At 40.3% G+C, this 266,836-nt stretch overlaps 26 protein-coding genes and 3 long non-coding RNA genes across 68 annotated transcripts; 16 read left to right on the forward strand and 13 right to left on the reverse strand.

Annotated features, from left to right (window-relative positions):
* Positions 1-13,424: 13,424 nt before the first annotated feature.
* LOC110117235 lies at positions 13,425-21,377 on the forward strand. Of its 2 annotated transcripts, none has more exons than XM_020854748.3 (10): positions 13,425-14,866; positions 15,922-15,996; positions 16,301-16,375; positions 16,453-16,521; positions 16,598-16,666; positions 16,801-16,914; positions 16,999-17,064; positions 17,141-17,209; positions 17,306-17,467; positions 18,115-21,377. In XM_020854748.3, the coding sequence occupies exons 1-10, from the start codon at positions 13,661-13,663 to the stop codon at positions 18,310-18,312; spliced, it is 2,103 nt and encodes a 700-aa protein (XP_020710407.2). In that variant the 5' UTR covers positions 13,425-13,660; the 3' UTR covers positions 18,313-21,377. The 2 variants fall into 2 exon arrangements, with proteins under 2 accessions (XP_020710407.2, XP_048511160.1); XM_048655203.1 differs by having other exon boundaries at positions 18,097-18,256.
* Positions 21,378-26,092: 4,715 nt separating this feature from the next.
* On the forward strand, positions 26,093-42,162 carry LOC105690165 (glycine, alanine and asparagine-rich protein). 2 transcript variants are annotated; one of them, XM_020854735.2, is made up of 8 exons: positions 26,093-26,475; positions 33,121-33,318; positions 33,928-34,077; positions 35,836-35,958; positions 36,440-36,719; positions 36,827-37,044; positions 38,960-39,097; positions 39,904-42,162. In XM_020854735.2, exons 3-8 carry the CDS (start codon positions 33,973-33,975, stop codon positions 40,000-40,002), a joined length of 963 nt encoding a protein of 320 aa, XP_020710394.2. In that variant the 5' UTR covers positions 26,093-26,475; positions 33,121-33,318; positions 33,928-33,972; the 3' UTR covers positions 40,003-42,162. The 2 variants fall into 2 exon arrangements, with proteins under 2 accessions (XP_020710394.2, XP_020710395.2); XM_020854736.2 differs by having other exon boundaries at positions 26,101-26,475; positions 35,851-35,958.
* Positions 42,163-45,436: 3,274 nt separating this feature from the next.
* LOC105690166 lies at positions 45,437-55,718 on the forward strand. 4 transcript variants are annotated; one of them, XM_048656112.1, is made up of 5 exons: positions 45,437-45,765; positions 46,536-46,616; positions 53,090-53,851; positions 54,656-54,970; positions 55,203-55,718. In XM_048656112.1, the coding sequence occupies exons 3-5, from the start codon at positions 53,090-53,092 to the stop codon at positions 55,287-55,289; spliced, it is 1,164 nt and encodes a 387-aa protein (XP_048512069.1). In that variant the 5' UTR covers positions 45,437-45,765; positions 46,536-46,616; the 3' UTR covers positions 55,290-55,718. The 4 variants fall into 4 exon arrangements, with proteins under 4 accessions (XP_048512069.1, XP_048512071.1, XP_048512070.1 ...); XM_048656114.1 differs by lacking the exons at positions 45,437-45,765; positions 46,536-46,616 and adding an exon at positions 50,716-50,968; XM_048656113.1 differs by lacking the exons at positions 45,437-45,765; positions 46,536-46,616 and adding an exon at positions 51,133-51,687.
* Positions 55,719-56,409: 691 nt separating this feature from the next.
* Positions 56,410-60,479, forward strand: LOC125501116. 2 transcript variants are annotated; one of them, XM_048656116.1, is made up of 5 exons: positions 56,410-56,693; positions 58,243-58,311; positions 58,618-58,704; positions 58,809-59,073; positions 59,461-60,479. In XM_048656116.1, exons 1-5 carry the CDS (start codon positions 56,622-56,624, stop codon positions 59,889-59,891), a joined length of 924 nt encoding a protein of 307 aa, XP_048512073.1. In that variant the 5' UTR covers positions 56,410-56,621; the 3' UTR covers positions 59,892-60,479. The 2 variants fall into 2 exon arrangements, with proteins under 2 accessions (XP_048512073.1, XP_048512072.1); XM_048656115.1 differs by having other exon boundaries at positions 56,419-56,693; positions 58,809-59,202.
* A 3,238-nt stretch (positions 60,480-63,717) lies between these two features.
* On the forward strand, positions 63,718-67,402 carry LOC105690160. The gene is made up of 5 exons (XM_012407733.3): positions 63,718-63,898; positions 64,951-65,140; positions 65,227-65,669; positions 65,752-66,075; positions 66,983-67,402. Exons 1-5 carry the CDS (start codon positions 63,824-63,826, stop codon positions 67,040-67,042), a joined length of 1,092 nt encoding a protein of 363 aa, XP_012263156.2. The 5' UTR covers positions 63,718-63,823; the 3' UTR covers positions 67,043-67,402.
* A 692-nt stretch (positions 67,403-68,094) lies between these two features.
* Positions 68,095-71,952, forward strand: LOC105690164. The gene is made up of 4 exons (XM_012407738.4): positions 68,095-68,284; positions 69,359-69,460; positions 70,547-70,798; positions 71,042-71,952. The coding sequence occupies exons 2-4, from the start codon at positions 69,383-69,385 to the stop codon at positions 71,162-71,164; spliced, it is 453 nt and encodes a 150-aa protein (XP_012263161.2). The 5' UTR covers positions 68,095-68,284; positions 69,359-69,382; the 3' UTR covers positions 71,165-71,952.
* Positions 71,953-72,855: 903 nt separating this feature from the next.
* Positions 72,856-76,752, forward strand: LOC105690137. Of its 7 annotated transcripts, none has more exons than XM_048656118.1 (6): positions 72,875-73,010; positions 73,504-73,666; positions 73,798-73,972; positions 75,493-75,591; positions 76,141-76,500; positions 76,624-76,752. In XM_048656118.1, the coding sequence occupies exons 3-6, from the start codon at positions 73,820-73,822 to the stop codon at positions 76,708-76,710; spliced, it is 699 nt and encodes a 232-aa protein (XP_048512075.1). In that variant the 5' UTR covers positions 72,875-73,010; positions 73,504-73,666; positions 73,798-73,819; the 3' UTR covers positions 76,711-76,752. The 7 variants fall into 7 exon arrangements, with proteins under 7 accessions (XP_048512074.1, XP_020710405.2, XP_048512075.1 ...); XM_048656119.1 differs by having other exon boundaries at positions 72,989-73,010; positions 73,550-73,666; XM_048656117.1 differs by lacking the exon at positions 73,504-73,666 and having other exon boundaries at positions 72,856-73,010.
* A 171-nt stretch (positions 76,753-76,923) lies between these two features.
* LOC105690213 (tetraspanin-9) lies at positions 76,924-85,414 on the reverse strand. 2 transcript variants are annotated; one of them, XM_012407843.4, is made up of 5 exons: positions 85,223-85,414; positions 80,228-80,350; positions 78,528-78,719; positions 78,255-78,437; positions 76,924-78,151 (listed from the first exon to the last, which is right to left on the reverse strand). In XM_012407843.4, the coding sequence occupies exons 2-5, from the start codon at positions 80,288-80,290 to the stop codon at positions 77,819-77,821; spliced, it is 771 nt and encodes a 256-aa protein (XP_012263266.1). In that variant the 5' UTR covers positions 80,291-80,350; positions 85,223-85,414; the 3' UTR covers positions 76,924-77,818. The 2 variants fall into 2 exon arrangements, with proteins under 2 accessions (XP_012263266.1, XP_012263265.1); XM_012407842.4 differs by lacking the exon at positions 85,223-85,414 and adding an exon at positions 80,572-80,944.
* LOC125501118 lies at positions 84,166-86,271 on the forward strand. Of its 2 annotated transcripts, XR_007278626.1 has the most exons (3): positions 84,167-84,743; positions 84,971-85,087; positions 85,196-86,271. It is a non-coding gene; the product is annotated as an uncharacterized LOC125501118 (long non-coding RNA). The 2 variants fall into 2 exon arrangements; XR_007278625.1 differs by having other exon boundaries at positions 84,166-85,087.
* Positions 86,272-86,543: 272 nt separating this feature from the next.
* Positions 86,544-90,029, reverse strand: LOC105690169 (protein THEM6-like). Its single transcript, XM_012407745.3, has 3 exons — positions 89,742-90,029; positions 88,002-88,216; positions 86,544-87,020 (listed from the first exon to the last, which is right to left on the reverse strand). Exons 1-3 carry the CDS (start codon positions 89,884-89,886, stop codon positions 86,784-86,786), a joined length of 597 nt encoding a protein of 198 aa, XP_012263168.2. The 5' UTR covers positions 89,887-90,029; the 3' UTR covers positions 86,544-86,783.
* A 731-nt stretch (positions 90,030-90,760) lies between these two features.
* On the reverse strand, positions 90,761-96,107 carry LOC105690138 (protein THEM6-like). 2 transcript variants are annotated; one of them, XM_048656324.1, is made up of 4 exons: positions 95,308-96,107; positions 92,964-93,147; positions 92,218-92,432; positions 90,761-91,609 (listed from the first exon to the last, which is right to left on the reverse strand). In XM_048656324.1, exons 2-4 carry the CDS (start codon positions 93,115-93,117, stop codon positions 91,373-91,375), a joined length of 606 nt encoding a protein of 201 aa, XP_048512281.1. In that variant the 5' UTR covers positions 93,118-93,147; positions 95,308-96,107; the 3' UTR covers positions 90,761-91,372. The 2 variants fall into 2 exon arrangements, with proteins under 2 accessions (XP_048512281.1, XP_048512280.1); XM_048656323.1 differs by lacking the exon at positions 95,308-96,107 and adding an exon at positions 94,023-95,291.
* LOC125501159 lies at positions 92,993-94,017 on the forward strand. 2 transcript variants are annotated; one of them, XR_007278687.1, is made up of 3 exons: positions 92,993-93,121; positions 93,197-93,701; positions 93,849-94,017. It is a non-coding gene; the product is annotated as an uncharacterized LOC125501159 (long non-coding RNA). The 2 variants fall into 2 exon arrangements; XR_007278686.1 differs by having other exon boundaries at positions 93,197-94,017.
* Positions 96,108-96,232: 125 nt separating the features above from the next.
* On the reverse strand, positions 96,233-101,041 carry LOC105690157 (protein THEM6-like). Of its 4 annotated transcripts, none has more exons than XM_012407727.4 (4): positions 100,859-101,041; positions 99,652-99,848; positions 98,488-98,702; positions 96,233-97,789 (listed from the first exon to the last, which is right to left on the reverse strand). In XM_012407727.4, the coding sequence occupies exons 2-4, from the start codon at positions 99,803-99,805 to the stop codon at positions 97,553-97,555; spliced, it is 606 nt and encodes a 201-aa protein (XP_012263150.1). In that variant the 5' UTR covers positions 99,806-99,848; positions 100,859-101,041; the 3' UTR covers positions 96,233-97,552. The 4 variants fall into 4 exon arrangements, with proteins under 4 accessions (XP_012263150.1, XP_012263149.1, XP_048512279.1 ...); XM_012407726.4 differs by lacking the exon at positions 100,859-101,041 and adding an exon at positions 100,089-100,248; XM_048656322.1 differs by lacking the exon at positions 100,859-101,041 and adding an exon at positions 100,068-100,204.
* Positions 101,042-101,260: 219 nt separating this feature from the next.
* On the reverse strand, positions 101,261-118,721 carry LOC105690198 (protein THEM6). 4 transcript variants are annotated; one of them, XM_048656317.1, is made up of 6 exons: positions 118,333-118,721; positions 117,480-117,749; positions 108,682-108,902; positions 106,172-106,386; positions 104,700-104,891; positions 101,261-104,309 (listed from the first exon to the last, which is right to left on the reverse strand). In XM_048656317.1, the coding sequence occupies exons 3-6, from the start codon at positions 108,836-108,838 to the stop codon at positions 104,202-104,204; spliced, it is 672 nt and encodes a 223-aa protein (XP_048512274.1). In that variant the 5' UTR covers positions 108,839-108,902; positions 117,480-117,749; positions 118,333-118,721; the 3' UTR covers positions 101,261-104,201. The 4 variants fall into 4 exon arrangements, with proteins under 4 accessions (XP_048512274.1, XP_048512277.1, XP_048512275.1 ...); XM_048656320.1 differs by lacking the exons at positions 117,480-117,749; positions 118,333-118,721 and adding an exon at positions 109,912-110,969 and having other exon boundaries at positions 108,682-109,171; XM_048656318.1 differs by lacking the exons at positions 117,480-117,749; positions 118,333-118,721 and adding an exon at positions 109,860-110,969 and having other exon boundaries at positions 108,682-109,171.
* Positions 113,719-117,486, reverse strand: LOC125501158 (probable tyrosyl-DNA phosphodiesterase). The gene is given in 7 exon segments (XM_048656325.1): positions 113,719-114,047; positions 114,118-114,319; positions 114,397-114,939; positions 115,015-115,895; positions 115,897-116,075; positions 116,985-117,062; positions 117,142-117,486. Coding segments are annotated over 7 exon segments (2,064 nt in total). The 5' UTR covers positions 117,182-117,486; the 3' UTR covers positions 113,719-113,906.
* Positions 118,722-122,297: 3,576 nt separating the features above from the next.
* Positions 122,298-124,633, reverse strand: LOC125500877 (probable tyrosyl-DNA phosphodiesterase). Its single transcript, XM_048655003.1, has 4 exons — positions 123,594-124,633; positions 122,976-123,518; positions 122,697-122,898; positions 122,298-122,626 (listed from the first exon to the last, which is right to left on the reverse strand). Exons 1-4 carry the CDS (start codon positions 124,484-124,486, stop codon positions 122,486-122,488), a joined length of 1,779 nt encoding a protein of 592 aa, XP_048510960.1. The 5' UTR covers positions 124,487-124,633; the 3' UTR covers positions 122,298-122,485.
* Positions 124,634-124,660: 27 nt separating this feature from the next.
* On the reverse strand, positions 124,661-127,312 carry LOC125500878. The gene is made up of 3 exons (XR_007278343.1): positions 127,069-127,312; positions 125,721-126,328; positions 124,661-125,641 (listed from the first exon to the last, which is right to left on the reverse strand). It is a non-coding gene; the product is annotated as an uncharacterized LOC125500878 (long non-coding RNA).
* A 3,563-nt stretch (positions 127,313-130,875) lies between these two features.
* Positions 130,876-134,611, reverse strand: LOC105690197 (probable tyrosyl-DNA phosphodiesterase). Its single transcript, XM_012407810.3, has 6 exons — positions 134,406-134,611; positions 134,249-134,326; positions 132,172-133,354; positions 131,554-132,096; positions 131,275-131,476; positions 130,876-131,204 (listed from the first exon to the last, which is right to left on the reverse strand). Exons 1-6 carry the CDS (start codon positions 134,443-134,445, stop codon positions 131,064-131,066), a joined length of 2,187 nt encoding a protein of 728 aa, XP_012263233.2. The 5' UTR covers positions 134,446-134,611; the 3' UTR covers positions 130,876-131,063.
* A 2,380-nt stretch (positions 134,612-136,991) lies between these two features.
* On the forward strand, positions 136,992-219,617 carry LOC105690159 (transient receptor potential-gamma protein). 11 transcript variants are annotated; one of them, XM_048656053.1, is made up of 20 exons: positions 136,992-137,561; positions 167,165-167,204; positions 175,786-175,838; positions 196,469-196,743; positions 204,456-204,586; positions 205,704-205,977; positions 207,275-207,423; positions 209,546-209,741; positions 210,948-211,118; positions 211,327-211,561; positions 212,911-213,025; positions 213,185-213,469; positions 213,560-213,693; positions 213,780-213,909; positions 213,985-214,180; positions 214,259-214,453; positions 214,574-214,799; positions 215,529-215,906; positions 215,984-216,451; positions 216,537-219,617. In XM_048656053.1, exons 3-20 carry the CDS (start codon positions 175,805-175,807, stop codon positions 216,719-216,721), a joined length of 3,777 nt encoding a protein of 1,258 aa, XP_048512010.1. In that variant the 5' UTR covers positions 136,992-137,561; positions 167,165-167,204; positions 175,786-175,804; the 3' UTR covers positions 216,722-219,617. The 11 variants fall into 11 exon arrangements, with proteins under 11 accessions (XP_048512010.1, XP_048512020.1, XP_048512009.1 ...); XM_048656063.1 differs by having other exon boundaries at positions 175,786-175,828; XM_048656052.1 differs by lacking the exon at positions 167,165-167,204.
* A 118-nt stretch (positions 219,618-219,735) lies between these two features.
* Positions 219,736-225,527, reverse strand: LOC105690209 (spondin-1). Its single transcript, XM_012407837.4, has 12 exons — positions 225,369-225,527; positions 223,276-223,465; positions 222,941-223,125; positions 222,516-222,710; positions 222,162-222,448; positions 221,685-222,088; positions 221,432-221,603; positions 221,108-221,354; positions 220,846-221,029; positions 220,620-220,783; positions 220,251-220,436; positions 219,736-220,096 (listed from the first exon to the last, which is right to left on the reverse strand). The coding sequence occupies exons 2-12, from the start codon at positions 223,454-223,456 to the stop codon at positions 220,016-220,018; spliced, it is 2,286 nt and encodes a 761-aa protein (XP_012263260.2). The 5' UTR covers positions 223,457-223,465; positions 225,369-225,527; the 3' UTR covers positions 219,736-220,015.
* Positions 225,528-227,088: 1,561 nt separating this feature from the next.
* On the forward strand, positions 227,089-235,477 carry LOC105690212 (uncharacterized protein KIAA0930 homolog). Of its 3 annotated transcripts, XM_012407840.4 has the most exons (9): positions 227,094-227,599; positions 230,461-230,780; positions 230,895-231,158; positions 231,299-231,398; positions 231,498-231,803; positions 232,797-233,000; positions 233,640-234,170; positions 234,850-234,999; positions 235,087-235,477. In XM_012407840.4, exons 1-9 carry the CDS (start codon positions 227,482-227,484, stop codon positions 235,125-235,127), a joined length of 2,034 nt encoding a protein of 677 aa, XP_012263263.2. In that variant the 5' UTR covers positions 227,094-227,481; the 3' UTR covers positions 235,128-235,477. The 3 variants fall into 3 exon arrangements, with proteins under 3 accessions (XP_020710415.1, XP_012263263.2, XP_012263264.1); XM_012407841.4 differs by lacking the exons at positions 232,797-233,000; positions 233,640-234,170 and having other exon boundaries at positions 227,103-227,599; XM_020854756.2 differs by lacking the exons at positions 233,640-234,170; positions 234,850-234,999; positions 235,087-235,477 and having other exon boundaries at positions 227,089-227,599; positions 232,797-233,590.
* A 2,723-nt stretch (positions 235,478-238,200) lies between these two features.
* On the forward strand, positions 238,201-239,729 carry LOC105690171 (balbiani ring protein 3-like). The gene is made up of 4 exons (XM_012407747.3): positions 238,201-238,418; positions 238,586-238,850; positions 238,949-239,155; positions 239,342-239,729. The coding sequence occupies exons 1-4, from the start codon at positions 238,319-238,321 to the stop codon at positions 239,361-239,363; spliced, it is 594 nt and encodes a 197-aa protein (XP_012263170.2). The 5' UTR covers positions 238,201-238,318; the 3' UTR covers positions 239,364-239,729.
* A 2,486-nt stretch (positions 239,730-242,215) lies between these two features.
* Positions 242,216-243,722, forward strand: LOC105690168 (balbiani ring protein 3-like). The gene is made up of 4 exons (XM_012407743.4): positions 242,216-242,402; positions 242,567-242,831; positions 242,930-243,133; positions 243,320-243,722. Exons 1-4 carry the CDS (start codon positions 242,303-242,305, stop codon positions 243,339-243,341), a joined length of 591 nt encoding a protein of 196 aa, XP_012263166.2. The 5' UTR covers positions 242,216-242,302; the 3' UTR covers positions 243,342-243,722.
* A 3,204-nt stretch (positions 243,723-246,926) lies between these two features.
* On the reverse strand, positions 246,927-248,373 carry LOC125501101. Of its 3 annotated transcripts, none has more exons than XR_007278605.1 (3): positions 247,701-248,373; positions 247,429-247,601; positions 246,927-247,141 (listed from the first exon to the last, which is right to left on the reverse strand). XR_007278605.1 is itself a non-coding variant. In XM_048656069.1 (3 exons), exons 1-3 carry the CDS (start codon positions 247,911-247,913, stop codon positions 247,110-247,112), a joined length of 351 nt encoding a protein of 116 aa, XP_048512026.1. In that variant the 5' UTR covers positions 247,914-248,373; the 3' UTR covers positions 246,927-247,109. The 3 variants fall into 3 exon arrangements, 1 of the variants encoding a protein (XP_048512026.1); XM_048656069.1 differs by having other exon boundaries at positions 247,496-247,601; XR_007278606.1 differs by lacking the exons at positions 247,429-247,601; positions 247,701-248,373 and adding an exon at positions 247,229-247,369.
* Positions 247,478-251,392, forward strand: LOC105690221 (regulation of nuclear pre-mRNA domain-containing protein 1B). 2 transcript variants are annotated; one of them, XM_048656066.1, is made up of 5 exons: positions 247,478-247,629; positions 249,202-249,509; positions 249,812-249,946; positions 250,089-250,364; positions 250,528-251,392. In XM_048656066.1, exons 2-5 carry the CDS (start codon positions 249,228-249,230, stop codon positions 250,675-250,677), a joined length of 843 nt encoding a protein of 280 aa, XP_048512023.1. In that variant the 5' UTR covers positions 247,478-247,629; positions 249,202-249,227; the 3' UTR covers positions 250,678-251,392. The 2 variants fall into 2 exon arrangements, with proteins under 2 accessions (XP_048512023.1, XP_012263276.2); XM_012407853.4 differs by lacking the exon at positions 247,478-247,629 and adding an exon at positions 248,510-248,768.
* Positions 251,393-252,087: 695 nt separating this feature from the next.
* Positions 252,088-253,363, reverse strand: LOC105690222 (nuclear envelope phosphatase-regulatory subunit 1 homolog). 2 transcript variants are annotated; one of them, XM_012407854.3, is made up of 4 exons: positions 253,193-253,363; positions 253,025-253,096; positions 252,822-252,956; positions 252,088-252,593 (listed from the first exon to the last, which is right to left on the reverse strand). In XM_012407854.3, exons 1-4 carry the CDS (start codon positions 253,218-253,220, stop codon positions 252,436-252,438), a joined length of 393 nt encoding a protein of 130 aa, XP_012263277.1. In that variant the 5' UTR covers positions 253,221-253,363; the 3' UTR covers positions 252,088-252,435. The 2 variants fall into 2 exon arrangements, with proteins under 2 accessions (XP_012263277.1, XP_048512025.1); XM_048656068.1 differs by having other exon boundaries at positions 252,822-252,968.
* Positions 253,364-253,511: 148 nt separating this feature from the next.
* Positions 253,512-258,394, forward strand: LOC105690153 (helicase POLQ-like). Its single transcript, XM_012407721.3, has 14 exons — positions 253,512-254,577; positions 254,652-254,830; positions 254,911-255,087; positions 255,169-255,268; positions 255,352-255,548; positions 255,628-255,773; positions 255,895-256,129; positions 256,203-256,343; positions 256,427-256,838; positions 256,907-257,160; positions 257,261-257,434; positions 257,528-257,641; positions 257,729-257,863; positions 257,939-258,394. Exons 1-14 carry the CDS (start codon positions 253,761-253,763, stop codon positions 258,020-258,022), a joined length of 3,165 nt encoding a protein of 1,054 aa, XP_012263144.2. The 5' UTR covers positions 253,512-253,760; the 3' UTR covers positions 258,023-258,394.
* A 389-nt stretch (positions 258,395-258,783) lies between these two features.
* LOC105690162 (ribosomal RNA-processing protein 8) lies at positions 258,784-260,666 on the reverse strand. 2 transcript variants are annotated; one of them, XM_048656065.1, is made up of 4 exons: positions 260,478-260,666; positions 259,449-260,368; positions 259,123-259,359; positions 258,784-259,032 (listed from the first exon to the last, which is right to left on the reverse strand). In XM_048656065.1, exons 1-4 carry the CDS (start codon positions 260,550-260,552, stop codon positions 258,819-258,821), a joined length of 1,446 nt encoding a protein of 481 aa, XP_048512022.1. In that variant the 5' UTR covers positions 260,553-260,666; the 3' UTR covers positions 258,784-258,818. The 2 variants fall into 2 exon arrangements, with proteins under 2 accessions (XP_048512022.1, XP_012263158.2); XM_012407735.3 differs by having other exon boundaries at positions 259,449-260,374.
* A 1,520-nt stretch (positions 260,667-262,186) lies between these two features.
* On the forward strand, positions 262,187-263,955 carry LOC105690140 (cold and drought-regulated protein CORA-like). Its single transcript, XM_012407709.3, has 3 exons — positions 262,187-262,906; positions 263,002-263,265; positions 263,367-263,955. The coding sequence occupies exons 1-3, from the start codon at positions 262,636-262,638 to the stop codon at positions 263,708-263,710; spliced, it is 879 nt and encodes a 292-aa protein (XP_012263132.3). The 5' UTR covers positions 262,187-262,635; the 3' UTR covers positions 263,711-263,955.
* The last annotated feature ends 2,881 nt before the right edge of the window (positions 263,956-266,836 follow it).

Below are 266,836 nucleotides of genomic sequence, written 5' to 3' on the forward strand. Positions count from 1 at the left end.
GGACGCAACCTGGAAGTATAACCGACAATTAACGTGCGGTAGGTGAGAGAGCTGACCGTAATTCGAATTTTCGTTTCAAACGATCGGTGCGAGCGGGAGATGAAGGCGCATGTGATCGTGCGAACGCCAACTCAAAATTACAAGAGAACACGCACAAATGCAGTTCGAATGGAGAGAGGACGGATTTACTTCCGGGTGACTAACGATCGGTGATTAGGAGGCGGGGAAATTCTTTTTTGTCTCGAGACTTTTTTTTTTTTTCGGCAGTTCTGCTGTGCTTTCGCAAATTTATACGACATAAATTGTACGAGCAACGATCGTTGAGGAGTTCGTGTACGCCGCCGTCAATTCGCGTGCCTGCAGCTGCTTTTTTTCTATCGGACGTACGTCCAACGAGCTTAGATAACTTCACTGGTTGATTATTTTGAGTTTGTGTGCCGGTGCCTGCAAGCTAAAAGACTCGAAATATGGCGTATAAAGAAAATTGGAAGCTAATTGAAATTTTATTTCGTTCTCGTTTTCGTTTTCGTCATGAATTTAAAAAGATTTTCACGTGTACCGCGGAATGAAGATCAGAACCAGACGTAGCTTGAAAAACGCTGTACATGAGTGTCGAGGTGAAGCCGTGGCTGTGTGAGGGGATCGGAAGGGACTGAAAAAATCCGGCGAAATAATCATGCTGAATTGTATTTTTTTCAGAGGTTTTCAGATGTACGTGAGATTCCCCGAGGGCGATATAATGACTTGTGCCATTTGTAATGAACATTCTAACCTCAAAGTTATGACGATGTGAGTTACGTTCCTTCATTTATGGTATAATGACTGTATGCACCGAGTTTTGTAGTCATCGTGGAAAATTTTTGAATAAGCTGTGTCAATTATTATTACGAGTTTCATATATTTTGAGTATTCATTGTGTAATGATGATGATGATGATGGTGATGATGAGTTCGTCAGAAGGAGCTGAGAAAGAAAATTTTAATTGAACGCCCGAAGTTAGCCATAAAGCGAAAAACTAGATATATATGGTATATAAATAACGTAGCCATAATATTTATGTATAAGTATATACGTACGTATAAGATACACGTGTATTATAGTATATATTTGTTAATTCAATAACCTCGAGCAAAGTTTATAATTGCGAAACTTGAGATGAAACGCGATGTATAAAAGCGCATGATATATACTCATCAACTTCGTACAATTATACATATTATATTACTCAACGCGATTTAATTAGCTCAGGAATTTACGATATCTATATATAATACACACGCATATACGCAAATTCCCCCCCATAGATTATTGTATAGCGCACAATAAACGGAGTCTTCTGTAACTTCGAGTCATCGATTATAAAATAATTAAAGCAATAAAATGAAGAATAAAAAAATTAATGTTACACATATCCTCCATTACATTTTACCGTGCACTTATCTTTTACACGGTGTAAATAATTGGCCTTCGATAGCGAAATACGCTCGTAAGTACGTTCCACTATTTTTTAGGCCAATAATTTTTGCACCCAAAATCTCAAGGTCGTACGAATTTTGACGTATTCGTTCCTCGGCGTCCTAAGGGGCGGTGATTTCAACGCGGGAGTAAGAGCGCTGTCGTAGTTACGACGGCGCTCAACGCGCGGCGCCGCGATAGGAGATTCCAACGCCGGGGTAGGAAACGACACTTTCGTATTCGAGCGAAGAACAAGAACGAAAATAAGACGAAAGGATACAATAATTACAACGATAATACGGGAGATACTACGATATACGGATACGATTATTAGCGTCCACGTAACTCTCTTATACGTACGTTCGCTATATCAATTATCACCACGGAATTATCGATGAGCGTTTGGCACAAAGTTTTCTCGGACCGCCTCGATGAGCCTCAATAATTAATACGGTATACACACACGCATTCGACTGCACACATGATCGGCGTAGGGCGCGCAGCCAAAAATGGCAGACTACACTGTCGAATTTGTGTTAATTATATTCAAAGGATTTGATGGATGTGGTCACGTTTTAGATGCTGTACATATATATTACATCTATTCCTGAATTAGTTACGTAATCTTGCCTCAGTTTCAACCTACGTTTTTGTTCCAGTATTCACAAATATATGTAACGGAGACCAATATAATGTTAGATGCTTTGATTTTTCGTCAGAGTAAATCGCGATTTTTTTCCTCTCATTCTATATTTATCATCACTATTGCGCTGATATGATTCTCGAAACAATTTTACGCGAGGAGTGACTCTTCGGCTTCGAATCGGTGGAAACATAATATATGAAAATATGTTACGGCAGTAGAAGTCTGCATCGTCATACCTTTTTGGAATTCGTATAAGGTCGAAATTATAATCACTTCAAAAAATTCCTCTCATCAAAGTATAATCAAAAGTCTTATAAAGCGACGGTAGCCTAGATCGCAGATATACCTACACCCGAAAAAAGATCACGAAGTCATCAGAAATCATCAGGTAGGTATAGGTAGAGATTTATTTACAAGTCATGGTCCCTTCGAATATCATATGTGCATGCGACACGTTTCTTGACGAATTAGAATTTTTGAGTTGATGAAGGAATTGTCACCTTGAATTTTAACTTAAGGTCAAGGTCAACCTTGACGGTATGAATTTTCAGAGATCTTTATCACCTGTCATCTCGAATTGGAGAATCACAACACTTGATTTTTGATCGGCGCCCGGTACGAAGTAGATATCAAACTAGAAATATTATACGACGGTAAAATTTAATACTTCCGGATGGACGTGCAGCTTTACGATTATATGATAATGAAAAATGTCAACTGTTATTTCCTCAATCAATAGTGACATAATATATTGGTATACATATGCGAGAACATATGAAGTGTATAACGGGCATTCCTCGTTAAAACGAAGATGTTTCAACTTGGACTGGTCACCGATTAGGTGCGAAATTTGTTGAAAATAATTTTTCTGAACTAAAAACCACATCCAGAAGCATTTTTCAATCAGAACTTTCATCTTATAATTATGCATTTTTCAAAATTCACGATTTTTACAAAATCGAAAATTTTGATTTTCGTTTTCTCTTGACATAAAATCTGTATGAGGGGCTCTTCACGTCAGACGGGCTACTTTTTAACAACGTTTTTTGAACCTGATGAGACTTTCTTGACGTTTTGAGGGATCTCAGAAACCATGCTCAGATCATTTATCAACGCCAAGAGTCCAAATTTCCGAAAGTTATGATTTAAAAACAAAATCCATGACCACGCAAACACGTCTTGAAAATTGCAATTCCATTATCCAACGCCGAGCATTCGTTTCCGAGATATGATGAAAAACGTAATTGCGGGTTAAATAACTCGAGATTTCATGTTTTAGCGGGCCGCATTCGTGCGCTTTCGATCTCGTTCGTATTCCTGCCACACCGCGGCGCACCGCCTGGCTGAATTTCTCGTAGTACAAAATAATTCTGAAATTCATGATTTCAGTGCAGTCGGTACGTACATTGACAACGAGCTTCGGCTCACTCACAACACGGAAAATCTGTGCCACATTTTCCGAGATCTTATTTCGACACGTACGTCGGGCATTTCGGTCGCCGTTACGTCCAGGAATTTCAAGATATCTTATGGCTTATTAATAGATGATGAGGTGGGAAATTCCTTTCTCTGTTTATCTCTTTGCTCCTATTTTTAGCAGGTGTCAGCACCTGATGAAGATCCTGGTGATACCTCATAAATTAACAACATCTTTTTCTCTAGAATGAGCTATCAATGAGGAAACAAACGTCAAAATTTTCATTTTTTGTAAAAATCGTGAATTTGGAAAAATGCATAATTCAAAGGGCTCCGATTAAAAAATGCTTTTGGGTGTGGTTTCTGGTTTGGAAAAACTATTTCAAAAAAATATTGCACGCAATCGGAGACCAGTCTTAGTTGAAACATCTTTATTTTGTCGTGGAATGCCCCATATACACTTGACTAGGTATTTATCGAAGGTGAAAAGACCTATTTTCTCTTTTCGCGAGTCAGGAGCCGCGCATTATATTCACCGCGAATGACAACGGTCGCCCGAAGAATAGATCGATCTGGACGGAAGAGAGAAAAAAAAACTAAAAAAAGCATACGGTTTGTGAAACACCGCGTAAGTTTCTAATAGACCAATGAAACGAGAAATTCATTGTGGGCGGTGGTCGTAACGTACGTATAGTTATAGCATAGATATATTGGTATGTTAAGGTATACCAAAAGTATAATAGTTTACACGCTTTCCTCGACCTCCAGGAATTATAAACTATAATTCGCCGATTAATTTCTACCAGCCGGTCGGTTTTTACGCACATAATTTTTTACGTATATCATGTGCACTTGTACGGTTTCGGTCTCGACGTCGAAGAATTTTTGAAAAGCAAGTTTCCAGTTGCGAAAAACTTATCGAGAATTGCCCGAGTGATTGGCGGTGGCGTGCGTTTTTTGTTTCTATACCATTGCTGACGAATCGCTTGGCCGATTCAGGTGGAGAATGTATAGAACGTGAGTATATCATGTGCACTGCTGTACGATTCGCCTACGAAATCCGCACAGAGCCCGTAAAAAACATCCGCCGCTGAGTCCTGCACTTATAAATCGCATGCGCTACCCGATTTGAAAAAATTAAAGTAAAAATATTCGGTACAGTAATTGAAAAACACAGATACTTTACGGTGACCATCTTTCTTCACTTTTTTTTTCGTTCAATCAAATTATGGTTTTTGATGCATTGAGTACCCAAGTGATCGTTACCTAATGGATAGAATGTTTACACTCGACAAATAATTGCTGTTATTTTCGGACCCAAATCACTTACGTCGGTTCTTAAACGACCGTTGACATCTCGAATTGTCATCCAGGTTGCGCGCAAGTTGTCGCACGATTAGCTGGTGGTCTTGGGTTCCTCGAACGGTTACTTGAAAACACGTTTATCGTCACCCTGTAACTGCGCAAGAAAGTTTATTCGACAACATATTTTCTTTGAAATTTTTCCGATCGGTGGGATGTGACGTGATTCATTTTTTCCATATCATAGCTCTTCCCTTCGTCTCGTCATGTGATTCCGTCTATCGCTCGGGATATTGTTTGCTCAGGTCGATGCTTTTATTTTTCAACTCGAAACTCATCGAGCACGTATTCGCTTGTACTTCTTTGAGATTATTATGTTTATAATGAGAAAGGAATGATTATTTGGTTGGGTTTATTCAGATCTAACGTATGGACGCCGAATCGCAGAATTTCGGTGATAAAAACTCAGCTGGTTAAAAAATGGGAGTATAGTTTCATCGGTTTTCAGGATATAGGTTCGTACTGCACATGTCAATCGTACGTTCTATCGATAAAGTCACAATTTTCAACCAGAGTCGCGTGACGAATGAATAAACAAGAGAATCGAAAAAAAAATAAATAAAATCAAATAAAAAGTCAAATCAGATGAATAAAAAAACTAAAAAGCATGCATGGAGTTGTAAAAGAAGTTCGCCTTGTTCCCATGATTTCACGCAACGTATAACGTACGGCATATACACGCTAAATATCACACTGACCCTGGAGGAACTTCGCGTTTGATTTTCGAACGTTCAATCGAACCGGCGATATTTTTTAATGATCGATTGCGTGATCTGAATAACAGCGACCCGTGAGCGGAGATACGGAATATTCATATCGTAAAATGGATTGGATCGAAGAAACTTACGGAATTCTCTGTTATGGGCATAGGTATTCCCACGATATCCTTGAATTATTTCAACTTAGGTCGTGTTTTACGAGAAAACCGTTCGTAAAAAAGAATTTCGAAAATAAATTACCCCTTCCGTGTACGTCAATTGAAAAGTAATTATACACACAACGGAGTTGATGGTTCGCGATGGCCTTGGGGAACGGACTCGGAAAATTATCCTACAAACTGCGGGTCCCGCACCTGTAGTCTTTGACCTAGACTCTTCCGTGGACGTATTTGATCCTCGTATACCGGACAAAAGCTGCACTTGATTGACGTAACAAAAGAATTGGAAACTTTCCTCAATTTGTATGTACAGTGTGACGACAATTGTTAGCACGAAAATTCTATGGGAAATAATTATTATTGACGTAAATAATGTGTCTCCTTCAAAACGACAAGCGACTGTTGTTTTACCTAAGGTTTTTCATTGAGACTCGTATGTGTAGTTTCCCAGATACACGTGGAGTGATTTTTTAGAACGGTTCACCCCGTATATGACGTTCGTACAACCGAAGATGTAATATGTAGTTAGCTGGGCAGGTGAAGGTCCCAAGATTATTTGCACGCAGGGATAAAAGGAACGAAAAATATAATTGTAATTGGAATAACGACAATTTGTGCTCGAATAATAAACTTGTTACATGGTTCAACCGTTATGCATATCCTCAAAATTGCCATTATCTACTAGTCATAGTCGTAATTGCTTCACTACAATTATTCCATCCTCGTCAACCCGGTGACCGAGTCAGGCAGGTACAATCGGCGTAGTATAATTTGACAGTACTTGTGTACTTATAATTGACATATGGACATCGTGTCTGCAGAATAACGAATTTCGAACGCCGGCGTCTTTTGGCAACGACGTTTGATTTCAACTGATTCAAACGCATCTCGCGTCAGTCGATTTTCTATCGATCATTACATTATGGCTTTTCGATTGACTGGGATTCGATCGATTGCGTAACTACGCGCTCAATCGATTAGCCACTTCAACGCTACATTGCATCGAGAGTCGAATCGGAGCGTATTTAAATGTGCACCAAGGTCGGACCGTGAGATACGCCGAATATTATTTGAGTCAGGTGCACGAAATACACTCGTTGCAGAATACCTATCTACATATACTCGGGCTCATGCACTCGCTCACCTACTACGTGATACAACGTACAAACGTCGTGTTTCAACGGCCAATACATCGATCCAGAGATACCGATTGGTTCGCGAGTTGAACGACTTCGCCGTATAGACGGTTGAGAAACGGAAAGGCGTATAAACACCCGCCGTCACTTTTTCGACTTTCGATACAGTCGCAACGCAACGGCGTATCCGACAAAAATGAACGGGACTGAAGAATCATGTGCGATGGGAAAAACCTTTTTTTGGAACGTTTTGATGCTATTCTCTTATTCTTAAGGTTGCATTTGTCGAGCTTGGAAAAAGGAGACCACGATGAGAAAGATGATGATGACAGCGAGAATAAAAATTAATTTTTCACAACATTTTTTGATAAGCGAGCAAGTTTGTTCGTCATCGCGATCTTTCCAGAATACATGAAAATTCTTTATTATTAGAATTGAACATTAGATGCGTTGCAAATATATTTCAACTAGGATAGATAAGTCGGAATTAAAAATACATTGATCGTACAAATGCTGCAATTCCGATCAAAAAAAGTTTTACATATACCCGCGTGTGAAAAAATCGCGCACAAAATTATTGTGTCAACTTCCACAAAACGTTCTACATATTTATGACATTACAACAAACGGCTGTAATATAATTTACGTAATTATTTCACGCGCTTATATTTCGTTCTATTATAGATCGGTCGTTTCACTTCTCCATCCGATTGACTCACTTCACAAATACATGATAAAATAAATGCTCGTTGTGAATGAACGCCTACTTTATTATCGTTTGATTTCATCTGCCATAATAACCAAACAACGAAGAATCGGTTACCTCATTTTTAACTGACGTGTCGGAGCGCCTTCTCCTAAATTGTTTTTACACCGTTCCCGATGCATCAGCGAGAAAGTGAAACTATCCGACTACATTAATTGAAATTTTTTTCGAAAAAGCGTGTTGAAAATTATTCAAATTCAGTTATTCGTCGCTGGCCCGGAAAAAATTTCACAAATTATTCTTGGACGCATAAAAAAAAAAACCCATCTGGTAATCATTCGATTGATATTTTAGGGTAGCCCTTGTATGTCTGGTATTTGAACTTCATTGATTGGTGTTCGACATTATCTCGATGTCCGTACGCAGACGGTGTCCATTTGCAAAGGTAGCATATAGACACGCTGAATGTATTCCAGTTTTCGTCAAGTTGAATTTTTTAAAAACCAAGATTTGAAATGCACCGGATTTATAAATAGGTGCAGTATAGTATTGCCATAGTCAGAGAAAGCTAGGAAAAAGTTTCTCATAACCGCTTGAATGTCGACTTATTTTTTCTTACCACTTTTACTCGGAACGAATATTCGGTGGTTTTGCGGTGGAACCGCATGTACCGTACGAAAGTTTTGCATACATACCTACCTAGAGGTAAACCGTGCACACACGTACGCCGGTTGGAATAATTTATTGCCTAAATATTTTTCTAGCATTACTCGCGACTCCTTAAAGATGTTCGAGTAAAAAATTATCGAGTATATCAGTTACCTGGTGTATAACAAGCTTACGAATTTCAATTTTCTACAGGATACATAATAACGTTACCATCCACTCGCATACAAGGTTAGATGAGAAATTAAAACACTGAAAACAAGAAGCGGAGAAAGTCGCGACGGTCAAATCGTGTTACACGACCCATCCGATGTGGAAAAAAGACAAAATTTACACGATCCCAGTCACAACCACGCACGAAACTTCGACATTTCAATGGCCGGTTACCATTGTCTTGCTGTCAACCGTTTCGCGATTATAAACTTGCGATATTCACGGTTCAAAAAGCTCGCGAATCTTCACGATTTGGGGTTTGTAATCTGTGCTAATTTCATTTCACGATGGTTTTTTTTTTCTTTTCAAGTTGTAGATTTCTGGGTCGATATTGGCCAATATATTATAATAATCGGGTGTCGACGAAGTGTACATACAACGACACTGAACTCTCGTGAATGTTGTTAACCTTCCAAACGATCTATACCTAAAATTAGTGCAGGTAGCCTATATTCACAAATTTCGTGAAATGCAACGACTGGAAATAACGCCGTGCTATCGTTCGTTTTCGTTGTAATTTTCTATTAGGAATTCGCCGCGTTTTCCAACCGATAGACGATTTCAACGGCGATACATAATCGGCGGGAAAATTAACGAAGGAATAAGTGATATTCATCCCATATACAGTACTCAAAGCGAACGCCGCAATACGTACGACTTTTTACGTTCGTGAAAAAAAATAAAATCCTCGAAAAAATTTATTTCCAAGCCGTAAATCTTTCCTGCTTTCAGTCCTTTGTTATTCGTTCGTTTCTACGTTACTTTATAACTTTGAAATATGATATCGGAATTTTTGCGCAATCCGCAGGAGCACCTTGTACACTTTAGTTTTTATATAAGTTGAATTATTTCATAAGAATACATCGAATACAGGCACTCGAGTGGCTGGTTACTTTTCTATTTTCTATTGTCATCGAGGTGGAAAATAGTTTTGATCAAATAATTACAAATGGTTGATAGAAAAATTTCACTGATTCCGACTTTGAAAGTTTTCGATCTGTGTAAGGAAGTGCAAAATGAAGCAACTCCGTGCGTGATAAAATAAAGAAACTCATGAGAGGTGAGAAAGAAAAGTATATCAAAAGCCTTATGTGTAGTAAAGTCCTTGTTTCAACGGCCGCAGTGGTCGAATCCTTCGGGAATGTTCCAAACCGAAGCGCATCCGGTACCGGAATGCCTTCCGGGCAGGTGTGATTCTCTATACATTCGGAGGTAAGTCGATCTCTAAAAGACGTTTTGGTGGTAGGGGGTCTCTTAATCGCCGAATGTACATCAAGTTTCATCTCTACGTTTCGAGTAGGTATAGGAGGTGTACCTGCTCGGTGTGACCAGTTTTCCGTTAATTTAACTTAAAAATAACATGAAAAAAGAGAAAAAAAATGCGAACGCATCCAGGAGAAAGACTTGTTCCATTTAATGGCACTGTCCTCCTCCTTACCGACAGCCCAATCGTGCTTAACACAAACGCAATCTTTGGCATAGGATAACTTTGATGAACAATCACTAGACGGCGACACTTACAGGTGAAAGACAATGCACTCAATTACCCTTCTCTGTCTTTTCTGGAAATTAAATCGATTTCATTCATAGCAATTTCGCGTTAGCGACAAACTCTCAACTTTCCGCCGTCTGGCGAGGACCTTCCGGACTGATTATTTTGCCGAGGAATGACGGGATTCTAAATAATCGATATACTGTTTGACTCCTCGTTATTAGACGCCAGAAGGTCTTCTGCGCGATGATGATTGTTCGTATGCTTGTGCGTACCGCACACGACATTCCTCGAGCGACTAGCTCCTGCGAGTGGTGGCAGTGAACTTTGAGCCTGTTTGTGGATATAATATACATTTATTTTCCACGGACATATGGCCATTTTGCATAAAACGTTGCTTTTAATTATCATCTTTGACACACTCCGGTTACACGATTGTACCGATAATACCGAGCCCTGAAGGGACGTTGTGTCGGGTGTTATGTAACTTAGGCTGGACGCTCAGGTGAGCGCCACGTTGACCGTGTTGTACCCGCGATGATGTGAAATAATCGAAGAGCTTGACTCGAGATCGAAAGCGTGTGATTATAAAGGGAAACAAAACGCGAAACTAGAGAAACGTACAACGATTCATTCCCCCTATGTAAACGGACTCCGAAGTTTATGTAAAGGAAAATCACCACAACGGCCCAGTTTACCCTATCAACCTGCGGCTCGAGCCGTTACGTAATGGAAAGTCAGCTACCTGTATCGCGAAGCATTGCCTCTACACAATTTTCATTTTAACTCAATCTTTAATTGGAGTGAGTCACATTCGCTGACGTAAATAGCCCGAGTTACTGGGTCATTGTTCTCTCGTGATGAACGGAATTTTTTCTTTTTATTCTGTTTCCTTCTTCTGCTTTATAAGTTCTCACTTTTTTTTTTTTCTTCCTACGAGTCGCCGCGTGGCGCCCATCGGGCAATTCACTTATAACATACATATATATGTACGCAGTTTCGGTGATTTCAATGCTCGGATAAAAGTGAGAGGCGTATATCCTTGCCATTTGGCCGGCCTTTTGTGGAATGATTTCGATCGGGACTTCAGCCACTCTGTAAGACGAACTAGTTGAACATATGCCGGTTACTGTTCTGTCGTAATTGACCGCCAGAAATTATTTGATTCTAGTTTTTTTTTCTTTCTTTTTTTTTTTTTCGTTACTTTTATTTCACCGCTTTCGATACGTCGAACATTTTACATTTCGCGACGGGAGAGAGAGTGCTTTCACTCGAGGAATACCGATCTTCAAGATCGTCTTAGATTTTAACTAATTATCTTTGTAAATATTTTTCCGGAATAAAAACTATTTTTATACTCCCATTGAAATTGTTTCCATGAAATCTTGATACTGTTAAGCTGACTTAATTCGGAATAAAAAAATTTGAATTAGATCCGCATCTCGTACCTCATAAATCAACGGTGCGAGTTGCGAAATGATTTTGAAACGGATGAGTCAAAATCAAAGTGACCTTAATTATTTATTCGAACACGTTCAATTTCGCAATCTTTGATGTTAATTTTTATCATTTTTCCGTCGCACTTCAAAATTTATTGGTCAATAAGAGTGTTCGTCGATCGTCATCCTCTGCCCTCTTCAACATTATAATGCGAGTATAATTAATCGACAACCTTCGTAATATCTGCAGTCGCCAATGTAGGAAGGAGAAATGTCGTTGAAAGTTGACTCGTCGAAAAATAGCTCACTTCAATCGAACGACCGAGTCTCGATCTTGTTCAACAATATAACAAACCTCGGCGTTCGATCTCGTGGCCTTCGTTTTTATAAGGCTGCCGCCTGCCTGCGCTTGCCGGTTGACGAGCGAAGCGTTCATCTCACCAGCCGTTAGTATAGGTCAGTGTTCCTAACGGCACAATTCGTACAGTCGAGGACGTTCCACGGATTTAAAAGGCTCGAACGATATCCAGACCGTCGAAACTCCCAAACGAAGAAGATTCGATCCGATTGAAACAATTTACTTCTATGTCACATTTATGCACATTTTATGGGTCCATCGATCCGAGTTCTACCGACTTGGATGATTTCTAAAAAAAAAAAAAATTATCGGACACCAAATGATAAATTTTCGAAATTCTCCTGGCAATGAAAGCAGGATATACATAACGTCAACTTTTTCGTTTTGTTTTCGACCAAAAACGACGCTGCAGGCTCTTCGATTCCTCAAATTATTCTCCGCGCTGTGGAATGAATATACATTGCGGTAAACCACTCGACGTATTTGTACATGAAAACGAACGAAAAAATGCTCCATCACAATTTCTTTCGCGGTAAATAGCTAAGTTAAAGACGACCTTGCTTTGTCTAACGGGCTTTGTACGCTGCACCGTATAGTTATGTATTAATTTTCATTCTCTCCATTTCTCAAGTTCTTCGTCCGGAGTTCATTGTTAAACCAGAAATGTCAGGATCACGATCACGATCGCGGCGACGACTACCTACCGCTTTTGCAACATTCTATCGCGCCTCGATCACTCGAGGAGTACAATTTTATTCTTCTCTCACTCGGCGCAATCAGACTGCAAAAAGTGATCGGCGTAGACGAACGGAATCCAACAAATCACCGTCGGTACGCTCAGATCCATCCGATTAATTTCGTTTCACGTTAGCGGTCAGGTGCGCCGAGATATACGGCGACGGAAAAAAGGTCTAAAACATCCCGCGGTTCACGTACGTCCTCCTCGATAATCGTTCGAACGATCGTATTGAAATGTTCTACAAACTCATCGTAGAAATCGAAGAATTATAGAAAGCATGTTAAATTCGCGGAAGATGATGAGTTCCAATATCGTAAACCGACAACGAGTTTCAGGCGTTCGACATCGCAGCCAACGTACGAGGTATCCTGAAATTAGGAAAGTTCCAACGTCGGATACGCACACGCGACCAGTATACCGACGTATATTCAAGATAAACGGCATTGCACGCGTCACACCTGGTCAACTACTTACGAAAGGGAGAGTTCAGCCGGCGTTATTACCCCCTTTGGTCGTATCGGAATTACGAATTAAGTATTTCACCGTAATAATGACGACATTATGCCGATGATAATGATATTCTCCTGCGGGACGTTGTAAACGGCGCTGCACGCTATCGCGCGACAACTTCACCTACGCCAACTCCGGTCTAACTTGTACGAGGAAAATGCACGGATACATCGGTAGAAAGAAAAGAACACGCAGGTCCGGATACACGCCCGCTAGAAGGGGGTATAGAAAACCAATAATTATCCCGGCTATATGACGAGGGGTCTGAAAATGTCGTCGATCAGTTATTTTAAAACCCGTGTACGAGTCGCAGAATTCTGTTCAGATAATTGTTCTGTTTTTTTTTTTTTTTTTTTTTTGCGCGCGCGCGCTCTCAACTCTCGTCGAAATCGAAATTATGTGCGGACATGTTCAGTTCCGGTTTCAACAATAAGTAGCGTACGCGACTCTCCTGAAATTACTCCGAATAACCGACGACGACCGGCACGCTATATTGTTACGTCAGCATCGAGATGACTTCCGCAAAGAAATAGTCTTGCTCCGAATCATGATTGGCCGGTGCGTTTGAACCTCAATGATCGGAGCTGTACGTGAATACGTTGAATAGAAATTTTTGAAGCTGCGCTATTCGGAAACGGGGAGAAAATGCTCGCGGTTACTTTCGTCGCATTATTTTGTGCTTTGAGTCTGAATTCTTCCGACTTCTCCGAGGCGATGCCGGTAGCCGGAAAGCCGGTGATCGCGGAACGTAAATCCGTAGCAACCAGGTCGGAAATACCGGCAGCGATCATCACCAGGGACAAACTAATCGAGATCGCTCGTTACGCGATGCGTAGGGTGGCTTCGAGGTTCAACATCACTCTTCAAACCACCGCAAGTTCCGAGAAACTTCCTCGTTACGTGGAAAAAGCTAACGTCGTTTCTCGACGCGTCGACAAAGCCGAGGCCAAGCCGACCACTCTTCGTTCGAAGTACAGTTACGAAGTTTTTGGAAATTCCGATCCAAGTGGACGAGGAGATTCCATTCAGGGGTTGGCACCGCCTTGCAAAAAGGACGACAAACTGGAAGATTTCGGTTCGCTAGTTTTGGACACATCCGTCATCGATATTGGAAAAGAAAGTGTCAACGGTGATCATCGATTGTCGGCGAACGGCGTAGAGGGTGGACCGTACCTGATGGTCGAGCCGTTTCTCGGCTATCCCGGTGGAAAAAAACCACCTGAGTCTACCACTCCTAATCGTTACGACTTCGAAATAATACCGAAATTTCCCGAAACCGAACCAGTTCCCGCGAAGCCGGAAAAAACCACCGAAGTCGCGACGAAGGAAAAGGATCAGCAGCAGCCTCCGTCGCCTATAATATTGAAGGACTTGACGATCGAGCCGATTCCGTCGGGAGAATCTAAAGGAGGAGCCGCGATGTCCGTACCTTTCGAAGCTGTGATAACGTTCACGAGACAGCACTCTGCGTCGCTGCCGAAATCGAAAATGTCGAGAGTCGACGACATGGAGGTAATTCCAACGAGGGATCCTCCGGATGATTTTCCGCCATATTTTGAAACGGTTTACACGCTGGAGAAAAAAATGAACGACTCCTCCGGTGGTGCGAATTTCACCAAAGTCCACCGAAACGCCGTCAACGAAGTGGACGTTGATAAAAAGGACAAGACCAATGACATGCTGAAAAGGCAGACACCGAAGATCGGCGACATATTAGGCATGCTCGGTATTTCCACGAAAACTACGAAATTCGGCGGAAACTCGAAAAATCCAACGCCTGCGTCTGCCCTTATCGCCAGTCCGCCGAGAAAGACGAATCCATTCCAAATATCGAACAACAAACCCGAAGAGGTAGGAAATTTATCAATACTCCTTGGGGTTGGGACGGTGAAACGTTAGCTTCGGTACCGGTATGGTAATTTGTATGTAAATTAGAATGCAAATGAAGAGGTCGCTCCATGTTCGATGTGCCAGTGACATTTTATTGTCATTGTTATAAATCAGAGAGAGTTTCTTACTCGACGTTCGATGACCTCTTACCTAAGCGAGATCAATTTGCAGGGAGGTGCTAATCGTACGTCGCTTGCGTGGAATCGGTCTTTGGTTCTCCGATAATCGCCCCTCGATATTGCGTAAGATCAATGTCAGAATGTTACAACTGCTGATTTTATGATACTTATTGCGAGACGTTGAATCGCACGCTAATTTTTCCATGTAATAAGATTTTTAATTATCGGTTATAAGTGACGTCGATCGGTTGAAATTCTACGGTATCACGTCAGCCTACTACCGTATCCGCAATTACACCGATTCAAAGAGCCGCTAACAACAAACTTGATATACTTCAGCCGTGCACGGGGTTGATCAACCGAAGAAATGGAAAGACCGCTCACATGTTACGAAATTCTATCGACCGCTTGACTTTTCAAACGACGTTTCCTTCGTCGAAATTGCAGAGTGCTTGTAATAAGTTGTCGAAGTATGTCGAGCAAAACATCTAATGCACACGCCACACTACACTCAGGCAATTGCGTGCGTGGACTTGATTACTAACGATTTGTTTCATGCTCGTATCCCATATCTCGTTTTGTTTCAAGGCAAACGGACTAAAATCTGATCACGAAACATCGAAATCTTCTTACAGTTTGAATGGGAATCCACGAAATTCCCATAGGTATTCTAAGGACAGTAATTGGACACTGAAATAACAGCCCATGTAATGACAAAAATATTTTTGCATAATGATGGAAGATCAAAATGTAGTTAACATCCATTATGAATGTTTTTATCGACGATCGCTCATCCGCAACTCGTGTGCCTAACATTTTTTCTTTCCTAATTTCATCATTCCACATTTACTAGGCTCGAACTAATGAGCCAGTGCTCCATGCTTTGATTTACTTCAGATCACAACGACGCCTCGAACCCGCGACGGTGCGATGTTCCAGAGACAAGAAATCGAGGAGTCGTCCGAAGAGGAGGTAAATGATCGATTGAAATCTTTGACAAAATTGAACCGCATTTTTCCATTAAAACTGCACCCGTAGTAATGAATTGCCGCTGTGTGGTACAGCCGATATGATTTCCACTCGTAATTATCCGTGTATCTGTATTACCTAATAATTGTATAACGTTGAGGACTTTCATTTAATTTCCGTTTCTCGACTGACAGGCTTGTCATTGATTAATTACGAACTATCTGCATCTCGATCTCCGTCTAAATCCGATATGACCAAAACCAGATAATCGATAAGAAAGAAATTTGAAATGATTATAATGTCACAGGAGGAAGGAGGATCGCTGGGATCCGTTACGGATCTACTTCCCCTGGTTCTACCCATCCTGGAAGACCTCAGTGACGTATGCATAATTTTTCTTGACAAATTTAATTTTTACTCAATAAGATTTTTCGAACCGGTATTGTCGTCGATTTTCAGCCGAACACCGACACAAATGTTGCCGACCTTCTTCAAGCCGGTTTACCCTTGGTACAAGGCCTGTCGCAAGTGAGCTAATTCTTTTCTCATACTTTCCGTATATCCGACTTACGAATGAAATCATTCCGATCTAAATTCTATCAAGGGCGGGGGAGACGGAGAAGGAATCGACTTCGTAGGCGTCGTCACACCAATTCTAACGAGCTTGTTCGGGGTGTGTATAAATTTCCTCATTATCCTGCGACTCGTCGTCAGATCCTTGACTAATCATTTTCACATCCCTCATACCCTACGATTCGCCATCTGATCCGAATCGTTCGTTTTTTTGGCACGACGATTACATGACAGCCTAGTCGCAACGGCACCGGAACGGTTCTTCAAGCGATCCTTCCACTGGTGCTTCCATTGCTGACTCCGTTCATCGCACCTCTAATCGGTCCCCTGGTTCAGGCGAGCACAAACGTAAGTTTTTCACCCGACGTTATGCAAAGGTGTTCTTTTGTTATTTCCAATCATACCGGACTCTGAGAATGATCAAATTTTCAGCCTGGAGACCAAGGCGGATCATCGATCGTTCCGGTGATTCAGGCGCTCGCCGGACCCCTGAGTCTGGTGAGTCACGCGAAACGAACATTAGACCCGTTTAATTTCACGAGTAACACCGTCGGATTTTCTACGTTTCTTTCAGCCGGCCGAACCTGGTGGCATTTCACCCGCCGCAGGACTAATATCCGGGATTATAGCCAGCCTCAGCAAAGTGCGTGTACAGTACAGTAAAGAGAGAAAAATTAGTCTCGATCGCGTTCGGCGTGTTTTCTTCGTTTTTCTTATCTGATCTTCATTTCAACCGCAGGACTTGAAATCCGGTAAGGGTGGATCCGACGTCGGCGCTCTCGTCAGCACACTGGTTTCCGGGTTGATCGCCGGTGGGAGTGCGGGAATCAGCGCCGGACTCAACAGTAAAACGAAACACCCGCCTACGTCCGTGTCACACGGATACGGAACGTATGGCCAGGTAATTGATTTCGTCAATTTTCGGTTTTCGGTCGCTTCCACTCCTCTTTTTTTTTTTTACATCCTTCCTTCTCGTTTCGCGGAACCGTTGAGCGAACGGGAGCGACGGACTGCTTCGCACTGCTTTCACCCCCGTTACAGAAATCCCAGTTACGAAATGATGATTCGGTATAATCAGTTTCGTATGTTTTTCTGATCAATTTTGACACCGAGCACCGACTTTCTCCACACACTCGATCGGTTGTTGATCATCGACGAACGTCAAATATCCGGTTATAGACAACGGAGACTACCGTGGACATCTTCCCAAATCGTCACTTCTTATACGCGATCGTGAGAAATAAAATACAGATACAGCTTTTATTTCCGGTTTCGCGTCGCTCGTGAGATCACTTTTCCTTTCTAGCATCCGAGGGCATAAAACCCATCGCTGTTTTAATGCGATATATTACGTGAGAACTAACGTCGTTTAAAATCAACAAATATAACATGATAATTAGTTGGCCATGTTGATGAATATTCAAAACCTGTATACGCGCTGCGTATAGACGATCTTCCGCATCCTTCTTTTCTTCTCTGTTTTCTATTTCTTCTTTTTGTTTCTCTTCTTTTTTTCCGTCCATCTGACAGACCGGTGTCCCCCGTTAGGGTCCCGTTCCGGCTGGCAGCGTCGATACCTTCGATCTTCTGGGCGCGTCGATCAAAGAGATTTTCGGATTATCGCTGCAACTTGTGACGACCGTAGTCTCGTCGGTGACGGGGATTTTGGGTGCCAGTTCCACGCCGCAACAACCTCGACCCGTTTACGGGCCTCCGACCAACGCAGCTTATTCACGCCTAAGGTAATCCAAAACCTGGGAAATATTTCCAATCGACAAACGACATCCTCAAAAACGATTGCTCAACTATTCCCAAAAGCGACGAATGAAAAATTTCCCACATTATTGGGTGATCGATGATTCGCCTGGGCGTTCTACCATAAATTTCATTGATTTCATCGCGTAGATTTAGTTCGAAATGACGTCACGGAATTATAGGTGATTTTGCGCTCGAAGAAAAAAATCAAACAAAAATTAATTTATGTGCAGACTTTCCAATTCGTGAGTTCGATTTATATTCGATTTTTTTTTTTTCTTTTTCTTTTTCTTATCCTGGAAACAGATTTTTAACAAAGTTCTACATGATGTGATTCAATTGACCGTTGAAATAGTTGAATTTATCCGCTTTCAATTGATGTTACTGCAATTGAAATTTTACCTCAGAAATAACGTCATCTGAAATTCATTTCTTCGGGCTAATTGAATTGGGATGTTTGTATATCGCTGTAAATTTGTACAATGCGGATAATTATTCTGTGTTACATATTGTTATTATTATCATCATCATTATTAATATTATTAGCATTTTAACTGTAATATGTGCCTACGTACATAACACAAATGAATAAGTGAAAGTCGAATACAACTCACATGTAGGAGTGAAAAAACAATAGGACGTCATTTGGTATCAACGATAAAGGTATGTAACTATATAATTACATGGGTGATAAATTTGTTCATGTAGAATATAATAAATAGATGTATATTTATAGCAGCTATCAGTACTTAACGTACACTATTTAAAATTACTCAAATGTTGTCGATCGTTTTAATTTCCATCTGTACAAATGAATATACCTATGTATACAGGCGCGCACTTTGATCAAGTTGGATAACCATGCCGGTAGAATTAACGGCGAGAAAATTTGTAAAACCTACACTTTCCTCCGATATAGATATGTGTGTAAATTGTGCCCCAGAAGTCGACCGGTAATAAAAATCAGCAAACAGAACCCAATTTTTTTTCCTCTTCATTATTTTTTCCCGGTCTACTTCCGCATGGCTCCGGCAGTAACTTGGAACTTTGAGGAAGTATCGAATCTCCGGTTACGCGCACTCTACGCTGCAGGTACGTACATAAGTAGGTATAATGCGTGTAATATATAAGCACTCATGTACTTACATATCTCCTGTAACACGCGGTATACTTATATGACGTAGTTTGTTACGCATGGAGCAAATTTTCGTTACGCCTAGCGGTGCAGTTCGTTGATATAAAAGTACATCGTGTAGGATTTGTAATGAGAAATCGTTCACCGAGTGTTCCGAGTGCTCGGGGTATTTGCGTATTACAGGATCTTCAGTCAACGGTATTACCAGGTGACGCAGCTATATACGCCACACGCAACATATTCCGTCCTGGTAGCCGCTTCATTCCAACTCCGATAATAATTCAACCGACATTATACCGTATATTTTCAGCCGTATTAACGTTTTCCACTTTCTAATATTCTTCGACATTTTACTACAACTATAGCGTATACGCGCATGCAGGTGACACGGGGGAATTTTAGGAATATGTAATTATAGTACACAAGGTGAAATCACGACCGCGGATTTTCGATTATCCGCTGCAGCTCGTTAATCCGCGATAAGCTTCGTGTTTTATCGTTTTTTAAGCGGGTATTGGAATTTATCGGTGGAATTGGATGCCGTAAACCAAACCGAACTGAGAAGTGAATTTTGGGAGGCAGAAGGATTTCTTGAAAAATAAAAAAACGGAATGCAACATTCTTAAGGAAATAATGAATCAGTTGTGAACTTTCACCGAAGTACACACAATAAGACACTTATTAATGTAATTATGAGATCGTGTTTTAATTACAGTTTACCGTGCATTGTATAGTTAATATATACGATGTATTCTTCATAAAAATTTCTCGTCCAATGTCAGGCTATAAGGCGAATGAATAAACATAGTAAGAATACTTAGTAAATGTAGTGGCGCATCTGGTTAATTTTATGCACTCGTCGCAACTATATCCACGTTTGAAAAGCGATGAGAAACTGCAACTCTCTCCCGTGAAGGTGTACGAGAGATTTTTGAATTAAAATTACCCTGTAGCAAGTGCGAAACGTTCTACTATTCAACTGTGGTATATTGTCGAAGAGATAAAATAGCGAAACTCATACGTATACGTATATCGGCAAACGAGTTATTTATGCGCGTTGAAGTTAAATTCGAAAGAACTAGCGCATTGAAAAATAAAAAGTAAAATGTACGTACGTTTCGGGTTACGAGAGCCGAAGATATTAAAGCAAGATTACATGAACTTTCGCCTTTCTGCCGAAAATCTCTTACAATAAGCCGATTTGCGAATTTCAATTTGTCTCCTGCGTACTTTTGACTTTTTATCCGATAGCGGGTGAAATCTTTGCGTTACGAATACAGGTTCTAAACATGTTTTCTAAATTAATTAGATGTACACATGCTATTTTTTGGTTCTGACCAACGATATAAATAATTATAATGTTATGTAAACTCGTTTCATTTATTCAAGCTCATACATTCACCGACCAGAATTTAACAAAAACTTGTGAGCGTATCAAATTAAGCTGGCATGAAACAAAAGAAGACGAGATAAAAAAATCGGACTTCATATATGAACAATGTTCAAAGTTTATATATCTGGAGTATTTCACAATCGGTTCTTTTTTTTTGCACTTCCGATCTCTATTTTTGCTCATGATTCTGCAGTCTGAAGAACGTGTAGGTTTTTTGATAAACTTCTCTTCAAGTACAAAGAGAAATGAAATTCTTTCCTTGTACCGAATCCTTTCTAGTGAATTTACATGCTAGCAAACTTTTTTTGGTTCCTATAATTTTTCTGTTTTTATTTTCATAAAATCTCGTTACATTTTCCACGCATTTCAACTACATACATTTGAGCGTTATTCAATAATTTTTTTGAACGGTCCAGAGTGATAATCGTACACCCGAAAGGCGTTGATATCCACGGAATGTATTGTGCGGTTAGAAATTGGCCTGCAGCTCGCAAATGAACAGATCACATGCGATGGTCGCAACGCTGTGGTGTAATACCAGTACTAAAACGTATAATATAAAAATGATGTAATTCCATAAACATGAATATTAACGCAGGTGAAGTTTGATTATGCGTTGACGTGTCCTATTGATTAATTTACAAGTGGTTATTTTTTTAAAACAAAAATAAAAAATCATATTATTCATAAAAAATCACACGTACTGTGGCTTCGTCGCAATCGGCAGATATAGGTATATATTCCACCATAATTTGTACAACGTATAAATTTTAGAGGTGATATAATTAGTTGAATTTAAATTCGTGTCTCCGTGTATGATTTTGATCGAAAATGACAAAAAAGAAAACACGAGGTATCACTCCTGGCGTTAGAAAATTTTGGTTGAATATTGATGCGATGATTTAATATTGTGGAAGTTACGTATTCGCCGCGCGGTCAGCTTTCATTCACATTTCCAAATTATCCGATTCTGTTTTTCGACTACCGCGTATATATTTTACGCAATAAATCTGTATTTCGAGATCGTCGAAAATCCAGTTTGGGTAAGATCCGACCGGAAATAAATGCAACGACTAAAAATTCATTTCCTGTTCGAATAACTTCTTTTTTTTTCAACAAACTTCAGCGTGGTTTTTATCGGCTATATTTTTATCTAGATATATCACACGGCGAATCGAAAGCGCTGATTGATCTTTCACAAATATACGTATTTCCCATTTAATATACGCGTATACATGTATTTTTCTTCATCCAATAATCCTCTCTCAGAATTAAATACAATATGCGCCCAGCTTCATCATTTTCGAAGTTACTGTGGAACTCTTCGTATTTCGTACTATAGATGATTTTTTTTTTCTCCAATATCTGCACATCAGAATTATTTGTAAGCATAATAATTAGCCGCGTTACGCTTCAACGATTCAGTTTGAATTACCGGAGCTAAGTAATACCAGTAACGATTCACATGAGATGGATGATGATAATTACAATCTAGAAAGACGACATAGACTCGATGCAACGAGTGCGTATCATCATCGAGCAAGAGGCGAAAAGAAAAAAGAAAGAAAAAGACAAAGAGGAAAAAAAAAAACTCCGAGTACAACTAATAAAATCGATGAAAATAAACGATCGCGAATAGTGAGCAAGGCGCCTGGGGCCCTCTCCGAACTGCCATTCACTTTCCAATCCTGAAGAAAGTGCAATATTCTTAACCAACTCGAGGTCGATGCCTGACCCCTGCAAGTATTTATTATAGGTATGTAGTAGATACTCCCGTGTTCCCGTCGATCCTCTCTACTCTTTCACCGCTATACCAGAGGGCGCCTCCTGATGTGACGTAACGCCTATAATTTATATAGAGGTGTGCACATCAATGTTCGATATATCTATGGTACGATGCTTGTTTCATGAAATCAAACGGTTTTTTTTTCGTCTTTTCCAGGCAGATTTGATCTGGTACGCGATGCGTGTACATTTCGGAGCCACGCATTATTACTAATTCAACGTAGCGAAACGTTGACCGAAAAAGAAAGACGAAAGATCTACGATAAATCGGTGTAATTCCGGCTCGTGCCGCCGATCCATCAACGATCTGAGATCTTACGCCAGTCGGTTCCGACGAATTATGTACACGTGCCGAATAATTTTCAGTATAAACCTGCCCACAGAAAAAGAAATTTCATAACATTATCATAATAGCTAATGAAATTTCTCAGCATCCGCATCAATTAGGTCACCGAAGCATAGACGTATACGTATATGTACGCGATATAGATGTAATGAAATTGTAGAGAAGAATGCCGCTTTGCACGCACCTCCGTTTTTCGGACCATCTCAATAATTCTCAGGGAGCGGGAGGTATCGGCCGCCAACTTTCAATTCACTCGGCAGATGTGATACACCAAAAGTATTTTGCGGAGGAATCAGAACAGTGAAAGTAAATACAATGTAATGTACTTACACACGTATCGAACGGGTGGTGGTACCCGCGTATAAAACGAGTTTTTTTTTTTTGTCCTTTTTGAATAATATCTCGAATCCGCTGTCAAATTTCTTATAAAATTTTTATTATCTCGTATAACTCTCACCTTAATTTATGCGACTTGTACGCGGTTGTAATACGGCAGCGCAGCTGTGTTGCATCTGATCATGATATACCTCGGATACTTCCTACTTCCCGTGTATAACGTGCTTATAATAATCCTACAGTTTTGGCATTCGGTTATCTCACCGGAATTGAAATTTCCAAGGTACACATATTTTCAGAGCGGAAAGCCGCCAATCTTTGAATTCTTGCACATCTGTAAAAACGTCGAGGATTCATCGCCAAAATATGTCTTACACACCCTCGTTTTTTGTTTTCCGCTTATTCGCGTACGCGCGGATTCTCCGACGCTCGTTACGCAATGTTTGTATTTTATCTAGTTTAACAAGCGGTTCGGTAATACTATACGTTCTACAGATACACGTTTCGAAATCGCGCATCGTTCTAACCGACTGTAATACGCCCCACGTGTACATTTCATTTTATTTTGTTATACATATAATATACATATATCGAGTGGCCGAAGATGGTACTTGTGGCAACCTGCCAACAAGATTTCATATAGCTTAACGGTCAAAGGGCACTCTGCGTACTGTGATTTATTATACATACGCACCGAGGATTTTCATCATATAATATACAATCGGCGTGCAAAAACTACGAGAGTAATATTCAAAGTAGCGACGCGTAGTATGCTTAACTGCAGGCGTATGAATTACATCAGAAGCTCTGCCATTTTTTCATCTCCGATCGTGAAAATCTCCGGTTGTACGAACGACGCTATCGATAATTAGTTGCAGTAAATAGGAGCGTAACCTGGAACGACCGCGACGTGAAAAATTCGAAATCGTAACTATTTGAATTTTAATTGCAAACGGTCAGCCGGAAGTCACAGCGTTTTCGAACACCTCGCGCCACCGAGGCAGTGTTTAATCGCGCAATGTAAATTCTAGCGCCGCTGCAGTCAGACTTTCGATGGTCACAATTACGTTCAAATGTAAACTCGACCCACTCGATGCAACGCGGGTACTAAATCATAGACATTTGCGAATCACTTACGTAACCGCACGGCTATTCGTCTGACTTTGCTCTGTGACCCCTAAAACCTACTTTCTAACTGCATTCTGACCTGACATCGTCTGTGCGATGCGTATTGTTTGGTCCGCGTAGCGGAGCAGACGTCATCCAGACCTCGCAATCGATGGTAAAAAAAAAAAAAAAAAAAAAACAAGAAAGGAACAGGCGAAGGAAACTATAGCTTCGGGACTGGGCGACGTCGTGGGAATAGGGACAGGTGTCATTTACGTCGTCTTGCGAGGATACGTTACGTAAATTGACTCTGATAGCTCGCGACTTTTCCCGGTTTTTGCTTTTTTTTCTCTTCCCGTCTTTCGTGCAACGGCGCGAAATCTCAGCCGAATTCGTAGCCTAAATTGAACGCGGAAATGTGCAACGATTCACAACGTTAGTACAGAGATGTAGACGGGATTTGGTTTTTAATCGCGCGTCGCCGCGTGTAATGAGGATAAATACGACGGTTGTAATTTTCTCTTGTTACTTTGTACCTTCCTGGTGATTATTAATCACCGATTACGACTGATTTTCACTCTCCGTATTCGCATGAGACGTGAATATGTTGCAACACGTAGCTTTGAGACTCACGCCTGTAATATACGTTGCGAACTACTAATGACTCGGGTTAACCGATCTTGCTCCGATTTTTCTAACCCACGTTCATCGCCGTTATTATTTTAATAACGTCGTTAACAATGACGGGCAAACCGTCTGGACGCCTGCGGAGACCCGCGACGATCGTAGAGAATGACGAAGAAGAAACTCGCGATATTTTTACTCGTTATCCTCCGCCGAATAATTAGCGGCGAATATCGAAGTAAATATTCGCTCGTACAGGATGTCGCGAATATTGAGATAACGCGCCAATCGATTTACACATTTTGAAACACCTCAGCTTTCGCCCTCGCCAATTGAATTTCAGCGGATAAAATCGGTAACTTCCATACCTACGATTTTTCAAGCCTTATTCGGCTTGCGAGAGCGAAAGTTTTTTTTGCCCGAAGAATATAGCTTCGGTCCGCTTACCTAAAATTCTTTGCGGAACGAACATCCGGTATCCTGGATTCGTGAAGAGATGTGTTTTTATAAATCCGTCTGTGTTTACTCCTAGAAATGTAGTTATAATAAAATAAGCAAACAATTATGTACGGATGTACGTACGTACATACGTTCGCGTTTGGATACGCACGCAATTTTTAAACAAATGTTTGCCATTTATTTATAAACCGTTACCCAATCGATTTCTACCGGTACATCGAGGTAACGCGTTTCAATAGTTGGCAGTCATCGTTTTGAAAAGTTCTAGAGACGCGCGTGAATCGCGCTATTCACCGGTATCGGCAAAACGATATTTTTTACGTGGCTCATTACGTATATGGCAGCCGCAAATACGTGTACCAAACATCCGGCAGTGAGGCGCCATTTTTCCGATTGTGAGCTTTCCTTATTGCGACCAAACGCGCGAACCGAGCCGCTAAATCGCGGTGGCTCTCTCGACATTGTTCGCTAAGTCAAGTCGCGCGAGGTACGCGAAGAGAAATTAGTCTTCACGGTGGGCGTGTTGGTCTTACCAGACTCCGATGTCCCTTAGTTGGTATGTCAGTCTAACCGCGGGTCTCATCTGCGTCGCAGGAAAAACGGTAAAACGGATGAATCACGAATGTGTATCATTATCGGTTTTGAAAATTGGATCGATCCGCGGACGTTGTAAAGTTTCATTTTTCGATTTCACAGCTGCGTTGCGCGTGAAGTTTTAAACGCGGTATTTTAAGCAGTGCCGGGAATCGAGTTGGCGGAAATAAGGAAGATTCGAAAACGTGTACCGATCATCGGGTTTGAAATAGTGTAATCCTGTTCAGAGTCCAGCTCACAATGCGCTTCGTGATATAAAAGCAGATCCTGTGGAGTGGTGGCAAAACAGCGGCAGGGATTCTGGTCACTAGGATCAGAAAAACTTGTTCTCAAATTATTGAGAGTGGGAGTAGAGAGCTCACTGACCCAAACCCGGTGAGTGTGATGTTCTTTTTTTTCATCGTTCATCATCGTCGTTCTCGAGTGCTGCTGCAGGGCGAAATTTTAATTTTTTTTTTTATCTTGTTGTTTTTTTTTTTTTTTAATGTTCCGTATAAAAAACCGGAACCGTTTCAGGATCACTTTCCTCGTGCAGTCTGTCCGTCTGTCACAGCTAATTTTCCCCGAATTTACGGAATCAAAAAAAGTTAAAATTTGGTACATCTGTAGAATTAGATGATCCAATCACGGACGTAAAGATATACAGCAGGAATACGGGAATTCCAATTTTGAAGGTTGTTATAGGGGGCTAATCAGGAAATTAAACAAAATTCTTTTTTCAACTGCTATTTGATCATGTGACGTATCAAATAGTTCGTTATAAGGAAAGCCAATATAATATGTTTTTGTAATTTTTAAATGCACACTTTAAAAGTTGATATTTAAATCAATTACCTAATTCGTGGCAGTGATTTGTGTCCCACCAATTTTTCTCACGATTCCAAGCTCTTCGTCCTCTTTCACTGGATAATAAAAAAGTGGCAGTAAAATCTGTGGCTTGATTTATTTCCGCATGAGAGCGTTAATTGAATAATTCGAATCGGACCTTCGATTCATTACTCCCCCATTAACCCAGTAGCATCTCACACGATTGCGCGAGTATTTCAACGCGCCTCACCTTCGAATTATGAGAATATAACGATCGCGTGCAAAGAGCGTTAATTGTGCCGTATGGATAAAATTATATGCGATTACCGTATCGATAGCACCACCTTGATAGTTGGATTGAAAAAAGGCGAAGAAGAAGAAAAAAAAAAAACGAAAAATAAGATCATAGACACGTTCCGTGGATATAGATGTTGCGGTACACCTTGCACGCCTCACTGACGACACGACCCTAAGAATCGTTTTATTCTTTATCAGGTGAATGAGAAAAAATGTCGAATTACATATATATATATATACATATATGAAGAAAAAATTTTTCTTCACGCGGAATCTGCTGTACGAGTGTGAAAATTACACGGGGAAAAAAACGCAGGGGGCGAGGCCGGCGATTATCAAAATTAACTTCGCATGCTCATTAAGAACTCACGATTGAAAAACGAAACAAAAAAGCGAAAGTAGGTATTACGAGAAGTCAATCACACTTTGCTCCAGTTAACGTCATGTAAATCGATGAAATTGAATAACGCTTGACCTTCTAATCGCGAGTATTATAGCAGCGGCTGCAGAAGACTTTGCCAAGTTGCTGGATAAAATATAACGTGTACCTATATAGGTTGGGTCAGGTTGTTGTCCTTGAGGGGTGCACCAAGACTTTCAATGAACAGGAATATACACGTTAGATACTTTCAAAAATTGTTCGCCGTAAAAAGGCCGACGCTTAGGGCGGTCGATTACGTCGATAATTTATTCAATCCGATCGATGTTATAATGAGTAACCTTACGCGGTTCGATCTCATAAAATACACTCAGGACTTGCATCGTTATTTTCCGTGTATTGTAATTATTTTCAGTCGTAAATCTGAGCATAATATCAACTGTTGTACACGCGCTGGTTAAGTTCCGAGGTTAAACGAGCGCTTCCTTTATTGTATATCACGTTATCTACGATCTGATTGGCATTCTATTTTCATACTCACAAACTTTCTTCACCTTTCTCTCTTCACAGTTTATTATGCATCATTGAACCTCGTCAATTCTATAAGTCTAGGACGTTTTTTTCTACCGAGGTTCGATCAGTTTTACCGAAAAAAGCAGAAAAATGAAAAAATAAATCACACGAAATCGCGCTGCTCTTCGGGAAACTTCCACGTTGAGATCGGATTCCTTTTTTTTCGCTCTGGTACATTTCGGTTTTTCTGTTTTTTTTTTTTTTTCTTTCGTTCCGTTAAAACGAAACGCAGCGCGTTGAGTCAATCTTATCCGTAGCCTATAATAATTTGATTTTTTCATGTGTATAATCGGCATTCAAACGTTGCAAATCAAGTACCGATCGGTGCTCGGTCGTGGTTTGACTTGCGTCAATTTTCGCCGCAGATTGCGGATTTCCTACGAATTTCAGGTAGAAAAATAGTGAGGTAACGAAACCACCTCAACGGTGGACGTCTACCGGTAGATGCGGTAAACCGGATGAAATAAAGCGGTCATCTCCGACGTAGGTTACATATATTTTGAGAAATAAAAGCCGCTCGGTGGGTTTTTTAATTGTGCAAGATCGAACGCCGTCCGAACGTGTCCTGGAAGAAAGTCAGATAAATATCCTGTTCTCCGGTCGTTCGTTTGAAGTTCGCTGAATCTTTTCCTTATTCCACGGAGCGTGTCGCGCGCGGGTTCCACATTACGTAACGGCCGCAAAATATAATAACAATTATGTACAGATCCGGAACGCTCTTTGCCCGCGCAGCTTTGAAGATCATCGTCTCTCCGCTATGTAAGAGAAATAAAAAGTCCGAAGAGAGTTGTCGAACCTAGGAGTAGAATCGCTCGTACACATCCACCTTTCATTTTCAAGGTGTGTACGAGTACCTAGAGATATTCAACGAAAGCTTATCTTCTATTCGTTCGCGCAGACCTTCGCCACGAGGCGCCACTGTACACGACACGCGGTTACAAGCGTCCTTCGGTAAAATAATTTTTCTCTCACGATTCGTGCAATTTATTTTTCGATACACGCCGAACACCCGATCAACCGATCAATGCACTTCTCCAACGGCGAATCAACTTTCGAATAAAAATAAAAATAAAAACAAACACGAAAACCTGACCGCATAATTCTTGAGGAAGTTTACGACATACGTGATCACGGAAAAATACCCGCTCACGAAATATGTATGTCGTTCCGTTTTGCCAAATTCAGAAGTTGGTGCGTAGTTAAATATTTTTACCTCAACTCGTCGATAAATTACCAAACCTACCGCAGGGGTGAAAGAAATGGTGGTCAAACGCGTTTACGAAATTCGAAAAGATTGATTTGCGTAATTGCGCGACCCCGGAAATTTTTTTCTGTTTTTTTTCTTTTTTTTGTCCTTATCTTCGAAAGTAGAGAGTCGACGATATTCTAAGTCGTTGATGCATATCATTACATTTAATTTGACATAATCTGCCTCAATTAAAAATAATTTCAAACATCCCGAAGACGGCACTGCGTTTTTATTATACACTACGCATTCCCTCGGGTATCGTTATCTCTGAATCCGGAATATTGATGGTCCACGTTGCGCCGTTGAAATCTCTGCATAGGACGGTAAGTATACCTTTCTATGCAGGGATTTCAACGCCGCGGCGACGACCGTCAATATTTCGGATTCATACCACGTATCGGTGGCATGTAATGAGATTAGACTGTTTTTATATTTTAACAAGTATATGAGGCACGACTACTGAACGGTAACAAGGCACACGTGAAAGGTGCTCGAATTAAATTAAATCAATTTTAAAACAATATGTGTCAGGTTATGTTCCTTAATTTTTCAGAAATTAAGAAACGTACGTTTTTGCCGACAATAGTTAAACTATGCAAATCAGTCTAACACATAATATACCTATAAAACTAACAAAAGAGAATTTCAGGCATCATTAAGTCAACGCGTATTATCAACGTGTAATAATAAATGTAATTTAAGAGTAAGCTCTGACAGAAAAACTTGTAAATCTGCACGCATAGGAGTTCAATCGTGGCGCCGTTGTCGCCGCGGCGTTGAAATCCCCGCACAGAAAGGTACTTAGAGATTTCAACGCCTGCATAGGAAGGTAAGTACCTATCTATGCGGGGATTTCAACGCCGCGGCGACGACTATCAATATTTCGGATTCATACCACGTATCGATGGCATCTAATGAGATTAGACTGTTTTTATATTTTAACGAGAATTAGGTACAACAACTGTACGGTAACAAGGCACACGTGAAAAATGATCGAATTAAATTAAACTAATTTAAAAACAATATGTGTCAGGTTAAGTTTTTCTAATTTTTCAGAAACTTCCTCTTTTTGCCTACAACAGTTAAACCATGCAAATCAATTTAACACATAATATACTTATAAAACTAACAAAAGAGAATTTCAGGTATCATTAAATCAACGCGTATACCCATTACATAGGTGTAATAATAAATGTAATTTAAGAGTAAGCTCCGAGAAAAAAACTTGTGAATCTGCACGCATAGGAGTTTAATCCGTTTCGTTGAATACTCATTCGGATCCACGTAATGAAAGGGAAGTTTTTCTTTTTACATCGGATACGATTTCACGCATATATAAAAAGCGTTCGCAATTATTCAGCATGAATATTCCGGTTTTATTGTACAGTCTTTGCAAAAAATTGTCTCTCATAAATTTGAGAATATGAATTACATATTCCATTATCCTGCGACATTATAACGACGCGATTACAATTGAAGCGTAATAAAAACGTATAACACACACGTATACAACACCACAAACGAATCTCGCATCGAGCAATTTGTATTCCAAGTCACGTTTGCTATTCACATAGAACGGTATTTGTCGCTACGATCAGTCCCGTTTAATCGCATAAATATAGAGTCGAGTATTACGCTTATAATATGAGGCGTAACCATTATAATCCTGGATTAAATTTTATCCTTTATTAATTTTTTTTTTCATTTCTCTTTCTTCTCGCGGAATAAGGCAGAAACGAGTTCGCACATCTCTGTTCAACTGGTTATTCGTTCCTGACTTATGGATTTTGTTCGTCGTTTTTTGTTTTTTTATTTATGCGTTTTCTTCCCCGCAAAAACCTTTGTAATATAAAACCGGCTCGCCGGGTCACGTGCGAAATGTATAGCCCCCGTTGCCGTGCACGTTCGCTTACGTCAATTTACATGGTTTCTGGGCTCAAACTTTGTCTCGCTCTGCAGCTATTACCCATACCGCATAGCAATCATAGAATATACAAACTACTCACTGCAACCATTACGCAAAGCTTTAATCCACTCTTCCGATTTGGAGAGATTTGCAAGTTTCGTAAGAGAAAGGTGATAATTAAAGGTAAATAAGATATGAATCCGTATCATATGTATATCATATACATATATATTACCTATCCACACCTTTGCGATCATAATTATATTTCACTGACCATATTTGATAAAGTTTCTAGAAAAATTTCAGGATATATTTGACTCCACCCAATTATATCGGTATAAATTACTCGCGGCCTTCGTATCGTTGCAACAAAAAAATCATTATAAAAGTAAAAATCGGCACGCCCTTACTATTTGTCTTGTTTCAGTTATTTCAATTTCATTAATTGATTTCACTCACTTATTTGTTTTTTATGGTCAAATAACAACAATAACTACAATAATAATAATAATAGCAATATTATTACGGTAGATATGGCTGCTCTATTAAAATCTACTTATCACAAATATACATGGTATAAATGATTGCAAAATTCGTTTAACTATGTGACTCGTTAGTGATGTTTGTTTGGTAAAAAAGAGAAAAAAAAAAAAATCCACCGTACCCGTCGTAGACTATATGTACAGTTGTTGGCCCGAGGAGGTTTACAAAATAATATATTCAGGTTAATTGTTATTTTTATATTTCTTTATTCGAAGCTGTTGCACAATTTTATTCATTTTTTTTTTTGTTTTTTTAAATTGTTTTTTCCTCATGTTCATTTACGGTTGAATTTATTTGGCATCCGTACAGACATCTAGGCAGATAATCTAACGGCGATATAGAAGCGGTGGACTGACGAATTTGCAAAGTATAACATGAACGATAATTTATTCGGATCAGATGCTTATTATAACACCCTATTTAATAAATTAGTTACGAAAGAATTATACCTAATTGTGAAAGACGCATGCGACTTAGTTTACAACAACGCGAGAACCCGAGATTAATTTTGTGTCCGAAATCAAATCTGGCGTAATATTGAAACTTGTAATGATATACCGGGTCAAAATTGCTAACAGGTGCCCTCGGGTATTATTGGGTACAAGCAAAACGAAATTTTACGCTATTATACTATAAAGTTTACGCAAACTCAAATGTTACATATCACGATCATATATATTATCCATTAACGCACGGTAACGAAGGTCATCGTAAACTATAAAAAATGTTCAAACAATTTGGATTTTCGTTTTCTACGTTTTCAATTCCAGATTGTTGAAGATTTGGGAAAAATTTGAAGAGTCTGATTCCGGCATACGCCTATAAGATGATTTTTATCTAATTTTATCTTGCTTCATCAAGAATGATGGAAGGTGCTCGAAATTTTCGAAAATGAACGACACGTACGATCAGTTTTGTTTCTCAAATTCCTCGCGAAAAGAAGTTTCCTAAAATTCGTTACCGCCAAATTGTGAGTAAAATTGATTGTTTCAGACAAAATGAGATGTTCGATTGACGGTAACGGTGAAAAGTGGCGAAGGCGTTTGAATTTCGTTGGAATTTTTTTATGACATTTGGGCGAGTTGAGTAATAATCCGGATTCCTTTCGTATTTCGGAACTCGCAGGTCTGCGGTGCGTGTGTGTGTATATAGAGTTAGGAAAACTTCGGTTCCGGTATTTAAAAAAGGATTTCGAAGCTCGTGTGTGCCGAACGGTTATTGGACGATGCAGCAGGATACGGTATAAGTTGCAAATATTGGTTATAGTGTTATCCCGAGATATAAGAAGGTGCCACCTTCGAAATCACCCCACCTACGAAGCTACCGCGGACTCTGGCGAGATACCCATACTCACATTCGCTGACCGCAAGACATCGAAGTTACCTCTCAGGAGTCTCTCAAACGAGGCCTATACGCCGCCTTGAACACATCTCCAACACTTCACGCCATCCCCTTCGATCAACGGTGAGTAAATACAACCAGATTAATTCCATCTTTCCAGCTGAGCTTGGGGTAATAAAATTTGACACGGATCTTTCACTTCCATCTTCGTACATCCCAGAGTGCCTCTCGTGACCGTAAAATTAACGCCACGTCTTACGTCGGAGGAATATTGATTCAACTTTTGAAACGGTTCCCAACTTTGTTTTTTTTTCTGCATTGATAATTTTTGAGTACGGTATTCGGCCGGGTGTTGTTTTTTTTTCTCCCATCGTAGGCCGGGATTCATTTTCTTTTCCATTTCGTTTTTTGCTCCTCGAGATGCTCTTGATTTTTGAAATCCTTTCATCCGTACTGCATAGCTGCTGTCTCTCTTGACCCACCTTCGAATAATTTCTCGATTTCTCTTCGCTCATGTTGCAATAAATATAAAATTAATTCGACGACTACTCCTATGTAGTTTTCGTACGATTCACGGACCCCTTGGCATCCTTTCACTCGATTCTATTTACCCAGAGATTCGATCCCTGCTCGAGAAAAGATCTGGAATACGATAGAACGTGAAAATTGTTACACATAACGCTGAAACGTTCGAAAAATTATTCTGTCAATCTTATCGTTTGCTCTTCGCAGGTGGACGTTAAATTATTGCCGTTGTTATTATTATAATCAAAGAAGATGAGACCAGCGTACGTTTTATGCGGGCTGTTCGCCGCAGTTGCTGTTGTAAACGGTTTGCCAATCGTCAAGCGAGAAGCCGACGATTTGAGCCCTCTCAACGAAGTAAGTATTCTGATTTCAATGTTTCAAGTTCAAGAACGGTGAAGAAATCAGTAGAAAAAGTAGCGACGTCGAATCTCATTGTCAGTTCTTTGAACGACCGTCGTTCGGTCTACCGGTTGCGTAAGAAGTGTCATGGCGCCCGCCTCCCCACCCTTATATTCAAGGGTATCGGTCACGTCGAATTGTAGACGATATCTAGACAGTCCCGGTTATCTTCAGTTTCGAACGCCGTGACATATCTCATCCGTTAATTTAAACGAAACTTTCATTTCCAACCACGGCGAACAGGTGTACAAAACAGTTTCGTTTTTCTAAAAAGATATTCGATAAAAAACGTCGGGATTTTGTGTGAAAAAATTTACCGGACATACGAGAGAGCGATGAGAGGCAAAAATTTTGGATCGCCAATTTTCGACGTCGGTCGATTCCGTCCGGTCAGCAATCGCGTAAAGTTCTCAACGATTGGCGAAACCGAGTGAGTTCGATAGTGAAAGTAGTCGTCAAATGGTCCAGTCGATACTACTTACCTCGGTCACGGTATAGAGAAACACGTGTACATGTGTAGAATGCTCGTGTGAAGAAAAAAAAAAATTCACAAACCTCGCGTCGCATACACACGAGTATATTTATGCATCCTCGCACCGGCTGCAATCTGGGTTAAATTCTTCGTTCAACGTTCGATTCTCCGCTAACCAATCTATACTATATGTAGTATACCTGTGTCTATGCATATAATAATTATTGTGCAATCGTGGACTTTTGCTGGTATGGCCGCTATCGCTGCGCCGTGATGTTCGTATGCTTCTCAACGGTATTTCTCGTCAGAATAAATGCGAATTCGAGATTAACGCTTTTATGCGACATCGCATATTTCAAATCTTTAGAAATATAACTGCAGGCTATCGAATGGCGTCGAGTTCATCCGTTGCAGTAAAAGTGATATTTCACAATCTTGCAAAAAAAAAAGCAAAGAATAAAAATGCTAATACAACGCGCGTCTCCACTTCTAGTATTCCGTAAAAATTGAACTCTCTTTTTCGCTATCAAGTTTCGCTGTAAAATTGCTCGGAGAAGACCTCCCATACTGCAGACATTCTTTCTTCGCGCTATAGATTGACGTCTATCGGGTAATCGGATGAATATTCGTCGAACGGTTTACGGTGTAGTCTGAGATTGTCCTATGCGGAACCATCGGCGAAAAACTTTCTCAAATACTATCCAAGCCATTATTTATCTAACTAGTTAAATTCATACTTAAGTATATGTATATTAAATATTTGTGGGGACATCTCTCGTATATCAAGTTACATCATGAATCCCTCGGTCACCGAGCGTTGATGAGGCGAAGGAAAGTTGCGCAAGTTGTACAAAGCCGAAATGACATTGCATACGGAATGGTTATGGCTATTTAACGAGATAAGATTCATGAATTATTTTAGTTGCGTTTAAAATAATTCCGAGGTTTCTTTCCAACGACCGTTATAAAAAGTTATTACGGAATTCGTATAATTTTCAAGGACGCTCGTGCAATCGGAGGGGGGGGGGGGAGGGGGAAATTGGAAAAAATAGCCCGTAAAAAAATGGCGAGTAGCTACGCGAGCTAAAATTATTCACATCGTTCAATGTAGCAAAATTAATGATCAATCTTGAGTAACCGTTCACCGAAGACTCGCTGAGTTTTGTAATCGTGTGTAAGGTAAAAATAAATGAATTGAAAATATCAATTACCCACTCTGCTCACGAATCACGTTACGGTAGGTCTACGTCTTGCAGGCTGACGCAGACACCGTCGCCGATGAGGAAAGGGGAGACAGAGATAAGAGGAAAATCGGAATCGTCAAACTTGGCGTCTCCAACGGAATAATCAACTTCGTCTTTGGGGTAAGAAAATTCTATTTATAATATGCAGTCATTAACGAAACGTAAAAATTTAGAACAAGGTTTACGACTACGAGTGAACTGTGGACTGTTGGTGCATTGTAGTTATTATCCCATCGTACGGTCCGATACGTAATTGAAAGAAAAAAAAAAAACCATCAATTATAAAGTGCGACTAGGCGACCGTATCATTATTCTTCAGATTTAAACGACTCTGGGACGACGTTCTGTACAGTTAATTTATTAGTTCTGGAATAACGTGAGTCACTTTCTAAGCAGAATTGAGTACTTTATAAGTATATATACCGAAGACAAGGTTTAAACACGGTATGCACTGTGACAACTAATTATGAACGTACGATGGTAAAATGCAGGTGAAGATGATTTTCATTGAAGAATACACCGCGAAGTTGTTTTTTTTTTTTTTTTTTTTTTGTTCAGAAATAATGACAACTTATTCATTGGTTATTTTCATACGTTTTAGAAACTCGACGCGTTTCTCGACGCAAAGACGAAAGCGATCGCCGTCCTTGACGAAGGAAACAAAGCTAAAAACGCAGCTTTCGGTATCGATAGCAGCCAATCAGCTACGAGTCAATTTATCAGCGACCTGATATCTCAAAAGATCGCAGCTGGTACCGCGAGCATCGGTCCTCTCGTTTCCGGAGCCACGACATTCTTTACGAGCGCCAGCAGCGGCATTGGAAACGCAATCGCGTCGAAATTAGGACCTCTGAGTTCGCTTGCGGGAGGACTTACCGGGGGTAACGACGTTTGGCATATCCTTAGCTATGATTATTCATTCGTTAGGTCGTTTTTGTTCCGATCAATTCCTCATTTTTTCTCACGTATATTTCTTTGTTACGTTTAGGTTCAGGCGGCGGTGGTTTGGGGGGTGGTTTCGGAGGTATTTTGTCTTCGAAGATCGAGGCTATCTCGGGTTTGAGCAGCGGAAGTAACCTGGGTGGAAACAGCGGTGGAGATATCGGTGGATCGGGAGACGTTGGAGCCGGACTTAGCTTAGGAGGTGGTGCAGGTGGAGCGGGTGGCGGTCTCAATCTGGGCGCCTTCGCCAACCTTGGAGGCGCGGTAGGACCATACTGAATGATTACAAATCCGAAATCGGCATTTTAACCAAACATCTTACCATCAATCGTCAGCGGTGAATTGTCTCAACGGCTTTGGCGGAAAATTCATCGCAAATTTAATACGAGACGCTTGATATACCACGCATTTTTCTACTCTCTCTTTCTTTCTTTCTCACCTCATTTCGTCAATTAGAACTGATTGATCTTCGACTATCTTTTTTGTTTTATTTATTTTTTTATTTTGTTTTATTTAATTTTTTTTTTCATAACGCGTTTGCTCGTGACCGGATTTTATTTTCGATCGTTTTTTGTAGTCACTTTTTTACTCAGGCAAACAATTACCTAAGGTGCGGGCACTAATCTATTTTTTTTTTTTTTTCGTACGACATGTGATGATGAGGCATTGACTGACACGAGCGAGATACCCAAATAGATGAACGTTATACATAGTGTACAGGAATGAAGTTAATGATCTATCACGTGAACGGTGGATAAAACTTTTGAATTATAATATTCACACGTGTTTTAATGCTTACTCTGTAGACTTTCTCGCGGGAGGATAAAACTGGTTTGTTGTATATGATTATCATCTAATTTTATCGAAGCTTGAATGACTTTCGATTTCATTTCAATAATTTCGTGAGCTATCGTTTAATTGAAATGCAATTTTATGACGAATAACCAACATAAAGACGATAAAAAAATCATTTATGGTGGTAGAATGGTAATCGGTTACATCATGCACGGTAGGCTTATGGTTGTTTCTCTGTGAAATTTTTAGATAATTTAAGCTATTTGAGATATTTAATTTGGCTAATTTCAGCAGACTCTCTGATTTTCAAAATTGTTTTGTTTTTTTAGCTCGGCAGATAAGAGAAGTCCTCCAATTATTCGCTCTTCACGCCCCCCTCTCTCTCTCTCTCTCTCTATCCATCTGGCCATTTCTATTTAGTTCGTAATCGATTATTGGACCGTAAGAGATTTGTAAATAATAAGTCGTCAACGTAAGATTGCGAGGTCATCTTACGTAACCTGTAAATGATGTACATAGCGTTATTGTACGCTCAACAATAAAATCACATTTATTATTTTTATCTAATTTTACACGAAGTACATTTCTTTTTCCTGGCCTTCAATTACGAAAATTTGCTCTTCCCTTATCCTCGATATCCATATTATCCTTTGCCAATTTTATAGCATCGAGTATGAAACTATTGTTACGTTGTTTTATTTTTCCGTTCTATTAAATCGTTACGATTCTGATTTGAGTTTCTATTGTTCTCTGAGGACCTGATTCGGTATATTATCTTTACATCTTCCTCGGGTCTTTTTAGGTTTGAACTGACCGTAGCTTTTCTTCTATTTCTCTTTCATTTTTGTTTTGAAATTTTATTCGGAATCTTGCTCGGCAAATTGAATAAATTTTCGACTCGTTGTTCGGTGTACTTTGGACAAAAATTCAGTACACGATTCTCCTTATCATACTTTCTACACACTCTCTTGTAACGAGCAAATTTCAAACCTGGTAAAACTGGCTTCGAAACTTGAAATTAAGGAAGCTAGATATACGTAACGAGTTTTAGAGAAATGCAAATTTCAATATGTGTATTAGCGGTCAATATTGGACTTGGATAACCCAACTCGTAGTATCGAAAATTGCATAGACAATCACTACCGACCTGTAACAAGTTCAGAGTGCGATCGCTAGGGATTGAAATTTTAAATAATCTTACGATAACGTAAACGAACCAGTTTTACTCCCACGAAGGCCAGTAAGATGAAATTCTGCAATAATATACAAATGGTATAATACTCATTAGCTTTACTTGCAGTTGATCACATATTACACTTGCTCCGACTTACGTTTCATGTCAATTATTTTTATTCATTTTCTAATTTTTTTTTTCATTGCCAAGACGAGCATCACCACAACGACGGAAGACATCCCCGAATTCGATAGGGTTCACGTGTCCTTGGACGTTCCTCCCCCCGTATTCGGAGGTGGATTCAATCTCATCACCAACATCAGTAAAGTATTGAGTAGCGTGATAACGGTGAGTAATTCTATAATGATCGTCTCTTTTTCTGGTCATTTACCTTTTCTTTATTTATTCTTGTGGTTTTCATTTGGAACACGATTATATCATGTATAATGTCGACATCCCTTCACTTTGCGTTATGCAATCTCAGATCATGTGGATTATACGTGAACCAGTGGTATAGAAATTATACCGACGAAACAGCAAACGTTTGTTGCAGTTTTCAAATTAACATGAAGTCAAAAATTGATATGAAAAACTGCGGGCGCAGTTAGTTTCCTAAAAATGACGTTTTTTGTATTTTTATTTTGACGCAATGTCGATTAACGTCAAGTTTAAATCGGATTGCTGACTTCGATGTTTGATAAAATCTATCTATTCCGGATCAGTGATATTTCATAGCCTCAATTTCCACTCTACGAAGAATGATCCACTGATTGAATGTCATTTGATTTATTGGTGTCTACATTCTGGAGCATGTATAAGCTCATTGATTATGGAAAGCGAACGATTGCTCGTTAACTCAAGGACTTTTTATTCGATTATGAATGACACAAAGGATACGATTGTCCTGAATGGACACGATGTAAAAAAAAAAACAGTCGATTTCTATTTTCATAGCGTGAATTTTTATGCAATTATAACTGTATTGAAAAATTCGGCAATTTATTACGAAATTTATGATATCATAATTCATATTTATTCAGCAAGAAATAATACGATTCATTCGATTTTTATATTTTATTTCAATGGAATAAACTGACATTTCTAGTTAACACAGGTTGGTAATCCACGTGAATTGATAGTAAATATTTTTTCAGAATTCAGCCCGCAGAACACAGAACGTCCTAGAAGTTTTCAAGCCAGTTTTCCGTGGAGCTTTTGCCATCAAAGGCCTGCCCTCCGACAACCCGAAATAAGGGACAACGCGGCGCCCATTGGCTGAAAAAATTATGGGAAACTAGTGGTAGCCGAAGTCATCGAGAATCCTCAGAAGCAATAATCAACATTAGTAGACACGCATTATGGTTATTAATTGTAAAAAGTGTAGATAATTTTTTATCTTTTCTTGTTATTTATTTTTACCGCAAATGTTCTCACTGGAGAACTCATAGGTGACCAACTGTATACATAGGTATATCGTACTGTTATCAGTGTTCAGGTTGAATGCATTGATTTGCGACAAACCGAGTATTTCAGATACAAAATTAAGAATTATTATTACACACGTGTAATGTATCCGGTGCTGAATAACCTTCTCGAGAAGAAGGAGACAATTTCTGAATAGAAAGCAAATCTGGCAAAGATTTTTCAATTAGTTTAATAAGGTTGAATGCGTTATAGGGAACTGAACCGATGTGACCAAATTGTTGTATCTATAGTTCGACGCTTATTGTTAGTTTATTTTTTCTTTTCAACATGAGTCATGTTTGTTCTTAGGTAATTTCAGAATTTATAGATGTTATTTTTTACGTTATGTTTGTAGCGGCGATTTGAGGATGATTACATATCTAAGTAGTTGAATTTTTTTCTACCAAAAAAAACCATCTTTGCATCTTCGAGTCGTCATTTAGCGTCTATATAATTTTAAGAGTCAAACTGCACGGTGCTGACTGTAACTTATTTTTCAAATTTTTTCGGTTTTCTCGATTATATATGATTGTTGTCCAGTGAAGGTTTTTTTTATTCACCAAGAGGGGAATAAAATTAATAATTCTTCATTTTTCCTAGACATAGAAAACGTTTGCTCAGCTCGAGCAGATCAACGATCTGATTTATTGTTAATATTGATGTAAGTACGTACATCGCATGATTTTAAGTACATGATGTAGAATAGAGGAATCAATGATATTTTTTATGTCTACTAAAATTCATTTCCTCGCGATTCAACCCCTTAAGCGGCATTGACGCCATTTTGCGCACATCGATTATATTTCTTAATTGTGTCAATCGATTTGCACGAAAATTGGTACCCCGGGGTTTTTGAGTTTGCTGATCACGAATCTAGCCTCAAAGTGCTGCAATTCAAAACTCTTCTTTCTGCGTATTTGTATTTAGTATTAACTATATACTTGTAAAAATTCACCCGCGCATTAGCCGGTGATCCGATTCACATGAATTTTTGCATTTCGGTCCGCTATATTGGATCCGCCATTATGAATTTTTGTATTTTGACGAAAGATTTTTTCTTTCTGCTCGAGGGGTTAATTCGTTCAATGAATTTTCAGTCTTGATCTGCACTGTAATTTCACCATCTAAGAACCAGATGAGTAAAACATTACATTGAATGCGGTGCAATAATTAATCATACATCTCACATGATTTCATGTTATTTCCTTTTGGCGAGAGATGCGCCCTTTCGGCCTCAAATATAACTTTTTCAAATTCATGCGTTTTTCTCTTCCAGAAAGACATCCTCGAGGATTTAAAGACTTAAACAGGACAAAAATAACATCAGTTTAAATCGAATGGCGTTTTGCAATTCAATTAAAAACAAGAATTCTACCCTTGTAGTAGAACTTTAGGCTCAAATTTACTTGTCGCCAGGAAGGTTCCTTTCTCAAAAATGAAAATAATTAAACAGACTGAATTTTCGAATCACATTTAATTTGGACTAACCTAATTTTGATACTTTTCGTTTTCCATCGCTTTTCAACTACACGCCCTTTCAACAAAATTTTTATTTTCTTTGTTGACTACGCCTTTCTGGTTTTCAGTCCTCGATCTAATATCCCAAAAAAATCTAGATCCGATCAACGAATCTCTTCTTATGCGATCTGGATTACAGGTGTAATGTGAATATATACATATACTGCCGCGAGGCTGATCACAGTTCATGGATTAGTTTATTCAATTTCCCTGCCTTTGAGATACATATTGTATACGTACAATCATAGCGCGTGCTAATGAGAACATGAAGTTATGTACATATGACGTTGAAATCGGACGTAATATGCAGTTGGACGTTAGTATCCGCATATCCTTCTAGGTGAAAATTAGTAAGTGCAACGTGCACGTGCAACTGTTACATATATTTGTATGCATGAATTAGTATATAATAAAACTGGTTGCCAAGTTGATTTTGTAAATATTATTTTCCGGGTATAGTAGACGTACATCGTACCTACGGGGAAAGCAAAGTTAATGCAGCGTAATCAAAATTTGATACACTCATAGAAGACGCGATAACGAATCATTAATTGTGCAAGTTGCGATTCCCATTTTGTTCAAAGTGAAGATGAACCGATACCGAAATAATTGTACTTCGGCACGGTTGATTGCGGAATATTCAAATTCAAAGAAACATTGACGGGGGGATCACTTGCGTCGTCGGTTCATTGGCATCGTCTCATTCAGTCACCAGGGTGAGGTAAGTGGATAAATTTTATAAATCATTTTTGTTTTTTTCGATCAAGTTGAATGAAAATTCCTGTTTTATTGACCGCGTGACTGAATAAGATACACAAACACACGTGGTAATCGCGCATTGCATATTTTTTTAATCTATGATTTCGTAAAAACTCGCGTAATTATACGGTACCATAATTACCAATGAAGTGTTGGTGAAAAAAAAAAATGGATTTTTGCCAAATTTATGGTGCTTCGGCATCGTTTGCATCACACTCCGTTAATCACCGCGGTAGCACCTTGTCCTTCTGTCGTCTAAAAATAGCTGATTTCTCTCTATGAATTTTTACCGCAAACCTCTCGCGCTTTCGTGTAGTATTGCTGACTATGATGCGGTAATGAAGGTGTGCAATGAATAAACTGGCGGGGATATTTTTTTTTCAAATATGTATGCACACTATTATAGGATGACCTTATATACACTCTTCGTACATTTGAAATTTTGAAATACGCAGGGTTCAGAATTTTATCGGAAGTGAAATTTTTTTTTCATCGCAATTGTTTATCGAACATGAGGAGGTGTCGTTGTGAATACCGGTGAAGGACAAATCACCTCCGTTTGCAGCCTGTACGGAGTTTGTTTTTTCGCAAAACTACGAAGAATTATTCAAAAATATTCGGGAAGCCGCAGAAACTTTAATTACCATACATTCGGTATTGAAGATATTATTTACCAAGTTTTAAAATTTTCAAACTTCCGTGCTGCGAGGCGATAGGTGTACGATGTCATTCGTGCGTAATTAGCTTCCTTGTGATCAACAAATATAATAGCGTCTACACGAAATCTGAATCATAGATATATTGAACTTGAGTGTAATAATCGCTGAACAGATAACGCGTGGACAGCCATATTGTTTTGTAAATCTTTCTTATCAACTGCGCTAATAGAATCTAATTATTCTTTGGTTACATAACACCGCGGTATGAGAGCTGGTCGAAAAACCTGGTGTTGGTTAAGTTTATGACCCTTTTTTTTTTTGATTTTGTAATCCTTATACGTTTTATGAATCTTCTCACCTGCACCGTAAATGAAATTACGAGTTAACTTACAACGAGTCATTTATTAGGTATGTCCACAATTTATCACCGCGCACATCGGTTGAAAATAAGGAGTTAGAATTTTTTATGTTCTTCATTCATCCACTTTATTTTAGTTTATTTTAATTTTTATAGCTTGTTTCTTCGTTCTGAGTATTATGCGGCTGCTGCAGATACTACATTTCACACATAAAACCGCTCATTCCATTAATGGCGATCGAAAAAAGTGGCGAAAAATTACCAACGGAAATAAAAAGTCGACGCGGGTATACCGCAGTTGATACTTGAGGTGTGTCAGAAACATGCAATACCTGTGTCGTATGATTGCCAGTTGAAGAACGAGGTAGAAAAATTCAAGAGGCCTTTGCCCGCGAGTTTATGAAACTCGTTTATGGAAGCTGCACAATTACCTGCCTATACTGTTCATCAATGAATCCGAGATTGAATCTTAATAATCGAAATCATTCGAAATGAAAAAATGTTTGACAAAATACTCAAGTTAGAACGCTTTGCTGAGCCATATTTTTGTTATTGTGACCACTTATCTCATCCAAAAGGACGACTAAACGATGAACATGGCGACCCCGCAAAAAAAAAAAGGTTGATTTTGAAAAGTGAATGAAAGCTGCACGCGCTCCAACGAACTCTATCAAATTTTTTTGTTCTGAAAACTAGAAGAAGTACGTATATCGAATTTCCAAAAGTTTTTTCGCGCGTTCGTTGCCGATATTGCTTGAAAAGTTGTATCAAATTAAATCGCTGTGCCTGAAAATCTGCAGGCGATACCAATGCAACCTTTTTTTTCTCAAGTGCGTGTGATTATCGGCAACGGGCCGATATTTCTAGAACAAACGAAGGCTTCTTGGTCCAGAAAAAAAGTTGGAAGAAAAAATTGCGAAACTGACTGGAACATCATCCTGTACAATTATGCGCAACCGCGTCTTAAAAAGATGAAAAAAAGTAGTTCACAAAATCACCCCGAAATTCTAGCGTCTTGAAACATTCCATGTTGCGCTCCATTAGAAGCAAACGATGGTGGGTAAAATTAGTGACGGAACTAAGGATGTGTCATATACCGAAATACCAGGAAGTTTTACGATTTCTGGTGTGCAAATTTTTCACTAATCACCATACAGTCGCATGATGTATGTGCCGTAATAAAGGTAACCTTGAAACTGTGCAGACTTTATGAATATGAAGTATCTCATCAGAGACACTCATGACCAGATGAGTTGTAACGTACCGAAAATTGAAATTGAATTTCAAAAAAGTGAAGAAACAACGGGAAGCCATTACAGCTATTCACCTTCTATATTTAACCCACGGATAATCGCTGCTTTGGTTTTAGCCTGAAACAAATTCTAAGAGAATCAATTGCTCTCTGGTAATACCTATGTAATTTTTTATGTCAAAGTATTTCTTTTCAACATACTTTGAAATACCGATCTTCGAATTCAATATATACGTTTTTAATTTCACTGTAGGAAATATTTTTTCGCCGTTAAATTTGGCGGTCTCATATGCTATCTATGCTATCATGATTTTTCATACTGTTCCGAATTTTCGTGATTTTCTTCTACCGATGATATTCTCGTGCAGAGAAATATGCCTGTGATCATAAACGATCATTTCATGTTGTTCGTAACGAATGAATTTTGAAATTTCGGACGTATGATTCACTGGTTCAACTTGCATTAGTTATTAGTTAGCCGATATCGTCCTAAGAATTTATTTGGCAACGATCATCCGTTCGTCGTCCCGTGTCAGGTGCCCGATTCCCATCCTACGACGAAAAGGAGAAGTATCTATCATCCAGAAGCGAGTAGATCGCGTCGTAAAAAATGCAGCCGACCTTGGAGGCCACCGCGGGGACTTTGGAGCCTACTACACGACACTCCCGGGCCACATCTCCTCAGTTCTGGGCAATCCGCTGTTCGACAAAATGCGTTCGCCGGTATATAGTGGTGCCCTGCAGTCAAAGCTTGGCTTGTTTCAAAGAAGACCGCGGTTGGGGAGGTAGGAGTTGTGAAATACGCAGGTTCGTGTCTCGATGCATCCTTAAACTTCGGTGCATCTAGAATTATAACTACACCGGATGCAGACGTACCGGCCTACCTTCACCGACACACGTTTCGCAAGGGATATCGTCGCTGCGGCAATCGTCGGGGTAAATTTGGCAACAGCAGACGGAATATAACTGCAGATATTAGAATCGCACGTCAATTTCATCCTTTCGAGTGAGTCTCTCATTTTATGCACGTCGAATCGGTTTTGTCATGCATGTTATTCTCAACGAAGTCGACAATTTTTTTCTTTTAATTTTAATTTTCTTTATCGATTGTGGCACGTCGAGGCAATTATCAGATTTATCGTTAATTGGGCAACCGTGGCGTATTCTTATTCTCGAGATTTATCCGTCATTTTAAATTGCAACATTTTCTAGACTGCAACTGCGCGCTCTTACGATTTTGAAATATTAAAAATCGAATTTATCAACACCTTCACCCGCAGAACTGGTTTTACTCCGATAATTGTATTTGCATGATTTTTATTATTATTCAATCTTTTTCGACCATTATTACGGCAGATTTCTCTGCAAAAGGTCAAGCCTTGTAACATATACCTACTCCAAATTTAAATTTCCACGAGCTCCTGGATCTTATCGACTCCTCAAGTTCGATTCTGTGAGTCTAGATCCCATCAAAACCATAAATGGAAATCATTCAGTCTTGGTTTACTCTAAAGTATCGGTCACGTGAAAATCACTTTATTTCTTAACCGAGAGATCGGCGTTGAGTTCCATCATCTTTACAGCGTCCCGCGTTACAATTCGGCACGTGTTCTATTTTATCATAATTATTCGATTAGGACTCATTCAGCCTTCGCCGTTCGGTCGAAGATCGGTTCCGAAAATGTGAACTTGTCCGTTTCATCTTTATTTTTTGTTGAGTTTTTTTTACTTTTTTTTTCTGAATCTTTTTCAAACATGTTTTACCGAATGTTTCAGAAAGAGTGGCTCGATCACACGTGCCAAACTGGATTTCTGTTGGATCGAGGAAACCGGTGAACTCCCGCAAAAAATATCAAGGTAGGCGGCCGTTATTTGGGACAACCTTTTTTTTTTCAGGATCGATGAAAATTGGTATCGACGAATTTTGAAGCTTCGATTCTGACTATCAATAAAACGAGCGTACAAAAAATGAATTTGAATTCAAAAGTAATTTCAAATTGAAAAAAATTTACGACCTTAAAATTGTCGAATTTCATCATTTCGTGCAAAGATATAATGTGATTAAATTTTATTATCCGAGTCGCGATTATAATCGTCCGATTGATTTTCGCTTTCAACTTGTAATATTATCTAATATACATATAGATATAACGTTATTATACGTATCCTGTGCGCGTGTAACGTGTCGTACGAGAAGTATCTTCTCGAGTCAAGTGAGTATAAAATTAGCAAAAATTATGCACGGGATGAATAATTCAAGTGCTTGAGAGATTCTTTTTTCTTTATTTGTTTTCATTCAGAGTACGTTCGCCTTTCGTCTTCTTCCTCTAACAGTCTTTGACTGCGTCTGTTCAACCGGCACCATGAATCTCGATCGATAATTCTTCATTATTTTTTTTACTAACAATAAATAAATTCACCTTTTATGTAACGTGATTATGCATCATATATATTTCTACATTGAGTTTCACAAGAATTAGAAAAAAAAAAATAAATAAATCTGTTTTACTAATTATGCCGCAAATTTGGTCTTACTTAGTTCGTTGTAATTAAGAGAAGAAGAAAAAAAAGATTGTATCGAAAGTAATTCGAATCGTCAATTAATGTGTGTTATGGAGAATTAGCCCATTAGTCAGCGGCGAGCTACTTCCAGACTGATCCTCCGATTCACGGTAGAATTACAGCACAAGATTTCATCATCGTGGCCAACGGACTCATTGCTGCAGATCTGATTATGTAAATCGGAATAACTAGGGTTCTGCTCTTTGGTAAAGTGGAAGCTATGGACAAGCGAATGGGGGGAAAATGGGAACAGAACGGCGTGCGCGAAAGAATCTTAGAAAAATAGTTCAGAATTCAATCGGTTGTAGTGTTAAACAAATGCGAAGCCTGTTCTCTTTACGGTGCTCTCAAGACCGCACGGACGGAATTTTATAGATTTTCAATCGATGGCCAATGAGCAGTCTATAGTTAGATATAAAACAGACGGAAATCGTTGCCCCCGTCGATTGACGCAGTTGGTCTAAAAAATCGGAATTTTTAAAATGCCAGAACTAGAAACAACGTGCAAACTCAATAGAGGAGGTACATACAATAAATCGAAGTGAGAAGTGCGGAAAATTCAAACGTTGAATTGTGAGTTCAATCCGACCGAAAAACATAGAGAAATGTGAAATTGTTTTTTGTTTTTTGAATTGAAACTTCCAAAGTGAGTGAACTCTTGGTAAATTTAATTATGTCCGACTCAAAGTATACGAACAAATTTGTTGATTTTGGACTTTTCATATTCGCGCGAACACGAAGTCGTATATATATATGAACTATTCGAATCCGCATGTTCGTTGTATCGATAGTATCTAACACCAAGTGGGCGTCCTTCTTAATTTTTGCCTGGGATGAAAATATCGTTCCAAATTATGTTAAAACTTTTGGTTTGTGGCACGGGAGCGGTGCCTGTTACATAAATTCGCCAATCTCTGTAACTTCGCGTTGAGAAGCTCCGTTAAACGAAAAGTATTGCATAATTGTTGCGTGGCGTTTATACGTAATAGATCAAAGGCAGGTATAACGATAAATTCTGTTATCGTAATAATTCGCAGAAAACGCGCGTACGCCAGTCAAATACCCTCAGCTCGATCAACGAGTAATAACGAGAATTTACTCCTCGAAGTTGCATCGGTGATGATTCAGAAGGTATGAACGTATCACATGTGTTTGAACTTCCCGGAATATTTCCGTCTCCAGTTCGAATCGGACGCCTTGACCTTCTTGTTACCTCTTCGTTGTCAAATTTACACAGAATTAGGCGCGGGTTAGGGGGGGGGGGGGGGGGGGGGGGAATTCCTCGGTGCGCTTCGCAAAACTGATCCGTTGGTTTTGGCGTTGTGCCAACAATCAGAGGGAGAGAGAGAGAGAGAGAGAGAGAGGAGGGGGTTATTGCGATGTCAAGGGCAGTGGAGGTACAATATTCACTAATGGAGCGATCAACCGATCAAGGTCATAAGCGGCAATTATCTATAACACTCCGGCGAAAGGTTCGCGGTCGAAGATCAGAGCTGGATTTAATTAATAGGCAAAGTGTTACAAGGATTTCCACCCGGCGGACTGCACTTATATGAGACTTAGCTTTCAACCACTTTCAACCACAGGTGTACCTTTAACCAGCTCGCCTCGCTTGAATAATCTTATCAGCAAATATTAACAAGATATATAAAGAGGTCTCCACGTTCACTAATACGTACGGAGGGGAACGGGACGTGCTCCTCGTTTCGTCATTCGTCGTTAAATCCATCGTTACTGCAACTCCTGCACGCTCGTTAAAATCGAACGGAGAGTTTTTTTTCTTTTTTTCAATATCTAAAATCCGGTCAGAGTTGAGTAGCCTCTATTATAAGTATCTATATTCCGGATCGATACCCCCGCTCTGATTAAAGCGAATTTTTTAAAAATGGAGTTAAAATTTCGAAACAATTCAGTGGAGCGCTTCGAAGTCGGTCGATAAAATTATTGACTTTTCTGCTCCAACGACTCGAATAGAGGTCACAAATATTTTGCCGATGAGTTTACTCTCTCGTAGACAAATAATTTACTGTTCTGCTGTAACTAAGTGTGCAAATTTCGGCGGCAACGTTTTGCTACAACAAGGTTACGGCCTTGTGTTTGAGATGCTGCGTCGTGAATCTTCGCAAAAGATCAATGCCCCCCGCTCGACCAACGTCATCGCGCAAATCTCTCGTAGTATTTTTGTATTCGTGCGAATCATGTTAATGCTGGGAATTAATATTACGCTGTCCAATCGCAAGTCCGGGCTGCTCACATCCCTCATGCTGCTTTTTGTTTCTCGTATTTTTTTTTTTTTTTCTCTTTTTTCACGGAAGTCGGACACTCGCTACCTTCCGATTCGACCGTCTATATTTCGAAGACGATTTTTTAAACCCCCTTCGTAATTTGGTTTCGCCATTTTTCGCATTTTTTAATTTTCTTACGCGAGTCTGGTGTCGCTTTCTTTCCGCGACATTATCTTCACGACGTTTACAACCGAACGCGTATTATTGGTTACTCAATATATCTATGGTCTTGCGTAACGCAAATTTGTAGAGCTGATAAAACAGTAGAGAGAAAAAAAAAAAAAAAATTTCCAGTTCACGCGTTACGCATACCGTGAAATATTTAGACGAGGATAAGGACATCCTGGAGAAGTCCGCTTAGATTCTTCGCCAGGCGCAACATAATGACCCAGTTCTTCGAAAGAAAAGTGCCAGCGTGTGGCACGTCCGCACTTTTTCCCCGCATTCGAGTCTCTGGAATTAATTGTTATGCCGTATGCCATTCGTGTGTAAGCGATGGCTGCGAAAAGTTAGAAAAGTTAAAAACTAGTGTGGATGACGATACACGTATGCTTTTTAGCGGGAGTTAATATTCCGTGAGCACTCCGAGAAATTCGCTTTCATCGGCTCACTGCCCCTGCGTAACGTGAGATACGTTGGGCAAGACTCGTTCTTATGAAAATTTTGGAATTTCGAAGATACCGTGAAACTGGAATCCCTTTTGCGAACGCGAATCGGAATAATCGCCGCATGTGTATTTCGTTTGCCGACTCCGACGAGCGTTTTGAGCAAGGCCAAGTTACGTAGCTATACGATGTACAGCGCGGTTGCGATGCGAACGCGAAGGATTATTGGAGCACGGCCCGGTGCATATATTTTTTTTACGCCGTTTGGCATCCGCCGCTAACTAGCTCTGAGAAAATCACGATTATACAATCGTGTATGCAATAACGCGAAATGGCGGGTGTCCGACACGTGGTCAACCCGAAGGAGAGTGAAAGTGAGGCAAGGCTTGTCTTCGAACCCGACCACGTGGTCCCGGGTACGCTTTGCTCCGTCGTCGTCGTCGTCGTCGTCGTCGTCGTCGTCGTTGGGTGCGAACTCGCTCCGGTAGAACCTGGAGCAGGTGATCCGTGAACGCAGAAAATTATCGACATTCGATATCATCGGTTCAGTTAGCGAATCGGTGTCTCTGGGATTCCTCGAACAAAAATACGTCCAGAGAATTAGGTCAGGTCGAGTTAGGAAATTGAAAGAAAATTCGAACAAAAGATTATAGCCCTTCGATTAGAGCAGCGTTTCGATCAGGGCGAACGACATGATCGGCTCTCATGTAACAGTGAATTATCTGCAAAAAGTGAAGGGATACCAAACCTCGTAACGGTACGTAACAATCTTTGCGGGGATCAATTTCGTTGATCGGTGTGCTCTATGTTTATTGATCTTGATCGATATCGATCTCATTTGCATTTCAGAACTGGACGGGTTTTAACGGCGATATCGACGATATTTTCCGGTCCAATTATTCGGATGTGAATTAAAATTTCGAGTTTCTCTTTCGATACTCCGTTATCGGCGCTAGGGAGAGTGAGCAAAATCGCGTCGACCTTCCTTGATTTTTTGACTGAAAAAAAAAAAAGATGTGACAGCCCTCAACGGAGACGTGGATATAATTGTTTGCTCGCGGTGCTGGAATGGCTTTATATTTTATAACGATCGGTGGAAATCTTGTAGTTTGGCGTGAAAGTTGCGTGGAAAGTAGTTGGGAGGACGATGAGCCCTTCGTCGCGAGGTTGATTATTTAACGCGTTTACGCGCCATATTTTATTTGATTAAGGAACAGTTTTACGAATGATAATATTTTTATAGGTACACCCGTGGTATTCGATGCACGTGCAGCGTGGCGGGCCATCACGTATACTAGACTAGTGTCAAAATCACGTTACGTCAGACCGCATAAACTCCCAATAGTTGTATAAACCGCCCAGCCACACATTTGCCAACCACCACTCGCTGCTGTCAATATTTTTTGTACTATGTCCAGTCTCGTTCGAACTGTTATTGATCGGTGGTCGTAAGATCCTCGAAGAGACCGGCTGATCGTAAGTGATTTTCTTGACGGATCGTTTGATTTTCGTTATTGGCGTTATTCGGTGAAATGCGTGGGAATTCGATTCTCGTTTTCTCGACGGCTCTGAGCAACGACAATTCAATTTTATAAATCCAGAATATTCCGCGGAACAGTCCGGAGAATATTTCACGTTTAGCTGCCGGTGTTTTCGATGATTTCCGTAGACTTTGAGTGATTTTATGTAACGTACGTGATTGATGAAAATTCCGAGTGATTTTCTATGGTGACTTACAACTGGAGCTGTGCTCATTAGCAGCCGCGAGAACACCATAGATTTCATGCTATAGAAAACAGTTGATCTGTAATAAGCTCCCAGTGCAGTTGCTAAATATTTGAAAAATTGGCCAATCATAGACACAATAATGCGAGTTCACGGCGTTCTTCGGAAAAATATTTACGTATGCTAATATAATTTGTAACGTGTTACAAAAGAGTCGTCCGACCTCTAAATGCTCAACATTCTCCGATTCACTTTGCTTTGCATACAGCAATAATATTCAGCCCCGCCTTTCGTTTTCAATTATCCATAATTCCCAGCCTCGCCTCAATCCCTGAACACAGAGATTGTTGAAATTTTGTGAAAGTGTAAAAGCATTTTTTCAACCATTATTGCTTTCGATCTCGAAAACATACAGTTGACAGATATTTGAAACCCTTTAATATTTTGAATCTTTTCGAGACTGTCCAGAGCTATAGTCATCTAATATTGACGAATTTGTATCGGATTTATTTTCACTCAGAAATGGGACAACTTGAAATTTTTCAATCTTCTAGGTCTACGAATAGGCTAATACTCATGTCACGTACAGTCCTCGCAGCTTCGTTGCTCAACTGCATAATTTATTACTATTATATGTGCCGGTGCAAAGCGAATGAGTACAGACAAAGAGGCATATAATTTGTGATTAATATGCGCGATCGACAACATAATTATTGTACGGCATATGAATGATCGCAGTTGAAAATAAAAGAAATAATGATAGGAAAAATAATCATGTTCGGTGCAAGTCTCGTAACAGAAATTTCGAGTGGCGAGACTTTCCAGATAGGATTGTAACACATTTTTTTTCGGAACTTCGCTGCACAAATCAGAGTTCATGTAGTTCATAAATGGCGGGCAGCTAGTGTCATTTCACACATGATTGTCCCTCAGTAATCAGCGGAATGAAATTCACCATGCAATGCGGCTCTGAATTTGCAACATGTGCAAAAGTAATGGACGTTTTGGGCGCTGGATGAGATGGGGTATTGAAAATCAAAATATTAGTTTAACGGGAGTAGGAGTCATAAATTCTTCCATGTCCCATATCATCCTCTTCCATGACTGTTTCTGAAATATCACCAATATATTTATGATATTACTTTAATTGCAGATGAAATCCGCAGTACTGCAAGCCTTGGCAGTGGGTTGGCTACTGGGATGTCTCGTAGAACCTCTTTGCGGAAGTCCGCAGCGGCCATATTGGATTTCTTCGAAAGAAAGCACTGCTAGGAATCATCGCGAAGTCGAGAACAAATTCGCGATAAAAATTGACCGTGGAAATTCGCAGCACCGAGGAGGATACGGGGATTCCCCTTACGAAAGTATCGACCAATTTCAACTTGAGCAACGGCGTTCAGGATTTGTCCGAGACGATCCGGGTCAATTTCAGATCCGTTACGGATACGAAGACGATGATTTCAGTCGGATTCGTAACGAACAAGAGTCGTACTATCAAAATCTTTTACGGGCCACTGAGAGCCCTCCGAGAGAATTGCAACGTCAAGAATCGCCTTCTGCCGATACTGCGGCGCAGGAACGACAGATTTATTATCAGGACTATCTCACTCTCGATGAAAACGAGGGCCCGAATTTCGCCGAATTCGATCAAAAGGCGAAACTCGTGGACATTTTGAATTCGATTGACGATAACGTCAAAAATTCAACGAACGGAAGAATCGCAGAGCTGGTATCAAATCTCTTACTCAAAGAAGATTCTCGCGTATCGAATCCAAATGATCTAGAAGCCATAGCTTCACTGGAAGATGACATGATTGCCGAAGCCAGCATTCCGGAGGAAATCAAACGCGGAGTCAGACAAGTGCGAGGACAGCAGCCAGGACTTTTATGGACATTAGCCAGACTAACGTTTGAGGTTTGTATTTTGCACTCGCGATGTTACCGAAAAGCAATTGCCGCAAGTACAAGAGATTAGGAGTAGCAACTTTTTAGTTTCAAACGGATTATAATCAAACGTTATGATCCTGCGGCGTCGATGGCGATTACATAGAAAGATGCAACGGAGAAAGTTTGTTTTATTGCTGAACTGTAGGCTGCTGAATCTTCGATCACGTCTAGACGTAACATTGATATGTCTCGTGATCTACGTCGCACGCCTTTCAGATCGCAAACCAATATTTAACTGAATGTTATACTCTGCTCTCATCCATCTATATCAGATTCGGTCATAGCGTACAGCAATATCTTCCGGGTTATCTTAATTGACCGTCTGCGATTTCCGGTCTGAAAAGGTTGAGAATATTTGACGCCAAAACGATTTTGATATTCGATTCATTCGGTGTAAGTTAAGTTGCCTACACGAGGCGTAACTTCGGACAGAAACTTTCTCATACTTCACACAATTTTATTCAGAAAAAATACAAAAGTTACCCTGCCAACCTTTTTTTGGCTTTTATAAGATGAAACGAATTCTCAATCAGTCTCCGGGAAGTTATATCTCCATGCGTATCAGATTTTGAATTTTGGTTTCATAAATTTTTGAGTTCAGATAAATTTTAGATGATCCTTCAGATAATATCAAATCGGTCGAGTCACGAACCATCAACCTCAGGTACTGAAATATTATCGACAGGTGTCTGTCGCTAAAGAGCTTTTGGTATCGGTAACAAGCGAATAATCTTTATCGACAGTCGGTCAAAATATAGTTTTCAAATTTTAGAAAGTTAACGACACCAAGTCCGCTGTAAACCAAATTGGCAAAATCGTGAACGATAATTTTGCACCTGAATCTACGTCCACATCACGCCCCACCACTTCCACTACGACCACAACCACCCCGAGCAATTCTCTAATCGATGATAGCTCTACCTCGTCAACTATAAACGCAGATTCAACTTCAGCCACAACTACGACGACAACTACGACCACCGAAGCTCCTTTCATGTTAACTAGAACGGAACTACAGGGAATTATAAGAAGAAATCTCAGAGGATTGATCAGGCTCTTCAATATCGAGTGGAGAGACGCGCTGAACGTAAGATCTTGTTCGTCAATCTAGTTTAGGGGGCTAGCGCATAAAGAGGGTGGGTGCATTCTTCTGGATCATTTTAACCGATGGTTCTCTTTTAAGGAACCACCTGTTTTGCGTCCAGAAACCAAGTTTCTAGCAATATTTCGATTTTTTTTTTCTTCTTACATCAACCGCATGACAATCAATCGCAACATCTTGAAAGCTGTCGTAAAATAAACTTCAAATTTATTTACAGCAATCGCAAATTTCTGTGAGGGAGTTTCAACGCGATCTCGGAAATCAAGTCCGGCCATATTTCGAGCCAAATCCAAACTTGAATTGAACGACGAAAAGGAGAGAAATTGGAGTGGCCATCACATTGAAGTCATTTATTTTATAATTAGTTTTACATACACGAACGTCGAATTAATAATTCGATATCTTTATTGGTGTTACTACAGAGTACCTATCCTCATTTTGAAAATTAGATTTTTCAGAGCAGCCAAAGACTGGATATATTCCCTATATATTCTAATAGTTTCATACTCGAATGAACTAGCTCATCTATTTTCTACAATGGTGACTAATATGCTTAGCCTGTACACCTTATTTATTTATATTTTATTTATTCCTAAGTCTTCAATTATTTTTTCGATACGAAGTCGTCTCGTATTTGTAACATATTTGCTTAGTCGGGTAGATATTCGGTAGTATAACGACGTCCTGATATCCATTGTATCTACGCTGTAATAAACCACGATCTTCGTCAAAATGGGTTCCTTTTTTTAAATAATAATGGTACACTCATGACTGGACTAGCAATACTAGAAACGTGTACGAACGTGACATTTAAGACTTCCTACGATTCAAGTTCTTCTGAAAATTCAAAATCTAGATATAATTAGGTATCAAACGATCATGATCGCATCGTGGGAAGGAAAAATTCTCATCTCACTGCGCAACGTTCGGCAATCCTCAACAAAAATTTGTTGTAACAATCCAAAAGTAGTATGTTAACAGCGATGATTAATGTTCATGCAAAAACATCAAATACGGACGAAACTATATTTCTACTTCGCCGCATCGGCATCTTCGCCACTTTTCATTTCGACTCGTCTTATTTTCTGAGAACTTTGTTGAAAAACGTTTCGCTGTACACGCGTGGGAGGTGCATTATCTAGTACAAAGCTATTAAAATCGAAATAGTCGCGAAAGAGTCGGACCGAGCGTATGTACACATCGGCATCGGCATCATCATCACCTTTGCAAAAATAAAATGTAAGATAAGTAGAATGGGCGCATTGGGTTCCTGGATTGGTGGCGTCCGCTTTCGTAACGGAGAGTCGAACTCGGCAAACGTTGCCTACGCTTATTTTGTGCAGAAAATACAAGACGAAAAAAAACATTGAGAAAAGAAAAGAAGAGAAAAAAAAAAAAAACCCCGAGTCTCTGTAACATTGCGAAAGCATAGAAAGCATTCTCTCGGAGATGCGGGGCCCATATCCGACCAGGGATCAGGTGCGCTCGTGATTGGACGAGGGCAATACCGTGGGCTCGATGTCCTGGTGGCGACTGCCCTTAAAGGCAGGGTCGTTGTCGCGCGCGCCAATCTTCGAATTGCAATTGAAACAGTCAGACGGAAATTTCTCAACGCGCTACACCTGCTACACAGAAGATGCTGCCAATTTCCAACCTCGTATTTGCAGTCCTTGCTGTTGGGATGGTCACTGACATGGCCGTAGTAGCGGTAAGTGAGCTGCACCTTTTTTTATCCTCATCGCCTTCTTGTTTGTAAAATCGACAAAAAGTGGTTCAAGTTTTTCACCGTTTCAAGTTTAAGCGGCAACAGCCGTCTCGAAATCTCATTGAAATATTTCTTGATGACAAACAACACAATAAACGCGCGCTTATCCTGAACGGAAACTTCCATTATTATGGTTGATCACTCGTTCGGAGCTCCTATCTCCGAGTCCTCCACTTGAACAAAAATTTTGAATTATGAATTTTAAATTTTCTGCAATGAGTCGGTTGTTCTGACAAAGATATGGCGAATATCTTAATCTCTGGAAAAAAAATTTGCCGAAAATATTTGGAAGAGAATATCGAATACTTTATTTTCGTCATCCAGACAAATGAGATTTTGCTTGATTTGGGGGTGAGAATATGTCGTAGCGATAGACGTGTTCTGTCAACCGTGACGCTTCTGGAGGGCGTGCAAATTTCTGGATTGTTCGTCAGATCTGATGTCACTCTGCGATCGAGTTCACTTGTCCTCTTGAAATGTTGAGGAAAGTCTTCTTACTTTCAAAGTAAATGTATCGTATGAAAAGCGTCATATTTTGTGCGAGTATGTAGATGGAGTGAAAGCAGATTTAACCTACGCACAACGACGGGGTACACAGTCATCGCGTGATTGAACGATCAAAGACCAAATATATTTACATGTTTGTACATAATAGATATATGGTATAGGTATGTGCTGTATGAAAGAGTGAGTGATTTGTTGATTTGAATAGGTCCGTACGTAAATCGCGATACTTCGTCAGTTCACACTTTTCGAAAGTAAATTCTTTACGTTTTTGAAATCTTCAAAAGTAGACGCTTGCAAATAAGCCGCAATATTCTTATAAAAAAAAAAAAAAAAAAAAACCGAGATAAAGTTTGAGCGTCGACTTTAAACGATACAGACGGTGCGGATGGTAACCCTTTTTAAATTTCACCGGTTTTCCTAAGATCCGATTGCGATGTGTGATCCGGCCAATCATGCGGGTAGTGTTATGAAATACGTCAAACGTCAAGGCTACGTACTGATTAAAGAGCGTATACGCAACGCGCGTAATTTTCGCACTTAAATTTGGGCGTGGGATAATTTGTCAAATATGTTATGTCATTATACGTAGGCGTCACCGGCACGTAATATAATGGAATATTGATCGAGTATTTTAAATGTTTCTAGAACGTTCAAATGTCACTTTCTTCATTAAGGATGGGCACAAGTGAATTTAGATCATATCGTACCGCATAATCCTGTTGCCTTCTTTTTCTTCCAAAACACCGAACGCACATGTGTAATAATAATCGGGTTCAATTTTTTTCAAACAAATGGTTCTACTTCTTATTCCGTATGTAGAGAAAGCGAAAGAAGTTTAGTAGACATCAGCGATAAATGCTGGTTACACGAATCCGTCGCAGAATCAGAATTCGCACCGTTTCATGGAGTGTCGTGCGATTCGTCTGGTTTCCATAATTCGTAATCATCCATGTGATTTGGTTTAATTTTTCGAATAAATTTGCAGAACATTCACCGCCGATTTCGACGCCAGTCCGAAGGAGATAACGGGGAGATAATCGACAACATATTCAACGTGAGTCTTTTTCGCTTCGTTATTTCAATTGCTTGTACTCCATAGTTGCTTCACAATAGAGGAGAAAAAAAATGAGCATTGTTCCTGTCCTTTCATTCTTAACGATCTTTGACTAGTGTGAAACACTGACGTAATTTTGGATAGCTCACAAATCATATGAGATGGGAATGTTCTCTAACAAATATAATGACCCATTCATGAGGAATGATATAGTGTGTCACTGTTCCCAACCTGAACAGGTGCGTTAGATAATAACCTCATGCTACCACGTTTCATGTTCTCACGAATATACTTTTCACGAAACAGATTCCGATCACGGCAATCAGGCAAACCGCAGCGGCCGCTCAATCGATTTATCCAGAAGGCAGCAGCAGCATCGACAGCGTTTTCAACGTACGTTTTTTCTGAATATTATAGCTCTTCGACCTTATTGTTAGTCCTGAAGAGGGTGAACTGATGTAACGCATAGAAATATTCTGAAACCTTAAAAAAAACAGATTCCAGTAGCGACACTGGAAGCGGTTGGAAGTTTGGTGAAAAATCGAAACGCATTAGCTCAAAGACGGCCGATGGATTCGATGCTGTCGGACTACCAAAAGCGTAGGAAAGAACGAAAAGACCGACTCCACGCGAAACGTCAAGGCCAGAGGTTACAACAAAACGATCCATTTGGTGTGAACGCCTTAACCGACCTTTTGGTCGGGGATCGGGGCTTTTTTAGTGGACACGGTTCTTGGGGTGGTCACCTGCATGACTCGCTTAGTGAACACTTGAGTAATAAATTTCAATTTGGTAGTCAGTTAGTTAGTCACTTTGCTGGACACGGTAGTGCACATGGCGGTTCGCACGGTGATGGTGATCAAGGGAACGACGATCACGATGATGTCGGAGGTAATGGCTATCAACTTCATAAACCGAGCTTTGGCAAATTATAAAACTAATTCCTCAAATTCCGCGAACACTCCCCATCCATCGTCCTCATCCATTCGCATGTCGATCGGTTGTAAAGCTCGGTTATAAATGTCGGAATTGCTTCCAACCACAGATCTGTGGTTGAATCGAACTCTGGGTCACGGGCATAGAAATTTCTATAAGTTTATTTCGGACCTCTGATCTAGTGATCTGATTCCGAACGATCCCTTTTTGCAGAAAATGTGGCGAGTGCGAGCAGTAGCAGTATCAGTGACAACGACGGCTACGAGGTGACGGAGGAGCCGGAAGATAGGAGGAAGGGATGGGGCAGTTGGTTCGACTTTGGTAATATTTTTGGAGGTCAAAGTTCATCTTCGGCGAACAGAGAGCGGAATAAGGTCGCCCCGCGTCCGGACAGAAGGAAATACGGGAGATACGAGGACCAAGATGCTCCGTTGGAGAATAAAATCGCGCCGAAGAACAGCAGGACGGATCACCGAAGAAACTACGCCTACGATCAACGACCGTTGGAGAACAAAATTGCGCCAAAGGATGACCGCAGATACTACCAAAGGAAGTACAATTCCGATCCCAGAATACAAGACAGAGCAGCTCCCAGACAACGTCAAGCGCGTGACAGATTCGTGTTCGAGCACAGAAGCTTATGAGTTTTTTGGCTTTCGTCTCTATGCTGTTTCACTTTTTTTTTTTTTTTTTCGAGACGCGTGAAAATTTAATCGACATTTCAATCGGCACTCGTTATCGGCCACTTTTTCGTAACGAATTTAAGCGTCTTTAACAACGCTATAACATTGTGCTCGATAATTATTTATGAATCATTTAGCACGTATTAAGCTAATATTTTATCGCAAAGAATTTCATATTTATTAGAATAACGGTTTCGTCGTTTGTCCTGTATGCGTTACCATGCAATTGCGATTAATACAACCATTTGACAATAATTAGCGCGCGAGTCGTCTCAACAAATCACTTTAGAGACCATCTCTAATCAAATCAAATCAAATGAGTATACGTTGTCTTACAAAAAAAAGATGATGAATGAAGACGACCTATACACCCAATCAGAATAGGTATGACCATAGATCTATGGTATGACCATTTTTTCCGTTTCGAATCCACAGTCCACGACAATCTTTCTTTCTTCGCGTGGTATGGCAACGCATGCCGGGTACTCTCGCCAGTTGTACATAAAATGTAATTGTATCATAAGTTTTCATTATAAACCATTATGAAAATTCCTGTAGTTATGAAAAATGCCTTTTCCCTCCCTAGACGCCCAATTTTTTTATGATCACCACGGTAATTATTAGTCCTGATGGACACGACGATCGCTGAATTATCCGTGAACTTCGCATCGAATAAAAGTCTCATCTTGCTGAAGAACGAACGGAATGGACACAATTGCACTACACATCTATTACTAACGAATTACCCTCGGAATCACCACTCGAGAGGTGATAGATAAACACGTCTGGTCGCGAGAACTTTCGGCCTAGAAGTAGAGCGATTCCTTCGCCGTTTCCGGGGGTCACGCTATAATTACCGCTTGACCGGTAATTGATCGGAACGATCTACTTTTTCAAAATGAATCAAAATACACTGATACATGATTCAACGTCAGGCTTGACGTCTCGAGATCCATCGATGACAAGAATCATCAAATTCGATGTGCGATCAGGCAAATGTTAAATCCAATCAATTCATTCAACCAGTTGTTGATATTCGCGAATTTGTTATTGTCCACGGAAGTACAAAAAAATTTGGACTTTCCGCGGCATATATAAGATTCACTGTAATAATTCCCGCGAGCCTTGCCTCTGTTTTTGAAGACGATCACAAAATTCTACAAGGAATCTTCGAAGAGATGTCGACGTCCACCACAAAAGTGTACCATGTACAATGTAGGCGACAATCGAAATCTGCGATAAAAGTTGGCTACTTTTCGGAATTGGGTGAACAGCGGTCATAATTCTTCCACCAAAATTTCAGGCAGAAGATACCCGAGTGATAAATGTTCGCGTGTATCAGATTCGCGATGGTGTTTGAAAGTTTACGCGAAAAATGATCGAGTCATCCGGTAGTAGTGGATATCAAAAAGCAAGTCTGGCCCGTTCGATTGACGTAAATATCGTACATGTGTGTCGCCCCAGGCCTGTAGCCTGTGATTTGACGACGGTTCCGTATTGGTTTCGATGTGCTCTCGATAACTGGATAACAGATTAAATTTAATTCATAATACCGACGAAACTTTGATCAAAATGCGAAGAACCTGTTTTCCTCCAAAACCAGTTGAAATAATCGCTGTAGGAACCTTATAATCTGCAGAGAGTGGGAATTTCCGAGCGACGATATGCGAAGATTCTATCGGCTCTTGTTTTTTTCGTACTAGTTTTTTATTCGTCTCTTTTGTCTTCGTATTTATGACGGAGACGCGTGCGTGTAACGGGTAAAAAAAAAGTTTAATTTATAAAATATTTTACATTATACAAGCGGGACTTTCTAATGGATTATAGGAATAACAAACGACATTAAAGAAAAAGAAAAAATGGGTTTTCACACAATTATTCAATAATTACCATTAATTATAATTTCAAATTAGCAAAATGGTTCCGATTCATCGATTCAACTGTTTGTTCACCCGTTTTTAGCGACTGCATGAGTGCAAAACGCTTCAACTGCTCGTACCTGTCGTGATAAGTTGAGAATAAACACTTGAAAACTTTTCAGTTCTTTGTCGGCTCTGGTAATATTTTTGAAATAGTTACATACGATCACGTGTGGGTGTGTGCATAAAATTCATTCGCGATGACTTCGTAATATTTCCAAATTGATCGAACATTCGATGCACGTGTGAAGTGAAACGTGCGATGCACAAAAAATTTCGCCTAACTTGGTCTCGAATTTTCGAAATATCGGTGAGACAGAAGAGTGACCACCGGAAAGTCAGAGTTCTCTTCCTGATCTGAATTTCGGTGATAAGACGGACAACTGCCATAAAATTTGACCTTTAAGTGTCGCTAGGTTGACTTTTTAAAGGTCAGCAACTGCCGGAACTAACGATATAGAGGCTACGATCGTTGTCGATTATTAAATTGCCATTTCAAATGAAAAAAAATCATCTAGAAATAAATGAATCCCACAATTTTCTGATTGACTACGAAAATTTATTCTCATGTTTCAACTACGAGACCAACGATTAACGGTTATCGACGCCATGAATATTCAACTCGATCATTCGAGATATGGGTAAAAATTCCCGTCGTAAATATAAAAAACAAATATACCATTATAAATTAGCTCACTATATCGCCGTGATGGATCCCATTGGGTGAAAACAAAGAATGATTCAATTTTTGCTATCGAACAGATTATTCGAAGATTCAATCGATTTGCAAACGCTCCACTCATTTGCATGGCGATATCGCTGTTATACGTGCGTTCAATTTGAAATACGTAATGAGAAATGTGTACATTAACGTAATATTCCTGGAGGCGGTATTTTTTTTCGATTACTTTTTGCGCGTCAATGTGTTGTGCGCACTTGTATGAGAGGGTGAATGGATCGAGGATCGCCGTACGGACAAAAACTGTCATTGTTACACGAAAAAAATATTACGCAACAATGATTTTAAGTAAAAATATATACCTTAGCTACCGTGAGCAACGCGTTCCGGAATTTTGATCGTGTGATAAATACGACTCAGATATTTGCGATTATTATTCAATCACCCAATTCGAATTCTGCGCGTCTCCGCCGTGCAACTAGACAGAATGTCATCGTGCTTGATAAACTTGTTTGCCTGGAAGTGCTTTACCATTTCAAAAAGTTATTTGAAAATTATTTCCTCCTTGAGCTGGAACCGATTCGAACGATTATTAGCATGAAACATTTGCCTCTTCTGATGTACGAACCAATTGATCCGATGTGGCTGATATTCTGCTTCGAATCGCCGTAGTATTAATAACGAATTGATGTTAATTATTTAGAAGCGACGTAAGTGAACGCTACTTACGACCGTTGAAATATTCTGGGTTTTTCCGTGGGTTGAATTTATTTTCGAAGTAATATTGCCAAATATTGCAGGAGCTGCTTTGGGTTTGGTAATTAATTTTTACAGATGCTCAAGTTGATTAACCATTCAACATAAATTAATCCTCGTCAACCGGGAATGACGAGACGCGTTCGGTCGATGATTTGAAGAATAAAGTATCGCAATAGATCGAGGAAAACTTCGTGTCACATATCGACGACCTGTAAGAAAAAATAGGGTTTCTAGTTAACGAAATTTTTAACGATGCAGGGCTGCACCCGTCATTCCCACTCTCCGATTATATGGGACCATTAATATGACCATACGTTCAATTTACAGTTCGTACGAGTAGATGGACCTTGAATCAAAGTGTACTCGGATTGTCGGTTTTTACTCCAAGAATACTGACGCAGTTGGCTGAGAGAGCATTCCCATTGGCGAGCCCCCCCTTCTAATAAAACTCTGCAGGGTGTAGAGGAGTCTTGAATTCACCCGAGCAATATCAGAGATCGGTTTCATCTGCTGCGTTAGTCGAGATCGAGATAATCATGCAGAAGGTCGAGATCGTGTTACTCGGCGTCGCCGGTTTACTGGCCGTTGCCACGGCAAATCCACAATCTTTGGTGAGTTGAAAACTTCAGAAGCCAGATAATGAGAATCGAAAAGTGCTGGACGTTCGATAGTCTACGAAATCTAAAAACAATTTTTTCGTTGATTCTCTCTCACGATGTTAGTCATTTCATTTGTTCGATGGTCCGTGCATCGACCTCCTTCCGTTCAGATGCAAAAGTTCAATTTTCTTTTTCTCGACGACGTGAACTACTCTTCGCCAAGATCCTCGCAACAACCGGGATATTATGCTTCGCGGGAGTGCTTATTGTTAATCGTGACGTAACGTTGAGCATCGACTCTTCATCAATATTTTCTAAACTCAGAGTCATCGTCTTGTCATTGAACACCGATCCGACAGCTTTATCATCGAACGTGAAAGAAACTCACCCCACTTCTTGGGGTTTTCTGCGATTTTTGGTCGAATCAGGCCGACACTTTGATGAGAAAAGTTACATTATATCTAAAACAAACTTGCCGACATTGTGTCTTGTAATCTGGTCGACCTTGGAATAACTCTATAGTCTCTGAATTCTCAGATACAGATCACTACGGTTAAAACCCACTGACGCATTGCAATCATTGACAAAACAAGTTGCACGTATTTTCGCTCGTTTTATCCGTCCGTTTAATCACATAATAATTAGTAGTTACCTTTCGCTAGCTACGTTGCTTCGAAGCGATTATTCATCGCCACACAGGATACGGACGATTCAGTTGACGAAGATAGCGAATTAAAATTAATCGGAGATCCTAGCCGCGCTTGGCTTACCGAACATTTTGGTAAAAGTTACGCATTTCAGCGAAGGTAATCGCTAGAAAAAAGGATGCTGCAGAGGTCTAAGGCCACCGCAATTACGTACAGCCGACGTTGTTATTACAGCTCCCGTGTGGTCTGCGGACTATAAACTACACGTATAGTGTAGGATAATGGGCTCCGGGCTGCACATAGAATTTTGAAAATCATTGTCCCGATGCTCAGTGATAGATCCTTGGCACCGATCGACGGCCTGCTCTTTTCTCAATATGATGCAACACTCGTAATCAACGTCTTCTCAATTTCCAGGGTGACTTTATCACGTTCAAAAATGGCCGGTTCGGAGTAAACTTCGGTGGTTACCACGCAGAAGCTGGTTTAGGGGGACTTCTAGGCGGAGGTCGTACGGCTGGTGGCCTTGGGGCGAGCGCCGGAACGCCAGATGGAGCCCACGCAGAAGCGGGTCTAGGAGGTCTTCTGGACGGGGGTGGATTTACCGGTTTGTCAAGACGATTCATCGGTCAATTAAGATAAAAACGTCAGTGATGCGATCGATTCTCACAAAATCGTTGTATTGATCGACAGGTGGTAAGCTGCACGCGAGCGCCGGACTTGGTCACGGAAATCCGGAAGCCGCTGCGGGTCTTGGGGGCGAATTGAACGGACGTGGAAGTCTTCAGGGAGGATTATACGCGGGTGCGACAGCCGGTGGTGCCGAAGCAGGAGTATCTAAAACCATAGAGAGCAGTTCCCACGTTTCCAGCTCGTCTAGCGCCGCTGGATTTTCTGAATCTATAATCCCAGCTACTTCGAACGTGGGAGTGCACAAGAGTGTCGATACTTACGTCTCCCATTTTCCACCACCACCACCACCGCCGAACGTATTCAGCAAAAGAGTCGAGACTCACGTATACCATCCGGCACCGGTAGCGACAAAAACAATCCAGACTGAGACGTTCGCAGCACCCGCGAATGTCGTCGCCGTCGAAGAAAAGCTCAAGACGAGAGTCACGCCCAAGAAGCAAAAGGTTTGCAATTTTTGTGAACTCGAGGGGATCCGAGGACGTGCAGGCTTCGACTCGTCTTGACCTTGTGATTTTCATTTCGCAGACTCGAGTGTCGACGGTTGTTACGAGTAGATTCGGGCCAGATGTCGAAACTGGTTCGGTATCGAATCAGAAGGCAGTTCATCCAACGGCGAACTGGAACTTCCAGAAGTATTTCCAGGCACAAGCACAGCCGGTCCATTATTCCAACGCCTTCGCCACCGGAGGTGCTTCCGCATCGGCTGGGATCGGGGGTCACGTAGGAGCTTATGGGGGAGGTTACGGGGGCGCACGTTACGGGAGTAGTTACGGAACTGGAAATTATGGACAAAATTTATACTTTTTGAAGCCACAGCCCAACTCTCAGCTCTTCGACGATATTTTCAACGTAAGTTTGTTCATTCAAGCGGTTGACATCGCCGTTTGTAGTTGTTTGTCAAAATATGGTTCTCTTGGGGAATTCCAAAACGGCGGACCGAAATCGTAAAAAATCGCATCATCAACGTTAAAGTTGTCGCCGAGGGTTTTAAGGTTGCTAGTCAGCGATCTAATGTCAGGTCTCCAAAATTTTTAATGGTGGAGTGAACTGAAAAAAAAATATCCAATTAACATGAAATGTTGCATTTTCGGGCCATTTGGATCACTATTCAAGTTAGCGTTCTCGACATATCGAATGATGAACTTGAAGTATAAAGATAAAAGAATTAAAAACCAAAATCGATACTCATCCAAAGCTCACACTCGGTGATATTTCTCGTGATGAATCAAATCGAAAAACACCGCGGCTTTACGACTTGTTTTGATCAGCTTCATTGTAATCTAATTCGAAGGAATGAATCCGTACGTCCTCACGTCCATGAGCTGGATGAATTACCCCATGGGACAATAGATGTGGGTATAATCGTATCGTTTAATGTCTTTGAAGTCATAAAATTTTCATGTGCAAAGAATTCGCGATCAGAGTTGAATACATAATACTTGAAACAACGTAATTGTTCATTGCCGTCGACCGCAGAGCTCAAAAGATTCGTACGTACACAACGCCATTGAACGAACTTATGTGCGAACACTCGTATGCCGATCATTATCTTATGCACTTTTATATGAAGACTCAAAAAAGTAGTTGGAAAATGAAAACTGAAACACCGCAATTTCAGATTCAAACAAAGCATATTGATTACACATCTCTGTTAATTGGATAAAGGTAGTGCGATGTGATTTTCAAGTTGGCCAGAAAATTCGAATATCCATGAGTAACGCGTCGAATTATAATTTTATGTCCTTTGAATTTTCAGATTCCGATCTCGACACTCACCGCGGTTAACCAGCTTCTGAGAAACAAGGCCGGAAAATAAAATATCTTCGATGCGAAAACCAAGCAGCTTATTTTCCACAACTGAAAAATTTCAGCGATTCACGAGCCATGTAAAAAATCGCAGAAGTTATCGGGTCAATTTCATTTGCGACTCGTAGGTTTAAATACCCGACGAAACAGATGACCCTCTTCTATACCATGATAGATAATCCAGAATCAATAGATCGGGATATTATTGTTCCATGACGTGTGTCAGGAAGGAGCTTGTGACCATAAGATTTGTATAAGCGCGACTATTTTTAAGATTGTTGACACACAATTTTTTATGTATTATACTGATTTACATTTAAAGTTCTTTTGTTTACTACCTTTGAACTTAAATGAAACAATTTTTATGTAAGACACGTTTTACCGTCGCTTGTGAGTCGTCATGAACCGACTCACCACCCCTCTAACTGCGCGTCCTTTGTCTCAAACTATTTCTGGTGTCTCAACTCTGAAACATTGCCGATTCTGAATCACTTTTGCAAAAATCTGATGCAAAAAGTGCTCAGCATTGGTGAAGGAAAAACCGACAACTTCGGTATAGTTATGAACGCATGTAACGTGTTTTTTGAATATTCTCGATCAACTGACCATCCACATCCTCGTAATTTCATCACATCCCGAGCACGCTCTATCTCCTGGAAAACTACGGCGAACTCGATGGCTGACTTTTCATCAAGCGTACCAACGATTTATAAAACTTCCCCCCAATTTTTTACAGAACTTCCAAAACTTGCGCGTAAAATGAATGCCTGGGTCTCATCGATAATTTCGAAGAAACGTGTGAATACTTTGCCACGTGAATTGCATGACCTATTTCGCCGATCACGCTACCTTTTTGTAATTGAATGCTCCGGATGTTGACTTCATAATTCCACGTTGTTCAGATGCAGCGAATTGAGAATTGCAGTTTTTGCGTCGCATGTTACGTTGCTCTCATCCTCTCAGCGGGAGTCTATGAGTGCGGGTGGCAGATCGAGCGGAGGTCGGTGGGGAGGAACCTCAAGGAACCGTCGGTCGAGTGGTCAGCTAGCACGAGGTCTCCGTGTCCACCGTAAACTGCGTCACTGATCGTGAACACCGGTTACTGGTCATCGAGCATTGGCCATTCACCAGTCAAATACTCCGGCGAGAAGAACGTGTCGATTCGTCAGGCAAGCGAGGAACTCCGAGTCAAAAATTCGTTCGACTGCGTAGATTCTTATCTCGCCCGGCAGTAAGATCTGATCATAATTCCGTAAGTGAGTAAGTAATTAGGCGAACGTATACTCGGAAGTGATTAACTTCGGTGGAACGAGAAACAGTTATACACTCGAATCACTATTTGAGAATCGGCGTGCCGTCGAACCAAGCTTTCGATCAGATTAGCATAATTTTAGCGGATATTTCACGAAAGTGGTCGAGTCGTGGAGGATTTTGAAAAATTTAGCGGTTTATCGAGAACTTGTTCATGGAATATTTTGAAATCTGTTCCGTGCTTGCGATTGGTACGGAAATACCGTTGAAAAGTAGAGATACAAGGAAAAGCCGTTTTCGCTTGAAAATAACATGCACTGTTCGGGTCCTTGATGACTAAAAAAGTGGTAACGTTGTATCCATTTTTTCAACCGTTGGTCAATCGGCAAACGAATAAATCGCTCGGAAGCTTGATTATTGAGATTATCCTATATCCATTTCATCCCATACCACGATAAGCGACTTTTGACACCATTTCAAATTTCATTTCGGTATTTCATCTTACCACTTCCAAGCCATATGAAAACACTTTAAGCTATAGCAATACCGAACCGTTCGTCCAATTGGCACTTGTACGATAATACACCAGGTCAGCTAACTATCCAAATAGCATTTCTCTCATTTCCCATTTAGAAAATACGTACGGTGGTGCCATTAGTTTAAAAATTGATATTCACGTCAATCAATCTCTCCTCTTCGTCTCTACGTTTCAGCTAGTCCGACGATTCGTTTCTTGCATTCATACACCGCGATCGCACCCCATATTTGATTCTTCAAAATTTTCGCTATCGGTATTCTTGGACGATTCGGCGACTTTCGGCGCGGGCGTAGCGCAGACATTCGTTTCGTCGATTTCCAAAAGCGTTTAGAGTGCAACCAGAAGTAAACATAATGGGAGTTTGACATCGGCTCGTCGAACAGTCACCGCTAACCGATGGTGCAAACTTAACGGGAGTAGCGAATGCTTCATAACCGATCGCTTCCCCCAACGGGATTCATTCTTCACGTAGAAGTCCATCCAGCAGCTTGTCACGGGCTCTCCGACTAACGTAGTTTACCTGAATCGTTTCAACAGTTTCGACAAACCATCTCCATCGAGATGAAGGTGCATATCGTCGTGGTCGCGGTCATCGTCTCAGCAGTCGTCTGCCATGCAGTTCCTCGGAGCAAAAGACAGGTGAGATATCGATGTACGCTATGCGAATAGTTGAACAAACTCGGAGAAAAGTATCGCCCGTTACAACACACGTGCTGATAACATTGTGAAACTGATGTGTTTTTCAAACGAATTATTCAGCGAGAAATACGTAGAACGTACGGATTTCACTTTCGTTTTCACCCGCACTTAGCGTCACGTCATCGAATTTCCACATTACGTGTATAGCGAAAAATCAAAACTAAATCACGTGGTATGGGTAAACTTATGATTTCACATGTACCAAGACGTAATCGATTCCACCTATGCCAATACCTGTAGTCTTGTACAGTTTGCCTGTGGTGGTGAGAATCATTGATCAAACAATGAAATTTGCGGATCGTAACTTTTCGCGATCACTTCACTGGTTCAAAATACTTGGAATCTGATGCGAACGCGCGCAAATCCTTTAGAAAGTTCTTTCAACGAATATTCTCCGGAGTAATCAGATGCACGTGACGTTATTTAGTCAAACGGATGCGAGACATACAAGATGCAAGATATACGTAATACAATATTTGCGTGAGGCTGTTACTTTCCCAGAGAAAGTCTTCGTCTCGAGTCTCAGTAATCGTTTTACATCTGCGGTCAGTGCCTCGTTCTCTAAGTTCGGTTACCTTCAAACTGCGGTTCACAGCTTTCCAAGAATTCAGCTACGTAATCTACGTGAATCAGTTACAGCTACATGTTCGGAATCGTAGAAATCTTTCCAAGTATAACTAGAACTTTACCGGGAAAACGTCATGGCATAGATTTTACCGGGACTGTGGAAAAAAGGACAATCCAGTTTTATCCACTTCGAAAAAAGAAAAAATTCCGGAAAAATTCTTCCACGTAGCGTCGCGCAACGACCTTCGACTTCCATAACATCTGGCACGTAGAGTTGTTCCCAGAACGTAATTTCTCTTCTTGCAAAATGGCGGATAGGGTTCTAACGAGTTGAGAAATGTATCGATTTCATTGTCTCGGAAAACGAATTTTCATCTTGAAAAATTAACCGACGGATCAAATTCTGCTGATCGAGAAGAAGGGAAAATATGATACTTAGTTTTTTGCAATTCCTTTCAGGCCGACAGTGATCCTCGTCTCAGCAACGAGGTAATTCCTGGCACCCTCGAAGCGGTGGAAGAAACTTCGCCCCATGGACTTGCCGCTACCACTGACGACGATTTGGACGACATCAGTTTGTCACAAGGTGAAACCACGAAGACACCGGCACTAGACGATGCGCCAACTCCTAGTCCAGGAAACAAAAGGAAGAAGCCTCTTCAACCCCAATCTTCCGACACTTTTTCTAGAGTGATCGACGACATATTCAACGTTAGTATTTTGCGCGATCGCCTCATCCAGTCTGCATTTTAACGTTGAAAAAAATTTCAGTACACATGATTTTCGGAGAAAGAAAGTTACGATTAGTCATCTCGTTTCTGTCGAACATATACCCATATTCGTACAGCTTATTTAATTGCACGAGCGGAGCGAATGCATGCATCGAAAATAAAGCTGTCCCTTCTGCTCTCAACAAGCGACGATTTACGGAATCATTTGTTTCTAATTTTCCAGATCCCCATATCGGTTCTCCGCGCGGTCAACACATTGATCAGCAATGCTTTTGGAACGAAGCAAGGAGCGACAGCATCAGCAGAAGCGGCGGCTTCCGCGACGTCATCGTTGACATCGACCTAAACAACGGAAAATAAAAACGAACGAAAACGAAATAAGTTCGGTATACTTTAGGGATATCGTATAGATGTACTTAAGTTGTAACAATATTTCGCCTTTTCTTATACCTCGATCAAAGTTATCGATTCGGAAATTCGTGACGCCCGGCAGAAATTCAACACTTTTTTTACAGAATATCAATTGGATGAACATATTTGAGAAAAAAAAAAACGTTAAACGGTTGGGCTCGATTGCATGAATGCTGTGACATAATTTAGCGTCAATTTTGTTTTCTACTACCAAAACTACCAAAGATTGTCGGACGAAAAAAATTCTGAGCCAATAGAATGTTCAAAAATATCACAGCAAATAATTTTTTCCAAGTCTCTACGCCTTTCAAGATCAGAGACTCAATTCATCTAATTAATGTCGAACCCAGCAAAGTCGTTTCTCATTTCTCAAAATTGACGAAGAATTTCAAGTTCAGAGAAATTTTCTTTCACATTTCCTTATATTATTGAAGTGATAACGTTGGTCAAGGTGAAAGAAATAGAGGGTGCACAATTCACGACATTTGAGAAATAAGTTATCCTCATTATTTGTTTTAAATTACACGAATAGCTCTAATTTTATGACAAATATGTGCGTCAGTGTCCATTTCATCGTATCGCACTGCACATGCATATATAATCCGGAGTAAAAATGTACTGAAATTACAACGTTGCACGAATCGGTGTCCCATAATAACGGACGTTGTGTAACGACTATTTATTGTTGTCTATTTTATTTTATTAAAAATCTATGTAACGCAATATCCACCACTGCCATGATCCTCATTATACTGTGCACATAAATTATAGTTACCTGATCTCCTGTTCATTATCCCCAATAACTGTGTCATCGCTGCAAAAGAGACACGCGCACAATAGATGACCGATTATATATTTACGATCGTTAAAGCGACTTTTCTAAGTGGAACTCTAATATTACATCGATTGCAAACACACGACGTTTGCATAACACGAATTACCCGTTCATCTGACGAGGAAAAAATGATTAACGTCCTCTGATCCAATTTTTCTATTCATTTTTTTTTTTCTTTCTTTCTACGTTACAGTTACGAAACTAATATCTGTTCAAATTGTTTAATTTATTCCGAAAGCTAAATATCTCGTTCATGCGTTATCTACAAATGTTGGCACCGTAGTATCGTGTCGTAGCGTAGGTATGCTACAGGTATACTTTCTACGTTCATAGTTGCACAACCACCTCATTGACTTATTAATCGGTAAGCAATACGTTCCGGTATTCGTGACTTTATTTTTTAATGAGGCATAATTCCCCATGAATTCAATCAGAAAACATACCGACATCAGATGTGATATACAATGCTCAGGAATTAGTCCAATATGATTATTCAATCATTCGTGGCGATAACGTCCGAAAAATTCACCGGTGCGTGGGCCGTGTCCCAAAGGCCATGAACTTCAAAGTCTGGTAACAGAGCAAAGTATTCTTTTGTTCTCACACTTTTCGCGTACCACGAAGAAGGTAGGGTGAGGATTTTTTCGGCGAGTCTGTCGTGACGACCAGGTAGCTAAAAAGTGAAAAGTTCCCTCGGACGTGTACGTTCGTGTGATTTTGGTAGCTTCAATTGCGGAGTAGGTACTTATCGTTTAATATTTTAGTGAAATGACCGAGTCAACTCGTGAAAGAGATCGTTGCGTTTCGTTGCGTCTTTAAAGCGAGGAAGCAAAACGTAGCTGGAGAAAGCTATAAGGATGTCGCAAGTTGAAGTGGTAAGCTCGAACAGTGGCCGGTCCGATCAGTCACCTATTGACCACTCGCGACGCAGAATCGATTTCCATTGGTAAGTTTTAGCTCCGATCGATACGTTTTTTAATAACTTTGAAAACAATTTTGAAAACATTCGTCATACCTCCGCGTCTCGGAATTATCGGATACATTTTAACAAACGGTTTTGACGGCAAGTAAAATTCACTTTCGCACGACGGAGTGATCGATGTTTTTGGAGGGAGACGATCACCGTCTGTGTACCTCCTTTATTTTTATAAGAGAAACTTCTTTACCGAATTCGAAACCGGCTTATGTATGGATTATAATTCGAGAAAGTAATTAGAATTTTTGATGGCTTGTCGTATAAGAATAACTAGAAATTTTTTCAACTTATTACACAGCTATATTTTGTTTCAATGAAACTCCCGCATTTTTAAGGTAAAAATAATTGCCGATCATCTCCGGTTATAGTGACGTAGATCCGACCTTTAAATCGGTAAAAATTCATTCGATAGTTGTAATCGTTTACACACGACCATACGGTTACTTATTTTATTATTTTTCAGCCATATAATCAGTAATTTCCCAACATTAATGACGCGTGACTTTCAGTGGATCTGATTGAAGCCGGTCACTTCTGTGTGTGTTGTAATTTTCTTCGAAGGCCGTAATAGTCGCAGTTGATTTGAAAAATCGTTCGTGTTGAAAATAGTAAACAGTTTGATGTAGGTACGTTTGAATTTAACGAGAACGAATCTCGTAATGAGTTCCTGGATATTTGTAGATAAAAGTGCAAGAAGTTGGTCTGACTCATCTCGACTGATCTGAGAATATTTTTTCCACTCTTTCTTTGTCATCAGAATCGTCAGCACGGGTGAAAAGATGTTGGAGTTTGGATTCACGTTTCTGTTACTCGGCGTAGGAATTGTCCTTGGTAGACCAAGTGAACAACCAATAAAATTCGATTTGTCACCAGCACGGGATGCCGTAGGATCCGTCAGCGACGGTACCTTTTCGAAACTGCAGCAAGGACAGGTGAATATCAAATTATTGTCTCGATTTTTGTGGAAGAATGGAAAAAAAGCTGAGGTGCTTTCTGAATGTTGAAATTATTGATGTATTCGATAAAATCATATCCGACCGTGACAGGGTTATTGACTGCAACCACCACCGTGGTGATTACTGGAATATAAATCAACGAAGTAGATGAAAAACGGGTTTGCTTTTCGACTGTCACGAGTAAATAAGAGCAATTTGATATTCAGTTATTACAATACTGGTTTTTGATTTAGAATTGCAGATCAGACGATCGAAGTATAGGTTTGTCCTGATGCACATTTATGCGGACACCATAATTTAATCCAACCCAGGTCACTTTCTATGACAAATCATGTGACGTTCAATTGCTGATTGCAGCAGAGTTTATATGAGGCATCCCATGCCAAAACGAAAACGTTTCAACTGACTTCGATTGCCTTCAAAATTTTTTTGGACATATTTTTCTCAAACCGTGGCCCGCTAAAAATGAAATCTCGAGCCATTTAACCCGCAATCACGTTTTTCAATATAACTCAGAAACTAATGATCGGCATTTTATGATGGAATTGTAATTTTCAAGACGTGTTTTCGTGGTCATGGATTTTGTCTGTAAATTTTAGCTTTCGGAAATTTTGACTCTTAGAGTTGATAAGTGGTCTGAGCATGATTTCCGAAATCCTTTAAGACGTCGAAAAAGTTTCATCAAGTTCAAAAAACGTTGTTGAAAAGTAGCCCGTCTGACGTGAAGACCCCCCCCCCCCCCCCGAACAGATTTTAAATCAAGTGAAAAAATATAATAAAATTTCACAATTTCGTGAATGACGGCTCGTGGGATCGACCGCCCACTTCGATTCTGGTTTCAAAATTCTTATCTTTTCAAACACCTTTTTCGGGGGAAAAAAGTTCGAAATCGAAGTTGTAGTTTTTTCGAATACGGATTTTTTGTATTTTCAATTAGTGTAGCGTCGAATTTGTTAACGCTAATAATGCAACCATTTCTTTCTGGAAAGTTTCGTCTCATATCAAACATCATTACGTCTCATAATTTTTTTTCTTAGAATGAGCTGTCATTCAGAAAAAAAAAACTTTCGTTTTTGTAAAATCGTGAATTCCGAAAAATGCATAATTCTACGATGAGAGGTCCGATGAAAAAATGCTTTCGGGTGTGGGTTCTGGTTCGGAAACCCTATGTTCAAAAAATTTTTGAAGGCGATCGGAGACCAGTAAGTTGAAACGTCTTCGTTTCGACGTGGAATGCCCCGTATGTTCTTTCTCACCGAAGCTGCATAATCATCAATACAAAATAATATCCATCGTAATTATTTGCACGGGAAAATGTAATCGCAAATTAGACGCCGAATGCGGTGCTGTCATATTACGATCTGGAAAGATGACGTTCATCCGTCAGTGCCGAATATTGGTCACTTTTTCAATTGGCACAGACGACTTTGTCCCGATAAAAAATATCAGTTGAAAAAATGTGGATTGAATTTGTGCCATTTCTATAAATTTTATAGGAATTCTTAGGACAGGTTGCCGATGCTATCAGATTCGGAAGAGGGAGATTAGTCCATTCGGCCACAATGGCGAAAAACATCATTGCCGAAAGGGCAGAGGTAATTTAATTGAATGGAAAAACAAAACTGCCGAAGAAACACCCGTCGAAAATCTGTATTGAAACTACGTTCGGCGTACACATATATATTTTTTTTTTCATTGCTTTTCATTCGTCAATTAATCGGTATGCACGGCCGGTAATTCGAAGCCTCACTGTTCCTTTTGCACGTATAACGCAACGACACTCCGCGGGACAAGCCTGCAGTGGTGTAATTATAAATAATTGATGCCTAACGCCGCACCGGATATTGCAGTTACATGAAGTATGTCCATCCATACACTTTATTTTCACAGCTCTGTGATTAACACGCATCGATATACTCGTTTGAAGAGAAACTTTTTCGTAGCCCTAAAAACTAAAGATATTGCAATAACTCATACGCGTAATTGAAACCATGTGGTGTTCTCACAATCAGTTATAATTTACGTGTTGAAAAATTAGCCCGCATTTACTTATCTGTATGCACACCACCTACATGTCCTTCGTATCAAGCTGCATGTTCAGAGGAGACGGTGAGCGACTAATTGTTTTTCTCAATCTTCTTCAGCAGGCCGCAAGCGAGGCTCAAAATAACGTAGCTTCGGTGATAGCTGCAAAAGGGGACCTGATAGCGCAAGGACGAAGTGCTTTGGAGACCTTTCCAAAAACAGGCTTCTTCAATATCCTTCCTCCAATAACCAGAGAAACGGTCCATTTGGAAAGCTCGAAGAACCAGGCTCTTTTGGAGAAACCCGTGATGGGCCCCGTCGCAGGATTTATCGAAAGTATCCTCAGACCAACCCCCTTAGTCGACAAAATCAAAGAGAGCGACAAATATGGAAATTCGGGGGAGAGGTTCGCTGGGATAGGAAAAGCCATAGTCGACGGATACGAAGGATTCAGCAATTTTCTCAACACCGTTGTTGACGTGAGCGCTTTTGTATCTTTGTCTTTCTTCATATCAGCTTCACCATGATAAAGAATTCAAAGACTCTAATTTCGAATTATCAAGTTTACCAATTTTTAATTCAAACTTTCACTCGCATTTCAGTTCCCAGTCGATGCGGCCAAGAAAACATCACGAAAGATTACTGAAACCTTGAACCAATTTGGAGCTCACCTAGTCGGCCTTGCGTAGTAATTTCAAAATGATGATCAGTTGCTGTTATGTTTTACAAAAGCAAAAAGAAAATGTAAATAAAATAAGTTAGGAATCTAGTCTCATATTGTTATCTTATCTATTTTCGTTTTGCTGCATACAAGTTCTTTCCCGGCGTTGTTCTTTTTTTTTCTGTTGAAAAAAAGACGGAGCGCTGGATTATAAAAATTTTGTGCAGAAATCATACGGATGTTTGTAGCGTATAATGTATATTATTTTTCACACATGTTCTACACATCAATGTTAATGTGGCGCATTCATTTGTGCGTACATGTGTATTATAAGATCTGCGCACCTGGAACCTTTCTAGCCAACTAATCGGATACGTATTTTCAGAAATATGGCATTTCGGTTTGAATTAGTCTTCGTGAAATCGAAGACATCGATGGCCACTGTTGCATAAATTTTATCTCCTTGCAAATTCACTAGATAACAAATGAAGACTATCTCCAATTACAACAAGTATAACAACTTTTTACAATTTACTCCTGCGACTATAAATATTAAAATTGCATCTTTGACGCTGCTAAAAATGGAATGTTGTAATCTCGAGTGTCCCAAAAAATCATCGGGACAATTATTTATATATAATATATGTGTATATGTATTTTTTTACAATAAATATTTCACTGAATAAATCGAATACTGTTTACTCCACGTTTGGTATCGTACCAATTGAAAGGCCTGCCAACTTTCAGCGGATCTCTGAACTGAAATTATATTTCTTACTATCGAAGATAGGTGCAGGAGTACTTTTTTCAAAACAAAAAAAAAAAAAGAAAACTAAAACCAGCTACGTCGTCAAAGCTGGTGATTTACTTTTCGTTTTCTTGATTCAATATTATCGTTTTTTTCATGTCATTTTGAGAAAGACAAGAGGAAGACCTCACTGAATTAGCTCACCTTGAAATCCTCAGTTTCGCGGCGATAGATATGTAATAAACGATAAATTCCGGTGCCATCCGTACGTTCTGAATGAGACCAGATATTATTATTTTTTTGTCTCTCTCTCTCTTTCGTATTCGTTGCTAATATAGAAACACATTGAAAAAGTCAGATAATTAGCTAGTAAAGTTTTACCATCTGACTAGGTAGTCGTATCGTAGCTTTTGTAAGAATGCGACGATCTTTTGTGTCTTACGGTGCAGAACAAAATCATGCTAGCAATTAGGCCAAATAATTGCAAAAATGCTACAACCAGACCAACTGTTCCTACGACGTGTAACCTCGTTACCAGCCACATTTGGATCGCCGAAGCGCATCCTTCTCTGTACCAAAGGTCCATGTTCTTCGCCGCCGCGTCAAGACGACCGCAATATCGTTCCCTTTTTATGCAACAAGAATCCGGCACTCTGTCCTCCGTCGGCCAAGCATCGATTCGAAACCAATCCGTGTACTCGCGGACACCGCAACAATGGAACTGAAAAGTTGGAAGAAAAAAATTTTACCGGTTCATCAAAATTTTCCCTAAATAATAGTCGCCGATAGTGATTAAAACTCATTAACTAATGCTGTAAACGAACCTCGGTGTGAATATGATCCCAAACGGCAGGAAGCGTTCCCGGCTCCCTGGTGACGTTGTAATGTTTCTCGATACCGAATTGCAGTTCTTCTTTGAAGCTTCTTCCGAGATGCTCGCGAAAAACGAACGCCAATGTGCCCATCATGAATTCCGCTAAGAAGAGTAGGATGACCAGGCTGAAGTACTGAATTGACAGATATTCGAAATGTCACGTAACGGATTGTCTGATTATTCGATGATTACGCATCGGATTAGTCGTTCGATATGATCTTACGGTGATGAGCATGCATCTCGACTGAAACCAGGCGCCGCAGCATCCGAAAAATGCGACGACGAAGGTGACGCAGCCAGCTGCTAAAAGGATGGAATCGGCGGACGCAAAACTGTACTGAGGTACGAGTGTCGTATACCCAGAGTAGGCCAACCTGAGCCAAAGACCCGCGCCTAGGATACCGCAGGCGCACAGCTGCGGGGGACAAAATCAAACTGTGAATAATTTCTTCCAGTGCTTTAAAATACGGTAAGGACGAATACATCCGATACCATAACGTTGGGAGATACACCGCGAGTAGTTGACGTGACCTCAGAAATAATTTAAAAAAATTAACGCACGGGATTAGCGAGCTGGTGAACTCGATCAGTAGGTGGTATACATACATATGTGTGTACACCAACTATACCTACGACTACGCGTATACCGACAGGGTAATTTGTGTTACGTGAATTAAATTTAAGCTCAAGTATAAAACTCATTGGGATTAGTGTGTTACGTTTTACAATGAGATAAGAATACTGATGAGCTGGATCATCAGGGAGACTGCACTCTACCTTAGGCGGTTCAAGTAAATAATTTTAAGATTAACTCGAACGCGCGCTCATCGTTGCTGTATTCGTCAAATTAAGGGCAACGCGTGGGCTTCGCAACGCGAACGCAACGATCATACTGACATCGTCACGGACCCAAATAATAGCGAACTCGACCACGTTAGTGAACCGTATTATTCACGGGTAAACCAAAAAATGACTCCGCATCGAGTTCATTGAAATAGAATGAAAGGTAATAAATAAATTGAAAAAATGCAGGGAATCGGTAGACTATGAAGACAAAAATCGTGAGTCTGTCGTGCGGATCGTATAGTGCTATTTACCGTATGTCAATATGTCACGCAGTTTGTCGTGAGCCTCGAGTACGGTGGCCAATTATTCCCCTGCCCCGAAGACAGTCCAGGTCAGTCAGTAGGTTACACGAATCGGTATACTTCTCGACCATCACTTCGAGGATATTGACCTCCATATCAGTTTGCTATAAAGTGACTGATTTTAACCGTGCTGCAGTGAGCGGTAAGCGGTAAACAGTAAATTAGCAATGGATACTTTGCAGTCGTATCATCGTCAGAGGAGAGGGGAATGAGGCCTAAAAAAAAAAAAAACAAAAACATGCGCTTACACTCGTTAGCGAACGGGTATTACCGGAGGTGATATAGAAGGGGCGCTAACTAATCTTGAGTCAAAAGATTACGTGGTTAAACTAGGACGAATAAAGAAGTAGAATAATGTACGTCGATAGTCAAAGTTATCGGGTTTATGTGACTTGCACCGTTTTAAGTAGGGACTGAATGACGCCTGACGCGGTGTAGTAGCATCGACCTTGATCGCTATTTTTAATTTACTTCAACTCGTCGCGGAATATGCGTTTAACTCATCGGCGTATGGATCTATTTTTAGCGGCTGCCTGCAGACGCACTCAATTCCAACTTTTACGATACAACCCGTGTCGTATTACTATAGCATGCCGAACCATAAACTAGTTTCACTCAACCCTCTAAAAACCCACCTATCGCACTTTGCGAATTCTAAATATAGTTTGCGGGTGCATGTAACGAATTCTCGGAATCCTTCCAGTCGTTGTATTCGAATGACTGTACCTGGTGGATTTTTGAAAAGAGGGGGTTTAAAAAATTCACAAATGTTTACCCAAATCAGGACGTTTAGCGAACAGAAAACGTGCCTTATGCACGTATACCCCGTCCGGCTCATAACGAAGATGTCTGCGGGGACGTAACCCCGGAACGGGTCACTCGGCGACTCTGCTGCTTTCTAAAATTCAAACATAAGTTCAATCCGTCAATTAAATTGAATCATGTGATACTGTTGGATAAAAACTATCGCATATAATGCATCATCGTGTACTTTCGAAATCCAATTTTTCTCTATAATTTCGACTCTCCGCACACGCTGCATTGGTCGATTGTTTTATATGTTTCGACCGATCGAATAGTGTAACAATATTGAAAATAAACATCGGTGCGATCACTTACGCACTTCCCGGGCATGAACTGTTTTCAAACGCACCGTACCAAACGGAAGTAGCTCATCCCCACAAATTAGCGACGCTTTCAATTGACACAAACACAGAGAGAGAGAGATGACGATTACATAATGACGTAGGCGTTATCTGCACTTTTTGCAGTTTGTACGATTAAATAATTTCTCAAGAAAGTACGACGACGACGACGACGACGACGACGACCAAAAACTAACGCGACGAGAGAGGATAATGGCGAGTAATTCGATCGATTCGTCGCGGCTCGTCAACGCGTCCGTGTCATCGGATGCATTGAAAAGACGACGAATGGAATTAAACTGTCGGGACTAGTTGGGCCAGCTGAGCCGGTGGCGGGGCCCCACAAAGCGGGATGTCCCGCTCGTGGGCCTTGTAGGTCCCCTAACGGGACAACGTATTCTATCTTCGTCGCGACTTCGCTTCAATCTAGTAGAATGGTTGGTAGGGAGGGGAAAAAAGAAGAACCCGGGGGAATCATCTACGGGGAAAGACAGCCGACGGTGGGTGAACCGCGCATTCGAACAAGGAAAGAGTTGACTCGAATAAATTAAGTCGTTTGGTCATTGTCAGGCGTTTCACACTCGCCAGATACCAATCGGTGGATGTATTTACATTTTCATCGTGTTCGCCGAATGGAAATATTTCAGACGTCGTTCGTAACCGCGATCGACGCACCGAAAATCCTCGAGAAACTGAGTTTTTATCGCATGATTCGTCTTGCGCATTTTTACGAAGAGAGAATAGATTCGCATGATATTAATTTTTCGATGACGAACGACTCGTCCGTTTGGCGATTCTCCGAATGCGTTTCTTTTGTTTTGACAAGAGTAACAGTCTTTGAATTAGCGAATCAAACGTGTGGTTTCGACTTTCGACGAAACTTTGATTAACGGTACGATCCGCGTTTTTGCTAAAAAGTGGAACACTTTTTGGAGCAATTTGTACGAGCCGATTGTTCGACTTCCTTCTATTTTTTTTTTTTTTTTTTTTTTTGTTCAGCTTCTCTAAACAGAGCAAAGAACGTTGCGTAGAAATCACTTGGCGAGATCTACATTCGATGTAATTGCAGACCTCCGTAAACGCTTGGGTAATTTGAAAACTGATCCAATAGAAAATAGTAAGTGAAGTAATTGGAGAGAAAAGCAAATGGAACTTCGGTGGTACGGATTTTTTCTCGATCGTTAACTCGCAATTTCCATAATTGATTTCGTACGTGTATAACATGAAGTAATACGAAACGACGCACACATTTTAATAAAAAATTCGTAAGCTCAATGAAGGTGCTTCGAAGCTCTGCAGGGAGTTCACCGTTTGCCCCCAACTTCCTGCCAATTGTGCTCAATTTGCGATCATCTATGATCCCCACGCGTCCCTTGGCTAACACGCGTCCCCGTACGTTACTGCACGTTCGCAAGCTCCGAGCTTCTACGGCCGTACGAGATCAGTGCGGAAATTCACGCAGATTTTCAGTCACTCCTGCAGCGTTCCATGCGCCCGACTGACCGGAATTGCTTCCATGACGTAAGTGTAATATGATGAAAAGATCAAATTGTAATATACGTCAATCGATAATTGTCCGTACATTATACAACATTTTATAATGACGATGATTTCGATCTCGCGAACTGCAACCGCATATCGAATTACGATCGAATGAAAAATGACGCATGTTCAGGTCATCGATGAAAACGAGTCTCGTCGACCGCACTGAGAGTCGACGCTGGAAAAAAAACCGATTCGGTTTTCTCACGATCAACGAGGTCCATCCAATGAAAAAAAAGAACCAAATATTTACATAAAACCTTTCGCTTTTCACGCACAAACGACATAAAAGCCGTGCCTAGCGTGTGGTTCAATAAATATTTGTACCCGTGTCAAATCCTCGTAACAATGGATGGCTTCTTTGCTCGGCGATTGCCACTGTCGCACATCGGAAAGAAAAGCCGGTGTAAACGGTGTATTAGAAAGAGCGTTGATTAGACGGTCGGCTCATGATTCCTTCAGCACGTCCGGTTTCAGTCGCGCGAGGCGATATTCGTTGGTATACTTCCGGTAGATAAACCAAAACGTCTATCGTGTTACGTGAAATGCCGTACAAAATCCAATGAGACAACAACAACAACAACAACGTCGGGAAAATATTCCACGTAAAATAACAACCGACTTCGGAACAATGGAATGAAAAGGTAACGTAAAGGTTGTAGAATAAGAATGAATGCAGCTGCGCTTTCATTTTAGATTTTTAAAGAAGAACCGAAATCGTTTACAGAAAAACTTTACAAAATCGCATCGATTGAGCCGAGGTGGTTTGTTCCGATTACACGTGGACAGTTATTAAATTAGAGCACATGTTTCCGTAGATGATTATCGTTATGCAACGAACATGATCATCGTCGTCGTCATATTATGATGCATTCTCTCCCATAGTACGTAGTATTACGTAATAAGAGTTGCGGCTGCCCACGCGACCTTAACAACCGCTATAACTGCGCGTCCTTCCGTACAAGAGGAGTAAGAGAGTAAAGGAGAAGAAGAAAAAAAAAAAAAAAGAAGAGAAAAGACCTGCCTCCTCAGGGAACGGAAATGGGTTGTGCGAGCGCAAGCCTTAAGAAGAAGACGGCCTCGTCGATGAGAACCCTATAACTCACCTCGGTACTATACCACTGGCATAATGGCAGCGCGGCTTATCCCATGTATTTTATACCTACCACGTTATCTGTTGTGTATACATACACGTATAATAATACGTATGCCCGACTACCCGGATGAGAAAACGTGATACCTCTGAAGAGCCGGCTAACAAAGATCTCGGATTTCATACGTCTAATCTCACGCATCTGTCATAATACGTGAGACGAGTCGCGCTCTTTCGGGTTGGTTGGAGAGATTGTTTACTGCATTCATGCTGTTAACGTGCAGACTTTATTTTGTTGCTCTTGTTTTCATTTTTCTTTGCTCGCCTTCCCCACTAACGCGTCGTACCGTCGAAAAACGAAGGCACGTACGAGCAACGACGATGGAAAAAGGTAGAAAAAAAAAAGATGATCGTGACGCTGGTTATTAATGGACAGCAATCGCTATGATTATCTCGACACGCTTCTGCTTGCGAAGACACTGAATTACTTCATACTCGTATAGCACGCCGTGGCACCTCCGAACAGCGATCCCATTCAATTTCGAATCTATGCAGTTTCCTCAGTTTTGGATCTTACGACGCGCGACGCAACGATGAATACATCATTTCTGAATGAATGAAATAGGGAAAATGCGTGTCATAATACGCGTGGACATACGTGCGATGAACATTCGTAATTCATCGTGCACTTATTACAAGTGTACGTACAGACTCGCGATGAGATAAATTTTATTCAGTGAAAAGTCGGAATTTCGATTCTGAAGAACATGTGTGTAACGTATGCTGATTAAGACGGTTGAAAGTGATCACTGAATAATTTCAACTAACGACCGTATCATCGTTTAGGTGGATAAATATACATTACACAAGTGAACATATACGGTCTTGAAAATGAAAACAGTTGATGTAAAATATGTGCAGATAGCACAGTCCTCAAATACTCCGGGTAAGTGTGCGAGTTTGAACGTCGGAGTTACACATGTGGGTCGATGAGTCTGCACACGTTCAAAAACGTAGTGTGGCAACTAATTTATATCATGTATTACCTACGTAATTACGCTGTTCGAATATGATACTCTTGAACTTATAGAGTGCGATAACTTGGTCGCGATCTTTGGAGCTTTTTTTAGTTTTAGTTTCTTCGTATTTTTTCGTTTTGCCAAATCGTCTCTTTGCCGAGAACGTATTATCAAGGTCTCGTCATCAAGTGCTGTATAAATGTCAAATTACAAAGACGTAGTCAGTTAACTACTATGGTAAATAGTACAACAGATAAGAAGCAGTATTTGAAAGTTACGTACGTATGTACAGTCTGTATACGTGCTGCGATTTTAGTGTTCATTCATATAGCAATTTCAAAGTTTAAAATTAATGATACTGAGTTTTTTTTATGTGACCGTTTGATTGAATGAGAAAAAGAGAAAATCAATTGTGCGGATTTGAAGATTTCTATAGATTATCGGTTGCTCTTGGAAATCGATTGGCGGGAGGCAATTATACGCCCGTTATAGGTATCTAAATTTTTATTTCAAACTGACGGTAACTTCCTGGATTTAAAATTGAAAGTTGCGACTATTTTATCTTGAATATGTGCGGGTTGGATATTGTCAGAAGATATCATAGCGTGCACTATAGAATAGCGCTGATCCGAATAAACGGATCATCAAAATTCACTTTTGCGTACCATTCGCGCTTATCGTCTGCAGAAATCTGATATATTTTTCAATTGTCCTCACAGCTACGTTCATTTCTCGAATTACGAATCTGAAAAACTGATGACCTTCACGGGTAGGTATAAAAAAAGCTGGCTCAACGAACGTGGGAACGGAATTTGAATAAAATATTCAACAATGAGGTACCGAAATTCAAATCAAATCGAATCGAAGAGCGTTATTTTGAATGATGACGCAGTGCGACGTCGAAGGGCTGAATCGTGATTAATGGAGAACAAATTTAATTACAGGTTGAATCAATTTGTCAGTGGACTTACTCAACGTTGATAAAACAGCCCGTGTTTCTCGCGTGAGCTGTCAACCGCTCTTCACTTATGACAGAGCACCGTAACTATTAAATTCATCGAGTTGAATCCTTCACAGTTTTGCACTTGCAACTCCGTCCCGCCACGGATGCCAGGCATGAATAAACTAAAAGGTTCAAGTCAGCCAACCAGGAGATACGTGAGGATTCGCTGTACGTTACGTGTAATTTGATCGAATGCAGTGGGTACCGCCATCTAGCGTATAGGACCAACTACGTTGTTTAAACTTATCCCATAAATATAAGAACATTAGTAATCATCTCTTTATGAATTATTCAACGTAGCTCAACGCGAGAGGGAAAATTAGTTTCGGACTTTTGATGTTCCGAACACGATCTCCATCCCGTCCCTTGTCCATTTTTGGAATTTCTTATTACTATCATCCATCGACTAATTCCTTCCGAAGGGATGATCTGTTTTGTAATCATAACGATGGAATTTGAATCCTGAACGAGGTACGCCAGGGAATTACGCGTGCATGCGTGCGTAATAGAAGATCACGTTTGTATTTAGATAACGCACGATCTCGAGGTTCGATAATATCCTAATTGCTCCGACTTGGAATAGCGGTGGTTGCGCAAAGGGCGGATGCATCTCTTCGTAAAGGGTTAACTCAGGTCTGGTACGTGACGAGACTATATTGCGTCATGTATCTTATATCTCTCCGCATCTTACGAGTTGGATGTTTTCACCGAGAGTATAGAACTTGTCATACGTACTTGGGATTCAAAACACTGCGTCTTTTACCCTGGAATTTTAAATGAAATACGCTGATTCCGTATCGTAAATTTTATGCGATCGTTTCGAAGCTTTGCTGGAGAAACAAATGCTGATGCATATTATCGCAAAGTCTCATACAATTATACCAAGAAATACGTGATAAGATCTCTAAAAGTTACGGCCCCTGTATCACGAATGGGTATGCGCCAGCGGCTACATCAGATGCATAATCGATCAAGTATCCGTAGTATTCCGAAGAATGAATAAAATTGCCGATTATATCCCACGTGTTTTCACAAAAATCTCATTATCTCATTAAAAATCTCATCATTTTACCCGATGATGTTATACCAAGCCAAGAAATATCACCGCAGAATCCTTTTTTTTCCTAGACTGTTTCCAATTATAGATATATACATATATATATAGTGAAATATTGTAATCCGATATTCATTAGTAAACATGTAATTGGTAAGGTTACGAACAGGTCATCAAGATTATCCCACAGGTCAGTGATCCCCCTTCCGCATTGTTTAATGATCACACATTACCCTTGTGATGTACTTTTTTAATTAATGGTGATTTATAACTAGTACCGACAAACAGTGAATCACTAGATAATAGGTAACAAAAAACAAACCGGTATCCAATTTGAAGATCTCACCCACTGTAACAATATACCACCACATTGAGAAATTATTCACAAATCGTATGTCTCATAAGGAAAATAACACAGTTATTGGCAAGATATGATTAACTTGATAGTTTGGAAGGGCACATCCTTCCAAGCTCGTTACTTTTGTTTCTTCAGTCTTTGAGAAGATTCCTCCATCGATTCAAGCCAAAGCCTCAACTCTTTGGATAGTTCGGGCCTTCGGGCTTCCGGCTCTACTTTGGCGATGATCTCCGATATCGGAATCTTGATCCCAGTTACACTCTGTTTGCTCAAGACAACTGTACGGACGAAATTGTCTGGCAAACTGATCAGCTGCTGTTCCAGGTAGAAGTTTTTTTCATCCCAATATATCAGCTGAAATGAAAAATATAAAAATACATTAATATAAATACGTTTAATGTGCATTCTAAACAAAGATTTCATCAACGATCAGTTAAAGTCCAGTCGAATGAGGATAAAATGACGAAGTAATTCAGAGTGAGCTGAATTTCGGTGTACACGCTTATTGAGCGTTCTGAAACAACATCGGAAAGTACCCTTGATTCGACCCTGAGCTTCGCGAGTTATAGGGTCCAAAATAAACGAAAATTTGTATTTTCGCTTACATCTTCGTTTCTATCAACTTTAAGGGTTGGACAATACATAGTGAAATTAAAGGGCAAAAATTCTGTACAAAGAAGTATTCATGTAATTTTTCCGTAGGATCAACCGTTTCAGCTTAATATGGGCATTAAAAGTATGAGTTCAATACGGAGTGCGTCTCTATTCCACACCACTTATGGAGATTGTAAAACAAAATTGATACTAAAATTTGCATAATGATATTAATTCAGTCAAATCTATACAAAATAATTGGGATAAATATCTAACTTTTGAAACAAGAACTGCGATGGAGGTCTAGAAGCGGCCTAGGAATCGTGCACGAAATTGAGAAAAGCAACAATTTAAGTGAAAACGCATTTGAAAAACTTTCTTTTTATTCTTTCAGCTTAAAATTCTTTCAAATAGTGTTTGTGACATATACCATGTGTCCCAGTGTTTCCACTACAATATGTCTGGTTCCCTACCGTCAGGCGTTAGACTTACGCCATTACGCCACGTGTATTCAGGGACCACGATTTGACTCACCGGTGTAGCGTAAGCCTAGCGCCTGACAGTAAAGAGCCAGACATACTGTAACGTAATCGCTGGGACACATGGTATATTAGGTATACTTCGGAGAAACATCATTGCGAACTGATTACTCAAGAACGTGGTAGACGACTCACGTAAAATTTCGCACGTGAATGTGATTACGGATAAATGTCGATGTTACTATGAACGATTCGTACAAACCTTGGTAGTAACTTTATATGGTGTAAATATTCCAAGGGCTTTTCTGTATCGTACGGAAGAAGCACTCTGCACGACACTGCCGCCCTTTGAGCTGATAGCTCCGAAGATTCCTGACCTATCGTAGTAATGGAATCTGGCGAAGTCCAATTCCCTGACATACCTCGCGATGTTCATGTTCCTGAAAAATAGGTCCACATCCTGGGTGGTGCATATGCCTGAAATTATTGGAAAGCAACAACTTAGTTTTCGATCAGCCGATACAATTTCACCCACAAGACCTCGCATGAAAGTAAAAAAGTAAATTCTCATTCGCTAACAATGGGGACGTCATCGAAGGTTCAATACATTACAGATTCGATGAATTTCCCCTTTGTGAGCATGCAAATGAAATCCCCGTCTGTGCCTATATTAGCATCTTGATCAGTTCATTTTTTAAATCCTATTGTATGAGTTCGCGATACACTCGAAACTAAATTGCTGACGGTGGAACATGTTTCATTGTGTTATTACATTACTCACGCATTTTAGCTACATTGAAACCTAAAGTACCGTCATGTACCGTGTTACAATGATATCCACACCTCAGAATTCAACCTTACGGTGTCATACCTACACAGTCTACTTCTGCGGAGTGCATGCAGTAACGGTATTTTTCAACAGAAAAGTACTTGCTCGGCGGTTGAACCGTTTGTATTATTTTCATCTGCGCGGTTTAATTGCGTATATTGCGACGTTACAAAAACTTGATCTCAACTGCGTTTATTCCTCTGCGTATATTTTTTGTATCCCCACTTTGTTTTGTTTTTTTTTCTTTTCGCATTAGGGACAAAAAAATATGTAAATATTATAGTAATAAAAATCTAACAGCTAGGTAACCAATAGATGATAAAGTAGAATAATATTAACATGAATAGTAACAATAATTTTATCAACGAGAAAATCATGATATGCGTCACAGTTGCAAAACCGGTTATGAAAAATTTTCGTATCAAATTAACTTATAGGGTGGCCCGAACGAACCTCAACAATCTCCATTTGATTAAACTTTCTATTGCGAGAAACTAGATCGAAAAGGCTTCGATTTAGTTTTTGCGTTTTGATCCGATGCGGGTGAATATGAACCCTGATTCTTGTGGTTGAGTATCACGTTGCTGTATCATACTTGGCAGCTACTTTTTAAAAACCCTTTTTACGAACGTGCAGTGTGTCAAACGAAACTCTGACAAATCAATTAGGAGCTTTCCTCTTCTATTTTTCATAAAAAAGTTCTTTCGTTCACATTTTAAAACTGATTGTAAGTGTTTTCTTGAGCCACCCTATACATAAGGTTACCAACCCTTCACTTCAAGTGCGGAAACCCCCGAAACATTATGTTCTTTCCGGACTCCAGTCTATGAGGAATGATATCCAGATTTTCTGATTCTTATGAAAACAAATTTATTTATCCCGCATGAATAATAGTTTAATCATAGATATTATGGTTTAATTGACCATAGCGAGGAATTTAGATTTATTTTTAATAAATATCTCCAGATTTATCGGAATGCCCTTTCAAATTTGTGGTTGGTATTCCTACCGATCTAACGCGTCAAGTTATCGCAAAATTTTAATACGAGTCAAGCAACTTTCAATTTTTATTCGATAACTACGAATCTACGTACAACCGAACTCGTCGACGATATTCATCTTTTACAAAAACTTAGTCACTTTTCGATTTTAAACACATTGACAAGTCCTCACCATGGATGGTAGTTTCTTCAAAAATTTTCTTTCTCTTCTGAAAGAGTCTTCCCCAGGCGAGCGTGAAGGCGATTCTCAAAAAGTAATTGACATCGAATAAAATGTAGAGAATGGCAACGATCGCTACACTGCAGTAACAAAACATTATGAAAATCCTCTATGATGCGTGTTTGAAAATCGTACAAATCCACTTCCGTGTAAATTTATACTGCTGAAGTAAGAGCCGATTTCACCGCTTGTTTATACATATAGGTATCGCGCTGACCACGTCTGCCCGTGAACTGAATAACCTACCTTCACCGGATCCACCTGCTCGGTGTATCTTCAGCCCACATTGGAGACTTAAGTTCTGCGATGCGCCAGACGGAACATTACGTCTATACGCGATATGACGACGATATACAAAGGGAGATTCTCGGGGATACCGACGATAACTTATGGTAAAAATTCGCCAATGAGAGTCCAGATTCCACAAACAATTCGACGTACAATTTGAAGGTCGTGGCACAATCTTGCATGTGACACAAAAATTCGTGCAATATCTCAGCTCGGATAGGAAATTTTTTAACTGTTACAATTCAATACGATTCAATTATATTAAATATTTTTATAAGCTCATATTAAGTTCAGAATATTTTCGGCTATTTTCAGATAATTTCTTCAACTAGAGTTGGATAAATTTAAAATAGATACTTCCTGAATTCAAATTCTATTTTCATTCAGTATCGAGCGATAGCTTCATTCGGGTTGCGTTCCGTGCGACGTAAAACTGCAAGTTCATCGCCATTGTTAGAATAGATTTAATGGAATTCACAAAATGACGGACTTTACTCGAAAAGAATTTGATAAGCCCCATTCTTTTGCCAGGCGCAAATTCAAAGGGTCAAGTATACATTCGCTGCAGTAACGTATTTCATTCTGGGATTGGGATACAACAGCGGTCCTTGTTTTAAGGGTAGGTATTGAAAGGTTTTAAATTTTGAATTCAATTTTTATGTTATCAGATGCGCTATGGGTCTCTTTCTGAAAATCATGTTATCTTCGACGATAGAAAAAACTTTTTATTATAAAATTACACACAATAATCGAGAAACAAGGAACTTAGAATTGAGGGTTCTCTGATGGTTTCGTAAGAATAAGTGTTTCACTTCTCACATAATGAATAATGTAAGATATTAATTATTGGGGTCTCACCCCACTACAAATCCCCTCGGAATTCTTTGGATTTCACCAGAATCCAGAATTCGAATCGAAAATCCCGGGATTTGATATTGTACCGGCAGTACGGTTATTTTAAAACAAAAAAAAAATACTATGCTTCGAGTTTTCCCAAGAAATGATAGAATCGTTTCTTAAGTCAATCAAAAATATCTCATTTGACCAATGAAAATTTCCCATACGCGTAGATTTTATCTGTAACCTTTTCAGTCCCAAAAAATATCTCATAATTCAACGTTGTTTCGTTGTCAACATCGATGCGGCATGTGACGTGTTTTTTGAGTGCCCATTGCAGAAAAAAGTTATCGGATTCACTGAATTCCCGAGTTTTCGCCGCAAACCAGCTATGCGGCGGCTTAACATTTCAAATAACTTTTCAAAATGGAAATTTACAAATTCAATACGCTTTAACATCAATCGACTTTTCGTAATTTTTCCGAACTAGACTCATTGTATTTTATCCAATGTGTGAGGTCTTCCGGAGCTTCAGGTTTTTGCATTCCCGGATCAATTTCGTTTATCACATCATCTGTGCTCATCCGAAGGCCGACCATTTGTTGTTTACTGAATACGGTCGCCCGTACAAAATTGTCCGATAGTGTGATGAACTTGTGCTCCAAGTATGCCGCCTTTTGGTCCCAATAAATAAGCTGAAATAAATTTATACCAAGACGTCGAGAAATCAATCATAATTTTTGTCCTGATGATCAATTGCCCAACTAAATTACAGTCATGTGGCATTTCACATATTCACAACTCGAAGACAGCTTGTAATGCATTTGAAGTAACGTGGAATTGACCGTGAATAAAAAAAATATCTTTCCTACATTAATGATCAGGTTAATTTCCCGAAGCTTTGTCGTTGCAATTTGTGTGGTGGATGGAAGATAAGTCCTGATTTCTAAAAGCTATCCTTGGTTGAAGATTCTTCGGACTTTGAAATATCAAAAACGGAAACATGAGAAAACAAAAACGAAACCGTGAGATATCCGAAGAACGTTTAACGACTCGACCTTTTTCAGTAGTATCTGGTACAGATCTAATTTTAAAGGTTCCGATCACCTGATCTCACTCAGATCAAGATGAAAATTCACTAAATGTTCAAGGACAATCTTGACAGAAAAAATGCCACCTAAAGATCTGAAGTTCATATGATGAATTCTGTTTTTTTTTCCTCCATGAAACGATGAAATTTACTCCACCGTTTTATTCTGAAAACATGTTTCAACCCGAAATTATTCAACGTTATTTTTCTCACCTTCGTTTCGATTCGATAAAAGGTGAACACCGGCATTACTCTTCTGTGTCTTACTGTCGTTGCCACTTGGAGTGAGCTGCCTCCTCTAGAGGCTACAACTTCATATATTCCAGTTCTATGATAGTAATCGAAACGAGCAAAATCCAATTCTCTTATGAACCGCGCGTTGTTCATATGCGTTATGAACAAATCCACATCGTTCGTTGTGCAGAATCCTGTAGAATAACAAAAACTGAACCAGATGCTTGTACTGAAATTAAAATTTCTAAATAACTAATAACTATTCAGCGTCGGCAATCTATATCGCAAAATTATAATCTGAAATTTCAACCAGTGAACTATATTCATGTCACTCCGCTAATGGACCAATGTTGTAATGAGTATCAACTTTTTTTCGTCATGATAAAATGATACTCAAAGTATAACACATATATCCAATCATATATGTATAATTAAAGGGCTGAAAATCGGACCACCTTCTTCAATCTGAGGAGCAGAGTTTTTTTCTTTAAATCAAATAGCAAGAAAAGACTTCATGCTAAATACAAAACAAAAGTCAATGTCGTGTGAAAATTTCGATATCGTTCATGTGGTTCTATGTGTTCAAATTTTATTCGTATCATTGTGAACGTTGAACGAATAGAAATTTTCCCACCGTAAATTAAGAACCACATATGTATAATGGACAATGCGCATGAATACAACAGTTCGGTATTCAAATGATATCGTACCGTTGAATAACTTACCGTATATGTTAATTGCGTCGGAAATCTTTCTTCGTTTCACGGGTATCAGTTTTCGCCAAGAAAGAGTGAAGAAGACACGGATGAAATAATTAACGTCAAAAAGTGCGTACATCATCGCCACTACGGCAATCGCCGGATAAAAGAAGCCCCCCATTATGGTAAAGTAGATGCTTGTCTCAAATTTCTGAAAAGTACAATTTTTTTCAACACTTGAAACGTTTTCAAAACTCCAGGTGAACAAAAAATTCAAAATGGACGCTGAATCGTCAACTCCTCAACTCCTCGACGCTATAAAGTTTTCTTTTTGGATTTGCCAATAATTTCCTTGACCATAAGTATTTCTGTGATCCTCGCAAGGACTTTCAAACAATAAATTTTCAACTGCCAATGAGTACTCGACCACTCACAGTGTTACCCGGTATTCATTAAAAATCAGCTTGAGATGGGTATCGGCGTTCAAAAATCAAACAAATTTCATTGGCAAATTTTCAACTGGATCGACACGAGCATGGATCATGATTACATCCGTAAAGTATAAAGACAAAACTTCACCGACACAGTTCGTAGTAAGAAGACCGCGAAGGGAAAATCAGAAGAGCTAGAAAGTGGCAAGAACGCTCGTTAAAGAGCCTGTTAGATGATGACATACCCGACGAAAATCAAGGGAAAAGAAATAAAATAGATGTGAAAATAAAATTAACACGAGCATGAGGTCGAAACAAAATGCAAATGAAGAAGGTATAATAATTAATTCGACTCTAATTTGCATTAGAACATCACATGCGTATAGAACATTTAAATTAATTGAAAGTCTATTTGAATTGCCAATAGTTTGAAACTTGACAGGTACATGTCGGCTAGAAAAATCTGCAAATTTTCTTTCAGTTCCCCGAAACGATGTTGGATATGGTACGATGATATTGTACACCACCGAAGATATACGTTTATCGAGGCTAATTTCTATCGTCATATCGTTTCTTCCACCGGTCGACAATGATTATAAAGATATTATCAATTTATTGTTGCATTATCGAATTAAATTAACAATATTCTACTTACTTTTTGATTGCCGAAGGTTTGTCAGCTGTACTATATGAAGTTGTGTCATTGAAAGCTGGTCGAATCGACGTTTTTCTAATTTATTTCTCTAATACATCCTTATAATTATTTATAATGCTCAGAATCAGAATGATACTCGCTCGTTGGATCGCAGCAGACTGTCAATTTTGACGGACGCGAAAATGTTAGTAAAGTTTCTATCGCTGCCAGTTACGAAAAATCCAGCCCCCGCGCCTCGCGGGGTTTACGCTGACCTTGGTGAGGCTGCATAGGTTTGAAAAAGTGACTGGTTCTTCGGCAATATCTCGTTTTTTATGTAGGTCGCGCGGCCCAAACGTTCCGAAATATGAACTAAATAAGGTGACGCGATTTTCTACAAACATTCGTGAATCCATTTCGTCATATGGGATCCATATTTTCGTAATAGAATGTGGTCTTCAAACGTCGAAATTTTCTTTGATTATTTTTCGAAAAATTTTACCATTACTAACTTTATATTATGCACGGTGAAAAATTTGATGCTGAATTTGAGGTTGTTTCAACTTAATTAGCTCGTGTTGCGGACGAACATCATCTAGCCATTGTAAATTCACCGCAAAAATAAATCATTATTACACAAAGGACGAAGTTCAAATTACATGAGGTATCAATAATATTCAACCCAATATTGAGCTTGTTGTTAGTAATTACACAAATTCTGTCTCGAAACTAGTAAAGCAACTTGAAATAACATTTTTCATTGGTCGAATACGAACCTATAGCTTGAATCCGATGTTGAATTTGAAAGTTCAATATTGAAATTCCGTAGGAATTCCATGGAGACAAAATAACATGAATTATTTTCCTCATACCGACACAAATACAATGTTATGTGTTGTCGGCATAAAGTACAAATGGTTTGAAAATTAGTAATTGGAATTGTAATCCTCTAATGCCTCATACATTCGAAGCGAGGATGATTGCTGTTTTTGAACCGAACGGTATACCTACAGGTGAAGTTAGTCAAGTGATATTCCATGTGAAAATACCATTCGATGAGGGTTTGAATCAATATGTCGAGAGCTTCGAACCAAAATGACGTATCCCACGTGGGTTCTATAAATAAATCGGACGTTTTATCTTCGCATTTTCCTGGAACAACTTCCTATTTTTCTCGACGTTTTATCATTTACTTACTACAATAGTTAAAACTCATATTCACATAGGTTTCTGGGAGTGATGTAGTAATTTTATATGTTACTTGAATTTTAAGTTTTTGGCTGTGCCATCCCCATGTCATACTTACCAGGTGTTAGTATCCTTTTCCAGTAACTTCCCAAAACCGAAATTTCTTCGTTTCTTCGAGTGGATCACGCACAAATGATAAATTTCAACATTCCAACGGCCATATAATCAGCGTGAGCTGGATATCAGTATCCACGTTCGTATAGGTATACCGAAGCAGGTAAAATGGTGTAGCTGATATAATTACCCACACTTATTGTTAGACTTATTACGTTAGCTGTACGATTTTAGTCTATGGCAAACCGTGCGTAGACATGTAGAAATTTCTAGTTACTTCCCAAGTTAATTTTTAGCCTACAGGTCTGAACGCTCTGGTAACGGTATCTTGTCAGCGAAGACAATTCAAAATCATACGTTTATCAACATGGTGACATTTTCAATAACTTACTACGGTCGTAGGCTGCCTCCGCAATATTTATTCTACAGACGGTGCTGTCTGACTGGAAATGATTTGCCGATCCAAATTGATGCTTTCGTCGTATCCAAATAATTTTGTTGATGAATAAAATATAGACTTCGGTGACCGATGCGAAGGTTGAATATGTTAAAAATTAGCTCCGTTTTAATCCGGCTGCATAATGTGGCATGTCGAATATGAGGTTGAAAAGCAGTATACGAGACAGAAAAACAACAACGTTGCAGACGAGAATTCCAGGTATACTAACTTTAGCGTGTGTAAAACTTTGTGTAGATACGAAAAAAAATAACTCTGCCATATTCTACCATTTGACTTAAAATTTGTGATACTTAATATTATTACAAGGGATGATCACCCTAGGAACAAACAGTTCAAATTAGACACTTGAAGTATTTGAAACCATGACTTGCCGGCTGAACTGGTGAAGACGTTACAGCGAGTCAACTGATGATATCCGATCGTTCTGGATTCTAATTGTTGAAAAGTGCTAAAATTCAATAGACACTGATTGACTGTTAGATGTATTTATTAAAACCTAGTGAAATTTCAACGACAGATAAGACAAAAACATCATTAATACTGTATTTCTGTTATACGTAATTATTGATTCTATTGGTTAATACGGAAACATTATTGTATGTACAATAATTCTCATCAGGTGATGAAAACGATCATTCACCTGCGGCTAATTCGAGTTCGATTCTGCTAATCATTTGTATGGATTGCATTTTAAGTACTGTAGTGCCGCAGACAACCTTACCCTATTCTCAACTAGATTGAATATAGGTACGTTATAATTTAGAAATCAAAAAAAGAATTCTGAATGTGAAAGTTGGAGAGTTTAAAAAGCAAAGTAATCTTTAAGATGAGTCTGGAGCAGTAGGTTATTGAACCAGCATATAGGTATTTGAATGTTGAAAAGTAGTAATCGAATGAAGAATATAAATGAAACGGGAAACTCTTTCAAGAATATTTTTGTACTTGATGAAACTTTTGCGACGTTTTGCGGGGTCTCAAGAACCATGCTCAGACCACTTATGAACGCCATTATTCATAATTTTCAAATACTAGGATTTACGGGTTTTCAATTAAATTGAAAATTGCCAAGCCAAAAAACGCTAAGCTTATAGCCTTAGATTACCGACAGCACTGAACTCATGAATTTCAGCATTATTTTCTACTACGAGAAATTCAGCCAGGCGGTGCGCCGCGGAGTGGCAGGAATACGAACGAGATCGAGAGCGCTCGAGTGCGGCCCGCTAAAACATGAAATCTCGAGCTATTCAACCCGCGATCACGTTCTTCATCATATCTCGGAAACGAATGCTCGGCGTCGGATGATAGAATTGCAATTTTCAAGACGTTTTCTCGTGGTCATGGATTTTGTTCATGAATCATCGCTTTCGGAAATTTTGACTCTGCACTACCGAGCGGTCTGAGCATGGTTTTTGAGATCCCTCAAGACGTCGAAAAAGTTTAAAGTTAAACATAAATTTCAAATCGCGATATCAATAACATAGATTGACAAAAAAAACTCTCAATACGCGTATGAAATGTAATGATGTGAAATTGAAAAAAAAATTACGGGACGAAAATTCGAACGACGAATGAAACCAAATGCGGCGCGCGCCAATTGCGCACGTGCAATGCTCTGCCACGAGGCATTGATGTGAAACCTGCTTATACGATATCGAGATGTCTGTATGGAGTTCAACTTTTGTACCAGATATTATCAATTCGAAAATCCTCGTTTAGAATGTTTCCATAATTTTTGATTTTCTCTTCACTAATTATAATTGCAAACTAACAATAAATAGCCACATCATCATTAATCTGACTTTCGTAATTTTTTGGAAGATGCCTCATTGTACTTTATCCAAAGCTTCAGATCCTCCGGTGCTTCTGGGACTTGCAGATCCGGATCGACGAGGTTTATTATCTCGCTTGTACCTATCTCAATGCCGGTCAGCTGTTGCTTGCTTATAAATATCGCACGTATAAAATTATCGGAGAGAGTGATGAACTTGTGTTCCAAATAAAAGGCTTTTTCATCCCAATAAACGAGCTGTAACAAATAACAATGCATTCATATAACTGTCACAATTTCACTAACTAATTCGACTAACGAATAGTAGATTATTTTTTTCTCGCCACATTGACGATGAACTTCATTTTAATTCGCCTCGGGCTCCGAACTGCAGTGGAGTGAAATACGCTTAACATATACTATTGTTATTCATGCATTATTATCATATAAGAACTGGCTAACTGCCAGCGAACATCCGTTCACTCTATAAAAGCAGCTCGGCTTATACCCGCTAATGTTCTCTGCATACAAATTAATCTGTCGATCAGAATTCTGTTACAGCAGACCATAAATAATGCAGACCACTGTTTTCAGTTAACGTACGAACAGAGTTGATCCACACGAAAGATAGATCATGCGCATGAGATCGAATCGATTATCATCAGATGATTTTCAAATCAGAATACATTCGGTCCAAGATCAGGATCGATTCTTGTATAAAAATCTGATCCCCAAGCCGGATAAGTACAGATAATGTGCTCTGCGACTGCGATAGACGAGGGAAATCGGACGACATTGAATCAATCAGGATTGAAGCGAAGTCCAGGAATCACAACGAGAAGAAAAATTGAGTAGAATAAAACAAAAAAAAAAAAAAAAAAACATGTGACTTCCCAGCGAACGATATGTGATTATGAATGTATAGTGCATGATGTTTAAATAAATAAAATAGTAACCCTTGTCGCGACTCGGAAGAAGGTGAAAATTGGCATAGTCCTTCTATATCTCGCTGTTGTCGCGGCTTGAAGTACAGTAGCGCCTTTGGAGATTACGGCATCGTAAAGTCCGGTTCTATGATAATAATCGAGACGAGCAAAATCCAATTCTCTTATGAACCGCGCGTTGTTCATATGAGTTATGAAAAAATCCACATCGTTCGTTGTGCTGAATCCTGTTAAATGGAAGGGTCATTGTTAGTATAATATACCCACATGCGATAGCGAGATTTGGAAATTGACGCACATACGTAAATCTACGTAGTTACGAGAAATTATTAATCCTCTTCACGAGTGCACCCGATGTGTATAATCACTATAGCTCAACCGATTTCTGTGCATTGATTACAAATTGGAAGATCGATCGATATACTGTATGCATACATGTAGATCGATTCGAGGCAACTTTTGCGACCAGCTGCATAATACATTACAAATTGCACTTATGCAGCTACGCAACGAATTATAACTATACGTATAGACCCGGCGAGGTCGATTTCAACTCAAAATCCTACTGTTTTTATGAGAATATGAGTCAGGACTAGACACACGATCGATTATTATTAAGCCAATGATTTTATACAGCGTTGATTTAGTTTCAGAATCTGGACAGTATGACATACATATTGAGTTTACATTATTTTCATCATGGTGCAGGCAAGCAGGAATAAAACATTCCGCCCAATTGTTTATAACTTTCTTCTCTTTTTGGAGGTTTGACGATCTCTTTTACAATTTGCAGGGGAGCGGCTGATTGCACATTTCGTTACGCGTAACGGCTAAAAGAGGTCTGTAGAATTCTCGAAGGGATCCGAAATCTCAGAGCGGGAAAGTCCCCTGTCTGAGGTAGGAAGAAATACACACAGAGTCGGAAGGAAAAGGGGACCAGGTAACGCGTGAAGAAAGAAAGAAAAAGAGAATGAAGTGTTCAGATACTTCTATACATAGATAGATGAGAAATAGGTGAGGAAAGATGTGTGATTTCAAGAGATTTTTGGGCGATAGGTGCTGGAGACGTGAACAGAGAATAGGGTCCGGATCATAGAAGACCTCTTTTTTAAGAGAGGATCAAGACATTCAAACAGAGTAATTCAAAGTATAAACTAGAACAATCAATTGTCTCACCGTACGAATGAACGTCCTCGGTGAGTCGTTTTCTTTTTTTTGGTACGAATTTTCCCCAGATCATCATAAAAACGAAACGGATGAAATAATTAACGTCGAATAGTGCGTATAACGCCGCTACTATAGCGATGCCGGTATAAAATAGGCACACCATCGTGCAGCTGATTAAGGAAAATGTGGATGTCTTCCACAGGAATCTGAATGACAAAAATTAGTAATTCGATTAATTAAGTGAAACGAAAACCGTGGGATCGATGTAGAAACTTGTGGCAACTAATGATGAAATTCTATAGGCAACCAGTCGTAGCGCATGAAACTTTTCGGCGAGACCTTTACCTATCTTATCAACGTCCTGTATATCAACTCAAATAATGTTATTTGCAAGGCACACGTTTATTGCGTTAATAAATTAAAACCTGCTTTTGACTATGACTCACTGCATCATCAGTGTTAGCCGGTATAATCAGTGTTTAATCAATAATCGGAAGTCTTGACTTCGAACCGGCTTAGCAGACGTATAAAATGATGACTACACGTGGTAACTCCACACAGCGGATGCCGACTACCGCACAGACCAGAAGACGACTGAGAATTGAGAGAAAATCTCTATGCAATCGAAACTCACGATCGATTCAGGCCTATTTTACACATACAGATGTCCAAGCTGACATTATACAGTCAGAATGTCCAGGTAACGGTAAACTGGTCGGCGTGAATGATACGGAACATGATTACCGGTCAGTGAGGATTTCATACAACGGAAACCACCTGCAGTGACCTTCGAATGATCCTCGATGTTTTGGTAATTATAATTAATTATTTAAGACGCACCGCTCTAATCGCGCTGTGTAAAATTCAATGTTCGTGTACTGTTTTATATATTCATTCCAATTCATTATCTCTGATAGTGACCCAGTGACGGACACTGACTTGCAGCCATAGTAGAGTACAGGTGTCTGCGGTAGAGTTTGATGAAGTGTAATGACAGATCGGTGCATATCATATCAGTGGAGCAGCGGTAGAGACTATTGACGTATACGTTGCTACGCGGTAAACCGTATGATATCGGAGCTTAAAATATGTATGCACATACTTTTGGAGCAGGGTCTATTACGGAGTAACGGCAAATGAAGGTCTTCGATCGAGACTAGGTTGAATGATTTTGCGAAACGACTGGCTAATTTAGTGGAACTTATAGTACACTCACCAATGTTGACACACTGCGCACTTTTGATAATTTGAATTTGGAACAATTTTGAATGGAATTCCAGCGTCGCTGGTCGTCAGACGCGTGGCCTAACGTGCACGTATACGTCCATGGTGCACATAATTATAGGCGTATTCGAGCCAGGTTTCTTAGCCTTCAAGTTTGGTGGCGCAGCCCTACGGTGTATTTCCATAGACGATATAGTCAACGACGATATGTGTATTTCGCCTCAAGGTAAAATTTCATTGCGCGACAGATGGCGCTAAACGTTCAATTGTGTTGAACTCTTGTCTAGTTGATGAAAGATATTTGATTTGGGCAAATAAGGACGTAAGTGCTGTGAAAATAGGGGCAAGAGTGCTCAATGATTTGAACATGATGGGATGCATTTCGATCACAGGATTGACTGTGGAAGTTGAATTGTTTTATTTTTATTACAGAGGAATACTCAGACGAGTCTTAGCAGAAGAATTTGAACGTTATAGATCAGTAAGGTCTCAAAAAAGAATGCTTATATCGATACGTGATTAAACAAGGAATGAACAATTTTACCTTGAACAATTTTCCGTAAAATAATATGAAATAGACGAACGGTGAACGGTAATGCCCAGGAAATATCTAAAGTACAGCTATTTTGAAAATTTCATAAAGGAGCGCAAAGTTATTATAATGTTATGAAATGTCTTCCAATTAACAAATATAGTTCCCTAATATTATTAATTATTACGATCACACAACGGCTAGCTTATTCGGAAGTGACATTCATTTGTACGACCTACTGATATAGGTATAATAGTACAGTGTTAGTATTATTGTAGTACTGAGATTAACAAAATCTTTGATATAATAATGATAATAAATACCGCTCTAATACAACTCATTTTATTATTATACAAAATCTATTGGCTATGGTACATTTTCCCTGCAGTTTCCGATTTTGTCTTTCGTATTTATTCCACTGATGTGAGCGCAAACAAATACAGAATATCAAATTTGTTCGAGATTATACCAAATTATTATATGCGCTATTTTATTATTTACGATTATAACGTCAGTCGTTCGGTTGTCTGCCTGGTTAGTTTACTATATCCTAGCGTATTTGAGGTGTTACAGCACAATTAATATAAACGGTATTCAGCTACTCCGATAATGCATTTTGACCCAACTTGCTGTCCAATGTTACGTCCAGAATTCCTATCCGATATCGATCTGCACTTTTCAGCGTTTAATTACCTACTAGCAGTTGAATTTTATGTATAATAAATATCTGCTGTCCGCTCGTAAAAATTAGAGCCGGCAGTTTGGAGGTTTATAACTACGGAAAAAAAATGATAGAGCGGAAATTTGCAAAAGATTCAATAGCTTGAAGTATTTTGCGTCTGATGATTCATTTTCGAATCTCGAAACGAAAAAAACACCGACAGTATGGCCACCGAAAGGTCGAAGAACATTGTTTTCTTGAAGTTAACCGAAGTAGATTAACTTTGGAGCGTTACCACTCGTGAAAAAAGCATTCAAGAAACTTTAAAAAATTCAGAGATGTTCCTGAAAAATTTCTCAGCAGAATCCCTTAGGAAAATTAAAAATATATTGAAAAAACTGTTAGTGTTTTTTCCTTCAAAATTCGAAGATAAATCATCAGATGCAGAATACTTCTAGCTGTTGAATCTATTTTGAATTTCAGCTCTGTCATTTTTTTCTTCGGAGTTATAAACCTCCAAACTGGAGGCTCTGAACTTTACGCGACGATAGTAAATCTACCTACACTGTGTGATAATAGTTTTAGACTCGAGTTTATGATATACAATAAACCAATACTTTTACATACAGTTTACTACTTTCTTGGCTAATTACAAGGATGTAGCGATTTCTGCAGGGATCTGAAGAACTTCGGAAGGCACAAAGTATCCCAAATCTATTTTTGAAATAAAAAACAGAAACCAACGTACGAACTTACGTTCTTATGCATCCTTTAACGTAATTTTAGATTCCTGCAGTCGTGACCACATGAAACTTGTCATCTTTCCTAATATAATATACATGTGTGTATAATACTCTCTATCTAAGACATACGATAATATTTTCTATAATATAGTTCAAAAGTTTATAGAGCGATCTGTTTGAGGCTAGCACCATTCACAGTCATAACCACTAACTTTCTTGATTTGTTTGAAATTATATTTTAATCATTTATAATATTTCTTATACTTTCGGTATTTCAATTTTCGCTTCTGTATATCTTCGCCAACGCACTGAAATATTAATCTAGTCGTTATAATAATACTATGCCGGAATACATAATTGCTTCGCTATGTCCTTGTTTCAGGTTCAATTATAGACTTATTGTGAATATGCATTCGTCTTTTCAAGGTGCATCCAAATAGGAATTTTCAGTATGTCGAACAATCATCGATCAAAAGATTTGAAAAACTCGCACTTTTGGAAGACTGAAAACAATGCCGGACTCTAAAGTATCTTGGGGAAGATCCTACAAGCTGTTGTATTTACTGTAATCATCCACGTGCTTAATCGGATTAAAAAAATGTCCTTTGAACAATTATACATTCATTGATAAAAAATTGATATGAAAATATTCATTCGGAAATTATTATCATTCGGAATAAATCTGAGAAACAACGTCGATAGCGTCAAAAAGTATCAAAGTCTATATTGTTACGTGTAACGATATAACCTTTTTAAACGTAGCGAAAATTTCAATGTATCATGGTGAATTTAATAGGTAAAATTCGAAGAACACACGGCTGGGCCCGGAAAGGCCCAAATTTGCCACTCGAACGTCGTCATCGACGATTTTTTTCTCTTTCGTTTCACCAATGCAAAGTTTTCGCATCGGCCATTTTTTGGAGCGGTAACAAAGAGCGGGTATCGAATATTAAAGTTTTATAATCAAATAAGGAACTATATTTTTCTTCTTTTTTTTTCCATGGACAGAAGTTTCGCAATTTTTTAATCCATCGATCCGAAATTCGAGGCGTCATTAAATCCTTCACATCTAGTATCACAACAAATATCCCGCGATGAATATACTTGACGGACAAAATATACGATGCATTGAAAATCATAATAATAATCATAATTATCTGTCTGAGGATAAAAGTTCATTTCCCATCGCCTTTGATCGCCGTATATCTAAATAATTTTCTACTCCTATTTTATAGGGTAAATTATTCATGGCGAGAATTATGGCGTCTGTTTAGAACTCTACGACAATCGTGAATTCGAATTTATTTATTTATTTTTTGTTTTTCTCTTAAACCATCGTCGTTTCGCGAAGATCAGCCGGTGTAACGCCATTAACAATGGATACACCGGCTTCCCCTTGTCAGCACCCAGATGCTTCTGGATTTTGCCGTAAGCATGCCGAAGAAATCTCGTTGCTCCTCAACCATAATGCTACCTCTTGAGGTATTTCTGGTCGCGCGTGCGGCGTCTGTGGAGAAATCGAAACATTCGTTATTATCAATCCATTCGTAGGAGAAAATTTGATTGTACGATGAACGAAACTAAACGGAATAACTCAAATGAAAAAAGAGTTCGAAATTAGGTCTCCCACGGGACTCGAAAAACCGATGCTCAAGTTTTCCTCGGATTATCATTTTTCCCAGTAAGGCAGATCTTGTAATTGGGAACAATAGAATTTGTTCCGGACAAACCGAAAGTGTTTGACATTGGTTACGGTAAAAAGAAGAGATAAGGGAATTCCGAAATACGCGATAAGGATGTTGTAGGGTTACTCGGATACAGAATCACATCACCAATGATCGAGTAATTAGAAACTTTTTTTTCCATAAACGAGAAAATCGTTAAGACTTTTACTGACACTTGTCGGTGGGATTCCAGCCTCCAAACCCCCATTTGATTTGCCTCCCCGGTCCAATAGGACCCCCATCACAGCTTCGGCACTGCAGTCCAGCACTCGTTGTCGACAAATTGCGATCGCTCTCACAAATCCATCGGCAGGAGTAACGAAACGATGCTCCATGAAAATCGTCTTTTCGTCCCAATAAATAATCTGTGAATTGAAATAGAAATTGAAATTCGTGGCATCGCTCAACTGTTTCAAGGAATTAGTTAGATTTCATATTTGGCTATTCGTAACGGTTTTACTTATTCAGCGTTTCAAGAAATTGGCTTTGAAGAAAGAATCAAATCAACTGTAGCTGAAGGTGAAGAAATCTAAAAAGACTCTCATGAAGAACAGCTGTAACCAATTTATATACGGCGTTTCGCCGTACATCTCCGTGGAAATAGCATTGATTGCCGAAATTTTTTAATGTCGAGAAAGAGAGTTAGAAATGGGCTTGAAAATATAAAGGGCGTATTAATGGTTGGTTGGGGTTCAGGAGTGTACGAATATTCCGGTGGAATATTGATTCGAAATCACGGAGTCTAGTATGACCACTCCCATACGAATAACAATGGGAAAATCATGTAAACGATTCATTTTATAGTCGCGAAAGCCTTGAGAGAGCAGATTTATTGGAACAAATGTTTCTTTGGCTTTGTTAAGTTGAGTCAGCTATCGCCTTGGTTTGGACACAGGAAAAAAAATAGAAGAGAAGCCTCTTCGAGGTTAAAGCTTTGAGATTTATCGCGCAAAGCCAAAAAAAAGAAGACTTCCGACTTGATTGTAGTCGGTGATTTGAAAAATTCATATCGTTAAAATCGAACATCAAACAGCGACTTCCGCATTTTGTTCGATGGTCGTGGTAGGTGACTCTTGGGATAAGATTGGAATTTTAAACCGGATGAGAATTGTTTTACAGGATTCCACAGTCCCCGTTGGAATACGAAAAGGATCCGGGACTGGGGAGGAAGTGGCGATTCCGTTTCACGGAAATGATATCGTTCCCCACCTCTGACGTAACGGTCGATGTGTGACGTGTAAAACTCGATGTAAATCAAACACGGGCCAAGTTTGTATTCGAGATAAAAGCGCGTGCACGCGAGCGTTTCCAACCATATTGATCCATAATAAATGATAGAAAAAAAAAGAAACCAAGCGCAAAGCACTTGTTAAATGATGATGCGATAATGTTGACAATGCGTATACGAAAGTGATGTTCGGTATGACGTAAATAGCTATAAAAAAAAAATAGAAAAAACTCCAAAAGTATGAAGATTGACGATATGGGCATTCGGTAAACAGAGCGTTTGTTTGTCAAACACTCGACGGAATATAATGGTTTCCTTTTAAATGGTTTTCGAAATAAAATAATGTTCACGATGAGATAAATTTAATCGTGATCGATCGAGTCAGTGTTTGATTTTCCCTGTTTTTTTTTCCGTTACCTTCGAGGTGATTTTGTACACCGAAAACGGCCTTAAAAATCTCCTGTATCGGATGGTGGCCGCGCCCTGGACCACACCTGAACCTTGCGAACGAATTTCTCTGTAGAGGCTGGTCCTTTCGTAAAAATCTACCCTGGCGAAATCGAGTTCCCTGAGGTACCTCGCGTTGTTCATGTGGTAGAGAAGCGTGTCGACGTCGGTGGTAAGGCAGACTCCTGTAATATCGTCGATAGAAAATTTTGAAAAAAAAAACGTTCGATAATTAAACAAGCCAATGTGTACAATTCGTGTTTAGAGTTTGTCGAACATCTAATCGTAACGGTAAACAACAAGATCGCGTATATCATGCATCGGTTGTAAACGCAGCGAAAAGAAATCCATTTAGCACCTAAATCAAATGATTTCAAGATCAACAAGATGTATTAATATATTATAAATCGAAGGGATATGACTAGATCTGAAGTAAAACGGGAAAAGCACACGAATATTCTAATAAACGATAATTTCATAGTCTATAGACACAAGTCGTACACATGTTGATAACTAATTATGTATTTATGAATACGTCACTATCCGGTTTACCTATCTATAAGATAATCGTAGCTGTGACTCGGAACCATACATCTAGCTGTTCATTGCAGGTAGAGATTCAGCCTACCTATTCATTCGATATGCATGAATGGTACTAATGCGGTCAAAGACGAACACGAGACTGTAACGATTTAAACTTTGTCGAGACGGAATGATCATCATCGGGTCGCGGTAACTCCATTGAAGTCTTAATTGCAGTCCGAGACCCGAAATTTTTCATTTCATTTTATTTTTACCGAGTGCTACTCTGTGAATAATTTTCGCAATATTATAGCGCACTTGACCGAGATCGTTTTGTTTTTTTTCCAGTTTTTTTTTTGGCGCGGTGAAGACAAAATTCCGAGAATGCAGATGCGGCCCCCAACCGCGCGCATCGATGGTGGAAGGTTGGAAGCTCCATAAATCGGCAGTTAATTAATTCTGCGTTGTTTCTGTTATTGTTGCTTCTTTCGTCGCGGTTAGCTAGCGAGAATCTCTGTATACGTCCTCATTCGCGAAGCCTTATAGAAAACCAATCACCGTCAAATCTACGGTCGCGTACTTTTCCAATGACGTCCGCGTATAATGGTATAATAACAGCCGGTGTACGACGATGTTAAAACTTGAAGAGCATCGAGACGACTCATTATTCGATTAGTTAAGCAAACCAAACATTGCTCGGATCTCGAGGTCGTCTTTTACTCGTATGTTCATGTGAACCGATGCAACCAAGTCTGTGCACTTTTTGTCAGGATATTTTGAAACAAAACCAAGGAAAGCAGATTCTATTCACGACAACCGTATAAACGTTTCACGCGGGGATATACGAATACTTCCAAATTCAATGATCACTTCTATGGAATCTTCGAATCCGTGTGATAATTGGCGGGGTACACATCCGCGATGGTCCGATTCCTCACTGTTATCTTCGATCAATATTCGCACGGAGTCATTCACTTTCATCGATCGTACGCATTGTATACCTACTACGATGACTTTTACTATTCGAAATAAAACAGTTGCACACCGAGCACGTATAGCGCATACGTATAATATGTAAGTCCGTATCGTGCGGGCGTGTGAAATTCTTGCCGTAGGAAAGTTAGCAGCTGAATTCAACTCGCGAGTAAACGAAGCCACGCTACCGTCTCACGTCACGTGCTTCGGAAACGATTCGTATCGGGCGCGTTTCGCTCACCACGAAATCTCTACGATTCGAGTTTCGATCCTGCATCCCGCCCGAAATTCTACCATTCGAAAAATGATTCTGCGAATTTAATGAATTCGAAAAATTCCGTTTTCTGGAATAGGTATGCACGTACATACGTTGTAGTACGTTGAAAACGATGTTATTTGAATCATAGGACAAGTGCATCAAATGTTGTGATAAATACGTACGTCACCGAATAGAATTTCACGTTATTAAAACTAAGGGTCAGCTGACCCTCTACACCCGCGAAGAGTCTCGACTGGGTCATGGTCTTTGGAATTACGGAGGGAGTCACGTAGGGTTTCCAGATTTAGATTAAGAATAAACGTACGTTACATATATGTATGTTCAAAGTTCATAGAAATGGATGCTGGTTATGACGTTAGGATTGAAAAAAACGTCCTCCACGAATACTTACAATAAGAATTGGTTATGCATGATATTCTTAATGAAATAAGACGCTACTGTATGTCCGACAAAATTGTTTTTTTCCCTGATAACGAAAATATGTAAGGCTACAAGAATTCACGCAAAGGAATTATATTTATTTATATGACATTGACGAACGTTAGGCTGATAATTTTAATAATCGGCTAGTTTTTCAAATTGCTAAAGAAATCAACGACGACGCCTTTTGGCATGTAAAATTGCAGCGCAACTTTGAAAAGGAACTAGAGTTACGTGGTAGGTGTGTGTACATATGTGTGTCTTCAGAGAATATAAAGCGTACCGTATACAGAAGTTTCGTCGAGTATGTGAACTTGCTTCTTGCAGAATCTTGCCAAAAGAACAGTGAGACACATGCGCAGAAAATAGTGTACTTCAAGGCAGACGTAAAATAGGACTAGGACGCCAAGGACACCGGCCAAGACGCAGCAAGCTATCATATTGTCAGTCTTCTTCAATAAGCTCTCCGTCTTCGTCCTATTATCGTATAAAAGATATCCTTTGGTCGGGTGTCGCTGCTCCGTTGGATATTTTATCCCCTACGACGCTCTTCGAAAGGTCTCCTGCAGGTCCACAGGGGCGAGCGAGATATTGATTTGTTGTCGGCCCTGTTTCCTCCTTTACTTTTCGTCAATAATTCGGTCCGCAACGGCGTCATCGCCGCGTACTGCAACCGCCGCGAATTCGTCTATTTTTTCTGTTTTTTTTTCTGTTGTTTTTTTTTTATCTGTGAACGGAGCACCGGTCGAGTGAGAGGATGATCGGAGGTTTTACTGGAAAAGAAAGACGATCGATAGGGATTTCCTCTAAAAATGAAAAACTACATCGACTCGATAGAGAAATGTTAGTTTTCGATCGATCGTTCGAATCCGATGTTTACGTTTAATTTATTCATTGGATATTTATATGAATTTGCCGAGTCCGCGGGTATTAAATTTATGCCGATCGCACATTCGGTCACATTTCAAGTTTTCGAGCCGCTATGTTTTGAAAACGATTTCAGCTATACGGTCAGCACAACGCGTAAGTCAACGGTAGTTTTCACGCACCGCGCAAAAGATTCCGCTGCTTTTACTCGATAACCGATCACAACCGACTGACTGTAACAGCGCGATCACCTCCGGCCGGGACTCCGAATCGAATTGCCTGATAAAAGAAACGAGAAATTCAACAGCCGTTAACGCAGAGAAGAATTACAAACCGTCACACTTACGTGCGGAATGGGTGTACTCAAAAATGCCGATACTAAAAACTTGCCATTCCGAACTTTACTGACAACTCTAGCTTCGAATAATAAAAACCAGTCAATTTCATAGATGAAAAATGAATAGAACATCAACAACAAGAGCAGCGAACCTATTATATCTTGGGACAAAAAAAAAAGAATCTACACAAAAATCATAGTCAACAAATAATTTCCAAACACGTTGCCCGATTTTTTCACTTGATTTTTGAACTCACTGCTGGTCGATTGAAAAATAATCCGTGAACTATTTTTTTTTCTGTAACTCACTCCAGTGTTTTTGGAAATTGAATAAAATAGCCGGATCTGTAGCGACACCTCCGAAGGTTGGAGGTATCCTGCTAAGCTGCTGACGACCCGCGAACTAGCGAAAGCGTCGCGACGTCGAACGTCACCGAGACACGCACCCCTTCCGGAAGACCTGAGACCTCTGCGCCGAAGCTGATAGCGTGTCCTCCAGTATCAGCTTTTCCGGTATCTCTGGAGTCGTTTCGCTTCATAGTTACCATAGGAGTCTTACCTGTAACTTTGAGGTTTTTTTTTTCTTCTCTTCGAGCCAACCGAAACTTCGTAGGGCGTCCCTGCCATTTTGAAATTTCAGGAAGGTTTACGACGTCCTATGGCTACAATTATGCGCGATTATCTAATTCGCCCATCGAGGTGAATCTTTTTATACGACAGGATTCGCTCCCGATAAATTCTTTGTCGATATATCGACCGAATGTTGGCAAAATTTTAGGATCCGTTACCTCCTTCGTCTATTCATTTCCGCAATCTTTTCCAAACTATGCAGTCTTTACGTCCATTGATCGAATTTCGCGTACGGTTTACATGTTCTCATAGCTATTTATAATTACAGTATCAGAATATTTATTCGTTCGGTTATCCAGTTTTTTTTTTTATGTATTGACCAGGTCAATCGGAGAACTACCTTTATAATCGACTTATGCGTGTATTCAGAAAGTCGCACGCCGCTTTACAAATGACTACTGGGTGACTTTCATACCAGGATTCTTTTGACGCGAGAAAACTGGTTTATACGCAAAAGGCTTATGGATATCGGTGTGTGGGTCAAATAACGCAATTCTAACTCTTGGGACTCGAGATATCGGTGAACAGCGTGGCCAACGTGCGAAGCCTTTGCCGGTGGAAGAGCAGCCGATGCATGGAAAATGACGAGCTGCGCTGGTCGACGGAAAATTTTACGGATTTCCTGGAATGAGTAATAAAAGTTTATGGGCACAGTACCGAAAATTAACGCGAGTCGAGATGAGTCGACAAATTATTTTATTGTTAGTCCATTTCCAAAATGAAAACCAAACACAACTGAAAGCAATCGTGAAAATTACTCTTTCAAAATCACCGTATGACACGGTATGACGTTATCCGGCCCGAGTACGGCGTGTGTCGCAAGACACATCATCTGTACTTGTCGCGGTCCAGCGAATGCGGACGAAACGGCTGTGATTGCAAAAAAGTATTGAAAATCATCGAGCGATCGTCAGAATATCTCACAGATGAAAAGGGAAGTGTGACTTGTATTTTCTCGCTAATAGTTTACTTCAATGTTTAATAAGTCGCGAATGTCAGGGCCTTCTTACAGCTGATTGTCAAGGTAGTAATGTTTACACCGAAACACGTGCTCCGGCTGCAAATGCGTGTAGAGTATTACGAAGTACAATGTTTGGATTAGATGAGGAAAAGAATTAAGCGCTCAACACTTCCTTATGCAACTCAGTCAGTCGAAGAGTGATGTATTGATTGATCGATAATTTATTCTTGATTCGATTACTGACTCACGCTTCGAGTAGATCCAACCCAAGATCTAATTCGGCAAGCGCAGCTTCCGGATTTCCGTTGAAGCAGCAGCTGACATCTAATCTATTTGCTTTCAAAGTCTGGAATATCTTCGAAACTCTTCTCACGTGAGGTGAAGTAGTTGTGTGATTGAATATATATTACGATATGAGTAAAAAAGACACACACACTTCGAATCGAAGGCCGAACGTCTGCAGGAGATTAAACTCGATTATTGGCTTGCGAAATTCATATCTGCAGAATGCAGTCTCACCCAATATCTCTCTGCACAACATGCTTCTTTCGGTATGAGTCATTTTACAGGATTCGGCAAAACAACTCGCGCCGTAACGATTCGAAACTCATTACATTCAAAACTACATTTTTTTTACAAGTTTACGACACGAATTCCGGTTAGACCGAAAAAAGAAAGGTTTGGAATAATGGCGCATTAACAGAAACAGATATCCGACCTACATAGCGGTGCTATCTTCAAAGAACCCTGACAATGATCGCTGAGTTCCAGGGCAATTTTCCTATTCAAAATACCGTGAAATCTGCATTAGGCGAGAGGTGAAAATTTTCTGTAACGTACCTGTATACCGGAAGTCTTATTTTTGAATTTATAGATTCAGGGAAATTAGGGAAAAAAGGTTGGATAAAAAACTCGTTGTCTGAAATTTTACTCGACGCATATTCATGAACTATTGCCAATGTTCACGATGCTCTAATGCAGTGAAAATTTCTTAATTACACAATATTGTTGTTGACAATTTACACTTGTTTTATGTCACGGTCGAAAGATCGACATCAGGTTTGAGTGTGAAATCGGAAGCGTTTCATGATCTGGATAATTTCAAACGCGATATCAACCGAATGGTCAATCTCTCTGTAGTGCTTTGTAACGAGGTGCACTTTCACGGAAAAGGAACAGAGAAACAGAAATACGATATTAAAATTGTATGACGTTATTTTTTCGAAAAATAATGAATGACATTACCGTGACGATTGATGCTATTGATCGTGCTCATTACCTTCAAATTTGACCGCGCTGTGAAAAATTGTTTTCAACGTTCAATACAGTAGACGCGCGTGTTCGGTGTGTCATTAGGTTTGAATTAAAATAGATAGAAGTAAATGAAAAAGAAATAGAATAGGAGAGAACTGTCACGCAAAGTCGACTTTCTTACCAGGTCACGTTGTTCCAGTTTTCATATGTTATATCGATGAGAGAACTGTCTCAGTAGTTAGAAACTGAATTTCACGAACAATCGACAATGAGTAACGAAACCGACCAAATAATCATACGTGCATACACGGTGTTTCGATTAGATCTGAGATAGTTTTCTCTGTCGTAAAAATACCGGATAAAACATAGATTAGGTGTGTGGAATAAACGCGAATTAAATTTACGATTCCACCGTGTATCAAAATATAGTAATTTTTCAACGTGGCGTAATTCTATTTTAATCGTTGATCGTTCAAACAATTTTAAAGATTGGAGCGTAACACCAAAGTGATCCGGATATCTAACATCACACCCTGTATATGAAAGAACCATTCATCGACGATGGACATGGCGCACCGACGACATAGAAAAGGATGTTATGACGGAGCAGAGCACTTTGATCACGATTTATACGTTTGTTACGCGCACTTTGGACGCAGAACATGCACGAAATCCCCGCCCCCGGCTTTTGTGTAGTACTTGCGATCAGGAAATACTTTCCTACGATCAGTCGCTCATGTTTTATGCAAGACGCGCGCTGCCTAATCTATTCTGGTGCTTGTCAATCTTCGGAAATTAGTGAAGCACCAAACGATATAGGGTATTTGTGAATTTTTTTTTTTTTTTTCGGGAATATCAAATCCCGACCAACTCCATCCGCGTCTAAATGATGTAGTATGTGATTGACCGCATAACGAAAGACGGGTTTCCCGATGCGGGGTGCACAATTCACGGTCACCCATACACGACAGACCGTATTTTGATACACCACTTCTAGTTAATACCAAAGTCGAGCAAGAAACATGTTTTTGCTAAGTGTTTCTGTAATTAAATATTCAACGAGATGATTTCGGTCTCTAGTTATTCCGAATGTCAGACGCGTATTTTGCACTATCTCAGAGGCTGTTGCTTCATTGCAGCTACCGATGACATTATTGTTTTGAATGTCCAACTCTTCTGGGTATGTCTAAAACGTATTTTCATCGTAACCAACGTAACCGTTGCGAGATTAACTTTTTTCGAGACTGGTTTAAAAAATGTTTACGAAGGTGTCCACGTTATGAAAAAATAAAACTAGTTTAATTGAATTCATTGATAGGTAAATACATGACATCTCGTAACAAAAAGCCTGTTGCAATAACGGCGCAGGGTAGATAATATTTTTAAATAATCATACAATAATTCTGCTGAAAGTGTTGAGGTACATATGTTATTATTGAATTAAATCACATCAGATCCTCTATTCGTATCCCTTGAAGAACTCCATGACGAACGGTTTGTCCTGAGAGCCGTATCGGGTCAAAGGAAGGTCGTATGGAATGGGAAATTTTGGCGTTCCATCTGGCGCTTCCTTCTGGATATGGAAAGTAGTTTTTCCGGTCTGAAAAAAAAAACGCGTGGTAAGAAATCATTATAGATAACGCGGAAACAAACTATTCCGAATAACGTACAACAAATTTTGGCACAAATATGATCCCAGCTTCATAGCTCATTATGTAGTGATTTCCCCTTTTATGGCCCCAAGCGGCCTTACTCAGATTCGCACTCGTCAGAACGAACCAAGGAATTTCGGTCAGATCCGGCGATATCCGTGTGTAAGTTTTGATGTGAGGAATAGCACGGTCTCGATGCGTATTGCTCGCCTTCCATTGACTGTACAGAATGAATCTTCCATTAATATCGAGTATACCGACGTTCAACTTCACTGAACGAATGATAAATCTTCTTACTAAAGGTAAGATTCGATCCATTGCTGCTTCTGGTGGGTCGCCAATCCGTACGGTAAACAGCAAGCACCCTTCCGCATATCGAAACTGCATTTGTAATTGTTAATCGATGGGTAGACGAACTGAAATCGGGGATGGCTTTTGATTCCCTGATTTTTTTCCCTGGTCATGGCGGGTACGATTTCCCTGGACAGCCAGCTTTCGTAATTCGGTCCAAGACTGCCAATGCTCGAACACTGCGCGACGATCGGCCACTCAGGTGCGTTTGGTGGTAGAAAAGCATGCTGCGATAAAACTGTCGAGAGCTTTCTGTGACCCCATGAATTGAACTCGGCGTCCTTGTGATTTCCCGGTACCGAAGCCACAAAGAACACGTTGACTTCGGAAAAATCGGCTCGTCTCACCGCGTAAGTCCATTCTATTAAATCTGGAAGGTTATACTTTTGCAAGTATCGTTCAAAATCTCTTTTGAAGCCGGTTGGAGATTCTCCGTCACTTGGATTCGCTGATTCCGGCAACTGCGGCAGATGAGGAGATATCCACACCCTGGCCAAAATACACCTTATTAATTTCCGAACATCCTCATCTACTCAAAATACGAAAAGTAATCATTGATTATACCCTTGTGTTCTGTTCTCCCAATCATCTGAATAAAGATTAGCGGTGGAAACGACGACCCTGATTCCATTGTTTTTGTATTTGAGTACCATTAGTTTTGAATGATGGCAGCCGAAAGCCGGCATTTGAATGTGATGCGTTTTGATGTTTGGAGGCAACTTTTCCTGATCTTCTCTTTCCCCGTACAAAATGAGCATGTCCGAAGATTGAGCGGCGAGTAGATATTGGGCGCATAACCAGCCCGCATCGAGCATAAAATTAATTTGTAGACTGGAAACTATTTCACCCAAGCTTTTGTCCAATATCTCGGGAAATGTAATCGAGAACTGTTGTTCGTGTGTTTCTTTCGCGTCTTCCACTCTCGTTAGAAATATGTGATAAGGTGCCGATAAAGCGTACTTCAAAGCGAACTCTCCAGGTTCGACGATCGACATTTTCATAACGCTCTTTCGTATTTTTTCTATCACCTTCAGCCTTATGGCATCTCTTGATGCAGCGCTGCTACTTCCAGCGTAAGCTGTCATAAGATCTGTGTCTTGATCGCGTGGCGAATTAGTACTTCTGACGCTGCCCTTTCCATCTGCATTTTGCCTGCCAGATCTGCTGGAGCTTTGACCGTGACCGCGATTTGTGTCTTTATTTGTTTGATCGTTTTTAAATCTCTTAGATGTGTCTGCTTCCCGGCTAGAAAATTCGGAAACTCTTTTCGAGGGCTTTTCCTCGTCCTTGTTTTCAAGTTTCTGTTTTTTCATTCTATCGGCAAGTTTGCTCCAAGTTTCGTTGGATATCTCTTCTTTGCTGGGACCGGAGCTTTCGGAAAATGTCGACGCTTCGTCGCCGCCATTACTTGCCGATGGTTTCGAAAGGGATATCGCCTTTCTATCCATTTCCCTCATGTAGCTTCATTATTGCAATGGTCATACGTTTGTTCCTGACTATTCTGTCTCTGAGATCCTGAGGAATGCTATTCTTAAATTGTGGCACATTTTGTATGCTGGCTTTTGGGTCCGCTTGCGTGTTAACGCTCTGAGCATTTTTTACTCCGTTACCATCTCTCTCTTCAACTGCGAATAAAATACAGTTCAAATTGTTCATACCGCTTTTGAAAAAAAATGCGTTAAAATGCCTGATGATGGGTGAACGGATTCCATATGAGATTACAAGCGACATTTGTGTAATACGAGCACTACGGACAATCGTTTTATTAAATTAAATTTAGTTATTAAAGTACTACGAGTTTTCGTCGTTTCTCCCCTATTGCATGCATTCATTTCGCGTGACTGATGTCAGAAGGTCGTAAGCGTCATGATTCGAGTTATTTACTTTCCCTAAAGTCAGAAGGTCGTATATGAGTTCACTAATGCCAGGAGGGTGTATGTTGAAAAAAGCACGAAAATCATGATGATCTAAAAAAGTTAGTTTTCGAAACACATTTCATTTAAACTGAGTACTCGAATGTTGATGTTTTTTTTTCTCACATACCCTTCTGCCATTATTGTGGCATTAGTGATCCGAATATTTCGCAGAATGTTTCGGAAAGTGAGGGGCAGAAGGGCGTATGTTAACAAAAAAACAGATCAAAATTCGAGTAGCTTAAATAAAATGTGTTTCGAAAACTAACTTTTTCAGATTATCTTTTTTCAAGATACGCCTTTCTGATATTGAGCCGCATTTTTGACGTTTACGACCTTCTGGCATTAGTCACGCGATTCGTTCGTCAATTGGTCAATTTAACCGGTGTATTTCGCCCAGTGGTTAAATTTTTATTTTCCAACAGGAATTGATTAGGCCAAACAAAACTGTATAGTTACATTTTTGTAATCCGAATTTATTTCACAGCCGTGAATACCGAATCAAGAATTATCTTAACGATGACTAAAAAACTGAATGATTCAAATTTCGAAAGCGCCAACACAAAAAGGAATCTTTAATTTTTAAACTTATAAATTCATTCCAATTTCAAATTCGCTTACGATGCGGATGCGACATCTCTGTGAAATGTATGGGATTTTTCCGGTAGCATTTGTCCGTGTAGGGGCAGGTTTGTTTATCTGTAAAAACAGTTAGATTGATTATTCTAACCTAACTTGAGTTGTCATGTTGTTAACGAAAGTGTTGAATCATATTTACCACCGGTTCGAACAAAGTTTCCACGCTTGGAGTTTGACATCGTATCAATATTCACCGTTCCGTTTTACAAAAATATTCCCCGCTCCCTAAGACTTCCCCCTACTCAACTTCGTTCAGACGTACAAATTAAATATCTTATCGTTGAATTGGTCAGATACCTTCATTTGTACGCACAACGATGCAGTAATCATCAAAGATGTGAAAGTCTGTAATGTCTACAAAGTGGTCAAGCTGAGCATCAGTTTCGATTTGTTCTTCACATAGTTAGTTGGATCGTTGTACCATTGAGAACAGATAGGGTAGTTTTGTACTGTACATCGTATAAAATATATCCTTTGGTCGGGTGTCGCTGCTCCGTTGGATATTTTATCCCCTACGACGCTCTTCGAAAGGTCTCCTGCAGGTCCACAGGGGCGAGCGAGATATTGATTTGTTGTCGGCCCTGTTTCCTCCTTTACTTTTCGTCAATAATTCGGTCCGCAACGGCGTCATCGCCGCGTACTGCAACCGCCGCGAATTCGTCTATTTTTTCTGTTTTTTTTTCTGTTGTTTTTTTTTTTATCTGTAAACGGAGCACCGGTCGAGTGAGAGGATGATCGGAGGTTTTACTGGAAAAGAAAGACGATCGATAGGGATTTCCTCTAAAAATGAAAAACTACATCGACTCGATAGAGAAATGTTAGTTTTCGATCGATCGTTCGAATCCGATGTTTGCGTTTAATTTATTCATTGGATATTTATATGAATTTGCCGAGTCCGCGGGTATTAAATTTATGCCGATCGCACATTCGGTCACATTTCAAGTTTTCGAGCCGCTATGTTTTGAAAACGATTTCAGCTATACGGTCAGCACAACGCGTAAGTCAACGGTAGTTTTCACGCACCGCGCAAAAGATTCCGCTGCTTTTACTCGATAACCGATCACAACCGACTGACTGTAACAGCGCGATCACCTCCGGCCGGGACTCCGAATCGAATTGCCTGATAAAAGAAACGAGAAATTCAACAGCCGTTAACGCAGAGAAGAATTACAAACCGTCACACTTACGTGCGGAATGGGTGTACTCAAAAATGCCGATACTAAAAACTTGCCATTCCGAACTTTACTGACAACTCTAGCTTCGAATAATAAAAACCAGTCAATTTCATAGATGAAAAATGAATAGAACATCAACAACAAGAGCAGCGAACCTATTATATCTTGGGACAAAAAAAAAAGAATCTACACAAAAATCATAGTCAACAAATAATTTCCAAACACGTTGCCCGATTTTTTCACTTGATTTTTGAACTCACTGCTGGTCGATTGAAAAATAATCCGTGAACTATTTTTTTTTCTGTAACTCACTCCAGTGTTTTTGGAAATTGAATAAAATAGCCGGATCTGTAGCGACACCTCCGAAGGTTGGAGGTATCCTGCTAAGCTGCTGACGACCCGCGAACTAGCGAAAGCGTCGCGACGTCGAACGTCACCGAGACACGCACCCCTTCCGGAAGACCTGAGACCTCTGCGCCGAAGCTGATAGCGTGTCCTCCAGTATCAGCTTTTCCGGTATCTCTGGAGTCGTTTCGCTTCATAGTTACCATAGGAGTCTTACCTGTAACTTTGAGGTTTTTTTTTTCTTCTCTTCGAGCCAACCGAAACTTCGTAGGGCGTCCCTGCCATTTTGAAATTTCAGGAAGGTTTACGACGTCCTATGGCTACAATTATGCGCGATTATCTAATTCGCCCATCGAGGTGAATCTTTTTATACGACAGGATTCGCTCCCGATAAATTCTTTGTCGATATATCGACCGAATGTTGGCAAAATTTTAGGATCCGTTACCTCCTTCGTCTATTCATTTCCGCAATCTTTTCCAAACTATGCAGTCTTTACGTCCATTGATCGAATTTCGCGTACGGTTTACATGTTCTCATAGCTATTTATAATTACAGTATCAGAATATTTATTCGTTCGGTTATCCAGTTTTTTTTTTTATGTATTGACCAGGTCAATCGGAGAACTACCTTTATAATCGACTTATGCGTGTATTCAGAAAGTCGCACGCCGCTTTACAAATGACTACTGGGTGACTTTCATACCAGGATTCTTTTGACGCGAGAAAACTGGTTTATACGCAAAAGGCTTATGGATATCGGTGTGTGGGTCAAATAACGCAATTCTAACTCTTGGGACTCGAGATATCGGTGAACAGCGTGGCCAACGTGCGAAGCCTTTGCCGGTGGAAGAGCAGCCGATGCATGGAAAATGACGAGCTGCGCTGGTCGACGGAAAATTTTACGGATTTCCTGGAATGAGTAATAAAAGTTTATGGGCACAGTACCGAAAATTAACGCGAGTCGAGATGAGTCGACAAATTATTTTATTGTTAGTCCATTTCCAAAATGAAAACCAAACACAACTGAAAGCAATCGTGAAAATTACTCTTTCAAAATCACCGTATGACACGGTATGACGTTATCCGGCCCGAGTACGGCGTGTGTCGCAAGACACATCATCTGTACTTGTCGCGGTCCAGCGAATGCGGACGAAACGGCTGTGATTGCAAAAAAGTATTGAAAATCATCGAGCGATCGTCAGAATATCTCACAGATGAAAAGGGAAGTGTGACTTGTATTTTCTCGCTAATAGTTTACTTCAATGTTTAATAAGTCGCGAATGTCAGGGCCTTCTTACAGCTGATTGTCAAGGTAGTAATGTTTACACCGAAACACGTGCTCCGGCTGCAAATGCGTGTAGAGTATTACGAAGTACAATGTTTGGATTAGATGAGGAAAAGAATTAAGCGCTCAACACTTCCTTATGCAACTCAGTCAGTCGAAGAGTGATGTATTGATTGATCGATAATTTATTCTTGATTCGATTACTGACTCACGCTTCGAGTAGATCCAACCCAAGATCTAATTCGGCAAGCGCAGCTTCCGGATTTCCGTTGAAGCAGCAGCTGACATCTAATCTATTTGCTTTCAAAGTCTGGAATATCTTCGAAACTCTTCTCACGTGAGGTGAAGTAGTTGTGTGATTGAATATATATTACGATATGAGTAAAAAAGACACACACACTTCGAATCGAAGGCCGAACGTCTGCAGGAGATTAAACTCGATTATTGGCTTGCGAAATTCATATCTGCAGAATGCAGTCTCACCCAATATCTCTCTGCACAACATGCTTCTTTCGGTATGAGTCATTTTACAGGATTCGGCAAAACAACTCGCGCCGTAACGATTCGAAACTCATTACATTCAAAACTACATTTTTTTTACAAGTTTACGACACGAATTCCGGTTAGACCGAAAAAAGAAAGGTTTGGAATAATGGCGCATTAACAGAAACAGATATCCGACCTACATAGCGGTGCTATCTTCAAAGAACCCTGACAATGATCGCTGAGTTCCAGGGCAATTTTCCTATTCAAAATACCGTGAAATCTGCATTAGGCGAGAGGTGAAAATTTTCTGTAACGTACCTGTATACCGGAAGTCTTATTTTTGAATTTATAGATTCAGGGAAATTAGGGAAAAAAGGTTGGATAAAAAACTCGTTGTCTGAAATTTTACTCGACGCATATTCATGAACTATTGCCAATGTTCACGATGCTCTAATGCAGTGAAAATTTCTTAATTACACAATATTGTTGTTGACAATTTACACTTGTTTTATGTCACGGTCGAAAGATCGACATCAGGTTTGAGTGTGAAATCGGAAGCGTTTCATGATCTGGATAATTTCAAACGCGATATCAACCGAATGGTCAATCTCTCTGTAGTGCTTTGTAACGAGGTGCACTTTCACGGAAAAGGAACAGAGAAACAGAAATACGATATTAAAATTGTATGACGTTATTTTTTCGAAAAATAATGAATGACATTACCGTGACGATTGATGCTATTGATCGTGCTCATTACCTTCAAATTTGACCGCGCTGTGAAAAATTGTTTTCAACGTTCAATACAGTAGACGCGCGTGTTCGGTGTGTCATTAGGTTTGAATTAAAATAGATAGAAGTAAATGAAAAAGAAATAGAATAGGAGAGAACTGTCACGCAAAGTCGACTTTCTTACCAGGTCACGTTGTTCCAGTTTTCATATGTTATATCGATGAGAGAACTGTCTCAGTAGTTAGAAACTGAATTTCACGAACAATCGACAATGAGTAACGAAACCGACCAAATAATCATACGTGCATACACGGTGTTTCGATTAGATCTGAGATAGTTTTCTCTGTCGTAAAAATACCGGATAAAACATAGATTTGGTGTGTGGAATAAACGCGAATTAAATTTACGATTCTACCGTGTATCAAAATATAGTAATTTTTCAACGTGGCGTAATTCTATTTTAATCGTTGATCGTTCAAACAATTTTAAAGATTGGAGCGTAACACCAAAGTGATCCGGATATCTAACATCACACCCTGTATATGAAAGAACCATTCATCGACGATGGACATGGCGCACCGACGACATAGAAAAGGATGTTATGACGGAGCAGAGCACTTTGATCACGATTTATACGTTTGTTACGCGCACTTTGGACGCAGAACATGCACGAAATCCCCGCCCCCGGCTTTTGTGTAGTACTTGCGATCAGGAAATACTTTCCTACGATCAGTCGCTCATGTTTTATGCAAGACGCGCGCTGCCTAATCTATTCTGGTGCTTGTCAATCTTCGGAAATTAGTGAAGCACCAAACGATATAGGGTATTTGTGAATTTTTTTTTTTTTTTTTCGGGAATATCAAATCCCGACCAACTCCATCCGCGTCTAAATGATGTAGTATGTGATTGACCGCATAACGAAAGACGGGTTTCCCGATGCGGGGTGCACAATTCACGGTCACCCATACACGACAGACCGTATTTTGATACACCACTTCTAGTTAATACCAAAGTCGAGCAAGAAACATGTTTTTGCTAAGTGTTTCTGTAATTAAATATTCAACGAGATGATTTCGGTCTCTAGTTATTCCGAATGTCAGACGCGTATTTTGCACTATCTCAGAGGCTGTTGCTTCATTGCAGCTACCGATGACATTATTGTTTTGAATGTCCAACTCTTCTGGGTATGTCTAAAACGTATTTTCATCGTAACCAACGTAACCGTTGCGAGATTAACTTTTTTCGAGACTGGTTTAAAAAATGTTTACGAAGGTGTCCACGTTATGAAAAAATAAAACTAGTTTAATTGAATTCATTGATAGGTAAATACATGACATCTCGTAACAAAAAGCCTGTTGCAATAACGGCGCAGGGTAGATAATATTTTTAAATAATCATACAATAATTCTGCTGAAAGTGTTGAGGTACATATGTTATTATTGAATTAAATCACATCAGATCCTCTATTCGTATCCCTTGAAGAACTCCATGACGAACGGTTTGTCCTGAGAGCCGTATCGGGTCAAAGGAAGGTCGTATGGAATGGGAAATTTTGGCGTTCCATCTGGCGCTTCCTTCTGGATATGGAAAGTAGTTTTTCCGGTCTGAAAAAAAAAACGCGTGGTAAGAAATCATTATAGATAACGCGGAAACAAACTATTCCGAATAACGTACAACAAATTTTGGCACAAATATGATCCCAGCTTCATAGCTCATTATGTAGTGATTTCCCCTTTTATGGCCCCAAGCGGCCTTACTCAGATTCGCACTCGTCAGAACGAACCAAGGAATTTCGGTCAGATCCGGCGATATCCGTGTGTAAGTTTTGATGTGAGGAATAGCACGGTCTCGATGCGTATTGCTCGCCTTCCATTGACTGTACAGAATGAATCTTCCATTAATATCGAGTATACCGACGTTCAACTTCACTGAACGAATGATAAATCTTCTTACTAAAGGTAAGATTCGATCCATTGCTGCTTCTGGTGGGTCGCCAATCCGTACGGTAAACAGCAAGCACCCTTCCGCATATCGAAACTGCATTTGTAATTGTTAATCGATGGGTAGACGAACTGAAATCGGGGATGGCTTTTGATTCCCTGATTTTTTTCCCTGGTCATGGCGGGTACGATTTCCCTGGACAGCCAGCTTTCGTAATTCGGTCCAAGACTGCCAATGCTCGAACACTGCGCGACGATCGGCCACTCAGGTGCGTTTGGTGGTAGAAAAGCATGCTGCGATAAAACTGTCGAGAGCTTTCTGTGACCCCATGAATTGAACTCGGCGTCCTTGTGATTTCCCGGTACCGAAGCCACAAAGAACACGTTGACTTCGGAAAAATCGGCTCGTCTCACCGCGTAAGTCCATTCTATTAAATCTGGAAGGTTATACTTTTGCAAGTATCGTTCAAAATCTCTTTTGAAGCCGGTTGGAGATTCTCCGTCACTTGGATTCGCTGATTCCGGCAACTGCGGCAGATGAGGAGATATCCACACCCTGGCCAAAATACACCTTATTAATTTCCGAACATCCTCATCTACTCAAAATACGAAAAGTAATCATTGATTATACCCTTGTGTTCTGTTCTCCCAATCATCTGAATAAAGATTAGCGGTGGAAACGACGACCCTGATTCCATTGTTTTTGTATTTGAGTACCATTAGTTTTGAATGATGGCAGCCGAAAGCCGGCATTTGAATGTGATGCGTTTTGATGTTTGGAGGCAACTTTTCCTGATCTTCTCTTTCCCCGTACAAAATGAGCATGTCCGAAGATTGAGCGGCGAGTAGATATTGGGCGCATAACCAGCCCGCATCGAGCATAAAATTAATTTGTAGACTGGAAACTATTTCACCCAAGCTTTTGTCCAATATCTCGGGAAATGTAATCGAGAACTGTTGTTCGTGTGTTTCTTTCGCGTCTTCCACTCTCGTTAGAAATATGTGATAAGGTGCCGATAAAGCGTACTTCAAAGCGAACTCTCCAGGTTCGACGATCGACATTTTCATAACGCTCTTTCGTATTTTTTCTATCACCTTCAGCCTTATGGCATCTCTTGATGCAGCGCTGCTACTTCCAGCGTAAGCTGTCATAAGATCTGTGTCTTGATCGCGTGGCGAATTAGTACTTCTGACGCTGCCCTTTCCATCTGCATTTTGCCTGCCAGATCTGCTGGAGCTTTGACCGTGACCGCGATTTGTGTCTTTATTTGTTTGATCGTTTTTAAATCTCTTAGATGTGTCTGCTTCCCGGCTAGAAAATTCGGAAACTCTTTTCGAGGGCTTTTCCTCGTCCTTGTTTTCAAGTTTCTGTTTTTTCATTCTATCGGCAAGTTTGCTCCAAGTTTCGTTGGATATCTCTTCTTTGCTGGGACCGGAGCTTTCGGAAAATGTCGACGCTTCGTCGCCGCCATTACTTGCCGATGGTTTCGAAAGGGATATCGCCTTTCTATCCATTTCCCTCATGTAGCTTCATTATTGCAATGGTCATACGTTTGTTCCTGACTATTCTGTCTCTGAGATCCTGAGGAATGCTATTCTTAAATTGTGGCACATTTTGTATGCTGGCTTTTGGGTCCGCTTGCGTGTTAACGCTCTGAGCATTTTTTACTCCGTTACCATCTCTCTCTTCAACTGCGAATAAAATACAGTTCAAATTGTTCATACCGCTTTTGAAAAAAAATGCGTTAAAATGCCTGATGATGGGTGAACGGATTCCATATGAGATTACAAGCGACATTTGTGTAATACGAGCACTACGGACAATCGTTTTATTAAATTAAATTTAGTTATTAAAGTACTACGAGTTTTCGTCGTTTCTCCCCTATTGCATGCATTCATTTCGCGTGACTGATGTCAGAAGGTCGTAAGCGTCATGATTCGAGTTATTTACTTTCCCTAAAGTCAGAAGGTCGTATATGAGTTCACTAATGCCAGGAGGGTGTATGTTGAAAAAAGCACGAAAATCATGATGATCTAAAAAAGTTAGTTTTCGAAACACATTTCATTTAAACTGAGTACTCGAATGTTGATGTTTTTTTTTCTCACATACCCTTCTGCCATTATTGTGGCATTAGTGATCCGAATATTTCGCAGAATGTTTCGGAAAGTGAGGGGCAGAAGGGCGTATGTTAACAAAAAAACAGATCAAAATTCGAGTAGCTTAAATAAAATGTGTTTCGAAAACTGACTTTTTCAGATTATCTTTTTTCAAGATACGCCTTTCTGATATTGAGCCGCATTTTTGACGTTTACGACCTTCTGGCATTAGTCACGCGATTCGTTCGTCAATTGGTCAATTTAACCGGTGTATTTCGCCCAGTGGTTAAATTTTTATTTTCCAACAGGAATTGATTAGGCCAAACAAAACTGTATAGTTACATTTTTGTAATCCGAATTTATTTCACAGCCGTGAATACCGAATCAAGAATTATCTTAACGATGACTAAAAAACTGAATGATTCAAATTTCGAAAGCGCCAACACAAAAAGGAATCTTTAATTTTTAAACTTATAAATTCATTCCAATTTCAAATTCGCTTACGATGCGGATGCGACATCTCTGTGAAATGTATGGGATTTTTCCGGTAGCATTTGTCCGTGTAGGGGCAGGTTTGTTTATCTGTAAAAACAGTTAGATTGATTATTCTAACCTAACTTGAGTTGTCATGTTGTTAACGAAAGTGTTGAATCATATTTACCACCGGTTCGAACAAAGTTTCCACGCTTGGAGTTTGACATCGTATCAATATTCACCGTTCCGTTTTACAAAAATATTCCCCGCTCCCTAAGACCTCCCCCTACTCAACTTCGTTCAGACGTACAAATTAAATATCTTATCGTTGAATTGGTCAGATACCTTCATTTGTACGCACAACGATGCAGTAATCATCAAAGATGTGAAAGTCTGTAATGTCTACAAAGTGGTCAAGCTGAGCATCAGTTTCGATTTGTTCTTCACATAGTTAGTTGGATCGTTGTACCATTGAGAACAGATAGGGTAGTTTTGTACTGTACATCGTATAAAATATATCCTTTGGTCGGGTGTCGCTGCTCCGTTGGATATTTTATCCCCTACGACGCTCTTCGAAAGGTCTCCTGCAGGTCCACAGGGGCGAGCGAGATATTGATTTGTTGTCGGCCCTGTTTCCTCCTTTACTTTTCGTCAATAATTCGGTCCGCAACGGCGTCATCGCCGCGTACTGCAACCGCCGCGAATTCGTCTATTTTTTCTGTTTTTTTTTCTGTTGTTTTTTTTTTTATCTGTAAACGGAGCACCGGTCGAGTGAGAGGATGATCGGAGGTTTTACTGGAAAAGAAAGACGATCGATAGGGATTTCCTCTAAAAATGAAAAACTACATCGACTCGATAGAGAAATGTTAGTTTTCGATCGATCGTTCGAATCCGATGTTTGCGTTTAATTTATTCATTGGATATTTATATGAATTTGCCGAGTCCGCGGGTATTAAATTTATGCCGATCGCACATTCGGTCACATTTCAAGTTTTCGAGCCGCTATGTTTTGAAAACGATTTCAGCTATACGGTCAGCACAACGCGTAAGTCAACGGTAGTTTTCACGCACCGCGCAAAAGATTCCGCTGCTTTTACTCGATAACCGATCACAACCGACTGACTGTAACAGCGCGATCACCTCCGGCCGGGACTCCGAATCGAATTGCCTGATAAAAGAAACGAGAAATTCAACAGCCGTTAACGCAGAGAAGAATTACAAACCGTCACACTTACGTGCGGAATGGGTGTACTCAAAAATGCCGATACTAAAAACTTGCCATTCCGAACTTTACTGACAACTCTAGCTTCGAATAATAAAAACCAGTCAATTTCATAGATGAAAAATGAATAGAACATCAACAACAAGAGCAGCGAACCTATTATATCTTGGGACAAAAAAAAAAGAATCTACACAAAAATCATAGTCAACAAATAATTTCCAAACACGTTGCCCGATTTTTTCACTTGATTTTTGAACTCACTGCTGGTCGATTGAAAAATAATCCGTGAACTATTTTTTTTTCTGTAACTCACTCCAGTGTTTTTGGAAATTGAATAAAATAGCCGGATCTGTAGCGACACCTCCGAAGGTTGGAGGTATCCTGCTAAGCTGCTGACGACCCGCGAACTAGCGAAAGCGTCGCGACGTCGAACGTCACCGAGACACGCACCCCTTCCGGAAGACCTGAGACCTCTGCGCCGAAGCTGATAGCGTGTCCTCCAGTATCAGCTTTTCCGGTATCTCTGGAGTCGTTTCGCTTCATAGTTACCATAGGAGTCTTACCTGTAACTTTGAGGTTTTTTTTTTCTTCTCTTCGAGCCAACCGAAACTTCGTAGGGCGTCCCTGCCATTTTGAAATTTCAGGAAGGTTTACGACGTCCTATGGCTACAATTATGCGCGATTATCTAATTCGCCCATCGAGGTGAATCTTTTTATACGACAGGATTCGCTCCCGATAAATTCTTTGTCGATATATCGACCGAATGTTGGCAAAATTTTAGGATCCGTTACCTCCTTCGTCTATTCATTTCCGCAATCTTTTCCAAACTATGCAGTCTTTACGTCCATTGATCGAATTTCGCGTACGGTTTACATGTTCTCATAGCTATTTATAATTACAGTATCAGAATATTTATTCGTTCGGTTATCCAGTTTTTTTTTTTATGTATTGACCAGGTCAATCGGAGAACTACCTTTATAATCGACTTATGCGTGTATTCAGAAAGTCGCACGCCGCTTTACAAATGACTACTGGGTGACTTTCATACCAGGATTCTTTTGACGCGAGAAAACTGGTTTATACGCAAAAGGCTTATGGATATCGGTGTGTGGGTCAAATAACGCAATTCTAACTCTTGGGACTCGAGATATCGGTGAACAGCGTGGCCAACGTGCGAAGCCTTTGCCGGTGGAAGAGCAGCCGATGCATGGAAAATGACGAGCTGCGCTGGTCGACGGAAAATTTTACGGATTTCCTGGAATGAGTAATAAAAGTTTATGGGCACAGTACCGAAAATTAACGCGAGTCGAGATGAGTCGACAAATTATTTTATTGTTAGTCCATTTCCAAAATGAAAACCAAACACAACTGAAAGCAATCGTGAAAATTACTCTTTCAAAATCACCGTATGACACGGTATGACGTTATCCGGCCCGAGTACGGCGTGTGTCGCAAGACACATCATCTGTACTTGTCGCGGTCCAGCGAATGCGGACGAAACGGCTGTGATTGCAAAAAAGTATTGAAAATCATCGAGCGATCGTCAGAATATCTCACAGATGAAAAGGGAAGTGTGACTTGTATTTTCTCGCTAATAGTTTACTTCAATGTTTAATAAGTCGCGAATGTCAGGGCCTTCTTACAGCTGATTGTCAAGGTAGTAATGTTTACACCGAAACACGTGCTCCGGCTGCAAATGCGTGTAGAGTATTACGAAGTACAATGTTTGGATTAGATGAGGAAAAGAATTAAGCGCTCAACACTTCCTTATGCAACTCAGTCAGTCGAAGAGTGATGTATTGATTGATCGATAATTTATTCTTGATTCGATTACTGACTCACGCTTCGAGTAGATCCAACCCAAGATCTAATTCGGCAAGCGCAGCTTCCGGATTTCCGTTGAAGCAGCAGCTGACATCTAATCTATTTGCTTTCAAAGTCTGGAATATCTTCGAAACTCTTCTCACGTGAGGTGAAGTAGTTGTGTGATTGAATATATATTACGATATGAGTAAAAAAGACACACACACTTCGAATCGAAGGCCGAACGTCTGCAGGAGATTAAACTCGATTATTGGCTTGCGAAATTCATATCTGCAGAATGCAGTCTCACCCAATATCTCTCTGCACAACATGCTTCTTTCGGTATGAGTCATTTTACAGGATTCGGCAAAACAACTCGCGCCGTAACGATTCGAAACTCATTACATTCAAAACTACATTTTTTTTACAAGTTTACGACACGAATTCCGGTTAGACCGAAAAAAGAAAGGTTTGGAATAATGGCGCATTAACAGAAACAGATATCCGACCTACATAGCGGTGCTATCTTCAAAGAACCCTGACAATGATCGCTGAGTTCCAGGGCAATTTTCCTATTCAAAATACCGTGAAATCTGCATTAGGCGAGAGGTGAAAATTTTCTGTAACGTACCTGTATACCGGAAGTCTTATTTTTGAATTTATAGATTCAGGGAAATTAGGGAAAAAAGGTTGGATAAAAAACTCGTTGTCTGAAATTTTACTCGACGCATATTCATGAACTATTGCCAATGTTCACGATGCTCTAATGCAGTGAAAATTTCTTAATTACACAATATTGTTGTTGACAATTTACACTTGTTTTATGTCACGGTCGAAAGATCGACATCAGGTTTGAGTGTGAAATCGGAAGCGTTTCATGATCTGGATAATTTCAAACGCGATATCAACCGAATGGTCAATCTCTCTGTAGTGCTTTGTAACGAGGTGCACTTTCACGGAAAAGGAACAGAGAAACAGAAATACGATATTAAAATTGTATGACGTTATTTTTTCGAAAAATAATGAATGACATTACCGTGACGATTGATGCTATTGATCGTGCTCATTACCTTCAAATTTGACCGCGCTGTGAAAAATTGTTTTCAACGTTCAATACAGTAGACGCGCGTGTTCGGTGTGTCATTAGGTTTGAATTAAAATAGATAGAAGTAAATGAAAAAGAAATAGAATAGGAGAGAACTGTCACGCAAAGTCGACTTTCTTACCAGGTCACGTTGTTCCAGTTTTCATATGTTATATCGATGAGAGAACTGTCTCAGTAGTTAGAAACTGAATTTCACGAACAATCGACAATGAGTAACGAAACCGACCAAATAATCATACGTGCATACACGGTGTTTCGATTAGATCTGAGATAGTTTTCTCTGTCGTAAAAATACCGGATAAAACATAGATTTGGTGTGTGGAATAAACGCGAATTAAATTTACGATTCTACCGTGTATCAAAATATAGTAATTTTTCAACGTGGCGTAATTCTATTTTAATCGTTGATCGTTCAAACAATTTTAAAGATTGGAGCGTAACACCAAAGTGATCCGGATATCTAACATCACACCCTGTATATGAAAGAACCATTCATCGACGATGGACATGGCGCACCGACGACATAGAAAAGGATGTTATGACGGAGCAGAGCACTTTGATCACGATTTATACGTTTGTTACGCGCACTTTGGACGCAGAACATGCACGAAATCCCCGCCCCCGGCTTTTGTGTAGTACTTGCGATCAGGAAATACTTTCCTACGATCAGTCGCTCATGTTTTATGCAAGACGCGCGCTGCCTAATCTATTCTGGTGCTTGTCAATCTTCGGAAATTAGTGAAGCACCAAACGATATAGGGTATTTGTGAATTTTTTTTTTTTTTTTCGGGAATATCAAATCCCGACCAACTCCATCCGCGTCTAAATGATGTAGTATGTGATTGACCGCATAACGAAAGACGGGTTTCCCGATGCGGGGTGCACAATTCACGGTCACCCATACACGACAGACCGTATTTTGATACACCACTTCTAGTTAATACCAAAGTCGAGCAAGAAACATGTTTTTGCTAAGTGTTTCTGTAATTAAATATTCAACGAGATGATTTCGGTCTCTAGTTATTCCGAATGTCAGACGCGTATTTTGCACTATCTCAGAGGCTGTTGCTTCATTGCAGCTACCGATGACATTATTGTTTTGAATGTCCAACTCTTCTGGGTATGTCTAAAACGTATTTTCATCGTAACCAACGTAACCGTTGCGAGATTAACTTTTTTCGAGACTGGTTTAAAAAATGTTTACGAAGGTGTCCACGTTATGAAAAAATAAAACTAGTTTAATTGAATTCATTGATAGGTAAATACATGACATCTCGTAACAAAAAGCCTGTTGCAATAACGGCGCAGGGTAGATAATATTTTTAAATAATCATACAATAATTCTGCTGAAAGTGTTGAGGTACATATGTTATTATTGAATTAAATCACATCAGATCCTCTATTCGTATCCCTTGAAGAACTCCATGACGAACGGTTTGTCCTGAGAGCCGTATCGGGTCAAAGGAAGGTCGTATGGAATGGGAAATTTTGGCGTTCCATCTGGCGCTTCCTTCTGGATATGGAAAGTAGTTTTTCCGGTCTGAAAAAAAAAACGCGTGGTAAGAAATCATTATAGATAACGCGGAAACAAACTATTCCGAATAACGTACAACAAATTTTGGCACAAATATGATCCCAGCTTCATAGCTCATTATGTAGTGATTTCCCCTTTTATGGCCCCAAGCGGCCTTACTCAGATTCGCACTCGTCAGAACGAACCAAGGAATTTCGGTCAGATCCGGCGATATCCGTGTGTAAGTTTTGATGTGAGGAATAGCACGGTCTCGATGCGTATTGCTCGCCTTCCATTGACTGTACAGAATGAATCTTCCATTAATATCGAGTATACCGACGTTCAACTTCACTGAACGAATGATAAATCTTCTTACTAAAGGTAAGATTCGATCCATTGCTGCTTCTGGTGGGTCGCCAATCCGTACGGTAAACAGCAAGCACCCTTCCGCATATCGAAACTGCATTTGTAATTGTTAATCGATGGGTAGACGAACTGAAATCGGGGATGGCTTTTGATTCCCTGATTTTTTTCCCTGGTCATGGCGGGTACGATTTCCCTGGACAGCCAGCTTTCGTAATTCGGTCCAAGACTGCCAATGCTCGAACACTGCGCGACGATCGGCCACTCAGGTGCGTTTGGTGGTAGAAAAGCATGCTGCGATAAAACTGTCGAGAGCTTTCTGTGACCCCATGAATTGAACTCGGCGTCCTTGTGATTTCCCGGTACCGAAGCCACAAAGAACACGTTGACTTCGGAAAAATCGGCTCGTCTCACCGCGTAAGTCCATTCTATTAAATCTGGAAGGTTATACTTTTGCAAGTATCGTTCAAAATCTCTTTTGAAGCCGGTTGGAGATTCTCCGTCACTTGGATTCGCTGATTCCGGCAACTGCGGCAGATGAGGAGATATCCACACCCTGGCCAAAATACACCTTATTAATTTCCGAACATCCTCATCTACTCAAAATACGAAAAGTAATCATTGATTATACCCTTGTGTTCTGTTCTCCCAATCATCTGAATAAAGATTAGCGGTGGAAACGACGACCCTGATTCCATTGTTTTTGTATTTGAGTACCATTAGTTTTGAATGATGGCAGCCGAAAGCCGGCATTTGAATGTGATGCGTTTTGATGTTTGGAGGCAACTTTTCCTGATCTTCTCTTTCCCCGTACAAAATGAGCATGTCCGAAGATTGAGCGGCGAGTAGATATTGGGCGCATAACCAGCCCGCATCGAGCATAAAATTAATTTGTAGACTAGAAACTATTTCACCCAAGCTTTTGTCCAATATCTCGGGAAATGTAATCGAGAACTGTTGTTCGTGTGTTTCTTTCGCGTCTTCCACTCTCGTTAGAAATATGTGATAAGGTGCCGATAAAGCGTACTTCAAAGCGAACTCTCCAGGTTCGACGATCGATATTTTCATACCGCTCTTTCGTATTTTTTCTATCACCTTCAGCCTTATGGCATCTCTTGATGCAGCGCTGCTACTTCCAGCATAAGCTGTCATAAGATCTGTGTCTTGATCGCGTGGCGAATTAGTACTTCTGACGCTGCCCTTTCCATCTGCATTTTGCCTGCCAGATCTGCTGGAGCTTTGACCGTGACCGCGATTTGTGTCTTTATTTGTTTGATCGTTTTTAAATCTCTTAGATGTGTCTGCTTCCCGGCTAGAAAATTCGGAAACTCTTTTCAAGGACTTCTCCTCGTCCTTGTTTTCAAGTTTCTGTTTTTTCATTCTATCGGCAAGTTTGCTCCAAGTTTCATTGGATACCTCTTCTTTGCTGGGACCGGAGCTTTCGGAAAATGTCGACGCTTCGTCGCCGCCATTACTTGCCGATGGTTTCGAAAGGGATACCGCCTTTCTATCCATTTCCCTTAATTTAGCTTCTCGTCTTTCAACGGCCATACGTTTGTTCCTGTCTATTTTGTCTTTGAGATCCTGAGGAATGCTATTCTTAAATTGTGGCACATTTTGTATGCTGGCTTTTGGGTCCGCTTGCGTGTTAACGCTCTGAGCATTTTTTACTCCGTTACCATCTCTCTCTTTTCTAAGGACCATTTGGAGCACTTTCAGCTGGTCCAGTAATACCGATCTGTCGCTGCATTCGAAATCAAGGTGTGCCGGCACCGTAACCGCACCATCAAGCTGGTTCTTTAATAAATCTTCAACTGCGAATAAAATACAGTTCAAATTGTTCATACTGATTTTGAAAAAAAATGCGTTGAAATGCCTGATGATGGGTGAACGGATTCGATATGAGATTACAAGCGACATTTGTGTGATACGAGCACTACGGACAATCGTTTAGTTATTAACGTACTACGAGTTTTCGTCGTTTCTCCCCTATTGCATGCATTCATTTCGCGCGACTGATGTCGGAAGGTCGTAAGCGTCATGATTCGAGTTATTTACTTTCCCTAAAGTCAGAAGGTCGTATATGAGTTCACTAATGCCAGGAGGGTGTATGTTGAAAAAAGCACGAAAATCATGATGATCTAAAAAAGTTAGTTTTCGAAACACATTTCATTTAAACTGAGTACTCGAATGTTGATGTTTTTTTTTCTCACATACCCTTCTGCCATTATTGTGGCATTAGTGATCCGAATATTTCGCAGAATGTTTCGGAAAGTGAGGGGCAGAAGGGCGTATGTTAACAAAAAAACAGATCAAAATTCGAGTAGCTTAAATAAAATGTGTTTCGAAAACTGACTTTTTCAGATTATCTTTTTTCAAGATACGCCTTTCTGATATTGAACCGCATTTTTGACGTTTACGACCTTCTGGCATTAGTCACGCGATTCGTTCGTCAATTGGTCAATTTAACCGGTGTATTTCGCCCAGTGGTTAAATTTTTATTTTCCAACAGGAATTGATTAGGCCAAACAAAACTGTATAGTTACATTTTTGTAATCCGAATTTATTTCACAGCCGTGAATACCGAATCAAGAATTATCTTAACGATGACTAAAAAACTGAATGATTCAAATTTCGAAAGGGCCAACACAAAAAGGAATCTTTAATTTTTAAACTTATAAATTCATTCCAATTTCAAATTCGCTTACGATGCGGATGCGACATCTCTGTGAAATGTATGGGATTTTTCCGGTAGCATTTGTCCGTGTAGGGGCAGGTTTGTTTATCTGTAAAAACAGTTAGATTGATTATTCTAACCTAACTTGAGTTGTCATGTTGTCAACGAAAGTGTTGAATCATATTTACCACCGGTTCGAACAAAGTTTCCAGGCTTGGAGTTTGACATCGTATCAATATTCACCGTTCCGTTTTACAAAAATATTCCCCGCTCCCTAAGACCTCCCCCTACTCAACTTCGTTCAGGACGTACAAATTAAGTATCTTATCGTTGAATTGGTCAGAGATACCTTCATTTGTACGCACAACGATGCAGTAATGATCAAAGATGTGAAAGTCTGTAATGTCTACAAAGTGGTCAAGCTGAGCATCAGTTTCGATTTGCTCTTCACATAGTTAGTTGGATCGTTGTACCATTGAGAACAGATAGGGTAGTTTTGTACTGTACCCGTTGAGAGCACCAGGTGTTGAGCTCCATCTACTCAACGAAATTACAGAGACAGTATTATCGGTTGTTGCTATCAATTATTTTTGGAAAATCAAAATCATGCCTTGAGACTGAAGCATCAGAGAAAAAAAGCATTTCTCGTTTATGATAAGTTTTTTGGTTGCTAGTGATCGTCGTTTTGGTTATTTAGTCTTCTACTTTATCGACGCTCGGTGTTGCTCGCATGTTCCGTATAGTATTTTGTTTCAGCCTCTTTTATCAACGAATTCGGACCGCTTTCACAATTTGTATTTGGTAAAATAGAACCGTTATCCTATTGGCCGATTTGGAGTTCACCCGTTCGAATTAGAATCTATCGTACGACGATGGCTACATACTAAATTTGAATCACCATATTGCGGCGGAACAAATGCATACATGAATATAATGTTCAATAGAAATGCTCTATAACTACAAGGATAACGATTACAAAATTTTACTATCAAAGTACAACAGAGTTGTAGTTACTACGTTTGTTCCTTCATGTAACGTTTTTTCTGAAATAGTTGCCATGGATACGGCATGCGTCTATCACCTCCCTGTATGCCTCATCCTTCAGCAACCTTGTCACTACACACATCTTCGTCGCTGTTCACCTCGAGTTCAATTTCGAGTGAATTGCTTTTATCGGTCGTTATCTATGATGGGTCACTTCAAAAGACTTGCGATTACTCAATCACTCAAAGGTGAAAGAGTTACAAGCACTGTACACTACACCTTCAGACGAACGGTTTTACTTTTTTCCACGAATAATTATTTTCCCAATTCTCGCTAAAATCGTATCGGCAAACACTTCTTTGGTGAAAATAGAAAAGCCAGTTGTATCTCATACATGTATCCAACGAAGAAACGAAACAAAAAAACTGGAAAACAAAGCAGAGCTCTTATCGGGGATTTATTGGAATAAGGATCTCAAGGATTCTCTCCGTTGGGAGTATGGTACGTACCATAGATATATCTATGATGGTACGTACCAGGCGCGTTGTTTCAGTTTTATTTTATTTGTTTCGCGGTTTTTCTAGATGGACTATAATACACCTAGCGGCGATATAAACGGGGGTGTTGCAGAGTCACCCCTCGGTACGGTTGCGCTTGATTGGTCGTCCGCGGTCCTTCGCACACAAGCGATAATGTCCGGGTTGGCGAACCGCTAATATTCTTTATCACTGTTTATTTATACCATGTATAACTTTTATACGTATATTTCTTACTTTGTGTACGACTACAGAAGCCAGAGCATTATTCTCGGCTGTGTGCATGACACCGTCGTATAATAAACTACGAAAATACTAAACAAGAATAACACGATATTTTATGCTTGAAGAAGTTGAATTCATTTAGTCTCGGATTGCAAAAGATCATCCAAAAATAGAAGAGAGACGAGGTTGCCTAAATAAGTGGCACTTGTTTTCGCGTCGTGAGTTTATTCGCGAGAATTATAATCAAACTTTACTCATCAATCCAGACGGTCCACGGGGTTGAATTTCCGTTCAAGAAATTCTACCTTCAACCTGCGCTATATGCAAATGAAAAAATCTTTGACAATACCACGGGACGGAAGAATATTTTCTTCTTTCATTTCAGATAATTTCATGCGAAATTATAATTCTATGCTACCGCAATTTCACTTTTCCGAGATGTATGAAACAGGGCCCCGCGCATATATGATTAACAAAAGAGTAAACCGGAGGCAGATAATCTCAAAGTTCTGGGCATATTCGTTTCACGCGCTCCAGCTGTATAATTAGGGATGAGAAAAATATTCTACTCATCGCTTGCAAGAAACAATGAGAATCCATCATTGGGGTTGAAATAAAAAAAGCAGAACACGTACTTAACATTTTACGGGTACACGTCGTACGAATGTAACTCGGTGGGTTCGCGCGATGACGATTCTCTATTTAGCCGAGTAACTGAAATCAAGTGAAATCTTGGGGATCGAAAAATCGGGCCATCCATTTATCGGGTTGCACTTACTTCGCAATTCTCATTTTCATATATGATATTTGTTGGGTTATTGTCTTGATGAACTTTCAGCGGGTGGCACAAATTTCCGAATAATTTGAGAACACGTGCGCGTAATAATATAATTAGGAAGCGGCAAGGCGTAAGAGGTAGGAACGTATCGAGGAAAGCGAGCGAGGGTGGATGCAAGGGATGCGAGTCGAAAAGAGAGGTTGCGCTCCGGAAGATGAGAAGTAGGGAGTCGACGGAGAGCGTCGCGACGCCGTTCATTCAGTCACCGCCCAGGCCGCGCCGCGAGCAATACCCCGTTGACCCCACGCACGAATACGCACGGAATCAACGGAAACTACCCCCGGCGATTTCTCCGTATCAAAATTTCCCGCACCTTATAAAACGAAAACCGAGTTCTAGATAATCAATAATTACCCAACGAGTGAGGAGATAATGCACGTACACAGCTCTGCATGCTTGTAAATAATCCGAAAGAAAAAAGGAAGGCAAGGGACTGGCAGAGTTTTCAAGAATTCGTTGTAGTTGATTAAAACCGAGGGAGAAATAAAATAAAAAAATTTGTTCAAAGTACAACATACTATATAAGTGTGAAAATTGTCTCGTGCGAGATACGAGGGATCTCCCGGCAGTCGTAACGTAAAGCGAAGCCCGATCAGGGTGGTATTTGAACAGACGATTGTTCGTCGGATCAGTTTTTGGTGAGATAAAGGCAGGGTGGAGGGCAGACCTCCGCATCCTGACGACAAGAACAGTCGCTTCCTCTGGAGGCGCTGCGAAGACAGTCAAGATCCATCGCGGCGAGGAGATGTCGAAAAGTCAAGGTTAGTAGCTTCTTACGACCACGTAACCGATGCAGAATTAAGTAAGAGATGCTCTTCGCCGCAGCCGACGCGCGCGAAGTAATCGTTACCGCATATCTCGCCCCCGTAGAGATAAAAAGTCCTGCGGCTTCTCCGGTTGCTCACTTGTCACAAGAACCCTTCCATCGACCAACCACCCTCCGTAGGTTTTCTCTCACCTCCCATTATAACAGCGTCTTGAAAATGAAAGGAAAAGTGATCAGCGCGTACAACGTACATCGGACACACTTGCCACCCGGAAATCGGGGATTGAAATTTCACTCCGACGAAAAGATTAACTCTGATATCCTGCTAACGACGAGAGAAATTAGAACGCACATGATTTCAACGAAAATTCGGATTATTCACTGGAATATCCCGTCTTCGAGTCATAAATGAAAAAAATAAAATGTATACAGATCACGTTACACCCTATTGATAATGACGATGATAGGGGGGGGGGGGGGGGGGGGGGGGGGTGCAATTAGGAATCGTTTTAATTTATAAATCATCCCGGCGAGGCTGCTGGGAGCGGAAACAAATACTCGATTCTCCACGGGGGGGTGCCTAGTCGCGTCCGAAGACTGTGATGATATTTTCGATCATCTTCAAAGTGTCCTTTAATTCGATCAATTGTCATCATTTCTATTGTGCAGCGATCGTCGCCAATTGTCGCCTTAACCAATTTTATTTCTCACCTCCAATTTTCCCCTGCACTTCAGACAAGGTCAGATGTCATACGCCGTATCACGTAAATGTACATCGAGTGATTGATAACCGGCCAGTTTTCGACGACGCGGACAATAATTAATCCGGATGGAGATTTTTTTTTTGAATAATCCAGTATTCTTTTGTTTGTAGTTCATATTTTTTAAACCAGTTGCAAAATTTTGATTGTTTATTTTCCGCCACCGGCTGCAGTTTTTGCGGTTCGAAAAAATAGAGAGAGAGAAACCAAATGACAATTAATATGATTAAAATCGTACATTAATCAATTGCAGGGTCGAAACTGTCTCCATCACCGAAGCAATATATCTGCGAATCAATTATGCGTTGCACTCGATGGCGACGGGGGTGAAAAATTCAAGCAGCTGAGGCATATTAAAGTAATTGCAATGCGCGCATAATGGAAGGGTTGATCCTGCGTTGGTTAGCCATATTTTATGGCGAGAATGAGACGGAATGGTAAATTTTGCTTATCGTCCAACGAGTTGGTGTCACCGAGATGTGCAATTGACTCGTACCCCTCGTCGTTTGTTTCTCCAAAGTATTGCAGACGATAGGACGAGATGATTCTGGTAGAATTTCAGACAGTTTGAACTTAATAACTATGCACAATTTACGATGGGAAGCACCATCTCGCCAACGAGATATAACTCCGCGAATTGAACTTGCCGATATATTTTCAGTACCTATAATTTATGTAGAAGTTGGGTGGTATAGACAGCGGTGCAACTACGCAGTGTGTCTCAAGTATGTACGTACGTAATTCATGGCGGCGTTTATAAAGCCATACGTAAGTAAGTAAATATTGGTATACGGGGTACGGGGATAACCCGAAATCGTACATATATCAGGGTCACAAGAAAGAGGGTTTGCCAATATCGCTAAAGTGTCCCCTGACGTCTCAATTGACTCCGAGCGGGAGCGGCACGAAGCAATCCATCTTCCTACAACCTGACGTTTTTTCTCATATCGTACTTTTACTTTTTTTTTTGTTGTTTTTTTTTAAATTTTATGTGTTACAGTAAACCACATGCCGCTTGAGCACGGGCGTGCATATTATACGTATAAAGTTTAAGTGCATATCGCAGAGCTGAACCTTGACATCGCAGACCGTGGAAACGAGATATAACCTTTATGGGAAGACGTTTCTATCGGTCAAATGGACCGTGGGTATTGCAGGAAGGGTTCGTAACCGCGCTCTGGGAGGATTCGAAACTTTTCGTCCTTCCGCTTATCCTGCCGAAGCAATCCCACCCGTTTAAATCCTCCGCCACTGCGAGAATCAGGAGTATTCTCGAAAACCTTTTTTCGAACTATGTCGGAAATATTGTCGAAAATTTGTCGTCGTTCAGATATAATTAGATTTTGCTCCGTACAGGAAGTACTTAACTTTTTATAAAGAGCTCAAGTATTTTGAAAACGATTTATTGGTTCAAAAAAATGCACAAGTTTAAAAATAACTGGCCTCAATTTCGACGAGTTTAAATGACAGCATTTTTTGATATACTTAATTCGATTTCTTTTACTACCAAGACATCAATATTGTTGCTGCACTTTCGGAATGATGTCATAAAAAAAAAGTATCCTTGGTCCATAGAAAAAAAGGCGGTATTCGAATTTTTTAAACGTATAAATGGCGCGCTTAGCTTCGAATTGATATCACCATTTATCCTTTGAGTCAGGAGTATTTTCCGCCGCGACAAATAATTTGTGAAAAAATCAAACCGCTCCTTTTAAATGGCGAGATGAAAAACCATTCGTATGTTGTAACATTTATTGAAATTGCAAAAATCTGCGAAATTTCACCAGTTTTTCAACTGGTAAGTAAAAGCGTGGGATAGAATTCAAGGCGTGAAATTTCGCAGCGTAGGTCTTCCACCGTGTTCAATAATTCATCTCTCAAGGCACCGATTAAGGATCCTCGTTGCGATATCCTCTCGATCGGTTATCTAACGGAGGTTTAGAAGCTAGTAAATGTCAAGGTCAAGGCTTAATTGCAAATATCCCCATTTGCATACTTATGAAAATTATCTCAAAACGTATCCCACTACGCGTGTTTCAGAGCGCGTTCAATTACTGCCAAAGTCAAAAAATTGTCGATCTCTCCGAATCCTACCACCTCCCACACTAATCCGAAAATTGTACGGATTCAAAGAATTAGAACCTCAACTCATACGAGCATAAAGAAGAAATACATTCGTATAGGTTCATGGTGCGCGCAATAAGTGAAAAGAAATTGAAAAAAATTAATAAAATCGATGAAATGATAATGTTTGAAACGTTGCGATGGACCTCACGATGATTCGCGATAATTAATCTTGTTGCCCTCAGAAATTCCCGATAACGGACGAGTGTGAGTATATAACATGTGACGGGCGTGTAATAATAATATCAGCGTGCCGATATCCGAGAGGCTGATAAGAGGTCTTGCGATCCTGATTACGGTAAAATATGGTCCCACGATGCCCCGCGACAGAGAGCTGCCTAACACCGACCTATGGAAAATAATTAATCAACAATTAGGAGGAAAATTAGGAGATATACCGCAAAGCGAAGAAGGGGCAGGGTCGCGGGCTGCGGGGTGTGGGGTGTGGGGTGGGGGAAAAGAGGGGATGTAAAGTAATTTGGGGTTAATTTGGAATGCGATGCTTTTAAGAATTTTTCGGGTGCGTTTGACGTATTAAATGCGCAGAGAATAAACCCACTCGGGGCCCTGTTCACCACGCGTTATTCACGAACGTAACGCCACCCCAGGGATTTTTCGTGATAAATTTCAGGATTCGCTTATTTAATTAACTGTTTTGTAATTCGCAATGTACTAATACTCCATGCAATATCATATCATTCGTATAAGTATATGTACACAAAAAGTGCAGCGGTTGATATTTATCACTCTGCGTAACATGCGCCCACGTACTCGTGCCAGAACTGTAGATATATAACAATTACAAGAGCCGAACGAAGAAGAAAAAGTTTTGGAGCCGAAACTTCGCGCGCGTTTCATCTAGGTACCTATTCAAGCTACGAATTGCCTTTTATATCGAGGCCGACAAAATTTTTTTTTGTTTTTTTTTTAACAATGTACCATATGTATAGCATAAGCGTTGGAGCTCCGTTCATGTAAGCTTGACAGATGGTATCGTATAATAAACAAATATAGTCGAAGGAGGTAAAAAGCGGCCGAAAGCCGAAAATGGCGATATCTATAGCTAACGTATAAATTGAGGGTGATTATCCGAGAGAAGACAAATCCTTCGGAGGAGGTGAAGTATAAAGCTCGGTTCGAGTGAAATCACGTCGAAAAGGGACGAGAATATTCCGGTTGAACAGCAGGGAGTTGCCCTTAACGTTTCTTTGGTGAGGCAAATAAGTAGCAGAGATTGTTCGAGGAAGCCTAGATGTTACGCCCCTCGATCTATTCGGAAGCGGAAAAGGCGCCCTCGAGTTGCCTCGCAATTTTGTTTTGCGGAAAAAAGCGAGAAGGATGAACGAGAGACGAAAAAAAAAAAAATACACCAACACGTCGATAAAACGTCTCGCCGGAGGAGTATCGACATTTTTTTTTTTCTTTCATTCGTTTTTTTGTCTCTTCACCCGGAATTCCAACGTCCACGATATCTATATGGGTATCGTTCATTCCAGTTTTCGCTGCATCTTCGGATCAATAATTGTTTTTTTTTTATTTATTTGTTTATTTTATTCGAAAATCGAGACGGATACCGTAAAACTGCAAGTATTATATCTACAAAGGTATTAGGTATTTTGTACTATCTCTACATACTATATACACAGGTATCCGGACCGCTTACATTTTATCGCAAAAAATAAATGAGACGATTACTTTTATCGGAACTTTTTCCCATAACACCATTTCTAGCTGTAAACTAAGATTACCATACATATTTTAACCTGTTCACGTACGATGCGAATGTATGTAATGCAAGTATATACATCTATATCTATAACATGCTACGTCTACATACGAATATGTAGAGTGCTGGTTTATGGCAAGGATTATGAATGATAAGATAATAATGGCTCCACATTTATTACGTACAACGACGATTCGAACGCATCCATTAATTGAAATGCCGGGTCGGTAAATTGGATGATTTGTCCGATGAATGATCCGCTTTTTGTGAAAATACCATTACCATTTTTTTGGAAGGTTTTTTGGGTCTGAATTTCCGTCGAATACACCGCGCGCCACAATTAACGGACCATTTTAATGAATTTTAATGCCACGATGAAGACCCATTTTCGAATGAGTATAACTCCGACAGGAATGAACGAATTGCGATGAAAAGCAATTGAGTTTTGGAGCTCGAACGAAGCTTTCACTTCGAAACTGCTGATTTGACTTTTTTTTTTTCGGTACAACTTTCCACAAAGTTATGCAGCTCTGAAACGACGTTCGAAAAATTTTGCGATTTTCTTGTCTCTGCGATGTACACCGTCTGTTATGAAGATCGCAGAAATATGTTGTCGCTGGGGTCTTCTAGTTTGAAAGTTCCCCTTCAAAATGGGGGTAAAATAAAACCGCGCAATTTCGCGGCAACTTCAAAGCTGTGCAGCCTCACGAAAAGTTGTGTGTGTAAAAAAAAGTCAGCGTATTACTACCGAAGATTCGAGCTTCGAAATTGGATTTCTTTTATATTTTTGACGGAGTCATACTTACTATTTGAAGATGGGTTATTTTCATGGGAAAATCAAGTGATCCCTTAATTGTTGTGGGCAGCCCGTTGTGTCGTTGGTGAATTTTTTCGAATCGAATGAACAAAAAATGTTCTCATGAATTCGTAGTTTTATATAAAAAAAATCGATTCATTCCTCCGGATGCCATGTACGTACGTCCTGGCGATGTAAGTAGCAAACGATGACAGGTAGGTATGTTCGCAAATATCCAACCGGAAGTTCAGCGACGGTTCGTCCGAATATTTCGAACATGGACGGCCGACTTTCAAGTTATACCACAAATTTTCCGACCGCTCCGACGCCTGAATCCTTCTGTAATTTTTTTAGATTATATATTCGCGCGTATGATTCGAACCGCTTTTGATAAGTTTACGTTAAATGTCCAGACGGTGTTTGCCCTTCGCCCGCGAGAAATTGAATTACGGATTTCTGTCGAGCTTTTATGCGTCGGGTTCGGGAATCTGGCGCGCCGTTGCTCACCTAACTTATAATGTATATTAGTCGCGTCGACGCTTCGGTATATACGTATATACACGCTATTCGTATATATCCGATGAAAATCGAGAGCGGTTCAGTGATATCTCATGGCGTTATTAAATACTTTAGAAGTCTGGAGATTAAACGGGCCGTTCGAATTACGTAACTTACTTCCTAAGGTTTTCGTCAACTTTTTTTTCACCTCAATTGTTAAATTTTGTTTCATATCATTATCATCGGTCACACGCCGTCGACGTATCATAGTTAATAACTTCGCATCGTACCAGAAGTATATTAGCTGTAAAAAAAAAATTTCAGCTCAAGTTTTCTCAGGTTCTCAGGCGAAAAAGAAGTGGATTGTTAACGATGTGGAGAAAACTGCAGAGGAAAAATGAACCCAAAAACAGAAGACAAATTGGGGCAAAATTATCACCCGAGATGAAATAAAACCGTCCGACTTTTCATATACCTCCATCGTTCAAAAATCATGTTCTATATACACGAAAAGTAGCAGCTTTCACCTTTTTCTAAGCTGGTGTGAGATTAAATCAGGTTTCGCAAGAGTGTGGGTCACCTTGAATTCTTCGAGGCGTGGTTTATAAATCACTATAAGCCCCACATTTTCCATCCCTCCACTTCGTTCGACTCCACATCCTTCCGTCACTTCTCAACGAGTTTACCAACGACAATTTCGCACAGTTTCAAGGAAATACTTCACCCTCACGCGCTCCCGCCGGGTCTTTTCGTTGATGGCGACATGGCGACAAAGGTGCGTGCTCCGCATTCCCAATATCACAAATAATTTCGAGTCCCACCTTTTGATTCCACTTATTGTTGGCCCGGAGTTTCCAAGTTCCAGGGATAAGGAGGAGCTTTTTGGAAACAGATGTGGCGCGAAAGGTTTGCTCCGATTTTTTGTGCCGACGTTAAGGACACCCTACCCAGCTTGGCCGCCATTGTTTTTTTTCCGACGACTTTCCAGATGCGATGTAATAATTTCTCCATTTTTTTCAACATCCTGTGAAAAGATGCGCGGTGACGGAATTGATCGAACAGAGATTTGAAATTTTCAATAAATGCGGTATAAAAATTGACAATTGATCTCGCGTTACTCAATAAACTGCATGCGATGAAAGGTGAGAGGGAAGGTATACTCAAAAAATGGCGACGCGACGATTCCATTATACTTCCTACCGGTGGGTATTTCTTTGTTTTTCTTTTTTCTCGTTTTATTTTATTCCGGTAAAGAACGTTACAAGGCGTTGTTTTTCAGCGAAACGATTTTAGATCGATCCGGTAGTCGTGAATCCGACATCAAGTGTTTTGGGAATGCGGAGACTTTGAGAGGTTGTACGGGCTGACGTTCTCGATCTGATGGAATTTTCCGATTCACTGCGGCGCGTGAAGGACTCGCGTTCGGGATGGAAGAAAATGTACGTTTCAATGTTGAATTCTTCGGGACGATCCTCGACGTCTAGACTGTAGAGCGATAACCGTCCCAGTGAATACTTGTCATTCTTTCCACATATACATTCGCTCAAGAGAACCTTCGTTCTCGCGTGGCAACAATAAATTCGAACACTCGGCCGACGATCCCTGTCGTTGTCCTGAAAAAGGTAGCATCATCGAACACTCGCTGTTCAAAATAGACGCCATTTTGTAAAAAGATCGAAGATCAATCGGTACTTTTATGGAATCCACCCCGAAAATTTGACCCTGCGCAATGGGTCACTTCAACCTTTCTTGAACTTCCGTACCTTCGGCGTCGCCTGTATAACCGAATCAAAAGTCGGGGCAAAGTAGTAGTCAACGTCATTGAGTATATAGCAAAAGACCCGCAGAACGTCAAAGGGTCGAGGATACGGCGGTGCCGCAGCCCGCAGCGCGGGAGGGTGTGAGAAAGGGATTGATGGTCAAAACCCGGTGCAAAGTGATGGGGGCACCGCCGCCAACCGGAATTGAGACCAACCGAATCCCGAGGCCAAATTACGAGTATAATATACCCACACCGAACTATCGCCACTGCGAAAGTGAGGGAAAAGGGAGAAGCGGAAAAAAGCTGTTTGATAACGTCGGAGTAAATTCACTCGTATTGCTCTATTCTATTCACACACAGTGGCTATGCAGGTTACGTCGCGTACCTCGTTGATACGTAGGTGCTTCAACGCCCCGCAGTTCGTCGAGCAATTATTTTTACCATTCTTATTACTACTTTATACGGCTATACTTCGTTATAATGCTACATTTCTATGCTAATTGTTTCCTCTGCTCCCATTTACACGTGTTGTTATACGACCGTCGCGTTACTTTTTTTTTTGTCTTCGTCACAGGATTATAAAACGGTGTGCTTCTCGTTGCGGCTCCTTTTCTTTTATCATGGATACTTTTGCGAAAACTATTGATCAGGATTTTACAATTGAAAAAGAAAATTCATCAATGCCCAATGATCATTGCCGATAAAATTACCTTCCTCGCAAGTCAGTACATCGATGAATTTTTTCTTACCGCAGCTCGCGTCGTTCGAGTGCAAGCTCCATCGCTTGGGCTCGCGGACACTCTATGGCAGAAAATACATCCATTAAGACACTTCAAAAAAAGAGCATATACATACACATAGGTATAAATACCTGTGAAGAAGAGAAGGGTTGTCCTCGATGCCGCCATCACATATTGATTTTTACGTGCGGAAATTGCTTGTAAGGATGAGGAAACGGGTCCAACGCTCAGCGAATTGACGGATACCTGCTTCGAAGCTTCCAACTGCCCATATCGATCACCAAGATTTTTAACGGAACGGAACAATAAAATTGTGAGCTCAGCCGTTGTGCCGTGTTGTGTTCTTTTTCGCCTCCCGTGAAAGAATCGTTCAAGGATTCGAGCGAGCGAGTTCTGCCACAGGCCGATGGTTCTCGGGCAAATCTTCAACCCGAGGACCCGCGGAACTTAACGCCGGGATATCAAGAGGGAGTGATCCCTCGCTTTATCAAGATATACAAAGGGTTCGTGCTCTTCTGGTCCGTCGGCTGTCTGGATGGAAAGAATGGAAGATTCCGGGAATAACAAGGATGATGGATACCGTATCATTTGAACCACTGTGCAGACCGAAAGCTCGGCCGGTCCACCGCGAGACCGAAGCTCTTGATTCAATCTGCCTAAGCTCAGACTTTTCGAGAAAAACTTATCGTTTCTATGCCCAGACGAAACGGCGTTTGTCCGAAAAAACCGACGAATGAAACTGCGGATCGTTCCGTATTTCGAATTTTCGATATTTCTTTTCCAGCCAGCCGGGGCTTGTTGGGAGGAAGTATACCGGGTTTGCGGGATTCGATAGTTTGTCCGAAGAAATGTAGAAAATCTGGTCTCTTTCGGGATATACACCGGGGAAGAACTGGGTTACCGAGCGAAAAAAAGGCACGGTAATTGTGTTTCAGAAACGAGTGTGTTAATTCGAGCGATTTTCGTGCCTCGAATTCCGCGGACTTTTCTCACGGTGAAGGAATATCTCTTGGGCCGCGAGCGCGGATAAAATTTATCGGGTATCTCTAATCGTAAGTGAATTTCGAGTGCGAGTGGAAAATTGTGCTAGTTTCTCGTATTGAGACGTGAGAATCGAATGAAAAGGACTCCTATTTCGCTATGGTAGTGTTTCTAAAGGTACTTATGTTCATCCGCTTATTACGTGAAAAGTAGAAATTAACAAGCGCCCTGCCATGGGAATACCTTTCTTCGGACGCGGAAGAAATCGCAGGAGTATAAAGAGGAGGGAAAAGAGGCGAAGAAAATAAAAACGGAATAAAAAGTTTTTTGAGTACCCAATCGATTATAAACGCCATAGGAAATAAAACTTTAGTTCAAGCACCCGCTCGACATTCGAGTAATTCGTCACGGCTCGGGTTTTATAACATCGATAATGCGGCAGATATAGAGTCGAAGAGATTCGGTGGAAATGAACCCCATGAGAAAAAAACGCTCGATTATCCATATTCTGAGATAAGCCTGGTTAACGCTCGTGGTTTGAGGAAGAAGATCGAGAAAATTGTGAAGGTAGTGTACGCGGAAGCTTTACTGGGAGTCTTAGAATTCAGTTTTCGAAAGCATAATAAAGATGGCTTGAACGAATTTGGGATTTTCCATTCGCAATTTTCTCGGAATTCGGCGAACCGTACACCGCGAACAAGGTAAGCTTTGAAGAATCAGATGCCCCTGCTTCCTGTTCCGACGCTGAGAGACTTGCCGGCAAGCAATATTGAGCCTCGGATACACAAAAACGAGCTTTCGAACCTCGAGAAAAAAAAATCGATCATTTCCCCGATCGCAACAGCGGCCCAGGGCGTTCCGGACGTATAACAACGGAAGATGAACGGTAATCCCGTGAAAACTTGAAGAAAACAGTCGATCCGAAAATCCTTCGAAAACTGTATCCTCACTCGCGAGGTTCAAGGGCGTTGCACTTCGCCGAGCTCCGCGCCCATTTTCCATAAATTCAGTGGCGTAATTATTTGGCTTCGACAAATTTACAGCGAAAGCTTCCCCCCCAGCCGTATAGCGTTGTAATATAATATACAATGCGTACGTACGTACGTACACAACATGGTATAGGTAATTAGTGTTCGACGAGGTCACACACGCGTCTGTTCAAAATTGGCTTTTCTCGTGTCGTGGGTTCGGGGTCTGTTTGCCTGGAAAGGTTTCGAGCCTCCATATCCCACGGCTCCTTGCCGCTATAACTGTGCCACGAGCGCGGAGGCGTCGCGACGCATATCCGAACGACGCCCCAGACCGACGCCTCCCCATTGATCCTCTCATCCCTTCGCCAATATCCCCGACTCGGTTAGCAGTCACTTTCCCACAGCTAGCAAAAAGTTGTCCCCGTGAGAAAGAGAAAAAAAAAAAAAAAAAAGAAAAAGGGGGGCGGGGGGGAAATGAAGGAAGCGGAGGGAAAAACAACGAAAAAGATGGCGAGATAAGACGCGCGGGGTAAGGAAAAGGAAACGGAGACCGAGATAGAGGCAGACGCTTACCCGCGAATCACTTCGCAAATTCTCAACAACTTTGGGGTGAATTCCCCCCCCCCCCCCCCACCCGACTTGAATTTAGTCGTGAATAAATGCTCGATGCTTTGAGCGCTGGTAAACGAATATAACATCGTGAAAACTGAGCAACTACTAGAGGAACGAGAGGGAAACCTGTAACCCCAAAATATATCGTAATAATCGAGCGATCCATTCACCGCGAGAAATGATCTTAGCCGAATGTTCAATATCTCATTCCGATTGTAAGACGCATCTACGTAACTTTCCGACGAAATTCTCCGCGTCTGATGTACACATTTGCATGATAATACGTATTCTCATATCGACCTTTGAGCGAAAAGCTATATATCTCTTTATTGTTGGTAATGAGGTCAATATTTACGCCGCCTAACGAGCCAAAAGGTTCTTTGCTAAGGGCGGTCGGGATCACCGAATGACGATAAGAACCGCGATATTGAAAAGGAGTCTGAAAAAAAACCCGAGAGGCGGAAGTGCTTCTAAATAATGTGTTTGTTCAAGTGGAGCGCTGCGTACGTTCCGCCGTCAAGTGCGAATGAAAATTGTATCCGACTGGTTTTTGTTTTTTCAAATTTAAAGAAAAAAAAATTAATTCCGATAGGAACTTGAGGTGAGCACTGTTTCCGGCGGTGGTGACAAGGCGTGTCTGAGGTCTCGAAGTAAATTTAAAGGGTAAGTAATCGTCGGGAGGAAAGCAGAGAAAGAAGGAAAAAGGAACGGTGAAGAAAGAAAAGCAATCAACGCCTGTCGTTAAAAGTTGAAAATTTGAATTCACGTCCGCAAAGTCAGGGGAGAAAAAAATTTTCAAATAAACGACTTTACCGGCAGATCACGTTCCTCCGAGGGATAATGCTACCCGGGGTTTTTCGCCTTGTTCTCAATGCGGAATGTACGATACATTCGTCTTGTTTCATTATATCGAGCACCGAAGAAAACTTATGAAAAAGAGAGAAAAGACGCGAGAGGAATAACAAAATGGCAACCGCGTTCTGTATAGTGTTGAAAAAGAAATGAAAAACTGAGGATGTAAAATAGTCGAGACGCGCCAGAGGTGTTTCTAGGAAAATCCGTCTCTTGGATTTCTCGAAAATTACATTAGTTTGTTTTTGAATTATCGCAGGTAAAGCTTTAGGCTTAACCTCAGATTACAATTTATAGGAGCAGCGAAGCTGTGAGCATCGCGCGGCGGCTCGTTTTATCTCGGAGCTCGCCAAGTTGTTATTATTAGCGAAATTTGACGACGAAAATTTTAGCCCTGTATCCCTCGAGAAAACACGACGCAGGTTCACGACGGTAGGTTCGAGTTATTTCTCGAATCGTCGGCGTATACGTCCAACCCGTGCGCCTACTGCGAGACCTACTGTACGTAGTGTGCACGTACTTGCCTACATACATATAGCTGGGTGTGTGAAGAGAAAAGTTTCCGTCGCATATCACGCGGATTATTCAATTCTCCTAACGTTTATAATCTTGGTCAATTTTCCTACTACCCGCTGACGGAAAGGGGCTGCGGAAAACTTAATTCTCGAACTACGCGGATGTCACCGGAAGCTACCGTATAATTTTCATGTTTTTCACTTTTTTCACCATTGCGGTATATGTCCTCGTGTGGATTTCAACCTTTTCATATAATGAAATCTACACAGGCGCCCGCGTTGCGAGAACGTTCAACGTTCATGCTCGCGGAAGACTAATGACCGGTTGAATATGGAAACTCGATAAAGGAAGAATAAGGGAAAATGAAACAATGGAAAAAAATAACACCGACGAGTCGTAGAAAGCGACATTGAGAATTTGAATATTCAAAGGGGATCATGAATAGTCAAGAGGGTCACTGCTTTTTCCCCGTGCAGTTTCAATGTACACGGGTACGTACATATGTACGCCGACGAATGTAAAGCCACCTACCGTACGAATCAACGGCGTAACCCACCCTTGTTTTGTCTGCAAACAAAAGGGAAAGTTTGTTTCACGCTTCCAGCCAAAGAACTGTCAAAATTGCTCAACGTCGACCTTGAAACTCGCCTTTGGACCCCGAAGAATGTTACGTGAAACGCAGAAAAAAAAAAAATAAGCATCAGCCCGGAATAAGAGTTGGCATGAGTTGCTCATCGTCTCCGACGTGGAACTCCCACCATCTATATAGTTCAGTTTTCAATGTCAATCCCACGACCGAATGGTCGCTGCCGAGCAAGTTAGACACGGCTGAGCTGATTAAACGTGGCTGTTCGTCTGGCACCAGGTGATGCTGTGGAAGGTAATTCTTAGCTCACAGCCGGAATTCCTCCGCTGGTATTCCGTAGAAGCTTGTCCGTTTAATTCAAAGTTCAACTATTTTGAATCGCGTCAACGAAGGTGGCGGTGATCAGAACAGACGCCAACTGAGAAATTCTGCGATAATTAATTAACGAACCGATTCAATGTGCCTAACATTGTTTCGCTGGAGACAAAAATTTACACGTCTGGACCAATTTTTGTTTGTCCTATCGGTTACACTGGTCGGACTTTTCTTACGTGTTTCGGTAGTTATCGGTCCACTCGTAGATATAATTGAGAAGGGGATACAAAAGGGTACTGGAGCACAAATTGAAATGGATTGCATCCGTGTTTTTCTCCGGGTTCGCCAACAATAACTTCGCCACACCGAAGAGAACTTCCAGAACTTGATATCGTCGACCGGATGGGTATAAAAAAAATATCCTACGAGACCCCGGTGAATTCGTTATTGTTACTTCCCTCTCTGCGATCGTTTCACCGAGGACTGTATCAAATCCGAAGAAGGTGATCGGTGAAATTTCGGTAAAAATTAAAATTTCACCTGACCCTGATGAAAAGTAAACCGTTTTTCTTTCGGGTTACCAAACAGTGGTAACGAACGCCTCGAGGCAAATGAATTGAAAACCACATGGGATGGGCCTTTGTGCGAAGTTATTACGACTCGACGCGGAGAGGTAAAACGTTCTCCGATCTGATTTGCATACGAGTTCCACATCTGGCAAGTAATTTTGAACAAGTTCGTTCTTAGCACCTGTGCACGTGGATACCAAATGTACACGTACAGGAGAACGGAAGACAATAGACGAGGTGTAAAGACGTCTAATTCACTAAAGTGTTGGGTAATTACGTCATCAGACGTAGTTTATGATTAGAGCGTACGTTTCACTTCCGTGCAATTGCGAAAATTATCGGAATTCCTCTAGAACTGCGTCTATCGTACCCACGCATTTTCACGTCTCAACCTTTTTTTTTTTTCTCTTCCTCGTACAAAATATCTCCAAATTTGTCAGGGGCAGGTTCTTACATGTACTTACACAGCTGCATATTCGCACGGAAGTTGAGTAAACGCCGCGAAATTCGAATCTTTATCGAAATAATGGTTCATTTGTTCTCTCGCCGACGGGACAAGACTTCAAAAATACACACCGCGTACCGCGCATCGTGAATATTACATGACATTTCAGAAAAAAAGAATTTCACATTTTGATATTCGCAAACCTACATGGTTTCAACGTGTACTTGGAATGAGGGTAGGTACGCGTATTTTTGAGAGACGAAGTTACAGTTTTAGTTAGAGAATATAAAATGCATTAAAAAAATAAACTTCCATTATTTCTCTCGTCCAGGTAAAAATCACACAGTTGAATGTTGTTCGTTAAAGAGAGAAGAAAAAAAAAAGAGAAGAAAATACGTCCTCACATGAGCATTATGAAATATTCGCAACCGGTATATGAGACCAAGGCGGAATCATCACTAATTGTATTTAATTTCACGGAACTTTGAGTTTCTTTTATTGTCGGGGGAGAAAAAAAAAAAACGAAGTAATTTGGTCTTCCGCTTAACATTTTCGCCCGTATAAGGCTGAGAATGAAGGAAATTTTCGCGATAATTCACATCACCTTATTTCACGAAAGTGTCCTTACGTATAATACCGCGAATCCCGCGCAAGAGAAAGTAGGTACAACGTCGTAATTCATTTCTGAGGACTATAGCGCGATATTATAGAAATCACAAGGGTCTTACACCGGTGCTCAAATATTACGCCACACCACCAGGGATTTATCGCGATGAGAATAGATTATTTTTTGTGTTTTTCTTCTGGTGTTTTTTTTTTTTTTTTTTTTTTGCGATGATTATTTTTCTTTTCTACTTTTCTTTTTCTCTTTTTTCGGCAACCATTCCACTCTGAATATTTCTCCTTTTCATTTATGGCCGACACCACATGGAAGACAGTTCTTTTGCCTGCTCTCGACCAGTTTCATCGTTGACACGTATATAATACGACGTTTTCGTTCCGTTTCTTTTGCTCTTATTCAATGCCGTATCATCACATCCCTTTCTCCACTTTTTTTTTTGTTCCTTTATCCTTTACGCGAGCGTACACAACCCCTTGTGTTTCTCCCTATCTTTATCCTCGTCTGATCTGAGCTAAGTCGAAACGAAAAAAAAAGAAAAAGAAACGAAAAGAAGAAAAAAAAAAACGAAAGAGAAGAAAAAGACAAACATCTCGTACTACATCATTATTTCTTGAGCTGCGTGGGTGTGTGTATATCGTAACTTGGAAGGGGGGGCGACGTCCACCTAACCTGAAGCGAAGGCTTCCTCTTTTTTTTTTTCTTTTTTTCTTACCCCAATTTTTCTTCCCACCATATACTCATTCACTTAAACGTGAAAATACTTTATCAGACCGAACCAAGCGGTACGAAGTACGTTTCATTCAACATTTACCCCGAAGTCCGAATGATAGTCGAGCAAATTATATTTTTAATTACATAATTCACGTCGAAAATTGATTAAATCGTTCGGATTAGATTCTTACTTATTATCGTGATGTAATTGCAAGCGCGTAAATTAGATGAGGATATTTAGGATATGAAGTTATCGATGTTAAGAGTAAGAAATGATCCTTTGTGCACCATACGCTGATTTTATTCTCACAATTATAAAATTTGGTATAGGAAAATGGGTGTGCGAAATAAAGAAGAAAAGTAAAGAGAGCTTGCGGCTCGAGACAAAAGGTGGTCGTCTCATTTCAGGACAGGCGAAACAAAGACTCGGGAAAATCTTTTGTCTCTTGATGGCTATACCAGCAGGTTTATACGGATCCGATAGAGCGAAACAAAAACATATACCATCGCGATCATCCAGACGATCGTCGTTACGTATACATACATATATGTATACAGCGCATGAGCTGCGGACGCAAATATAACATTTATGTCATAGATTTTTGGTTATTTGTACTATGGGTTATGAAAATGGATAAAAATTCTCCTATTCGTTTTTTCTTTTTCATTTTCTTCACCGCCGGATGTTGACGTCTGATTAATCGGTTGAAATCCTATCAAAGTTATCGAATAATTTGTCACATCTTTTCAACCCAAGTTTTTTTTTTTTTTCTCTTTTTTCTTATTACGCGACCGTTTTATCTAGCGACTTACAGAACCGCATTGAATTGATGATAAAATTCAGATCTGTTTAGAAAAAAAGATTCTCCAAAATGTAAGCTCATTAGGGGAGCAAGTTTTTCGACAAATGTAGAAACAGGGACCCCTAATGATGCGAAATCACGGTCTTAAGACCGAGTAGGGCTAACCGTAGGAAGGAATATTGCCAACGTAAAAACTTTTATCGAGTTTTTTTTTCTAATTTCTTTTTTTCACGAACTTTAAGTCAGTACACTAATTAAATGAAATGACTGTAATCAGTCGAGTAGGAGTACCAATTGTAAGTAAGATACCTTACACACTTTTTCGGGGTGAAATCTGCACTCGGTTTTCTCTTTGGACGCTCGAATTTCAAAGGATTATTTATTATTTCGAGCAAACTTACCGCCGTTTATTTTAAACGTTGGAACTTTTAAATACCTCCCTTTGAAATCGTTTCGTCTTTTTTCTCTTTTTCTGTTTTTTCCTTTCCGATTATACGTTTTCCTGTATAATAATGAAATTTCTCTAATAACCATCCGTCGTTGCAGGTTGCTCGGTTTTTTCTTTTTTCCTTTTTTTTTTTATTTTCAATTTTATTTTACTGAAAAATAGTTCTCAATATCCCTCCCGGGTAAATATAGAACAGAAGCCATATTGACATAAGATTTAATTATGAAGAAGAAAAATTGAAGTTGAGGATTATAAAGGATGCTTGGAACTTTCGTGGTATTCGATATTAGGTATGTATATCAATCACTTCCGACACACGTATGCAAAATCCCGAGAAAATTAGCAAACAAATTATCTGATCGTTGGAAGTTTACAGCGACTTAAAATTAATGTCAGCGTGGGGACATTTTGCAAATTGATACCTTGGCCGTGGGGAAAATGCGTTATATAATTAGGAGGCAGTGAAATAGGAAGTAGCCAATGGCCACAATATTCTAACGTGAGTGATTTGGAATCGATACAACGCGTGGTTTATTCCGATAGAAATAAAGGTAAAATAAAAATCTGGGTCCATCATGTTGCAAAAATAATCAAACCGGATCACGTGAACAAAATGAGGATATTTAAATACCCTGGGATTTATGCGAATCTTCGGAATTTCGTTACTTATTTTAAGGAACGAAGTAGAAATGTTAATCATTTATCAACGACCCTGTTCCGTTCGAAACACACAGTGCTTTCGAGCGAGTCGAAAATGTGGTCAAAGTTCATTTTACGATTGGTTGAGCAACCGGAAACGTTAATTCGTGATCTGCGGGAGTTCGATATCTCCTAACACAAATATATTATACTCATACAGTGATACAAGTTATGGTAGGTCTGCAGCAGCTTAGATATATCGAACGGGAATTTTTAGTAATTACGCACGTCGATCTATTTTTCTCTTTTCATCGAAGAGTAATTTCGATCTGGTATATAGCGGTCGAAAGTGCGATAAAAAAAATTTCAGTCCGAAAAGAGGAATGGATTTGGAGCAACTGTATTCTTCGAGCTGAAAAGTCGATTCGGTTGTAAAGTTATTCGAAGAAAGCCGCCGGTCTGACGGTGAATCACGTCGGGCATCGTAAAATCGGACAATGAAAGCTCGGAGATAAATTAGTGCGAAACACCTACTCCGCCGAGTCAGTGTTACGAATCACGGGCATTTCCGGTAACAAGATTTTCCGTCGATGTTGGAAATAGACCGACGAACACTTTTTATACTTCTTCTTCATCGCCGCGCTTATAGCGCTTATAGTATTCTTCTTATAAGCAAATATATCCTGCAAAAGCTCGACTCGACCGGTTACTTTTAAACGCGTTACGTTTGTACCGCGTATAATCCAAAAGTTAGTTCGTGACTGGAAAAGCTTGGAGTATATTCAGGGGACAATGAGTCGTGAGGCGTTTGTTGCCCGCACCGACTCCGGGATTCGGGCATGTTTGTAAATTGTAAAAGCTGCACAGCGTCGTGGTTTGACACTTCCCAAATCGCAACGTGGCCATGACACGGACGTGTATGCGAGAGCGTCGCGACGCCAGAACCTCACCGACCCGACGCGACGCCCAATTTCTTTGAAGGCAGACGGACGCCGGGATTGCGTACGATCAAAAAAGTCGACCTCGCGATGTGATTTACTGGCTAAACAAAAGTGACGGCATCCTCGTCGATCGGCAAGCGAGGTCGGCACTTCTTAAAATGGTATCCACGTGCTCTCTCTGTAGATTTATAAAACCGTCTCGCAAACTCGCAAACACGATACTCTACATAAACCCCTGCATCGATGATTCGCTCTGCCCACCGCATAATGAACTTTAACCCAGATGGACTCCCTGGGGTCATTCGCGTCCGGCAAAAATAACCGGAAAGTAACGTTTTCCTCGCATTTTTACCTACACCGGATTTGTACAGTGAGATTTCGCAACCCGATGGTCGTAAATATTTCGAAAGACTCCAAAGATAACAATAAGATTTCTCACAAACTGTTCGACGGAACGGAGAAGCGTTCTCGCTGCTGCTCGCAGTCTTGTTTCGCCGGAGACGTGATTAAACCCGAAATAATTTTGCCCCTGTGCTATTTCGTCGAGTAAGTCACCTGCGGCTGTTACGGTGGCCGTCGAAAGTACAAAAGTAAATATCCCAACTTCACGATCCCCACGAAGTTCCTTCGTTTGCGGGAACCGAACAAATCTGACATTCGAGCTTCCAAGGGTCAAACTCATCCTCGCTGGAAGCCGATGATTACGGGCTTACATATAGACATATCTGTGATGGGATGCATTTTCAACAGACCCTTGTGCGGACGAAAATTTTTTTATGCGAAAACAATCACACATTTTTAATCCAAATAATACAAGCGTACGTTTTGTTTTTCTAAATATTTATCTCGAATTATAAACACAGAGGTTGTACGTAATTAAAAGTCGCTTTGGAACGTTCACGAAGACCTCTAGCTTTAATAATATAATAACAGCAGCCATGCAGTCGTTTTCCCGACGTTTTCAAACCGCGACCAGTCTTTGAAATTCTACCGGGAGAACCGATCGCATGATAATACGTGTACATACACATATATGTGTACTTGAAATTTTTTATCGAACGATCTCCGTTTCTACGTTGTGCACATCTACGGCAAAGCCACGCCCTGTCCTGTCCTGTCCATTTAAATGAACCCCGTTCGGTCATAGTTTGCTAATGTAATTTTTGTTTGAGTAGAATCCATTTGAACTCGTACAATGGTCGTCATCCGTACAGCCGAATTCGCGAAAGTTAACGCAATCGTTGGATTGAGACATCTCGAATGAGACTTGCCTGCCGAGTGCGATTTACGAATTGGGAAAATGGAATTGAAAAAAAAGAAAATCGACGATAACAGCTGTACGATTTTCGTTTTTTCAATAAAGTCTTCGCGTGTTCCTTTGAATTCGTCGGTGTCGACTTGGCGGGGTAGCCGAGTAGTATCCATTATTCTGAAAAGTAAACCGGCAGAAAGTTGGCGCTTGACTTTTGTTTCCCGCCATATACTTTTCAAAGTTTGTAACGAGCGTTACACCCGTTACATGCTGCCGGATTCCCGTCGCTGCTCACGTTTTGATCCCAAGTACATGTAACAATATTCTACAACTTACTAGGATTAATAAGACACAACTGATCGCGTCGGCGCTCCAATGAATTATCCGAAGCATCTTCGTTCAATCAATGACCGAAGCGTCATTAATCACGCGCATTCAGAGCCGTTATTATACCGATATCGATCGAACAATTAACGCAAGTTGGATGCCTCAACTTTTCGAACTTGAAAACGAAAATTTTAGCGGGAGCGAATCAAGTTCCCTTGTACGCATTCTTCTCGTGTTTCGTTTCCTATAGGCGAAAAATACCGCAGGGTAGAAGTTTCGTCGAACCATATTCGAGAAACTCTATGTGTCGTATTTCCTGTAAAGTTCGACACGCAACTTTTCAAATACCGCATAAAACCCATGGCAGTTTCACTCCGCCGGCATAGAAGCGAGTCGAATTTTTTTTCCTCTTCTTTTTCTGCAGTTCAACGGCTCCCGAGGAATTCCTATACACGTATGGTCGATTCATGCGGAAAGCGCGGCTGGAAATTCAAATATTTATATCGTTAAACGATTGATGGTTCAATCGTTGTGCGACTTCATCCCTCGATTAAATGATCGCAGGAAATATCATCCGCACGTCATTTGAAACCACTCGATTTACGAATATTCACACGCTACCTTACGATTGGAGGAAATCTCGAATATCATCGCCGTGCAAAACATTGCACTGATTACCGGACGGCCATCCATCGACCCCGGATTATTTTCCCTGTTTTTAAAAATAGCGTAGCCTCGACAGAATCATCGTTTTCTCGCTGTATATGTCGAACTGTTACTTCGCGAACATAGGAACACGGGCGTAATACATATATGTACCTATAATCGGTGCACTCAAATTAACGGGCGGATTTTCAATGGTTCCGAGTCAGGCGTGGGCGCCGATGAATTCTATCGGCGGATTGTTTATATTATACAATCCTCTTAGCTGTTGAATTTTCCGGTTAGATTTTAGTTGCCGAAAGTCGGTGATTGCGCGCAGAGTGACGGCCGCGTATACTTCATTATTTTATCACCTGCGGACATAGCCGTTGAGCAACCTCACCGAAAAGATGAATAAATAATTAAACGAAATAGGAACGTGTGGATACCTACGCAGACTCAAGTGACGGACATATTTCTCACCAACGTCCCTTAAAAATCAAATAACCTTGCATAACTTCGTGTAAAGCGCCGGGAGCTGAATTTATACGGAATATAGCAATCGTGATTCATACGTCTCGCGCACTTGCGACGAGGTTCGTTTCGATCGTAAAAAAATCGCCGAGGGTATTGTGTCTGGATGAGAAAAAAATTTTCCTCGAAACGGCCAAGTTCCGGTGATGTTGGGCGTGGAACCCTGTGATGTATGGTAAATTCATCGAGGCACTGATATGACAAAACGTAAGATTTGACTCCAAGACGATCAGATATATCAACTGTTCGCGCAAGTATAACGTGATCTCGTAGAGAAAGAAAATAAAAGAAGACTAACTTTGCATAGCATGAATAAATAAACGTAACATAAACGTTTTCGGTGTCTAATCTTGTCCAGCGTGTCTTTCAGATTATTGGTCTTTTGGTATAGAGTGTGATAGAATTTTAGATAAAACTCATCGCTCACAGAGGTAATAATGCGGATATGGAAAAGGATAAGGGCATTAAGGGTACGATAAGTCGATCGAGGGAAAGCTTAGAGTTTTTTTTTTTTTTTTTTTTTTTTGTATGGTTTAATTTTCAGGAAAGCACTCAAAACCCTTAAGCCGTATAGCTTACGATATTTTATCTACGCGATGAACTCAAAATTCACGGTATTATTGAGTTGGCCCGCCCGCGTTTGATGTTAATCCGTTTCAAGCGAAGGAGTAAATGAATAAATAACCGTCAAGCGAGGAAAAAAAGAAAACGGATTCCGTGGTATAAATTCCATCGTGCGGTCGAACGGTGTTAATTTAGCAATAACGTCTCCAAATCCCATAGATCAGCATTAACATCGAGTGTGATATGTTATAACCCATGCATGTAACGCCAATTGTTTTGTGCGAAATCGTCGATTCGTACCGTCGGTAAAGTTGTTAGTACCTATTCACCAGAGACGTATGTCTCTACTGTTTGCTTTTCCAATGCAACGTATTTCGAGTCCGTTTCAATCAATGATATCCTACATGGGACCTTACTGATTCCGTATAAGTTGCGTAACTGCATAAAATCGAATAATGACGCAGACGAATGATTTACCAGCGAATGATCGTGGTCAAAATCGAACGACATCCCCTTTACGTTTCTCACGGAGATCGGATAACGTGTCATATTCCATGAAACGTAAAATTATAACCGAAATATAATCGTTTTCTGTTTTACGAATCATCGAATATCATCTCAATTAAGATTTTCGGAAGCATTCGTTACAGATCAATGTTTATTCGTAGATCGTCCGAAGTTATATTTGCTTGCCTATAATAATAGCGAAGCAAAGTTGGAATGAGGTGATTTGAGAATAAAAAGCTTTACGATGGCATTCGACCAAGTATGAGGAGAGGGATATAATTCCGACGATAGTTAATCTGGAAGAGAATTTTAACGATCGATTCTACGCCCTGCATTGTTGGTCAGCGACATTATACCAGAGAATCATTTTTTCATTTCATTCAATATACGCTCCGATTGGTGTAATTGTTTATGCGTGTATGATTTTTCATTTTATACCTTTCCCATATGAATTTCAATTTAAGCAATTAATATTTCTTCGAAAAACAAATAACATCCGTCATCCTTGTGAATGTTTTTGAAGCACACATACAGCTATGCACGTTAATTTACGTGCGGGAATTTAAACATACATGTAGGTGTTACATACCATTCGTATTATTGTGAAACACCGTGATGGAAAATCGTCCAAATGTTTACAGGATATTCACGAAAATTCGTTGAATTCATTTGTTTTTAGGAGAAACGGAAGGAACGATTATAACAGTGCAGGTTTTAATGTGGTCCAACATTGCAATAAGTTGCGGATAACACTCTCAAATGGGGTGACTGTTAAAAGTTCCTTGATAATTTCTCATTTGCTATCCATGAATTCCGGTAAGCAAATAATACCACCATGAGCTTCGGGCTCGTCGCTGACGTTATTTATTATCATTCCATTAATCTGGATGCCACACTGGTCAGCGTTATGCGAACAGGGTGCGGCAGCAGCTAAAGTGTTTCAAGTTGTTTTTCGACCATTTTTTACGAAACTATAATTGTGCGACACGACAGAGAAGTTGTGCTAGAGTTCAGGGGGACTTGAAAAGTTGAGGACCGGCGTTGTTTTTTTTCTTTGTTCTTTCTCTTAAGCTTAAGTAACCCCGTCAAGATTAAATTCATATTAATTTTTCGACCGTGACCAATGAAATTTTTGAGTAAAATTAAAATTGAAAAAATAGAAGTGAAATTCGGGACACCCTAAGGTACACGTTGAGATACACGAAGACGTCAACCTTCGACGAATCTACTCGCAAAAATAATCCTATCGATTCTCATCTGTTTTTTTTTTTTTTTTTGTTTCAATTCGTATTGTCGGGAAAAAGCTCCTTATGAATATTAAAGATCATTCAATACGAATGTCAATGGGATCGTCGATCGCTCTGAACGTTGTCGGAGGCGAAAGAAAAACCAAATTCAAATCGCTCTCAGCTTAAACTCCGTAAAATTAATTGGTCGTTTGTAATAACGTGTGGTGTACACTCGAAAATTTTCACCAACGAGTTATAAAAATGAAATATTTCAAGCGGGTCGAATATCAGATTCCCGGATCCGAAGTGGAACCGTCAATTAATTCTTCGTCACAATCGAGGAATTCAATCGCAACGTTAATTGAGAAATTCCGCGAAGAGCCGACGGAATCTTCTTCTGACGTCCGAAATATCTAGTGACGACGGTGTACGACAAGAGTCGTATCAGATCGTATTTATTGTCATTCCGTTGATTTTATAATTAAAAACAAATCGTTAACTCGCATCGATTTTAAACTTCAAGTTTATTATTATCGTTGTTACACTCCATTTTCATTGAATTCACCGACCTTGTGCGAACGGACGAGAGAATGTAATTGATAAAAAGATTGGCTGAACAAGTTTTTCAAAGTTATACATTATACAAGTGCTCGGAACCGGCTTTGTTTTACTGCCGCTTAGATACGATTCATCGATGTAAGTAATGCGTATGGTGAAATATAGAGCGCTGTTTATATTGTCGGAGGCAAGTGATTGGTCGTATAACGAAATTTTATAGATATTGCACGGAAAGATCGATACATCATACGTAAAAATGGATTAATCTTCTTTATTCGGCCACTAGAATGAAAATCATGCATGTCAGTCTTCCGTGCAGCTTGTCAGAGTTTTTTACTCCACATTGTATAATTTGAATGCAGGAAATAGGACATCGAAAGTGGAATCAGAAGAGTGTCATTTATAATATAAAAACTGCTGGACTCGGACACAAAAGGCGTATGAGTCTCGTATAAGTGGAACGTACCACCGGAAAAGCGCATGAAACAAAAAATTTCAAATATTGTGTTTCAAAAACGTTCATTTCGCACCATATTCTATTTCAATTAGCGTGATTCTGGTTGACGAATCCTATTCTTCGCACCTTTCCAACTGTCCGTGGCCACGATGCACGCCGACGGTATACCATGTGTCCTAGAGTTAAAACTACAGTATGTCTGATTGCTGACTCTCGGGCGCCAGGGTATACCAGGCGAAAAAAAAAACGCGAAATGGCGGGTAATGACATCACGGACGAGACTCAAGAGTTGGCCGCTACTCCACACGGCGGATTACCATCGAAGTTTGAAAATGTCTTTTCGAAGTACTCTGGTTTGGTCCGTAGTAAGAACATTGTTCGGGAAGCGGACACCTGGAAGACGTGTCTAAGATGTTTTTCGATAAAGTGTCCAAGTTCAATGTACATATATGTATATATCGATGGTGTCCAATATGGGGTGGGCCGGAGATCCGCTTCTTTCAAAATACATTCATAGTCGGGGAAAATATTGTTCTCAGCCTTCTACGACTTGTAACTGACCAGACCCCACCTTTGCCGTTGCGCTGCTGTGAATTCGACTAGGGATATTTTGCGAGAATCTAAATCAGATAGCGTCGTGTTTACATATTTCACTTATAAACACGGTCGGTGTACATACATATAACACAACGTAATACACGGGAAAAAAATTCTTTTGGATTGTTTTTCTCTTGTACAACCGGTCCCTTCGATTATGAACACAGGCCTAAGCTTTACTACGATCAAATAGGAGAGAATATAAATTCCCGAGTGTACTCTGGGCTATTTAACTACTGAATTTTTGCATATTTCCTTTTTTTTTGATGCCAAACAGATGAATCAAAGGGTTAATTTATGAGGTGTGAACAAGATCTTTATCAGGTGATGACGGGTCGGCTGACACCTGCTCACAATAGGAGCAAAAAAAAAAAGAACAGGGTACTGAATTTCACACTTCATTATCTATTAAAGAGCCATAAATCATTTTTAACTTCCTGCACGTGCCAGCGATCAAAATGTCTAACGCACGTGTCGAAATAGGATCTCGGAAAATATGACACAGATTTCCCATATCGTGGATGAGCCGAAGCTCGTTGCCAATGTGCGTACCGACTGTACTGAAGTCATGAATTACAGAATTATTTTCTACTACGAGAAATTCAGCCTGGCGGTGCGCCGCGGAGTGGCAGGAATACGAACGAGATCGAGAGCGCTCCGAACAATGCATAATCCAAAGATGAGAGCTCTGCAGATTGAAAAATTCTTCCGGGCGTGGGTCCTGGTTTGGACAAACTATGTTTAAAAAAATTTCAAGGTAATCGGAGACCAGTGAATTAAAGTACACGTGAATAAAAAAGAAAGAGAAAAAGAAAAACTTTTGAGTAAAAAATCTTGTACCAAAATTAATGGAAATTCAGGATGTAGACATCCTGCAGATTGCCATAAACGGATTATTGTTTTACTTGAATCTGTTAAATTTCTTCTTACCGTAAAGGTGTATCTCGCGTTATCCGAATAAACAAAGCGCGTAAATTTCTCTGGGGAATATACCCCAGAGTCGGTATACTTTCATTAATTCCAAGTTCAAACGTTCATCATACGTTGAGTTCCCAAAAAAAAGAAACAACATTTCAACCCATCTCGAATTTAGAAAATATAGGTAATCAGAAGGTCCCATATCCATACGAGATAATAGTTCTAGGTCCAAAGTAAGCGAAAACGTAAGTCCATATTGGCGATTTTCCAATTTCGCACGCATAGATAATTCGATAATAAAATGGAATACATACGATCCGCAGGTACGTACACGCGGCCGAATCGTGCATGTTGTGTTGTAAAAATTGCATTCCTCAATGCCTGAATAATCCATTCAATCGAACGGGAGTTATGAGCTTGTTCAGAAATTGCAATAAGATCTCATTGGCGGAATGCCAGTTCCGTACGGACTTCTTTCCATACGTATTATACCTGCATGGCAGCAACACCACCACCGACGGTTCGATTTAAATTATATGCAAATTTGCTTGTACACGCGTTACGGTTCTAATCTTAGACTCCGGGACTCAGTTTTATAACTGCAATTCTGCAACTGGCAAAAGTGGAACAAATTTTCCGAGTGCAGATAATCTTATTACAGATATTTCGTGGTTATAAACTCCCACTAAATTCCGCGGGAACAGATGTTCGCTGGAAATGGCCCTCATTCCGCTCTGGAGACCGTTTGATCTTCGTTGATCGCCAAAAAAATGACGATTTTTTTTTTCATCCTACAAATTCAGATCACCCCATTTAACGGTGCAGTATTCTGATTGAGAATGTTGTGCGTACGCTACGTACATATATGGGACCATGATTAATTTAGCGTGCGGTAACGTTTCAAGGAATGGAATCAGTTTCGAGGTTTTTTTAAGAGGGTTTTCTTATTTTTCTTATTTTTCACTCTACCGCGAGTAAAAAGGTCGAAAATGGTTTCAGGATAAGCTTCGAGTCGCATCTGGTTCCCACGTTTCATTCCCTAGGGATATCGATCCCCCCTCGGCTCTGGGTGGCGCTGCGCGATAAAATGACAACTTTTTATGAATTCAATCGTTGACGTAACCCATATATCAGAGAATTATTTAACCGCGATTCTCTTCGTCGGTATTTTACGTTGGAAAACGAATCGGCCGAAAATCTTTCGGAATATACATATATATACACGTCTCGGGAAAATCTTGGGGAACAGCTGACGTCACATTTTTCGATAACGCGAAAGGCATCGCGTAATAACATCCGCGTCACGACGTACCTACATCCTTTAGCTGTATAAGGATTCGCCCCTGTAGGCATTTTGTTTTTATCAGGGGAAGCTTACTCTTCGTTATTGAATTATCCCGAAGTAATCTGGGTCGGCTGACGACTCTGCCCACTTTTCATTTTCAGCGTCAAACGATTTTCGTTCGCTCTCGCGTGTTCCGTGCACTACACATTCTGGAGAACGTATTGTGTAAACGTGGAGCTTTTAATGGGGCTCTTAACCCTGATGTCGCACACCGCGTCATTTTTCTTTTTCTCTTTTCTCTCTGTCAATTAAAAGAAAATATAGGCACAAATACGGTGTGTCGTCACGAAACTCGTTCGGACTGAAAAACACGGATAGTGATTTTTTTATTTGTTCTCTCGTTCTACTTCGAAGCCACATATACGATCGGCCTTCGACGGTATCACGTTAGCTGAAAATGGAGAGTCAAAATCGGTCGAAAACAGCTGCGCATCGCCTAATGGCGTAATCAGTGAAGCGTCCAAACGTACCTATACTACACGTCGTTATAAGTCAGGGCTTCGAAATGGCCTGAAATCATTTCGGAAGTCCGGTGGGACGGATGAGGGGCTGGGATTCGAGGCCAACTTCTGTTCGGTCGGATCCAAATTCTCTTTCTCTGTATTGAAATTAATTTCATCGGGTGCAATTTCGAATCCGAGAACTCCCGAAAAATTTTATGGCGAATAATTAATTTTCGATCGCGAATATGCCTCGATTAATCTATCCGTTGAATAAATTTCGTTAAGCAACAATAACATTATTGTCCGCGCGTTATGCTGCGGTTAATGAGATGATACGGTGAACACGGATCGCTAAGTGCTGCCATGTTGCTGCTGATACTGCAGCATCCCTCTGTACACATATAAGTATGTGTATCTAAATATATACGTATGTTTAGCTATACTCGTAGCGGAGCCAATAGCCATTATCGTTCGAGTACCAATACGAAGCCTCCTTCAGCCACTACGAGAATTGGATCCAAAATCAGCCACCACATAATACACGCATGTACAGACATGGGGGGGATATTATCCTATCGGTATGAGATAGAAGCGAGACGCCGTGAATTCCGAATCTACTCTACGAAATATATCACGCAATGTATATGTATAGCACCTGAATAAGACGAAATTCTCGTCCGACGATGAGATGAGATCTTTTCTAATGGATATTCGGTGTTTTCCAAAAGCCGACCCTCTACGAATTCTCTCGATTGCTTTCGTCGATTCGTTAGACGGATTCGGATGTCTTACTTCAGCTCCGATTGTTCCTATACGCGTTTGCGAGAACGGAAACCGTGACAGATTGTCGAAGAGCGAAAATTCTACCTCCGAAGTGGTTATTACCGAAAATCCAAATAACACGACTCACTACATGACGTAATAATCTGCGGTACGATAACCGGTGAACGGTTTTTTTCCTCTTTTTTCCCTGGTATGTAAATGCTGATCTTTATTGATGAATTTTAATTTCGTTTCCCCAGCGTTAAACGGATACATGCACACAGGGTGTCCCATTGAAAACAGTAAGAGTAAATATCTCAAAACTGAGCATCGAATCGAAAATGTTTCGGACAAAAGTTGTTGGATACGAACAGAGACGTCAGATGAGCATATAAATTTTTGGGCCTAAGGCTTCCTCCCTTACTTGGCCCAGCAAAGGCCCCAGACCCAAAGACTGATACGCACATCCGATGTCCTTGGTATCCGAAGACATTTATTAAAACTGTTTTTCGATTCGTTGTTCGCAATTAGTTTTTGAGACATTTGACCGTACTGTTGTTTCGAGAGGGACACCCCGTAGATTCTCGAATGATGAAGATCGAATTAGAGATAAGGCCAATAGGGATTAACCTCCGTAGCTAGTCGGCTTTAATATAAGTAAGTTAGAAAGGGTGTCGGGTTATTGGGCAAAGATTTGATCCCGACGAATCTGCACCTAGTTTCTCACCATGAGTTAAACCGTTCGCCAGCTCGAAACGCCCCCGGCTATGTCTAGGCTTTGGCCCGCTTCGCTCAGTTGCAACCCCAAAGCAAATAAGCGACGACAAAGCGCGGATCGATGAGATAAAAATTTTCCTCAAATCGCCCCGGGCGTCTATTAAAGTAGGTACCAGTTTGAGATTAACTGAGAGCAAAGATCCCGCCGATCGGACGCCCCTGTCACGTCTTATTTCAACACCGAGGGTCGTTCAGAGCTCGGTAATTATAAATTTCTTCGACAATAGGAGGTGAAAAAATCATTCTAATTTGAAAAATTGCCTTGCAGGAGGATAAATCTGATAACGTCTGGATAGGACGCAATAATTGTGAGTAATTACTCGAACAGCATTTAGATGTTACGTACCTATATTGTCATTTGTTGTCGTATCGTTAACAGCGCCGAGAGACAATTTCTGAAAGACTGGGAGCGACGGGGACCGATGTCGTGACGGAATAGCACCCCGTTCTCGCGGCTCTAACGGATTATGTATATATAAGTATATATGTGTATATAACGTACTACATGACATGCGAATAAACGGGAATGTCTGCAGAAGTCGATCTTCTCCGAGACAAAAGCAGAAGCACCAGCGCGTCTCTGGGTATGGTCTGATTAGCATGGATAATTCGTATACCGAGAACGATCAACCGCGCCCCAATTATACGGGGTGTTCATTTTTGATCGATCCAGGACAATATCTCGAGAACCAGGCAAGTTGGCGAGAAATTTTTCCGACAAAAGTTGCAAGAATTCCGGGGAGCCAAGTGATGGTAATATTGTCTTTGACCTTGGACTGGGACCTCTTCGAGGTGAAATGAAGGTCAACGTTGATTTTTCGAATGAAAACTTGTATGTTCAGGTTGAGAACCTAAAATATTTCTCGCTATATCTTGTCCGGGTCTCGAGATATTGGCCCGGATCGATTGAAAATGAACACCCCGTAAGCATAACACTGCGCAGAATTATCCTTCCGCAATGTCATTCGCATGCATCCGCGGTGAGAGATCATCCAGAGAAACTCTGATCCGAAGACTCGAGGCCAGAAAGACGTCACCGACAATCCGGTTAGGCAGTATCTTTCGAAAGCGAACAAAGTCCGAAAGTTACCCGGGAATGTGGTCATTCCAAGTGAAATAAGATTCAAAATTTCGATTCGAAAATTCAGTTTTTTTCAAGATCACGTTTTCCGAGTCGATCAAAGAAAACCGACCCCTGGGGGAAATTGAGCGAATGAGATATATACTTTTTGCGCTGTAGAAATAAAACATGCACATTTTGTTTTTTGGTAATTTTTTGCGTGAAAAAATTATGGGCAGCTTTTCCAGCTCGTTCAATTCAAATGGCTTGATTGTTGGCTGATGTATTATTCCTGCAAAAAAATAATCGCCATAGCACAGGTAAGGCTGCGGGGATGTTTTTACGAAAAGTCGAAGGAAGAAAAGCAGTTTAATCATCCCGAGTTTTTTCTGACTTTCACCATTTTTCATAAAAACGAACTTTTACCCAACGCTCGGCGACCACCCGAGCGCAGAAGTTTTGATCGTCCATCGGCTGAATGGAATTGTCTCCAATGCGTAAACGGTGGGAACGTTTCACACTTGCGGTAAAATTTCACCAAAAATTAATTCGGTCGTGCGGCAAATTCTACGTTTTATAGGTGGAATATTTAGATGTATAAAAAATAGTAGAATAACTAAAATGAATCCCGTGGACGGATGGAAAATTTTTTTCGAACCCGATTCAACAGAGTCAGTAAAGCACATATGTATATGGCGAATTTGACCGGAGTCAATCTTATTTATTTATCGTTGCATTTGGCTGAGTGATTTCAATCGATGAATCCCATGTGATGTAATATCGTGCACATACGGGTGCTAGGGAGAGCCCCCCTCGGGTACATATTCTGTTTTATGTGAACTGCAAATATTTGATTATTAGTGAAATCGCCCGCCGATCGCGATTCTTGTACATGCGTATCATTACGTTCCTAATCGCCGTTAAAGGATTCCGTAATCCTGCGTGCAATTATCGAATGGTCCAATTAAAGCGGTTTTTTTGCGACGACGCCGTAACAATTATTGGTGTAATTATATTTTGCGAAGGTATTCGACACTCTCAGAGTGTTTGAAATATATAGTCTCAACTGTCACGTAAAAAACGGCGAAGGGCTGTCAACGGGCCTCGAAGCGAATAGCAATCACCATGAATTTGTAACGCGTTGACGCGAGAGAGGAGATTCTCTAGTAATAGGGTAGCATTTGAAATTGAAATATCTCCGGCGCCCTAACTGGGCCGGAATAAATTTTTCTGGCGTAAAATAAACCCGTGTCCTTGTCCCGTAATTTGTTGAAACACGTGTACCTTTCTCGTTATATCGAATCGAGTATTTCCCTACATCGAGAGACCTCGCTATCAATTTCTCGGTTGGTACGATAATTATTTTATTTCAAAAGCATCCGACGTCGGAGAGTGAAAAACTGTCGTATTTTATTCTTTCGCAGTAATTTCTCGATTTATATTCACTAGAAAAATGGTATTCCTATGCACTCGTCGCAGGAATATTATCATACGTCGAATCACATCAGACCGGAATGGTGTTATAATTTCACTACGTTGAAAACTTCTGCATCCCTTTTATGAGACGGTTCGAAAACTTGTTTCATCGCTACCATATCGTTGTCAATTTTTTTATCAAAACGTTGCGATCGAAAATTTCGAACAAATTATTACCGTCATTCATGCGTATGCGTTCATGATCGGGATGGCAAGCAGAACTACGATAACGAGACGAATCGAAACGTGAGACCGAACTTCACTTGTTCCGCTTCGTTTGGTTCGATGCATCGAAAAGAAGGAGGAAATCCCGACACTGCTGGAATAATAAGTGAGATGAAAAAAAATGATTACGCTAGAATTAGCGGAAGTACAATATTGACCAGGGTTCGACCGCGAGTTGAAAAAAAATCGGGCTTCCATACACGCGTGCGGACGTTGCTTGGCGCAAAAAAAATTGTTGGCACGGGATTCCCCTTCTCCGCGAGCTTTTATCGAGCGAGTTTCGAGGTTCGAGGTACGCGAGCCTGCCGCGCGTTAGAATCTACTGATTTATCGCCCGCGCGCGGGAGAGAAAATTTCCTGCCCCGTGCGGGCCTCGCCGTTGCTGCTGCTGTCTACCCTTTTCTCGATATCGACTGCGCTATACGTACGGTCGTTCTCCATTGTAAAACTGATCGGGTTAGCCTTGGACGATTTTCCCAAACCGCCGCTTTACCACCCGCGCGTTCATTTTCCACCACCCTCTCTCTCTCTCTCTCTCTTTCTCTCTCTCTATCTAACCGCGTCCGTTCGGTCGTTCGGTAACCCCATGTCCGGTACAGAACAGCCGCTGACCGTAACGTACACTGCAACGTTTCACTCGATAATACGCTGTAAAAAACTGATCGCAATTTGACTTTCAATTAGGTAGAACCGAGCGCCCGCAGGACGAATTCGAACGGGAGGAAAAACCTGTTTTGATTTATTCGCGTTTCTCCGAAATTTCGCAACACCTGAAAAATATACCGAGAGAGAATTTTTCGTACGTTGTATTTTTTACCGTAGCGTAGCGCATATTTGATATATTCAGAATGCGAATGAAATGCAGTCCGCATTCGGAGGACTTTTTTTTGCCACGTCGTTTGATCGCGTCATAACCCGTCGTCCGTCACACGGCTCGCTGACAACTAACGGACAGCGACGAAATTCGAATGGTGTACGGAAAAATTCGTTCTGAGCTTTCAGAGGGGCTTCCATAGGTGAAAAGGACGATCTACCAAAATTGTGCAAAACGATCCCACGCTACATTGTGTGAAACTCGCGCATCCGCGGAATTGAAAAACTATGTCCCATGCGGTGAAAATTTCAATTCGGTAGTATTGGAATCAAGAACGGTACAGCGTTACACATGTAATCGGCACGTTGCAGCTGCGGCCCGGTTAACCGGGAAGAGAATAGAGGAGAGAAATCAAAGAAATATCGAGAAAAAAATTACCATGTTCAGTTTCTGTACCCTGATGATTTCAGTTTTGTCCGCGTTGCTGCACGGCGTAACGCGGAGTAGGTACGATTCATTTTCGGAGGTGGATAAATAGGGTGTTTTGGTTTTTTAATTGGAAAACGATTTTTTCACGTTGGTCATGACGGCTTTATTTAGCAAGCTTCGTGCTTTCACGGGGTTTTCTCGACAGTGGAATAAGTTTTTCTCTTCTTTGTTCAAGTGCCTTGCTGTGAGTCAAAAATTTGAAATGCCGGAATTTCGGAAATCATTGGATGTTTTTTTGCGAGCTCGTAAAGCTCTTAATGAATCCAATAATTGTGCGACACGAGAGAAGTCAATGATACACGAAATCGACGCACGATGTTCCACGTAACACGCGAATGCGAGAGGGCTAAAAAAATTCCAATTACGTTTGGACTTGGGTTTCGGACGGCGGCATCGCTGGGTATATAGTATTCCGTGGGATTAAGTAGCCGCGGACGGTTCCGTGCTCCGCATCCGTTTCGGTGCACTCCAAATCGCCGGGATTTGCGTGTAGTCCGAGGATCTCTGATACATGGGCAACGGTCTCGCTTCCGCGAAAGAATCCGCTGCACAATCACGAAACAATTTACCGTACTATTATGCGAAGCTTTTACGAGGACAGTTTGAAAAAAATATGAAAGCGGAAAAAAGAAACACGAGTGAATAAATGAACCTGTTCGAAGAACACGATTTTTTTCTTCCAATCTTTTTCTCGTTGTTAGAGCCACGAAATTCGACGCGAAATCAGTACGCCCTCATTTTTGCCACCTCATCGATCCTGGGCGACTTAATCTTCCTTCGCGGCAAAAAAACCCTTATAACTTTCGGGGCTGAACCCTAAATTCGAGGGTGAACCCCCACATTTTCTGGACGTAACCCCCCGACAATCGAAGGTAATCTCCAGTCGTTAAGAGTTCATCCCTAACAATGGGGATGCGCTGCTGATTCCGGGAAGGAGAGCGGTACCTAATTTGCTCGCTAACTCAACTATCATAGATCGTGATTACCGGATCTAACGCGACATGTCGGAAGGCACGAGTTGAGCATTTTGAATTTCATGGTCAGGCAAAGTCGCACGCGTGGATGGGCATTGAAAATGAAGTGTTCTGAAGTATGGAAATATCACTATTTAGTTTTGAAAAACATTGGAGAATCTCGTGACATGATAAGTAAGGAGAGGCTTTTTATCTTTGCAAATTAATTAAAACTTCCCCAATAAAGACCTGCATGTATGGCGTATAATAACGTTGCGAATTGCAGAAAACAAAGTTGAGTCCAATTGGGGGCGATAAAGCAGTTGGGAACCTCCCTACTCATATTAGATCCCTAATACCGAACGGGACACATAAGACCACCTTGTTAGTAGATAATTTCATTCGATGAGCGAAGCTCCGGTGACAAATCGCGTATAATAGGGACTCTTATCTCCCTGCAGTTCTACGGTCCGTTGAAACTCCGAATTGGCTGTATTTCAGGTGCAATTACTCAGCATGCACGTCCGAATCTCCATCTTGAAAATTAAAAAAAACTACTCTTCTAGCACAACGTGTCGTATTTTACAACTATAATCTCGAATAAAGGGGTTCCATTTTCGCCATGCAGATGCTTTTACCGCTAGAAACATCGCCGGAGATACGTGTTCAATTTTTCAACGTATCGAGGCCCGATAAAATACGTCTTGACTTTTTTTTTTTATAAATTTCTGCCCACAAAACCTTGAAGAAAGGTAAATAAATGAAAGCGGTGCGCGAATCGCGCAAAAGGACGCGGAATTCTTGGGATTTTTTTATACGATGATTCTTACGATTGTTTTAATTAACTTGAAGTTTGTTCCATAGGGGTTCTAAAAACAGCTTCGTGTAGTCTCGTGTATCTTCGTAATGCAAGTTCGAAAGAAAGACTATTTTGTGCACCGTGTGAGCGGAAAAACTTTCTACCGAATTCGACCCAATTACGTGTTACACCTTGCTCGGCATACGCGTCGTAAAAAATTCCCTCTCAACTTAAAGTCAACTTACAAATTGTATATACCTATACTAACTCATAAAGTTGCGATTGAATGGTTAATTTCTTCGCAATTTCAACCTAGACGTCGACTGCGGATCCAATGAAAAAAAAAAAAAACATCGATCCCTCGCCTCGAGAAGAGGAGAATCTCAACCACCTCCAAACTCACGCTCGTCATCCATACGGCGTAACTAGTTGGGGGCTAGAAATCATCCGAAGTCGTAGAACTGTGGAAACGGAATGTATAATTGGCGTACTTTTTCATAGGTATAGAGCCGTGGTACCTTCGGACGACGTTTTGGGAAGCTGGCGGTGCAGATGCGGTGAATTTTTGGCGTGAAATATGCAATGTAAATCCACTCGGATGTTGTTAGAAACCGAGATAGGGGTTCCACGGATACGACCGAACCGTATAACTTTTCTACACCGCGTTGCCTAAACTTCGCAGAGAATTCAGCTGTTTTTTGAAATAATACCGAGCGGGTTTGCCTTTCCATTCGCCTTCTGTAAAAATATTATTCCCCAAGAGCGTGCGCGAGTACGTACGTTACCAATAGTTTGTATACAAGTAAAACGTCGGCGGTAGCATCTCGCATACTGTGGACAGATTTCCAGTCAATAACGGGAACTTTTTCTTTAACTAGTTTACGTTCGTTCAGATAATATAAGCTCGGGATATTTCAAAGTTTTCGTTTGAACGCGAAACCGCGGTGGACCCTAAATTCTCAGACCTTAAAACAAAGAGAAAAGAAATAATAAAATTCGGTATTCCTAAATAAATATATACATATCGGACGAACACATCATACGTCTGCGGATACGTACGCGTACGAGTATAACCGCGAGAGTACCAGAGTTCACCGCGATATTTAGTCTGACGGTGTAACGTTCCCTCGGCTTTCACACTTCGATAAAGTGGATCCACAATGTATACATAACCCGCTTGCTACCGTAGAGTTCGGAATATGTATTTTGTAAATAATGTCATACCGAGGCGAGTTCTTGATTATAAAACATTTCATTTCTTTTTACAATATGGACCCGCACACAACGGAATTATCACACCACGGACCGGTCGAAATTTATATTGACTTTTCGATACGCCTATCTTCGAGGCATCTGTTTCAATTTCGGATTCAAGGGCAGATTTTGCGGACTGCGTGAATAAGTATGAATTGAAAAGAATTGATTCACAACCTAGTTGGAACAAAAGATTTCGATAAAAGCGTACGTCGGAACTCCGAAGTCCCATGTATACATATTTTACAACTTTTTTCAAACTTACACGACTTGGATTCGGACTCACATAAGAAATCGGCGTAACTCGTAGACTCGTAGGTGAAACTACACACAAGCTTATGTGTAAATAATAAAGACGCATCGCAGTCGACTTTCTGATGTTACAATTATTGAATTTTTAACGCGTCAATTTATGATATGAATCGCGCCGAACGACCGATTTTTCGCTTATCTTTTCACTCGTCATTCTTTCCAGCGATAGTTTTTCGCAGCTCTCAGTTTCGTCCTATCGGGCAATGCTCACGGTCCAGTCGGTACACAAATACAAGCTTCAAGCGTTGTCGCATAGCAGAGATATCCGGTGTGTTTGTCCACTCGTTGAATTTATCTTGATTCCATTAGCCGTCTATATTTAGCCTTTATTATACGGTGTAGCGAGTCAAGGCTAACTACAGATCGTAACGTGTAATCTGTTACACAATTGCCTCATGTCACCCCGTGCGCTGCATCTACCGCAGTTATTTTAATATGGAATTAAATATAGACCTGCTATGCGAAACAAATCCAAGTATCGGAGCGCACGCGGTGTTTTAATATTTCGAACGAATTCCAAATCCCACGGCTAATCTTGGGGTGAAAATTTGAAGATCGACGAGCGAGGGGGAAGATTGATGATTGGGCAAAAAGTTTAAGCCTTCAGCTAACGCTTGATAATCGCGTAATTTGCGAAGAGGGGGGGGGGGGGGGGGGGGGGGGGGGAAGCTGAATGCGAATTTAAATTCGCGAATGTTACGAACCTACCGTTCCTACGTACAGATGTTATCCGCGGCAAAGAAATCGCAATTTGCGGAAAGGCATCCGACGGCTGCACGACGCGGCGAGTCGGGGAAAAAAGTCTGGAGATAAAATTTTCGCCGAAAGAACCGTATACCTATACGTAACACGAAAAGCCTCGGTCGTATGAATGATTCATGAGTGGTGAGAAAAGAAGTTGTGCATTTCTAGTCGGACTAACCCAACCAACCCCTAAGCGTACACAGGATACCCTCGGTTAGACCAACCGTGCGGCGCCTATACGAGGAATAATTCAGTAAAATTTTTGAATTCCCGAAAATTCTTAAGCTCTTTCAGATTACCGGGCAGCCTCACTTACTGCACGGCACTGTACACGTATACGATAATCCGCCGTGTAGGTTCAACCCTCCAATTTTCTCTCTTCTGAAAAATTATTTATTCATCGCTCGATCCTTACGAACCTTCTTTCTCTTTACCATATTTCAGCTTGGATGTGCGAATACTTTCGAATTTTTTTTTTTGTATTTTTTTGCTTCCCGTTCCAAGTTCGAGGTTGTTCGAAGTTCCGCGAGCGAATAAACTTTACGTTATTTTCGCCCCGCCGCACGTATGGACATAAAACGAGTATTAGTCGGCACGTGGTTATGTATAATACGTAATAATATACGGTAAGCCTGATAAAACGTAATTGGTTTAATTTTATAGTCTGACGCGTGAAATAATTTTTCGCCACGCCCTCATGCTAAATCCTATCCGGGGTAATTATGTTGGAAATTAATTGTTTTCTCTTTTATTTTCATTACAGTTTTCAGCAGAGGACGATCATGACAGGAACATTCCGGAGATCGGTGAGTACAGGTAGAGTACCATTTTAATAATATACGAATTTAATAAGTTGCGAATACTTGATAGAGGCGGTGAAAAAATTATCCGTCACGAGAGTCAGAATCAGCCAAAATATGATGGGCTGAAGGGAAGATAGCATACCTTTAGAGTCGATTTCTATCTCACTACTGTAGATAAACCCTTCATATGAAAAATAGAATACGTATACAGATTAAACATATTTGAAAATATAATACCTTTTCGGATACGAGCAGATAGAACGCATGGGTAATGCGGAGTGACGCGTAACGCAATTCGAAGTTTTTGAAAGACAGCACATAGAAGTCTTCCGCTAAAATCGTTATACCCGTTGACAACGATTGACGAGCGACAAAAATTCCGATGCTAATTTCATTACCCAAGGTAATCCAATTTTCATAAATTTTCTACCGTAAATATCCGTAGTGCAAGTTCATGATAATCGTGCGGGTTACGCTCTGGATATCTGTCGATCATTTTTTTACTTCAATACTGATGAATTCATGAATTCATCACCATTTATTTGTACCGTTGGAGTCGTTCGACTTCCTGTTATGTATAATCCCATTTTTTCCAACCAACTTTGTTCCGAGCAATTCGTTCTTTTCTCCGTTTGTAAAAATTGCGACCTGAGGATTCGAAGTTTGGACCATTCGCAAAACGCGTCTCTTTATATTTAAAAATTTGAAGTCTGGTTGCGCGTTTTTTACGAATCGGTTAAAATCGATGCGCATATTTTTATATAGAGACTCGATTGGTCATCGGCTTTCGACCTGATATTCGTAAAAAAAAATTTATTCCATCACCCATTCGATGTCGGTCATAATTTCATTTGTCACCTCCAACAACAAGATAGATTGCATACTAAATCGCGTTTACCTGCGATATAATTCATCGCCATTTGTTCTCGTATGAACATCCCCCAAGTAATGTATACATACACATCTATACGATATGGCCGCGCAGATTAACACGGTGGTCGTGAACTTCCATCGCGCAATTGATTGTAGGTAAAAAAAAAAAAAAATGTACGGGTTCCAGATTTACCAGGCATACATAATAATTCCGTGCATGCGATGAAATTGTTCGATGCACCGGTTCTTAGGAGGCGATAACGCAAAATTTGTCCTGAATATCACGTGGTTTGCCGAAGTATCAACCCTCAGAGGATCGGCATTTGAGTAATTTCGAGAAATAGTTATTTCTACGGAAAAGTGGTCCGAATTCATCGGACATCGGACCAAATATAACGTCGAAGGATATTAATTTTATCGCGCCAAAGAGCGGATATCGGTCCTCCAAGGGTTAATAACGAAAATTTATACGCCGCTGGTAACGCGAAGCAGTCATCATCTGTGCTGGGTTTTCAAAGGTAAGCAATAATACGGCTTACCGCGTTCTTTGACCGTTTTGCCGTAAATCATAAGACGCGGTGAGAGCCGATAAAGAGATAAACCTCGGGATACAACCTGCCGTTTCCTGAGAAGATACGAAACATAAATGAAATAAATGAATAATATAAAATCAAATAACTAACCGGGAAATTTTTCTTTCAAGAAATGCGGGGCATCGTCGTCGTGCATAAATAGAGAATCGGGTAACAATAGACCGGGATAACCCATATATTATCTTTCAACAAAAAAAAAAATGTAAAAAATAAACACTCGATCCCTCGCGGAAAACCTCGCGGATGGGGATTGAAGGGGATGAAGGATGCGTTGTTTAGTATAAGCCCCGAAAATTCGGGTTGAGCATAAAATCTCGGCATCTCATTGTGCAGGAAAACCGAGTTAGAGCGTGTATAAATTGAATTCTTGAAAAATGATTTTTGAAATCTTTTTAGTTTTTTTCGCTACTCGAATTTTCTTCGAGAAAATAAATCCAAATGTGAAGTTTCGCATGCATGGGACAGTCGCAACGGATGCAGAATTCGAATTTTTATTTAAAATATTTTTTGATTTTTCGTCTTTTCGGTACGGCCAGCCGTCACGCGTTTCATGTACTCGGTGCAATGATTGATTTGGATCTTTTTTCCTCCGAAGAATTCGATCGACGCGGTTATCTTCAAGAAACGACCGTTTGCTGACGATTGATTGGGATCAATCGATGTACTTTAAGATCTTTGCTGCATCTGAGATGCTTTCTTGGGATCGTATAAGACGTCGAAACGTGAAACGTCGATTCACGCACGTTTCGCTTCTTCAATTTTTCCTCAAAGTGACTCAAGCTTCGAAGCTCGTTCCAGCTGCTCTTGAGGTTTGTTATTTACCGTTTACTCCACCATTTCCTAACACTGTACTAATTACTCCTCAAATCCTCCGAATGTTGAGTTTCACTTCGATATATGTACATACATACAGTATACGTATACGTGTGCAGTTAGTTCCAGGGAAATGATCTCCGGTTCGAGTCGACGATTTTCCGGCGGAAAAGAAAGTCGTTGAGATATACTCTTGTTGTATCTACCGAGAGAACTACTCGTCCCCGATCCCTACGACCCTTTCAGAGACCTCTGAAAACTTAGTTAATTAACACTTTGACTTCGGTGTATATACAAATGGGAAATTTAATTTAGTTTTCAGTCCGGCATGTCGACGGGAAAAATAGAGCCAAACTAACGAAACATGAAGCGAAACTAGTCAAGAATTTGTGTATGGTGATAAAAGAAAGAAGAGTATCGATATCGTTTGAATTTATGTGGAATCGTATACGAGGCGACTGATGGAAAGTCTTAAATCTGAAAGGAGGTCGGTAGCTACTCTTCCCGTTCACATTCCATTTCCCATAGCTGTTTGTATTTTTCATGAGGTTCTCAATCCCTCGAATTGGATTGTTGAAATAAAACAGTATAGAGGAAAGAAGAACACCCTTGCTTCCTCCTTTATACGGCAACCTTTCACGATGTATTAAAATGCAGTAGCCACTATATGCTGTATTCTTAGAAATAATCTTGAAAGAGTGGTGTCATATATGACGTGTACACACGTCTGAAGAAACTGCCGAGACAGGATACGTCGAGAGTACTTTGCACAATCAGGGAAATCTTGAGGTTGAAAACCCGGATGTAAAAATATAAAGTTGAAAAAGCTTAAAAATTTCCATTCACTCTGTAGTGAGCTGGTGCAGACAAATAAAACATATACCTATACCCTATAACGGTGCACTAGTTTTTTGCTTTCTGTCTCTGAAGATGGCACGATTTGAATATACATGCGTACCTTATATTCCTTCCGAAATTGTAACTTTGCGCTTTCGGTGAGCTCAAAGGATTCTCTACATCTTTTTATTTCGTTAAGAAGCTTCGAACCGAAAGGAGCAGAAGAGGGGAAGGTGGAGATGGAGGTGGAGGTGGAGAGAAGAATATATCGTTTGGTTTGAAGGGATGGCGATAAATCCATTCCGGTTCCGAGTTACCGGCGATCGTTCTAGGATTTATATTCACAAAAAATGTAACGGTGCATACGGATGAAATTATCAATGTGTTCGAAATTCGGTTTCAAATCTTCCCGTATGGTAGAGCAGGAAAAAATCGATGCCAGACAGACGTTGAGGATGATAAAATGAAGAACTGCTGCTGCCGCGAAGAAAAGAAATCGAAAGAAAAAAAACATGCCAAAGAAAACATGTAAGATGAAGAGTACCCTTCCCCCGAAAGCAAAACGCGAAGCGATACGATTCACCGCCGAGTGGTTATTATAGGAATTTGATAGCATCGCTATTTCTCTTCTCACGTCGAATTTTCAAGCGAATATCTTACTACAAGTCAAACACGAAATCCTCGCAAACTTCCGCTGGTCTAAAAGGATTTTGCCTCGAGAAAATTGGCTGCAAAATTCGACCGAGGAAGTGAGACGTATGACACGTATATTGCGTGCCTATATACCTACATACACGTATGTATATGTGCTACGTACACCATATACCGTGGGAAGAAGAAATATCCTGTTCGTGACGGACGATACCTAAATAAAAGGACATGGAAAATATATTATACGATTCAACCCTGTGGATATTTTACATCGACGTCTCGTGTCTCTGCGATTCGTCTGGCGTGTTTTGTTCGTTGGTGTTTTGGAGATATGCGCGTGTAGTTGATGAAAAAATGGAGAGAAAGAAAAAAAAAAATCAAGAAAACGTAACCGACTTCAAAGCTCAAGCTTCTGAAATATCAAGTTAATTAAAAATTAGATATAAATTTATAATGAATGCGAGTGACGTAGAGTAAATCAAAGCAATTTCGCTTCAAAGAAACAAGTTAAAAAGCCCACTTTACGGTTTGTTACGTGTGTTCTGTTCCCTCGGGCTCAGAAAACAACTTCACCATGTCTATACGTTACAAGATTGAGTGTTTGCCGAATAATTTTAAAAGAATGAATATATCGTAGAAAAACGTTGGCGGTATTTGTTTGAAATTTGTGGAGATTTCATTATTCGGTGTCAATCTGAACTTACGATGGGGAAATTGTAGAATTTTAAAGATCTGTAGAGAATGAATTGATTTCTGTTGCCGCGAGGAGGGATAACAGCGGATGGATTTTGTTGTGGAATTCACGTCGTTTATCTTTTCAGGCTTTTCGAGTCCTTCCTATCTCTAATAAGATATCTAGTTACATAAATGGTGGACAGGGCGGGCTTTTATCTGTGGAAGCACAAAGATCTTAGATTTCTCGTAAAACCTAGTTCAGATTTCGGTTTACCATCTCATCTTGATTTTAACCAATAGTCTAAGACTCTTGTTCGTCTATTTTCATTTTCATTCCATCAACCCAAAAAAAGGGACTGAATTTTATGCAAATCGAAAATGTCAACAGCTCCTTCTAGACCCTCGGAATTCCCGCGCAGGATTAATTGCTCATAATTAATGACGATGGAATTTGAATACCGTTGGGAAAACGGACCGGATGAGAAAGACCTCGTAATTCGGATGAAAATTCATGTTTGCACGTTCTTTGTAAGCTCCATCTCCAGATCTAGAGAGATAAATCCGATTCTTTCGTCTTCACACCACGGTAATCATATCGATCATTTCATCGCGTTGTAACACCGTACGTCCTGTTACAACGTAAAGAAAAACCAATTCAAAGACCTTGACGCTCATCGAAAAAACGTTGATTCGATTACACGATAAAAAATCACTTTTGCTCGATGTTTCAAACCTTGTACGTAACATGTTCAAAATTGAAATTTCCCCGCCAAGTGCTTCTCCGGAGCTTGACACTTTTTTTTCGTTCCCAAATTCGGACGTGCTTGGGCCTCGGCTAACATAGATACCGTGCGTTTTATCTAGACCCTTTTCGTGTGGCAGCTGCTGCAACGAAAGGTCCACTTTCGGTGCGAAAATGAAACTGAACTTACTTAATGAAATCAGGGCTCCACCACAAGCTCCCACGTCTAGCACTGTCGGCAAACATGGGACAAGTTTAACTTTGGAGCACACGGAATTTGGTGGTGGACCCACACATGTGTATATATCATCTACCGGGTGTCCCATTCGAAAGGCTGAATTCAAAATATTTCGAAAACTAGAGCCGCCCGTCGACAAATGATTGAGACAAAAGTTGTGCGATTCCAAGGAGATGTCAAAACAGTGATTGTTTTCGTATCCTTACCGTCGAGAAATTGACAAAAAAGTCAATTATCGTACTTGGTAACATAACTTTTTTTTCTTCTAGGATGGTGAACTCGCGACGTATTGCGACGTCGGAAGTGTTCACTTGCACGTCTATCTTACGATATAAATAACGTCAAAAAAACATCTGAATATCATGAAAATAAGAGACAATGTCGGATTTCTGATTTCAGAATGCGTCCTATCAAATCAGACACTCTGTATACACGTGCACCCTTTTCATTTAACATTTCAACACCGCGTACTCGTGTACAAAAAAAAAAAAAAAAAGGATACAAAAAAGTAAAGCTCATTTATCGACCTCAAGCTCACAGGCGTACTCGCTAACAAATTTTAAGCAAAAACAACTTTTTGCTCAAACTTTTTTTGTTCGGTTGTTTGTTCTCCGGGTCAAATGAAATAACCACGACGAGATTGTTTTTATTCGTGGGCTGACGAGAACCTGTGAAAAAATATATGATTTTTGGAAAAGCGTGTCTAATTTTCAGTCCTTTGAATGGGACATGAATTTCGTAAATCTTGAAGCGCCTGAATATTGAAAATATGTACATGTGTTTCGAGAGAATTTTGCGCCCGACCATTGCTTCGAGTTTGCAAAGGTGAACCTACCAGTCCCGTATCTCGATTCTCGAGTTTTCTCGCGTGAAATCTACTTGTCGACTGCGCGAAGTAACGAAAGGTATCAGTAACTTCGTAACTACTAGTTAATATTCCCAGTTTGTACGCTCCGTATATCTTGTGATCTATGAAATGATCGTTGACGTTCGTTCGATACCGTAGTTATGAGCCAAAGGGATTATAAACAAAAGAAAATTAAAAAGATGAACGAACAAAGAAATAGATAATCAATAAAACTAGGGACAATCGTCGCGTTTGAATCAAGTCTTTCACACCGTACGGCTGGGTTTTATTACGTTAATGACTCCGCTGCAGTGGTATGGAGAGCGTCGTGGGAGGAGACGGTAAACGGTGTTACACTTTTTAAAGATTTTAATTATAAAAGTTTGCCTATTTTCGAAAGTAGATCGAGGGATCGATGAGAGAAGGCGCGGGCAACAACGTCGTTCGGAAAATTGTCTCGTCACTTTAAATTATGCCGGATAAATCTATGACGTAAAGACGATCTTGAATCGCGACGACGACTTTCCCATTTTTCTTTTCACAAACGACAGGCAGAGCGACTGGGACCAACAACGACCTTCCGTAACCAGAGTTCATCGAGGGTCAACGACTCTCCTCGATTTGTGGCGAAAAACAAAAATGAAAACAAACAAAATGCAAAAAATGTACGCAACGATAAACGGGGTTCAATACACTTGGGAAATTCAGTCCGCCTTTTAATTTCAACTTTTTCTGTAGTCTATACACTTACGCGGTTGTAACACGAAAGTGCCGGAGAATATCTGGATGAAAAAAAAAAAAAAAAATTGTGCCATTCGGAAATTGACCAACCAAATTTCTGTGCCGCAAGAATACGTGTACATTGAAATTCGAACCGAATACGATTGTGTCGTACTAATTAATTTGTCGCGTAATTCGTATGAGGCGTTTAACATTTTCCGCTGATTTTTTGTCTCAACCGCCCAGATATTTGTAACTCATCGTCAGTCGTCGCGTGATATTGTACATGACCTTTGAAAAATTTCGTTCAATTGATTAAAGTGGATTAAAAATTCCAACGCCCATCCCGATCTCTGGGTAGTAGAATATTCATGTAACGACGGTAGCTGGGTACTACTTCGACTCGTTTACGTGTAACTCGTTCGTTGGAACATCATATCGTGTATCGTATGTACTCGCGAAGGTGACCCTATGTATGTGTGTAAAGTCGCGTTACGTCGGTACGTTGTTTTTTTAGATATTTCCGTGCGCAATAGACCCGTGTGAGCTGCGGTGGTGTAGACCAATCTTGCGCTTCGTCGACGTGCAAGGAAAATCCGAGGAAAACTTGGATTACGAAGGGTCGCGACTCCCTCTCCGAAAACAAACGCGCGTGTGGTGCCACGTACCGTTTTGTGTATTTAGGCGGTGTAAAAGTGATAGTAATGAGATACTCGCCTTAATTGCAACGTCACCTTATTTATAGCTGCATATACGGCGAAATGGACGACGATTCACAGATCGCTCGATTCGTGTCCGGTTTATAATTTGTAAAACGAAAACTATGTACGTTCACATCGATTTATTTGGTGATATTCTTTCTACCTGAGAATCCGAACGGTTATATCTTAATGAACACAGGTATAAAAATGTACATATCGTAGTCGGAAGTGCGACTATATTCGTTCACTTTAAATGTAAGCTGAAAATTGAAATTCAATCATGACGATATCCCAATTTGAAAATATTCGGCGGCCTAACGAGCATTTTCTTTCAAACCTGAATGTTCTAATGAACATTCAGACCTTCGGGTGCACAAAGTTTCGACGAACGGTTAACCGCTTTTACCTCAAAGGATCGGGTTAAATACAAATTCATTTAACCGGATATCGTGCGCTACACTATGTGGGTGAGTGTAATACGCATATCTTGACATCTAACAGGATATTGTAGTGTTTGCCGGTTTAAATTGCTTCCCGGTAATCCAATATTATCAGGCCGTTATCAATGGGAGAAAATGTTTTCAAGCGTGTATTACCCTTATCTGACAGCTGTTGATGCACGAGAAATTTACAAGAGGATTACGTCATTACGTCTCGGAACGGATGAATAATCGCCGTGCTTCTGAGAACGATACGAACGTTGAAGAAGTTAATGCAAAAAGCGACTGAAGTGAACTTGGCCCCCGATATCCTACCAGTAACAAAAAAAAAGTTTGCCATCGATTGTCATCCGCTTGCCAATGTTTGCTATATCTTTATATTCCAGTTTGGCTATTCTTACTTCAAAAGTTATGCGTTTTTGAAAATTAAGGGAGGGAGGGGGAAACTTCGCCAATTCGCCCCCACCCCCGCCCCCTCCCCCAATTTTAGAAAACGGATAACTTTCAAACGAAGATATAGATATGGCAAACATTGGCAAATGCAGGACAATCGATGGCAAACTTTTTTTTTTTGAATAGTATACATATATCGGGGGGCCAGGTTCGCTCCGGTCAAAAAGCGTACGAGGCACAGTTTCAAAAAAAAAAAAGCGTGATTACCAAAGTATGGATCGTGACGATAAAATAGCTGTAGGTACATTGTTGTTCTATATCGTAGAATTTTCCAGAGTTCTACTGCACCAGCTTTTTTTTAATCCTGGATTATAGTTTGTAAACATTGGTAAGCTTGACGGGATTCCATGTGACGTTTGTACCAACGTCTACAGACTTAATTTGACTAGCGCGAGTCGCCTGTGCTTTAGATGTGTTGTTTTTTTTTTTTTTCTTTTCATATTACTGCGCGCCGGAAGAAAGATATTAGAGGAGCTTCCTCGAATTGCGGAAAACCTCCGGGTACAGAGGTTGTTTCTACTTCTAACGAAGGTACTTCTGCATTTGTCAGCGTTATTGGATTTTTCGTTCAGCGACTTTGTTGTTGCCAGTAACATTACATTGTTTAGGAATATCGGGCGTTTGATTTTGTTGATGTATCTATGGCAAATTAAATTTCTCCCGATAAATTGAATTTCTCTTGATAATTCGAAAAGCGTTCTCTCTCTTTGTTTTTGTGCTCGAATGTAGGGTGGGGAAATTATAAGGACGTGTGTAATTTCATACACCTGTAATGTGAAATTTCTTTGTGTTATTTCAACGAACTTCGTCCAGCGGAGAAGTCTGTAAAATGAGGGCGTAATTGAGCGAGGGAAACGAGATGAGATCAGAAAAATATTTCCACAATTGCCTACCCATATTACGAATTTCATCAAGTTAATATCACCACTGTCGGACGAGCGCCCGTAGACGGAGTAAAAAAAAAAAGTAAAATGAAGAAGTAAAAGCAAAAAAACATTAAATTTCCTAATTTACGTGGTTTTCGTAGTTTTTTCTTTCAACCGAGATTATTCCACTCGGCGTAATGTGTGCCCATATTTTTTTCCGTTCGAAAAACCCAGTTTTATTATTATCAAGCGGGCCTACGGGAAATTTTACCGCCTCGCCGGGAGAAGATCCTTTCAACTTCTTTTTTTTTTAAGTATGACAAATTCATTTCTTCAGGTTAAAATTGTCACGATTTAAGGATTTGTGGTACCCACATCTCCTGATTAAATACCACAATTTACAAGCTTCGCGAAACCTCGTTCGTCACGTTCCGACATTTATCCTTAAACAAATCAGTGGTAAGTAAAGATACGTAGTTTGCATTAAATATTACACGTAATTTTTGCTTTGTTCAATTTCCGGTTCTTTTTTCATTCTAACTCCGTGGAACATGATCGTGAAACACACAATACGTTTTCGTTGGGTAAATTGAATTTTTTATTCTATCTTTCGTCTATTTCAAAAGTGTCCCTTGAATGTAAATCTCAGTTGGCGGGATACAGGGAGTTGTGCTCCAGCTGCCATTTCGACAAACGCGATTTATTAAATATCTCGCGAACCGTGCATCGCACGACAAAGGCAAAGGAATTCATTTTTGTAGCTAATAAAATTCTCCATTACTTTCGTCCGAAATTTTTTTTCTCTGAAATGCATAGGTTTTCATTTATAGTGCATCAAACTTGTTTAAAAACGGTTATGTCTGAATATTTAGTCAATGGTGAATTACGGTTTACATAGATGTTCGGGGAAAGTAACGTGTCTTGGCTGAAAATTATTTGCATTCTTCAGACATTGAGTTTTCAGTTGAAAATTCAACGCTATAAGTTGCGATAGGCAAGCTCGATCTATGCGAATAGATAATAAATAAAAGATGATTAAATCCCGGCACTTTCGTGATCTTCTTCGATCGGAAATAAACGAATTCTTTGCAAAGAATTTGCGGGGAACTGCGGAACATTGTAGCTTTTCTATTTCGTTTGAAAACATATTTCCGAAGAGATTCCGTTATCTGCAAGTATGCAGCTTGCGTAAACTGTAAAACTAGCATTCTTCAGACTTTTCAAAGCTTTTAGAGATCTTGTTTACGTCCCATTACGTCCCAAGGCATTTCTCATATACAGTGTGTCCGTAAAATTACACCGCGGTGAATCTGGTTGCCGGGCGCATCGCCGCCCCGAATGTCGATTGTGACGATGTTCGGACGGTGCATTGATCCGAACGGCACGGTCGCCTGACAGCAGGCAACCGAAGGAACTACGGCGTGAGCTCTCTAAGAAACTGTATCCAGAACGTTGAAGGAAATTATGAAAACGAAACTATTCAACGCGCTAGTAAGGTAAATGATCCGATCGCTCGTGGGTGTCGGTCCAAGGGTCGCGGGTGATGAATGCTCGGAGGGACAGCCTCCTCAGAAAGTGTCACACGATGAATGGAAGCGCGACCAACTTGATAACTCCTCGCCTGCAGTTAGATTCGTTCGGTAACGACGTGATTATGCATTACCGCGTCGAATGGAAAATGGAAATCTACTCCGATCGAATGTCATCAGTTGTCCGTTTGCTCGTGAAAAGAAATTTGAATCGAGAACGTGCTTTGACCCCATCTTCCCCTGACGGAGTTTTACTCCTTTAATTGAATTAATCGTCCAAGTATTCTTCATCTCACAGTCAGTCGTTGGGAACGACGAAAGTCTCCACCCCCATTAGCAACCCCCGATAACGGAATCTTCCTGGAATCCGTCGGAACATGATGCGAATGAACGAGGTTCAGTCTCATTACCATACCGGAGCAGTCAAGTTTGTCACCCACATATCGCACACACAACCGACGTTAAATTCAGTCTTTCAGACTCTACTTTGTCGAGTCTGGTCATTCGAACCTTTTTCCGATCCAAAAAATTTACCGTTTTTGCTTCCGTTACGATGAGCAAAATGCATTTTGGATCATCTGAATTCGCTTGAATTGAACGCAAACACACTCGTATATACCTAGTTACCCAATTGATTACATAAGGTCAGTAGTTTCGGTCGACCTTGCCTGACATTATTCGCTTTTTTGTATCTTGATTGCGGAACCACCGGTTGGCGTGGTTTCATACGTACGATGTTAATTACTATCTGCGCGTTGTACGCCGAAGTTGTGACACCTCTTACGACCGAGGTCATCGGCGTTACCGCAAAGTTCGGCAATACACATGCATAAATTTTGTACGTATCGGTTAGTATTTGAAGTTCACTCGGTTGAGTAGATCTCGATCTGCGCGTTGTTCGTGCGGAAATTCGCGCGACTCTGACTTCACCCGCTAATGAGACTGTAAAATGTTGGTTCAACTTAGGATTAGTTGATTGGAGACGGACGTGCGATACGCGGGCTCATACGGCGTTCGCCGCAGTAAACGAGATGATCGTTACAATTTAATAATAAAATGTAACCTATGATAAAAATTTGAGGGCAAAGAAGGTACGGCAACTGTTAGGTATGGTACGTATGCGAGTCCAAGGTATGGACTACATATTTTCTTGCGAAAAGTATAGATCATTCGAGTGCCCAAAACTTATCGATAAGATCACATCGTTCGAAAAAAAAAAAAGAAAGGCTGGAACTTTACAGTCTTCCCTCGTCACACGAGTACGTGCGGAATCACATCTCCGGAATGGAGGTGAAAACCGAAAACACCGGAAGCTCAGAAATATTGAGTTATTGATTGAACCGACACTGTTTAGATTTTATTTCGTAATTCCTGAGGAAACTATGTGTAATGTGTATAGTATACCTAGCAATATCGGAGTTTCGTTGCTATTCGTCCGACCGCGAAACTCGCACCGAATATACTTACATATTTTTATCTCTTTCGTTTACATGTTAACTTCTATACCGGCATAAACGTATAGGTAGAAAAATATCCAACGGTTTTATATAGCCGCGAGAAGACGTCAAGACGTCGAGATGTATGATGTATAAAACACACGTACAAGACGCCGTCATAAACCACCGCCATAAACGGGAGGACGTTGGCCAAGAATGAAACTCCGCGATCGTTTTGGCGAGCTGAAATACATCGATTAAGGGATTTACTAAGTCGTAGGGCATCGGCCTTTCCATAGACGTCAATGCCAGGTGGCAGTAAAATTGCTTTCCGAACAACCCTCGAATTCTTCTCATTGACTTCCAGGGCAAATACTGAACAAATTGATACGGTGTATATACCGCGCGATTTTCGTAACAAAAAAAATATTTACCCCGAAGAGCAAAAACGACTTCGCGAAAAAAAAATATATCTCTTATTTTCGAGCTATTATGACGGAACATCAAATCGGGCTTGTGGATAAAAAAAAATGATATCAGGTAATACACTTGAAATGTTTTTTTTTTTTTTTCGTTGGTTTCAGCCATAGATATATTGAATCTATGGTTTCAGCATTATTCCTTATTGCTGATCAAAGTTCCTTGCGATAGGCAGAACATTAAGATCATTTTTGAATTGTAATTGATCCCCACGTGCCAAAAATTCTAAATCAGAAAATACATGTATTTTTGGGAATCAAAATTTGAGTTTCCATAAATTCGATAACAATTGATGGAATAATTCGAAATTTGGTATAATTCTTGTTTTTATATATTTGGAGGGGTTTAAGGGGACGTAGCGATTAACAATCGAAGATTACTTCTACAAGGATAACCCTAATGTAGATAGATCTTTTGAAAACAAAAATTATAAACGAAATTGCTCGACGTTCACCAGGCATTTTATCTCCTTTGCACATTTCTCGTTACTCTTCATGTGCAGATATTCTCCATCTCCGGAGCATTTCTTTTTCCCCGATAAAGTTCTTTCGATTCACCTAGCTCTTGTTTATACATAACATTCTTCGATATAAGGAGGGAGCAGTGAATAAAAAAAAAACGAGAAAGTATTAGGAGCATCGCAAAATTATTTCTCTCTGTCAAAAACACTTCTTACGGTATTTTCTTATTGCATTATCCGGTTTTATCATAGGGAGTAAAATTCTCAGCAGAGGCTAAAATTTTTGAGGAAACACATTCCGCGTTTTATGTGCACACCAAATACCTCGTGGATATTTGTTTTTTTTTTTTTCCATTCATTTGAAATTGCATCGTTCGAGCGGGTTGACGGATCGGTAAAACTATAAGATACATTGTCCAGCGGACTTATATCCGAGCGCTTCAAAGTTCAAACCACATCCACCAGCGAAATCAAGTTATCGTATAGCTCTGACAGGATTTCTCTCGGTGAAAGTTTTCCGAAATTGTATCGTTAGCGCGAGCGCATCCGCTGCAATAACGCGATGAGATGAATCAATTGAGGTCAGACAATTAGTTCAAGCGCTTACGGGGTATTGAGGTATTGATTTTTCATTTACTCTCGACGGTCGTCGGATCCATCGAACTATGATTAGATGACAAAATGATCAATCCGTGGACGAGTTGGGTATGCGGGATTTTCATCCAAATTACTCGTCGTCGCGGATGTCTGTGGAAAATCAAAAATTCACCATCACCCCGGAAAATAAATTCCGATCGTTGAAGTCCATGTGCCATATCAAGATTTTTAGCTCGCTTATTCACAGGACTTCACGTAAGGTCTTCCCCGAGTTATTTTCGATCCGAAAAGATCGTTTCGCCGTGGCGAGGTGATGGAAATTTCGGGTCACGGAAGAGACACCAGATTCGGACGAGATACATGGATCGGATTATCTGGCGGAACTTGGCTCGCCGGCCTATCCGCCGATGGCAATTTCCGTGATCAATGGGTTTCGATTATAGCCCGCATCTCCGAAATTCGTGTGACGTGCTTCATCCGTTTTAAGCACTTGTGGATTTATTTTGATGAATTTTCTAACCAAATTTGCTTCCCGATCGTCGCAAATTTTCGATTGCCGTGTCGGATCCACGGACAAAGCGGACGAAACGTCGCGTGCTCACCGGAGGGTCTATCCGAAATATATATACGGCTACAATACGCACAACGCGAAGCTGCGAGGGCATGAATTGTGTTCAGCTTTCGTCTGGATTTCCATGTAAACAGATTTCGTTGGTACATAAAGCACCTGCTTAGTCTGTCACCGAGTGCGTTTACATTACAAGTTCCGCACCATCAATTGAGTCAGCTGGAGATGGGCGCACAGCTCGAAAGCTTAACGCTTACGTAAATTCTCGATATTTACGGATATTATACGTCTATATATTATGACGGTCAACGACATAATACACGCAGGGTATACGAATTCCATCTACATCTCGCCTGTATACACGTAGGTATGTATACGCGTAACAGCCACATGGGTATTAATCTGACGTCATAATAATATCGGTTACGTAGGCGTACCATCGGCGGCGATCCGCATATTGCGTGCTTTATTACACGTTGAATCGATAAACAGAAAAAAAAAAAAAAAAAAAAAAAACGCTCATCGGCTTATATAAATCACAATAATAAAGTCTTTGCATAATAGTAATAGTTGTGTAGTTAATCGGAGCGAAATCGTAGACTTGATTCATTTACAACCAGAAGACCGTGCGCGGTAACTTGAGGCTCCTGTATTCTTGGGTTTTCATATAACCGCTAATCCAAAGGTCATTATCGGAGAACTCGAATGGCATCGCAGCCGAGATCGCAGCATCACTTTTGTGCATTTTGTACGGTTCGAAACACCGGGAGTCTTGTTACTACGGTAGTACGGTAGGATATATATTCGTGACCATCTTTGAACGTGATGGGCAGCGATTACTCTGCTTACGACTGTATCGGTTTAAATGCGCTTTCGGATGTACCGGGCAAAGTGCAGCAGACGTTGCAGGTTGTTAACCTTCGTTGCGTCCGTGACTAACAATAAAATCAGGTCAAACGATCCGTCGTCTCGAGATGTGCGTAGTGTCTGGAGAAAAAAAAAAAAAGAAGAGAAACAATTCGAAACGAATAAAAAATGAATTGTAAAATTTCAAGGATGAAGAAACGAACGATAACTCCGCAACGCTTCTTCTAAAAATACTTCTCCATTTCTCAACGAATGAGGTGGCTGATGATTAAGTCATTTGTTCATATGTTTGACGCGATGCCACGTGAATACCGGAAACATAATTTATCATCGGCGAAGAAAGGACGGTTCGATAGAAAATTACTTGTTGTTCGTGTTTTCGAACTGATGATAAAATGACGTTGGAGCAGGCATTATTTCACACACGAATTTGATTGTCATGAATTTCTTGAAATGATCGAATGCACGGATAACAATTTTTTTTCAATTAATTTTAGACAACGGTCGCAAATATCTACACGACCCTGAATACTTTTATGCGGAAGAATTGTCACGCGATTTAGATATTTGTGTTATAATTGGAAAAGTTCTTCATCTTTTGCTTCGATTCTATCGCGAAGAATTTATTAACAGGTGGTTCGGGTGTCTCCTTGTATCTGCTAACGTACAATTATAGTTCGTGATTTATATTTGAAACCGCGAATTCCCCACCCACTTTCAGATCGTGCGATCCGTTCAACGTGCCAAGAACTCGATCCGGCTTTCATCCATATGGCGCTACATACCGACGTTGCATCGGTATTTTTACAAGCGGAATGACGTTAGAACTCACCGCGAATATAGTGACGTCACGACGATTCATTTCGCATACGTCATACATCTAAATAAAACGTGTATGAGATGAAGAAGAGCCCTCCGCAGCTGCGGATCATAGAAAAAATACAGATTATTGGTATTCGAATAAAGATCTGGAAAATTCAAAATTCAAAATTCAAAGAATATTTTTTGAAAAGAAAACTTATACATAAAATTGGTGCCAATAAATGTGAAGCCACTAGTGAGTGAGTTAAAAAAAATAACAATATTTCTTATTTCATTTTAACGAACAAGCTGAGCCTTCTCAATTAACTTTGGCTACCGTCGTCAACTGCATCCAGATTCGATCGAAGTCGCGAAGAAATTTATGCTCCATTTTCATCGTCAGTCAGGGAAGAGGTTCGTCCCCTTTGCGGCCGGGCGAATAAATTAATTGATGGATCGATTTTTGATTCAGAGTACGGGGGATCGAGTGAGGGATTAAAAACATGTCATGGACATTGTAAAGCATCGAGACCTCTGGGAAAGGGTATGGATTTGTAACAAATACCGTAACGGTCGGCCATTATATTTCCAAAAATCCCTGGGAAGGCGAAACGAATCCCGAAGGAAATAAGCCTGCTCTACACGGACGACCCTCTTTAGGTATACGTGCCCCGATACCTGTTGCTTGTCTCTCCTGTCCGGCAAAGTGTCACCTCCGTTATATTTTCCCCGTTTATACGAACACACCATGGTGACTATGGTGTGTACATGGCTATTTAAGCTTTCTATCGCTGCGAGGTTTTAATACAACATTATATGGGGATTATACGGGGAACTCTGGAGTGGCGGCCGACACGCGACACTAAAAAAAACGTGAGCTTACTTCTTTCACGCATGCCGAGGATTAACCGAAATGAGAGATCGCTATCGACGCTATTATGCTCTACCCTTCGCGTAACACTTATCTAACATTATCGTGTCTTCGCACATATGTGTGCTCATGTGTTTCCTCTATGTGTCATTACTCAGAAACACCGGAGTAAATATCTCTCTGTAACTAAATCGGTCAAGCTCGGAACATCGATCGTCCTTTTTTCCTCCTGGTATTCAAACTTCAACTGTTTAATATTCAACGTTAAAACGCACAGACAATTTTTGAGGATATGAGAGAATATTACAAAAAATACAAAAATGAAATACAAATACGTGGAAAAGCATTCTGGGCAACGAAAAAGTTTTTTCCAGAATTTTGCCCCTTTGATAAATCAACTGAATGCGTCCGATTTTCTACAGGGTGTCTCATCTCAACACGATTCGACGCGTCGAAAATCGGTTCAAAACGAAGTCGTAGAATTTTCGCGTTCGAAATATTCGATTAGTTCGATTAAAGTGGATCACCCTGTAGGTACCTGTACGGTAAATACCTACTGCACCTCGTGCAGTTTTGCGTATAGTGAAGTCAATTTGCATTTCTTTTCACCGGTTATCGAGCTGGAGAGGCAGTCAAACGTCGAAGTTTTCTTGTTCTCAGACTTTATTAAAACTTGTACTCGTTTTTTATAGCAATATAAATTGAAAGTTGGCGCGAGCCAAAAGTTATACGTGGAATCGAAAGGCTATCGATCGCCTTTTCATTTCCTCAATGCAAAGCTCGCGTATGATCTTCGTTGATATCGTTCGCGGTGATCTCGAATTGAAATTACGGAGATGATGGCGTAATTTGTATTCCGAATAATCTCACATCGTGTTATGATTTATGAAGCAAGGATCTAGCCTCACGTGCGGGCGTTACTGTAACATGAAAGCCGAAGAAACAAAGGCGAAAAAAAAAAAAAGAAAGAAGTTAGTGTTTGCTTTAGCGGATTTTCTTCTATTTTTTTTTTTTCTGTTTTAAAGCGTAATCTTGCCCCATGGGTAAACTGCAAACGTGCGCAGTATCTCATGAATATGCGAGATTGAGTCAACCCCTGAACGCCGACACGCAACTGAAGTTTTGAGTCAATAACCTCTGAGGTCTGCGAAGATTATCGCATGCCAGTCATTCCGCACCTGTAGTATAATGTACGTATGTACTTTCAGGGGGTAGGTGTTTCAGAAACGGGGAATTCGAAAAATTATATTTATGATCCCGTGGAAGCTTTGTAGGAATTTTGAAATTAATTTAGGCGGCCACCTCCACCTTATTTATAATCCCTGCACATTAGGATTAAGAATTTTTAGCGGGGAAAAATGGCCGCCCCGACGTTACGGCGTGAATAATTTATCGTACATAACACCGAGGAGTGCACACACGGAGTGCGGAATTCTACGTACAGCTGATGTGTGATGGAATATTTACCTCTTGCAAATTTTGGCAATTCCATAATTAAACAGTTCTGAACTACGGCAGGGACCTCGGAGGGTTGAAATCTTATACATATTCCGTCCGTAAACATTTCCTATCTCAGTAGCGAACTTTACTCCGAATCCCGTGAGAAAAGATTAGCGAAAATTTGAACAAATTTAAATGCAACGTTTAGAACGCGTGCGGATTAAATTGCAGCCTGTATCGCTGTCGATTTTTTTTACATAAACGCGCCTACTTTCGAGCGATCAAGAAATATTCGCGACACGTTTTTTCATCGTACGTCACTTTCCGTTCTTTACGATACATCGTTCGCCCATGGGGTTGATTCATGCATATTTCAGTAGGGTGAACTTATGGTATTCTCGACGATGCACCTTCAAGATTTTAATCTCGCCCACGCGTTTAGTTCAAATAAAACGGCGTCTGGTTCTTATGAATATCCGCAGTTTTATCGAAACACGCTACCGGCGATCATCGTGTATGAAATTAATTGCGATTCCGTTTTCTAACGACGTCAGTTATTTCTTATCCACGTATTTTTGATCTCGAGGATGAAATTTTCGATATTACTCGAGTGTAACTGACGACTCCGATGTGATACGAGATATATTTTCATTCGTATTTCCAAGTAATGATGGGTATCATTTTTCGCTTGCGGTTCGTTGAATTTGCACGATGACTCGTGCTATTCTAAGCCCATCGCATCAGTCGCAGCTCTAAGATTCTTTCATCTGCAGATTTTTTCGGTTTTTTTTTTTCTCGAGCAATGGAAAGACTGAAGAAAAACTTACGCTTCCATCGTTGAGCGTTAATTAAAATCTCTCGGCAAGTTTTTTCACTGTTTCATTTTTGTTCAGCAAGATATGATTTTCCAGAGTGGAGATACGACGCAGGTAAATTTTCGCGGTGGTTCAATAATCGCTAAGGGTGATCGTGAATTGCGATCGCTACGGGCATTTTCTTATGTAAGAGTATCATCTGTACGCGGAATAGTCGTAATCGATTTTTGAGTTTATCGTCCCATCGCGTGTGCACCGCTAGACGCTGATGGATTCTCTAACTCCAGTTCATCTTTTTACTTGTCAATAATATTACCCAGATTACAAGTTTCGAGCAATTTTCAAGATATACAACGTTGCTCTCGTACCTCTGCCGGGGCTCTGGTAAAGCGCGGCTGAATTTTCAACGAAAATAAAAAAAAACTCCAAACTTCCCTTTTTACCCTGTCAATCCGATTTGCATCGTACCATATTGCATTTTAAACGTGATATCGAATTCAACTAAATTCAATTTACTTTTGTCACGCATATACATAAATACGTATACATATATCTCGTAATTGATGTGAGAACGATATCGCCGACGATAAAGAGTTAAACATAACTTGGAAAAAATCGAAACCGGTACGACGAGGAGAGTTATGAAATAGGTTACATTTTAATGGGAAGTAGCGTCACGTAAGCTACGGACCGAAAGGTCCTGAGGGAGTTCAGGCCTGTAAGATTCATTTCCTTGGAGTTTCTCAGCCTTTGTTGGAACGTTAGGTGCAAGTAGACGTGCCCTTGCGAATGATGTAACATCACTCTTCCCTATTACTTACCGTTTGCGGGAAGCGTTCCACCATGATTCTCTCAACGCAAAAATATATTGACCGTATTCATTCATTCCGTTCGACTGAAAAATACCACGACGAAAATCGAGCGATACGTACGTACGTACCGGCGTAGATATACGTATAATATGTCCTCGATACCGGGGATTCCCCGGATGCAAAAAAAAAGAGTTACAGCGAAAAGGTGAATAGTTTGCGCGATAAGTTACGTAACTTACGAAAAAAGTTGCAATAGCGAGTGTGCAATTTACGTTTCACACTTGAAAGCTTTTCCTTCCATCCAGCCGAGCCAGGATGTGAAGATCTTTCGCGTAAAAGATCCGGAAATTTTACTCATGATCCATACCCTTCAAGGATGTTACGACGCGCGCGCGTATCCCTGCAGTTCGAGAGGATTTTTAGGAATAGGAAATGGACTGGATGGGTAGAGTTCAGGAGAAGCTGGATAATTTTTAATTTTATCTGACCGTTAAATTTATTTTTCTTATTTGTTGCAGAGAGTGCGGGGGAAGATGAGGATAGCATCACCGGGGGCATTGGCCCAGCTGGCGGAAATCGTGGCGGGGGTGGAAGAGGAAGTGACGGAGTATCGTTTCCGCTGAGAATGGCGGCGGCGATGAGGGCGCGCTCTGGTACCGGAGGGTTCCTCCGGGGACCCCCTTCTAACGTCAATTTTGATCCAGAGGCACCACCCCCGCCGCCCCTGCTCCTGCAATCCACGATGCAGACTACAAGCCTCTTGGAAAAACCGGAAATCGACAAAAAAGTCAAGGTTCGTGAAATCTTGTCGTTTTGACTCGGAAATGTTTGGAGACAAGGAGAATTCTTGTTCTTTCAACGTCGATAAGAATGATATCAGCGGTATCGACTTCTCAGATTGATCAGGTCTGATTATAGAAAAATCGCGCAATAGTAGGTTCCATATTTTATCAGCTCCTCACCGTTATCTGGACGGCCTCAATGATTAACTGACATCGGTTCCTGATGTGGCTATTTCGATCGGTTTATCGCACAAATCGGTTACCAGGCCCCGATCGATATCCTCCGTAGGAAGAACGGAATCCTATCTAGACGGTTCAGAGTAGCGCTACGTAACAACCTGTAAAAAAACGTCTCAGATATAATTTTCCACGACAATGAACAGCTCACTAATTGGATCATTTACTTATTATCACCAGCAATTGTATCCGAATGGCTTTTCACGAATTATTGTCCATTCGTGCACAAAAATCTAACGATCTCGATCACTCGATGAGAAAATATGGAAGAAGATGAAGAGGAAATAGCCTCGTAGTTGCTGATAACAGCTGCAAAGCGCGTGCAGTGATTAAAGTTTAACAACCGGCTAGTTGAGTGACGTTCATCGGCTCGTTGCCCAAACATCGTTTCATGTTATACTTACAACACCATGAAGCTAGCTGGGCGTAAAATAGCCCAATCGTAATAGTCGGCCAATTTATAATATCATGGTAGTATTTGTGTTGCCGAAAAATAATTACACGACTGGGGAATTCCGATAACTGCCAACATTCCACCCGTAAAAGATATTCTTCACTCGTACAATGTACCCTAACACCTAGTCCCAGCTGTACACGTTGCACGGGGTTCAGAAAATTCTCTATGTGTTTACCAAAGGTTAAGTACGTACTCAATCTTTAGCGCGTTTGTATTTACCATTAACTTCGCCATCGTAATGTTATATTTTACGACTATATTTCGAACAGTTGGAACGCATATTTTAGCCATTATATGCGTCGCAATGTGATACGGAGGATCGGGCTAGGTGGTTACGATTATCTCAAATTTTCACGTATTCCACGATTCAGAGAAGCGATCTTTCATTTATTTGTTCATTGTTGTCGAGTATTTTGGCGCCATTTCGCGTACCCGAAGAAATTACGATATACGATGGGGTGAGCAATAACCATCGCAGACGCGGTAACAATTTTAACGTAATTAGACTCATTATAATTGTTGCGTGAATTTCTCATCGAGATGAGAAATTCCCTACCACAGGTTCCAATTCATGCCTATAAATTAGGGGAGATAGTACGGAACCTATTTCGTAGAAGAATAGCTGAACTGTACATCTAGGTACGTACGTACGTACACAGTGCAGATTAGAAAATCCCCTATCGCGAGGATCATCGCAGTGACGCGTGGTTTCTACGTTTGTGGGGTGATGAGCGAGTTGACAAAGAGATGAGCGGTCGATTGTTCGATTTCGCTTCGGAAGACACGATATTCCAGAACCTGCTACATCGATTATACAGCGGTATCAAAGGCGCAATTAACCGCAGCGTTTATTCGAGCGATTCGAGGCGAATTCGTTCAAGCGTGAAAATTAAAATGTGCAATTTGACTTTTTTTATAAAACACATAAACACGTTCCGTAATTCTCCTACATGATTCATTGGCCCGGCAGAGTCTTCGACGCACCCATGCAGCAAAATTGAATCCAGGCGATTCTTGGCTATCGGACTTTTTCTTAACTTCCGAAATTCCGACATCTTGTACCCCCAGATAACAAATAGTATACAGTCAGGATAGCCAATGATCCACGTGTTTATTTACATTTTTTTTTTAATCCTCAGTTTCCTCTTATGTATTTTATGTTGTAGTATAATTCACTGCGAAAAAATGAAAATTGTTTCGGAAAAAATGCATTTGGATCAAAAAATTTTGTACCGTTCTTTCTGGAAAATCGGTCATTGTGATCGGTCAAATCATCTTGAATTTGGAAAAATTCAGAATTTCCAAATTTACCATTTTTTGTACCAAATATAACGCAATTTTCAGGTTTGTAATAATTGTTCGATAAGAAAAAATTTAGACTACACCGGATTTTTTTACAAAAACCAAAAGTCCTAATCTTTTGTGAATAGGTATGGTAAGGAAAGGTTTAACTGATCAGAATCTATCGCACCATAGATATGATGGCACCATATAATTCTGCTAGGGGTGCAAAACCAACTCACAATTGATTAATATCTCGTTAACGCTGAGGCGCAGCTGAAGGGGTGACGTTGAAATTGGAGAAAGATCTTTTGAAATGAGCAACGGTATTCCAGGGGATGAATAACTTCGGCACGAACGAGTCGAATTCAACCCGGGCGCCGTTGGTTGAAATTCAAAGTAGAATGGATGTAAATTTCGAGAGAAGATATTCGACGAAAGGGTGAAGAACCAGGAATTGTTCAATCGTCTTTAATGTTTTTGCGAACATAAATTGAATGACTAATTTAGAGGTTGGAGATCGGCGGATGTTTTGCTTCGACAGAGATGGGTTTTGGTAAAATCGGTATACGAACCGATAAAATTAATGTGGTTTAGGTAAACAGGGCTTCACTTAGCCGCTGCATCAGCGGCATATGAAAATATATGGATTCGGGCAAACACGAGGTACGATCTTCGACGCAACCCATCTAAAACGGCAGAAAATTACGATTACAAGATGCAGAATTGGACGTTGTAAACACACGGAAACCATTTATTTACCTGACCTATAACTAATTTTGTGGAACAAGAAAGTTAGCGAGAGATGACAAATGCTTATTTTAACGAATGTACATTAGAGGAAAAAAGAAAATCAAATTTTCATCCATCCACGCACAACTCATATCAGAAATAGGACTTTTCGAATTTCGCGCAAATTTTTTCCCGCGAAAAATTCGTCGTATTTCTTCGACGATAAAACAAGATCCAAAATCAGGCCATCGGAGAAAACGGATTCCGAATCTCTACGAATAGGTATTACCGGATGATCGAGGGTCGGCGGCGCGATCTAACCTGTGAAATTTCATTCGATGCGATAAAATCCAAGGGGTGTTAACGCCTCGTGACGTAAATTCAATATAGAGGGTAAATTATAGGATGAAATTATCCCAGAAAAATTTCATGACCTTGCTATTCCGATGCTACATAATTTTTTTTCTCCCCTCCTCGTCAGCGATAAATGATAATTGGGACCGTAAATGTTCCCAGCAAAGATGTCCTTAAATTTTTCTTGAAAACAATACGTCGAATACTCTGGAAGATGTCGCTGAACGAAGTTTGATCCTTGGTTCGAGAACTTTTTAGTTTTTGAAAAGTTTGCGATCACCAACTTTAGGGCTGGTAGAACAAAGAAAAGATTCGAGGGAAAAAACGCTGAGAAATCCTGTTTGCAGTGGTGTTCAGATACACATTTGGCTCGGGATACATCTGTTTTTATATTGCAATTGTATATGTATGTACACATCTCAGAAAATTTGAGAACACTTTCTGAATGACTTTCACCAAGTCTGAAATGTTGATGATTCGAGCCGAGCGGTTCGTTGGCCAGGATTTGTGCCGCTCTAATTCCTCGATATTAACTTTGAATCTCAAGGGAATATCCAAGGGCTCCAGGTTCCAGTTTGCAGGGAAAGCCGCTGCCAACAATTACGGTCCCTCCAAAAGTTAGCCCATGATCCGTTGGATCGTTTTACTAGGAGCGAATATAACGATCATTTCGATTTGTCAGGATGATATTACACCCTCAGTTCTTCTTTCTCGGTAAAACGAACGACTTAATCTCCGCTAATTCAAGATTTTGTCGTTTGAAAAGTCGTTTTACAAGAGCTCATCTCGCTTTATTAACGGGGAAGGGAGAAGAGCGGGAAATATTTTAATTCGAACAACCCGAATCGCTCGCGACTCGACACTTTTCCTGCGATTAACAACCCGGACTTTTTTTTTTTTTTACATTTCCCTCATGCAACGATTCTTCAAAATTGTGCTCATAATTTTTTCTCAGAATACTCGAAATCTTCTGGAGTTTTACACTTGTTTTGTAGCAAAAAAGCTACGGGTATCATATTTTGTACGGTATTTTATCATAATGAAATTGTGACTGAAGAAGTTTGAAGCGGGGGACCTCGTTCAACCGCTAAACACATAATTGTTCCAGCGTGTACAACGTTCTTATTATTAGTTGAACGTGACATAGGTACATATATACCTGCTGAACATAGCTGCACATGATAGCCGTTTCTACGGGTGTAAACGCAATTGCCATAATGACGCAGCTGAGTAACAGCAATGGTTGGAAGCGTCGCGACGACGCTGGTGTTTCCTAGTCAGCAAACAACAACTATTATGTGGTTTACCCCGAGCCCTCCTATTCGTTCGCGCACCCCGGATCTTGAAATACGTTTTACAAAAGTCTCGGAAGAAATACCGCGATAAGCGTGACCCAGCAAGTTCGTGCTCCGCACAGGATACTGCTGAAAAAGCAGCAAAACTTTCATCTGCTTTTTCAATCCAGATCTCCATGAGTAGCGTCCCACTTCGGTAGCCAGTCTTATCTGCAACCGATTTTCGTCTAGGTCAAACTGTAACGAAATTGTTTTCCCCCGTTCGTATCTGTGGTAAAAAAAAATTCAAATTTTTTTTCGTTCTTCGTTGTGAGAGATATACTTTCTTTTCTTTTCCTCAATTTTTTAATCTATTTATCATTTTTTTTATTCCTGTACACGACTCGTCCTATAATCACCGAAGCCCACCGCAGATGTTCGATCGCTAGTTTCGTTGCGGAAAATTTCGGAGTGACGAGAAACTGCGAAGGCCGAATAGGAAAAAAAGAAAAAACAAAAAGATAGAAAAAGCACAATTCAGAGACGGCATGAGTAGACTACTACACAGAGGACGACGTCTATCCGCTTCTATATTCCTAAGAGAAATAGAAACGATGGTTGCAGCTCGGGGTTCGCATAAACGCTGAACGTAGAAGAGGTGTGGTGTGTACGCATATATACCGTCTGCAGGTAAAGAGTGGTGAAGTCCGGAGAGCGAGAAAGATGAGAGGGATAAAAAGGGTACGACATAACTACCTCACTCGGATGACGCTGGAGACTGGCACTCCGTGTTTACCCCGGCGCTCCCTAATTGTCAAGCCGCGCCACGCCCTTACCACACACTGTCCATCATAGGTCCTTTACACACGCTCAGCTCTACCCTAATAAATATCCACTAATCCTATGCCAACACTTGTTCAAGAAAATCTACGCCGACCAAAATATATCGGCGTATCATTACACGCTATGCGCCCCGATGTTGATTCGAAAACCGAAATTTTTTGATCTCGAGCGTCGGCGGTCGGTGAAAAAAAAAAAGAATCCTTTCGATAAACCGAACAAATTGACGATGTTGATGAACAAAACTGTTTAGCGTATTTATCGTTGAGTCGGACAAGCCAAGCGGACGTTATTGCTTATTAATTTCGAGAAGGCAATATTTCTCGAGCGACTACGTGTCCGGTATTAAGATCGCTGCATTTCCAATATCGATAGAATAATTTAAAACTGCAGCTGAAGGTAAATTGATTGTTCGAGATCGGAGCTGATTCTTCTCTTCGCTAGGCGAGAATTCGTTATCACGTTTTTATTCAAGGATCGACTAAATATTCATACTCGCATAATTCGTCCGCCTCTTTCTCTATTGGCTTCTTTACTTTTGTCATTTTTCGAATCTATTAAATTATCGACACTTCCTCCCAATTCTTGTGTTCGTACCGCGGAATCTTTCTCGCGAAAGTCTGATTGCTACGTCGAGATGAAAATCGGTCGAATAACTCTCCATAATTTCCACCGATGTGATCATTAATCGTAAATAAAAATTAATTGAGGATTACGAAATGAGAACATAAGGAAGTCGAGTATCGGACCGCTGGGAAATCAAGTGAAAAGAAATCTCCTATTCGGATAACGATATGACTTTCGTGACGTAAAAATCATTCGCCTTTGGATGCTGCGCCGCGGGTACGATTAATTTTTACTGAGGCAATCGCCCGAAGGTTATCAGCTATGAAGTGTTCTACGAATTCCTAGTAGCCCGCTGCTGTCGTTTACGCGTAATATACCACGAAACGATGATATGGGGGCTTCTTCTTTAGCAGGACCGATTTATAGCGGGTAATAGCCCTATGAGAAATGATCACTTAGTCGAATGTTGCATTTCACGTGAGAGAGCGCGCTCCTGATTCGTCACGCAGGACACTCACCACGTGACATCATCGATCGCGCGATACATTTTATCGAAAAAGAAACGAAGCATCGGACGGCCTAGGAGCGAATTTTCTTTTTCGTCGCCGAAGAAGCTCCTCGAGGGGGATAACGAGCCGTGAAGAATTTTTGGTACAAAAGAAATTTCGCGCTTGAATCGTTTTGCTTTTTTTCGAATGGCTTCTTTTCATTGTTGTTATTATTGTTGCTATTATTCCTTTCTTCTCCATTCGTACGACTGCTGATTGCCCGATTTTATTCCCATTCGTCTTTCGTTCTTGTATAAAGTCGCATTTTGTATACCGCATAATTCACGAGCTTTGATTATTCCACTCGACATATTTCACCCATGCAAAATCAACTCGCATCGATTGCTTCGCCCACACCGTAAGTCACGTTTGATCAAGTCCAATCGTATCGGACCGGTACAGGCTATTCTAGAATCCGCGATATCGGGGTTACGACCTCCGTGAATCGGAGCCGTGATTATCCCGATTTACGTACAGTAGTGCGGAATATCAGATCGAGAAATGTCCGTCAAACTCAAAGGAACGCGGAGTATTCCAAAACTAATAACCGCTGACGGTGCGCCGATCGGTAGATTGAAATTCTAGACGTGACGTTGAGGGGTCGGGTCCGCTCCGGATGCATTTTGCTGGTCAGAATTCCCGGCTACTCGCATGTCGTCGTAATTTATATGAAACCAAAAACGCCCCAAAACTGTCGGATCCTAGGGATCTGGTTTGCGTTATTCGCTCGCGAGTGAAGTCCAGGTTTTCAGTTGTTCACCACGTTTAACTTGAGCTTTGAATGACCGATTGAAGTTGGAAGTGAGAATAACAAATGCCCCAGAAATACAAATGCGTAGCCAGTCACCAAGCGGCTGCACCGTTTGGATTAGTCTCTGAGGACTTTATGCAATATTACGATTGGACGGTTATTATCTGTACGGAGCGCATGTGCAGGTTTTCCGAAAACTTAATGCAAAGCCATTTTCACAAATGAATGGAATATGCATATTATAATACGTAAATCAGAACTCATTGTCAGTCCGTTGGTATAACGTATATGTATACGCGTATACGTACAGCTGAACTTACGTCCTCTACCATACGGAATAATAATGTTGGACCTCGAGCGAGTTATACCGAGGAACAGAAATATAACCCTCACGTTTCAACCGGACATGATTATAATTTGACTAGTCTCAAAACCCGCATACGTGATGCGATCAGAATTTTGCTCGCAGATAACAACCAAATTTCGAGTTCACGACAATTTTTTACTCGTAAAGATCGCTTCTCCTTGAGTCGCTTCGACCACACACACACCAAGTTCTCCCGAATTTCGAGGATCATGCGAACTGTTTTATTACCATTGTTACGGGGAAAGCAAAAAAAGGAATAAAAATTAAGAAATTTAGATCGTCGCAAATGAAATGACAAAGCATTGTACTCCACAGAGGCACAGCATACACGGAATGATGGAAGAGGAAAACGTCGTACGACCTCATCAAGAGATGGCGAGCCTTTCCCTTGACGAAAAAAAGTACCTCTTGGCCGTTGAACGCGGTGATATTGCCTCGGTGAGAAGGTAAGTCTCTCTCTAAGCTGATTGATAGTGGAACAATAGTTCGTTCGTTGCGATTCTGAAAACTGCACATAGAATTGAATAGTCAAGCGGCCATGATTGATTCGTAAATTGGCCGAGCGGCACGGGGGGTGAATTTTCCATTTTTCATAAACCCTTCGATCGGACTCCAACTAATTCATGCGAAGCGCAAAAAGTTTTACGCCGCACGATGGAAAATGTGCAGCCGTAAAAGTAATCATGATTTAAGGAAGAAATAGAAATAAGAATCACGGTGGAATTTCATTCGCTCGGATGCGCCTTTTTCTCCGCTATCTCCTCGGTCCAAAACATCCACAACGAATCCCTCGCGTTTCCTTATAAAGGCGTTGCAGATAAAGGACCCTTGAAATCCCTATACGGATAATGTGATCATCGACCGCGCTTACGTATACAGCGAAACTCGATTCGATATACAAAACTACAGCTTCGCCGGCTAAGCTGCGGCTATATGTATGTATACGGAGTTCTTATAAGAGATAGAGAACACGAGAGAATTTGATAAAACAGAGAGCGAATAAAAAAAACAAACGACCATCTCTCGTAAAGTTTATATCGTTCGGACGTTTCGAAAAACTTTAATGCGAAGATATCGAGCAGCAGAATATCACGGAAGTTGACGTTGTCTCCGTGGAGAAGACTTTGTCCGACTCGTCGAAATTGAAGGGTTGCCCCGGCGTGGCTTGGCAGATATTTGAATATCAATTGGTCTGCCAAACGTGCCGAGTGTCCATAAACGAATTCATTGAACGAGTCGATCCTAAACTCGAAGTAATCAGTATTTCTGTTACCACGTACTCCAACATCCTGTTCGTGATTTCAAACTACCCGCTTCCTGCTAATTAGCTTTTCTCTTCCAGCCATCCATCCCGTTTCTGTTTCATTAAAAGATCGTGAGGATGTTCGAGGTACGATCCGACGTAACAATTACATCCATCAAGTACCTGCCCGTACTCGCTTGGTTGAATTATGTTGAACTCGTTGGAATTATTGTGTTCGCGAATTCGCGGGAACTGGAATGAAATTAAACCCCCTTTGAATTCAATTGAGTGTCATCCCAGTCCCATTCGATCTGTAACAGAATGCTCCAGAGGGCCCAGGAAACCGATTACACGAACATAAATTGCGTCGATCCTTTGGGAAGATCCGCACTCTTGATGGCGATAGACAACGAGAATCTCGAAATGGTCGAATTGTTGATAGAGCACAGAGTGGATACTAAAGACGCTCTGCTTCACGCCATCTCAGAAGAGTTTGTCGAGGCCGTCGAGGTCCTTCTTGAACACGAGGAGAGTTTCCACAGGAGTGGAGATCCCCACGTAAGCAGCTCAGTGTCGTCAGCTTGCCGCCTGCCAGTTCGTAGTTTTGTTAAAATAAATTTTTTATCAGCTGTCAAATTCAATAAGTTAGCTTCTCGATCTGAAGAAAACAATCCTACTAGCTCGTCGCATGCGACGACGTATTTTATCATAATCATATTATGCATGCGGAATCCGGAATTCATAAATCTATATGATGTTGAATGTTCAGTGTTCATGTTGATTCGATAACGAAGGATATTTCTTCGACATAGCCCCTTGCTTTTATGTTAGCTGTTCTGTAGTAAAAAAAAAAAATTGCGATGATCAACTAGTATGAAATTGTTTCGTATTTAGCACTCAAAAATTAAGGTAAGTGGAAAGAATAGTATCAGGTAACTTTGGATGACTGGACACTTTAGAATCTCTTGAGAGTGGTTCGAATGAAAAATAAAACTAGATGATTGTAATAAAAATCAAGAATCAACGTCTTATCGTTAGAAAAAGGAGAAGGAAATACGATGAAACTTGGAAAAGTGACGATTGAAACTCATGGAAGGAAAAACGTTTCATTCAAGTCACGGGTGACATTCCGAGGCATTTTTTTTTTTTTTTTTTGAGGTATAAAAATATCGAAATATACTTTTGACGAAGATCTCAATGCTTGGAATTTGGAACGATTCGCAATTATTTCCGTATCGCGGGAGTCTCGAGTTCGCGAGAACCGGCGTACATTCAGATTTCCAAAACCTTGAAATGTATAAACAATGGACTTTTATGTTCCGCTCAAAGACCGAACCACTCTCGGAATTTTTTTCGGGAGTTCAGTCGAGTGCCTGAAACGAATTTCCCGAGCATACATATCGTTATTATTACTGTTATCATTTCTCCCGTTACACTGGAACACAATTCTTACTATTCTTGGCATTTGAGTTGATCTGATATCCGGAGCTGTGAGGCCGATTTTGGCATTAGAAGCTAACTTGTCGATATAACAGCTGTCTAGCTATAATAGAATAAACCGATAAACGTCGTGACTTACATGACGAAATGAATGAACATATCTTACGGTTCCCACCAAACGGTGTATCGTAATGATTAATTCGTCTCAGATAATTACCGTCACACGAGTGAGCTGATCGCACTTGTGATTGGTCGCAGACTTATAGTCATAAATATATCTGACGAATGAAATGAATCGCAGATTTATTTGTAAGTGAACGAATTATCGAATAAAAATTTCCTAAAATTGACCTAAAAAAAAAAAATGAATAATTGATAAAAAAAAGTCACTACAGAAATCATGTCTGCTAGTGTACTCGTGTCGTACGTTACAAATATGTGGACTTTGCAGAGTTGGGAGGCTCTTCCTCCTGACACGGCAACCTTCACCCCAGACATCAGTCCTTTGATCCTGTCTGCACACAGGGACAATTACGAAATCATTAAGATTCTGCTAGACAGAGGAGCAACATTACCTATGCCGCACGATGTTCGCTGCGGGTGAGTATTATACACATCTCAAGTTACATCCTGATTAATTTCCCTCATTATTTTAACTAACCAAATGTATAGGGTTTCGTAGTAACAACGACTGAAATTCGCCCTCGTTAATCACTATTTTTTTTTGTGTTTGTTTTTTTTTTGTTTTTTTACAACTACCAAAGAAATTCACGTCATCATTCTTCCAGTAGTTCGGAGAAAGATAATTTCAAAGTCACGCGGAATATCTAAAAGTTATAGTTGATGGATCGATACAGTTTTGATCTGGCGGATTTGCGGTGTCTTTGAAGCAAATTGTGTTGTTCGTAATCGTGTTTCACGATTCGTGCTTTAATGCCATCTGACCACAGGTGTAGCGTAAAGTGTAATGCTAGTTTTGCTCGAAGCGTTGTAGCGTGTCGTTTTTCTAAATTTATAGCAGTCGTCGACTATTCAGTCTGCTCCGTTTCGTGGTTAAAGCCACAAAGAATGAAATATATCTACGTGACGGGAATTTGTACTCGACCAAAAAAGAAACAGCTGAATCTCTTTCGCACGTTTTTATGAGTGATTTGGTTGGTCCCTGTGAAAAATGTTACGTTTTTATCCTGAATATCAAAATCTCAGGGGTAATAGCGTAGGTAATAGTGTGCAGGCTTGTTTATGCGGAAAGGTAAAATTCTTAGTACAACTCGAAATTATAATTTAGCAAACGAGGGGGTTTTGATAAGGCCCTCCATCGGACCCCCTGAATTTTCTCTATTTCCAATATTGTTTTGATTGGATCAGACCTGAAATTTGCAAATACATACAGTATCAAACAATTTTCGCTCTATTTATCTATATAACGTGAATGTTTGATTCACAATTGACGAGAATAAAGTAGCAAAATAGGCATACTAATTAATATCATAATTATCGGTTTTCGTTCTACAAAGTTAATGATACAAATTATTATCATGATTATATTATACAATTAATTTGACATTATTAAATAATATCCAAAATTCAATTAATTAATTATTCCCATGAGCGCAGTGATAGTAACACGACGATTTTCATGTATCCACTAGCCCATGTGTTTGTGCACCATCTTCTTCTTTATTATCTAGAATCTAGATCATTCTTATTTTTTATACTTCTTGTGTTACTTGATACGACCTTCATGAAAAGAAAACACTGAACTTGACTCGTTTCACAAACATGCGTCATATTTTTTGTTTTTACGATCTTTGAGTAGTTATTCCTTGTACAGCCCAACCGAATAACGAAACGATTTTTCCATGTATGGTGCACAAACGCATGAGCTACTGGTTTACATAAAAATCGTCGTGTTACTACACTGCGCTCATGACATGGAAAAAAATTAATTGATTGGATTTTGGATTATATTTGTTAAATAATTGTGTAATATAATAATAATGATATTAATTTTGATTATTTACTTTGTAGAAAAAGAATCGACAATTATGATGTTAATTAGTATACCTGTTTCGTCACTTTATTCTCGTCAACTGTGATCACACCTTTACCTTGAACAGATAAATTGAGCGAATGTATACCTATAATATATTTGTAAATTTCAGGTATAATTTAATCAAAACAATATTGGAAATAAAACCAATTCAGAGGGGCTGATTGAGGGCCTTATCGAAACCCCTTATTTCGCCAATATTCTTTGAGTGCAATAACTCTGAGACCGAAATTTCCAACCTGACGCATGTGATAAACATGGCAAGAATATTGCAGAGAGAGAATGGAGGGAAATAGGGGGAAATGTGCATAATGAGGGTAAAGAGAAGACTTCTGATTCCAAGCCCCTGAGGTGAAAGTTACTCTCATAATATCTCGGGACGCAAAGTCGACTTAATTACAAAACACGATTGAGGCAAAAGCACTGAATAAATTGTTATCCAAGCCGATTAGTATGCCAGCTGTCAGGTAGAAAAGTTTTTTAATGAAACTGCAGTTGGAAGGAAAATTTCGAAATTTACTCTCAACTCGGACGAATTAAACCCGGTATAAACATGAGAAAATTCGAAATCGTCGAATTTCGTGAAAGATGAATAGCCCGATTCATGTGAACCGTAAATCACAAAGATCTGAGCTACTATTTGTACAATTTTTTTCACGTCCAAATCAGCTGCGATGAATGCGTGACTTCGCGAATGGAGGATTCTTTGAGGCACTCGAGGAGCAGAATAAATGCATATCGAGCTCTGGCGTCGCCATCTTTGATAGCACTTTCTTCCAAGGATCCAATTCTCACTGCCTTTGAACTCTCCTGGGAACTTCGCCGCCTATCTTTCCTGGAACATGAATTTAAGGTCGAGTATCAGGTGAGTTCGTGTTACTGTAACTTTCTTGATCCCCCAAAGCCCCTCTATAGCAAACAACGTTGTAGACTGTTCTAAATGTGTAAAGAATAATATCCTTTGAGAACACTTCGCAACAAGAGTTCACGAATCTTCTAATATCTCATAAAAAAGGACTCCAAAAAATTGCATCCGACAACATTTCGCAATTTAAAACGAGAAATGATTCGATAAAGTAACGTACATACGAAAAGGGAAGCACAGTTAATTCTGGTCGACTTGATGCCGTCAAGCGTCCACCAGATTTACTTTACGGGACTGACCACGGAGACGCGGCCAGGGGAGTTGAAAATGGAGATCGGAATTCGGATGAATGAATACCTCCCCCCTGCGGTCTCGCCGCATCTTTCTGTGTCAACACTACTTTGTCGTCCGATTGCAGCTGCTTTTCGACCTCTACTTCCACCACTACTTCTCCTCCTACCACCACTACTAATACAGCCTTCGGCCCAGTAACTTTTGATTTATACGGACATAAATCGTGGCCCCGTAACAGAGGACGACCGTTCCGCTATCAACTCAGTCTTTCCTTTCGTGTTTCTACACTTTTTCAACCCTCCCTTAGAATTTTTTTCCCTCCATTTCAGCAGCCCTTGGTATTCGGACTGGGAACAGAACTGCGTTACTTCTCAGTTCCACCGAAATCTATCGATATCTTCAACCGTTATCAAGAGAATTGAGCTTTTCGAGTTAGGGGAAATACGATATTTTTCCACAAACAGCACCACCGTAGCAAAATACAGTAGGAACTTCGAAAAGCGTGGGGGGGATAAGGACTACTGCAGAGAGTGAAACCTGTGAAAGCATTTCGGAGATCGATACTTACCAAGAGTTTTATAACTCGTGATTTCTTTTTGGTAAAAGCGGAAAATGGCTATCACTTCTCGCCAACAGATGTAACGACTGCAGGTCTGAAAGTCCGAGATAACGAAAAGAAAGAAATTTGTCACCACGATGCATTTGCGATACCTACTTCGAACAGGGAGAAACTTCCGGCGTCGAGGATCGAGAGAAGTTGACCGAGCTCGATTAGAATATTCATCGTTATTTTTCCCTTCTTTGCATTAAACTTTTTTCGGGACAAGTAACTAACGTAACCACCCATCGAGAGAACCTCGCAACAATACCGGCGTAGTCGTAACTATAAACTTCGGAAATTTATCGTTCCAGGAACTAAGGCGGCAGTGCCAGGACTTTGCAACAGCTTTGCTGGACCACACGCGAAGTTCTTACGAGCTGGAAGTACTCTTAAACCACGACCCTACGGGACCTGCTTTTGAACACGGGGAGAGGATGCATCTGAATCGATTGAAACTGGCGATAAAGCTTAGGCAAAAAAAGGTATTCTCTCCACCTTTGAATATAACGCACTTGTAGTGAAGTAGTTCCAAGATAAACGAAAAGAAGAACGGAGTGTTCGGAAGTGAAAAAGTAAGGTGTTTACATTCCCGAGAAGTGCCGGGAACACTTTACTGCATGTCCGGGGTGAAGTTAAACGTTTGAAAACTGGGTGCAGGAAGCTGACGGATTTTTATCTCTCTGAATTCAGTTCGTTGCACATCCGAACGTGCAGCAGCTCCTCGCATCAATTTGGTACGAGGGACTCCCCGGTTTCCGGCGGAAAAACATGGTCCTGCAAGCACTGGAGACTGTGAGAATCGGAATTCTCTTCCCTTTTCTCAGTGTAGCTTATATCATAGCCCCGCATAGCGTGGTTGGCCAAACGATGAGGAAACCCTTCATAAAATTTATTTGTCACTCTGCATCGTACTTCACTTTTTTATGTGAGTATACAATAACCCGTTGTCAATCTACCCCATGTCAGTTAAATTATTATCGAGGATAAAATAAAAATAGGTGTAAAAAAAATAGGAATTTTTAATTTGATGTAGATATTAATCTATGTTATTCATCGTGGACGGTGAAATGGAATTCGGGGATTAATAGTTACGGTGCATTTCTCCCCTGTAAGATGCATGACAAAATTGAACATATTAACCGGAAGTGAGTCGATCAACAGAGCGTGTCATGCGTGCACTTTATCCACCCGGTTTAATACGGGGCGTTTATCTTTTCTGCAGTGTAAACAGTAATCAGAAGATTCAGTTATTTCTAACAACTCACGTTGATAAAATTTTAATTACCCTTTAATTACTTTACTCGTAAGTGTATCAAGTGGCTTGATGAGTGAATAATGTCCCATTATCAGCACAGATTTATTGAGTTGACTGTTGGCATAGCACGATATTTTCTGAGAATTATGAAGTTTCTAAATCTCTTGTGAACCTGTTCTGCCGAAATTGAGGAAAAGACCCCATTTTCATCGTGCGCGTAAATAATATGTAGCTATATATTCTCTTTGCTGCACGAGAGGATCGCTGGTATTCTCAATGCACCGTTCACCGAATAATCAGCTATTCGTAGCTGGCTTGGACCTATAATCACAATTACTATAGGTCCAAGCGGGTATCGTGACCTGTAATTATTTCCAACAGGGGCAATCCATTTTCCACACGTTTCCAGGTATGACTAGGTGTACGCCGATAAATTAGAGACAATGCAAGTAGTTCGAAACCGGCGATATCATAAAAGCCTGAAAATTTCAATCTACCGCGATTCCGCAATACATGTTCGCTATTCATAAACATGAAAGATTGAACGCGAGGAAAATGTAGTCTATTGCAAAAAAAAAAAAAAAAAGTAGATAAAATAGGGAATAAAAAAATCGAGACGCTTCTCTATATCCACTAATTAGTCAGCCGCTGTATACGTCAACGGCAATCTGTAACGTCATTAGCGATACTTTGCTTTTCCATCTCTCGCTCTTCCCAGTTCTATCAATCACAAGGATGTCGTTCAAACCGTTCTTGCGGTTGACGTAATCAGTCAACCGTCTGACGTGGGCCGATCACTGTTCTACCTATTAGGAACATCTCGTAGCTCGTAGAATAATGCCAATTTTTTTATTCTACTTCTCATTCGGCGAGAACCTGTGCGAAAAATCAATGATGGGATGAAAAATCTAGGCAAACGATCGTAGTGTCCCACTCTATCGTCGGACGTTTTGAAAGTAGATAAAAATATCAAACTACCAATACAGCCAGTGTACTGACTGTGAAATTTTTATTTTCAGTCATGTTAATTCTCGTCAGTCAAAGAATAGAGAGCACAATTGGTAATTTAATGGGACATGACACTCCGGAAGACGAACCCACGAAGAGAGGGGCGGGTCCCACCGTCGTTGAATGGTAAGCCTTGAAAATAATTGCTCGTTACTCAATGCGAAACCTCGAGGTCAATTAAATTTTCATTACTCTTGTAACCGCGAGCATCGAAATCGTTGTGAAATCAGTTTGTTGTTCCTAAAATGCTTCCGCCGTCATCCAAAATGAGTATATCAACCCCAGGTTCATAATAGCATGGGTGTCTGGACTGATTTGGTCGGAGGTGAAACAGTTGTGGGACGTTGGCCTCGAAGAATACGTCCACGACATGTGGAATGTGATAGACTTCGTGACGAACTCTCTTTACGTTGCTACAATGGCGTTGAGAATTGTAGCCTACTATAGAGTGCAGGCTGAAAACGCGGGCCGTGAAGGAGGGATGGAAATTCACTTGCAAAGAGAACAGTGGGACACTTGGGACCCAATGTTGATCTCTGAGGGACTTTTTTCAGCCGCTAATATTTTTAGGTAATCGTTAAATACCACTAACTGTGGCTTCGACGAGTCTGGGGCGAGGAGACCGTTGCATGAAACGTGGTTTCTTTGTTTTTGTTGCAGCTCTTTGAAGCTTGTTTACATCTTCTCGGTGAATCCGCATCTGGGGCCGCTCCAGGTCTCGCTATCCAGAATGGTCATGGATATCATGAAGTTTTTTTTCCTTTACGTTCTAGTACTTTTTGCGTTCTCATGCGGTGAGTTCAAACCCCTGAGCAAAATCATCGATCAATTTCGAAGAACGTTAGAAGAAGAGAAGTGACACTGTCACAATATTTTTTAGGTCTCAATCAGCTATTATGGTATTACGCTGATATGGAGAAAAAGCGTTGTCCTACCGCCAGCAACGATCCATTCAATGCCAATGTAACTACAGATTCCAACGCTTGCATTGTGTGGAGAAGATTTGCCAAGTGAGTGAATACGGTGGAACGGAATTTACGCGATTGAACCTGGTTTGATTTCAATGACGTGTTGGCTTTTCATAGTTTGTTCGAGACGACGCAGACCTTATTCTGGGCAGTATTTGGATTAGTAGAATTAGAAAGTTTCGAATTGGATGGAATTAAGGTCTTCACGAGATTTTGGGGTATGCTAATGTTCGGCACATACTCCGTAATCAACATCGTCGTACTCCTGAATCTCTTAGTCGCCATGATGAATCATTCCTATCAGTTAATTTCCGTGAGTATATCCAGAATATCGAGGATAAATATCTCAAAAAGATAGACGCTCAGATAATGTCCGAATCTCCGAATCTAGGATCGTGCTGATACCGAGTGGAAATTTGCTCGCAGCAAACTCTGGATAAGTTATTTCGAAGAAGGTGGTACAGTTCCTCCGCCATTCAACATAATTCCAACACCGAAGAGTGTCTGGTACGTCGGTCAGTGGGTCTACCGTAAATTATGCGGACACAGACGCGCGGCAAAGAAGGAGCACATGAGAACAATCAGGGTGAGTTGTCTGAATTCAGGTAAAGCAAAACCTGCCGACTCTGCGATGAGATCGACTGCTGGTTCGCGACGAACCTTGCTACTTGAAGCTATAAAAGTGGTTGGTGGCCAATTTTTCTAGCGAAAGGTGAAGCAGGCGTCAGAAAGAGATTTCCGTTATCAGAGTATCATGCGTAATCTCGTGAGACGCTACGTTACCGTGGAACAACGAAAAGCGGAGGGCGAAGGAGTCACCGAGGACGATGTGAACGAGATTAAGCAAGATATAAGTGCCTTCCGATGCGAGCTTATAGAGATCTTGAAAAATTCCGGCATGAATACGTCAACTGCTTCGGGTGTCGGGGCCGGTAAGTTTCCCCAGACGGATATTATTTTTATTAAAAAAATTTCACATTCACTTCAAATAATAGCGAAAAGAATACTTGTTCTCAATTATTTTGAAGATTGGTCGATTTCTCGTCTGGTGCACCTGACTTCGAATATTGATTTTGTTGAATAAATTTTTCTGACTGCACATCACCTAACAAATAGACCTTTAAAATATTGATTTGAGTATCGAATTGAAATGATAGATAGGAATATCCTTGCAGTTTTATCATTTGCACATTGTCATGAAATGTTTGTAAATACATACCGATACATACATATATGTATATAGTCACACAGCATGGAATGTATAATCGTTTACTACCACGTAAAATATCTTCAATAAAATGTAGAGCTTCTGCCAGTTCTCGTAGACTTTGATCCGTTATCTCCGTTTCTTTGAAATTTCAGTTCGTATCGATTAGAACTTCTCATTTGCTATTAAATACATCCGTATAATTTTTTGAAACTTTTACAGACCCAAATTTGACGATCCAATATCACAAGAATTCGCCAAAATCACTACACCTTCTCGAATAACAAAAAGAAAAGATGAAAAAATATCTCATCCAAAAGTACAGTTAGCTTCCAATCTCACAAAAGAACTCTCGTTAAAGTGACTCCCAATTTAATAAACATCCCAAGTTTCTTTCAGTTTTGCTTACGTAGTTCGCTGTAGCTCGGCTATTTGGGTTCTGTTTCATCTATAGGTGGTAGCATTAACGCGCTGTCCTTAGGTGCGGGTGGAAAAAAGAACCGTCAGAAGGAACGTAGGCTGATGAAGGGTTTCAATATCGCTCCTCAGCCGGGAGGAAGTGGCACTTTGCCACCCGTGGCAGAGTTCATAGCTTCCTTGCAGCAGGCCCATCACGAACATCCTCATCACGACCTTTTCGGGAGCACCCTGAGCGGAATATTTGGCCCGGGAACAACGCCGAAGAAACACCCTCATCACACAAGTACCAACAGCGTTCCAGGTCTGACTTCGGGACCACGGCCAGCGAGAGGTCCGAGGGGAAGTTCGAGAAAAAGAAGATGGGGAACGCTTATAGAGGCTGCAAAAGTAGGACGAGTTTCCAGACTGATCGGTAGGTACCACGCTCCTAACAATAAGAGTTAGCCGATCCAAACGAATCGAAAGTCAATACGATAACGCGAATCTCAGGTCGGTCGCGATCAGAGGATTCCGTTTATTCTCCTGGATCGGAAGACGGTGGTTCTCGTTCCGAGGGATCTTCCGATTCGAAATCATCTCTGGACGCGGCAACGCCAGATTCACACGCTCACCACCAAGTTCATCACGCTCATCAGCACGAGGTGCACCACATGTTCGCTCACGGTTTTGGCCCAGCATTAGCCGCTTTGAGAAAGAAGCGTAAAAAGTTTTCGGCATCGCGAGCGTCGACACCGGTGATGACGAGCAACCCGGCTCCGGTGGAAAGCGTCATGCATCCGATAGCCGCTGCCCTTGCTTCGAGGGTAACAAGGAAACAGCTGCAAAGAGCGAGCAGCGTTCCAACGCGTGGACCGGACATCGTAATACCGCCGATAACACCGCGGCGTCACGAGGTCACTCAAAGTCAGCAGCCCAGTTTGGACGTCGTTGAGATGATCACCGGAAACGAAATTCAGGGTATTTAGATAAAAATGGCGCAGTTAGGTGGTTGAATTTTGAAATATGCTTGTCACGTCTGTATCGGATGATGAATTTTCCTCAGGAACCGTTGTCGGGACAGGTCAATTTACACCGTCCGTGACGGAAGAAAGTGCGATGACAACCGCGACCGGAAGTTTAGGGGCTCAATTTTCGGCAACGAAGAGAAACGGCTCCGCCACGCAACTTCAACGATTGCCAGGGATCGAACCGATCTCTGGACACGATGTGTCAGCCGGGTGGCTCTGAAATTCCGGATCGGATCGGCGGGGACTTTCTTCCATTGAGGAGGTCCACGACGGTCCATTGGCCATGAAGCTACAACGAGAAACGATGAGCTGAAGAGCCACGGCGACGGTATACCTGCCTATATGTATTCGGTAATCACGCCACGCACAATGATGCCTTAACGTCGCGCGTCGATATCGCGTTGACCAGAGCATTGCTGGCCCACGTTCTCTCACACCTATGTTGGACTAATATTCGTCTGAAGTTTTTACTCGGCTACTTCCGTAATTACGGGACTCGTGGATGAGAAGTTATTGAAATTATTGAGAGGCTACGATTGATCAGAATTCCGATATACGGTTAGGTGCGTACGGTCATGTATGGAATTCACCGCAAAGCGTAATCTAGATTCTTCGTTGAATTTTGAGAGTTGCTGATCCTGTCGTTTGCCCGGGTATGAGTTTTCGCCAAAGATTTCGCGAACCTTGTTCAATACCGGTGACATCCTATATCAGCTGAAATCTTCGATCGTTGAGAAAATTCACGGGTGAACCTTCAATCAGTTTCTTTTGTCGAAAAAAAAAACAAATACCGGACTAATATGCAATCAATTTCTGCTATTTACACTAAGAATTCAATATTCTTATAGATTACGAATGTGATCGGTTACAGAACGAATAACTTTCGTGTAGTTATCTGTAAAGAAATGGAATACTTGATGTAAAAAAGTGAAAATTTATAACTTAATTGACTTGTATTACTGCCAAAAAAATTTCTCGTGGGCCAGCATGATTTAGCCTAGTCAGACACCCATGCAGTTGAATATGAACAATTATTATTACAAGTATTATATCATTAATATATATTATTATTACTATTGAAATTATGATTATCATCGTCATTAGTGTTACTAAAACAAACTATTCTGAAATCACAGTGACTTTTGAAATTATGATACAAGAAAAAAAAATACATAACATCGTTTTCGCGAACGGAAAAATCTGTGATTGGTAAACTTAATTTGCACGAGCAGCTGATTGATAAGGAACAATTTTTTGAAATATTCGTTTTAATCTACATTCATTATTATTTCTCGTATTCCCACTCTCTCAAATTGCAACTATGTATTTTATATTACCCCCCCTCCCTCCCTCCGATGGCCCGTCGTTCGTAAGTCAGATTTTCCTTTTTTTTCCAACAGAGATAGAGAAGTAGAGCCAAATAGTAAGAAAGAGAGAGAAAAAGATGAAGAAAAGACGACAATTTTTACAACGTGTACTATTCTCATATCGCAATACATTGTTAGAATGATCTCCATTGCACCTGACGCATTCTGAGATTTTTGTTCGGGAGAAGCGAATGCAAAAACTTTATACAAATTACATTTCATTTGTCTTTGATGTTTCGATAGTATAGATTAAGATCAATGATCGCCAATTGATGTAAATTATATGAGGGTGGTACACGTTGATAGGAAAAAATAAACCTTGCGACCAAAACTTGTAACATAGTAAAAATTCATACGTAGTATAGAAAAATACGAGTTTTCATTATAACTTTGGTCTTCGTTCTTATTATACGTGTACTTACCTACCCTAGTCACGCGTTAGGCGTCACAAGGCCGCGGTTGGGATTCAATCGGATAACGGATTCCTAAAAAAATGTAACTAGTCATCAAAACCATAACAATCTAGTCTAAAGCATAACGCGTATAGTCATAAGTTTGATTTTTTTTTTTTATGATACGCAACGGAGTTTGGGTGATTCAAAAATCGCGAAGTTTTTCCCATAATCCTAATCGTGCGCTCAAGTATACATACCTGTACCTATACCTAAACCTATACCTATTCTCATAGCACTATCACGTATACATAGTTAGATATTTATATGAAGAACTAATAACTTTAAGTATTTACCAGAAATGATAAGTCCCCTCTTTATCTGGTACGCGAGTCGAACTGACAAAGAAGAAATGACCTGCATGGTCTATTATATTCACACGTCTCATTTACTCAAAACATAGATCTGTCATCTATACTATTCGGTCATCGTAGCTAATAACGATAAGTAATAACAATTATTGTTACTATTATCATTACGGTTATCATATTGATATTATTAGTTATAAGAATAATGATAAAACCTATAAATTCACCCGCTCGTACAACGAGAAAATTTATATATATACATCTAATAGTCGTTTTGAACATGTCATCAACGCCCGTCCATAATATGAGTTACAAATTAGAATTTATTTATCAATTACCCACATTTTATTTCATGTGTGTCATGTATGAGGAGAGTTGTTAACAAATTTTTTTTTTTTCTCAAACATCGCAACGAGAGAGCGAATTCCAATATTCTTTGCATTATGAAAATTACATAGTGTTTCATAATCTTCGGTTCGCGCGTGCAAAGCAACATGCGAGTGATGAATGCATTTTAATTTTCAGTACAGCTATGTCAACGTCACACGTTCTCTGTTATAGACGTTCCTATTTTCTTGGTAATAATTAACACATACCGCTTCGGGAGATGACTCTTCGTGCGCTGATGATTATCAGAATGAATTAAACAAACAAAAAGAAAAAAAAAAAAACTGAAAAAATAAAAGTGTTACTACTACATATTGTATAATGAGATATGCGAGCTATGTGCTGCGCGATTTTAGTAAACAATTATAACTTTGCGTGTGAAAGTGCTTGAAAAGTAACCATTTCAGTGTAAATCAAATCCTCATCCTGAGACCATTTTTCCTTATCCCCTTCCACATTTCTCGAATTTCTCACACGAAAAGAAGTGAACGTATATTAAGACGATGTTGATGAAACAGAAATTGAAAAATTGAAATAAATAAATTGATCAGTTGTTATGGTGAAAAACTGATCATTTAATAAATATTATTTATTCTGATAAATCAGTTTATTACCTTACCTTCACCCTGTGAAAATTATACCGGAGCAAAAACTCGCTAGGAAACAAAATAAAATCCGTTTTCTCTATCGAGATTCGTTTTCGAGACATATTCCGTCCTCGACAGTAAAAACTTACTTTATTTTCTACTGAATCAACCTCGTACATAATATTTACAGAATATCACCATAATCGATATAGTATTGTTACAGGACACATTGATGGTAAGGGTCGAAGTAAAAACATATCGTCCATAACTTTTGGGTGTTATTTTGCCGATGAAAATTTTCCAAGATTCTCTGCCCACCCCCATATACCTTTCAGAGTTCGTAGTTACTCATTCACAGTGTGTGGTATTTCTCATATTAAATAGCAGACTCGGTTTTTTTATCAAGTAGAAATTTATGTACAGGGAGCAAGCTGACATCGTGCCCGGCGTTGCAATCTTCTTGGACAAGCTTTGCCTCCGTTCGCAGCAGGACGCTATTATTAAAAGAAAGAAATTTCATCAGATCATATGAGTTTGAAAGGCATACGTAAAAATTCCACGACTTTTCTGGAACTTCCCCCCACCCTGTCCTGCCCTCCCCTTTCCCTTCTCCTAACACTGTTTTAACAATTTTTATCGTAAGCTCACTTTTATCATCCTGGAACTCGTCACCCTTCCATTTCCGCAAGTAACGGAGCACGGCGACCAAGGCGACCAAGGGCTCACCATGCAGTCAATTGGAGGCTCGCTCGGAGGAGCGATTTGTGCGGGGACTATGGAATTTCGGCTCACTGAGGGACTCGGTATCGGTTGCCCAGTAAGAGCAGCCCTTACCTGTCAAAGATCAGAAAGAATTTATCTGAAATTGTCGAGACAATCTGAAGCACAAAACTGTTGCTCGCTGAATGAAAATTATTTATCGTTAGCTTTAGTTGGTCAGAAATTTGCGTTACGGACGATACTACGATAAGCGTTCATCGTTCCCTAGAATTGAACTCTAATTGGAAGCCCACTCACGATGCCGCAGGTTTCTGCGCACTCTTCGCTGGTAAGGAAGTTGTTTCTATTTCCGCGACAACCTCCGTATCCAAAGGGAACGCACATGAGTTTCTGAGGGTTGAACGACCAGCGTTGGAAGTAACCCCTGCACGGTCCAGGGTCAGCCTCTTCCATGCAGACGACTAGAAAGAAAACCATACAACATCGTGTCCTGGATATCCGCTACCGTGTTTCTCCGTCTTACCTTTCGCTGTTGCCATGTCGAATGTGCAATCCGACTGGACTTGACAGGGTCTTTGCTGAAGGAGTTCGATACGTGAGGAGCATTTTTGTTGCATCGAGGGATCCACCATCAGTAATCTCGTCCTGAGCTTCACACCCTTACCACATGAAGCACTGCACGGTGACCAGTCGGACCATTCGGTGACCTAGCGAAGAGGGAGATTACGTGATCATCGATAAGAGTATAACTGTTCATACGGGTGACAGTCGCATCGATTACTCACTTTGCAGAGTGGATCGGCGACTTCCTCGGTACCGGGTGCGCAAGGCGGTTCCATACACTTTTCCTTTTCTACTATCTGAACGTGGGGACACTTTTTGCGCCCCATGCGATTACGGAATCTTCTGGTTCGCATTTTGAATCCAATTCCGCAAGAACTTGAACACTCCGACCACACGGACCAATCGGTCGTTTCGCAAATCCCGTCAAGGTTCACGAGCGGTGCTTCGGTTTCTATTTCCTCTTCGCCTCTGGTAATAAAACCACGCGTACTTTCATCAACGAGACAGCAGAGAAAATGAAACATCAAGAAGAACGATTTACTTACGCACACTCAGGGATGTCCGCAACGCACATTTCCTTCGATACGATTTGCCTGTTGCAGCCCAACATGGCGGCTTTATCGGGCATACGATATTCCCTTGTGCGCATTCTGAGACCCTTTCCACAACTCACCGAACAAGGTGACCAAGGAGTGTAATCGGTCGTAGCACATTCGGCTACAAGAATTGAATGCCAAAAGTTCAAATTATATCAACGAGCTTGAAACGTATGGTGAACGTTGCTCGGAATCAACTCACGTCGGGACGTGTCCTCCGTGTTTTCGGATATCTCAAGATCAGCGATTTGCTGCTGAAGTATTTCAGCATCGCAGCTCCTCGGAACAATTTTTTCTCTGGTGATGTAAAACCTGGCCAGGGGCAACATAGGTTTACCGGTAGGATCGTAGAAGGGCGACCTTGGGTCTTCGGGGTAGGACGTGGTTATTGGCCTCATCCTCTCTCGTGGATTGGTCTCAGAGTTGGGCGACATGTACGAAATCCCATTATCGGTTCCCGAGTCCCATGGATAGAGATCTACGATCTGACTCTTGACCCAAGTGCAATCCTTCTGGCACAAGTTCAATTTACTGACTCCGACTACCCAGTCGGGAGATGGTCCCAGCATCGAGACCGCAGAAAGCAACGGATGTTTGCGATCAACGCTGTGAAATTCATCAAGCAACGATTAGTTTCTCAGCGGTCCAACGTAACGTTCCGAAGATATCGACAGCTCACCTGAAGGTCGCCGTGGTGTTCGTGTTCACTCTGGGGTACCAAAGTCCTGCAGCTTTAAAGAGCGACCTCAAGTGCTTAGTTTTGGCTTTGAGCTCGTTGTGAACCCCAGTGACACTGCCCCATTCGGCAAGTGCCCGGAAACCGTCGGTGGCAACATGTTCTCTTCCCCAAAATGAGAATGTCGGTTCGTGGGTGGCACCGATTAAATCACTGAAGTGGGTCAGCCATAATGAGAACGGAAAGTCCTTCGGATGGGTTGAGTTCGACCAAATGCCTTCGAAGATAATCTGTCGACGTGCGTTATCAAGTAAAGCACGGGGATTACGAAATAAAGAGGGATTAATAAAGACTTACGGAATATTTGGCGTCGTCACAGGCACAACAACGTTCCTCATTAAGTTCTTTCGCTGCTTCCAATTCGGATATTTCGCAGAAAGGCTTTGTCAGATTTCCATCTTCGGCGTACCAACGATCGAAACTCTCGAATATCATAGCACTGAAAACGACGCAGCCTGACCCAGCGGCTGGAGCTTTCCACATCACTTGAATCTGCGCCAAAATTTTAACATTGCAACTCAACTGTACAACCGTATTTCTCCGTCTTCGTTGAGTCAATACGGAATAGCTGGCCGCTAGCCAGCTTAAATTTCTTATCCCGCTATCATGGGTACACGGATTAGCACCGATCATAACGAAAGTTTACCGATTTCACGTCATTTATAATTATGAGTCTAATTCTATCATAAAGCCAAAGTCCTCAAACGGTTCCAAGTGCTTGCCTCAGATTTCGGATAGTCCGATGCCTCGGAAACGGTATTGACGCAGTCCTCATTGAAGGTCGTCGTCGAATCGGGAAACAGTTCGAAGAATCCAACTCGAGAAATCGGACTCCCAGGCAAATACTGGGATTCCACAGATAGCGTGAATTTACTGAATTGTTGGATTCTTGAATGCGTGGGGAACCCTGAAAATGATGGATTATTATTTCATTAGTCCTTTTCTCTGCGGTATGTCCGTGAATGATATTCAAATCTTCCGTCGTTGATGATCGAGATATATCGGACACAACGAGGAGCAGCTGGTCATTTCATGAGCGACCGGAAGTTCAACTCACCCCGAAGACTGATGGTGTATACCGCGTTCGGTATGTACTTATCGGAGTTTCCGCTGATGAGAATACTATATCCCCCATCTCCTGGATATCGTTGAACCGTTGTGAGTTCTTCCGAGGGTCTCATAGAGCACAGAGCGAACGCCTCGGCCACGAGGCATAACGCTAACACCCCGCGAAACATGATGATGACCTACCGTGAAACACGAAATAGTAATTTTCAACTATTGTCAACGAAGACGCCTGCAAGTTCGTTAAATCTCAGCATTCAATTTTCCCCAATATCGTTACTACAATGAACACTCCGGATGAACAGAGCTTCAAAATAAAAGACTTCGGCCTGTTTTGAGACGATCCCCGCACACCAAGTATTCGCGTTTCTTTTGATGCGGTTTATTTTATTAAGAAGCGATGAGTAGTCGCTCCTGCATCATCTGGTGACCTCGTATGCGGTGAGGTTTACGGTGTTCGTCGATGCCAACAGTTTGTATAGTAGGGGAATTTGTAACTTTAAAGAAAGCAAATCGTATAATAAGTTGTACCGTGCAGTGGATATGGAAACACGTGCTGGTCATGCTGACCGCAAACTTGGGTTTAATTACGCAATACAAACTGCTCACAGAAAGCAATCAACTGAGAGTATTGTGCGGCTTCCATTCGTTACTTTCAACCCACAGACGCGGACGCTCGTATAAAAGATCATGTCTCGACGATCTCGTTACCCGAATGAAATCTGATTTTGATTTCATACGCGACGTAGAAAACTCTCACCAAACTACGTCAAATATGCGGACAATTCTGATTCGGCCACGCCCGTATCTACCAAAAATTTGGAACCACATTTACTCAATAGGACCGTTTTATTTCCGCAGTCATGTGCAGAGTTGCAATCGAGTGAGATCGAAAACGGATAAAGTTACCGATTCAAATCTGCATCTCTTTTCCAAGAAACGGTTATGCGATACCTACGCGGTATACGTGATAATACTAACAATAAAATGAAACGTAAACCGGCCAATTAAATATTACGTCAACTGAACCTACATGCTGCTTGGATCTTGACCTGCTGCGATTCATTTCGCTGAACTCAGCTTGAATGGACGTTCAACTGACTTCGATACCGTCTCTTTATCTGGAGGAAATGTCACAGAGGGGGTTGTATTTCCGTCATAAATACAGTACTCGTTATAGTTGGCTGATATCGTCAACGAAGTTCGGATGCTTTTTGATGAACGAGCGTAACCACGAGTACTCTCAGATTGCAATTTCTTCCCAAAAGTCCTCGAAATCAATTTCATTTCAAATAATAAACTTTATCTCATGTATTCAGAGCCGAATTTCAATGCACTGATCTACCAAAATAGACTAAACTTTTCAGAACTTTTCAGTGGATAGATAAAAATGTGTGTTTTTCTTCTATATTCATGTTAAATTATTTTTTGCGAAAATAAACGATATGATGAGCCTAATCGGAAACGAGTCGGGTGAAAGGTTCAAGGCGTAAAGCGGAAAGATAAAATTATATTTGGGAAATGATTACTTATCTATCATAAAAAAACAAGGCGCAACGAATGAGCTAAAAACAAATTTGGGCCAAAACAGAAATAATTTACTGATAAAAATACACGAGTTATTCGAATTTTCAACGAGTTCACCCATATCCGATAACGGTAGTTGGTAATTTGTAAAAAATGTATTGTTTACATGTTTGAAGTCCGATAGCTAATTTCGCAACTCCTCGCATTTTATCGACGTTCAAAAATTCATGCAAACCGCATTTACGACGAATGATGCCGATGTTGATCGAGTAGCGGTAAAACCCCAAATTTCACGCACACACCGTGAATCACGATGGGAATTTCAAATGTTTTTTTAAAAATTTCGACGCATCGGGAATTCTGTGAAATAAATTCGCGCATCTCGTACCTTGAGTGGCAATAATTTTTGGTTTCAGATCCCAATACCTCATTAGCGAAGATATTTTTGTAATTCGACAATTGGGTTATTGTTATTTTTTGTCTGGACGAGTATTGAACCATGAGCGAATACTTATTTCCTTTTGAGACATTATAAATTTATTGTCAAAAATAACTCACCTTCCTCGCCGGGAGCGGCGATACGTGGTACAGCGACTGTTGCGGAGTGGAACAAATCAGCTGAAAGAGGGCAAGAAGAGGCTTTGAACGCTGACAGAAGCCGACTAAACGAGATGATGGTGAAGCTTATTGCTTCTGAGTTCTCGGAGCTTCGTCCGTTCACAGATCTCCAGAAACTGATACGACCCGCAGTCTGTATATGTTGTGTGCCATCATGTAATATGCGTAAATATAATACATCAAATACAATAACGTCACATGTGTAACATCCGAAGCAAAGAGAGAAACGGAACCAGCTCGCATGCCTGACTTTTTCTACCGTTTCTCTTCGCTTTTTATAAGTTATGTATCTGCATACGTGAAATCCTACAGCGTTCTACGATACGTTACTACAGACAACGTTCACCATTCACGTTATAGTTTTTACTTTTCATTTCGTCGTAACCCTGTTTCTCTATGTGGTTGAAAAGTATACACGTAACGCTGAAAGTTATAGCTGGCGAGTATTCCGGATGAAATACACACTTGGAATGAATTTTGATATCGAATACGGTACAAACGAAATAATCGGACTACAGCGAACGCCGCGGTCTTCGTGTACAATAAAATAATAATTATATGCGAGAATAATGCAGTTTGGTTGATGAATTATTATTAGCGTTATAGAAAGTAGCGTAAATTAATTGAATACTTGATTTCAACACCTCGAACGGGTATGTAATTACAGAACTTACACCGATAATTGACGGAGGTTCGAATCGCGTATAAATAGATGTATGTGCAGCATTTATACATGTACGTAATAAGTCTATAGACTGCAGTAGTTTGTTCGCATGGGTGCGAAGGGCAAATCAAGTAGTAACTCGGGCAGAAAATGCCCCGAGGAAAACACGATAAGCCTTAAAGGCTTGTAAGATGACTGGTGCAATAACACATATATATATTCGCAACGGACATTCCTCGACCATCATTCTGCGCTGCACCAACGGAATTTTTTTTTTTTGTTGAGAAATATATATCCCATCCCATCGAATAGGAGAGTGCAAAGTTAAGGATGTGTGATATCCCAGTAAAGGTTGGTTAGTTCTGCGCTCGTGCCGCAATCGAAGAACTGAAAAAAAACACAAATAAAGAATATGTAAAAAAAAATCACCACTGATACCACGACGAATAAACAGTATTTGAATTTTGCTGCATCGTTGCTCGTGAAAGCTCAATTTGTTTATCTATCTGCGGCAGTGGTCAGATGGGACACGCTATACAGGGTCACCATATCTCTTGACACGATAAACCCCCAGCGATAAATGATGCCCTGCGCTAAGAGGATGACTGTGGAGGTGCAAATAAACCAGTTCACAGTGTTCTCCGTTTGTTGCGAGAACTATGAAATTCAATTGCGTTGATGAAATATTTTATCTCTGCATTTTTTGTCGCTATTAGATAAAACATGAATTCTAGAATTTGAACGATTTATCGAATAAGTTTTTATTTCCCCAACAACGGAGCATCGGGAGGTCTGAATTCGTTGATCGGGGATTGTTCTTGAAAAGCTGAATTTGAACGGTTTCACGCTAGACGGCGGTGATGCGATTTTTAAAACCGGCGGGAAACCTCCGCTATTCAAATGCGGCGAAGGTGGAGTGCGATAAATTTGAATCAAGCGCGCTTCGAAACGCCGAACAAAAGAGCGTCGACTCACAGTTATCGACCGGCGTAGCCGCATCGACGCGGAGGTCGAGTTCGGCGGAGGGGCCATCGGTGTTCCTGGAATCCGCGACGTCAGAGTAACACAACATCGCAGAGAAAAACAGCCAGGGATTAATTCGGGATGTAATCCAAATTGCAAACGGATGATAATTTTTTTTTCAATCCGAAATGTGCGTCTCCTAACGTTTGATAACTTCGGCTGACGTTTTTCACTCTTCTTCTGACCGCGACGTTGCTTTTTTGAAGCCAACTTTCACTGATAGTTGATCGCTAGATGATCGTAAGAGCCGAGCTGTGAGTCAGGTGTTTTGTTTGTATCAGTGCGGAGAAGGCGTTCGGTGAAGTTCTCGTACGTCGTTAGCGACAGGTGGAATAAACCATATTCAAAACAATTGTTCTATTTTCGATGGCAAGTTTTGCCGGCAGTTCTACGGGTCTTTTACGTCCACCTACAATGCTTGAACAACTTTTGGAAGAAATTAATTTTCAGAGGACAAAGGAGATGCGTCAGTTACTCAAAGATGGTTCGTATCAAACATCAATTATGACGTGACCTCACTACGCGCGACACTACCGCAATATTATCCATTGTTGTCCTATGGACTTGCACAAGTTTCGAAATTTTTCGTTTAGTCGTGCACGATGATGACTACCGACAATGAGTAAAAATTTCTCGTTACCGGTACTTGACGTATGATGTGTGATGTGGATAGTGATAGCTACCCATTGATTTGTTCTTTGAACTGCATTATTGATTGACTCCGTATAGATGTATGTATGTGTATACATCAGATATCATTAGATTATTCTCACCTCTGATATAATATGTACGTAAGTGATGCCAAAAAATTTGCCGAGTGCATTAAATGTTTAAAAATAACCACCGCTCAGAAATCCTCCACATAAAAAAAACATCCTTCATGGAATGGAGGGATTTGAATTCAATTGTTGTTCCAAGCACACATAACTTCGCATCATGCTTGAAAACAAACGAAATTGAAAAAACAAAAATGGAGATAGCGCTTCTTGGCGGGCTGATGTTGTATCGTTATATAATAATGACATTCCGAATTCTTTTTCGTAAAAAGCCCGCCAAGTTTCAAAAGCTGCATCGTTTCCGGAGGAATTTTTCTGGAAAACCACGAGAAACTCGAGGGTACAGATTCTCATGGAAAATTCCAATATCTTCAATTGCTACAAGGATCCACAAATTGTCAATATACCTAGGTGTGCATAACTTTGGTCGATGTGGTTCCGAGAGATAGACTGGTTCAATTCAGGTAACATGGAAGGAAGCGCCGAATTTTTCAACCTCACAATTTGCTTAAGGGAACAGAAACTTTTGATTTGTGGCATTGGAACGGGAATTGATGCTGCCTTTAACATTGGTATGTTTGTAGGAGAAAGGATGCTGTTAGTCATTGTGTATCGGTATAATTGCTTCGAAAAAAAGACAGAGATCGTAGTCGACTCACAGCCAATTGCTGGATGGGTAGCTAGGACATGATTTGGCAACACTTCGTACAGCAAAAAATCTTAGATTACATTTACCTTATTGCGTTCAGCTGTGATGATTCAGCCTCGCACATTACCTACCGTACCCTATGTGGTACAGTAACTTAAGTGACAGTGATAACTATCGGTCCGAATCGATGCAAATACAATTGCACATGAAAGGTTGCACACTGCACTTTGTGCATGAAAATTAGCGGGTCATATATATCAAAACTTGCGAACCCTTGGGAGCATAAAAATTCGAAAATATGTAGAATAAGGATCACCCTAACTGACTGATCTGAATAACAGTTAGTATATAGTACAAATTTCTATGTATAACGTCTTTGAAAGTTAGACGCTATTTATTTGGAGTCCTTAAAGATCAAGTACTCTCATATACGCTGCCGCGCAATAATATTGTGAGGCTGATCGATCAACTTCGTTTTATATTCGAAATCTGCTGGGAGAATTTACCTGCCCCGGCACCCTTCCATGCATGTTAATTTGTCCAAGCGTATTTCCGATTGGGTATTTCCTCCGCGTAGCGATCGCTCCAAAGTCCAGCGGTAAACGATTTTACGACTTAAAACGATTATACTGGTGAGGTAACGCGACGAATCAATTATTTCCTCTCGTCCAAGATCACACGCAATTATTTCCGATTGTTTCGAACAAGGGGAACGATCATTTCAAAAGTCATTGGTCGTATCAAAAAAAAAGTTCACACTAAATTTTTGGGTTCCGAAAAGGACGTCGAATGGTAAAATCGAATCACAGATCGGTGGCTTCTGTTTTGGGACATTGGAAAGAAGGGCATTTTTCAAAAACGGAATTCAATTCACTTCCAATATCCAAGTTATAGCTGGTTTGAAGACGGAAAATAATTAAGAAATTCTCGCCTTTGAAGAGTACCGAGTTATGCGAAGCTTCGCAGTTGCATAGGCCATCAAAAAAGCCAAACCGAATTGCTGTGACGTGCTAAGTTGCCTGCAAGCAAGCCTCGAGTGTTTTCAAAGTGTGTTTACAATTTCGGAAGTGCAAATAGTTAGATTTCATTGAAAAATATCATCATGATTTCATCGTCATTAGAATTTCTAAAAACTGACGCCACGTAGCCTCAACTCAATTTCACCATTCGACCATAGATATATTGAACCATAGATTGAATCATAGATATGTATGCAATATATCTATGATTCGACGTCCTCTCTGAGACTCTTCAATTTTATTCTTATCCGTTTCTCGATCCGTCGAATTATACTCGTAATAATCGAACCCCCATTTAGAACGGGACGCCATGTATACTGATGTACATATCAGTTTCTCTGCAGAATGAATTCTCCTGGACGTGACATAACGAATGACCACGTTATTGACGAAACCGCCAGCTTGCATCGGTAAGAGGTTCAACTGGAATTCAAATTGCTTTGTAACATTATCCAGAGATGCATTCTTCGAGGGATTATCATGTATTCGCACATAATAATTACGAGGATCTTCCTGTAATAGAACATCATGAGTCAGGCAACCGTTATTCATAACACGCACTTCGATTGCATTGAACATGAAATTCTCATTCCCCTTGTTCCTATATAGCCTCACCATATTCCGATATAGCCTCGTATTGCCGCAGCCTCGTATAATTGACCTACTTTAGTTTTTGAAGCTACGCCACGCTTCTGTAGCCAACTTGAAATTCCGATGAAAAGAGAGCTTCTTGCGATACAATGGTAGTTCAACGATATCGTTATGTAAAGTGGCAAATTTTAATCCCTACAGGGATTACACGTCATACTCGTACTCGAGTACACGAAGCCGTCAATGGTGGACATTTTCATTGAATGACGCGCGTCGATTGCATTGTTGGTGAAAAACATCTCTATTTCAGATTCGGGATTTGTGATGCTTCAAGGTACGACATATTGGACGGATTTGTTCGTGCGCCACTTCCTATTTCAAGCCGAGCATACAATCGATGGTGATGACCTTTTGTTCTTCGTGCGTAAGAAACACGTTAAAACTTCGTCGCGCTACTTGCCAAAGTTCGAGACAGAAGTTGACGTCTTCCGTAAGGACAGTAAGAAGCTTCCGATCGGTGATCCAGACATTGATTGGGAGGAAACTGTGTACCTGAATCTTGTAGTTCATCAATTCGACTACACGTTAACCCTGGCGATATGCACGAGGACCAGTCCGAAAGAACTGCAGGTAGCTTGAAAGAAGTCATTCGTGCCTTGCTGAATGTAATGAGCAATGCGAAGCAAAAAAACTTATGTCGAAAGCGCAGAACACACGATTTAGGTAAATTTGACATTTTTCCAGGTACTCCGAAGGCATTCGCAAAAAGTTTACGCGAGTCCGAGTCGTCGTCGGATGGACGCTAAAGGCGATTTGGAGGAAATGACTTATCCGCACATTTGCTTCATGGTGGATAACTTCGACGAAGTTTTCTGTGATATTTTAGTCAGGGATGGGGAAATGGTTTGTGTAGAGCTGGTAGCTTCGGACAGAGACGGTGCCGTTCAAGGCGTTATTTTTCTCGGATCCATCCGGTACGACGCTTTAAAGAAAGTATACGATGCGAGGGTGCGTACGAAATTTACATCTCCAAGTTCTTGAGCACTCGAGTCACGAACACTAATCAATTGAGCGAACCCAGGGCAGAAAAAAAATTGATATCTATACCCCGATTCCAGACATCATGAGACCCTTCGTTATTTTTACAGTCAAGTTTGAGCACGAAAATGGCGCAGCGCATGACGTTCGGCTTATTTTCCGGGGCAGCATCTCAGAGGGTGGAGTTCGTACGAATGAAGGGTCCTCAAGGTAGGCGTTCGAGTTCATTGGAAATTTGATTTTTACTCGTGAAGCGTCTCGCAGGCGTAGCCTTATCCTCTGGTCAAATCGTCCTTGGTTCCCCCCTAGGTAAAGGTCACGCGGAAATGGCTGTGACAAAGCCAAAAGGATCAGGTGCAGAGACGCCAACATCTGAGCCTGGTTATTGCGCTACCGACGCTCTCTGGGACGCAGATTGGGACGATGCTGAAGAGATTTTCATGTACCGTCATCAAAGACGTCTTTCAGACCCGAGCGCGAATTTGAACAATTTCGTTCGCGGTGGATGGCGGACGAAGCCTGACTCTGCGGCGACAAAAGCACGCTCAGAAAATGAGGGTCTGGACTCCATGGCTAACGGACTCAGTGAAATCGAAGCTGGCGATGTTCGCGATGGTAATTAAAAGCTGCGGTATACGAGATACGTGTCACGGTAACGACAGATCCCCGACTGGACTTTATTACGCCAACGGGCTAACGATGGGGGATTCGAAACGATCGGCCTGCCGCTCCTTTTACAGTTCCATTTGCAAAGTTCGTTTGTACACCTCTCCATAAAGGGGCTGATTGATTTACTTGCGGAAAAAAAAAGGGAGGGTTTATAAGTTCGGTATCGAGTAGTACTTCCGATTCATGATCCAAGAATAAGGCAGTGTGCCTTATTTCTGTCGTTATCCAGACGTATTTGACTCGTCGGAGAACATTTTTTTTTAATTTCTATGTCATACGCTCGCGCACACTTTTTTCATACCTGGATACTTACGCATGGAGATATTTAAATATCTTGACATATTTTTAATATATTATTATAGTTATGCTTTGTGTGAAAAAAATTAACCGAATGCTGTACTACTGCATGAGCGACGAATCTGAACATTCCTTCATATTTTAACCTCAGTAATTCTTGGTATTTTCAATTCTAGAACATATAATACTCGTACACCAATTAATTTCTTTTCTCAACGTATGCACGATTTAGGGGTAATCAAATTGAAGGGGAATGTTCTCCAGTTACCCCTTTTTTCATCCCCCGATTCGCATTCACACACAATCTCTGCTTATGAAAAATACACCCGCCAACCATACAAAATATACACGCCAATCATATATTTTTATTTTCATAGATTTTTTCAACAAATTCGAAATATTCCAATAGTTTACAGATAAAATATCTATCTGGGTACGACCTGAACGATTGAAAATGAATATCAAAAACAAATATGCAACTTCAAATAGGGCATGCTTGGATAGAAAGAGAAATCTAATCACATCGTAGGTATAACGAAGCGGGCACGCACACAGAACAACACATCGCCTCTCGTATATACCGAGATTGGCCTGTTTATTGAATTAATTGTCGTTCCTGGTTTACCGGCTGTTCGTTTATAGCGGAAGTTCAGGACACCTGCAGCTGGGGCGGCGGACGGGGCTCGCCACACTCTCTTGGGAATAGCAGAAGTCCACGCTCTCAAAGGAGAAGATCACCTATACTTCCGGCAAGATACGCAAGCAACCGGAAACAACGAAACTCCCGGGAACTCCCTAACGAAAATCTGTCACCCAGTCGCAAGGAGGCCTATCACGAGACTGGCGGTGAGTGATCGCGGCGTGTCACAATTTACGATGTTCGAGTCTCGCGAACGAAACGAGTCGAGAAATTCTTCTGTCTCTCTGGTATCGTGGAACGCAAATTACCTCATTCCAATCATTTTCATGACCACGTACCACTCCGATAGCGACGGATATAAATCAACGGTGATGAGGAATTTGAATCGGTCGACAAAGAACCAAGGTTGATCTGATATAATCGAAATTTCCGACGCAATTTTCACGATCCTTCAAAAGCGATCGGATGCACAATTTTAATGCAAAATCTCATTGTCAGTTTCGTCTAATCCTCTTACAGCGACAAAAAATTTATGAGGTGTTCTCGGCGTTAGCTCCATATGGCTTGATAGAGAAATAGAGAAATTTAGGACACGCGTAAACGAGATCATGCGAGGAACTCGAGGTCGCGGAAAGGGTGGGACCCCGAAATTAGTTTTCAGGTACAGCTCTGCGGCATATTTTCTCCAACTCTGAAAGACTTTCGCGACCCAAATTACCCCGGCTATATCGCGAAAGCTCGCGCGTTAAACGGTGAAATTATAGCGATCGAAATCGGTGAATCTCCACGATACCAAAGAGAGCCGCGGCGCTGGTTAATCCTTACTCACTTGAGTTTCGTGATAGGCCCCCAGAATCATCATATCGAAGTTGGAAGTGAGATATTGCCGCCCGGTCCGTGCCTGACAGACGACAACGTAAGGCAAAAGCTCGACTCCGGGGCGATATTGGTCCACGGAAAAGAAGAGCTACCCCTGAATTACGGTGACGATAATAACTCTGTTGGCGTGGTCGTAGGCGCGGACCCTGGGGAACGACTGTTTAAAAATAGTAAAAATCTTAGCCGTGAATCGCTTCATCGTGCCATCGAAAGTAACAACATCGAACTAGCAAATGGAACCGGCGTTATCAACGTGGACACCCGGTTAGAGAACAAAAACAAGAACGAGTCGACGCCACGAGACAAAAATGCTAATGCTAAAATATCAAGAACTAATGGATGCACGCAAAAACAAAGCGCCACTTTACCTAGACGCCGAAGGAGGCGACCCTTAGCTGGAAGTCTTCGTGGAACTCCACTTCCGCCCCATCGAGTAACTCCCGATGGCACCGCCATCTATTATTGGTGCGAGCTCCCGCGCCGCCCCGGTTCACAGGGTAATCCGTTATTTTATGATTATCATTATGATTAATATTATTATTCATATTGAATTAGCGTATTTAACGATATCAGTCGTAATTGTCGTCATAACAACTACGGCTACAATGGTGGCTGTGGACTTTGTGTGCTATAGTTAACATAATCACTTGGCTTAACTGTACCCGATAATAAGGTAGTTCGGAATGCTTCATCTCACGCACTCCTTCATCTAGAAAGAAAATCATTTTGATACCACCTTGGAGCTTATGTGCTTGATTACCTTTATCCCACGGATTTCATCAAAGGATTAGCTGTATACGAATTGTATCTATTTCATACATGTGTGTTTTGATTATCAATTAGGTGGTAAATAATTGTCGGTTTTTATCATCCTCCTTCCCATCCAGCATCCCTGCTGTGTGTAAATTATATTGTCTTTTGTGATACATTTGACCATATTAGTTCCTTCTCATGGCAAATCAATCGGTTTCTCAATTGTCTGAATTTGAATGGAACGGAGGACGTATAGAATATCATTGGGGGTTTTCCACCTGCGATATCCATTTATTGATAATTAGCATTCGATATTTGGGAAGTTTTTTCCTCGGTACGGTGGAAGACTTGGGACAGGTAATGGTGTCAAGTGTCAATTAAGGATGACGTTTAGTGACCGGTGTCCTGTCTGTCTGCTGGCAGAACTAGATGACGGAGCGTACAATCCATTGTGGACCATGCGCGGGTTCACGCAGACGTTTCACTTCTGGAAGGAGACGAGACGAGCACAATCCGTACCCCTCAACGCATTTCTTACTTACATCACTTTGCCATGGTGGAGTATAGCCAAAGGTGAGCAAGAATTTTGCAATATTATTAAAAATCTAAGGTATCACTCATAGTCGAGTAATTGATTGTCCATTGATTCGGCTGTTTCAGATATATTAGATCACAGAGAGGGTCCAATTCTGACGTTCTAACCGCGGTTCGTCATGGAAGTCCGTTTCATTCATTTTTTCTTCTAATTTGCCGTGCTGCAGTTTGAAGATTATCGCTGAGAATCATAACGTTGAACTGTACCTATAAATGAACTGAAGGATATTATTAAATGATACAAACATTTCAAGGCTGATACAAAGAAATTCAAGACAAATGTATTTCTCTTCTTATACATTATACACTTAGTTAGTCACGATTGGTGGACAAACTAAAAAAAAAAAAAAAAAAATTACCAATATTAAGAGAAAGAAATTAAATAAATCATTTACTTTTTACTGTGAGCATATAAAATATTGCGAGAAATGTGGCTAATAAAATTCATTCAACATCAGTTTTTGTTATTATCTAAGTGGAAGGACCAGAGGGAAAAGGGGGATGAGAGTACCTGCTTGTCCGTAACTGTATCGAAGTATACGTATAGTCGATCCGATTGCACTGACGGTAATAACAAGACCGCGGAGTAGACCAAAGTGGGACGAACCCGCCGGACTGCAATGCGGTGCATTGACTGAACAACGAATCTACACTGGGTCAATAATCATATCTACGCTATAGTTCCTTATTCTTTATCTTTTGAAACAGCTGCCCCAATCTCATATCCTGAATGTCTATCGGATCTCCGCTTTGCCATGATTTTCAGGCACCGCCGCATGTAATCGGAGTGCGTTATGGATTCACCATCCTCATTTTTTGGAGCTTTCGGAGTCTGATTAACGCATAACTGCGAAGTGTACGTATAGTTCCTTCAAAAGATCAGCTCGATTCGCATGAAATTTCGAGAAATCACAAGTTATTGTGGCAGAATGAGTTATTCTTGTACCGAAATTTAAAAACAAAATTTACACAGATACTCTTACAGTAGAAACAATTATTGGAAGTTTTCCTGGATTACCAAGTTTCTCAATTTTTTTCCACCTCGAATGTAATGGATCAAAGCTTCGGAAGCGTCAATTTTCATCGCCGAGTGGCTAACAAATGTCAAAAAGCAATAGGTAAATTGGTAGCAGTTGAGGAGGAAATGCAAAAAAATTTCGAGGTGTTGTGTCAGAGATTTTTCCAGTGCTAAATTGGATTACGATTTTCGGTTCACATTGGTATGACTAGATACAATTGAGTAAGGGAGAATTCGAATCTGAGGAAATTTTGCAACCCATTCATTTCGTATCAAAATTTGGTGAAATTCGCGATGCATCCACGATATCTACTCTCAATGACGGAACTACATCGTTGAGACTTTTGTAAAATTTATTTGTTGGGATTATGCTGTAGGCGGCCGCTATCATCTTCGAATCATCACATACTCTTATATACCTTGTGATTTGTAAACAGGGATTAGACCCCGTCCGGGGAATAGTAGAGTACCTGGACGGCCAAGGTTAGTTAAGTTGAGACAAGAGATGCGAATACTTAGGTCTGTGACGACGCCGTTTTTTAGGCGAATAAATATAAGAAACTGAAAAGATTCGAGCTTGACCGTTATTATCGCCCCCCCTTCATGTGGATCCGTTGCCGCCCCACCTCCTTTTACCCATCCTTACTACAATGCAAATTTGCTTCGCAATATCCTCATTTCTGGAATTATGGCTGCGTGTATCACGAGAAAAAGCGGAGCTCTTCGTTGGAGACATTATTTTACTTCTCCTCTCTGCTTTAAATTTCTGTCGATAACAATACTACGGTTATTTAACGATTCGTAAAATAAACTTTTCCTCGTTTAATCATGTAGTTACTCAATCCGCGATTAATCATGGTCAAAGACTTCTGATAAATATAGCATCCAACATAATTTTCATATCCGCGGTATTACTTTGAATCCTAACAATAAGTACAATGTAAACACTCTCCTTCTGGTTGCGACGGGGAAAAAGAGCAATTTGACTTGATCGTAGTTACGATCCTTCTTCATGACTGACAAAGTCATCATGATTATGAAAACATTGTTAATCTAGTTCGAAGAACGACTTCCGCTGATTTCAACAAATCTTCACGTCTACGGACCCTTAGTATTAAGAACACTGTTTATCTATCGCTCTATACAATTGTAAAAATATTTGAAACTCAAAACGCAATTCATAAGTTAGGGAAGATTCACGTATGCATTTTCGACAATTTCATACCCACACAATTTTTCAACTGACAATGAAATATCAACTTGAGATGCGATGTTTTTGAAGCAAATTCTGAGATACCGAGGTCTTGATGAAATTCTAAGATTCGATGTCCCATATAGTCCAGTCGAATTAGGCCGAAAATAGGGCCTATATTGACCTGAAAGAATACAGGCTGGCCGATTTTTTCCTAAGTTCATTAGACCAGTAGAAAGATAACTTCAAAAGTCTGACATTTTTTTCGTACGGGTTTGACCGCAAAAAATTAGTAAAAAATGAGAAAACCATTTTTCGCGATAATAATTTTTTTCTGTAAACTTTTCGGGAAAAGGGTTTTACTATGTTTTACCTCCGAACTTCCCAAAAAAATTCAAGAAATCAAATAATGGCGATTATTTAGCAAAATAAAGTTATGAATCTTTTTCCGGACGTATACAATGTTCTTCATCTATGAATAACGAAGACGGCTTGTAGGTATGTCGTGTTATTCGACTGCCGAAATAATTATTTCTCTGCTAGTACACGAATTTTTCCAGTTGCATCATATTTCAATTCACGAGAATTTTTAACTGGAAGTTCTTTTTATGTTTATCTAAAATGATCAGCCCGCGCTGAAGCGGGCTTTGTTTGATACGTTATAACGCGTGACCACATGACGGACGATGTGGTGAATTTAGACCAAAATGTGAAAAATAACCCGAAAAATCTTACATGCCTTTTTCAAATTCTAATTCAAACCAATTCAAACAATTTAAAATTAGGGGAGTTTCATTCGTCGTTTCCTGTGCGTATCAGAATCACTAGATGCGTTTGCCCGATTCAGAAATCATTCACGGAAGATTCTCATCCTCGCACGTTAGTTTTCACCGAACAAACATCACGCTTTGATTGGATCGTTACCGCGATGCCACTTTTTCCCTCTACATGTCTTATCACGTTTCCCTAGTCATTACATATATAACGAATTTCCAACGCAAAACAATACAGAACTTAGTTCGCTTCCTTGGGTGCTACATATCATAGTCGACACCAGAGCTCGTCAGTTCTGCCCAAAAACCGCAACCATGTATTTTCACTCCGCCTTCTACATTTTTGGGATGACTCTCGTTTTCGTCCAATGTCATCATCACCGTGAAGGAGATTTTCACAAACATAAAAGCGTCCGTAAGTATTAGAAACCATCTGCTAAGATTGTGATATTGATGAAACTTACTGTACAACAGAATGAGTAGTTCATAGCTGCACTTAAACTAGATGGAATCCAACGCTATGTGGCTAATAGATGTTCGCGGTGGAAGGTAATCTCCGACAAATAAGTCTTTCGGTTTCAGGCTGTGAGCATGTTCGGTCTGCAATGAATTCGGCAATGAAGATGGCTAGGCCAATGCCACGCGATATGCCAGTCCAGCTAAAGTCTCAAGCAGGACATACGTTCAAACCAGACACCGTTTACATCCCGCAATGCACCGGAAGTTGCAAATACGGCGAGTCTTCTATGCCGATGAAAACTGCGAAAAGACCAGTTCATGTGATGATGACGACGCCGAATGGATTGGAATGTGGAATTGTCGAACTCGAGGAGCACAAAACGTGCAAGTATGAAAGAAATTACAATGAACCCCATTTCACTGAAATGGACTTTAGTTATCACTACAAGATGAAATGTCAATACAAACAAACGATTTAATTCCTAGATGCGGCTGTCTGAAGAAACCTGAAGATTGTATAGCGCGGCAGTGGTGGGACGCGAGAGAGTGCGCGTGTAAATGTAAAAATGAACATGAAAAAGTGGAGTGTAATAAAGAAAATATGTTCTGGAACCCGAATACTTGCCAATGCGAATGCACCTACATGAGCATGGAATGTACGAGTGGTTCCAAATGGAACCGGCAAGATTGCAAGTGAGTCATTGACTAACTCAATCATATCATTTTAAAAAGTGCATTGATCGTGCACATCCGTTATTGAAACTTGTCTGACCAATTTCGGAACGTAGGAAACATTCAAATAAAGTAAAAGAAAGCACAGTCAAGTCCATATGTCGCTACTCCTGCTTTACATCATATGCATTATTTTTTAATTGACAGATGTATGGAAATCCCGCAATAACTACTTCGGTCGAAGAAAGTCGCCAGTTTCACAACAACACCTATCAAGTCAACAAGTGACAATCTATCTCGGTCAACCCTGGTGGACATATTTTTGTGGTACTTCTATCCGAATTATTTTCTGCAGAGGATCGGAAGCTGTGAAGCCGTAAATTGCTCACTGGCTTGAAGTGATTTGCTGGCAGATATTTTTAGTTATCACAATTTTGTTACAGACATTCTACTTATTCTTACATTATTTGATCTCGGACTCAACTTCTCATTGTCAGTATAAATATATTAATTGTCAGTATCTTTTTTCGCATCAACATGTGTATACATTCAGATATTTCCTATTATTCAGATAATAAAAGAAAATCAAAATGAACAGTTTGAATTTGTTGGCGCAGATTTCCCCATTCATCTTTTATTCGTGCCAAACCGAGAAAACTGACGGAACAACAATTAGTATAAATTAATCGTGATGATCGAATCATGGCTGAAATCTTGTTCTTGGGATCATGAGGAATGGACAAGCGTTAAAGACATTTTTCGTATCAGTCAAGACCGTTCACTTCAATGCTGATACGTATGTTACGTGACAAATAATTTGGTAATCACGAACGATTTTACTGTCTGAAAATAAGCGGAATCGGACACTTACCGGATGCGGTTAAAAATTGTCGGTTCTGATAAATTCCTTTCTGAATATAATTCAATGAAAAAGAAATATAAAATGGTATCTCAGCTTATTGTTAGCTGTATTCTAAAAAATCAGCCCACTGTTCATCCTTATATCCCATTTGATCATTGCAAGCAGTTGTTGAACATACAGTTTGAACAGAATAATTTTATCGCAAATATTCCAGCATGTTCTGCGAAGTTGAGGTCAGCTTGCCAAGAATAAAAACTTCCTGCCAACAACCACCTCATCTCTCGCTAATTCCTATTAATGATGAAGCATGCTAGGCATAGATGCTAGTCGTTTTGCCTTGTATCCGAGTCGAGCATATGCAGCTCAAATTGTTGCGTACCGAATTTTATCTGCTTTACCATGCCACATGAGCTTGGAGAATATGAGTTACTGACATTGGAATTCATGGTAATTATGTAGAAAAGTGTCTGTAGTGGTTACTTACAATTCAAGTTCCTAATCCTAATACGAATATACATGGGCACAGACATTGACGAAGATGTAAAAATATAATAACGCACACAATAACACATAACATTGATTATGACAATAGAAAAACTGTTCCCTTCATCGTGCTGATACACAAAAAAGCATGAATGAATGAATAGCTGAACGGATAGACATGAAATCATATGTCATAGATATATTGAACCATGTGTGCAGGGGAAGGCGGGGCTGGATAGGCACCCCAACAATTTTGCCAACATTTTTTTAACAATGATCGAAAAGAACTTGAAATATTTTTGTTTTTTTATAACTAATTGCAGAGGAATATTGATGGCCATAAGTTCAAATGTTAATATGATTTTCATTATCAATATCCAATGAAATAATTATCAATTTGTTTTCTCATGCTAACAGAAAATCTTTCTCATTTACTTCTACTACAAATAAAAGAAAAAAGTTTCATCATTTTTAAGTTTCGCAAAGCTCGGGCTTTTCTTAAGTACTCTGTATTGCCCCGCCTTCCCCTAGATGAAATAAAGAACAAGGTATGGCTCAAATAATGTACAGTGTAATAGCACGAATAATAGACATCATGAAAATGTTTGTAAAGAAGAGGGTAAATACGTTACAAAACTCGATAAATGTAACAAACTCTAACAGTAGAAATTAGGGACGTCGACCTCGACCGAGATCGAGGAGCAACTTAATTCTCTTGGGCTTGCCGATCTTCGTGGATCTCTCTACACCAGGCACTGCATTTGTTTCTGACTATTCTCATCGATTCATTTGGCCGATATCGCCGTGCTCTGATTTCGATATGCAAAATGCGTTGATCAAATTTAAAGTGAGCCGAGAGTGAGCAAATGGTATTATTTCAAATTACCGTGAAAAGCAATTGGAATAGCGACATTTAGTTTCACTAACGAACGTATAACAGATTGTAATTCTACATTTACTGAACTTCCTTTTAGCTTTGGTCAAAAATTGGTTACTTTCCGTCCAAGTTGCATGGATAGAATATGGTTATTTTAACGTTGTCGAGTAAAAAAGTAATTTTGTTCACGAATGCCAAATTCCGAGCTGAGAAACGGTTTCTCAAGTTGAAGGGATGTCCACGGGTGATATTCATCTCATTCGGATCTAAATTTTGCCTCGCATCTTGCCGTTATTAAATCACATATCACTTCGAAAGCCCGGTACATGCCGGTATGAATCCTGAACGTGCACATCTTATCTACATTTGAAAATTTTAGTAAAATAGATAACACCATACGTTGCATATACATAATGATTGATTGTATTATTTATTGACATCATTCTGGCGTGAAATGTTGGAATGATTTTACAATAACACTTTTGATATAATACCAGAATCAGTCTACAAATCACGTCAGAAGAAAGAGACTTTGACCGATAGCTTGATCACAATTGGAAACGATATCAGCGAATCAGAATAATGGATCTCCAACCTAAACTGACTCCGCGATCTGATAGGAATGTGCAAAATATGTAAATAATACAAATGCATATTATTATCACGGTTTGGCGGCAAATTTACTCTAGGTTGTGAGGAGCTACGAGTCTCCACTGCATTTTCAGAATCATTTTGTCGTGGTTGTTACTGAGATAAGAATGACGCGTTAATTAGATTGTCACCGCAGTGCCACTCTTTTCCTGTGCATGTTTCATCTCCAAGCCCAAGTCGTTACATATATAACAAATCTCAGAAGTAAAAAGATACAGAACTTCGTTTACCTCCCTGGGTGCTACGTATCATAGTCGACACCGAAGTTCGTCAATTTTGCTCAAGAACCGCAACCATGTATTTTCACTCCGCCTTCTACATTTTTGGGATGACTCTCGTATTCGTCCAATGTCATCATCACCGTGAAGGAGATTTTCACGAACATGAAAGCGTCCGTAAGTAGAAACCATCTGCTAAGATTGTGATATTGATGAAACTTACTGTACAACAGAATGAGTAGTTCATAGCTGCACTTAAACTAGATGGAATCCAACGCTATGTGGCTAATAGATGTTCGCGGTGGAAGGTAATCTCCGACAAATAAGTCTTTCGGTTTCAGGCTGTGAGCATGTTCGGTCTGCAATGAATTCGGCAATGAAGATGGCTAGGCCAATGCCACGCGATATGCCAGTCCAGCTAAAGTCTCAAGCAGGACATACGTTCAAACCAGACACCGTTTACATCCCGCAATGCACCGGAAGTTGCAAATACGGCGAGTCTTCTATGCCGATGAAAACTGCGAAAAGACCAGTTCATGTGATGGTGACGACGCCGAATGGATTGGAATGTGGAATTGTCGAACTCGAGGAGCACAAAACGTGCAAGTATGAAAAAAATTACAATGAACCCCATTTCACTGAAATGGGCTTTAGTTATTGCTACAAGATGAAATGTGAATACAAACAAACGATTTAATTCCTAGATGCGGCTGTCTGAAGAAACCTGAAGATTGCATAGCCCGGCAGTGGTGGGACGCGAGAGAGTGCGCGTGTAAATGTAAAAATGAACATGAAAATATGAACTGCAGAGAAAATATGTTCTGGAACCCGGATACTTGCGAATGCGAATGCACCTACATGAGCATGGAATGTGCGAGTGGTTCCAAATGGAACCGGCAAGATTGCAAGTGAGTCATTGACTAACTCAATCATATCATTTCAAAAAGTGCATTGATCGTGCACATCCGTTATTGAAACTTGTCTGACCAATTTCGGAACGTAGGAAACATTCAAATAAAGTAAAAGAAAGCACAGTCAAGTCCATATGTCGCTACTCCTGCTTTACATCATATGCATTATTTTTCAATTGACAGATGTATGGGAATCCCGCAATAACTACTTCGGTCGAAGAAAGTCGCCAGTTTCACAACAACACCTATCAAGTCAACAAGTGACAATCTATCTCGGTCAACCCTGGTGGACATATTTTTTGTGGTGCTTCTGTCCGGAGTATTTCCTGCGATGAATCGGAAGCTGTAAGGCCGTAAAATGACCACTGGCTCAAATTTATTCGCCGGTGTATATTCTCAGTCATGATTCTGTCATCGGCCATATTTGTATAATAATCAGTTGAGTAAATGATTATCTTGCACAGCTTTTTATAATGTATGATATTTATATCCGTTAGTCGGTACATTTTTTTCTCAACGAGATGTAATTGGCTTGACTTTTTTCCACCTGCCCACAATAAATGAAAATAAAAAAAAAGACATGAAATCCTAAGTCTTGAGCTCAGATACCCCCATCCTACTATTACACGTACTGCAACGTGGAATTTTAAGAAATCCATTATTGGGCACTCCACAACAATCACAAAGAACCAAACACCAAAATGATTTTTCAATGGCGTCAATGAATAAGTGGGTTCTTTTACATTAACAATAAGCTAACTCTTTCTTTGTACTTTTGTCTATTATGAAATCCTACGGCCAACCGCGTCGCGCGGTGTTTGAGGACGTGCGACCAACGTACGGTTCCTGCTAACAGGGGATGAAAGGAAAAGACACGTTTCCCGCAACAATTCAGATGCGTGGAGACGCAGTACAGGATTGCGTGAACCCAGTAGCACTACCTACCAACCCACAACTTCCCAGTCTGGTGCTGGACCATACGTTACTCATGGTGAGTGACGATAATTTTGCAACTATCAACGATTATGTTATGCCTGTAAATAGACGAATGAAAAACTCAACGGATATGGTTACAAATTGTCGGCTCTATAGTGAATCCCTTTCCGAACGTAATTGGAAAAAAAAAGAATTTTAAACGATATCTCGGCTTGTGGTTGGAAGTTTGTAAGTGAATAGAAATTGTTTCAACGCAGGAAACGTTCGAAAGCGGACAAATCGCGCGTGTCGGCAAGGCTCATGCCGCTCGTAATCACGTCATCGCAAGTTCGAAAGGCATACTCATTTGTAAGGCGCGAAACTCTGCCTACTCTTTAACTTATATTTGTAAGTACCATAAAATGTATGGCATATTAGAGAGAAAATTTTAGAATTCGAAAAATTCACATTTCGTTGTTATGCGGTCAGTGAAAAAAATTCCGCTTCATTCAAGTTTCCAAGTTGAACAGGGCCTGAGATGAAAAATCTGGGAAATTACTATACAATGGACTCTTAAACTTATCAAAAAATCTACAGCCATCGAATTTGATCGGATTGAGCTCAGAGTTGGAAATAAAATTTTTTACCAAACTACCCATTTTCGAAAAGAAAATCGGCAGCTGGATCGCTGAACCAAGTGCGCACGATTTGATCGAAAAGTCACGGATCTGGTCATAAATATCCCAATGACTCGATGCATCTTTGGATAACGACAGATTCTTTTCATTTACACATCCCATCATCGCATTATAGCCATTGCGTGATTCAAAAATCTGTAGCGATTCGCCTGCCGCATGAAGAAACTGTAAATTAAACATCTCACTAATTAGATCGTTACCGCAATTACCACCAGTATCCGGAGCGCAATTCTTATCTCGGATCCCTGGACGGTAATGTATAAAATTATAACAAATGTTGGACGACAAAAGAATATTAAAATTCAATACGTTTCTGGGGGCTCTGCATTACAATTGAGACAGGAGTAAATTCCGCTCAGAAAGTGTAAGCATACATTTCTACTCCGTTTTGTACATTTGTGGGATGGCTCTCGTTTTGCGCTTTTGAAACAATGTTCGGAACGACTAGAACAACCTGTTAAAATCAGAAAAATTCAGAATTCAAACAGAAAAGTGGCAGGCTGGTCGAAAAACTACTTTTCAGTTTTCTGCCTCCACTTTGGGACTTACGACGTAGTGCTACCGAAACAATCTTCGAAACAATTAGAACAGCCCGGAACAATCGAAAGAATTCAAATCTTCGAGAAGTAGGGGGCTAGGTCAACGAAACGTGTTTTCAATTTTTTGAATCCCAGTTTACGCTGGTACATCGATTTTTTGAAAAAATACAAAACAAATCTAGCACAATTGGAACAATAGCGAAAATTTCGTTTTTTGAAAAGTGAGGGACTAACTTCACGCAGATCGTTATAAGTGGTATCTGCACTTATCGACTACACCGAATTTACCGGCTATGTTACTCTACTATCTTACCTACGCCAAGGCAACGGCGCTTTGTCAAAATCTGGCAAGTTTAGTTGGTAAGTCAGGAGTCTTCTAAGACGCCAAACCAGCTTCGTGGGGTCAAATTTTACCTGACTTACCAATGTTCGGTTAACGTCAACCACCGAATTTAGTTTATAGACTGTTCTACTATTCATACGACCATGGTTGATACAGACATAGATGGTTATATATCTATGATACAGACTAATAGAGAAGTTGAAAAGGCGCCTATCCGAGATTTGAGGCGCAAGAGAGATAGATTTTTTTCTCGTGATGTTTGTTTTATAATCGCTCTAAATTTAAAGAAAATTATGATTGCAATGCCTGGTAAATTTCCTCATGTGTAGATGATTTTCAGCAATATCCGCTCACTCCCGAATTGGCTGAAACGCATACGGGAGACAGGCTAACAATAAGTTCTTATCAACGAATTCAGACCTATATCTGAATTCGTTGGTTTTTATACATATAATGTTGTACGAGGCACGTTGTATGATTCTCCTCTTAGATTGAGACGATGAAGTTTGGAAGATATTTATGCCATTCATTCTATTGCATTCATATTTAGAAACCGAAAAAGTTCGATGCTTAATTGACAAATGTAATGATTTGATGAATAGATGAATTTCTTGTTTTATCCATCTTCGGTTCCATCAATGCTGCTTCGTTTGTATTAAATCAATGGAAATATCAACAATAAATACGGGGGTGGGGTTTTCTTTTATCATACTTGTGGCAAAGGGGGGAAGGTGTGAATCTCGATCTTCGGGGTAGTCCGCCCATTTTGATTTGAAGGGTGTTTTTTTTTTTTGTTTTTCGAATAGTTCTATCATTTTCAATTTTGGAGTGAAAGTGATGATAACCAAAGTTGTAGGGAATTTAATTTCCCACAAGTTTGATACTCATCAGTTTTATTCTAGGATCAATATTTTCAGACTGGACCCGTACTTCACTGGAAAAAATGCACATTTGAGTTGCAGGAAATAGAATTTCCTACCCAATTGTTCGTTACCATTTTTGTGATAAATTCTATATTAAGCGAGACATTAAAAAAAAAGTTTTATCACTATTTGCAGTTCAACTCTTTAAATATTGATCCTGGAGTAGAAATAATAACGACCAAACTTGTTCGGTAATACATTTACCACAACTTTGAATAATATCACTTTTATTCTAAAGTTGAAAATAAGCGAGTTATTCGTAAAACAAAAAGATACCTCATATATTGAGCGAAACTGTCGTTTTATCATTTTATTTCGGAGCGATAAAAATATCACAAACCTTGTAGTGAGCCAAACCGTCACCATAACGACGTCTCGCGTTCATACCTAGAGTGCTAGAATTGAATCTGATAATCGTTTGAACATCGCGGGGCGCGTGTTGACAGATAACAATACAAAATTATAATGATAATTATTTTATTTTTTATTATATATCAAGTATATTATCGAAAAAACATTTAGTGGATAGTTAATTACTAATTACCTAATAACTTGTCAGAGATCACGTCCCTCGCGTAAAGCTGAGTCTAAAAAATTAAGAAAAAATCATTCAGGGACATGCATCTTTGATAAATTTTATTTTTCACAACAGCGGAGGGAAACCAGTCGATTACCATCCTCTTCCTATCAAGATGGAAACTCGGTCGTTGCCTTCCTTTGTTGTAGAAAATAGTATGTTCACCTCGGAGAAAACGGTTGTCCGCACCTCGTACGAAGTGAAGAACATCTCGGCTTCGCCTCGGTGCTCACCGTCGTACTCGGCGCAGAAGCGACAGTTTTCTCGCTCGGTAAACAATATATTATTATTCATTACCAAATTTATATTACAGGAGTTCTGTTACTTCTACGTCGGCAGGAATTATTTCGGCCGCGTACTTCACCTGGTCTACATCCACCGACCACTGGCCTGAACGGGGCAAAAGTCCAAGCATGCGGATCATCTGTCGTATCCCTTGGTGAACGAGGCATCATCCTGCTTATTAAATCCTGAGTTGGTGCAGACGAGACAATTTCGGTGAGCTACAAAATGGCCACAACAGCAACTAATCCCATTGTATAAAAGAACCGTACAGGGTGAAAACCAACCATTATGAAAATATTCCGAATGATTCGATCTTTTGTGAATAATGCGGGCGTAAAAGGAAACATCGCCAAATGGTTTCTCTTTATATTGCCAGCAATCCCACCATCGTCGCAGATCGTGGTTGAGGTGATGCGCATTTGAATTGTTCGAGTAAATATTATTTCGTGAAATGTAAAATACCCGATTCGATCGTTAATCGCAATTAATTCATGCATACAATACACGAAACTTGTACGCGAATGTTTGTACTAATATTCGGAGATTACGGAACTGGAAAGGAATGTATTTGTTTTCCAATCTGAATTGCCTTGAACCTGTTATGGACCGATCTCGCCTGTGAACTAGCAATTGCTTTCTGGAGCTTCCAAGCTCCTGAAAAAATTATTTCTAACATAAGTCAACTGCTGCAGGTGTCATTACAAATAGCAATTTTGCCCGAGCTATAACACCATTGAGATGACTGAAAAAAATAAAGTGCACCATGGATAGTACATGCATTGAGTAACTATAGTTCGTAGTACATGGAATGCACCCTTAGCTGCCAAATTTGTGGCGAATTACATGGAATTTTAAACTAAATTACAAATTGAAATTTGAGTCACAATTAAATAACGTTTAAGAAAATTGGAATATTAAGAAACTCACGCGTCATCAAAATCAACTTGCAAGCGTTAACTGACCAATCGACGGTAAAAGAAATCTCGGGTAATAGTAATTGTAAAAACTCCATCAAAATAGTGGTACGCAGTTTCTCATATGCCCGCGGCGCCGCTCGGTGAGCTCCATTTAGGTTGGCTGTCTTCCCAAGTAATTAGTTTATGACCAAGCAAACTAGTGAACTTACTGTACTCGGTACACGTAAAATTCGGTAGCTATGTGGGCTGGATAATTTATAAAAATCGTGTGATAATCCTAAAAAATGGCAGGATTTACTGAAAGTGCATTAGTGAAAAAATTACTGGACTTGAATCCTTCCCAGCAGAGTATTCAGACCTTGTCCTTGTGGCTCATTCATCACAGAAAACATCACCCGACTATCGTCAAAGTTTGGTATAAGGAGATGTGCAAGGGTATGATCTTGTTTGAATATCCGTAGCGGTATTTATCACTAAATAATTCTTCCGCTGTTCGTAATTGCGAATCAAAAGATAAACAAATTAAAATTGCCTACGTTTGTTGAAAGATCGCTCAGAGATCATCCATGCATCGTCGAGTTGATAGAGAAAAAATGTTTCAACGATTTTCAGGTTATAACAATACGATGATTGCAAATCAAATTATCTGAGATTGTCACGTATTGCGATGTTTGCTATAGTAATACAATTTCAACTTCGATCTCTGCCATTCTTACTGTGAGCTTGTTGTTGTGCTTCAAAATTCTATAAGTTTACGAAAACCATTTTTTTTACTTGGTGTTCTGATCCAATTGTCGTGAAATCAAATCAGCCAATTTAGAAAATTTTCTACACCTGACCTATCACTTAATTTATAAATTATTTTCAGCCAAAGACAATCGTAAGCTGACATTTATGTACTTGGCTAACGACGTCATACAAAATAGTAAAAAAAAAGGTCCAGAATTTGGCAAGGAGTTCGAAAATGTATTACCTAAAGCTTTTGAGCACATGAAAAGGTTTGATGACAAAACGAGGGAGAGACTAGGTAGGCTATTGCAAATATGGGAGGAAAGAGGTGTTTATGACAAAGTCCAAATAACTGAATTCAAAACGGCCTTCGATTCTGCTGTCGAACCTGTCAAGGAACCATCTACACCTCCACCCAGAAAAAAGCCAAAAAATGATGTAGAAAAGGTATGGATAAACATTTTATTGACAAGAATGTGTAGATTCAAGAACACTGGTTTTAAGTCTTTCCAAATCATGATAAATAGTCTAATATCATAAAAAAATTTTATGTAATCAAATAAAAGTTATACTTTGCGATAACAAATCGAATAATTATTTCGCAATGTTTTAATGCATGCATGGCGCCTGAGAATCAAAAAGCACTCAAGTTAAGGTTCTCTAGTCTGGTATCTAAAATAATCAAACTGCCTCTACAAAGAAAATATGACTATTACCTACTCAAAGACAATATCATTTTTTATTCAAAGAAAGAAAACAAAGAGAGGAAAAAATCAGAGACTGAAATTGAAGTGGATGGAACCAAAGAGCTGCACGTTACCCTTAGCCCCCGCACACCTGCTGGGGATCCACCAGAAACTGAGGAACTTATCAAGGCCTTATTGGTTAGTGTCTTAATATAACCAATGAAGCATCTATCATTGTTATCATCACACTTTGATTGGATGTATTAAATGTCTTCATATGATTATCTTTCTTCCATATTGTATTTTGAACATTCTGATAATTGGTTTTCTTTCTATTCAGGATTTAGAAAATACCGCATCATCTGATGCAGGAGTTCGAGAACGTATCGCATCTTTACCTCCTGAAGTATCAGAAGTGTCGCTGCTTGCAAATTTAGCTGACAGAGCAGCAGCAGATCAACTTAGTATTGCCGTGAATGAAGCAGCTACGCTACTAGCTGACTACAACGGAAGATTGCAAGCAGAGATGGAAGACAGGAGAAAGCTCTTGACCATGCTTAGAGATTACATGCTTGCTCAAAAGCAACTTCTTCAACAAGCGCAAACGACATTAGAGGTGAACACAATCAATTCCAATAATAATATCATAGTTCACTAAAAGAATTTGGTTCATAATATTATACCGACTTTGGTTGCATCTACATTAAATATAATTCTATGAGCATTCCGAATTCGTATTCACTACTATTCCAATCAACTAAACGCCATGAATTATGCAGGACTACAAGGAAAAGTTGAAAAAGGTGTGCACCGTGCGGACAGAAGTGAAATCGCACATCTCCAATCTTCCTGATTTGACGCAATTACCTGATGTAACCGGCGGACTAGCGCCCCTGCCTTCGGCGGGTGATTTATTCTCATTAAATTAATTCGGATCTTGAGGATTTTTTTTTTTTTTATTCATCATAATGAGTTGACGAGCTACAATTAAGCCAAAACATTCAATTATTCATTTTTTAATGAAAATATCAGTGCACGGCATGTTGACGAAAAAAGACTCACGCAGTAGCTTTTCACAATGGCTCGCCTTCAATACATTTACCTAAGAAACAGAAAATTACGGGAACTGACTGGGAAACATTAGAAAAAATTAAAAAACCAATCCAAACAACACTTTCCCTACGATACCTACTGATTCCTTTACATTCAGGGTTTCGATACAATTTTATACTAAATGATGAAAGTCAGCCAGGAAATTGTTTATATATATAGATGGATCAATTATAATTAGAATCCAGTTTTGACTGAAGATTCAAATCTAGAGCATACGAACGGACTAATATCTGGCTTGGCTAATTGGTGGTAGAAAATTTTTTAAGAAGTCACGTTTGATTGAATTTCTGCGATATTCGAATTAGGCATTAAGTTGAGAGTCAAGCCAGTACTTTAGATACATAACAGCATATTCTGCTATAGGTACACATACTTTTTAAATTATTTTATCATAAATCAATCCGCAGTTCGTCTTTATGACCCAACGGAAAGTATGGAAATAATTATTTTTCAACTGGAGTAGGATTAAAAAATCTCACAAATGTCCAGAAAAAAATGTTGATTATTGTTAATATATTGATTATAATCTGCCTCAGCATTGTTTCTTTTCATCTCACATCTATTCCCCTAAAATGGAAAGTTTAAAGCCTAAAAAAGCCCACCACCGATATATCAATTCCAAATCATAAAATGAGAAACACAAATCCTTGTTCCATCAAGTCGTCACTATTGCACACCAAAAATATCCTTTATTCTCAAAAATCATATTTCCACTGCGTGATTGACGTAACATTATTTATCTACGATAACTGTTTTCATACTGCAACGCGTGCAAAAACATTTCCTGAATATTACGACACAAGACTATTTAATGTATGTTAAAATGATGAAATATAGATATTTTTAATGTCCATAAATGATGTATCTCAACTCATCCTCATTTTGTTATCCGATGCAACAACACCTCACTATTTTCTAGCGAAGGCCCAGAAGGCGCATGATCTCCAGCAAGTTGTATCATTCTGATTAGTGGTACATAAAGATTTGTGCAAAAATTTACTTATCCTATCTACAATGTAACTATTTGATCGATATATAACGAATAGGTTCACCAAATAGACAATCGAAATATACCCCCAGCCCTTCATTCACTAACAACTTGTTTCTGCAAGGGCTCTGTTGGGGACATGAACACCTCAACAGCACCCATTCCTCGATACCCATGGATAGATATTTTTCCAGAGATAAACCAACGCAAGACCATGAAAAAATAAATTGCCCAACAATTCAAATTATAATTTTTTATACACATATTTGTTATAAATACAATCGCATAATAATTTCTTCTAGATAATAAATCAATATGATTCATGCTCAGTGACCAGTAATTGATGATCAAAGACGTTCAACATTTTCCGCCTGGTAGAGAATGCCTCATGTTAGACATACATTCTCATATTTAGCAGTTGCTAGGGATAGATTTTATTATCAAGGACGGTTATCCAATGCTTCAGGTGTTAGGAGCTATAAATTGATTTAGAGATCACCCCGAACAACTTGTAAACAAGAAGCATGGCTGTGTCTATCGCTCAGTTGTTAAATTACTATTCATCATCACTCTGATAGTGTTTGTTTTAGCTTTCATGGGGATGTGCATTTCGCGCTGGTTTCAATATAAGTTTCCCTGTATCATCACAGCTCATATTGAAATCTCCTAATACACTCCTAGCACGTTGAGTTATTATACTTGGTGCAATTACCCTCCTGTGTACACCCATCAAGAACAGGATCACTGAAATATGCCCAAAATAATTTGCATGAATCACTTGTTGTGAAAAACAAGATATTTTTCAACTAGTTTTTATTTTAGACAACGAATTGTTCAATGATTTTTGTAAGGTAGTTAAAATATTGCTTCAAAGATAGCAGAAAATAAAGGGTAAGGCCAATATGCTGAGGATGTTCTTTATTAAATTTTTCATGTACAGTTCAAGGGATAACATAGAGTATATGTTCTTACCTAATACGATACTGGCCACGGTGAAAAAAGGATGATTGCATAGACTTTGGGTGAACGAGACAGCTGAGGTATTGGGGTCTGTTAGCCAATGCCAGGCTCCGACCGCGGTACATATGGATATGATGCCTAGCAGCACTGTAAATAAGACTACACCATGTATATCATATTCAGAACAAGGATATGATATGAATTTCATAACATACTTCTCCAGCGTAAAGTCGAAGGCTGGAGACTGGATATGACTTCCGTAAGACGCCTTTCAAACGCTTTCAGGTCTAGAAAACAGAATTGCGATATAACCCTACAAATTGCTACATCAATTTTATTGATCTTTCCACAACATTGTTAACGATCTCACTAAAATTTCTCACCTTCACAAACTGTTTGATCTAACGACATTATAAATTCAAAAAAACTTAACTACAATTTATCGACGAATTTAAGGTATAAAAACTGTAAAACCTGAAGTACAGAATAAGGACTAGTTTAGCAGAACCCTGAGGTGGACAGCAATCCACCACCACGGCTGCGTTCCGAAACACCACCTAGGGCAGATGACTCGAGTGGGAGGGTAGAAGTTATTGGGAGGAAGTACAATAATCCCGCGTACATTTGATGGCGTGATGGCGATTCATACAAGCCCACTTTGCGTTATTTCTGACGTTGACCGAGCCAACGACCGTTTTTCAGTCGACGCGCAGTGTGTGAGGAGTGAGGAGTTAGCCAGGTGTGATAATAATTGAGCAGAAGCGACATTCTTGTAAACAATCATTTTACCATTGGATTTCACTTTAATATAACAGCCACAATATCAATAACATTCCTATCACACCACGTGAACTGAAGTTCTTCAACTTAAGTGCTTTATAATTTAACCGGATCGCCAGTTGAAGTTTGATTTTGGAACAACTACCTCAAGAAAAAATTAATTGCTTAGAAATGGCTGTGAGATCCAATTCAGGTTCTTCTCTGACACATAAAATGAATAGAAATAATAGTCTTACACTTGGTGCCCAAGTTACATTACAACATAATCACTTGGTTGGGGATTTCTTTGGGGAATCCTTGCTCTCCATGGATGATTCAGTACTGAATGGAATAAATCTTGAAGAACAATTTGAACGTCATCAAAGTGCCCTCAGTAGTGTGATAAATGATGATGTTGATTATCAAAATAACAACGGTATCAACAATGTTGAAACAACGCAAGAACACAATTACACTAAGACTGTAGATAATTATCGAACAGAAGATAAATTTGATTCCATATCATCAACACTGGTTCGTAAAGCTGTGGAAGCGTATGATGAACTTGAGGATATTTTTGAAACTACAGAAATTTCTATACACCAGAATCATCCTCTGAATCAAACTATTGCTGACTCAGGGTTGGAGAAATCAGAGTGGGCTGACGACAGCCTGATAGTTCGAGCTTTTGATAACTTGGAATCATTCGATTATACCAAACAAACTGAAACAAAGATCCACGAACGATCTCTGTTAGCTCCTGTGAATCATCAGTCCTCAAATTCACCTAAAGTAAAGAATCTTATTGTTAAAGATAAAAATATTTCCTATACTGCTTCAAAAAATCGACGACGTACTCTGACTCCCAATAAAGAAAATAATTCACACAAGATACCAAGAACAGATTTTACTCACTGTGGACAGTTGCCTGATCAAAATTCATTCTACGGGCTTCCAAAAAAAGTAAAGAACATAATAGAGAAGGTTAAAGGGATTACCGATCTCTATGGTAAGTCCGGTAGATCTGGGTCCTTAGATTCTCTTTTAGATATTCGTTTTTGTGATGACTCATATTTTTTGCAGAATGGCAAGATGAATGCTTAAATCTAGCAGCAATTCATGATCGCAGAAATTTGATCTATGCCCTGCCAACAAGCGGAGGGAAAACTTTAGTTGCTGAGCTGTTGATGCTCAAAGAAGTTGTTGCTAATAAAAAAAATGCTATATTCGTACTTCCATTCATTGCAATTGTACAAGAAAAAGTGCGTATTTATACTTAATTGAAATTTCTGTCAACAAAATATTTTTCTGATGTACAGCATATGTTGTTCTTTTTACACAGGCTCGTTCGTTGGCACCATTTGCACTTGAGCTGGATTTTCTCATAGAGGAATATGCAGCTGGGAACGGAAAGTATCCACCTCGTAAAAGAAGGAGGAAGAATACGATCTATGTTTGTACAATTGAGAAAGGATTGGGTCTCATCAATAGCTTGATAGAGAAGGAACGACTCTCTGAGGTACTTTGATGTTTCGTCGAACATTTGATTTATAAATGGCTGTAACATATACCCAATATCACTGAGAACTAATTTCGTTAGGTCGGAATGATTGTCATTGATGAACTACATTTATTGGGGGAAGATGGTGGTAGAGGAGCCATTCTAGAAAATCTCTTGGCTAAAGTAATGTGTTCCAAAAGTGAGTTCAAATTAGGTGTTTTACTCTTTAAAGTCGGAAGCCTCTGTAAAAGTAGAATACCTCTAATCCGAATGATTTCTTAGGCAAGCCCCATATCATTGGAATGAGCGCAACCATAGGGAATTTAAATGATATAGCAAGCTTTTTAAATGCGGAAGTCTACACAAAAGATTTTAGGCCAGTGGAATTGAAAGAATACGTAAAATGTGAGGACGATATTTGGTTAGTCAATCTCAAAGAGGAAGAAATTCTAACTGACCTCAAGAAAATTAATTATTCTGTAAGTTTATCCTGCCAAATTGAAGCAGCAGAAAAACTTGGAAACACGATAATTAGTCCTTGTTGATTTGCTGATTTAGTATTCTGAAGAAGCTACGAGACTTGACCCAGATAAACTCGGGGGATTGGTCATGGACATAGCACCACAAGACTCCTGCCTCATATTTTGTCCAACCCGTAAAAATTGTGAGAATGTAGCTATGCTGTTGACCAAAGTTTTGTTTAGGTAATCACATTCAATCACGACTCTAGTACTCGCTCTAGTATATCCGTTCGATATCATCACAAAAGTAGATCGGTGTTTTTCGTTACTTCTGACTTTCAAAGTCACTTTGATGTGATTTCAGATCTATACAGGAACACAGAGTGAAAGAAAAATTCATTTTGATGAAAGCACTCTCAGCTGAAGGTATGATATGTGAGGTACTGAGCAAAACAATACCTTTCGGCGTAGCTTACCATCATTCAGGATTGATGTCAGAAGAACGACGTTTGCTTGAAGAAGCTTTCCGTTCTGGAATACTCTGTGTGATTTGTTGCACCTCAACCCTGGCTGCTGGCGTCAATTTACCAGCTCGTCGGGTTGGCATCTGACTCTAATAAATTTATATTGTTGTGTCATATCAAATTACATTGTGAATATATCATTGTGAAGGTCATACTGAGGCACCCATATATTGGACATCAATTCCTGAACTTAAGCCGATATAAACAAATGATTGGAAGAGCTGGACGGGCAGGTATGAAAGATGTTGGAGAAAGCATACTGATTTGTAAAACTAACGAGATTCCTAAGGTATCGTAGTTGGTATAAATTCAGAAATTCTAATTTCGCGTAATATCCAATCATCGAATAAAAGCAAGTGACTTTATTTCCAGGTCAAAGAGTTGTTAACTTCTAAAATGGACGATTGCATTAGTACGATGCATACTCACGAAGACAGAGGAATAAATAACTTTATCTTGAGTATGATTTTACTTAATATGGCAACAACTAGGTCAGATTTGCATAAAATTGTCGAAAAGACATTACTTGGTATACAACAGAACAAGCTAGACCTTAGTATAAAAAAAGTAGCGGACAACGCAATTTCCAGGCTAATGAAATCTGGTGTTATTCGAGTAAAACAAGTCACAGATTACAGCGATATTGCTCCTAATATAACTGTTGTTACAACGCAACACAATCTCAGTACAGCACAGGAATCACCTCGAACTGGCAAAAGAATTATAAAAATTAATAGTGAAACCAAATTGGAAGTATGTAAACTAGGAAGAGCGGCTATGAAAGGTGCGATTGAGTAATTTTTTTCCGCAAATATCCAATCAAACATATAAAACTAATATTCGTATTTCAAGGATGCGTTGAGTTGAGTCGAGCTCATTTGCTCTACAAGGATTTAAAAACTGCCCAAAACCAGCTGGTCCTGCTAGATTGTCTGCACCTTTTGTATCTTGTGACTCCATATGATCTTATCGACCAAGTGAAACCATCAGGCAATGTGTACTATAATGTGGTGTGTGGCTTATCTCGTGTACAGATGGCAACGGCAAGAGTTTTAGGGATCAATGAAACGGTAGCGGCCAAGCTGAGAGTTGGGATGATTCCAAAGGTGCTATATCATGTATTTACTCAAATTAATATCCATAATACGAATATGCTGCCTATTAATGAAATTTCCTATTCAATCTGTTCATTCTCGCCATTCATAGAACATCGATCAAAGAGTGGTAACTAGGTTTTATTTGACCCTAATGCTCAACGAATTATGGAATCAGCAATCCATTCATTTTGTTTCGACAAAGTATCAAGTCAATCGAGGAATAGTACAGAATCTAATGAGCGCCTCTGCCTCTTTTGCATCATGCGTCGAACGGTTCTGTGAAGTATGAACACATATTGATCATGTTTAAATGTAAAGAATTCACAAGCTTTTCCAAATATTGTGGTATGTTGACTAATGATGTTCATTTTTTTAGGAATTGGACGAATTTTGGGCATTCAGAGATCTGTTACACAGTTTTGGTAAACGACTGTCACACTGCTGTGCTGCAGAACTTGAACCACTAATGGAGCTTCCAGCCGTCAAAATAGTAGGTGTTATTGCATCACTGCCGATAAAAATAACTCTGCATGATATGTAAACGATTTGAAAAAATGGCTTAAATTTTCTCACGCAGGGACGAGCACGGCAGTTGTTCAATGCCGGATATAAGACCCTGCAAATGACAGCACTGGCTGAGCCTATGGAAATGTGTGAAAAGATTGAAAACATGCCGATGCGTATTGCTATCCAGATTATAGCTGCTGCAAAAGTAATGAAAATGAATATTTTCAAGTAATAAACTGTCAAGATTATGCATGTCTCACTTGGATCGTCATGTTTGCAGCTATTATTATTGGAAAAAGTGGAGAATCTGAGGGATGAGGCAGCTGACGTTTTGGAAGGCATCGATCTATCAAGTTTTCATTAGTCGTAAGATTCCAGTACAGTTATTTTGGCTCGGACGAAGCTAAGGATATAACGATTTTTCTAAGGATATAACGAAAATCACGTAGTGATTCAATGACTGTGATGTGGTATTCATAAAAAAAATTGTTGTTTAATTTGTTAATGTACATATCAAAAACGTATCGTACCGTTGAGTACGAAGTGGATAGCCCGTTATTTTTTTTTTAGTTACTTCGAAAGATCGAAAATAATTCGAGATTATTTCTTTCGTGAATTGGGCAATTTTACTGTTATTTTATTAAGCGAAAACCCATATTCAATGTGTTTTCAGAATTGAATCTCATTCACAGTTCACCAAGATGTTTCGAAGCAAATATATATTTTTCTACAGTTACTTCGAATCTGTTGTTCTTTGCCTCATATCTGTTATTAATTTTTTTAAGTCAAATATTACGGCAGCTTTACGTCAGAGCGTAGTACTATACACGTGACTGCGCTACGATAAATTGCCATAGATTGAAAATCTCTCAACCAGCCGAAGAAAGGAAGTAACTTGTTTTCGGTAACTCTTCAGAGATGACATAAGATAATTTCCTTACCATATTACTTTACTACATTGTGCTACACAGAACGGCATGTGTGAAATCCGACATGTTGGTTAAGCTGGCACATATAGTAAATACTCCATGGATGGTTGCTGTGCTTCTTTGTGAGGAAGTACCCGCCCATTTGTTTGGTACAAGTGTACATTACCAAATTACCTATATTTAAGACTGAATGATATTTAAGCAATAGTTCATAATTTATTACGACCCGATTTAACGTTTTTTATACAAGCACGCTTTTAATGTTATAGGAGGTAGTTTATTCCGCTTTTTCGTGACGTCTGCTTCTTTTTTAAAATCCATAAAGTAAAATAAACTGTGTGATAGGTCTTTTGAGGTATTAACAAATCCGTAACTCCCTAAAGTTTTCACGAATCCATCAACATCCTCAAACCTACTTTCAACTTCGGCAATTTTCAGAATTCCACTGGAAAAAGCGATCAAAACAATTTTTTAAAATAAATATATAGCCTGAATTCTGACTTTTTTATATATGTATATATGCGGTTATACTCACTCTTTTCTGAGAACTCTGTTTGCCTCTTTTACGTAGTCTGCGAGATTAGTGCCCATCAAGGAGAGGCAAAAGACAACAACGTCAATTCTTGCAGTCAGCAGAGAAGTATGTGCCATGTCGCAAGCAGTTACCCTGTCGTTTATGGCCACTAAATCTAACGAATGCACTTTCTGTGCAACGCTTTCAGCTAGCCGTGCTTCTCCACATCCAAAATCTGCGACGACATAGTCTTTCGGCCTGTTAGTACAAAAACATGAAAAAGAACTGAGATAACCACTTATTCCAGCTTGAGGATAGCAAATCAATGCGACTGATCCATATCTTACATTCTTTTAATTGATGATATTATATTGTCAAGAGGATTCAAAGGCCACTGTTCGACTTGAAGTTTGTAACCTTCATGGTAAGCTGTGAAAGCATCTGGATCTTCCTTGAAGTATTTCCTGGATGACCAGCTTTCACTGTTATACATTTGTTCATTTAGGAATCTAAACCTCGAAGACTTGAGTCTAGCCAACATTCTGTCCCTCAGTGATTTAGGAGTACTAAGATTTCCATTCGAAGTTTTGGAAGCTTCGTCCTGCTTGGCAGCAAGCAGTTTATGTATTTTATCTATGTGCAACGGTGCTTTCCTCAAGTCTTTCGAATTTTTAGTAATAGTTGAACCTTTTTTATTTACAGTTCTGCTAATATTACCCACAGAATTTTCTACTTCATTTCCAAAATGTTTAGAACCATCACCAGTTCCGTTGATTTTTGATATTATGGCTGTACTATGTGATAATTTCTGTTTCCGTCTAAGTCTTCGAATTTGTGATTTTGTTTTAACATCTGAAGTACTTGAATTCGGTGCACATTGGTCAGAATGTATGACAGAATTATTAACTTCTCTTTTGCTATTAACTTTTTCCACGTCAGAAATCTTTGCTACGGATCCTTTAGTAGAGACAGGCTCCTTACTGTTACCCGTTTTTGTTTCAGTATTCCGAATTTCTTTTTCTTTGGAATTATTTTTAGGTTCCTTTGTCTTGCCCCTGGATATATTTGGTTTCATTGATTCTGTTTTCCACTTCTTGATAATATCTTGGTCGATGGTAATCTCAGAACCTTTGCGTTTTTTTTTAACCTTTTCAACACCACTCTCATTTTGATTAGTGGTTGCTGCAGAGTTTGTATCCGATTGTACAATTTTCGCCTTTTTCTTCCTCTTTCCTACGTTTTTTCTAGTCTTTTCTTTTGGACCCACCTTTTTCTTCAGCAACAAATACAGACAAAAATCAAATTTGATATACACAACTCAAAAGTAACCGAAATAATATTTTAGGTTGGATTTCATTTCATCTGTGAAAACTTACATCTGATAAAAATTCTTTCGTCAGTTTGTCCCCTGTTTCGTCAGTTTCCCATGCACTTTCTTTAAATATACTCATTATTGAGAATTGGTTATTAAAATTTAGTAATGATTCACGTGGTCGACGAAACGTGTTACCGCTCAAGATTCATTCCAAATCAGCTGACTACCTATAATTCAGACACCAACAAACTACCCCAACCCCCCCAACCCTGGCCAATGGTGAATAAAATGATTTACGGTCATCACCGTGAGGTCGCGCTATACGTCGGTCTCCGAGTTGCGGTGATTTTTAAATTTTAAAGACCACTAGCGTAAGGGTATGAGAAAAGAAGCTTGAGGTTGTACGTACAGTCATACAGATACCTAGAATTATTTAATATAAAAAAACAGAATTATGAAGGTGTTGATATGAATTACGAACATTTCAAGTTAATAAATAAAGTTAACGATTTGATTATTATTCTTAATTGGTTTGAATAGCTGAAAATTTCGTTCGTGCGTAGAAAGATTTACAATTATTTGTTAGGATATGATACGTCTGAGGTCCTTATTCTTTTCCATAGCTATCTACACATCACTGTGACAACAGCTGGCGTAGTATCAATTTGATACGTTGGCAAATTTCTGCAATTCGAGCATTGACTCAATTACGCAAAGGAATCGGTTGTCATCTCGAATACAGCTGCATTATATGCTAACCCGAATACTACATTACTATACAGTTAACAGTATATCACAGGGCTAGAAATCCATCTACTAGTGGCTTCCAGTCAGCTTGCAACCAGTCAGCAAATAATCACATTTAATAACGGAATGTAGCAGGCTCCTATCTGCCACGTTTGTATACGTCTTGGTGACGTTCCGCTATCGGATTATTACAAACTGATTTTCCTTTCCACCATGGTTGGAACCACACTAACTACGATTGCAGTCTCTCTCTGTTTCTAATTTCCAGTCAACTTAAGGTTCGAGGTCGGTGTCAACAAACCGATGCATTTCGACGAGTTGCGAGGGGCTAGACAGACTGCGACGCTCTGGCATTCCTTTAATCAGGGTGGACGTATTCCGACAAAGTGTTACGTGTTAGCACTTCATCTCCTGCTAGATTTCGAACTTATCGAATTGTAGCTAGCTAAAGGCTACCGACTACCGAATTTCTGTCTCTAGTTACTTGAACCTTGTGTCACCGTACACCATGTTCCGTTACATGTATATTATCGAGTAGAAATTCGATTTCACTGCCTTATTAGATATTAGTTTCTCGCATCTCATTCGTCGATTCGTAAATGCGCAGATAGCTGTGAAAATATAATATCCCACCTTTCATGCATGAGGTTGCAGTTATATCGGGAAGTAAGTATTAGGTATTATAACGAGTAACTGGAATGATATTTCAGTTTGCCTGCAAGGAAATAGATATTAAGATTTTATAAGGGGAAGGGGAGACAATGGTGGAGTTTGGGATCATCGTCCTATAATCCGTTACGTCAGGCATTGTGTCAGCGGTAGTGGTTTTCTTGCCGGTTTTGAGGAAAGCCACAGATCGCTCAACCGGCGCGCCACATAATCGATATGTCAATCGTACCTACGACAATAGGCAGTGAAATCACGCCGAGTTTTTATTCAAGGCGTTGCTTAGAAGCCCCTACCCAGTTTCCTGGTGCAAAACTTTACGTAAATATCACGAGTACGTGACACAAAAGGCTGATTAAGTCAGAAATTGGCAAACGCCATACCAAAACTCGGCGTTGCATTAAAAGCCCCAGCGCGGGCGTATAACGTATTTTCACATCGATTAACACGAAAGAGTGAATAACGACAGCGTGAAGGCGTCGTACCTGATTGATCATCTGGTGTAGCGACTTGCCAAGTCAATTTACACCTCGACCCGGACCACCAAGCCTCTTGTGAAACGACGTATCGGAATTGCGTGTACCTCAACACTCGACGACAAATCCGTACCGTTCCCCATGGAATATCCATAAAGTGGGAGACTTATAAAAGGCTTTATAAACCATTTGGCGCCTGCAGAAAATACCGATCACCATTACGTACTCGGAGAAACGGTATAATAAACCATAACAGATCGAACTCTACGGTGTACAAAGCGCTGAATCAAAAACGCGCAAGTTTTCATCGGTAAAAAAGTTCAACGACGGATGCGATCCAACATGATCTTATTTCTTGGCTCTCTGCTCTTCGTCGCGAGCTGTGTCCTTGCCAGACCCGCCTCCTTCGACGAGTATCTCCACGCGATCGAAGACGACATCGCTTCCGTCGGTTCTTCTTATCGGGATGTACGCGCTTCGGTTCCGCTCGGTTTTGCAACGGAAGTAGAAGACCTTTTGACCGCTGGAACGGAAGCCAGAAAATCACGGGAGGCAAATGGTGAAAAAAAACCAAAAAGAACAACGATGAAAAATGCATCGGGTACGTTAGTTATATCGGATTATATCCGGCTGGCAATTTTGAATTTTCAATGTTCGTTAACGATAATTCAATCGACACTATTTCTGATGTTCAAGGCAAATCCGATGAAGGTGGTTACTATAAAACTTACGGTAGCGACGCCGAGGGCGAAAAGGGTTACCTGAAACAAACGTACAGTAAAGGTGACAATGGTTACAAAACTCTAGACACTTTTCACAAACAGGACGGTGATAATTACGGATTTGAAAAGCACACCGCTTTCGGAAAGGCCAAGGGTACCGAGGATGGTGGAAAGCATGGAAAAAGTGGCTCGTACAGAAGCCACGAAGGTTCTCACGGCGAAGATCACGAGGGCGCCGGTTGGTAAACTTAGAACGCTCACCCTTAGCTTGCAACAAATAAAGCGAATGTATTTTTCAATCTCACAGCCAATTATCAAACTATTTATTCCCCGTAACAGGGACCATCGTAGACGCTCATTATTCCCCCGTCGAAAGTGACCACGCCGGCTACTCGGAGGGCGAGCATTACAGCGAGGGTGGAGATGAAGCTGGGTATTACACAGACGGCGGCGAGGGGGGTGACTCCGGGCATTATTCCGACGGGGGTGATGGCGCCCACCACATCTCCGAGGGAGAGGGTAGTTCCGGAAGTTACTCGACCGGAGGTGGCAGCGGTGAACACTATTCCTCAGGGAATGAAGGCGAGGGTTCTCACGGTACTCATAGTTCCTATTCTACCGGGGATGAATCCGGCGATCACCAGGCATACGACGAAGGAGGTTACGAGGGCGATCACTATTAGATGATTATGTGACGAAACGCCGGGAGAGTTAATTCAAAGTCGAAACGTTCGAATTCAGATTCAGGAACGAGTTTGACTTGGATGTTGATACGGGCCGATATATGTATGTTCTTGATCAGCTGCTTACCGTATTAATTGTATATATATATATTTGAGATGAAATGATTTCCAAATAGCTTCGGAAGCAAATTATACGATCTTGTTGAATAGTTGATTATTAAAAATATTGAAATCGTTGATTTAAATTTTTCGTATTTCATTTATCACCCCAACAGAACTTCTATGAGTTATTTTTCAGAACTTTACCCGATTTCATTTACTGAACAGTGCAACAGATGCTGTTCAACGCGGTGGTCTTATAGTGTGAGAATATTCAGCGGTTATCATCGATGTCTGGAAATTATTGTTTATATATATACTGCGGTAAAACACCAACAATAATTCCAGCCGAATTGGTCGGTGCAAGATATTTTGCAAGTTATATATTCGTTGATCGATCCTGCGTGTATATAAAAAACATGTGTACATGTTTTTAATAACCAGAGGAAGCTGGCTGGTATTCGTTATCAAAGGAATAATCATTCAACTACCGGAGGTGTGTAAGTTTCACTTAACTTCAATCAAAAGCGTGCGTTGAATGTTACCTGCTATATTTAATGCTAGCCAGATTACATTTTACCTGAATTGCCAGCATATGCAGAGTGGAGTTTCAGCGTTACTGAAAGAATATTCTGAAGCTTTTAAACAATTATTAATCCAAAGCATAGTTTATCTACATATACCGTAACTCTGTACGCCAACTAGATCAGTCAACGCGATGTTCGCTTTGTTTGTCAACAAACGACATTGCCAATAAATTATACCGAAGCATGATGTTTCGCAGCCGAGCGATTGCGATTGGTGGACATTTCGGTCTCTCTGAACTCTCTAATCGCGTATAAATTTTAACTCGTATTTCATGCTGTTAGTTTCGATCGCTATTCCATTTTCAAATTCTGTTCGCCAAGTTGTATATTAAACCGAAATTCTACGTAGTTCAACTTTGCCGTAATCGGACTGCTACTTGAAACTCGTATATACTTATAAACTTGCATCAGACACTGTTGGGTGGTAAATCTACCCTCATCCGTTGCGGAAACTCCAATAGTTAGGTACTACAATTTCACGCCAAAGTCCGTCGCCTTTGATTACGATTGCAACACGAAGATTTAAGACAACGTTCCTGGGTATGCGGCGGAGATTAATTAACTAAAAGCCTGGAGATTAAGTTGGTTTTGCAAAACATCGTCGTATGCCGCAGTTTTGGTGTATGTGCAGGTATTCCGGTACGTTGTCCTCCGAGTGTAGCGTAGATAACTGAAAATTGACACACGGCTTTGAATATCGTACAAGTTGAAGTTTTTATCCGAATTTAATAGGTTTGGAAATTCATACGGGTTCCTAATTGCCAAATTGACCGAATTAGTCGTATACCGAAAAAAAAAAACAAAAAAGAAAAAACGAAGAGAAAAGATAATCCATTCCCCGCTGCAGATCACCGCCATGATTGAAATTGGGAAACGATTTCATTAGCAGTCGCGTCGCAACGCTGATGCTTTGTTCGCGAAACCTCTGTTAGATTTATTCCATTGCCGGATGGTGGTGGATGAGTGAGAATGTGGCTGGGTCCGCAAAGAGTGGCGCGAGCGGGAAAGGGGGACCGAGGGGATGGGCCCATCGACTGATTGCGGCCTCAGCGCGGAACAAGGGTTGAGATGGGTGACTGTAATTAAGCAGATCTGTAAAAGAGATATTCAGGTTTAATATAATTCCTGTGACGTTGATTTTTCGCTAAGTAAAGGGTTCGCATGGCAAATGAGAGCTTATTTCATCCCCGACTCCCTTCGTTCGGGGTTTTTTTTTTTTTGTTTTCTTTTTTTTCTTTTTTTTCTTTCATTTGCTCACCGGCGTTAATGTTCCCAGTCATAATTCAATAGTCGGTTTATTTTATTTAATTCTTACATTTTTTATTCAGCTTCTGGAGGAGGGTGAGAAGATACGCGAGAAAGAGAGGAGAAAGCAGGGAGTCCCAACGGGATGGTGACTTTGAGTCGGCGATGCTTAATTATACGAAGGGTGAGAACTTTGCGCGACTCTGACCTCTGGCACAGATCGCATTGTGCAGCCGGGCCTTCAAATTGGATTTGCCAGTCAAGCAGGTCGATTTGCGCGTGGTCAGGGTACCGAGTCGGGAGACTCGACGTAAGAAAGAAAGAAAAGAAGTAATAAGATGAAGAAGAAATGAATCCGAACCCCTGGGCTCGGTGCCTCCGGGAAACCGGGGACAGCGGTGTGAGATAAAAATATAAAAGGAAAGATAAAGCGTCTCCTCTCGTTAACGTGGGCGGAGAGAAAAAAAAAAAAAATCTAAAAAGAGACTCACAAAGTATCCGGGGTACTTCAGTGAAAGCCGAAGAATGACAACCAAGGGAATCGAAGATCCTCACCTCCCCCCGCGATTACGCGGAGGACAGGCTCGAGCGACAAATTTGCTTGCAAAGCAATCTCTTCATCTGCGAAAGCATGCCGGTCTAGACGTAGCACTGGCATGTAGCTACTGTCCACCTAATCTTCATTTCAACACTCTTTTTCACTCCCTTTTAACAACCCCTTCTTTTTTCTCTCCTCCTTTTCTCCCGCTCTCTCTCCCACCGAATGAGTCTTGGCATCCTATAAGCTCAGTTCTATGCTCTCTATAGTTCCTACTTTTCACCCCACTTCAACGTGGCCAAAGAACGAGCTGAAAACTAGGTTGCAGGCAATCTTCATCTTGATTATGCAGCGCCAACACCAGCAAGCCAATCTAGGGGCGACGTTGCTGCCAAATAACGCCGTAAAGACAGGAGACGTATCGCCCCTCTTTCTTTGTATTATTTTCCTTCCTTTCCGTTACTTTTCTCACCGTACCGTCCTCGCGGAATGCGAGGACGGAAACTTCAGAGCCCTCGAAATTACAAACCTGCTTTTACAATAATTCAAGTCCGGAGAACCAACCCCATTCGTACCTATTTAGTATACGAGCTAAACCCCTCCTGTGTTTATACATATACTACACGCCTGACGCAAATGCCGGGCAAAATCAAGGGG

Source organism: Athalia rosae, chromosome 5 (genome assembly GCF_917208135.1).
Source record: "Athalia rosae chromosome 5, iyAthRosa1.1, whole genome shotgun sequence".
NCBI classification, from domain to species: domain Eukaryota; kingdom Metazoa; phylum Arthropoda; class Insecta; order Hymenoptera; family Athaliidae; genus Athalia; species Athalia rosae.

Bases quoted from the DNA above. Each gene is read 5' to 3' on its own strand.
- LOC105690140 (XM_012407709.3), top strand. From the start codon at position 262,636: ATGCGATCCAACATGATCTTATTTCTTGGCTCTCTGCTCTTCGTCGCG. The intron at 262,907-263,001 runs GTACGTTAGTTA...CTGATGTTCAAG, and splicing joins AACGATGAAAAATGCATCGG to GCAAATCCGATGAAGGTGGT. The intron at 263,266-263,366 runs GTTGGTAAACTT...TCCCCGTAACAG, and splicing joins CGAAGATCACGAGGGCGCCG to GGACCATCGTAGACGCTCAT.
- LOC105690171 (XM_012407747.3), top strand. From the start codon at position 238,319: ATGTATTTTCACTCCGCCTTCTACATTTTTGGGATGACTCTCGTTTTC. The intron at 238,851-238,948 runs GTATGAAAGAAA...TTTAATTCCTAG, and splicing joins GAGGAGCACAAAACGTGCAA to ATGCGGCTGTCTGAAGAAAC. The intron at 239,156-239,341 runs GTGAGTCATTGA...TTTAATTGACAG, and splicing joins TGGAACCGGCAAGATTGCAA to ATGTATGGAAATCCCGCAAT.
- LOC105690198 (XM_048656317.1), bottom strand. From the start codon at position 108,838: ATGATAGCTTGCTGCGTCTTGGCCGGTGTCCTTGGCGTCCTAGTCCTA. The intron at 106,387-108,681 runs GTACGCTTTATA...ACGATATTACAG, and splicing joins CGACGAAACTTCTGTATACG to GAGTCTGCCTTACCACCGAC. The intron at 104,310-104,699 runs GTCAGTAAAAGT...ATTTCTCCACAG, and splicing joins CTGGAATCCCACCGACAAGT to ACGCCGCACGCGCGACCAGA.
- LOC105690159 (XM_048656053.1), top strand. From the start codon at position 175,805: ATGACAGGAACATTCCGGAGATCGGTGAGTACAG. The intron at 175,839-196,468 runs GTAGAGTACCAT...TATTTGTTGCAG, and splicing joins CCGGAGATCGGTGAGTACAG to AGAGTGCGGGGGAAGATGAG. The intron at 216,452-216,536 runs GTATTTAGATAA...AATTTTCCTCAG, and splicing joins CACCGGAAACGAAATTCAGG to GAACCGTTGTCGGGACAGGT.
- LOC105690169 (XM_012407745.3), bottom strand. From the start codon at position 89,886: ATGTTTTGTTACTGCAGTGTAGCGATCGTTGCCATTCTCTACATTTTA. The intron at 88,217-89,741 runs GTGAGGACTTGT...CAATAATTTCAG, and splicing joins TGAAGAAACTACCATCCATG to GCATATGCACCACCCAGGAT. The intron at 87,021-88,001 runs GTTTGTACGAAT...TTTTCATTTCAG, and splicing joins CATATAAAGTTACTACCAAG to CTGATATATTGGGATGAAAA.
- LOC105690160 (XM_012407733.3), top strand. From the start codon at position 63,824: ATGCAGAAGGTCGAGATCGTGTTACTCGGCGTCGCCGGTTTACTGGCC. The intron at 65,141-65,226 runs GTTTGTCAAGAC...ATTGATCGACAG, and splicing joins GGACGGGGGTGGATTTACCG to GTGGTAAGCTGCACGCGAGC. The intron at 65,670-65,751 runs GTTTGCAATTTT...TTCATTTCGCAG, and splicing joins TCACGCCCAAGAAGCAAAAG to ACTCGAGTGTCGACGGTTGT.
- LOC125501116 (XM_048656115.1), top strand. From the start codon at position 56,622: ATGCTGCCAATTTCCAACCTCGTATTTGCAGTCCTTGCTGTTGGGATG. The intron at 58,312-58,617 runs GTGAGTCTTTTT...TTCACGAAACAG, and splicing joins TAATCGACAACATATTCAAC to ATTCCGATCACGGCAATCAG. The intron at 58,705-58,808 runs GTACGTTTTTTC...TAAAAAAAACAG, and splicing joins GCATCGACAGCGTTTTCAAC to ATTCCAGTAGCGACACTGGA.
- LOC105690162 (XM_012407735.3), bottom strand. From the start codon at position 260,552: ATGAGTATATTTAAAGAAAGTGCATGGGAAACTGACGAAACAGGGGAC. The intron at 260,375-260,477 runs GTAAGTTTTCAC...TTGTTGCTGAAG, and splicing joins CGAAAGAATTTTTATCAGAT to AAAAAGGTGGGTCCAAAAGA. The intron at 259,033-259,122 runs GTGAGTATAACC...CGCTTTTTCCAG, and splicing joins AACAGAGTTCTCAGAAAAGA to TGGAATTCTGAAAATTGCCG.
- LOC105690212 (XM_012407840.4), top strand. From the start codon at position 227,482: ATGGCAAGTTTTGCCGGCAGTTCTACGGGTCTTTTACGTCCACCTACA. The intron at 231,159-231,298 runs GTGCGTACGAAA...TTATTTTTACAG, and splicing joins AGAAAGTATACGATGCGAGG to TCAAGTTTGAGCACGAAAAT. The intron at 235,000-235,086 runs GTGAGCAAGAAT...CGGCTGTTTCAG, and splicing joins ATGGTGGAGTATAGCCAAAG to ATATATTAGATCACAGAGAG.
- LOC125500877 (XM_048655003.1), bottom strand. From the start codon at position 124,486: ATGAGGGAAATGGATAGAAAGGCGATATCCCTTTCGAAACCATCGGCA. The intron at 123,519-123,593 runs GTATAATCAATG...TATTTTGGCCAG, and splicing joins TGGGAGAACAGAACACAAGG to GGTGTGGATATCTCCTCATC. The intron at 122,899-122,975 runs GTAAGAAGATTT...CATTCTGTACAG, and splicing joins TGGATCGAATCTTACCTTTA to TCAATGGAAGGCGAGCAATA.
- LOC105690168 (XM_012407743.4), top strand. From the start codon at position 242,303: ATGTATTTTCACTCCGCCTTCTACATTTTTGGGATGACTCTCGTATTC. The intron at 242,403-242,566 runs GTAAGTAGAAAC...TTTCGGTTTCAG, and splicing joins TCACGAACATGAAAGCGTCC to GCTGTGAGCATGTTCGGTCT. The intron at 242,832-242,929 runs GTATGAAAAAAA...TTTAATTCCTAG, and splicing joins GAGGAGCACAAAACGTGCAA to ATGCGGCTGTCTGAAGAAAC.
- LOC105690166 (XM_048656111.1), top strand. From the start codon at position 52,079: ATGCGAGTTCACGGCGTTCTTCGGAAAAATATTTAC. The intron at 52,115-53,089 runs GTATGCTAATAT...CTTTAATTGCAG, and splicing joins TTCTTCGGAAAAATATTTAC to ATGAAATCCGCAGTACTGCA. The intron at 54,971-55,202 runs GTAAGATCTTGT...ATTTATTTACAG, and splicing joins AGTGGAGAGACGCGCTGAAC to CAATCGCAAATTTCTGTGAG.
- LOC110117235 (XM_020854748.3), top strand. From the start codon at position 13,661: ATGCTCGCGGTTACTTTCGTCGCATTATTTTGTGCTTTGAGTCTGAAT. The intron at 16,522-16,597 runs GTGAGCTAATTC...AATTCTATCAAG, and splicing joins TGGTACAAGGCCTGTCGCAA to GGCGGGGGAGACGGAGAAGG. The intron at 16,667-16,800 runs GTGTGTATAAAT...ATTACATGACAG, and splicing joins TTCTAACGAGCTTGTTCGGG to CCTAGTCGCAACGGCACCGG.
- LOC105690164 (XM_012407738.4), top strand. From the start codon at position 69,383: ATGAAGGTGCATATCGTCGTGGTCGCGGTCATCGTCTCAGCAGTCGTC. The intron at 69,461-70,546 runs GTGAGATATCGA...AATTCCTTTCAG, and splicing joins TTCCTCGGAGCAAAAGACAG to GCCGACAGTGATCCTCGTCT. The intron at 70,799-71,041 runs GTTAGTATTTTG...CTAATTTTCCAG, and splicing joins TGATCGACGACATATTCAAC to ATCCCCATATCGGTTCTCCG.
- LOC105690209 (XM_012407837.4), bottom strand. From the start codon at position 223,456: ATGTTTCGCGGGGTGTTAGCGTTATGCCTCGTGGCCGAGGCGTTCGCT. The intron at 222,449-222,515 runs GTAAGTCTTTAT...GCACGTCGACAG, and splicing joins GTGACGACGCCAAATATTCC to ATTATCTTCGAAGGCATTTG. The intron at 221,030-221,107 runs GTGAGTAATCGA...CCTCTTCGCTAG, and splicing joins TCGCCGATCCACTCTGCAAA to GTCACCGAATGGTCCGACTG.
- LOC125501101 (XM_048656069.1), bottom strand. From the start codon at position 247,913: ATGCATGAATTAATTGCGATTAACGATCGAATCGGGTATTTTACATTT. The intron at 247,602-247,700 runs GTTGGTTTTCAC...GCACCAACTCAG, and splicing joins TTCGGAATATTTTCATAATG to GATTTAATAAGCAGGATGAT. The intron at 247,142-247,495 runs GTGAAGTACGCG...TTAATTTTTTAG, and splicing joins GGTCGGTGGATGTAGACCAG to ACTCAGCTTTACGCGAGGGA.
- LOC105690138 (XM_048656324.1), bottom strand. From the start codon at position 93,117: ATGGGGGGCTTCTTTTATCCGGCGATTGCCGTAGTGGCGATGATGTAC. The intron at 92,433-92,963 runs GTAAGTTATTCA...GTTATTCTACAG, and splicing joins CGACGCAATTAACATATACG to GATTCTGCACAACGAACGAT. The intron at 91,610-92,217 runs GTGAGAAAAATA...AATTTATTTCAG, and splicing joins TTTATCGAATCGAAACGAAG to CTTATTTATTGGGACCAAAA.
- LOC105690222 (XM_048656068.1), bottom strand. From the start codon at position 253,220: ATGTCGTTAGATCAAACAGTTTGTGAAG. The intron at 253,097-253,192 runs GTGAGAAATTTT...TCTGTTTTCTAG, and splicing joins AGATCAAACAGTTTGTGAAG to ACCTGAAAGCGTTTGAAAGG. The intron at 252,969-253,024 runs GTATGTTATGAA...TACATGGTGTAG, and splicing joins TTCGACTTTACGCTGGAGAA to TCTTATTTACAGTGCTGCTA.
- LOC105690137 (XM_048656117.1), top strand. From the start codon at position 73,820: ATGTTGGAGTTTGGATTCACGTTTCTGTTACTCGGCGTAGGAATTGTC. The intron at 73,973-75,492 runs GTGAATATCAAA...TAAATTTTATAG, and splicing joins CGAAACTGCAGCAAGGACAG to GAATTCTTAGGACAGGTTGC. The intron at 75,592-76,140 runs GTAATTTAATTG...AATCTTCTTCAG, and splicing joins TCATTGCCGAAAGGGCAGAG to CAGGCCGCAAGCGAGGCTCA.
- LOC105690213 (XM_012407842.4), bottom strand. The intron at 78,720-80,227 runs GTAAACATTTGT...TGTCCCCCGCAG, and splicing joins CGCTAAACGTCCTGATTTGG to CTGTGCGCCTGCGGTATCCT. The intron at 78,438-78,527 runs GTAAGATCATAT...CTGTCAATTCAG, and splicing joins CGAGATGCATGCTCATCACC to TACTTCAGCCTGGTCATCCT.
- LOC105690165 (XM_020854735.2), top strand. From the start codon at position 33,973: ATGAGACCAGCGTACGTTTTATGCGGGCTGTTCGCCGCAGTTGCTGTT. The intron at 36,720-36,826 runs GTAACGACGTTT...TGTTACGTTTAG, and splicing joins TGCGGGAGGACTTACCGGGG to GTTCAGGCGGCGGTGGTTTG. The intron at 37,045-38,959 runs GTAGGACCATAC...TTCATTGCCAAG, and splicing joins TCGCCAACCTTGGAGGCGCG to ACGAGCATCACCACAACGAC.
- LOC105690157 (XM_012407726.4), bottom strand. The intron at 98,703-99,651 runs GTGAGACAATTG...TCCATTTAACAG, and splicing joins CGAGGACGTTCATTCGTACG to GATTCAGCACAACGAACGAT. The intron at 97,790-98,487 runs GTTACTATTTTA...TATTTGTTACAG, and splicing joins TCTTCCGAGTCGCGACAAGG to CTCGTTTATTGGGATGAAAA.
- LOC105690197 (XM_012407810.3), bottom strand. From the start codon at position 134,445: ATGTCAAACTCCAAGCCTGGAAACTTTGTTCGAACCGGTG. The intron at 131,477-131,553 runs GTAAGAAGATTT...CATTCTGTACAG, and splicing joins TGGATCGAATCTTACCTTTA to TCAATGGAAGGCGAGCAATA. The intron at 131,205-131,274 runs GTACGTTATTCG...TTTTTTTTTCAG, and splicing joins TATTTGTGCCAAAATTTGTT to ACCGGAAAAACTACTTTCCA.
- LOC105690221 (XM_012407853.4), top strand. From the start codon at position 248,618: ATGGCAGGATTTACTGAAAGTGCATTAGTGAAAAAATTACTGGACTTG. The intron at 249,510-249,811 runs GTATGGATAAAC...TTTTATTCAAAG, and splicing joins CAAAAAATGATGTAGAAAAG to AAAGAAAACAAAGAGAGGAA. The intron at 249,947-250,088 runs GTTAGTGTCTTA...CTTTCTATTCAG, and splicing joins AACTTATCAAGGCCTTATTG to GATTTAGAAAATACCGCATC.
- LOC105690153 (XM_012407721.3), top strand. From the start codon at position 253,761: ATGGCTGTGAGATCCAATTCAGGTTCTTCTCTGACACATAAAATGAAT. The intron at 254,578-254,651 runs GTAAGTCCGGTA...TATTTTTTGCAG, and splicing joins AGGGATTACCGATCTCTATG to AATGGCAAGATGAATGCTTA. The intron at 256,130-256,202 runs GTTGGCATCTGA...ATCATTGTGAAG, and splicing joins TCAATTTACCAGCTCGTCGG to GTCATACTGAGGCACCCATA.